The 288,358-nt window shown below is 22.8% G+C and overlaps 2 non-coding genes across 2 annotated transcripts; both read right to left on the bottom strand.

Moving 5' to 3' along the window:
* Nucleotides 1-195,776: 195,776 nt before the first annotated feature.
* On the bottom strand, nucleotides 195,777-195,939 carry LOC145830299 (U1 spliceosomal RNA). The gene has a single exon (XR_014369636.1). It is a non-coding gene; the product is annotated as a U1 spliceosomal RNA (small nuclear RNA).
* A 21,988-nt stretch (nucleotides 195,940-217,927) lies between these two features.
* Nucleotides 217,928-218,090, bottom strand: LOC145830310 (U1 spliceosomal RNA). Its single transcript, XR_014369648.1, has one exon. It is a non-coding gene; the product is annotated as a U1 spliceosomal RNA (small nuclear RNA).
* Nucleotides 218,091-288,358: the final 70,268 nt, after the last annotated feature.

The raw sequence follows: 288,358 nt of genomic DNA, 5'->3' as shown, positions 1-288,358 counted from the left end.
AATTTAATAATGAAGCTGAAAAAATTTGCTATCATTATCTCCCCTAACTCTTACTCTTGGTCAGTAACTTTTTGTTTTATTTTATTTTTAAATTTACTCACGTGCAAAAGTGACCCTTCGAGTAAAAAGTCAAATGGTGTATGATTGACCCGTTTTATTATATAAGCTCAAAAATGAAGAACCGTAAATAATAGTGTAATAGTTATTTTTGTTGCAAATATTTTACGACCAAAAAAAAAAAACTTAAACGGTGATGTTTTTATCGTATCAAAATTAATGACAAACATTATAACTAACCACTAATTTAACAACTACACTATTTAAAAAAAAAGTTTAAAAATAATAATTTTATTTTACTATTGGTTTTATCAATTCTATCAATTCTACTAATAATTTTTTTATTGCAATAAACAATGTAGAATATATTTTTTAAATAACTAAAACAATGAGTATAATTGTTTTGTAAGTTTTTTTTGAGTAATGATTCATGTATATTTATTGCTTAAATCCAAAGGTTTATAGTAAGAGTAATACAGTGTAAAACTTTACTAAAAATTTCATCGCAAAACTAAAATTGTAATAATAACACATGCACAATAAAATTACAAAAGTTTAAATATTGGTATGTCATTCCTCATTGAAATAACAAGCCTAAGACCGTGTTCTAACGAGGAATTATTCTTGTTTTTTCGAAATAACATTACTTGATAATTAATGATGTTATGTTTTGATTTTCCTTTCATTTATCAATAAGTTCTTAATAAGTAAAATAGTCAACAATCATAGTTAGATTTTACGCCGATTTAAACGGTGTTCAAAATATTTCATCAGTTATAAGTGCCCTGACATTCCAAAAATAATGAAACATATGATTTTAATTTTGAAACCAACACTTGTGTTTTTTTAAGTGATTTATTAAACTACAAAATTTTAATCAACTTTAAAATATTTAAGGCAATTAGTTTTCTTAATTTTACAACAGTCAATACTTAATAAATGTAAGTGTTTACTTATTGTAGTTTTAGTAATCTTAAATGGTATATTGAAATACAAAAAAATTACTCTTTTTAGTGTTTGTTGTTATTAGCTAAACTTATTTATTTAAAAGTTTATACTATGTTTATATCTTCAATGATTAAAATCTTTTTTAGTTGTTTAAATATATTTCTTTTTCTAGCTTTCAATATATAGTTTTATTAATAGCTTTAGTGTAATTTTAGCTTACTTACTAAATATTTAAAACATTTTATTAATGTTTAATTCTCATAGTATAGTACAACGAAATCTTATTTAATCTCCCTAAAAACAAAAATCTTACTTGAAAGTAGTCTATATTTGTAGAGAGAAATAGAAAATATAAATAAACCAGTTTGACTATTTATTAATAAAAACAACCAAAAGTACTTAAAGTTTTTAAAATTCTTGAGATGTTATATCATTTTCGATAAAAACGATCACAGTTTATTATTTTTTTTTAAGATTTGTAGAAGTAGAATGTGAGTTCTTTATTTTTATTTTTTTACAGTCTTAACCGGCTGGTATACTTTATATTTGTTAATGGCTATTATATATTTTATTTAAAAAAAAACTATTGCTTATTAAGGAAAGTTTTGAGTTTTTCAAACTTAATAATAATTTGCAAGAAAATTATATAAGAAAGTTTATATAGATAATGCTTTTAACCTGGCGGATAAATTTAGACTAATGCAAGCCGGCTTTAAAGCGACAGATTTTTTTTAAATTTCAATCTTTTATGTATATGTTACATGTGTACAATTTTTCAGTGTTGTAGATCGCCTTGTTTTTATTGTTTTACTTAATGATAATATTTGATTGTATGACGTCGAATAAATCTAATAAATATTATTCATTATATTTGTTATAAATTATAATAAAAAAAATTTTGCTTTAGTTTTTAAATTGTGGTTACTAAAGTTTTCTCGTAAACTATAAGTTTTGTTTAGTGCATCGAAAAAAAGTTACAGTGGTAAATGATTGTTTTAAGCATATACTTTTAATTAAACTTAATTTAAAACTTAAATTATTTTTAACTATGAAAAACACAACCCATTTAAACTTTAAACTAAACAGTCAAGCTTCAAAATTTTGGTCTGCATTATTTTTTACCTTGAGCGAGAAAAAAAAATCATAGCCTCAGTGTAACAATTCTAATGTTTATAAGTTTTAAAAAGTTAACCATTACGTTAAGAAAACGTTAAAAAACGTTTATTATACAGCTTTTATAAATACGACTAAAATTTTTAGTTTAAAAAATCTAAATAAACTAATTTTGAAATAATTATTTAAAGTTGAGCTAGTTTAGTTTTTTATTTATTTAAGGCATTATTTATTTGTAAATTTTGTAGTGTCATATAACTTAAGTGAATTCTAGTTATTTTAATTTTATACACAATTTTTATATAGACATAAACCGTGATTGATAAACTCTCTTTAAAAACTGAACTAATGCATCGTAAAGTTATAGTGGTAATTAGTTTATTCTGCTTTTTATTTAAATTGTAGCTTCTTTCATTATAACCTAACTTTTATTTTATAAGACGTTAAATATGAAATATACAATTTTATGCATAAGAATTGTCTTTGAAATATACCTTTATCGTTAATACAAGATGAGAGTATAAGTGTTTAATTATAAAAATTTTTAATAGCTTCAAATACTTATTTTTTGAAAATTATGTATTAAATCTAGAACAAAATATAATCTGTTTTGTTCTTTTTTTAATTTGTGACGTATAGTTCTGCAACCCGATTCTTATTATACAAGTCAAATATATAAACAAAGAGTTTTATTTAGTTTCAAATTAATTTTAACTATCAGTTTCTACAGCTTTTCTTAAGCCTGGTTCAAGAAAATTGTTTAACACAATTAGCCTCCTTAAGTAAACTTGAGATTTACTTTTTAAAGTGGTAGAAAAAAAAGTACATAGTTTTATATAGCTGAATTAAAAATTTTCTTCAAGTATTAATAAACAGTAAATCGTTGTTTTTTAAATAATTTTCTTAGTGTTTTCGGTATTTGGACAATTATTTCGGACAATGCTTTAAATTATCAATACACGAAAAAGTAACTTTTCTAAATTAGTATTTTTTATTAAGTAAAATCGTTAAACATTTTTTCTATTTTCATTTAACTTATAAATAAGATTTCAATGTTTACGTTTCAACTTGTTTTTTTAAACGAAACCAAAAGTTTAATCATCGGTGAAACTATTATCTTACTTATCTTATGGTTTTTACGTACTTTAAAAAAAAAGTTTTATTAATTCCATATTTTATGATAGTTGTATTCGATTTAAAAAAAAATTGTTAAGCGATTTTAGTTTTTGTAAACATGAAGTCATCTAGTTTAATATATTTAAACTGAATTATTTAAAACTGATTTCCTTTTTCGGCTATCACGTTTAAATTCATTATTTAGGTAATTCAAGATAGTTTTGTTACTCAAAAAAGCTGTTTTATTTTACATAGTGGAAACAATGCAATAATAAAGGTTTTACTTGATACTTTTACTATGATTATAGTAAAAAAAGTTATTATAAACTACTTGTGTATTGAAACAAAAAGTACATATTAGCTGAAAAAAAAGCCAAATATTTAATTGAAATATTAAAGCTCAAACATTTGACTACTGTATTATTATATCTCAAAAACAAACTTTAACCTTATCTAAGAAAACTTAATTAAAAAGTTTTATTGTAATAAAAGAGATGCAAAATTCTTCAACCGTCCCTTTTTGTATAAACATTATTTTTTTCTTAAATTTATAGGTAAACGTTTCTTAGAAATTATGTCAAGCTGCATAAGATTTTTAACAGAAAAATTATCTGTGAAACAGTTTGTCATATTTAAATTGTTTAATTTTGTGTTTGTTTCTACTGTATTATATTAATTTTCATATAATGTTACTTTATATTTTAACTACCTTAGTTTGTTAATTTTACAAATATATAAAAATAAAGTGCGAAAGTATAAAATGTTTTTACCACTGTATGAGCTTGTTTAACGTTTTTAAACCTTAATTAATGTTTCTTAGCAACAGGATTCAGTAACTAAACCTATTTCAAATGAGTATAAAACCAGCTAAAAACCAAATTAAAACTATATAATGTTTCCTGATGGTTGTATATACAAATTAGATATTAATTAGTAGGTTACTAATGACAGCGAACTCTGAGCAGTTACAACAAATGTTTTAATAATTTTTAATAAGGATATGTTAAATATTTGAACTAAATTACAAAAACTTCAATTTTATCACTTAGCTATAAACAAAATCATTAAGTAAACACAACTTAGATTTGTTAGAAGTTAAATGAAGAAAGCTTTTATAGTAACAGTTTTTATTAATATAAAAAACATTTAAAATTAAAAACTAATTTTGAAAATCCAGACTAATGTAGCCAATATTAATAAATTGTAAAATTGATTTAACTAATCAAAATTATATCTGACTTCATTTAATAAATAATAAATAAAATTTAAACTTGATAGTTTTTAAAATATAACTAACTTCTTATTTTTAAAGTTCGTGGTATTTAAAAAAAGTTATTATATTTAAAAACGATATTGCAATAGAAATGATTCATAATAATATATTAAGTAAACACATAGTTGATAAATGTCAAATTATAAAAAAAAAACTAACTGTTAGACTTATAACAGTTTTAAATTTTGTTTCAATCAAAATAACTTCAACATAATATTGAATTATAGATTTTAAGTAACTAGCTTGTACTCTAGTTGCAGTAAAAGTTTATTTTTATTTTAAATTATGTTTCTTTAAAATATTTTTACTCTGTATTTTATTAGACTTTCTCAATTATTTTATCAGCTTCGCATTAACGAATAACAACAATAGATATATTTAAAGTTGATTATAACAGCTGCAAACTGAAGAATGTATAATTTAGTCAATTATTTTCTTACTATTTTGTTTAAAATCATTCGTTCTGTAACATAGTTTGTGGGTTTAATTATGACAAAAAACTTACATTATTTTTGAATTTATCGTTATCTTATTTATTTTTAATTATTATAAAAAAAAACATAAAAAAATTTATATGGAAGAAAAGTAGTTGTTTTTTAAAAAGAAAGCGTTCAGTACTTAGATAACCATTTTTTCTCAGGAATACTTAAAACTTTTAAAGTTTAAAACAATAGCTATAATCGAAATTTAAAAGCAGCGTATTTAGCCTATAAAAAATTACGTGCTTTTATCAATTATTGTTAAAAAAGTTTTATAGTACATAACGAAAAGTAAAATTACTAAAAATTGAACAATATATTTGACAATTTATAACTTAATAAATCTAAAGAAATTACAATTAATTTTAAAAAGATTATATTAAAAAAAAAACCAATGTATTCAGTTATTTTACGGAAAACTATAAGTTCTTTCTATTTTTGTTATACTAGATTACAGCTGCTAAGACAGTTACTAAAAGGTAAAGATAGTGTGCGACTCGAAATTTTTCGTGCAACAAGTCCCAGGACTAAAGATTTTAAGCGCTTTTGTTATCGTTCAATAAACTGTTCGATAAACAAAAAAAGAATTTATTTTTTATAATACAAGAACCTATAAAACTATAACAATAGTAATTAGTTATAATCATTCACAATTCTACAATCGGAATTAAATATATGACTTAAATTTAATGCAAAAAAATAAGTTTTAGACATAACATATTTACACACGATAAAAATCGTCTACTAAAGGTAATAATAAATAATAAGTTTTATTTTTAATGTTTTTGCCGAACGGGTTGTATTTTAGGTCACTATTTCCGGTTAATCGAATTTATATCAGTATTTTTAAATAAAAACTAAATCAAAATAATTATACAATGAATTTACTGTATCTATTTTTAACAATGTTGTTAAAATGTACTTCGAATCGTATACATTATTTAAACTAAGTTTCAAACTAGCTTTTAACCTGTAAAAATAGCGAAAACACAAGGGGTATTAAAACGTGTTAATTGTATTTTATATATAGATGAAAACGAACTTAGTATTTTTTATCAATAGGAAAATAAATTTTAGTTATTACTTTGCTCTTTTTATTTTGATAGTTAACATTTCGAAATCTCTTTAGACTATAATTGCTAACAAAATTTTTTCAAAAATAAGTTAGCCAATATAATTTTGTTAAATCTAAGTGTAGTTATCTTTATTTTAAGTTTTTTAATATAAAACTATAAAAACAATATCAAACTTGTTAAAAAAGAATATGACGTTTTTGCTGTTCTTAGTTTATTTTTGTTTTACTCTTTATAAATGTATTTATACACTTCTAATCGTTTTCAATATTTAAAAAATAAACCATTTTTAAACAAAATCGTTGTATTAGTTAGAGATAAAGTAAAGTAAGCCAAAGTTTTAATCGATAAAAATAGTTCTAAATTTAAAAAAAAAGTAAAATATGTTTAAGTTTTAACTATTCTTAACGATATGAAAAGAGTAATCATCAAAAAAACATGTTTATATAAAACACTAAAAACTTATAAGACGTGTAAATTTTATTACTATCGGTATACGGTATAACAAATTTAGAATATTGAGTAAATTATAAATTTAATAGGAATGATATACATCTGGTTTTTTAGATATTTTATTTGACTTTACAAACATTCCTTCAATAGGCTGTTTAAACTTTTATCTTTATCCTTTTATAGGTATCTGTTTGTTTTATAAAACATAATTTAAAATGTTAAGAGTATATATTATAATCAACTAAAAACCAATATAAAACGACTGTCTAAAATTTATACTTAATTTTTGTTTTATAACAAAATTTTCTAAAAATTATTATTTTAATTTCAAATGCGTTTTAAATTATATTTAAAAACAATATATTAATGCTAAAGCAAATAAAAATATAATACGATAATTCAAACTAATGATTTTTTGATGAAAATAATATGAGTGAACTATGTATTAAAATTTCATCATATACAATAACTTACAGCTTATTTAACGACTAAACATTTTTATTTTGCGAAACTATAGCCTTAATAAATAGGTTAATGATTTTTTTGTTAGTAAAAAAACACTACTTAAAATTATATTTTTTTTGTTTTACGTAAAACCTGATTTTGCTTAAGTGCCTGTAACGATTTTTTTGAACAAATGGTAAAATTTAATAAATGTACAGTGAATTATTTTTAGTGTGAATATAGTTTAAACGATTATAAAATGCAGTTAGATATCACATAACAAATTAGATATCTTACAAATTAGTCAAATTTGTCACCTAATTAAAATTTTAGGTTTACATATACTATATACATATACTACATACATATTACATAAAAAATATCAATAAAATAAAACTAAAAACAAGAACAAACAAAGCATAAAAAAAAGTTAATTTGTACATAAGTTGTTTTTAGAATAGGCTAATCAAAACTAACAAACTTTATTTGAAACGTCATAATGTGTCTTTTTGTGAATCTTTAAAAGTTTTGGTTGGTGCTTTATATTATCTAAAGATACGTGTTAAACGTTGAAACTTACGATACGATTATAAATTGTATTTTTGTGTTATAAATGTATTATTTACATGTATAAATATACTTTTAAATTTGTTTATAAACAAAAATACTAATTAAAAAATTCTTAAAACTTCTTTAAAGGTAATGTACATCATTATACATTTAATTACAATTTAAAAAAAAACTATCAAAATAAGCTATGTTAATAAACAAAATTTAAAATACTTTTACAATAAGTTGTGTTAGCATTCTTAATTATAAGCAAAATACCGAAACTTGCATTCTCACTACAAATATACTTTTAATAAAGTTTAAATTTCATTAAAGTTTTTGCGAGTTTAAAGAAATATTTCTTCATGAAATGTTATGATCAAAAAAAGATTATTATTTAACTTTATACTATTATGTTGTTTTCATGACATTGACTTACAAAACTACATAATGAGTATTACATAACATTTTGTTGAAAATTGTACTACAGTTATTATAAACTAACTAGGCAGATTATTAATATGCGATATTTTCCAATTTAATAATCTGTTCAGCAGTAAATCATAGTCAACATCTGAATTCGTAACAAAGGTGTTTCATTATTGTCAAAAACTTGAATTGGTTTGTTTGTAAGATTCCTTATCATTAATAAAAAAAACATTCGACAAAACTTGTTTGAAAGTTTTATGGTTCACATCAGAACAAACCTCACTAAAACCTTTTTTGTGATAACAACAAAGTGAAAAATTGGCGAAGGTCATTAGATCTGTCTGCCGTAAAACAGAAGATCGACTTTTTAAATAAGTATTACTGTAACACCGATTAGAACATATGTTGTAACAACGTTTTAGTAAAATAAAAAAAATTGAGCGATTAAATTTAGTTGTTTGCGAAACTTGATAATGTGAAGTTGAGGGTAAAGTAATATTGTTATCAATTAAAGTTTTTATTTACTTAAAGTTTTTAATCAGATATAATAACTATATTGTATATGCCTTACTTCACTGATAATTTTTTTAGGACAGCTACAAACTTTAGGGAGATCCCTTAAACCACATTTATTAATGTTAACTACAAATATAATTCAATAATAAGTATAGAGGTAAAATGTTTTAATGTACTTACGTCAAAACTAAAATACAGAAAAATATTTGAAAAATACCTACATTTAATGTTTTTTATGAATGCAAAACTCAAACTAGTACATCTTTAACTACGATAGTTATTAATTGTTTGCTTTATATTATTTGTTTTATCAAGCTTGACAACGTTTAAATTAAATTTCTTGGTGATTAGACTTAAATGTTTTTTTTTTCAGAATAAACTATTACTTTAAGACTCATTTTTACCTTTAATTAGGTAAGTAACAAACCATAGGTCTAAATGTCGAAACTATTTGGCTTTTGAAAATTTATTTAAGTTTATTTAAAAAAACGTCTTTTTTTACAAATATTAAAAGATTTCGTAGAGCAACTTGAAATTAATATAAAACAGTATAAACAATTTTTCAAAAAGATATTGGGTTTCAGTTCTCTAAATAAAGAAAAAAAAAGCTCTCTTAAACATGAAAACTCTTTTCAAAATCGCTTTAAAAAAAAAAATCCTTTTAACCAAAATTGTATCCTGACTTTAAAATTTTTCTGCTGGTTACAATCTCAAAACTAAAGTAAAGACTGAATAAGTGATAATTGATAATGATAAAGTTGGGTATTTATAAAACCAATAAACTGAAATATATTTTACTTTTCATTTTTTATTATAATGTTTTGTAAAACCTAGAACTATAAAACAACAAAACTACTTCAAACTTAACTTTATTTATTTTTTATTTTAATGGTAGCTTACTGAATACAAAAGTAGTTATTATAGAAATACTTCGTTATAAAAATTAAAACAGTGTTAGACCTTACACAAGTCAATTAAAATTTGACAATAAAATTCTTCGTTAAACTATAAATTTAAATAATTTTGAAATTAATAACATTTTTTTTAAGATAACTATTTTTTTTACCTAAATCCTTAAACGATATAATTTTTCAATCTAAAAGTAGTTTTGTGTTGTTCTACTGATCTGTTTTTGCTAGATTTAATTGTGATTCTTTGGAAACATTCTAGAAGATTTTTTTTTTGTTCAACATACATTTAAAAAATTAAATAAACTGTAACATAATTTAGTTTATCTTGTTAACAATCTTTTATAGTTTTCCAAAAAATACTGACCTTTTTTATTGTCTAACTATGAACTGTAATTGCTTTTAGAAACAAGTTTTTGGCCTTAAAACAATTTTTAAGTAAATCTTTTTAAATAAAATTCAAAATAGATTTTTTCTTTTAATTTATTTTGTTAACGTTTAGGTTTTATCAAAAATGTAGAATTAAATATGTTTTACTTAATTTCTTAAACTGCGAAAAACTTAATTACTAGTTTTAGAAACAGAGCATAATTTAAATAATGCTGCCAGCAATTAATATATATTTATTTGTACTTCGGGACTTAACCGTCAAACTTTCTGAGAAATCCGCTTTACAAAACTCATATATTTTTGGAAAAATAAAATTTTATTAAATTAAAATAGTTACATTTTATTTTGCCTGTCATATGTAATCAAATTTACATTTAAGATTAGGTAATAAAGTATTTTTTATTAAGATATAAATAAGTAAGTAGCTTTTTTTTTACATTTCTTTCATTTTTTAAATTATTTTTAAAATTTATTAAAAGTATTATAATATTTTTACCAATTTGTATGTGTAGAACCTTAAAAAGTGAAAAGGTTTTTAAAAAACAATTTTATGTTGTTTCTAGATAATTTTTTTTGTAATATCTCAAAAAGTTAAAGATGAGTTTTAATATAACCATTTTTTAAGTTATCATTATAGAAAATTTAAACAATATTTAAAAAGTATACTCTAATAGTTTACTTAAAAAGTCAAAACTTTAACCTTTATTTAATGCTTTGTTTATAATTTGTTTATAAGTTGGGTATAATAAAGTGTGGGTGCTAATAGCAGTTTTAAAGACTCTTTGAGTTAAACTCTGAAAACGCTGACCAGGGTTTCTTAAACTCAATTTCAAAACCTTCGTTTATAATGAAATTAAAAATTATTAGCCAAGTTTTAAACAAACCCAATAAAAAGTCTAGTTTGAGCTTTAAACATCATGTAAGTAGTGATTAAGATACTTTTAGTTAAATAGTTAAATACTTTAAGTAAAATTCTAATTTCTTTTAAGCTTAACCTAAGTAATCTCTTATGGCTGCTTTAATTGCCCCCTCTGCAGCTATTGCCTTCTGGCATGTAAAGATTAAGCGACATTGGGAAATCTTAATAAAAAATGTTTATAATGTATACCGTACAAAAACTTAGTTCAAACATATAAATAGATTAAAATATATGTGTTTTTAATTTTTTTCCTATATGTGGGTGAAATTAAAATATAAAGATAAGTTATCAAAACCAATCTTAAAATTAAATTTTATCTATTTGTGATATATTGTAAAGAAAAAAGCAAGAAGATAAGAAAGTTTTTATTTATTTTAAATGATGTGTTTATTAAATTAATTAACATAAACATAACTTTAGCTAATAAATTATAACTTAATATCGTTTATAACTAATTACAACAGTTATATGTTAAGCTACTTGTATAATTTCTATATATAATTTGCTATAAAAATCATTTTTTGTAATACAACCTCTTTTTGTAGTACAACAAAACCTTAAGTTTTAAAACAAATATATGCAAAACAATTATACTTTGGAGTTATCAAGGACTGAAAACTTATCATTTATTTAATTTTTATAGCTTTCACAATAAATAAGACAAAATTAACTGGTTTATGTAATTATTTGTTTTAGAAATAGGTATGTCATTCACAAAACTATAAAATTTTAATACTCGGGGTTCGACTATTTAAAATAGTTTTCAATTCAAAAACCTGTTTTGAAGTAAATATTTGTAAATATACTCTATTTTTCCTCTGTGTAGACTTTTGTACATAAATATTTTTTATTTTTTATTTTTGCTACGAATCTCGTAACATACGTTTTCTTTACAACCAGTTGAACGTAAAAAGTTATTTTATTAAGTTTAATGTTGCAAAAACTATAAAAGTATCAAAAATTACATGAAAAAAAATAATTTTTTGACGCTAAACAAGAATTTAAATAATTCTCTATTTTACTAATTTTAGTTCTACAATATTGTTATATTGGTTATTAGTTTTTAACTTTATGTAAAAGAACATGAAAAGTAAAATAACATAAAATAGTTATTCATTAATATTGTAAATATACTAAAAAAAGATTGTATATATTAAAAACAAAGTAAAAAGCTACAAAACTTAAATAAAACTTTGTATTTTAAATTGATCAAATATTATAAGATTTTTACAGTGACCTTATGTAGACTTATAGTTTTTTATTTACTAATTAAGGAATTCATGGTTTTTGTTTTAAGAAAAGAAAACTAATTAAAATACTTTAAAACATTAAAAATATTCAGGAAAGAAGTTTCTGCTACTCAGATATAATTTTTTTTCTCAACTTTGGGATTTAACCGACAAAATTTATATGAAATCTGTAATCTGCAGCACAAAACACATACTTTTTAAGAATAAATATTAAGTAATTTGTGCTTACAAATTAAACTTATTACATGTTGTTAGGTTAATAAGTTTAATATCACTGCACTTCATTTAAACACAGAAATAAGAACAAAAGTATTTTTGCTTTAGTGTAAAATAAGTTAATAGTTTTATTTGTTCCATAAATTTTTATTATTATTATTGTTCACATAATTGTTTAAATATAAATAAAAAATGTATATCAGACTGCACGTAAATAAACTTAAGGAGTACATGGAAAACAATAAAATTACAATTTATTCATTTATCTGGCAAAGTTTAATTATTATAAATTTGTAATACAATCAAAGAGTCACTAGAGTAACATTTGAATCACTAGAGTAAAATCCCATTCTAATTTGATTTTATTAGTATAAAAACTTTTTTTTCAATATAAAGTTAAAAAGTGTTAAATTCAAGTTTCTTGTGATCTTCACCTAACTAACCTCTTATGGCTGCTTTACTAGACACGACCCCCTTTTGCACCTAACGTCTCATGGCTCTCAAAGATGGTTCTTTAGACTTATTTGGGGAATCCTAATTAAACCAAGTGGTTAAGATATAGAAAAATATAATTTTTATATTATATAACGTACGAACACTTTGTTTTAAAAAATATGTTGAAATATGTGTATGTTAAAATTTTGACTAGTTTTTTATATTTGTGTAAAATTAAAAGATACAAAATTAATTTTTAAAACTGACATTAAATTAAAATGACTCTGTTCATGTTATAATAAAAATAAGAGTGTAACAAAGTTAATATAACTATGTTATATTATGTTATATAATGTGCTTTTTATTATTCCAGTTTTTGACTTGGACAAGTACTCATAAAAAAAAAATTAAAAGAATAATTTAGAATAGAAGGAAATTTGTTGTTCTTAGTGTCGTTATTTTAAAATTATTTTAGTTTTTAATCTTTCTTTTCTTATTAAAAGTATGATTTTTATATTATTTATCTTTATATTTTCTGAAAGTTAAGTTGTGTTATAGCTCGTAAGAAACTTTATAAGCATGAGGTGTACGACTCGATAATCAAAAGGTTCCTATGTACAAAGTCCATAGACAAAACTTTTTGAGCGCTTTGTTTATGATTCAATAAAGAATAATAATATATTTATATTGGAAAGTAATTTGTTACTTGAACAGCAAAAGTAGCAAATAAAAATAAACAAAATGCAATCAATTGAAAAAAAAAACGAAATTTAAAAATATTTCCGGCGGATTACCGTTTTATAAATATAGAATAATAATAGGACAACTTGAATAAAGTTTATACTTCTAATGTAAATTTTTAACATAAACCGTTAGTTAAATACATATATATTTACTTATTAATTTATGTAAAAAGTTTGTTTTTTGATAATTCTATTATCTAAATAAATATTTAATTTAAATTGAATTAATTATTTCACCTAGTTACAAAATATAGTATACTTTTTTTTCTTAAACTTGTTCTTTTTTATCCAATTATCAAAAAACTCTAATTTGTATTATTAAATTGCTATGTTGTGCTTTACTTAACCCATAAGGTTCAGCATGAACTAAATCAAAAGCAGACATAATGTTTAGTAGAAACTACATCTAATAAACGAGTATATTTTTACTTTTTATAGTTATATCTTAAAAATCAAACTTAACGTCTAAAAGATATTTTTAAATAAGACTTTTAAAGATTTTAAAGAGTCTTACTATATTTAACTTTATTAGCAAGACACAAATTTAATTAATAATAAGGATATTTTTTTGCAACAACAAAATAAGCTATTATTTTTACCTTAATTAAAAAAAAAATATTTTGTTTATATAGTATTATAGTTTAACGTCAAATTATTATAAACTAATTAGATATTTAAAAATCACTCAAAAATTTAATTACTACCTTTTTTTTCAAAAGGCTTTAAAATTAAGTTCAACAGATAAACCAGATTGGTTCAATATTTACAAAGTATAGTCAAATAATATATTTCATATCGCAAATTGTTGTTTGCAGGTTTTAGAATATGACGTCACTAAGAGATTTATACTTGCGTAAACTAAAGTTTAATGTTATTAGACAATATCTGCGACAAAAATTTTTAAATAGCTAATGTTAAACTCTTACTAAATCATGATTATAATAGTATTATAAGATTAATGTTTTTTTTTTCTTTCAGTTATTTTAAAAAAAAACCTGGATACTTTTTTTAAAAATATACTATTTATATATTTTAAATAAGCTTACAACTTTTAAAAGATTATTTTGAGTTATAATTAAAAAATTTTTTTTTTATAAATTAAATAGTGTTTTTGGGAAGTTTTAGGAATATTTTGATTTTATTTTTTTTTATTAATTTTCAATATAAAAAGAACTTATTTCCGTAAATTTGTTTAACATGTTTTAAACAATAAATATAATACTTAAACAAACTTAGATATTTTTATTTTTATTATACTTTAATAAATTATTAAAAGCAGTTCAAAAACTTTTTACCATAGTTATAAGAGTTTCTAGCATCTTTTAACTTTTTATTTCGGAATATAAAAAAGATTTTAAATAAATATTTACAAAACAGATTACTTATTTTCAAAATATTTTAAAAAATTGTCAGTTAAAACTTGCATTTTTAAACTTAAGCTCCAAATTTATAAAACGATTCTAAATATAAATATAATATGGTACCTATTGTGTCGATTATCTTTTAAAACCTTAATTTTTAATTTTAATTACTTTGTTATTATTGTAAAGAGCTATATTTTGGTTACAATAACATTGGTTTAGTCTTGGTTTTAGAGTTTTTTATTTGGTAGTATTTTAATTTTTTTTCTAGATTACAATTTTGAATTAAGTTCAGAATAATTAAACAATTTTATTTTCTTATGCTTATTTTTTTTTCTTTTTTAGCATGCAAACAAAAAAAATTTAAATAAGTTTACTTTAGCAGATATTAAAATATTTAATCAATTAATTTTTATGAATGTTCAAAGCAAATTTAATTTAAATTTTTTTTGATTTTTTTTAGAAATAAAATATAAAATTCTTCTATTTTATGTTTGCAAATATAGCTCGCTTTCTATTGTTAAAGTTTTTCACTTGGACAAGTATTTAACGAAAGAAAATAAAAAGAATATTTTAAAATAGAAAAAAATTTTTGTTGTGAATGTCATTATTGCTAGATTATTATAATTTTTAACCTTTTTTTCTTTTTAAAAGTATAAACTTTACATTACTTATCTTCATATTTTAAATAGTTGAAATCCGTTCTTTTATTGTAAAAGGCATTTATTTGAAATTCTTAAAAAAAAGTTTACAGTAGTTTAAACTATTAAAATGTAAAATAGTTTTTTATGTTCAAGTAAAGTTATTAAATTAGTTAACTATTACCTTTTTAACAAAAATACTTATAAGCACTTTTTGTAAAAATTTCAGTCTATTGCATTATACTTTGTTTTCAGAAGTTGATAACACGTTTGCTATTAGTATGTTTTTTTGTTATTGAAATATCTCTTTTATGTAATAATGGTAATAAGAAAATTATTATGACTTTATCACAAATATATTCATCAGTAAAATCTAAAGTTTTCTAAGTTATGACTTGTACGTTTGTACTAGTATTAGCTAGTGATAATTTTTACTGCGATTAATCTAAATATTTACCAATTCATATTCTATCAAACTTTTTTTAATCATAGTGTATTTTATAAGTAATTGGATTACAAAGTAAACAAAATAGTATAAATTAGTTTTCATCTTTAGTTAGGTAAAACAAAAATTGGTTCAAATTTTACATATATTGTAATATAATAAAAGGACAATAACATTGACTCAACTAAACTAAAAACTAATTAATTTTTTATTAAAATTGGCATTGAAAAAAAATTGCATATTATAAAATAAGTGAAACAAACTTGTATGTAAATTGGGAAACATTTTTTTAAAATCATCTAAAAGTTTTAACTATCTTTTGATATTAAAAGGTCAGTAAATTAATATCATTTATGCTATATTTTTAGCTGCAAACTTGACCAAAAAGCCTAGTAAAATTTTGTTTATCATAATATTATATTTCATGAATATATTATAAAGAGCAGTTTTACTTAATAGTGTTTTCCAAACAACTTCGTATTGTTATCAAAATTATACTACAGTAGAAAACTAATGCTTATAGTTATATAAATAATGTTTAAAGAAAACTTTATTTGTTATACACATTTCAATATTGTTTTTTTTTTCAATTTAATTATTTAAAATTGATAAAACTCAAAAGTCACCACAAAAAATTAATAAAGATTATAATGAACTATACTTGATCAAAAGTTAATCAAATACGTGTAAAAAACTAGTTTTACACTTACTTATTAGTATAAAAAAACTAGTGTCATAGGGCATACTAAAAATTTTTAAAACTTTTACTAAACATTCTTTGGTCAAAGTAAAACCTATTAAATAAAAAATAACAGAGATTTTTATTATTTAAATTTTTTGCTTTTAATGATTTTTTTTAACTTAACGACCACTAAAAGCATTTTGACTTCTGATCCAAGATAAAAAAAAAGTCCTATATACGTTATAGTCAGACATCAAAACATAAAACTTTTAATAAGTTGTCAAAAATTTTAGATAATTCTTCAGAAGTGGCATTTGAAATTTTAACGAGTGCAAACTCGTAAACAATTATCCGTAAAATAAATTATTTTAATTGAGTTAAATAACGATTGAAACCAAAAGAAAGAATGTAGCTTTTAAATAATTATTTTTTTCCAGTGAAAAATATCTATAAAATAGAATTATACTAAAAAGCACCTAAACATTATTTCAATGAAAGATAACTCTGAAATCAAATTATTGCTATTAGTTTAAATTTTTTTTGGTAAAATTTAATTTGAAACTATTGTTATTTAAGCTTGTATTTGTTTAATTTTATAAAAACATACACTAAATTATACAAAATGTTAAAGTCTCAGAATTTATTTGCAACATAATTCAAATGTAAATACTTGCAATGAACTTTCTTGTATAAAAAATAAATGTATATCATACTGTTTAAGTTTGTTCTCACTAAAGTTTTATAGGTTTAACTAACAGTAAACGAGCCATATGATTTTATAGGTCAATTAATTAAACCCGCAAAAAATAATTCTTGGTGTGAGTAAACACATATCAGATTTTATAAAAATGGATTTTTTATTACAAATGTTTTTTAGACGATATGAAACTTATAATAATTTTATCCTATTATAGTATTCAAAGGATCACGTTTTTATTTTAATAATCATTTTAATACTTTTTTATTAATTGATAAATTAATGTTTTTATATGTACAATGCATGTATGATCGAGTATAAGTAATAAAATTATACAATCTTAAAACTATCTTAGTTTTTTAGTAAAGCTTTGCAAAACATACTAGAAAACTATTATACTTTTTAAAAACAAACTATGATGAATGACAGACTATTAAGTTTAATATAGTTAGAATAGAATTTTTTTTTAATAACGGTGATTTTAACATGCTGTTATAAACTTTTATTTATTGTTTTTATTTATTTGAAAATAATCAGCCTTCTGATAATACTAATCATAATAACATTAACATTTTTTTTTAAACTTAGAGTTTGTTGTTTAGTTCTAATGATATGACGTACAGTGAATGATTTTAGTTTATAAACAATAAGTATTGTAATTTTAGTTATTAAAAAATTTTTCAAATTTTTATTCTGTTATACAACATTATTCTAGATAAACAAAAACTTTAAATTTTGAAATAAAAACACCACGTTTCATAGTATTAAAGTGTTTCAATCAGTTTGGAACTAAAAAGATAAAAACATTAATCTTGCTATAAGTAGTAAAACAAATAAATCTATTTAAAAAATTATATCTTTACATATTAAATGCATTCATATTGTGCTTTATAGTAGTTTTAAAACAATACTGATTTATCAAAAAAACATTAATTAATTTCAATTTAGTAGTTAGCATAATTGTTAAGCTTATTATAATGTGCTGAGTAATATTTTAGTAAAAAATGTGAACAGCTAAAAACAGTCTTTCAATTAATGTGTTTTACATATTTTTACTCCAAAAGTAAATTGTTATTTCATAATTATTTTTAAAAGTTTAAACTGAAAAATATTTATGTTAAAAGGGTATTATTCATTTTCAAAACAATAACATTTTAAGTATTGTAGTACTGTTAATTAAACAAAATCACAAACAAAAGATTGTAGCTTTGGTATATAAATATGTTAAGTTTCTAAAAATATGTATATTTTCAATTTGAAACATTCAGCTCTATCAAAAAGCTTCAAAAAAAGACTTTGAATGCTGTTCGTTTAAGAATTTGGCTGTTGTGATATCGCCTAAAATCTATATTAATAGTATTTAGTAATACTTATAGTGACTTAGCTATTTCCAGATTTTATTTTGAAACCTTTTCTTAGTAAATACACTTATAGTCCATGCACAAGAGTATTAACCAAAATACTCATTAAAAAGTTTCTTCTAAAACAATTTGTAAGATTTCTAAATGAAAACCATAGATAGATCAATCTATAGTTGTAAAAATTTAGATGGGAAAAAATGTTTTTTACGGTTATACCTGGAATCAAAACTTTTTGAGCGCTTTTTTTATCGTTAAATAAAGAATAAAAATATATTTATATTGGAAAGTAATTTTTTACTTGTATAGCAAAAGTAGCAAATAAAAATAAACAAAATGCAATCAATTGACAAAAAAAAATTAATTTAAAAATTTTTCCGGCGGAATACCGTTTTATAATATACGATAATAATAAGACAGCTTGAAAAAAGTTTCAACTTTTAACGTAAACCGTTAATTAAATAGATACATAAATACTTATTAATTTATGTAAAAAGTTTGTTTTTTGATAATTTTATTATCTAAATAAATATTTACTTTAAATTGAATTAATTATTTAACCTAGTTACAAAATATCGTATAATTTTTTTTTCTTTAACTTGTTCTTTTTTACCCAATAATCAAAAAACTCTAATTCATATTTTAAAACTAATTTGTTGTGTTTTACTTAACCCATAAGGTTTAACATAAACTAAATCAAAAGCAGACATAATGTTAAGTAGAAACTACTTTTAATAAACGAGTATATTTTTACTGTTTATAGCTATATCTTTAAAATCAAACTTAACGTCTAAATGATATTTTTAAACAAGACTTTTAAAGGTTATCAAAGTCTTACTATACTTCACTTTATTACCAAGACACAAATTTATAATAAGTGTATTTTTTTACAACAAAAAAATAAGCTATTGTTTTGACCTTAATTTTTACAGAATTATTTTGTTTTTATAGTATTAGAGTTTTACGTCAAATTATAAAAAATTATTTAGATAGTTAATAAATCACTAAAAAATTTAATTACTACCTTTTTTTCAAAAGGCTTTAAAATTAAGTTTACCAGATAAATCAGATTGGTATGCAAAGTTCATTGTTTACAAAATATAGTCAAATAATATATTTCATATCGCAAATTGTTGCTTGCAGGTCTTAGAATATGACGTCATTAAGAGATTTATACTTGCGTAAACTAAAGTTTAATGTTAATAAACAATATTTGCGACAATATTTTTTAAATAGCTAATGTTAAACTCTTACTAAATCATGATTATAATTGTATTCTAAGATTAATGTTTTTGTATCTTTGAGTTATTTTTAAGTAAAACTAGGTTTTTTTTTTTAAACATACTATTTATATTTTTTTAAATAGGCTGACAACTTTTAAAAGATTCATTATTTTGAGTTATAATTATAAAATTGATTTTTTATAAATTTATCAGTATTTTTGGGAAGTTAAAGGAATATTTTGATTTGATTTTTTTTATTAATTTTTAAATTAAATAAAACTTATTTCTGTAAATTTGTTTAACATGTTTTAAACAATAAATATAATACTTAAACAAATTTAGATTTTTTTTATTTTTATTATACTTTATTAAATTATTAAAAACAGTTCAAAATATTTTTATCATAGTTATAGGAGTTTCTAGCATCTTTTAACTTTGTATTTCGGAATATAAATAAAAATTTAAATAAAAATTTACAAAATAGATTACTTATTTTCAATTGATAGAAAACATAGTAAGTTAAAACTTGCATTTTTAAACTTGTGCTCCAAATCCCGAAAACCATTCTAAATATAACTATAAAATGGTACCTATTGTATAGATTATCTTTTAAAACCTTAGTTTTTGATTTATTCACTTTGTTATTATTGTAAAGAGCTATATTTTGTTTACAGTAACATCGGTTAAGTCTAGTTTTTAGAATTTTTTATTTGGCAGTCTTTTAAATTTTTTTTTTAGGTTACTATTTTGAATTAAGTTCAGAATACTCAAACACTTTTATTTTCTTATGCTTTAATTGTTTTTCTATTTTAGCATGCAAATAAAGAAAAATTCATATAAGTTTACTTTAGCAGATGATAAAATATTTAAACAGTAAAGTTTTATAAATGTTCAAAGCAAATTTCAATTAATTTTTTTTTTATGTAAGAAATAATAGAAAAAATTCTTCTATTTTATATTTGCAAATGTAACTCGCTTTCTGATATAAAAGTTTTTTGACTTGGACAAGTATTAAACGAAAGAAAATAAAAAAAATATTTTAAAATAGAAGGAAATTTTTGTTGTGAATGTCATTATTGCTAAATTATTATAGTTTTTAACTTTTTTTTCTTATTAAAAGTATAAACTTTACATTATTTATCTTCATATTTTAAATAGTTGAAATCAGTTCTTTTATTGTGAAATGCATTTATTTAAAATTCTTAAAAATAAGTTTACAATAGTTTAAACTATTCAAATGTAAAATTGTTTTAAATGTTCAAGTCAAATTATAAAATATGCGGATAAATTTTTAAAGATTAGTTTTTTTATGATTAGTTCAACATCTTTGGATATCTATAAAATGTAATAAACTAAACGATGAGAACTTACAATTGACTTGTATATTTTAAGCTTTTGTAAAGATCTGTAACTAAGTTATGACCGAAAAATAACTAATGAACATTAATATTAGACAAAAACAAGGCCAAAAAAATATATATAGTATAAAATAAAAAATTTCCTAATAACTAAAAAAAACTGATTAAATGTATAGGTACGAGTATAACTTTATTAGCATACACATCAAACAGTCAAGAATAATTAGCCGGTTTAGGCTGTAAAAAATGCCAACGAGATGTTTTTCACTAATCGATTTGTTATCCAAGGTAAACTAACACAACTAACAATTAAGCTGGCATTTGTTTTTTAAATCTATGACGTCAGTTGATCGTAAATAAAACTTTTTTAGTAAATTTTTATTTGGCTTTTTCTTTAATTACTTTAAAACTTTGTACTATAATACAATTTAAAAATAAACTTTTAAGAAATTTTTAGTGTAGGTCAAACGATTTTTTATTTATCAGAACATTTAGAATCACATCCTAATTACAAATTAAGTTAGTCAGTAAATTAAATCAAATGGAAAATTATAAGTATTTGTTCATATATATATATGTACTAGTTAGTATGTTAAACTATTAATTTACCTGTTTTTACAAATATTGATCTATCTCGTATAATTAAATAATTAATATCATGAAACAAATCTTTTGTTTGATGGCTAATGTCTAACAATTTATCTAGTCTATTTTAGAGAGTTTTTAAAACTTATAACATAAAGTTTTAAAAAATAATTAACTTTTTAAAATAATTAAGGTTTCTTTATAACGGTTAAAAATAGAGTTTTGAGTTTACTATAAGATTTATTTAAATATTAATGCTGCATTAAAATGCAGCAAATTAAAATGATAATTTTTAAATCTTTGAGTTTTTTGCTTCAAAAAAGGTTCTATCTCTAATTTAAAATATAAAAATTAACCTTCTTTAATTGCATTCTTTCGAATTCATCTTTCGTGTAATGTTTTAATCTTAGTATAAAGGTTTTTGAAAGTTTAAATGCCACGTTGTATATATTTATTTCTTTACATCTAAGAAACCTTTACTTGATTAAAACTAACTATAAAATATTTATATATTTATATATAACTATAAAAAAAAATCTTTTTAATTTTATAAAAAAAACACTTTTGTTACTTATTTGTGTTGTTAACAATTTTTTGTCTATTAAATAACTTTGATAAAATTTATCCCAGTTTTAGTGCTTTTGTTATGAAAAATACATTACTTTAGTTTATAGGAATATGATAAGCCAAAGCAGCAATAAACTTTGAAAACAAGGCTTTATTAAAAAAGTTTAATTTATTTAGCTAGTTTTTCAAATGTTTATAAAACTAGTACTTAAATTATGAACATACCCAAAATTTTTATTGCACTATTTTATGATCCTGAGTTATTTTTTACTAACTGTATAATTTATTTACATACTACTTACTGAATAAATTATATACTATTTAATATTCTAACTATTTTTGCTTCTACGAAAATTAAAAAAGAATGTAATATAAAATTCTTATTGTCTTTTTATAAATTAAGATTAATTGTATATTAGAATATATTTTAAGTTACTTTTAACTGTAAGAAACCTAGAAGTTAAGGTTTTCTGATTGTCAAAATTTTTGCCTTCAAACATTCAAATTTTATTAATTTTTAGAGATAACACTTAACAAAAGTTTTAGCATTTTTCTTACTACTGGAAAATAACTAAAAAGAACTTTGTTTTTAAGTGTACCAACTTCTGCAATTAATTAGTTAATTCCATCAAAAATATTTAAAAAATGGTATTTTTTGAGATGTAATCAAATTGTAAAGCTGGTAAAATTAAACAAGACAATCATTTTTAACATAATTTTTCTATTTATAATAGTAGTAAAATTCAATATTATGATTAACAATTATTTAAATATTACTAATGTTTAGAGTGTTCTTATACTTTAATTTTATATTATACTTAGACATAAAATTATACTTAGATATATATACATATGAATAAACAATATAAAAAATATACTGATTGTTCAACAAAAATAAATTAATGTGTTCTAGATTTTATAGTAAAACTCTAAAAATTAAAAACAAATTAACAAATTTTGTAGTTCGTTAGGTAACTAATGACTACTTTCTTTAAATGGTTTGCTTTTATAATATCTTTTGTTTCAGTGAAAAACGTTTTTTATTAGGTAAGTACCAAACTAATTTAAGCCTAAATTAATTTAAAAAATATTATACTATTCAGATATAAAAACAAAATATATTGAAAATTAATAAGTATTTGTTTATACTGTTTGATTAAATTTTAGTTTATGATTTTTTTTTGTTTAATTGTAATCCGATTTAGGGTTGTTTGTTTTATGCTTATAATATTTTCTATTTTTTAATAAACTTTCATTAATTTAAACAAAATAAAATGTTTGTAAGACAGTATTTATAGTTTGTTTAATAGTTTATTCCGTTACGTCAACATACTTTAGGCTATAAGTATTTGTTTGAAATATTATTTTTAATTAATTCATGAAAATAAAAAAAATGATGCTAGTATCTTTTTTTTTTGTTTTGTTTGTCAATAAAACTTTTTAACAGCTTTTTTCACTTACAAATCACTATCTGTGTTTTTAATTGGAACTTAATTTCATTCTTACAAAATATAATTAAAAAAGACAATAAGTTAAACAAAGAATAAAAAATTAAATGGTGTTATAAATATCATATGACGTCATTGAAGTAAAATCACAAATTAGCTTGAAGTAAAAAAGAATTTAAATAAGAAAAAATAAAAATTGATACATTTCGTCATAATTCATGAGTTTGGAGCTGTTAAAAACAGCTTTGAATATATTTTACAAAATTGATTACCAAATATGTTCAAGGAATTATAACAAATTATAATAAATTATATCAGTGAAACAATTTTAAGATAAAATACTGAAAAAAAAAGTTTAACATCTTACAATAACTAAAACACCAGTAACCTGTAATATTGTTTTAATATGTATGTTAAACTTTATTTATGCTAGTTATTAATAAACTACACTTACAATAATTTGTTCAAGTCGTTTTAATTATACTATAGTTTACAACTGATATTAAACTAAAATTTGTTTTTTTTTTTAATTAATTTATTTTCATCTTAAAAATTAACTTATGACATAATATTTTTTTGACTTAAGTATTTTATGTCTAAAAAAATAAATTAAATTTAAACTTTCATATTTACGAACATAACGTTCTTTTAAAAATTAGCTATGACAAAATAAAAACAATTTGCTCATATTAAGCTAAAAATTTATAAGCTAAAGGGTAATTAAAAAGAGATAAAAAAAATTCTTAGATCATTTATTTTAAACTTGTTTTGAATAACTTTATGGTTATATATTTAACTTCTAAATTAAAATTTTGTTTATATGAAAATAATATATAAATTTATATACGATTAAAACTTGTATACAACAAAAATTTAATATATTACTATATTATTAAATTTATTAATATAGTATTAATATTTATATTAATATTATATATTATAATATTGTTACTTTCTAGAAATAAAAAAAACATAAAACTTTAAGGGAATTTAAAATTTAAACATACTTAGAACAAAAAAACAAAAACCTTTTTAAAATTACAGTCCGGAGGCAATATGAAGCAGAATTTTCCGCTTACATTAGTTTTTTACATAAAGTTACTTTCGTTTACCAACAATTTTTAGCTTACTTGTAACAAATAAAATATTTTAAATTTCAAACAAAGATCTTTATAATATTTTTTCGAATAGATGAATGTTAGTTTTTTTAATATTTTTTTAACATTTAAATGTGCATTTATGTAAAAAAAGTATTAATTTCAATATTCAAAAAAGTATTTTTAAAATAAATTAAGTTTCAGCCGATTTAAGCTGCATAAAATTTAAACTTTAGGAAATTTTAAGACAAAGTTTAAACGTCACATTAATTGTTTTTATTAATTTTAGTGTTTGTTTATAAATAGTATGACGTAGTTTAAGTTTATTTCTAAGCACGCATTTGTGTTAAGTTTTTTCAATTTTAATTTATTTTTGTAATTATGGTTTACTTAAAATACTTAGTTATTATTATTGTTATTCTGTAAAGTATAAAAGGTCATGTGTAACGACTAATAATATTAAAGTTTACATACTTTTGATACTACGATGAAAATAAGTTGTAGATTACCTAAAATTAACATTAAATAATTAATTTTTTGTATTATTGTTAAATTAATTTTAGTTTAAATGATTAACTAAAATTTCTAACACAAAAAAAAGTTATTTAAAAATTTGCAAATAAATGCAATTTTTTTAGTAACAAAAAAATAACTTTAATTTAAATTAATAAACTACTTTGCAAAGCTCAATTCACATTTTTAAATACAATTTAGATGTATAAATAGTCTGATTTTTCAGTTAAAGTTAATTTTAGTGGTATAAGAGTAATTTTTCGTATCGTTGTGTTTTGATGAATTTTTAAGTATAATTTTTTTTCATTTTTGATTAGTATAACTAGATTGTCTTAGAAATTAACAAAATGAGTTTCAGTCTTTGGAATTACATCAAAAACAAAAATGAATATCTTTCCGGCAAAATAAAAAAAAAGTTCAGAACACAATAACTATTTCATCCAGTTACAAAAAAACTTTTTTTATTCAATTAAAAATATTTTAAGTTTTATATTACATGTACAAAAAGTTTAGTTTTTATAAAGTTAATTTAGTTTATATTGTTTACATTTTATACTTGATAACCGTAAGGTATTTTCGTAACCCTATTGTTAGACAAAACTTTTTGAGCGTTTCTTTTTAGTCGTTCAATAAATAATATTTATTATTTTTAAAGTAAAAAAATGTGTAATTATGTGTCTTTTAACTTGTATTTCTTCGATTCAACTAATAAGTTCTATACTATTTAAAGTCTGATTTTATTATAAAGATGGTAATTTTGTAAAATATTATATAAAAAACAAACTACAAACTTTTATAATCTTGTAAATAAAATATTAGTTTATATATTACATATTAAACATTTTTACTACTAATTGATTACATTTTTACATTAAAAAACAAAATTAATTTAAAAAATAACTATTTTTACTCAAGATATACTATAAATTAAATTTTATATGGCGTACTTAAAAAATCAACTACTTAAAGACTGACAGTCTCAAAAATTCAACTTTGAAAACACTAATCAAAACAATGCATCAACTGTGGGTTTATATGATTAAATGCCAAATAACTCGCAAATCAATTTGGTGAAGACCATGAAGAGCACTAAAAATACTATTTTGATTATGTTTAGATTTTATGTGAAATAACTGTTTTACGAGCAACTGAATTCAATTTCAACAAACTGGTTGATCATACTAATTCGATTATCTGATTACAAACTTAAGTCAACAAGTTTTTGCGAACTTATTTTGTTCATAATAGATATCGTACTAGATATATAATGTATTAAACATTATATGACAAAAGACAATGCTGACATTCATGATCAATGCCAGCAAGTGATTGAGTCTATGAGAGCTTAATAAACCGTTTGTATAATGAAGACTGCAATTTTTTTGGCTGTGACTGACTAATAAGTCCGTATAAGGACAAAACCATTCTCAGTCTACCGAAGATTTTGCTCTGATGATCGAATTGGTATAAACAACCCTTTTTTAAGCAAAGTTATGGTAGCTATACTGAAGTTTACATATTTAGAAAAAAAAAATGTCACTTAAATACCAGTTTACACTGATTAAAGCATGATAAAAAAATTTTCATGTTTTCATGTAAAACACTTTTTTTTAACCAATTATTTTTTATTAAGAACTTTAAATATATCAATGACATTAACTTCTTAATTAAGTTGTAAAATAATATGTAAAAGTGATGTCAATTCAAAGAATTAACAAACGCTTTAGAATTAATTGAAAAGAATTAACTTTAGCATACCAGTTCTAATATTTTATTTAAAATTAGATAAAAAAATTGTTTATATTTTTAGCTGTGTCAAAAAGTTACACAGCTTTTATTTCAAGCTTGCTTTACATTCACTTACAGTTAACATGTATGTATGTAAGAATAGAATGTTACAGTTAAAAAGGTAAACATTTGTTATGTTATTAATTTATTATGCTTAAACTTTTTTTAATCGTATAGTCAATAATGCATCTAAATTTTTTATAGTTTTTACAATCTAACATGTAAGTTGTCATTCATACACAAAGATATTATGTTTAAACGAAAGATATTCTAAATTACTGGTCAAGGACAATATTAACATCTCAGTTTGTTAACTTTATGTAAAGTAAAATTCTTTATTAAACAAACTTATTAAGCTTAAGTTAGATCCAACTAAATGATTTTTTAATGCTTATTACCCATATTTTTAAATTTAGTTTTAGTATAAAGCCGGGGCGTCGCGTGGGGTGTTGCACTGCCGCGATTGTACCACCTTAAATTTTGTAAGTAAAAATTAAGTATATTTATTAATTTATTAACGTTTCTGTTACTTTTTAGAACAAAAACTTTTACATAACTTCAATTTAGAAAACGACCATTTTGCTCACTTCCCTTTCGCAAACTCTTAGCTGAATGTCGCAAATGAACTTAAAACAGCAAAATTTCTTCAACAATTACCGCAAAGTCAATATCTGGCGGTAAGTAAGCAAAGTTAAAATTCCCTGAAACAGTACAGGTTTAAGTATCATTCCACAAGCGATTGTAAAGAAAATATGAAAACAAAGCTAAGCAGAGCACACGCAATTCATGCATAGGCAACTCGAGCAAAAGCATTTCAAGCAGAGGTAACTTGAGAAGAAGCAACTCGAGAACAAGCAACTCGAGAAGAAGCAACGCGAGAAAAGCATATCGAGAAAAAGCAAATTGAGAAGAAGCAATTCGAGAAAAGGCAACTCGAGAAGAAGCAACCTGAGAAGAAGTAACTCGAGAAGAAGCAACTCGAGAAAACGCAACTAAAGAAGAAGCAACTCGAGAATAGGTAACTCGAGAAGAAGCAACACGAGAAAAGACAACTCGAGAAGAAGTAAATCGGAAGAAGAAATTCGAGAAGAAGCAACTCGAGAATAGGCAACTCGAGAAAAAGCAATTCGAGAAGAAGCATGTCGAGCATAAGCAACTCGAGCAGAGGCAACTCGAGCAAAAGCATCTCAAGCAGAATTAACTCGAGAAGAAGCAACTCGAGAAGAAGCACCTCGAGAAAAAACAACTCGAGAAGAAGCAATTCGAGAAGAAGCAACACGAGAAAAGACAACTCGAGAAGAAGTAACTCGAGAAGAAGAAATTCGAGAAGAAGCAACTCGAGAATAGGCAACTCAAGAAAAAGCAACTCAAGAAGAAGCATATCGAGCATAAGCAACTCGAGCAGAAGAAACTCGAGCAGAGGCAACACGAACAGAAGCAACTCTAGCAGAGGCAACTCGATCAAGTACAACTCAAGTAGGGGAAATTCGATCACCTTCAACTCGGATTTTTTTTTTCTGCACTACCTGAGAAAAATACCACGCGACGCCACTGGTATAAATTAAAATAAAATAAAAATAAAAATTCTACGTAACTATTTCTAGTATAAAATTAGTTTTTGGCTTCAATTGATATTAGTCAGCTAACATTTGATTTAAAGTACTTATTTTTTGAGATTGAAAAAATAAATAAAATACTTCTTAAGTCTACTAACAATTTTTTATTAAACTAATGCTTATATGTTTTTTAACTTAAGTAAGGCACAACGATAAACTTAATTAGTTTTTTCTAACAGTTATTATCAGTTTAAAACAAAGTACATATATTATTGGTAGTATTTTTATATTTAATTAAGATGAAAGTTTTCCAAAATAAAATATAACTGTAGCTAAATTTTCAAATATCTTTGATAAAAATCAGACAACAATAAAACAAGAAACCTTAAGGAATTTTCAAAAAAATTTTATGTATTCATCTACTTGTTCCAGATTATTTGTTATAACCTGTAAGAATTGAAAACAAAATCAAACATTTTCAGATAGTATTTATAGCATATTAAAACTTTTAAGTACTAGGTTTCAAAAATTAAATAATAAGTTAAACATTTTCAAATAAACTAAAACATTTTTGATGACTTTATATATTTAGTAGAAGTAAATTTCATTCCTAAATATTTTAAAAAACATAAACATGTCTTAGCATAAACATTACAAAAAAAATTGGTTTATTGAAATGGCTGATTCATTTATATTTAATGTTTTTATTGCTTATAAGTACAAAATATTATACCTTTATTTTCCTTTAGGTTTCTATAATATAAGTCATAGTTCCTAAAAAAGTGTATTTTTATTAAAAAAAAATAAAAAAGGTAAAGTAACTTGTAAGACAAAATGGTGTGTATTTTTAAAACAAACAATTTTTTATATACTATAAAAATTGTCTTCATCTTAGTTACATTTTTAGTAAAAAATGTAAAAAATAGTCAACAATAAAAATAAATCAAATTTGTGAAAAAAACTGTTCATTAAAGTATAGTTTGTGTAAAAAATGTATAAGTATGTTTAGTTACAAGCTATCTAGTTATTTAAGTTTTGACAATTAATTATAACTTTGATATAACATTTTTTTTTAAATAAGTTAACTTATAGCTTTATAATTTTAGTTATGTTTTTGTGTGTTTTTAGTATATTTTCGTATCACAAAATTGGGTAACAACACGTTATTTCTTTAAATACATAAAATTCAAAGATTTAATAAAAGTAAATTAGTATGTAATTATTTATAAACAAATCAACTAAATTAAACAAAAATTGTTTTTTTTTTACTTTATTCTGTAAGATTTTGTATAACACTAAATGTATTATTGTATTATGTAGTAATAAACTAGTCTTGATTTATTTTAAAGTTCTAAGTCATCATCTTTAATAAAAAGCTAAAATTAACTAAAAATTATTACAAATTTAAGTTAAAAACACAACTATATAAAGCATCTACTTATTTGTACATCTTTCGGAAATTAAAAAGTAAGTCAGTTTAGAAAAAAAAAACTAAAAGCTTTAACTATAATTATGAATAATTGAGAATTTCAGCCTGTATAGGCTGTAAAAATTTCTGCGTATGTACTATTTGTTATAAACAAAAGTTTTAAATATTAAAATCTAACTGTTTACTATTAGTTCTAAAGTTTAATTGCGTCAAACAGGCATAAAAAAAATTTTAAATACATTGCGCTTTTCTTCGTAATCAAATATTTTAGTAACATTAAAGCTATTTGAAAATTATTTACATTATTTTCTAAACCTAAAACACATTATATCGTACTAATAATTCCTTAATATTCTCTGTTAAAACATCTACTTTAAACTTAACCCCCTCTACCTTTTAGTCTTCTCGAAAATTGAAGTCTTTAAACTTTTCTTAATTTCTTCTCGAAAGCAACAAAAAAAAAAAGCTGATTTACAACATATCAAAATGTCGCAAGTTTTGAATTTAAAACCAATTACCGATTTGCAATGTTTAAAATTTTTGACACCTAATTTAAAAACACATTATAGTCTTAGTTTTAAACATTAACTACAGTTAAAAAATAATAATTTTTATAATATAAAGGTTATCATTTCCTATAAAGCATAGTTTAAATTTTAGAAGATACCTTTCTATTTAAAAGTATGGTATGCAAAAAGTATAAATTAAACTTTGACTAGCTCTAAGCAAACTTCTGTGAAAAAGTTAAGAATCAATGACAACAGTTCTTAATATATACATTCAATATTTTAAACCTGAATTAATAAAAACAAAATTTTGTCTATTTGAATTGATGTAATTCTGTTAAATATTAAACTGTTATTGTAAAAATATAAACAAACAATTTTTTTTTATAAACTTATATTTGTTTTATACAATAGTATTTAACAAGATTATTATTTAGAAAATTAAAAACTGGTTTAAATCAGATTCAATTCACTATAAGAGTTCCGTATAAAAGAATAACAAACAAGTTATTGATACTACATTAATGTTACCCGATACTAAAAAAATGTTTTTAAGAATTTCATGAATTTACATTACTTTTAGATAACTGTCAAATTAGTATATTATAAACAATTAGTATATTATGAAATAGTTTAAAACTACCCATCAAAAAAAAAAAAAATTGTTCCAAGTAAGGTACTTGTTTAAAAAAACGAAACTGTTAAACTTTTAAGAATTTTTATATAAGAATATAAATTCAGTAATTGTAAAAACTATCTATGTTTGTATGCTTAAAGCTAATAAAAATTGAATGCAAATACTCTCCGATTCAAAATTAAAATTAAAGATTTAACATAAAAAAAGTATACTATGATTTAAACAATCAATATAACTGCTGTATATTTACATTAACACACTGTAAATATGCTTTAAGGAGGCTTATTACAGTAAAAATTAAAGTTTGTAAAGCTGATTAATACAGCTTAAAATTTTATAAAAAAATCCGCTATACAACTTTTTTGTGAATGAAAGTTTTGTGTATTAACTACATTTGAGTGTTTGTGATGTTGATTTAATGACATAAATTTGCAAAACTCAAATTTTGAACTAACATGTTACTAAGGTTTTGTAATGGGGTAAGTGTCTAAATTGCGCGAGCGTACAAAATTGCACGAGGGGACAAAATTGCACGAAAACACAAAATTGCACGAAGATACTTTTGCACGAAGACTAATTTGCTAAAGAGCACAAAATTGCACGAAGATAAAATTGCACGTAGACAAAATTGCACAAAGGCTCACTTTTGCACGAAGACAATTTTGCACGAGGGTATATTTTTGCACGAGCAGACAATTTTGCACGCAGACACTTATGCACGAAGGGTCATTTTAGCACGAGTGACAATTTAGCACGGAGTGTCAATTTTGCACGGGTTTTGTTTCCTTCCCAGGGACGGGTCAAAATTGCGCGTTGACATTTTTGCACGAGGGGACAAAATTGCACGAGAAGACTATTTTACACGAATATTTTTTTTAAATATTTAAAAACAAAAAAAGCAGAATTAAAAAATTTATAACTTAATAATAAAAAATACGAAACAAAATTATATAATATTCAAAAAAATAAAAAAATCTAAATTATAAAATTTAATAACTAAATAACAAAAAAAAATTAAATAAAAAATAAAAATTCAATAAAAAATGAAAAATATAAATAAATAAATATTAATTAAAAAATAAAAAATCAAATAATGAAAAAATGCATATATAGTTAGTAAAAAAAAATATTTTCAAGTATAAAAAAAATTAAATATTAGTTAGTTTTCAATATATAATAAAAAAAGTTAGAATATAAATAATCAATTAATCAAATAATAAATATTTTTTTTAAAATCAAAAATTAATTAAATTTTATAAAAATTAATAAATTAAATAATAAATACATTAAATAAAAGTCCAAAATAAAAGTTGATAAAATTAATAAAAAAAGCTAAAATTAATGAAATAAATAACTAAATAAATTTAAAACAAATAATAATAACTATAAAAGTCAAAATTAGCAATTTAGATAATAAACAAAATCAATCAAAAAAATTTATATAAATAAAAATAAAAATATATTATAAAATTAGATTCTAACCGTTGTTAAAATATAATCAGCAAAAATTGTTTTGTTTATCCTAACTTTTTTTTTTCTTAAAAATAGAAATTAAATAATTGTTGCTGTTGTATTATTTCGTTTGTTTCATTTAAGTCAAAATCTTATATCTCCTTTTTCTTCTAAAAAAGTAAGAATAAAATTGCTTCTGACAGTGCTTTTTCGCTATTCTGGGTTAGGTAAAGAGAAAAAACAGAGCAGGAGAAACTTAAGAGCTAATTAGAGTAAAACTAGTGCAAATAGTAGTGCAACTAAGATAAAGTTTAGACAAATAGAAAATAATGATATATCATTTAGGTTTAAAACTTTTATATAACGCAAAAAAAAAACTTTAAGTATAATTTATGGAAGTACATAGCCGTAACAGAACTTTCTGTACAATGCACAATAAAAATTTCATAAGACGGATTTTCTTTTTTCTAAATTTATTTAATTGTTTCACTGTTTCGCATGCTCGTTTTTTACTGTGCAAAAGTATCTTCGTGCATTTTCGTCCCCTCGTGCAATTTTGTACGCTCGCGCAATTTTAACACCTACCCATGTAAATTAATTATTATTATCTTTTTTTAAATCTTGTTTTATTTCATATTTAAGTTTAGTATAACTATAATATAATATAAGTTTACATCAATACATGTCTATTTTTAAATAAGGATTATTTTAAGTATAATAAAATTCTAGTTTTATTTTTATAAAAAAAATTTTTTAACTTATATTAGTTTTTAAACATATTTATTTAGTTTTAATTAAAAAAAGGCTATATATCAAAAAAAAAATTAAATGAAATTAATTCGAACCTAATTAAAATAAAATGAACTACCCTAGCACATGCTTATTATTTTTTTTTTATAAAACATAAAGGTTTTAACATATTTTTTATTTAGTTATTTTAAGCTGATATTTTTTGTGCAAAATTGACCCTCCGTGCAAAACTGTCTGTCGTGCAAAATTGACCTTCCGTGCAAAATTGTAACTCGTGCAAAATTGACCTTCCGTGCAAAATAGTCTTCGTGCAATTTTGTCCCCTCGTGCAATTTTGTGCCCGCGTGCAAACTAGTCTTCGTGCAAAAGTATCTTCGTGCAATTTAGTACACTCGTGCAATTTAGTAACCTCGTGCTTTTTTGTCTTCGCGCAATTTAGACCCGTTCCCTTTGTAATGATAGTGCAAAGTTCCTTGCATTGTCATTGTTTTGGAGAGTATTTAGAGTTAGATATGCTTGAATGCTCGAGCCATTGAGGATCATCTAATGTAATGTTTTAAACTAAATACTGATGCAACGGGGCGTCTAGGCGTGATAAGCAGTTTAGTTTTATTTTGGTGTTCAGCTTGAAGAAACAACAGATATCATGAACTTTTCTTAAATTTATTTGCGATTGCTAATTGTAAGTGTTGTTTTGTTTTAAAAGTGAATATTTCAACTTGTGTTTAATTGTTTGAATATTTAAGCCAGGTTTATATTTTAAAAGTTTATTAAACCTTTTACAGTTTATTGTTTACTAAAAATTTTATTTGACTTTTAGTTTATTGTTTTAAGTATTTTGACCTAGATTTAAATAGCTTCTGGTTTTCAAAGTGTTTATCATATTAATTTCAGTATTCAATATTTTTTTATATTGATTTGTGGTCCTTTATATAACAGATTCATCACTCCAAACTGTCTTGTTTAATTATATAAAGTAGTATTAAATAGAAATTATATTTATTAGATAGTAATTAAAGAAGGTAGAAATTAATTATGATGGGTAGTACTAATAAGTTAAGTGTACCACAATCCAATGCTACAGTGTTTTATAATATTTTTTTTTTGGTTATTTCATAAACTTCAACTTATAAAGCTTTTATTTAAAATGTAACACTAGTTTTAAGAACTTTATTTTTAACTTTTGCCAACCGATTTTTTTCGTGAAAGTTAATTTTAGCCATGATATTTTTTAAATCGTACTTACTTAATTTTTTTACCTAATTTAAATTTTTTGCTTAGATTAAAAAAATATCTTAGCCTTTAACTAACTTAAATGAAATTAATATATTATTTAGTTGCTACAAAATTCAATAACTTTACATTATTTTTTTAATATTTACTATTACTGTTACCCCTTACCTTTGCTCGGTAATTTAATTTATTATCTTCGCATTTAAATTCATTTAATAAGATTTCATTATTCTTTTGACTTGTTTTTTTTAGGTTGTTTGATTTTTCATACTTAAAAAATTACTTTCGTGCATAAAAATACTAGTATTAAAAGTTTATATATAAACGATTTTCTTTAAATTAATTAATACTATAATTAATCTAAATAACTAAATTAGAAGTTAGTACTTTTTAAATGTTACAGCGAATAATAAAAACTACCAAAATTTTATACAAAACTTTGAGAAAATTTCAAATTTAAAACATTAAAAAATGCTATTCTTTTATATTCATTATTAAAATTTTAAACCAGCTAAAACAGCTATTAAAAATTATATTGGAATAAATATTGTTGTGAAGCTATTAAATAAGTTGAAAATTTTGGTTACAATAAGATCAACTAACTAGTCAAATTCAAAACCATGTTGAGCAGTTTTATGCATTAATCTTAGTATTATTACAAAATTAGACTATAGATACATAATAATAATATATCAAAGATTATTTTGTTAACATTCATGAAGCTCTACCAACATTTTACAGACTGTAACAACAAATTAAACACCATTAACATTTTAATTCATAAAAATGTTAAAAACTAGAAATTCGTAGAGCTAAAAGTTATTACCGGTTATAAATAAAATATAGTATTAGAAAGAAACAAAAAAAGAAACTGTATTTTTAGTTGTGTGACGCTAGAAAGTGAATTTTTCAACTTTAAATTAATAAAAAAATATTTTAATGATCTCAGAAAAATGTTTAATTATAGTTTTAGGGATTGTTTAAGCGAAACTGGACTTTATGTAGTACTGTTATTTTATCGTTAATAAAACTCGCTTTTTTTCTCATCAGTGCTAAGGAATATACATAAAAAAAAAAAAAATGAATTACATTTTTTATAGACTAAATAGAAATGATTCATTTAGTAAAATTATCGAACTGTTGTTCTTAAAATATACCGTTTTATGTGTGCAATGTATTTCAGAAATCTTTTTAAGAACTATAAATTTATAAAAATATAGAAAAAAAAAAGTTATAAACTTTTATAAAAGATGGCTAAAATGTATTACTAATAACTGTATTTTAAATATTTTAAATATTATTTTAAATATTTACTAGTACTTTTTCATAGAATTTTCAAATATACGAACATTGTTTTATATATTTTTTATATTACTGAATTTTACTATCTTTTATTAATTAAAAATAAATAAGTGTGTACAGTATAAAATGAAAAGTAAAAATTTACAGCTGTAATTACAGCTAAAAACTTTAGAAAGTTCTTGCAATTGAAATTTAAATAAACTACAACTTTATTAATTTAGCTTGCAAGTGGAAGTCTGTCGTTAACTTATAAAAAAGTATATTTGAGTTTACAGTTTAATTCTTGATCAAGGTAATTATTTTACTAACAACAATTTGTATTGTTTCTGACGCACTTCTAATAAACCCACAACTTTCAAATTAAAAGTAAAAACTACATTTTATATGTTCTTATGCTATTCTCCAATACTACCTCAGCAAATTTTCAGCTTTGAAAAACAGCTTTACAAATTGACATTTTTTATTTTTATTTCAACAATCACAACTAAATTCAGTTCAGAACAATATATCTACACAATATAACCAAAAAAAATAAGTATTAAAATAAGCTTATCACTACTTAACACCACTTTAACAAAACAAAACTTTTTAAATACGTACTTTTCAATTAAAATGTGGTAACATATTACTAGGTTTCGGTGAAAAAAAAAAATCTTTTCTAGTTTTATAAAATAGTTAACACCGAAAACCAATGTATACATAAAACTGTTTTAAAAATTTAGAGTATTGAAAAGTTTATAGTCTTACAAAACAAACAAAAACAAACCTGCAAATTAGGGGCATATCGAAGTTATTTTTTTCTTAAATTGAGTGCTTTATCACTGTCGGCTTCAGAAATGACCATTCTTTTTGCAAACGCAACAATTATTTGTTTTGTCGGTACTCCAATATGGTTCAAATGACCCGAAAGTAATTAGAAAATGCATAAGAGCAATGATTAATAAGTTACTAATCAAACTCTTTAGTAACTAGAGGATATTTAACAGCTTCAAATAATATTACAGTGAAGCACTAATTTCAAGCAGACATGATAAGCTAAAAGAATATGATAAAATGTTCTGAATTGTACTAGCAAGAAAAACAAAAGATGGAGAACAATCCTATACTTCAACCCTCCGTTTTGCAATTTTTTTAAACTAATGTAAGTGAGAAATTTTTTGATGTTGTTCGTCTAAATTAAAAAAAAAAAACAATAAGTTTCATTAAATTTTAAACAAGAACAAAATTAAAATTTAGTATAGCTGTTTGCTCAATATAAGAAATATAATCAATTCGCAAAACAAAAATATTTTAGAGGCTGAAAACAAAATGAACATAACTTACAACAGAACTGATGAACTACCCGTTTAACGGTGAGTGCCTCTTAAAAAATTTATAATAGGCTAAAATTGAAGATAAGGAATATATTGGTTCTTCAGGAAATTCATAAAAAACAAGGTAGAAACAACTCAAGCACAGCATTCTCAAGAAATAAAATCAATGTCCGTGGCTAAATTTGCGACATCATATAATATTGAATTGTCCGAAATAAAATGGCAAATACTATATAGAATTAACTGTTCAGTACCAATAAAAAACACATAATTGTTTTACATGCTATCGAGAAAGAATGGCCATCACCTTGAAAGCACTGCTCAAAGCGTACAGCACATTGTTCATAGACCAATTACTCGTATGCAGTGAAACGGTGAAATTTTTGGAAAAAAAACCTTAGGTACATTGGACAAAAACTTTAAGACTTAAAAGAAATTTTTTGAGGTTTTAAATGAAGAGACAACCTTTTTTTTTTTTGTAAATTCTATAGTATATTATAAAAAACTGTTAAAATAAAAATAACATTAAAGTATAAAAATAGACATCTATTGTTAGAAATTTTTAAATTAACTCGACCCGTATCTCGATCTAGTTTTCTTATTAAGATCCGACTGAATACGGAAACAAATACGTTCAATAATGAAACCCTTTAGCTTGAAGTAAGCATGCACTAATCTCCGAAAATATAGAAGTCGCAATAAGATTTTTTTTTTGTTGAACCTCTTACACACTTTACTAATTGCTGTTCATAATTTGCATACTTTAAATTACTTGTCAAATAAGTTAAATAAATTAAATAAAAATATTAAACTTATTAAATTTTACCTAATGATAAAGGTAAATAAAAACCTCCATGTTATAAATTATTAGTTATAGAAATGCAAAACCTTTTTGTTTGCAGATTTGTATTCTGCATTTTTTTCTTGTCAGATAAGTTAAAAATGTTCGGCTTGTTGAGAACAAAGTTGTTGACATTTGTCCCGTTAATTTTAATTTTTTTCTAACCAAAAAAATACTTTTACTTTTTTGGGTTAATCTTGAAACTATTAAGTATGTCGTATGACAAGCTCAACTTAACATGAATATCCGACGATTCCGAAGTCACTGATAAATATTTAAACATTTTATTTTATTTAAGTTTAGAATTCGGTGACTACGTGTTTTTTGGTTTTGAGTGACTGAGCCCTAATAAGGACGAAACCGGTCTCAGTAAACAGAAACTTGTAGTTTGATAATCATGTTGGTATAATCAAACCTTATATCAACCATTAGTCAAAGGAAAAGCTTCTAACTTTTTTTAAGACTAACAGTTAAACCAGAAAACTATAAGTACAAAATTAAGTAATTTATATTAGTTTGAGGTTTTGATTTTTTTGTTTTAATAGAACATTGTTATGAGTTAAATGGTCCACTTTTACTAAACTGTTCAAGATTTTTCCTATTTATTAAACGTATATTTTAACGAGTTTAAAGGCAGTGTAACCTTATAATAACATTTTAATTATAATCTTGTTTTCTTTATGTTAATAAATCTTCACTTAAAAACATCAAAAAGTACTTGAATTTAATGACTTAGCATATGTTTGATACTTTAAAAGTTGTTTTAAAAGTTAGAATACATAATAAACTACTTAAAATATTTAACTTATTAAATTCTACTAAACTTTTTGTCAGTATGACGTCATTGAATTTATAAAAAAATTCTAGCTTGTAATTGAATTATATATTTGATTTTATTTAAAATGATTAGAACTCAAATTTGCAATAGAATTTTTACAGCTTAAACCGGCTGATTTGTATTTTCTACATTTAGTAAAACAAAATTATATTATTAAATATTGATGAAAACTTTTCTAAGGTTTTTTTTTAATAGAAACTGATCAAAACTTAAAAAAAAATTAGTAGAATTACTGATAAACTTAAACCGATTGATTACGACAAAACTTAAATAAACTAGCATTAAAATTTGTTTAGATAACTTAATTTATACTATAGATTAGTAAATAATCATTTTTATTTATTTCTTTTATAGATATTTTTTTTAAATAATTTTATTGTTTAGTTTGATGTCTTATTTTTTTTTTGTATCTAAAATTTTACATTGGTTATTTGATAGTATTCAATTAGTTTCAATAAAATAAGTTTCAAGTTAAAATAGAACAAATTCAAAGTTTACTATTTTTAGCGTCGAAATTTTGAAAACTTTTGTGACTTGAACAAGTTTAACTAATTTATTGAGTTATAAGTAATTTTCTATTCCATAAATAACTATTGTTTAAAAAATAAAATCTTTATTATTGGTAAACCAATATTTATTTATAATAGAATAAATGTAAAACAATGAATAATTCAAGTACCTCTTATCACGATATAACTAAATTTACTACTTGACACTATTTTTATCATATAGTTTGTTAAACAACTTGAAATGTTTTGTAGAATGTTGTCTTTAAGTTTTTTCTAATTGCATTTTTTTTCAAACTTTCATTGTTATTAAAATTAAAAAAGAGCGAAGTTTTAGACCTAAAAGCGTAAAAGCGTTATTTTTCAAGTAAAAAATACTTTTAGAGTTGTGGACGTTTAAAAAATTTTAAAAGCTTGAATGAATTGTCAAATTTAAATTGTCATGTAGCCATCGTATTGGTTCTGTTTTTTATAAGTAACACGTTATATCATATGCTTGAATAACAAGCCTCACATTCTAGTTCAAACAATATTCTGATTTATTTCAATTAGGTATAAAGTGTTTTCATTTGTTTTTTCTTTTAAGATTACCGTTGTTGTAAAAAGGAGATAATTGGTGATATTATATTAAGATATCAGCATTACAAACTTTTAGAACTACTGTTTTTTTATATCATTTATACGTAATTGTTCAACTAGTTTTTGGTAACATATTAGATAGTAAAGTTAGAATAAAAAAAAATCTTTACTAAATAGTTTAATTAAATTTTGATACGGTTAAAAATTTAATATTTAGTTTAATAAAAATTAAATGAATGAACACAAGTACTCACTTAAAATATAGTTTAATAAACTTTTTAACTTAAAATATTTATCGTCAATAGTTGCAGCTGTATCAATAGCTTTTGTCAACTGTTATTTATTTTATATATATATTTTTCAAATATTTTTTTTTTAAGCTTATTTTTTATAATCAAAATAAAAGTATTGATTAAAAAAGACTGTATTAGTTTTTTTTTTAATATTAAATGCTTTATTTGATACATTACTAAAATATGAATATATTTGTTTTTGCTTAAAGAAGATTTTTATTATTTAATAGCTAATAAAGCTATGGTTTAAAACTTAATTAACTTATGAATAATTACGCATCGGTTTCACAAAAACGTATTAATGTAGTATATTAAACTAAATTGGCTGTTAGCAAATTGCTTTAACAGTAAGATAACTTTAATCAAAATGAATCTAAAATGGTTTAAGTGGTCCCAGGTACGTATCCTGGACGGGTATATTTCTTGCTATTGAATATCAATTGGTGTACCATATTAATTACGTTAATAACTATTTATTTTTTTTAAGATATTTTAAAAGTAATGTTCAGACATTTATTGTTAAGCTGTTTGAAACAGCTAAAAATTAGAAAACACTACAAAATGTAATATTTAGAAAACTTCTAAAAATATAACTACACTCCTCTAACTTAAATTTTCTTTTAATGACGTTTTCTAGTGTACAAATCTAACAATGGTTGCTTTTATTGCAATTTAGAATATTTATATCTATTAAACTAAACTATTACTTTTTTACTCTATTTTTTTTTTATAAATTCAACTTATGATTTTAAACTATTTGGTATTAGATCAACTTTGCTATTTTCGTAATTTAACTTTTAGCTTTTGCTAGAGTAACTTTTAGGTATTTGCTCGAAGCATTTATATATGTATGTTTAAATATTCTATTGTTATTGAAATATTATAAGGTTAAAGCAAAAATAAATGTTTAAGAAAGAATGTTGATTCGTTCAACAGGTTTTGTTTTATTGTCAATATGCAATTCTAAAAAAATGCATAGCAAGTTTAGTTTTTATTGTATTTATTTTAATGTTTTATAGAAAGTGATTGTAAAAATGTTTAAATATACATATATAACTTAAAAACCCTAGCTATGTAGATAAGCTCATATAAATCATATATACTATAACTTTATAAATTTTTTTGTGCTTAAATTAAAAAAAAATAATAATAATTTAATTTCGCCAGTCCTAAAATAATCAAAAAAAATAGCTTTGTAGTTTCTGGCCAAATTTGTTCTTATAATCGTTTGTGCTTCTGGTTCTGAGCTTTAAATTAACTTGAAAAACTTTTTTTTTTTTAACCAAGTAAAAATATTAATGTGTAAGTTTATGTGTAATGTATCATAGTTTGTAAATGTTTATTTTAATTTCACTTATGTTTAGCTTTTACTTATTTCAAAGCTAAGTAATATATTATTGGGTTTTCAACAAAAAGAAATCTTGTTCGTTTCGATTTTAAGAAAGTACAAAAACGTTAGTTGTTAGAAAACTCATAAAAAAAAATTAGAATTGTATTTAAGAACTAATGAACGAAAACTTTTAAGTATATAACCTAGTTTAATATGTTAATTTTTTACATAGAAAAATATACATAAGAGAAGAAGCTTTCTAAATCTATTAAACATTGCAAACTTAGTTTGTATAAGAACAAGCTACGACAACTTTTTTAGCAAATAAACGACTTTTTTATGTAGTTTTAAATAAAATAACCTGAAAAATGTTTCTATACTAAACTTTTTGTTTTTTTTAAGTTTTCACAAGTTCAGTAAAATACAAATATCAGGATACAATTAAAACATTCTTAAAATTTTAAATAAATAAATAACGTTTTTAGAACTAGTTAATAAAACTTCAATAACCTTTGTTGTTTTTAACTTTTATGATAAGTACAGAAATTAAAATAAAAACAATTAGTATGTTATAATAAAATCTAAATGATAGTCTGAAACTAAAAAATATTTTTTTTACAATTTACTCAACAAAACAAAAAAAAAAGGTTTAAAATTGAAAACAGTTACTGTCTACAAATTAAAGCTATAAACTAAAGCTATAAACATTTTTTGCAAAATTAAAATTAAGCTTTAAACAGCAATGAAACTTTAGAACTTAAATTTAAATAAATTCTTTTTTTTCCATACAACTATTACACTTTTTCATTCTGAGATCTGCAAACTACAGCCCGGAGGTAAAACAACACTTTATACTTTTTAAAAAGTAATCTGAGCATTTCGACGTCCAATGTTCTGTAGTCGAAATAAAATTTTAAATCTTTAGTTTTAGTACTATTTCTACTAATTAAAAAATTCTAATTGTTCTAAAAGCTGTTTTGTACAGCTGAAAATATTGAGGACCAAGCTTATAACAAATTGTTTTAAATTTCATCATACTAATATTATAATAAAAGTTAAGAACTAGTTGGTTTAACAAGTTGTCGTCAACAATAAAATATTTTTATTTTTTGATTAAAATTTATGTTATGATTTTAAGGAAAACTTTAAAATTTTTGTTTTCTCACCTAAGATTACACTATAAATCTCAAGTTTATCTAATAAAAAAAAAAAACAGTCGATAACAACTTCTTTCGATTTATATATAATTTTATTGGTTTTAAAGTAATATAATTTGACTAGAAATCTAGATAGAAAAATATCTTATTTCATTTATTTTTAATTAATTAATTTAATTTTAATTAAGTTAATAATTTGCGTATATTGTTTGAAAACCAAATCATTCATTCCGCAAAAAAAATAATTATGGTCATAAAAAGGATTTTAATTATTCATTGAATAAACAGCTTAGAAGAAGATTTGCAGTTTTATAAATCATTAATTACGATAGAGCTTAACGTTTTTTAATATTGATATTGTTTATTGTAGTTTTAAAACCTTACACTAACTAATAATAGAGCAAACTTACTTAAATTACCATCAGCTTATAATGTTATAGTAGTTAATTAATAACTAGAAATTTATGTAGTTCCAATTAAATTTAAAGATTAATAAAAACGACAAGTCGCTTACGTTAAAGTCATCATAACTTTTATTTTGATTAGTTATAACTCTTATAATGAAGCTTGAAATATTATCTAAAACTATTATCAACCTACTCATTCCTTTAATATTAAACCATATATAGTATAATAAGATAACTTAACAACTAATACTTACATCAATACATTTATACAATAACAATACGTAAGTAATGACAAATTACTTTACATGCTAACCTTGTTAAATGAAAGTTTAATTTCTATAGGGTGCATTTAAATTAGTTTACTTCGTTTCTATATTTAGTTTTTCTAAGCGTTTTGTTCTATGAAAAAATAATCAGTTTTTTAAAACAGTCTTTATAAAAATGTGTTATGCTGGAGCTGTTATACCATTGCTGATCATTTTGGTCAGGATATTTTTATTGTTTTTTTTTTATTAGCTATAACTAAGATTTCGTGTGCAAGAAATTTAAAGCAAGTAGTTTAAAAGCAACTCCTCTTTGTACAAAAATTTTGACTAAAACTATACTTTTAGAGAAGCCGATCATTTTAGTTTACTATTATTGGTAATCCGATTTGTAACCCGATCATTTCAGGCCAATTATTTTCGAACTCTATTATTTCTTACCCGATCATATCTGACCCGATTACTTTTAACCCTATACTTTCTTACCCCATTAATTCTTACAAATTTGATAGTTAGTCTTTTGTTTAAAATTTTTACTTTAAAATAAATAATTAAAATACATTAAATATGTCTAAAAGATTTAGCAAACTTTAATTTTTCTTTTACTAACTATTAGTTTTTATTATAAAGTAATTATTAAATGTTTAGATAAACATATAAATCAAAAAAACCTTTGCTTCGTTAGACAAAATAAATTATCATATATACTCTTTATTTTTTGTGACCTTATGTTCACTAAAAAAACTTTTTGGTTTAGATTAAGCCAGCTAGTCTTAAATTCAATTACTTAATAGTTCCTGGCAATATTTATGTATAGAACCGTCTATGTTAATTGTTTTGTAACTTAGAATTTAAGTAATAAAACATTTTTTTTAAATTAAAAAGTAAATTTATTAATGTGTAAATTCATGTCGAATTTATAACAGTTTTCGTTTTACTTTCTTCTTCTTTTTTGTTTAGTATTTTGAAAATAAAACTTATATAAAACGTACATGGGCTTTTAACAAAAATAAATTATATTTGATAAGAAATTCATTATCGTACAAAAATTATAGTTGTAATAAAAATCATTAATGTAACTGCTAATCATTTTCTTCTTTAATAATGAAAAAAAAATTTATAAGTAAAACCAAATTTAGTATTTTAACTTTTTTTATGAATAAATATACGTAAGAGTCTAAATTATATTAATACTAATAGTATTTATAAACTTTGTATGTAAAATAACAAGTTACAACTTCTTGATTAGCAAATATTTGACACTGTTATGTAGCTTCGAATAAAATGACCTCAAAAATGTTTTTGATTAAAACTTCTTGTTTTTATAAAAGTTTCATAAGTTAAATGATAATAGACATCACGAAACACTCTAAACATGCTTGAGTTTTTCAACTACTAAATAAAATTTTAAAAACTGATAAACAAAATTTGAATAACTTTTGTTCTATCCAACTTTTATATTAGATAAATAAATTTAAACAAAACGTTAAGTTGGTTTAATAAAAATTTAACGGTATATTGAAAAAAAAATAAGTGGATCATATTTGACAATTTATTCAACGAAAAAAGGTTTAACAATAAATTTTATTATCTACAACTTATAGCTGTAAACTAAATTTATAATTCTTTTGGCTAAAAACAATTAGTTTTAAACCATAACAACAATGAAACTTTACAACCTAGTTTTGAGTACTCATATTTTTTCGAAAACCGTTGTTTATTGTTTCAGCCTGAGGTTGTCAGACTGCAGACTGTGGGCGAAACAACGATTCATTTATACTTTTACATACACCGTTTATCAAAATAAGCTTAGAAATCTGACGCCTAATATGCTGTAATCGAATTAAAACTCAAATCGTTTAATTTTAATATTCTTTCTATTAGTAAAAACATTATAATTTGGTATAAGCATTATTGTTTTCTTAAAAGTCTAGTTGTTCTAAAGATAATTAATTTTTAAGGTTTAATTTCAACCGTCTTTATAAACTAAATATTAAAATCAATAATATTTTATTAGCTGTTTTATGCAGCTGAAAATATTCGAGAACAGATTTTTTACAAATTGTAAATATTTTTACCGTAATTAATGATATAATAAAAGTTAATAATTTGAGGGTTTACCTAGCTGACTTCAAATATGCACTCTATTTTAACTTTTCTGGTTGAAAATGCGGTTCTGTCTGTAAATAAAATGTTTTAAAATCTTTACCTCTCACCTAAGATTACATATTAGTCGAAAGATTTTCTAAAACAATTTTTGATGTTGTCGATAGAAACTTCTTTTATACCATATATAACTTTATTGGTTTAAAATTGATATAAATTAAATCTCGATGAAAGTAGATGTAGTTTTTATAAAGTTGTGTTATGGTAAAGCTTAAATACTTTAGCTGCTCAATTTAACTAGATGTTTTGTTTGTTTTTTTCTTTTGTTAGCTATATACAAATAAAAAAAACATTTGATTTTGTATGCAAGAAACTAAAAAAAATAGTTCAAAATCAAGTACTATTTAACAAATAAGTTATTAACTAACTCTATACTTTTTAGTCTTTAATTAAAGTGTAAAATACCTATGCAGCTAAGCAAGGTTTTTATAAGACAATAACTGATAAATGGCAATAACCGGCCGGACCCGGACCCGGATAGTGAGTCCGGTACATCACTTGTATAAATTAGACTGAATCAGAATGAGGTTTTTAAAAACTGAAAAAAAAAGAACTTTAATCTAAAATTAAGTAGAACAGCTAGCCACAAGGTTTACAAATTTAGGTGTTATTTACAATTAAAAATCTGAAAACAGGTTCTTGAACAACATACACTACAAAATTACCAAATATTGAAAACTGGATCAGCTCAAACTCATTCAAAATTTGAAAGAAAACTAGCCCGAGTTTTAATAAAAAACTAAACTAGCCTGAGGCAGTCCAAGATTTTCTAAAGTTCCCAAAAATTTTCAAACTAGCAGGGTTGCCACTGTTTAAGTCAATAAAACTAGCTAGAGTGAGTATAAACAAGCCTGAGTCAGAATAAGGTTTTTTAAAACTGAAAAAATTACTTCAATCTAATAATCAGTAGATCAGCTAGCAAAGGTTGTCAATTTAGCAACAAAGTTGTGGACTGATTGTGGTACACTTAAATTATTAGTACTACCCATCATAATTAAATCCTACCTTATTAGTTAATATCTAACAAATAATAAATTCTAATTGAGACTACTTTCTATACTCAGACACGACAGTTTTCAGTAATGAATCTTTTATATAAAACAAAACAAAAAATACTAGCATATACAAAATTATTAATTTCTTTTGTAACACTTTAAAAACTGGAAGCTATTTAAATTTATATCAAAAGACTTAAAACAATAAACTAAAAATTAAATAAAACTTTTAGTAAAAAAGAAACTGTAAAATTTTTAATAAACTTTTAAACTATAAACCTGGCTTAAATATTTAAAAAACTAAACACCAGTTGAAATAATCACTTTTAAAACAAAACACTACTTACAATAAGCATTAAAAAAAAGTTCAAGATATTTTGTTGCTTCAAGCTGCACACCAAACTAACTAACTGCTTACGTATAAACTGCCTCCCATGTTCTGATGTTTTAATGCATCAGTATTTAGTTTGAAACATTTCGTCATATGATTCTCATTGGCTCGTACATTCAACCGTATTAACTCTAAATATTCTCTGAGCTCAACTTTAAACAATAAATAATGCAAGTATTCATTCAAAAGTTTTCAATTTTACAACATATGTAAAAAGTTGCATTTCTGAAATGTTTATTTTATAGTTTAAATGTAAACAAATGTAAATAAGTCACAAGTACAAAATGAGCCAATCACGGTAGGTGTTTAGTTTTAACTGACGAAAATGACTCTTAATAATTTACACAGGGTTTGATTTAAAAAAAATACTTTTCAGTATGCTCTTTTTTAATAACTAGATCCGGGTCCGGCCGGATCTTTGTTAGGATCCAGCCGGACCCGGATCCAGACATTTTTTTCAAATTAGAATCCGGCCGGAACCGGATCCGGACTTTTTTTTCAAATTAGAATCCGGCCGGAAACGGATACGGACTTTTTTTTCAAATTAGAGTCTGGCCGGATCCGGAAATCAGAAAAAATGGCAATATCCGGCCGGTCCCGGACCCTGATAGTGATTCCGGTACATTAATATTAATAACATATAAAAAATTTTACAACTTTGTCTTTGAATGACTAAACCTAAAGAAAGTTCCACATACTATCAAAACTTAGTTTAATACATTTATTGAACAGACTTAATGTTGTTAGTTACTTTAGTTGGTAGTCTTTATTGCAAACTCTCAGATCAAAAGTCAAAACATATGTAGTTAATTGTTTGGTTTTGTAATTTGTGATGTAAACAAATGCTTTTATAATAAATAAGTCTTGCTAACATGTTGAAAACCTTAAAGTCAGTCTGTCATTCTCAAAAAAATTATAGTCAGTCGAACAAAGTTACGTATTTTCATTACTTGAATTCTGCACATGTTTTTCAAATATTAATTTTTTTTGATTAAATTGTCTGTGTACTAACTTTATTCATTTCGAAATCTAAACAGCAGTAGTTTAGCTATATAAAAACATGTACTGTTTATTATGAACATTTAAGTAAGAAAAAAGTTATTAAAGCTTATTAAGTGGCTGAGAGAAAATTGAATAAATAAATTAAGTTAATATACATAGATTTTTTTTTTAAATATTAACAGATATTAGTAATTTTGTGCTAGTCTAAACTTTTAAGCTATTTAACAGTTTTCTGAATTATAACATTTGCCGATAAACATATATTAAATCTAGTGACAAATAACTAGCAGATTTTTATCAAAATTTAAAAGAAAAAAAATTAGATCTTAGTTTTGAAAACAATTTTTTTAATTTTTTAAAGTTTTATTCTTCTCGAGTAATACAATTATAAAGAAATTACTAAATCGCACCAGTTTACACCGGTTCAAACTTTTACCAGCAAAAATTTCCGATCAAACTAGAAGGTTTCAAAAGTTATATAAAAACACTTAACTAACGAATGCATTAAAAAAACAATTGAACGTAATAAATTATTTTAATAGTTTTAATGTAAAACTACTGAACTACAAATATAGTTGGTTTTGTGACGCAACACATAAAAAAAATGTTTTCCTGTTTTTACTGATGTCAATTGTTAAATTCTAATTACTTTTATAACTTTAATAACAAAACATGAAAAATAAAAATAATAGTTGTTCAAAACTACTTAACGTTGTGATTAAAACCAAAAGTAGACCTGATATTTTTCCAAACCTACTTAAAAGTTAGAAAACCGGAAAAACGCTTTGAATTTTAAATAAAATAATATTGTAAAAATGTTAAAGACTTTAAATGTAAGTATTTTAAGACCCATGTAGAATTCAATCAATTTAGTATAAACTAAAAGCAGTATTTTGTTTTATGTTTCAATTTTTTATGGAAATAGTTATAAGTTTTATGTTAACCATTAAAATGCAAATTTAAGTTTGTAGACATATATCGGTTTTTACAGGGTAAAACTTAGATTAAACAGTATTCTGTTATTTAAACATGAATTGCAAAGTTTATTTTTTAATAATTAATATTTCAATTTATTTTAAACTAGTAATATTTCGCATATACTCAGAAAATATGTTTAAGTAAAAAAATGTTGTGCAATCAAACTGAATTATATAAATACCAAATATTATTAATATTTTTCTAGAAACTTTATTTAAAAAAAAATATATATTTATTAATTTAATGTTGTGCCTTTTTATCACACTAGTATGACGATATCAACAATAAAAATTTTCGAAAGTTAGAAAAGCAAATAAAAAGTTAAAGCAAGTGTTAAAATATCAATTAACGCTTTAAATTATTATTAGTAGAAATCTTTTTTTTTAATCCAATTTAAATCAATTTCTATCAAAAGTTTAAAAAAATAATAAAAATATTGGTTAACAATGTCTTTCTCTTTGCATACTAATTTTAACGAGTACACATTCGAATACTTTTCAATTATTTTGATCTTTAAATGATATTAGCTTAACAAACAACATTGCTACAATCATTTGAAATATGCAAATGCATTTAAGCTTTTATAATCTATTTATATTTGTACTGTATACTATATTTGAAGTGATAGTATTTAAGACTATCTAATTATTATAGATAAACCGTTTTGTAAAAAAAAATTTTTAGTAATAATATGAGTTTATTTACGATTGAATTATGCATAAAACTTTTAAGAATCTATTTCGTAGAAGTTAGTGTTTTTAGGTTTTGAAAACTAATTGACTGTATAATTTTTTACTGAAAAACAACTATTTTTCTCTCATATTAAAATTTATGTTTGATGTACGATTAAGTTCAAAACTTATATATAAAATAAAAAGATTAAACAAATTATTAATTTTATCTGACCTCATTGGAGTAAAACCACAGATTAGCTTGTATTAAAAATTAATTCGAATAAGAGAACTTGAATTTACAAAACGTTTTGATTTAACTCTTCAGTCTGTAGCTGTTAAAAACAACTATAAGTATACTAAACAAAATTGATAAAGCTGCGAAATTTATTTGAGTAATTATAACTTCACTACATCAGTAAAAAATTTCTAAGGAAACATATATGACAAAATATATAAATTTTACTAAAATACCATTATACTGCAATATTGCGATTTGATGTGTATGTAAGGTTTTATTAAGCCTAAATAAAAATTAACTAGACTAAGATTTGTTTGTACAAAATGTTTAAAATATACCATGGTTTAAAACTTGCATTAGTGTGACATTTAAATCAGTTATAATCACTTTGTTAAATTTAATTTTAAGATTAAATTTGATACAAAAGATATTAGATTCCTTAAGTTATCTTAAAAAAAAATAATTGAATTAAATTATTGTTTGAGCTTTTCGTACCTGAAAAATTATAAATAAATTATGTTAAATAAATTTCAATGTTCAAACTAGATATTTCTTAAAAATATTTTATTTATGAATCAAACTTGCATTTTAGATTTTATTTATCTTTACTTTTATAGTTTGAGAGTTTTGACTGTAGCTTTTTTTAGATATGTTTTAAATTATTCTTTTGACAATGTATCAGTTTATATTTTCAAAAATTTAAATTTTCAAAAATTTAAATTTTTTTTAAATATTGCTTTGAAGTATTGTTTATGTTTATACGTTTTTCATAAAATATTTATCTTGTCTACATTAGTTTGACAAAAACATGTTTAAGACTATATAATTTTTTGAATTTTAAACAAGTTTACTAAAATCTGGGAAACAGTTACGATACCAAAACAGCTCATTTAATTATTAAAAATGTTGACTTTCAATATTTTTTTATTTTCTATTTATATACAGTTCTTATTTGTTTTTACACATTTTAGGATGATAAATTTCTTAAAACTATTATACACTTACAAAATGTATCAACTAATAAACAATCAGCAAGACATCTTGGGCTGTGAAATTTAGAAGACTGATATAAGGTTTAAACGTGATAAATTTATTTATTCAATTTAAAATAATAGAAAATCTGAATATATATTCTTATTCTAAAATGACTTTTGAAACGCTATGATTTTTAGCTGGTTTGCACCAGTTAAAATTTCGATGACTTACCCTACATAAATCTAACGAAATAAAGTTAAATTTATTTTATATTTTGAACAATATGTTTGTGTTATTAAAAGTTATCATGTCAATAAAATTACCACTAGTTGTTTGATATAAGTTATCATTTTATTTTAACACAAAGTATTTTTTAGAAAAAAATGTGTTACATTTTATTTCGAATCATTCGAAACTATTAAACCATCAGAAGTACATGTGTTTTATATTTAAGAAATCAAATAATTTAAATAAAACTATTACATGCCGACTACCATATTTTTTATAGTAAAAAGAGCAAAGAATATAAAAAAATATTATAGAAAATATATCTATTAACACTTTATCTTTTAGTACTCAAGCTACTTAGACTATAAAATAGATTAAAATTTTATTTCATTTATTCTATATTGTTAACAACTTTAGGAGTTTCTCTGTTTTAAAACAACTATACTAAAAATATATTGTTTCAGCTATAGTTCTACTAGACACACTAGTAAACTATTTTATTCAAAACTATAACAAAGCGTTTAATAAAAATAAGTATTTTTATTTGTTAAGCTATTTTAAACAGCTGAAAAATAGTTTTTCCACAATAGTCTACCTTTATTAATTAATAATACACATAAATACTTTAATAAACATCGCCTTTATTATTTTTATGCCAAAACAATAATTAATGAGTTTAGTTGAATACGTCAAATATATTGTCAGTTATAATGAAAATTTTATACCAACTTGTATTTACTTAATTGTAGAACTATTACCTTTTATTAATACCTAGAAGTTATATTGCTGAAAAAACTAGTTTTTACAAACCTTTTTTTTTTTGATTAAATTATTATAGCTTGTAAAGCAAAAACCTTAAATTTTTATAAAGTGTTTATTTTAAATATTTTGTTTTGTATATATACATTATAATATTTATTATTGAATTTATTTTGAATATATGCTGTATAAACGATATTTTTATATCTTGATTGTTTTTTTTAATTTAGTAGTAGGTAAGCTACTAGTTTGATGGCTAAAATACCTTATTAAATTAGAAGTTTTAGAATTTAGATTCATTTTAAAATAAAATTTTAGTTAGTCTTTAGATTGCCTTCTTCATATGAATTTTACAATTTTCTGATTTACTTTATTTTACTGTTACTAAAAAAGTTACGTTAGAAAAAAATATTTATATAAAATTTAACGAATTATATAACAGCACGTAAAGTTATCAAACTTAAACTAAATTTATGTATTCATTGGTAGTAATTACAGTAATATTAAAACTATTTATTTAAACTTTTTCTCTTTAATGTTTTTTACTTTCAGAATTTACAACAAATAAGTTACGTTTTTATGAAAAATCTACTTACGATTTCTAATTAATGAGCAGGTAAATTATTAATGAGCTGTAATTTAGTTTAGTTTGAACCGCAATTAAACCATTATCAATCATTTCTCTTTGAGCTGATTAACAAATTTACTTATATTGTTTTATAACGTTTGTAACTTATTAAAGTCTTTTTTCGTAATTTTTTCATGATTAACTGTCACTTGTAAACTTATTTAATGTTATTCAATTATTTTAAAGCAGTTATTTGCTTTTATTGGTAAAATTTATGTTTAAAATTGAAACAAAGTGTAAAAAACTTTCATGCTCAGAAATCTATTGAACTTAGGAACAAGAAAATTAAAAAAGGTTTTAATACATAGGTTTATTGTTAAAACTTTTTTAAATTTGTTTTTATTTTCTTATTTGTTGTTTGCCTAAAACATATCGTTTATAAGAAAAAGTAGCAAAATATTTTAATGATAATTTTTAACAAAATTCCTAATAATATTGTTTAAATTACTTATACTGATGATATTTATATTAACAGATTTAGGGTAACAAAAGTTTGTTAAGCAACGACTTATACTTATTTTTATATATAGCCGAAGCTTAATAGAACTTAATAATTTGCTATTATGTTTTCATGTATTATAAATTTACATGTAATGATATAAACTTCGTTTAAATACTTTTATTTATCTAACCATTTTCACTAATAGAATATTATATATTATCAAATATCGAAACTTTTAATGTATGTTTTTAAAATAAATGATTGTCAACAGTAAAAGCTGTCGTTTTCGTATTTTACCTGATAGCTTATATAAAAATTATTGCAATAAAACTTACATTTTTTATTTTAAACAATATAAAATAAACGTCGCATTTAAAATTTTAAATCAGTGGTTTAAACTTAGTAGTTATAAGGCAAACTAATAAAAAACTCAGATTTTTATTTAGTGTCAATATAGGCTTGATAAAATTAAATCTGTTCATTGACAAAATCAAAATTTTTGCTTCTTTGAATAATAAAGAATGAAAAATATATAAGCAGATAACATATTTAAAAAATATAACAAAATATATTTCTTATTTACTTCAATTTTTTTGATTACTTTGTAGTAGGACTTATTAGAAATTGTATCTTAATAAGTTAAACTAAATTGAAATTGAAATAAAATTATATTGTAGTTAAAAGTTTTAAAATATAAAATGACTTGTAAATCGAATGTTAAAACTAACCAAATACTTATACTGTAGAACATTGCTGTACTAACCAAACTTATTAAACTAAAATAAAACAAAAATAAACCAGCAATAAAATGAAAATAAAACTAAAATTATATAAAAAATTAACGAGAAACTAATTACATTAGAATTATATAATATAAGGATTTAAAAAGTCTAACTTTTTATACACACTTTTTCTGTAATCTTTGTTTAAAACTTTGCTTTTAATAGTCTGACTACATTTCCTAAGTACTCATTAATATTTATACATTAATATTTACTCATTAATATTAATGTACTAAATTTTTTTTTAAATCTAAAAAAATTACATTTTTACCTCGGAAAGTTTATACTAAAATTAAAAAAAAATGATAGTAAACATGATTATAGGTTACTCTTATTGATATAAAACTGATAATCTTTTTGTACACATAAATCAAGTTTATTGGATTAAGTCTATCAGTAAGGAAATTTCGCCCTTAATTAATTATTTAATTAGATATAGTAGTATTGTAAGGCACAAGTTATCAAATAATAATGGGATTGTAACAAAATGACAACTGTAATGTGCTACTTCGTTTTTTTAAATCTCGAGTATGTAGAGTAAGTTGTCAATCAAGTGTATAATGAAATTGAAGTGCAGCTTAATGCAGTCAAGACTATTTTAGTTACATCATTTTAATTGTTGTTGTTAGTGAGATCTAGAGCAGTGCTTCTGAAACTTTTTTTAGTGGCGGAATTCTTTTCCGAAGTTCAACTTTTCAGCGGAACCCCTAATTTTAATTTTACATAAAATTTTTAATATGTTATTTCCTGCAAAAAACAAATGAATTTCAGTGAAAAACGATTTTTTTAGCGAAAGTTTATCATTGTTATAAATCATACCAATTGTAATAGTATTAAGTCGAGTCAAACTCAAAGTGCGCCAGAGGCAATAGGTGTTTTATGATTCTTTAATAAATAAAGGAAAACAAACATGATTAATAGCAACGTCATAAAAATATTTCCTTGTATAATAAAATGAAAATGAGTGCTACAAACAATAACGAAATGAACATGAACCTAATCGAATTCACAGATTACTGTTATAAACAGGTAAGATGCCTAACGAATAATAAAAAAAAACATTTAGTGCAAAACATGAACTTGTCTCTTAAAAACAAGCATGTCAATGCGCGACTGGATTTTGGATAGACTGAGACGGAAACAGGCAGATAAGGTTGGAGTCAACATACAGTTCGTTTGCTTCGTTTTAATGTTTGTTACATGCGAAAAGCCGGACTCGCAAAGATAAGTGGTGGTAAATGGTAAAATAAATTTTACTGCACGCTTTGCTAAGACGGGGTACTCTGAAATTGCACATATCAAAAAATCTAAAAGCTCCTTCCCTTTGAAACTCAATTTTGAATTGCTCTCTTCAGATAGTTGCAGTAATTCGTTTTCTATATCTGTAGGAAGATTCACTTCTTCTGAAGCAATATAACACATAAAAGGACTCAAAATCCATAAATTTTCGATGCGAACATCTTAAGGAAAATAATGTTGAAACTTTATTGACAAAACATCAAGGTAGTTGTATATTTCATCACAGAAGTTTAATTTTATGCATTTTTCATGGGCCGCATCAAACCGGTGAAGCATTGCAAAATTACCATTGCTAAACTTTTTCTTCCAAAAGTTAATTTTATTTTTAAACGCCTCAATTTTGTCTGTGATGACAAAAATGGAAGTTTGCTTCCCTTACATGCTTAAGTTCAAAGCGTTTAATTCTTCGACATTATCGGTGAGACAAGCTAGCCTGGCCAAAAAAACATCATCTTCTAAGAACTTCACTAATTCTGAGCCTTCATCCTTAAGAAAGGTGAACACCTGCTTCTTTAATTCAACGAGACGAACCACTGTCCGCCCCTTCGACAGCCAGCGAACTTCGTTGTGATAAAGAAGTCGCAGATGATCAGCATCTCAATTTTCACATAGGTCTTCGAAACATCTGGCCTTTTTGTCACTTTGCTTTATAAATCTAACAGTTTTAATTGACGCTGAGAGAACTTCTTGTTATCAAGAAGGAAGATGTTTTGTTGCCAAATTTCTCTATGTAAAAAACAATGTATCCATTAATTAGATAGTATATTAAAACTGTTACATCATAGCTACAACTCACTAAAAACTATTGCATCACTTCTACAATAAATTAAATTGTTTTTATCTTTTTTCATACATTAAATCTAAAGAAGAGATACTAAAATAAACAGTTTCAAACAACAAACTTTTCCCTAGATTTATACTTAAACTAGTTTTAATTGTTTGGCATCTTTTAAATACGTTATATCAAGAAAAATAGTTTTGATTTAACATGCTTTAAAAAAATATTTTGATATATAGAAAACAAAATTGACTTATTTAGATTATTTGAAGTAAAAATAATAATTTATTTTCTATAAACTACTTTGAATGATCATAACCAACTTTAAGAATACCTTATAAGAATTTACTATATTAATATTTAAATTTTACATAATACTTAGTTTGAGCTTTGTTTAAAAGACGTAGCAAATGTACACTATTTTTGTAGTCTACAAAATCATTATTATTTATATTAGTAAGGTTAAAAAAAAATACATGAAATTTTACAATTGATAAATTAACCTTATGTTAACTGAATGAGGACTTTTTTGTAATAAAGTTGTATCAAAAAACTTTTAAGGGTATTATCACTAGTTATGGAACTTTTTTAATATTTTAAAAAACTATTGAATCACTTATTAATCTATAATATCTAATAGGTTGATGATATGTTTTTTCTTAATCTCATAAAAATTTATAGACATAGAAATGAGGATCACTTTAAGTTACTGTATAAGTATAGTAAAAGTAAACTCTACATTTAAAAAAAAAAAAAACTTCTTTATAACATTTATAGTTAAAACTCCTTTAAAAAATTCGGAATGAACTAGGTACTTTTTGTTATAAAATGGATTGTTAAACTGCTTACTACAGATACAAATTACTTCAAAAAAGTTAAATATTGTATCAGAAACATACTTGTAATTTATCTGAAAAGGTATAGATAAATGTTTGTGACTTGTTGTTATGACAACCAATCGGCAAAAGTTAAAATATTTTATTAATGCACAATTCCGTAATTCGTTTTACTAAAAAGTTACGTCGTAAGTTTAAATTAAATATATTAGTTATTATCGTGATGAACATTTAAGATTTTAATGTTATTTATTTGATATTAATTTAGATGTTATCTATTTTTAAATACTATCAAATTTATATTTTAAGTTTATTTTTGTATAGAGGTTAGTTGAAAATAAACTTTTTGTATAATTAGTTTACCATTTCAGAAATTTTAATGTTTACAAGGCTTGTTACAATCAGCACTATTGAGCAATTTGAATAATTCAACACTGTGAAGAAGTTAACACTGTGTCTATAAAAATACAATACTTTATTACAAAAATTAATTATAAAAATATGTTTTAGAAATATTCGAAGGATCTTGTATTCTTTTTTTTTTTTTTAAAGTTTTATAAATTGATACAACTATTAGTTAGACCTTTAAGAATACTTTGTTATGGGACATGTTTAGAATTAGTAATAAATAGGATTGATTACAACAGTGTAACAGAAAGGTTAAGGTTTTGTTAAACTAACTTAACAATACTTTAATTGATCAAGTAAAAAATTAACCCACCTGTTATTTTTAAACATTTTAAATTTATTTTTAATCCCACTTATTTTCGTTTCATCGAAATCTATAATAGTTTATATAAACAATTTTTGATTTTTAATTAAAAATTGTTCTTTTATAGCAAGTTTGCTGTTATCGTAAAAATATAATAAAAAATATAACAAATAAAATATTAACTAAATGTTAGTTTTTTTTTTTATGTAACAAAGTTGTATTAAAAAATGTAAAGGGTAAGACTTTCTAGTTATGTGATTGATTTAAGACATAAAAAAACTATTCAGTTGTTTAACGTTTTAATCAGAACTAATAGGAGAACAATATATTTTTAAATTATATATAGTTAATAAAAGTAAATTTATGTATGAATTAAAAATACTTTAATTTACTATAAAACTATAGTAGAAGTAAAAACTTTAATTTACAAGAGATTTTTGTATAACTGTTAAGTTTATAAGTAGTTTTAAAATTTTGGCAGAACTAGATACTTTGCTATTATAAAATAAATTTTGAAGCTGCTTAATGCAGCTGAAAATTATCGTAATTGAATTAAAAACTATTTCAAAATTGATTAAGTTTATATATTGAAAATGTATAGATGAATGTTTGTGGTTTTGTTGTTATAACAACCCATAGTTTTTTTTTAAATATTGTACAACTCTTTGTTTTGTTTCGTAAACGAAAATACTTCTAATATTTCTAATTATATTCATACTATAATGTTAATACATAAAGTTATTAACGTAATTAACAAAAAACCATCCTGTCACGAAAAAAAATATCGAAATATTTTAGTAGCTTTACGTTCAAACTTTAGCAAGCTTCACTTACGGTGATGATTGCTGAACTTTGTTAATAAGCTTTTATTTAGTTTATAAACAAAGTTTATATAAAATTTTTTACAGACAAAGATATTTATACTAAGCAATAATATAGTTAGTAATGATATTAAGAAAAATAGCTTATTGAACTTTATTAAATTTTAATGTCTTTTACATCGCTTATATATATGAAAATTTTTAACAATTAGTAACTTAACTTTGCTGTCATTGTTTGAATAAAAGCATGAAATTTTCACTCAATATTTTTGATGTAGTTTAATTAAGAAACTTGAGTTAGTAACGTTTTTCTACTCAAATAAACCTTAATTATGTAAAGTATTGTAAAACTATAAAACAAAATTATTAAGTTAAGTAATTTATTAACATAATAGTTGTAAAAACTAACAATAAAGGTAAACAGTGTTCAAGTAAAGATTTCTCACATCAAACTAAAATTTGAAGCTTTAAAGCTATGCTTTAAATAACAACACTAAAATCTTTATTTCCAGTGAGAAGATTTTAAACGAACTTAAAAGTATAGTTGATAAATTTAAGGTAATTGAAAACTTCTTAATGTTGCGGTATCGAATTTTTGTCTTTAGCTTCACTTAATATTTATGAAAGAAAATTTTTGTCAAGAACTTATTGTTTAGATAAAAACTAAACAAAAAATCAAGTGATACATGCATTAAGAAACAGACAAATTAAAAATATATTTTTTTTTAAGATTTTAGTTTTTGTAAACTATATTTCAAATTATAATAATGTTATACAAAAATTAATCTGAAAATATTTTAACGATGTAAATTAAAGCTATTCATGTTGAAGTTAGAATTGAAGCTATGAGTAAGTAACATAACTTAAAACAAATCAACTGTATTTTGTCTTAACAAACGTAATAAAAACAATAATTAATAATAAATATTTTTCTAAATTTAAAATACTGAATATTTTATTATGCTTCTTTTAGCTAGTTAAAATAATGTTGCAACGTAATTTGAAGTTCTAACTTTTCTAAATCAATTTCAAAAAACATTTTTTAATAATAATTTGCACTTTCTTTTAGTATCTCTAAGTTATGTTAAACTAATTTGTGTTAATATATAATAAGCAACCACTTTAAACAGCAAGCTTAAATTGACAATAATTTAAAATAGTATATTTAACGTTATTATACATATGTTTTATTAACTTTTATACTTATTAAAATCGTTTTGTAAAGTAAAAAAACACTAATATGTATGGTCTGTGGATAAAAAAAGTAAAAAAAAGAGATATGTATTTTAAGTTTAGAAATGATAAAAACTTAAAATTCAAAGTGTTTGTAATACTAGTCGTTAAAACATTACAACTTTTATTTCATTTTAAAAACAGTCTATAGTTTGTTAAACAAAAGTTTAAGTGTTAAATCAAAACAACAAGTCATAAACAAATTTACAATCAAAAATAGACGTTTTTTTAATCTTGCATAGATTTACTATCAAATTATTTAGTAAAATAACACCATATATCCGACGTCATTAAACTAAAGCAATAAATTCTATATATTTTACAAGTTATAAATTAAAGAGTTTTTACAATAATTTGAAATAGAAAAATTTAAGCTGCGCAAAACAGCTGTATAAATTAATATTTTACTAATTATGCATTTTGAGAAAAGGCTTGAACATAATTACTAAAGATATAACAATTTTGCAAAAATCGAATTTATCAAAACTCAGCTGAGAGAAGGATTTATATAAAAAAGTGTTTTAAAATTGTTATTGCTGTAAACACTTAACTTTTATTGCTTAGATTTATATAAGGTAGTCTAGAAAAGTCTTTTGTATTGATAGATAAAAAGTCACCAGGAAATTATAACATATAATTAAGCATTTATTTACGACTAGTACCATTAAATTGAGTCTACTAACATCCTTGGGTTACAATACTGCTCTTAGTTTTATATACTTATGTATGTTCATTATATGTTCTTATTTTATCTTAAAGTATTGTTTTATTTTGACAAGTATGCATGCATACTTTTTTATTGGCATTTAAAAATGGTGTTCAAAAATACTACATAAAACATACATAAATGTTAATATACTGCATAAATGTTGTTTTTACTCTCGTGCAAAAAATGTAACTTGTGCAAAATTGACCGTTGGTGCAAATCTGTCTTCATGCATTTTCATTCTCTTGTGCAATTTATGCCCTCGTGCAAATTTTTCTGCGTGCAAAAGTATCTTCTTGCAATTCTCTCCAATCGTGCATACTTGTCTTCGTGCAATTTTGACTCTTTTCCTTTATTTTAATGGTAAATTTTGGATAGTTTATTTAAACTCGTTGATAACTTGCAACAATTATAATTATATAAACGATAAATATATGAAGTAAAGTATATGATTTAAAAAAACTGACATTTAAGTACAAATAAATTACAATTTTAAACCCCATTACAAACTTATACACATTCTAAAAGTAAATTGTTTAATGTAATTATTAAAAATATTTTAGGTTTATTTTATTAAATATATATTTGATATTATCATAAGACGTTTGCAATTTTTTTATCATTACATAAGCTGTGTTCTCAAAAGATAGAAATGGTTTATAATTTATAAAGATGTTAAATATTTAAAAGCTGCAATACATTTCATTAAGCATTCTGAGAAAAGACTAAACTTTGAATATTGAGAACTTATGCATTTTTATGAAGTAAAAGTTAACAAAACTTTGAGTTACATTATTTAAACAAAATTGAAACAAAAAATTAATTGTCGCTTTTCTTTAGTTTAAATTAAATTTTATAATTTAAACATTTGTTAATGAAGAAAATTTTAAAAATTCAAATTGGTATAATGAAAAAAAAAGTTTTGATTTACAATTTTTAATTAAAAAGCAAACATCTGGAAAATTCTTTGCAGCTTTTAAAAGATAGTTTATTAAAAAAAGAAAATCGTAAACTCGAAAATAATGAATGTACTTACATTTGGTCATTGTTAAATTGATCTAAAAGTCTACTTTATGTATTCGTATGAATTTTTACAAATTGAATAATGTAAATTTAATCTTTTAAAGTTAATTAAATAGTATAACTTTTTTAGTTTGATAGAAAAGGTTTTTGTTTAAGTATATATATATTTGATACAGACAAAAACAACTAAAATAATGCATACTAAACTATTGATAATATTCCTTAATTGTATCAAGAGTTTTGAGAAAATACTAAAAAGCATTAAAATTTGCTTTGATTTTAGTTATCTCATGGTTAAAGTAGTATATTAAATATATACAACAAAAACTTTTCAATGCATCAGTTATTTTTCTAAAATATAAAATGTTTTCAATGCATATTTTTCTGATGTTGAATAAGCGATGTTTTATAAATTTTTTTATAAAATTTCAATTGTGAAATAATGAACCTTGTTTTAAACAATGCCAACTAAAAGAGACTAACGAAATATTTTTAAGCTTAAAGTAAATATAAATAGTTATATTTTCTACTTAAACTTAAAGGAAATCTAAACGTAATTTATAACAAAAAAAAGCGTCTTTAAATATCAAAAAATTTAAGATATTTAGTTCGTCGTAAGGGTTGTTTACAATTATAAAAATAAGACTGAAATGTTTTTAAAATTTCTTAACCTCGTATGAAATGTTGTTAGTAAACATTAATAATTTATTCTAACAGACCTAAACAGCACAAAAAACCAGCTTATTAAAACATGATTGAACTAAATAGTATTGCAAAATTTTTCATTTTGCTTCATACACATCTTTATTTAAAAATAGTGCGTTTAAAGCTGTTAATGACGTCATGTGCGTATTTCTACACATGAAAATTAACTTTAAAATATAAATTTTTCTGCAATATTACTTAAAACCTAAACCACAAACTCATTATTTTTCTTCGGATAATTTAAAAGTCGTTTGATACGGCTAATCAATTGTAGATTTTTTAATAATTATTTTAATGTCTTTTTTGTTGTAAATATAACGCGTTATCTGCAGTTTTTTCAAATATAACTTGAATTGCAACTTATCAAAATAATATTGTTACTGAAATCAATTTTAATAGTTTAAATTCGATAACAAAATTAGCATATTTAAAAAATAAATGTCTCTTTAACTTTATTAATAAAATACTTTATTGTCGTTTTATCATTAAGCGGTATTAACAACTTCAATTTACAAAAAAAAATATTTTTGATTATATATTTAAAAATAAAATGTTTCTTCATAAAGCTCATCTTTACTTAAACTAAAATTAAGAAAATTATTTATATTTGTAAGTAACGAAAATGAATATTTGCTAAATAAAGTAAAATGTTGTAAGATCAAATCCCCGCAGTGTCAGATATGTACAAATGTTGGGTCTCAATGTACAAAACTTTACCGCCCTAATCAGGCTTTTTAGTTTCTAAAGTAACTTTTTATTTTTTGTTTTACTAACTTATTTAAGGTATAATTTTAATTTTTAATATTGTATTAAAATTTTATCTTAAAGACAAATAATAACACTTAAAAAAAAATTAAGTACAAATAATTTTTCTTGATTAATAAAATAGACATACAATGATTTATAGTTTTAATTTTAAATTACAAACGTTATTACACAGAAATTGTTTTGAAAATTTTTATAAAATGTTAATAAATATTTAATTACTAATTTAGCTGTTTATTTTAAGAAGAAAACAGCTTAAATAAAACTAGTAGTTTTAGCGAATATTAAAATTCATGCCGTTATAGAATATTGCCTATGGTGCAAAAAATATGTAATTAAACAGTTTGAGATCTTTTATTTTGAAAATTTAATTTTCTTGATTTATTTATCGTTTACAATGAAGTAAAACGTTTTTAAGACAATTTTTATGTTACTGAAAAATTTTAAAATTAAAAATTATCTAACTTAAATGGTGTTGAATTATAAAATCAAACTTAATCAAACAGCTATGCTTTTTGTTCTTATAAAGCTATGTTTAAAATTTGAATCTCATGCCAATAGTCCTTCTTATAACTAGTTTTAGTAAAGATTAAAAGTATAGTGAAACATTTTATTAGTAGAATTGGGATGTGCTAAAATTTTGGAGATCTTTATATGTTGAAGTGTTTTTTTTTTAATTTCAAATCAAAGTTAAGTTTCATTGTGTTTATTTATCTCGTAACAAGAGTACTCTAGTTTAATTTATATGTTTACTCAAACTTATACAAACATGTATATAATTTTGCAGAATAGATAAATTTATTGTTTTAATTCTTTTTTTTTTAAACAACAAAAGGCTAGCTTAATCACTTAACAAATTATTTAAATTTAAAAAAAATGCACTGAATTTTTTAATGAGAATTTATCTTAACACTGAAATACTCTTTACGCACTATTTTTTTAACAATTTACAAAACCTTACAAATAAAGATAGAAAAACTTAAAGTCAATTTTAATTTATCACTATTTTATACTTTTCATAAAAAATACGATAATAAAAACTTAAGTACAAAGGCTAACTTGTAATAGTTTGTAAAAAGTTATTAATAGAATTTTTTTTATTCAAAGTTATAGCAACAATTTATCAACTTTGCATGATGTACATTTGGAGATAATTGACTAACTATACAGAATTATAATTATGACTAAAACTTTTGTAAAATAAAGAACTTAAAAATTACAATGCCTCTAGTGTTAGAAAATTAAGCTAATCTTTTAAATTTGGTAAGAAGTGTTTGTTAATAGTTTAGTAACTTTATCAAAGTTTAAGTTCAACAGAACATGTGTTGAAATTTGTAGAAATCTTATTTAATTTTAAAACTGTTAAAAAACAGTATGCTATGTGAAATAAAAAGAAATTAAAACACTTTCACAAAAAGGGTTTGTGTTGAAATGATTTAACAAAAAAAAAATCAAAAGTAACTATATCATTATAATTTGAAGTTTTGATTTTTATTTTCATTTTTACCAGTATTTACCACTAAAATAGCAAACTTATTTTATAAATGTAGGTATAAAATGTACACGTTAAAACATTAAATACAAGATTCTATTTAAGTTTCTCATGTTAAAACATAATATCAAGAACCTTCACTTCCTTCTTATTAGACTGTTTGACATACAATGATTTCTACTTTTAATTCTAAACTAAAAACGTTATTATAAAAAACTTTTTTTAAACTTTTTATCAAAAAACTAATTTCTTTAAGGTAAAAAAGTTTATTTAATAACTACGTTAGATTGTTAATTTCATGAAGCAATCAGTTCTAATAAAAATAAAAGTCTTAGCGAAAATTATAACTCAAACCATCTTTAGAATATTGCCTTAAATGCAAAAAAAAAATGCATTAAGCAGTTTGAGATCTTTTTTAAATTTAAAAATTTATTTATAGCTTAGTAAATAAAATAAAAATAAAATGTTACAAAGATAAATATTATGTTACTTAAAATTGTCTAAAAGAAAAATATCGAAGTTAAATGGTGTTAAAATATAATTTCAAACTTAATCAAACAGCTATGCATTTTGTTTTTATAAAGCCTTGTTTAAAATTTTAATCTCATGACAAAAGTCCTTTTAATAACTAGTTTGGGTGTAGTTTGAAAGTATGATGAAAAATTTTAACAGTAGGATTAACAAAAACTAAAATTTTGGCCAGCTTTTTTATATTTATAAATTTCCTATGAAAAACATGTTTATTTTTACCTATTTATCTTGTAAAAAAATTACAAAAGTATTATTGTTATTATCATGTTTACTTAAATTTATACAAACATGTATATACTATTGCAAGAATATTAAAGTTATGGTTTTATATCTATTTATATTTTTTAACCAACAAACGTCAAGCTTAATCACTTAATCCCTTCAACAAATAAATTTTATTTAAACATAATTGTAATATAATTATTTTTATAAGTATTACATACCATTACAAATAGGGAGTAGTAAAACTTAAAGTAAATTTTACTTTGTTACTAGCTTTTTTATTTAGATAAAAAATACGACAAACAAAATTTAAAAACAGAAAATAACTTGTAATAATTGATTAAGAATTATTAATACAGATTTCAGTATTTTACTTATAATTTTTTATTTATACAGAGAAGTAATAATGACTAAAACTAAAACTTTTGTAAAAATTAGAACTAAAAAATTACAATGCTTATGAAAAAAGTCCTTTTTATAACTATATAAGTTTAGTTTGAAAATATGGTGAAAAGTTTTAACAGTAAAATTATAAATAGTAAAATTTTGTCAAGCTTTTACTATTCTTTTTGCTCAATTATCTTGTAACAAGAGTACTATTTTTTTTGTTTACTCAAACTTGTATATCTTAGTGAAAAATACACGAATTTATGGTTTTATTTCTATTCAGTTTTTTTAATTTAGAAAATGCCAGCTAAATTACTTAAACAAACTATTTTAATTAAAAATAGCTGTATAATAAAAAAAAAATTGAAAAGATTTAATTTACAAACCGACAAAATTTTGAGCACAAATATATTATAACACTATTTAAATACCTTTACAAATAAGGATAGTAGAACTTAAAGTCAGTTTTAGTTTATTTTATGTCTAATTCTTTTATTTACATAAAAAAATCCAAATAAAACATAAATACAATAATAAACTTGTAATAATTGTTAAAAATGTATTAATACAGATTTCACTATTTTTTATATTTAACGTTAGCAACAATTTAAGTAATAAACAATGTAATGTAAAAATAAAAACAAATAAAATTACTCCCTTTGATTTCGTACATTTTTAAATACAAGTTTATGTTGTATTAATGATCATATAATAACTACTAAGCCAATAAATTATAAAGCTGCGTAAATCAAATTAGGATTTTAATCGGTCTGTTAAGATGAGAGGACTGATACAACAAATTATGATCCTCTAAAAATTTTTATTAGAGGTGGTTTTACTAGTTTTGACATTTTTGAAGAATTTCTAGGTTTAGTTCTAATGCAAAGCACAACAATAGGTAAAGACCTTTCAAAAGTAAAGGTGAAATGCGCCAATAAATAGTTTTTTAAAGTACAGTTTTTGCTTCTATTACTAGTATATAAATAAATAAAACTTAAAAAACCTGTTATAAAAAATGTAGCAACATTAAAATGATACTGTTCATTTACTTTAAATATTCTTTTATTTACAAAAACGTTTGCATGGAAATTTTTTTGTGCCAAATTGAAGTTTCACTACTTTACAAATTAAATTGTTTGAAACTTCAGTTTTTTTTTTCAAAAATCCATAAATTTAATGTTTTTAAAGCATAGGTTACCAAATTCAAATCTTTTCTGGAACTCATGTTTTTTACAATACTGATTGTTTATACATGTTTGTATACAATAAGTATCAATAATATTAAAAAATTATATCATCTGCAAGACTTTAACTTAAATATACATTATAATCCAAACTAACACTGTGTGTTGAACAAAGCATACATCGTAAGCCTAGTTTGCCACTCTCAAAGCAAAAAAGCCTTCTTGAGTGAACAAAAGTTAACTGATATTTTCGTGCACAAAACGCAATTCAAGTCAAAAGCTAAATGTAAGATTAGATTTGGTGTCATATAAATAATTATTGTTACTGTATATCGTTTCATACATTTACGAAAGCAATATATTTAGTATAAAAAGATTCAGACGGTCCACTTCAGCTTTATAACTAAACTATAAGTTAATTTATGGTAATAGCTTTTAAAGTACGTGAAATTTTGGACAATAATACTCAGAAATATGCGGATAAGTTTGTAAAAATTAGTTCTTTTATGATTAGTTCAATATCTTTGGAAAACTATAAAATTTGATAAACTTAACTACGAGAACTTACAATCGATTTATGTGTTTCAAGCTTGTGTAAAGATCTATAACTAAATTAAGATCGAAAATAGCTACTGAACATTAATATTAGACAATAGCTATGCAAAAAAATATATATAGTATAAAACACAAAAAATTCCTAATTACTAAAATACCTGATTAAATGGATAAATACGAGTATAATTTTTTTACGTTTTAGTACAGTAGTAATGAATAATTAGTTGGTTAATGCTGTAAAAAATGCTATTGAGATGTTTTTCAATGATCAATTTTCTGTCTAAAATATACGTAACAATTAAGCTGGCATTTGTTTTTTAAATTAATGACGTCAGTTGATCGTAAGTAAATTTTTTTTAATAAATTTATATTTGCATTTTTCTTTAATTACTTTATAACTTTTTTTTATATTTAAATTCGAAATAAACTTTTAAGAAACTTTTTTACTGTAGGTCAAACGATTATTATTTATCAGAACATCTAGTATTACATCCTAATTACAAATTAAGTCAGTCAATAATTTAAGTTAGGTATAAAATTATAAGCATTTGTTTACCGATATGTATGTATTAGTTACTTTATTAAATTATTCAATGTAATTTACTTGTTTTTACAAATAATTATTCTAACTCGAAAAACTAAATAATTTTTATCATGAAACACAATTTTTGTTTGGTGGCTTATGTCTAACAATTTTTTTAGACTATTTTTGAGAGTTTTAAAAATTTGACACATAAGTTTTTTAAAAAAGTTAACCTTATAAAACTTTTTAAATTTCTTTAAAACGTTAAAAAAATAGTTTTAATTTTACTATAAATTACTATGAGATACTTAAAACGAATATATGGTGTTTAAATTTGTTAGCACTACATAAACTTTTGTTTTATAAATTGATATTTGTAATCCTTGGGTAAAGGTAAAAGTTAAATTTTTCTATTATTAATTTTTTATTAAATAAATGAATTTAGTTGGTGAAATAATTTCTTTTCAAAAATTATATAAAGTTATTTAGTAAATGTTATTATGAAAACCCAAAAAAAGGTTAAACCTTCATTTACGTAATTTATATATTACAAGAAACACTCATTAATTTATTGAGTATAAAAAGCTACTACCATTTACTAACTAAATTTATTTTATAAACTCTTATTTGTAGGTTGTTTTAATAACAGCCAAACAATAAACTTAAAATTTTTTATCTAACTAGAACTTTAAAAACTTTTTACTGATATATAAGTAATAATCGATTTTTTTTATATTTTAAAAAATACTACGACGACTGTTTACTTATAATAAACGACACCATATTTTCTGATATTAAAAAATAATAAAATACCATTCTAGTTTAAAAATTGTTATTTTCGTCTGCAAGCCTGATTGTTGTTTTAATGATAACTATAAATCAAAAGTCACTAAACTTAATTTAAATTTCAATAAAACACAGTATTTAAAAAACAAAATACATTTTTATTAAACATTTCATCAGCTTAAATTAAAAATCTGTCTTTAAGAATGATATGATTACAGCGGAATAGAATATATAGCTGATAGATACAGCTTATAAAACTTAAAAACCTGTTGTCACTGTACGACATTAACCAACTATAAATATATGTATAAACCTAAAGTAAATGCTTGTGATTATTTTCTAAATACATAACAAATGAAAAATATGCAACCGCCTTTTTTAAACTTAATTTATTTTTTTTGTTTTAATTTCAAAACGAAAGATTTTACTTTTAAACATTTTTATAAATAAACCAAAATAAGCCTTGGATTGTGTTTCAACAATATATAAACAATTTATACTATTTGAAAACTTAAATAAGTTAAATTTAATATTTTTTTTTAACCAAAAATAAACAATACCAGACTCGTTCACAAAAAGTTAAATATTGTTAACTAATAAACAAAAATGCGAACAATTTTAATGGTATAGTGTAACATTATAAAGTATATTAAATGGTGAACTACTTTTATATGCTAACTATGTGCAGTTAGTTTATGGTTACTTTCTTACAAATAACTCATAAATATAACTTTTTTATGACTATCTAATGGCAGATACGTAAGTATATAAATCATATATCAAAACACTTTTTTCCTAATAAATGGTTTATAAACAAAAAGTTTCAATAGCTTATTCTAAAGTACTGTTTTATGATATTTGTATGAATGTTGAGAGTTAGAAAATTTTTCAAAATAGGTAAATTTTCTTAAGTTCAACTTTTCATTATAATTTGTTTTCTTTTGACTCACTGATCAACGATGAAATTAGTTTACTTTTCGATTATAACAGCTCAAGATATCATTTTGAAAAACTTTCGATTGTAAGAAAATACTTTTTTATATCTTGGAATGCAAAACAAAGAACTTGTATCTTTAGTTTGTTGATATCATATCTTTTTAAGTTTAAAGTATAGGTAATAATAAACAGTAGAACATAAACTTAATTAATATAATTATTGTTATATTTAAATTTGAGTTAAGAAAACATTAATTTGCTCTTTGAATTGATAAATTTATTTGTGTGTTCAACCGTTAAAAAAAAATTCTACATTGCAAAAAAAAGTTTTAGTTTTTACAATAATGTTTATGAAGTTATTTAATTATAAAACTGAAAACTTCATTATATTAGCTTCAAATTTAAATAAATATTCCGTATAAAAAATTATTAAACAAATTTTAGACACTAAAATGAAATTAAAGCTTTTTTTATTATTTGTATATTTTAAAGCACGTACCAATTAAAATAGTTAATAATGGTAATAATAAGTAAAGTATTTGTTTCAAGTAAGTAAAGTATTGAAGTTTTAGTAATAAAGTTATCAAAGGTATTCGCTTTGTTATACATGTAACGCGGGCCTGGCGGTTACTGACTATAATATGCTATTATAACGTAATCATTAGGTAGTTCTTACATTAGTTCTAGACTTTTCTCGTTATCTAATAAAGTAGGTTTATAAAGTGTAAAGTGAACTTATACTATTATTCTAATAGGTTATAAGTGTTGATTAAACCTAGACTTAATTTAAATAGGTTTAAAAAACTGTTTAATGAATTTACCTATTGTCAATTAAAAAAAGTTTATAAGACTGTTATAAACCTTAAACTACTTGTATAGCTGAAATTGAGTTTGTAAAATTATAAAGAATTTACAATTGTTAAAAGTGCGAAAAAATGCAGCTACTGCTTCAGCAAAATAATACTAAATAAAAAAACTTTGGTTTAACAACCAAAGTTTATTACAAGCGATATCGTTAGGCTATTAACGATGTTTAAAAAAAAACTTTGAAAATAACATAGCTGAAGTGAAGGCAAACAAACTAAGCAAAAAACAAACTGATTGAGCATAAACTAAAACTAAACAAACAAAAACTAAGCGAGTCCAATGCTTAAAAAAAAAATTAAGGGAAGAAAAAGAAAGGGTGACTCTCTACCGCTCAAGAGCGATTACGATACTTATTCTAAATCAACATTTTTAGAATTGTACAATTACCTATACAAAAAACTATTCGATGTTAAAGTTGCTTTGTTGCGATAAAAATTTTTTACAATTGTACTTAACTGATCTTTTTCAATTTTTGTTCTTGATATAGATTTTAAGCCAAAATACAAATAAATAAATAATCACACCAAAGACTAGTTTTTAAATGATGTTAATTTTTGCTTACTGCCTTTTTTTTAAAGGCTTTATAATTTACTCAAGTCAATCCACTAAGTCAATTGAATTATTTTAATAAATTGCATCTGGATATAAGTTTCATATCGCAAGTTGTTGTTTGCTGTTTTTTAAAAATGACGTTACTAAGAGATTTTTACTCGCATTAACTAAAGTTTAATGTTATTCGACAATGTTTGCGACTATATTTTTAAGTAGCAATGTTAAACGCTTACTTAGTCATACTTAAGTATTCAAACTTTAACATTTTTAGTTTTAGCGAATTTTTTTTTTTGCGACAAAATCACGTAAGAAGCCCAAATTATATGTTAAAGATAAAAAACAAAAATAAATAGTTCGTTGATGGCTTTTTTTTTCTTGTAAAAGTAAAGTTATGTAAAATACTATTTAAACGATTTTACAAAAGTTAGGCTTAAAGGTTTTAGAGAAATAAAAAGAAATATATACTTCATCATTATAAGAAAAACTCAACTTTAACTTTTTCGTACATTAATATAGAAATAATAGAGATACTCTAATCTTTTTTTTTTATAAATACAACTTTCAGTTTAACATCTATCGATTTCTACTTTGAAAAATTTACTAATATCTAAGTATTTCTTCTATTTTATTTAAAACTTATTGAAATACTTTTATAAGTTTATATTAACTTCGAAATTTGTATTTCACAAAATAAAAATAAAAATAAATAAAACATACATTTAGTAAGAAAAAAAATTAAAATTTTTCACGTCGCAAAATCTTGTTTGGAAAATTTAATTAAATAAGTAGCTAAAAAGATAATACGTTTGTATAAAAAATAAAATTTAGTTAAAAACTTTTAGTGTAATACAAGGTTTCTTAAAGTTGGCAACATCGCTTACTTGGGGCAACATTAGTCGGGGGCAATAACTAGTAAGGGGCGAAAGGGGGCGATTTTCGAATATTGGGTAATCATATTTTTTTTTTACAGCTTGCTACTTTATTTATTTTACCTGGCTACTAAATATTCAACCCTGAGGTATAATTTACACAAAAAACTACATTTTGTTTAAGTAAAAATTATAAAAAAAGTTTAAGTGCAAAGGACTACTATTTTCAAGTAAATTACATATTTTTCTTCATATCTTTGGTCATTTAACAACTACATAGGTCATAGATGAATGAAATTCCTCGCAATATTTCATAACCTGACATATATGCTATTTGGGATCATAACTGGTTTGTAAAAATACATGTTACCTATTATGAAATACCATCTCATTAAGCAGTTTTTTGACTCTTGTGAAAAAATGACTTTGGTGCAAAGTTGTCTTCGTACAAAAGTATCTTCGTGCAATTTTGTGCACTCATGTAATTTTATTCTTGTGCCGTTTAGTCCTCTCGTAAAATTTAGTAACCTCGTACATTTAATAAAAGATTAATATTTTTTTTTCAAAAAATTATAATCGTTGTATTCTGCATTTAAAAGAAATACTAAATCAAAAGTTTATTTTGACGTCAAGTTTAAAAAAATACTAGTGTTCAGTATAAAAAATTTTTAAGATAATTCTAAAGTTCAGATTTGTATCATTTATTTTAAACTTAAATTTGTGACTGTATCATAACAGGTTGGGGAAAAACGTTTTAAATTTAGACACCGTTTATATGTTTTAAGAATATCATAATATAATAAATCAAAAATATTGTCGAAAATACTAGAATTTATTTTAAGAACAAATTAATAACTGTCGATAATCAATCGAATTTTTAATTTCCTTTTAATTTAAAAAGTTGTTATAAAATAAACAACCCAGATATATTTATTTATCAAGCTGTTTATACCGCTACAAACTACTACTTACTGGATTCGTTTAACTTTATAACTCCGATTTATGTATGTACTTTTTAGTGATTTATAAAATGTGTTTTTTGATTACTGAACATAGTTATTTAAAATTTTCAAATGTGTTCAGAAAAAGATATTATTCAAAACACTCATCCTTCAAAATTACCGTATTATAAAGATTGTTTTTCTGTAAAAAACAAATTTAGGAAGATTTTCACACAAGCTCTATGAAAATATGTTAAAATTATTTTTAATTAATTAATTTTAACTAACTTTAAAAAAGACTAACGTTTATTCTATTAGTGATTCGAAGCTTCCAGAGTATCAGCATTTTATTTATAATAATTAGATACCATATAAGAGAGAAACACATTGTAGGTTTATACTTTATTACATACTTTTGAAATTGTTTCGACTTTGTATTTATATAGTTAAATAAACTTTTCTTATAACAATTTATAAAATTTTATGTAACCTGTAGTTTTATAAATGTAAGTTTATGATGCAAATAAAATAATCAATCAAACATGTTGATGCAGTATTAATTATATAAATAGTTGTATTTGTAGAATAATATGTAAAGGGTATTCACTTAGTTTATACTGGTGCCAACCAGCACTTAAAAAAATTGATAGTTTTGATTTGAAATTATATATAAACAAAACTGGAAGATGAAAGTTTATGTAGTTACTTTTTTTTATAGTTAATAGAACATAAAAACTAACTGTATAACATTTAAAGTAATAAAGTTGACACTAAAGCTTTTAAAAACTTTAGATAGAAATAGATTATTATTTTAAACAATTTGAATTTCGTGATTCTTAACTTGTAATCTTCAACTTATTTATATTATATAATTAAACTTAATTTACTATTTATTATTTAAAAAATCATAAAATTCAATAAACACACAAACACCCTCAGTGCTAGATCTACATATATTTCACATTCATTAGTACAAACATAACACACCAAAAACTAATTAAAGCAATACTTTAGTCAAATTCTTTTTGCCTACATAAGGTTGGTTTTCTATTTAAAATATATTAAGCTTTTATTTTAACCAAGTCAAACACATTAAACAACTTTTAATTATCTTAAATATCTTTAAATTTAAATTTTTAGCACTACTCTGATTGTTCACCTACAGATCATCCGCAGTAGCAGATCTTTTTTTTGAACTAATAATTTTAATTAAATTATCTTGTTTTACTTATTTTTTATCAGCTAAACTAAAAATTTTATCATTGTAAGCACGTATGTGTTTTTTGTCTATTTTTTTCAGCTCTCTAGTAGTAACACCGATATAGCTATTGTCGCAATAGTATTTGTATTGTTATATAACCATGCATTTTTTAAATGTGGGTATTTTGGCTTTGCCTCCAGGTGCTAACATAGGACTTAAGTAAAAACTACTCTTTATTTTGCAGCTGCAAAAGCATAACTTGTAAGTAATAATTAGTATTTTGATTTTTTTTGTGTAAATGACTTTGTAATTAATTTTTATTTGGTTATGATGATTACTAATGTTACTATGTTGCTATGTATCTACCTTCAAAAATAGCTAGAAATGTATTTTAAATTTGCACTGAGTGTTTTTTTTTATTGTTTTATGTTAATTTCGTCTTCAAATATTTAACTGATAAAAATTTTCTAATAAGCGAAATTTTAACCGGCCTGTTTGAGCTGTTAAGTTGTGGGAATCATGTAAACTTATTACTTTACTAATCACAATAGATACAATAGCGTCTGTTTTTACTTTTGACTAATACTAACATCTAAATACTGCACTGGATTTTACCAGTTAAAGTTTAACGATTCTCATCTAGATAGTAATTAAAATGCTGTTTTTTATAATCTGTATAATCTACAAAATTATTGCCTCATTAAAAGTATTACGTTATTTTGTTTAGAAAATATTGTTGTTTTTATTTTTTGTTTTTTTAAACTGACACAAAAGTCAGAGACGTTTTTAATAAAGTATTTGCTTGAAATACATTTATAAATGAAATGTAGAAAACTTAACCAGTTGAATTAATTGTATAATATTAATGGTATAATTATAAAATTGTACATAAACAAAACTAGAAGTTTAAAGTTTATGTGGTTAATTTTAATCATTGGCTTATTAACACACATTCAAGATAACACTGGGTATTTTAAATTCATTTTTTTAACTCAGGCTTAGTTTTGTTTTTTATATGAAACTAAGATAGTTTTAAAATTGAGTTTCTAAATAATTGACAAGGAGGTTTTGATAAGATATATTAGTTGTATTAATCAAATTAATAAACTGAATTATAATGAAAACAGTGTGTCAAACAAAATAATAACCAAAATAATAAAAGTAAATTATCTAAACAGAAGTTGTTATTAAAATAAAGAAAGCTACAGAATAAGTGTTTTGCTGTAAATTATAAATTTACCACATGATTCTAGATTAACCTAGATAATACGTTTCTCTTTAACACAAAAAAGCATATTTAAATTCAGTCACATCTAAAAATTGTTAATCTACCACACATTTATATAAAACATATATTATTAATATCAGTTGTAGAAATCTTTTACTTTATATTTGATAAACTTTATTGGAATTCATTAGAGACTGTATACAGTTTAAATCTTTAATAAACAAAATTATGAAATGACAGTAAAATAGAAAAGTTAAAGTTTATCAGAAAAGTTTTTAGTATTGAACTACTACATTCTTACTATTTGTTAGAAAAGACTTTGTTTTGAACATTTTTATTTATAAGTCTTATCAAACACAGCCAGTTGAAAATTAAAATCAAAATTGTTATTTCGTGTAAAAAGTTAAATAAAAGAAGTTTCAAAAAATTAACAATCTTCAGACGTGTTAATGGTCAATACCATTAAAAAAAATAGTTAAAACAAAAGTGCAATGTTATTCTAAAAAACATTTCAAAGTATATATGCTTATAAAGTAAAAATTCAAATAAACAAACAAGTTAGCATAAATTTATTAAGTTTGAATCTTTATTATATGTTTTAAAGTTTTTGTTGAAGCAAACTTGTATTTTGTGAGAAAACTAGAATTTTACAATTAATAATATTATTTTGTTAAGAAATCGTTTTTTTGAATTGTATGTTTTAAACATTTAATTTCTATTTGATTTTTTAAAGTAAGACATGGCAGCTTGGTATCGATATCTACTACTACAAGAACCTACACTACATAGCATTAACGAAGAAAGTTAGTTTTACAAAAATAAACTTTAGATTTTTCTTTTGGTTTATTTTTTATAAAGATATAACAATAAGGTAGATATATTTAACACTGGTCATAATTGATTGGATATTTTTAGTGTAAACTTTTGACATCGTAGTATATTTTGAACTCTCTTCTATCTTAAAATCTTGGTATTTTAGGTCTAGATCAAAACCTGAGTTACAAACTAATTCAAAATCTAGCTCTAACCATTAAGTATTAAGCTGTTTCAATTTAATTTTAAAATAAAATTTTAAATTAAATGAAAATAGTTTTCGATACAACATTTTATGCATGTATATCTTTTTGGTGCAGTTATAATTTTTAAGCAAATATGTTGAAGTATTGTAAATTATATATAGTAGTTTGTTTGTAAAACAATTTATAGTCGATAATTGTATAGTTTTTATCAGAATTGCCAGAATTGTATTGAAAATTAAAATGGTCTTTTAATTTTGTACATAAACATAACTAAAAAAATCTCTAATGCAGACAGTTTTAAACATTTAATTTATTAGACTTTGGTCTGAAATACTTGGTATTTACATACATGCTTGTTTGGTGTTGCAGCAAGAAACGAAAATTAGGTTCTTTTTAAAATTATTGTTTTCTTCTTTTATAACTAGAAACATTACCTTAAGAAATAGTTGCAAATTTACTTTACACCAGCATTTTAGTATATTTAAGATTTAAATATCTTATTAAAAAACCAAAAGAAAATCAACCATTGATATGATATAGATGCAAGCACAAATGTGAATTTTCTATATAGTCTTTTCAGACCGACATCCGCTTTAAAAGCGTTCTGCATTTGCCAATTTATCTCAATTAATTAGTATTTGATAAGTAATGCTTTTTTAAAAAAAACAGTTTTTATATAAAGTTTTTATAAACGTCTAGTAATTGTTACGAACTAGATATTAAAAATAAAATGCCTTGTAACATATTTATATTAAATAAAAAAAAAACATACAATTTGATCTGGCGCTTTTGAATATATTTTTGAATACTTTTCTTGCGTAAAAATACTAAATGATTTTTATGTGTGGTTATTTAGTTATAAAGTTGTGTTATATGTGTTGTCTTGGACAACGACATTTATTATTATTATACACGACGATTATTTTTCGTACCAAATATTATATCATAAATAAAAACTGCTTTTAACGTTTCCATAAACATACTTGATTAAATGGTATTTCATCTCAAAAAATTAATGATAAATTAAAGAGCTATAATTGAATTAATTAGACTTAGTAGTTGTTGCATCTTTGAATAACACTTTAAGTATGCGGGTGTTGATAAAGTATAAGTATATAGTAAAAATTAACTGAAAAACATATTGTAAAATTTACAAATTATATACTTCTTACTTCTGGCATGACTTAAGCAACAACTTCATTTTAAACTACTTCTTAACATCTTATAAATTAAATACTTGTATGCCTCTCTTAAGCAGTTAGGTATAAAATAAAAACTACTTAAAGCTTTTTAGAATTTGATCATCAAATGTTTTCTGATGCAACTAAATATGTAAACAATTCGTTTAAGTTTTATATACAAATATCTTTAAAAGTTTATACTAAATCAAATTGATATAGGTTTTATTGTTATTTTTGTAAAAAGTGTAATAAGTAAATTAATAAAAGAAGCTAAACAATTTTGAACTTTTAGTTATATGTACTCGATTAAAATAATATATTAACTTAACAGCTAATTGTGCTACTTGATTCATAAATATTTTCAGAAAATTTTTTGAACTTTAACGTATTTATTGTTTAGTAACGAGCTTAAACAAACGTTATCAATATATAACAAACACTGATATAAAAATATTTTAATAAAAAAATTTACTATTCAAGAACATATATTTAAATATATATATTTTAAATAACAATATATTTTAATAAAACCCAAAGTCAGTTGTGCCGCCTTTATTTCGAGCGAGGTAGCAATTTTTAAACTTAAAATGGTGATAAATCTAAACAAACATCTTACATTCAATTCTTTGCATTTCACCTGAGTTTTGAGTACTAGACAAGACTTTAAACTGTATCCAAGTGGTGTGCGACTCGATAACCATAGATTTTATCGTGCATCCGGTCTAAGGATCGAAACTTTTGAGCATTAATGCTTGTTGTTATAGAAAATATAAAGTATTCTAATTGTCGACAACATAGTAATAAATAAAAAAATTACAATTTACAGTGAACCAAATTACGTCATTAACAAATTTTTTCTATATGAGTCGAATTTATGACGTAATTACTGTTTTAGCAATTATTAAGATTTGTGCAATGAATATTTAAAATGTTTGAAAAGGTGTAAATGGTGTTTTATACAACAAATATTTAGAATGGTGTAAATCGGTGTTGAAGTGACAAAAATGTTTCGGGTACAATCTTTAGTTTGTATCGATGAATTATTAAACACTAATGAAAGCTTTTTCTATTTAATTAGTTTTAGGGAATAAAATACTTTGTACCTGCAATGTTTAAAAAATTTACAACCATATCGTATTAACCAAATTGGTTTGTTTCGAGGTTTTCTTACTTTAGTAGTTTCTAATTTAAAGAAATTTTATATAATTTGATTTAAATATCTTGGAGCCATCTCAGAAAGTATAGTTATGTTTGACTGAAGCAATTGCATACAGAACTAAAATTGACAAAAGGTTTTTCAACCTTCTGACCTGCTGATTGTGCAAAAGTAAGCATTCGTAAAAAACTTACAAACATTCATTAAAATTGAAACTAACCAAAAATATGAACATTATGATATCGTTAATGTCAAAAAGCAGTATACAAATAACAACTTATAATAAACTAAAGGAAAATGTAATTGTTTTTAGACTACAATCATTACTTTGCTCAAGTGACGTCGTTAACTTACAAGCATAAAAATTAAAGTTTGGCTAATAATGATAAAAATGTTTTGTACTTGACTGGCAGTCGTTAATTATAATAACTATTTTAAAGTTTCTATAAAGAAATAATAAAAAAATAATATTGTATAGTGTAATATATGTATACAATACAAAAAAAAAATCGTATTGTTTACTTAATTTCAACTTTTAACATGTATAAATTTTTAGTTATAAAAAACCTATATGTATTACTACTGCTACAAGTGTTATTTCGTTTACTAATTAAATGTTCATTTAATAAATAAACAAAGATATCCGCTATACCATTCTTTTTGTTTCAACTTTTTCTTTTTAGTTAAGATACCCGAGCTTACAGGATTTTGATTTAAACATGAAAACGTCTAAAATTTAACGGTATTTCAGATATTTTTTTTCTACATATTTTTAAACTCAAGGTGACGATTTGTTGGTCTTTAATGACATGTCCGCACTGATTAAGTCACGAAGTTCTAAATACTTGCAAATAATAATACAAGTGGAAAATCAAAAATTGTGAGTTTTTACTTACAAGAATTATTTGAAATAATTAATATATCACAACGATTTTTTTAAAAAAGGATATAAACAAGTTTAAATTTTAAATAAAGGTGTCGTAATCACTTTTAAAGCTACAATAACAAATTATATTTTAAAACAAGGTTTAAAAGCCAAGACCAGTAAATATAACGAAACTAAAATTATTTTGTTTATTTAAATATTCTTGACTGTATTCAGCTTGTATTGAATGTAATTGATTGCTTTTAAAAAATACATTACTAAAGTTTATTTCAAATTATGCTCGCATAATTCATTGCGCACAATTACGTCGCATAAATATTTTAAACGCTTTCGTTAAAATAAAACTGGTTGTAAATTTATATGCAGTGTTACTATTTTTATAAGTTTTATTCTGATCTGTTGAGTTTGATTGAACATATACAGTTTTTTTATACAGATGGTTAAAAAATACAATTATTAAATATTTTTTTTTCATTAATTTTCTAAATAAAAGTTTCAAGACCCAAGTACACTAAAATTATAATTAGCTAAATATAAATATAAGTTCTAAACTAAATATAATAAAACAACAATTAACAATAGTTTGTTTTATATTCAGACATAGTGTTTTTTGTTTTAATTATTAGAATTTTAAACTTTACTTAAACGATTTTTGTTTTTTTATAAAAAGCTTTCTTTAGTAAAACCTTAACTTAGTTTTAACAACCATCGACATTTTATTTTGTTTTGATCTAAAACTATTTAGGTGAACATTTAAAACACTTATTTTTCTTAAAATCTTTTCGTTTTCCTACAAACACTTTAATAATAGTTCACCCACTTAAACTACTTCAAGTTTCAACAAGTTGAGATTGTCGTTTCGATATATCATATATTGTTGACTAATTACTAAAATAATCAAAGTTTCATAAAATTAGTTTTTAAACAAATAGCGATTGATTTAATATTTTGCTTTATTAGCATACTAATAAATTAATTTAAGCATTATTTAACGACAATTAATTATTTGATCATTTTAAATTAAAGTAAATTTTTGTTTATTATTCTTATTTTAAATACAATTTTTCTCAATATTTATGATAATTTACATACTTTTGTTTAAATCTATTGAGTTTCATTTGTAATTCTTTATATACTTTAAGTTTAAAGCCATGAGAAAAAACATTTTCAAGTAACACTAATAAACTCTTTTAAAGTATAATGTCTATAATTCAATTGTTATAATAACTATTATTTGAGTTTTAACAGTTTAGAAAAGCTACACAAAAAGTTATCGAATTTTCAGAAAAGTTTAATAAAAATAATGCATAAGTTGTATAAAACTTAAGCATTTCTTTTATATACTAATTTAGTAATTTAAGTCTAAACATTCCATTATTTACAATGTAAAATAATTAATCTATATTAAAAATGCCCAAAAAAATTCTGAAAAAAAACTTTCATTTGTGCAAGTGACTTTAAGTTGTTTTTTTATAAAAGGATACCGCATTGCGAGGCTTTAAAATGATCTCAATCTTCGGAAGTGATAATGAATAATAATTATAAAACTGTCTTTGTTTTTATTCTTTATAATGTTTCAAGCATTCGTTGTTATCAAATATGACGTCAGCAAGAAACTGTTGCAAAATAAATTTAAGCAATAATTAGTTTCATTAGCGCAGGTTTTTCAGCCTTCATAATATAATTGATTTAAACTTGCTGTTTAAAAAAAAAAATATTAACTTTCTTTAAAAATTTCGTAGGACCTTTGTAGTAAAGTAATATTTCAACTAAGTTTCACGATAAAAGATCATTGCTGGATTTTATTGTTTTTTATACATCTAAGAAATTAACTTTCCATTAGATTTTATTTTAGTCCAACTTAATATATGTAAAAAGCATATATCAATCAAACGTTAGTTAATTTTACTGATAAATTTTTGTTTTATTTAATTTTTAAGAATATTCTTATCTAAAATTTAAGTAAAATTTAGCTGAACAAATTTTTCAAAAACTTAAACTAAGCACGTTTATTTAGATTTATAGCAGCATTTTAAATTCCTTTTAGCAGCTTGATATAAATTAATTAGTTAAGTTTTAACTAAGACTAAGCTATAGTCTTTGATGCTAATATGTATAACATAAAAACATACTAGCTTAAATTAAAATACGCAAAACAGGTCTTTTTAATTAGTATATTTTATAACTTAGTGGTATCAAAACAAAAAGAGTTAAACTTAAACTGAAACTTTTGTTTGAAAAAATTTATTTTCAATAATATAAGCAAAAGTAAATAGTTTTTTAAAATTGCAGTTTATTGACTAATAGTTTTCTAGCTTTAGTTTTGTTTGCATGTTGCACAATTTTGAAATAAATAAAACCATTTGAACTATCAATCTTGCATTTATCTAATTTTTCTTGCACCAATATTTTAAACTACATTTTAATTACTGCTTCTGGTTTAGGTTTAATTTGCTTTTTTTACATGTGTTAAAAACTGCATTTTATATTTAAGTACCTTATAACATAGTTATATCTAAGTTTTTATTAATTTTTAGTTTTTATTAAATGTTATAAGTTAACTCATAACATTTTTGTAACTATTTTTTTCATGTTTTTTTTTTGTCGGATACAAACATGTATAACGGTTTTGTTACTCAATTACACTGTTTTTTTATGATAAAATTCATTAAAAATTTAATATTTTTTTTTTAAATTAAATATCTGAAATACTTAACCAACCGCTTTATATATAAATTGTCATTTGTTCTCTTAAAAATAGTTTTACGGTTTAGTTTTTTAGATAATAAATATAAAACAAAACACATTTGTACTACTGGCTTTGCATTTATCCAGTTTAAAATTTAAAAAATGCGACTGACAAAATTTACAACAAATTAATTTATGTTTTTGGTTTGTGTTTGTTGTAACTTTTAATTTTTTTTTAAATTAATCAGAAGTTTTCAAATATTTTGTTAAACTAAACTGTTGAAACATATTACTTTTTTAAAAACGTTTAACTGTCGTTTAAAACTTCAACTAGAAAATAATGAACAATTTAAAAACAGTAATCAATAACAGAAAAATTTAAAGTCTTGCTAAAAATATAACATTTTTGTGTAGGAGTAAATTCAAACTAATTTTTATCTAAAGGTGAACCGCATTATCCGGTTTTGAAAATTGAGATTTAGCATACATTTAAAAATTTTTCATGACTTTTAATTTTTTTTTTATTTTTGAAAAGAAAACAAGTGTTTAGGTGTGCAAACATGACGTCAGTAAAAGTAATTGAAAAATAATATTGCACTTATAATGTAATTTTGTCTGAAAATCAATTACCAGCAATTTTAAATCATTATTTTGTGTCTTTAATTTTAGATTATATTTTAACAAAACATTACAAAAAAAAAACTATTGCCGTTCTATTAAGTTTTTAAAAAGATCTATAAATCTTTTATCTTGGCAATATAGAAGTAAATAATAATTAGCAGTAGTTATGGCAAATACTTTATAAAATATGATACTTTTTTGAATAAAATTAAAAATTATTTTACTACTTTAAATTTTTAAGCTTTCAATATAAAAAAATGTTAACCAGATTATGACATCCAAGAAGCTTTAATATTTTAGAAAATATTGTTTTTTTGTAAGTTAGATTCTATTTTGTTCAATCATATCAAAATTTTAACCAATTTTTTAAGTACTTGTTGTAACAAGACATTTAAGTAGTGAGTTTATTTACACTAAGTAGTGAGTTTATGGTTATGTAGAACCATTTTTTCTCAGTATATGCATTGAAAAAAGGGTGAATTTGTGACAGATTTACAACAAAATTGGTTTAGTTTGTAATTTTTTAAATGAACGGGGTTTTTCAAAACTTCTGATTTTAAATTAAATAGCTAATCAAATATATTTAACTATAGTATAAGTTATATAATATATTAGGCGTTTTTAAAATATTTAAAAGAAAATTTATGCCAAAAAAACACTAAACTAAACCAAAAATTATTGGTGTAAATTTAATGTTTTAGAAAAAATCTAGACTTTGTCTAGCTCTTTAATTAGAAACTTAACTATTATATTTTTTACAGTTGAAATTCTTATAATATTTAAAGGATTGAAATTGAACACATAAAAATTAATTTCTACTCGTAAGAAAGTTATATTTAGTACTAAAATCTTGCTATGTTTTCCAAACTGTTACAATAAACAGCCTTGAAGTTAAAAAGAACGTTCAATAGTATAAATGATAAAGAGTTGGTATAAATCCATTATTATTTGGTTAATAATTTTTAATTTAATTTTTTTTTTGTTACGTCTACAAAAGTCTTACAAGCTAATTAACTTATGGTCTTAAATATTTTAATACTTATGAAACTTTTAATTATCTCCGACAAATTTTTTACTTACTATTAAAACTATTTCAGCGTACAAAATATCATAGTTTCAATCAGTAAGTTTACAACAGACAATTTTTTCAGAAGCAAGAATATTGGAAAAACTACAAAAATTTTTCGGATTTTGGTATCAGATTTTTGTCTCTAGGTCTAACCACTAATCTGAGTTAATATAGGTTTTGCTGAGTGGTCAGATTTACTTATTAATTGGATGAAGTTTTTTACTATAATCTTGAGTTATTATTATCAAAAGTTAATAATAAAGTAATCGAATATTTCTCCGGATCTGCAGGCTTTATTTAGTTTTACTTTTAGGTGTAAAATATTAATTTTATTTACAGATTCTTGTGGATGGACATTTTCATTTAATATCAATTTTATCTTGGTTGTCTCATCAGTACATAGATCTAAATACTAAGTTGCAAATAATATGTAAAAACGTTAAAAAACCTTTATATAATAGTACATTTAAAATAAACAATATAAAAAACAGAAGAAAATAAAATATAAGCATTTACTGAATAAATAGTATCGACCATAAGTAGAACCATCTAATGTTATAATTTAAAACATGATATTAGAAATATTTATTTAAAATTTTATATTCGGCAAACAGAAATGATTGACTGAAGTTAAAATTAACTTGAGTACTTTTAACAAACTTTTAAATATGGGTATTAACCAACAAGAAATTAAAGTGTAAAAATAGTATACGTTTTTAGAACTAAATATGAAACTATAAACTAGTTCTAAGTTTAAAGGTATGTAATTAGGTGATAATAACGATTTTTATATTATGAGTAATGTTAGTTTTACTTAGAGTTTAAAGTAAACTAGTTAGTTAATAAGAAATCAATAAAATATAAGTAAAACATTAACATAACTGTTCATGTGTAAGTCTAGTCAGTTATTTATTCAACTTATGGTGGTTATTTTGAATTAAAAACACTCTCATTGACAACAAATTTAAGGCTTTTAGAATTTGTTATTATTCAACTTAAAAAATAATTTCACAATAGCTCTATAAAATGAAAGTTAAAGTCATTGAAAACTCAGTTGTACGATTTTTACTCTTGAACAATATAAGTTCTGCAGTATGTATGAAAATGCTTTTGAAATTTTTTTTACGTGTTCAAAAAAGGCTCATTCTACTTTTATTTATACATTTTTTCTTACTTATATCATAAAACAAAGAGCAAAATATTTTTTTAAATTTTACAATTACCCTTACCAGAAAATCTGTGTTTTGCAATATGTCAAACTTAATTTAGCCTGATTTATAAAGTTAAATAAAAAGCTATAACATCTTCAAATTAATGAGTCTAGTTTTGTAGAAATATGAAGTGTGAACCGATACAATAACCTCGATTACTTTGAGGTATAAAATAAATTTATGTTTTCAAAAATCTAAGCTTACTAGTTAACTAAATACTAAACTTTAAAACTCTCAACTTATTTTTCTATTTCGAAAATTTTGCTAAATTTTTGCTAGCATAATTGCGATGATTTTCGAGTAATAATTTAAAATTTAGTCGGTGTTACTTTGTTTTCATAAACGAATATACCAACAGTAAAACCAGAATTTTTTTTTGATTTTTAATTAAAAACAAAGTTACAAAAAATAATGTATATTATTCTTAAATTTGTCATATTAAAAAAAAAAATTAATCTTAGATTTACAAAAATTATGAAAAATAAAATAGAAAACATTTTTGATTATAAATCTTAGTTTAGACTATTGTTTTATACTCATTCAACATTTAAAACTTATATTTACCAAATGAAAACTAACTAGTTTAAATTATTTTTTATTTAATATCTTTTATTGATTAACTTTATAAATTAACTAATAATATAAAGTTATTTTCAATTAAAATTAGATCTTATTATGAAAGTTTTAGGAGTCAAATTTCTCACTTTTTCTTCCATATAGCTAAAGTTAAAAAAAATTTCTATCAGTATTTTACAAAGAATAATACGATACATCATGATCAGAATAATAAAATAATTTGTTGAAATAAAATGAAAATACCTACACAAGTTTATAAACTAAATAATACATTTTAAATTCTAAAGCTTAAAAAGCAAATAGCAGTATTGTTATATAAATATTGTATTAATAAAAATGTTATTTTTCAAGTTAAAAAAAACTTTAAACAAAATAATAACAACTGAAGTGATGTGATTACTACAAATTTAGAAGAACTAAAATTTTCAATAATTTTCAATTAAATGTAAACAATAATTTAAAATTTTTGAACAATTACTTAATTAAACAATTACAATATTAAACAAAGTTAAAATACTTTTAATACAAAATGAAGGCGTATGGGCGGTTTAACTACGGCAAAATAAAATATAATTTTCAGTTTTCGTTGTTTATGATTAACTATTTTTATGCTTGTTTTAAAATATTATGATGTAGATAATTCAAAAATTAAAACTGTGAAACATAAACCTGACTTATTCTCATTAATCACAATGATAAAACAAACACTTTTTTCAAAACCTAACAGTTTAGTCTTTAACAGTTCATAGTTTTCTTTTTAGGGCTGTTTGTTAGTTTTACAGTCTAAACTGGCTAAAAACATTATTTTTCAAAAGTTTGGTTTGATAAGACGAAATAAGTAAATAAGATTAATAAAGTTTAACGTTAAAAAATTATTTTAAGAAATTAAATTGCAAAGTAGTTTTATTTAAATTATTACACAACAATCTAAAAAATTAATTATTTAAAGTAAGCAATACATTTATCTAAAAAATAATATTAAAGACATTATTGCAGTTTTCGTTCACTTAATAAAATGATATATATATATATAATATATAAGATATAAGTCTATGAAAAAAGCTTAACAAAACATTTTTTTTCTTGTATTTTAGCTTGAGCAATAATATCAAAACAGTTTGAACTTTTTATTGTATGTTTAGAGATATTAAAAAAAAAACGTTAAACAAAGCTTTTTAATGAAGCTCTAAACTTAAGTCGATTTCAAGAAGCATTTATTCTAAAATTTGCAGAATTATAAACATTTTACTCAGCTTACGTTTTGTGTTTTTCTATGTTTTATTTAATTTTTTTTTAATCTACACACTAATGATCTAAAAGGCTGATTTCATTTTATATATTTACATTGTTATTTAGGATGTTTTAAAGTTTTGCATACCATTTTGTAAGTAAACGGACATATTTTATAGAAACGCATTATTTTTTTAAATTATTCAAACTTTAAAAACAGTTTAACAAAAAAACAAATAGTATGAATCTAAACTTGTTTAGAAAAATAAAACATGTCCATTAAACAAAATAATCATGTTTTAAATGTTCTTATTATGATTCGTAACTAAATCTGTGTGATTCAAGCTTTCTTTAAACAAAATAAATTCAACTATATCTATGAATACTCTTTAGGTATGTTTACAAATTGTTGTACATATAAAATTTAGTCTATTCTTGTTTTATTTATACCGATAAAAAATATTTTAAAAATAGTATTACAAAAACAAGAGCTTATGTTTGAAAAACATTTTTATTTTTGTTTTAACATACAGTGATGAATCAAACATGAAACAGTTAATAAAAACACAAGTTGTCAACTACGATCTAAGTAAAAAAAACAGTTAGTATTTTAATAACAAATCATCAAGTTTTGCTTTCTATTTGGAGCTGTAAAAACAGTTTTTAAAATATGTTAGTTTATAATACTTTGCAACAATGTTGTACAACTGGCACATAGTTATAGTTACATTGGGGTTTGTTTGATAAATAATTTTCTGAACACAAATTAAGCAACATGCAAGATCTCGACTTTTTATATCTTGACTAACAAGGTTAAGTTATTTTTAGGTATTAAAATTAAATATAGTTCATCAAACTAAATAGTTAAAGTTACTTAAAAGGACATTTTCATTTTTTTTATTTTTACAACATCTCAAAAATATAAAATCATTTAAAAAATTTTAGATAATCTAGTATTAAAAAAAAATGTGCTTTGTTTGTTTTATAGTTATAGCTAATTTAATTTTATTATTACTGTAACATTTGTGATTTATCTTGTTTAATATATAACGTTAATAAGTACATTAATGAGTATAAAAATTGGTATGGTAAGATTTGTATTCCTTACGGACATTAAAATTAGTTACTATGTTTATTTTTACTAAGTACTAAGTCTAAGACAAACCATTCTGTTAATTTAATGCTTTTTACCTTGTGCTTATAATATTCAGAAAATAATATTTAGTAACAACAATTTTAATGAAATTAAATGTAATGTGATTTTTGATTACATAATCAAAAATTGTTTGATTCGGAAATTTATCAAAGTTTTGCAATATTTTTTAAATGTTATTTAAAAAAATATTTTAATTTACAGAAAATTAAGCCAAATGTCCTGTTGGTATCATTAAAAACTGATCAAATTAATAAATGTAAGAATAGAGTTTACTTTTACGTACAAAGTGTGTCAAAGGGTAATTTTAATGTTTTTATTTAAATTAATAAGACATTAGAGATTTGAAATAAAATATATGTAATAATTTCAATACAAGATAAAATTATATATACTCTTTTTTATATGTTTTTAGTAGAATTGTAAATCATCGCTTGTTATTATTAAATAAAATTAACTTTTTTGAAAATTCAAAAAAAAAACATAATTTTATAATCTTCTAATTTTAATTAAATTTATACTTTTAATAATATTAAAATTGCAAACTAAAAATAAAAAACTATTTTATTAGTTTTTACGTATAATAAAGTTTTTTCATTTATTCTAAATAAATTTTAAACCTTTTTGAAAAAAATAATGTTACAAAAATAAATGGTTTATTTTTTACTTTTTCCTTATAAACTTGCTTCATTAATGTTAATATAGTTTAATTTTTTATTTTTATATAGATCTAAGACTCTTTAGTATGAAAATTTGTTTAATTGACAGAAATTTTCAAATACTTTAGATAAAAAAAAAAACATTCATTATCAACAATTAATTTTTTTTTTATTATATTTAGACAACACTTAAAATTCTTAAATATTCGAAAACTGATCTGTTTCAAATAACAATTTGTATACTTATAATATTCTAGTGATTAATTTTAACAATAAAAACATACTTATTAAAATAGTTCCACTGTTTGAACATTAATTGATTAAAAATAAATATAGGCGTGCAAAGCAAAGAACTAATACTAAACTTTAAATTTTGCACCAAACACTTCAGCATATGTCGTGCTATGAGAAAAATTCACAAAAGGTAGCCGAAGCGTTTATCTTCCGCAGCTGAAAAATGTCGCAAAACAATGTTTTTACATTTAATAAATTTCATTTTAAAATCTATGAAAATGTCTCGCTTAAAGCTACTAATGACGTTATAAGCGTTTTCCTACATAAAAATAACGAAATTTAAATATAATTTTAAGTAACTAAACAATCACTTAAACGAAATAAAACAAAAAACAAAAAAATTATATAAAACACTAAACGTTTTGGTTTTGTATAACAAAGTTTATTCGATTCTAAACAAACTTTTAACCTTTTAGAAAAAAAATAATTTAAATGTTTTCTCTTTTTCTATTTTTTGCTTAGAAACGTGTTCCATTAATGTTAGTTTAGTTTAACTTTTAGTTTTTTCTCTAGCTAAAAGACAATATAGTATAAAATGTTTTAATTAAACTAAAATTTTCAATTACTTTAGATATTAAAAAAAAATTTCATTACCAACAATTATAATCTAACTCTTTTTAACATATCTAAAGATAAAGTAAAAATCTAAAATACTCAAAAATTGATATATTTTAAACAACAATTTGTAAACTTAGGATCTTTTAGTGATTAAGTTTAACAATTAAAACATACTTAATAGAATATTAAATGTTAATATCCACTGTTTGAAAACTATTTGATTTAAAATAAATAAAGAGGTAAACAGCAAACAGCTAGTACTAGTTTACAAATTAAGTTTGCACCAAACACTAGAGCATAAGTGTTGCTTTGAGAAAAAATTACAAAAGCTAGCCGAAGCGTTTATCTGCTTCAATTGAAAAATATCGCATAACAATGTTTTTGCTTCGACTAAATTCAAGAAACATTTTTAAAGCTTCTAGTGACGTCATGCGCGTTTTTTCAAGTAAAGTTAACAAATTTTGAAAAATAAGATATTCAGAAACTTTAAATAAAAAGCTGTCCTACCATTTCTACGCACGTATTTTAATAATTTAAAAGCCGTTTACAGCGGCTTAACAACAAATATAAAATTTAAATTGAAGGATTAATGTTTGAATATATGTATATATGATGATATCTTTGTATTTATAATGTTTTATTTAGAAAACTTATATAGAATTTAAATCGTACAATTAAAGTCATCTTTTAGTCGAAAAACATATCAATGTTTGTAACAATATTCAAAATTTTAGATTTAAAAAATGTAAAGTCTAGTCAACTTTATTAGTTAAGTAGTTTGTAGTCTTTTTATCACTATATGTTGCTTAAAATATTTGATATTTAAAACCAGATAAACTTATAAACTAATTTTAAAATATTCTATTGTTATCATTTAATTTTTTGTAATTTTATACACTGTATAAAAAATATATTTCAAAGTCATGGAAAATCGTAATACTAATGAAATCAGTTTTAATACAGGTACATAAAAAAATAAAATAACTGAAATTAGGAAACATTACTAACACATAAAATTTTCTGCAAAAAATATGATATTGTTAATGTAATATAAAATGTTTATTCTAAAAACACTTTTACAACTGTCTAAATAAATTATGTGTTCCCTACAAAAATTCACTTCGTATGTAGTATTTTTGTTTGTTTAATTATATAGTTATTTGTCTTGATTAAAAAAAGATGAATTTACTGAAATACAAAAAGTTTTTTTAAATAACTTTTAACTTTTAATATTATTTTTTTATCAGTAAAACTATACAAAATATTACAAAATATTTTACAGTTCATAGCAAGTTTAATATCGTTAAAAATTTTAAAACCGGTTATAGAAAATATATGTATGAAAGTAATCTGATTTAGTTTTTCAAACTTACGATTGTTCATATTATAACAGACAGCTTTTTTCTAGTATAATATGTTTGAAACAGCCTAATTTAGTTTTTAGTGTCATTTAAATTAATAATTTTTGTTTTAATCTTAGTTATTTAGTTTAATGATAAATATAATCTTTTAATTGATTTATTTGTTGGCAAATTTAAACTTGTATGTGTGCGACGAGCTTATGTTTAATCCATTACATTTTTCTTTATAAACGAAAACAACAAAAATGTATAAATAGAAAACTATTTTCTATTTTCAAATTAATTAGAAAGAATAAAATGTTTTATTTATATAATCATAGCAAAATAATAAAAATTAAAGAAAAATTTATAACATATGCCAGATACAAACAGTACAACTTTAATTTTTTTTAAATTAAATACAGTTAAGTATAAGTAAAATTTAAAACAGTATTTGTAATCGAAATATTTAACTTATAAAACATATTATAAAAAAAATAATTTGTTTCACGAATATAGTTGTATAACTTAACTTTATTTTTTTGTTAAAAAACCGTCCTTTGAAATTTTAAAAATAGATTCATAAAACTAGTACAATTCTAACTCGATTTATAAAACAAATTAAAGTATGTTATATTAACTAAACTAATGAGTAAACTAGTTATTTGAGAAACATGATTAAATTCTAATTTAGCTTGATTTTTGTAGAAAATAATGTTTAAATTATTAGACGTACATCATAAGTTTACAAGATTTCAACGAAATATTATTATAAAAGTTAGTGAAACATTAGTGTTTAAGTTTATTCATAGTAAACAACTAAAATCATTTAAAAAAAACTTATATAACAAAGAAGTGAAAAAAAAGATTATAAAAAAATATTACAAGAGATATGTTCTTCAATTTAACAGTTTATAATTTATAGGTACAATATATGTTTAGTCAAAAACACTCTATAAGATTTATTAAACTATGCGTTAGAGTTTTGATTTTAAAAGATTAATCTTAAATGCAAATCTTTTTTGTAAAACTCACAAACTAAAACAAGACAATTAAGTTTTAAAGCTAGGCTAGAGAAAATTAATACTTAAATTACGTTGAGTTATAATCAACGTTCTAAAATGAAGAACTTTTTGCCAAACCTGCAATACAATTATTCTCTAAACTAGTTTATATATATACTTTATTAGCAAACGAGCGTTTGTGCGATTAAAACTGACGTCACTATGCCTTTATGCGCAAAATTAAAATTTAGCCAATTTTATGCGTTAACTTATATATTTAAGTTATAACAAAGTTCAAAATGTAAATATTTATTTTTTCTAATAGTTAACTTATCTTTAAAACAAAAATTTAATTAGGAGAATAAATTTAAAAGCATTATATCAAATAAAATTCGGAGTTTAAACTAAAAATAATTAAAATTGAAATTTTTGTAAAAACTATTTTAAATAATATTCATCTCTATATTTTTAAAAATATATTTATTTTATTGAAATTTTATTTACAAAATCTTGAAGAGCAATAATTTATTTTCTAAACTTTATAATAATAAAAACTTTTTGGTTTGCTAATTAATGTTATGTTTAAATAAATGAAGGTTTTGAAGAAAATAATCTGTTCTGTGGCTTAAAACATATTAAGTAAATATGTATGTAATTAAAACACTTTCAAAATAAATTTTAATAAACTACTTAAAAATTAAAGAAAATATTTATGTTAGTTTATTTGAGTAAAAATCAAACAAAAGTAAATTAATTCGCATATGCATTGAAACTTGCTTGTAGTTTAAAATTTGTATTTTAAAAATGTCTTACTTATACTTTTTCGTTTCCAACTTCTTACTTAAACAACAATAATATAGACTGACAAAATATTTATTTAATCGGCACTAAGTTAGTAAACATAAATACTTGAAAATTTTTAACTTTTTTTTACTTTATTAGTAAACTAAACAACATAAATAAAAAGTAAAAAAAAGTATTTTACTCAGCATGTTGTTTTAAAGTTTAGTGATTTAATTAAGTTAAATAAAATATAGTTTACGCTGTCTTTAGCAACGTTTAAAATTTTTATTTAAAAACAAAATCTCTTCTTTTAATAGTCATGTACCGGACCCACAATTTCGAGTCCGGCCCCGAAAACCCCGATCCGGACTTTTTTTTTCAAATTAGGATCCGACCGGAACCGGATCCGAACTTTTTTTTCAAATTAGAATTCGATCGGAACTTATTTTATTTGATTTTAAAGTTAGTTTTACTTATGTAACTTTCTAGCTGTATGGTAATTTAAATCAAAAGCTGCGGCCGAATGATAAAGGGTGCCCGTTTTTACATTTTGTCATAACAATATGCCTTTGTGATTTTCAGCAATAAAACATTTTATGCTGTTTTGAACTTTTTTTTAAGTTTAATTCTCTGGTTGATTATTTTAAAAACATCACAGTTTTTTAACTTTGCACTACGTATAATTTCTTGAAAAAAGTAACGTATTAGTTTTTAAAAAAAGTAATAAAATAAAAACTCTACTCCATTTGTGTATTTATAAAACTAATCTAAAAAAGCGTATTATTTTCTAGCTATACAGATTTTATTTAGTTTTATTAAAACAAATTATTACTTTATAAGTATACAGACTATTAACGTGCTCTTTGCAACTTTTTTTTTTTATTTACGATAAAAAACAAAAACAGTTATGTTTAAAACGAAAAAGTTGTTTTTACATGACTTACGGTAATGTTAAGTAATTTAGTAAATACATACTTATGATTTTAGCTTATGTTTAATTTTAAATGACGATTATGATTAAAATAAATTAACTTTTTTGACTAAAATTTACTAAAGTCTGATGATGTGTTTTAAAAAAACAAACAGACTTCGTTAGTACGTTTTTTGCTGTTATTGATATATAAAGTTTTTAATTAGTTTAAATTAAAATTGTAATAAATTTCAAGGTTAAGCTAACATTTACTATGTAAAAGAAAACTCTCATTTAGTTTACTATAAGTAAAATTTGTTCTTGATGATAACTCAAAGTCTTAATTTTTTAGTATTTTTAATGCTTTTGTAGAACATATATTGTACTTTAGGGTGCATCTTTTTCCTCGACCACTAAGTTTCGAAATTAAAGACTTTTTCATCTTTTGTAATTACATAAAAATATAACGTAAAATAATTGACTTCCTTGTTTTTAACACAATTGCGCTATTTAGAAATTTTGCAAAAAGAATTTTTGTGTAAGTTGTATAGGACTCTAAACATTTGAACTTAAAGTCTTTTATCAGAAAGTTTTCCACATGTAGCAATGGTCACAAACACATAATTTACGCGTTTAAAAACGATTTTAAATAAAAATTATACAGGCGTTTTATGTTTTTCTTAATTTTTCTATAAACTTAAGTTTATAGAGAAAATCAAAAAATGCTTCCAAAAAACGAATAATTAAGGGACATTATAACTAAGACAATTACTAACTAAGTTATATTTAACTTGTAAAGTCAAACAAAGAACCACAAATTAAAACAAGTTAAAAAATGGTATAGCTTGATTAAGGGAATTAACGACTATCGGTAAAGAAAACAACTTTCTAGTCAAAAATAGTTTGTTAAATTACGACGTTTTGTAACACACAAGTTATAAAAGCTGCAATGAGTCAAATTTCAAGCTTTAATACTAAAAATAATTGAAGAAACAATCGTTTCTAAAATCGATAAAACTGTTATTAAAAATCTTTAAATTTTCTAATAACTTCTAAAACTTGTTCGTAAGCAACAAATAGTGACTGAAAAACTTAACAATTACAGGGACATAACATTTAGTTTAATTTTTTTAATATTTATTATAGTTATAACACGAAAATATATTAAAAAATCATAAATAATTAAAAAAACTAAATCAATAACAACCCAACTTGTAATTGCCTATCTAAAAACTCATATCCCCTGAACAACTAAGCCTTAAAAAATATTTAAGATAATTCTTATGATAAATATTATTTTTATTGTTTATTAAAAAGCGTAAAATATTTTATTAATTCATAATAAATACTTATGTTTAATTAAAATATGCATGTATAAGTTTATATTAAATCAATGAATAAAATTTCAAAGTTTGCTTTTAAGCTGTTGATTTTACTAAATTTAATAGAAGAGTTGCAGACGAAACAAAAAAGAGTGTTTTGAAAACAGTATAAAGAACAAAAGAAAACAAATGCATCAGATAGACTTAAATATTTGTCAAAAGTAACTAAATATTGTAAAATTTAATAATAAATATAAATCAATAAAACTAAACAATTTTAAAACGGCAAAAGCGATTATTTTGTATACATTTTTATTAAAAAGTATTCCTTAACCACAAAAGTTCTCGACGAAACTAATTTCTTTGACAAAGCTCATATTATATTTATTTAAACAAAGGTAACGACGTTCCACCCTACAGGAATACCTTTTCATTTTTAACAAAAATTAAAAAAAAAAAAACGAAGGTTTTTATATGATTTTGGTTAAAAAACTTACGTAGCCTTATTTAATATTTAATTAGACAAACTTTTGATTCTAAACAAAGCTTAGTAATGAAAAAAAAACTTTGCTGATTGAGATAGAGTTTTAACCAGTTTAATATAATTAAGTTAATTTCAAGTTTGTTATGATTATTAAAAAATTATAAAGTCGTAACACAACTATCTGTTTTAACACTGTTATAAAGCGCTTAAGAAAGTTAAAAGTTACTATACAGTGTTAGTAATACAGCAAATATTTTAGTTTACACTTTATTTAATTAGCTTAAAATATTATTTTTAATTAATAAAAGAACACTCAAACTTTTTCATTTCAATATATTTCGTCAAATTCTCTTCAAGGAAATTACAATTAAAACTATACAATAAAACACAACAAGTATATATACAAAAATTTTTAAAATTAATTAACTGATCAATTAAGTAAACGTAGATATAATGATCAAAAATGTTATCAAAAAAAACTTTAAAAATCAACACAAAATAGTCTTAACTAAATAAGGGTAAGGTGTAGTTAAATATTTTATTTTTATATAAATTTGGTTTGTTTAAATGTATTAAAATGGCTTCAAGTCTAAATAATTCCAATATATTTGAACATTGTCGCATTACACTGAAATTAATTAATGAAAACTATTTTCCACAACTTTGATTATTCACAAGGTGTTCTGCTTTCGCAGATTTATTATTGCATTTTTGACTGCAATACTCTTTTTGTCCATTTTTGTCTTTAATATACTAAGTGATACACTTGGGAACATTCTAGTTGTGAAGTGTCGAGAATTTTGACCAATGTCAAAATTTCTTGAGATGTCATAAGGTTTTTTCCCGAATGTTGAAGTATTGATTTTGACATAAATAGAACCCTAGGATTCACCGCATGATATGTTTTACTTGTTTTATCCACTATTTTCTTCTCAATTAATTATTTCTATTCAACACCAATATATGGAAGTTTTAACAGTATTAGGAATTAATCTGGTCCATAAGGTATAGCTATATTTGAATTGGTAGATCGTGACTTTTTTACTCGGTTCACTAGCATTTCAAAATACCAATTAAGTTTAAAAATTGACTTTATATTGTTAACTTTATTAGTTAAGTATTCTGGTGAGCAGATTTTTTGTGCTCTACTGTATAGAGTCTTAATTAAACCAATTTTTTTTTAATTTTGAGTTATATAGCTTTGAAATCATTTATATAAAGTCTCAAAACTTTAACTATATTTAAAATATACCAATTTAATAATTTTGTATAACATTGAAGAAACCGATTCTTAAAATTTTAAGCTGTGTTAAGTAGCTTCTAAACTAAATAAGTAAACAACATAAATGATAACAATTGACAACTTATATTTAAGATCGTTTAAGAGTGTTAATTTTTTTTCTAACTACAATACAAACTAATAAAACTACTAAATTACAAAATTAAAAAAAGTAATAGACAAAATATTTTACCTCAAATTTAGTGATTTAAGTCTTTAACCATTATAAAAAACATATGATTGTATTTTTTTCGTTTTAATCTAAGTCTTAAGTTTATCTGTAAATTTGCTCATTTTAATTTGTAAATAAAAACAAAGAAAAATACAAAAAAGCTTTGTTTAATTTGAAATAGTTTTACACGTCAAAGATAATATTGTAAAAGTACAGTTTACTTTCATTTTAATTAAATACAAACCTCTTAAGTATAGCTCTAAATTGGGTACATAGTAATAAAAATTTTTAATCTTGTAATTTTTCTAAACTATCCAGCATTGATATAATAATTTATTATTATATCAATGCTTAATAGTTTGAAAAAAATTATAAAATTGTTTGGTATAAAAGGCTTATAGAATGGAAGACGAGTAATTTTTTAGTTTTTATAAAAAAAAACTTTACACTGAAAGATTTATCTAAAAACTAATGTTTCAAACTTTTTTTGTTTACCAAACGATTTTTTTTTCTGTGTGCCGATTTTATACTAAATTAAACAACATAAGTAATATTTTGCATAAAATATAATGTTTAAATTATATGATATATATTAAAAAGCATTTAGTTAAACATATATATGCATCAAGTTAAAGTTACTAACTGTAAGTTTGATAACTTATTTATACTTAAAAAAAAACTTTAATAACTTTCCGAAAATTTATTCTTATGATCAAAAAGAAACATTTTGGAACCTTTAATGATGAAAAAAATAAATATATATACTTAAATGAGAGTTTCTTACTTTTACTAAAACGTATATGAAAAGTAATAAAAGAAAACTTATTATCTTTATTATAGCAATTAAAGACTATTAGAAGGGCGACATATTTTTGTTATAATAAACGTTGTTAAGCTGTTTGGTACAGTTGAAAATTTGCATACAGAAAGTCTTGGTAAAATTTATAAAAGTATAAAAATTATATATTTAACATCATAATTAAAAGTTTGTGATTTTTTAATGACGCCGCAGTTGGAATGTTTAAACTGATGTAATAATATTTATCTTCGCTACAAATATGTTTTAAGAAAAACTCTTTATTATAAAAATGAAATTTAGTGTTTAAATGGCATCTTAAAACTTCTGAATTTTTTTTTTAATTAAACCACTATAATTTTAGTTCTAAGTCTATTAATTTTCTACTTATTTATACTGATGATAATTATATGTTTTATAACTGAAATAAGCACATTTTAACATTAAGTTTTAACGTTGAGTTTTTTGTGACGACTATGAACGGTTAAAAAAAAGTACATATGATATTGGTCGTAATTTTATTTACAATTACGATGAAAATTATCAAAAGTAATACACAACTCTGGCTATATTTTCAAATCTCTTTGGATAAGATATAAAGTTCTTCTGTTAAATAAAGTTTTAGCTTAGGTAATGTATCTAAATTTTTGAAACCAAGAAAAAAGTTTGATACAACTAAAGGTTTTGATACAATTTAATTTAAATATATTTTGATAATTTAATATGCCTTATCTAATTTTAATACCTTAAAAGAAAAATTGTGTAAGTTAAATAATATTAATGAATCATCTTAAAAACCCCGGTTATTGAGAACGAATCACACATTTTATTTTGATAAGCAATAAGTAATTTTTTGATTAAGAAAAAAAAAGTTATTTAAAATGCTAAATTTGTTCAAAACCAAAAAATATTATTTTTATTTAAAAAAAAATACTTCGTAAACTTATTATATACATTAAAATAAAGTCCTAACGAGCTTAGGTACTAATTAGGTAATTAATACTAAATTCATTCTTTATATTATTTATAAAACAAATTATACTTCTACTATACTTATATTCATATACTTTTGTGATTACTAAAGGAGACTATATATTCAACTTTCAGAAAATCAGCGTCATTTATTTATTGTTTTATCTTTAACATAAACAAACAAAATATTTAACATAACAAAAGTAACTTGACTATAGCTAAATAATAGTTTTGTTCTTATTTTAACATTAACAAAAAAAATTGTTATTAAAAATTATATTATATAATAAATGTTGCATAATAATAAACTCTTAATTACAGCTAAGTATTACATCGAAAAAACTTGTTATACTATATCAAATTGTGTAAGTAGATGCTTTTGAAACTAAAATAAACTTCTCATTTGTATGATGTCACAATCACTATTTATATTATCTCATTTGAAACTAAATTTATAAATTATTTTTACAGTTAGTCATACATTATTACTTTAAAAGTCTTTTTGAATAAGTTAAATGTATTTAGTATCATTTAAAAGAAATAATGGACAATTAGAAGCCTTAAAATTACAACATGTTGAAAATATGTCAAGTTAAACAAATTAGGTTTTTGTTTTAGAAAATATATTGTGTCAATTTCAATTTAGCGAAGCTTAATTAACATAACTTATTTGTTGTTTTGAATTTAAATTGTTTCTATAATCAATAAACTTATTAAAAGAATTCTTAAGAAAATTTAAGTCATAACACAGAAAAATAAAATAAACAACTATAAAACTATAAATAATTATAAAACGTACTAAAATTTAAATTCAAGATTGCGATATAAAATACGTAGGCGTAGACCGCTGAAAATTACAGCGGTCTACACCGCTTTAAGAACTTACTTTATTTTTATGAATAGTACTACTCTTTTTACGTTTTATCTAGGTGAGTTATAAAACAAAACTACATAAAGCATTTTTGAGTTTTATCATAATTTGTTTTGTGATGCAATTCAATATTTTAACAATTCGTTTAAATTATATAAACACAATTCTTTATAAGTTTATACTAGATCAAGTTGATATAGGTTTTATTTTTATTTGTGTAAAAAGTATACTTAGTAAATCAATATAAGAAGCTAAACTTTTTATTACTTTTAAAAAATATGTACTCTCCTAAAATACTATAGTAACTCAACAGCGAACAGTGCTTGTTTTATTAAAATTAAAAGAACATTTTTTTAAAGAATGTTTTGAACTTTATTGTGTTAATTATTTAATAACGAGCTTGAACAAACGTTGTTAATAGATACCAACCACTCTTAATAACACTTAAATACTTTAACACAGAATTTACTATACGAACTTGTTTAAAATCTAAATTGGAATTACAAAAAGTATCAAGAAAATGAGTATTTTTCCTTATCAACGTGACGTAATAAAATCTGAAGACAAAAACTAGTTTTTTGATTATTTATAAACGTAGAAAGCTTCTGAAAACTATGATGTTTTTGTGTAATCTTAACTTTTACTGCCTATATCGGCTGATTTAACATATTCGATCATTAAACAATGAGCTTTATACCATGCTGTAACGTAACTTTTTGCTAAATTGTTAAACTTTTTTTTTCTTAATATTTATCTTACAATAAGCAAATGCTTTAAATTACCAAAAAAGTAATTGTTTTGTTTAAGCTTACCCTTGCTAACTTAACGTTTTTTTAGTAGTATTTAAAGTTATTAATGATATTTTGCTGAAAGCAATTGAAAAATTTTATTACGAAAAAAATCACTGCTGTCAGAATTTATTGACATAAAAGTATTGAGTTAATTTGTTTATTAGTAAAGTTTACTAAATTTTACTGACATCATACGTTTTATAAACAAATACTATATTCAAGTTAAAAAAAAATAAACTTTTAAGTTATTTATAGTTAGTAGATCTTCAATTTGAAATTTTTACTGTCTAATAAGGCTGAATTTCAGTTATTTTTAGTATCTTTGATGGTTCATACTAACAATTTTATTCATATGTTTTCAACAGAAATGCCTGTTTAAATGTAAAACTAATAAAATAAATACTATCTTTTCACCAATCAATAAAACAAAAAAGTATTTTTTGTTAAAAACTATAAATGTAAAAATGTAACTGTATAGCTGTGTGATTGTTTTTATAAATAAAAATTAGTGAAAAAAAATAAGATTCCCTTATTAATTACGTTTGAAAAGAAACTTTATTATTTTTGTTTACATGTATTAACTTTACTAAATTATTCCATATTAACTATTATAAATTTTATAACTTTAGTTTTTCAAATCAGTAATTGAGAATACAAAACGCTAATGTTAAAAATACTAATTTTATACATTGTTTAAAACATTCCAAGCAATGAAATAAATTCTATATAAAAAATTATATTTATTCACAGTAAGTATTTATTATTTTTACTTAATATGAACTTATGCTTACAAATTTTGTCACTCTTTAACTGTAAGTTACTTTACTTATAATGGTTATCATTTTATACACCCCAGATTTTACCAGTTTAAACTAATCGAAAAATGCAACGAAATGTTCCTTCATACATATTAATTATTATCATGATGTTTGTTTCAAAATTACTTTTATTAGAAATTTACTTCATTAAAATAATTTTTATTTAAAGTTATGATACTTATTAAAAAAGTAGGAGTCAAACATGCACGTAAGGACACTTTTGCACGAAGTCGATTTTTCACAAGTTAAATTTTTTTAGCATATTTAATTATATAACACACGACTTTTTAACATACAACTGTACACAAACGCTGTACTATAAACAACACAAAGATAAAACTTTTTGATTTGTCGTAATTAAAAGCTTTTACTTTTGTTTAAAAATTTTCAAGTCTAAAAGCTGTTTTAATAACCTTCACCTTATAATTTTGGATACAACTGTTGACTTTGAAACTTAACTAAAGTTTGAAATTTATGATTAAGTAATTTTCCTAAATAATATGATTAATCAATAGAAGCTTTTATCTAACGTAATGTAAAGTTTTTTTAAATAACTTTTAAGTTTTTTAGAAAGCTTAAAATTGATAGTAATAGTGTAATTATTAAAACATTTAAAAACTTAAGTATTATTAAAATCATCAGCTCATAGTTTTCTGGATGATTTATAATTTCTATCAAAAAATCATAAATAAAGTAAATTTTATTAACTTTATGTACAAGCTTTCAATAGAATAAATTCTCTAACATTAGATAAAATATAAATTTAAAATATAACTGAATCTCATAACTTGTCAAGAAATCTTATTAATATTAGTTTTGATGAAAAATAGAATTCGGTCGGTTTAAATTCACAAAACCGAATTACGACGATTAAAATTTGACAATTTTAATTTAGACAATACAAGATCCAAAAATTTACTTTTATACAAGTCAAACCTGTAGACAAACAGTTTGCCTTGTCTACTCTTTGTATCCCTATATCTAATAATAATTAAAATAAAATATTATAACAATTAAAGTTTAGTCAAACTAAAACTCATTCAGCTTAATACAAAATACTATGTGTTAAAGTGGTGTTATATTGTATTCATCGAAAGATTATTATTTTTTTTACATATAATTACTTCTTTATTTCCTTTTTTGACAAATAATATCGAATTTTTTTCAAATCGATAACGATTAACACTTTCATTTTAATTGTTGAACTTACAAGGTAAACAAAGACAAACAACTTCTTTATTTCAGTAACTTTACTATGTTAGGGTTTTGTTTTTTTATAAACTTATTGTAGTTTTAAAACTATTCATTAACCTGAAATTTTTTATAACATAAATAAGATACATATTCAATTTTTTTTTTTAAGTGTAACATTTAAACATAAACTGATTTAAAACTAAATACTTGTCAATTTGATAACTTAAATTTGAATAACTTTTAAAACAATATCTTCTGCCCTTTAAATTAATCTTGTACTGGTGTAAACACCTTTATAGATATTAAAAAAAAAAGCTTAAAAGTCATTTTCATTTATGATATGATTACACTTAAAATAAACTCTACGTAAGTACTCTAAGTAAGTATAAAATTTTTGACTGTAATCTTATCATAAATGAAAATGACGTTTAAGCTTCTTTTTTTAATATCTATAAAGGTGTTTACACCAGTACAAATTTAATTTAAAGGGCAGAAGATATTGCTTTAAAAGTTATTCAAATTTAAGTTATCAAATTGACAAGTATTTAGTTTTAAATCAGTTCATGTTTTTTTTCGTTATTAAGTTGTATCATAAAAATATTTGTAAGTTACTAATTGCTTTTAAAACATATACTTTTGATTCATTTGAAACCAAAATCTATTGTTTTATCAAATAAGTATAAAAAAATTTACAATTTTTTTATCAACTACATTTCATTTCATTTTATTTAAAATTGAAGATCATAAATACAAATTTGTACATAAAATTTCTGCATAAAATTTTGTTATGTGGTTATATATGAATAACCATATCAATTATTATCTATTAATACATCAGAAATTCAAATAATCATCTTTCTGAAAATATTTTAATTTACTGAATACATTTTACTGAAAATGCTTCAGAAAATATAGTCAAAACATACAAAAACATCTTTTAGAGACTTTTTGTTACGTAATATTCTGCAATCACAAATTCTATAATACAACTTAAATATAAAGACTAAAAGTGTTTTATCTAGCATTCAACTTCTAAAGTTTTATATTTCTAAAGCTACTTTAAGCCGAATAAATGGAATAAATTTATGTGAGAAAACAAATACTCAAGCAAAAAAGACTTACATTTTTATTGGTACAAGGCAAAATGCGTATTTTTAAATTAGCTAAATTAGAAAAAAAATAAAATAAGAATTAGTGAGCGGGTATTTATCGTTATTTTAAATGACATTTTTAGGAGTTACTAGTAACTTTTAAAACGTATAAATTTTGAGAAGTTTAAGTTTTTAAAGAATTATAGTTATTGCTAATAATGTTATTTAAAACAACAAAACAAATTTTTGTAATTCTTTAGTAAAACCAATACTAGTTTTATTTATGGACTTTTTTGTAGTAAATATTTTTTTCAATATATTTAGTTTTTAGTGTTAATAAAATAATTACAAAGTTGTGCACCTACCGTTTGTAAGTATAGTTAAAAAAATTGACATATGATTAAGCTGTGTCAATTTTTTTAACTTTACCCTCAGACGGTCCCTTCAGTACTTTTTTCTTATTCCCGCTTGGTTAAGTTCACAACATCGGTTTCTTGCGACTATTCCTGCCTGTTAAGTCCTAATTAGAACTAAACTGGTCCTAGGATTGTCTCTCTTGTTGTTGAGCGGTAAAGTTCATTAGTTCTGTTAATAAAACAAATTGTTTAAAAACAATTTATTAAACTTTATTATATTGATTAAAATTAAATTATATTTAGTTCGTTTACAAAAAAAATTCTTCAACAAACCTTAAACCATTCGAGACAGAATTTAAATGGTAAAAAAGTAATTTCACAATAACTACATACTATAATTAAATACATTTTATGATTACTCACATGTTTTTGTAAATTTGATATACATGTTGTATACTTTTAGAGTAACATATTATTAAGAACTTAAATTATTTTAATTATGTATTGAAGCAATACAATTCGGACAATAAGCTTGTACATTATAACTACCATAACTAATTAACGTTTATAAAATAGTCGATTAAAACAAACTAAGTTTTTGTGCACTTCACGTCTGATTGTAAACTAGTTATTGAGAACTTTTAGTTTTAAAATGTTTAAATAATATATGTAATAAACGATATGATTTTTTTAAGAAACTACTATTTTATTGTTTAAGTTACTATATATTACAACATTAACAATATTTTTACCTTAGTACCCTTAACATCTCCAATTATAGTGCCTACTTCAAAAACTGTACTTTTAAGGTGTTATTAAGTTTTATAAAATTTAAAGACTACAACTTTATACTAAAATTTTTAAATAAAGTAATGAAAAGTTTAATGATATATAACAAATGACTTTTTTAACCTTAAAAATAAATTAAAATATATATGTATAACTTTGATATGCTGTAAATTTATCTTCAACGTAATTTCTATGAAAGCATAAAACTTAAATTTATTAATTTAGTTTAAAATTGATCTTGAGTACTTACGATAAAACTAATAAATCTTTGCTCAGGTAAAATATAAAAGAACAAAACATAAATATTAAGTGAAGTAGCGCTATAATAAAGTTAAAACTGAAGAAAAAAATAACATTGAATTGCTGAAACCACAAATGCTTTATTATAAAGTTAACTAATAATTTGGTAAATATTAAAAAAATAGGTTACGATTTTCTACGTTCTAAGCTTTTAACTATACTGACAGTAAAATGAACTTTATAAAAAGCAAGTTTTGTATGAAGTATAAGCGTATACAAGTAACATTTGCATTACAAAAGTTCTATTTTTTAAACTGGTTGAAAGTAAAATCTTAAGCATGAATGTAATTAGAACCAAGTATCAACGCTAAACAAAATTATTTATAACTATTTATAGTTTTTAAAAGAAATTGATACTGTACTTCAAGATTATCATTTCATTTATTTAGTCTTAATTTTGACTTATTGTTGGTTAAAATATGCTTACATTGTAGTTAAATCGTTATACATAGTAAGTTTATTAAGACTTTAATATATACTATCAACAAATTTTATAATAATAAAGTATTATACGAAAAATTACATGTTTTTCATTCTTATTTTAATTAACTTGATTAAATTGTTTAATGTATGACGTATATAAGCTAATTTCGAAAACTTATACTTTAAATTAATAAAAAAAATAGGCAAGCTTATATTAATGATAGATACAACGTTATTGTGAAATTTTTGCTGTTTAACACAGAATTAAAAAACATTAAGTTTCACTGTCTTATATTAATAAATCATAATGCAAACTTAAATAGCATTTTTTTTTGTAATAAAGTATAATGCTTTTAACGATTCAACAAATGTACTTAACAAAACTTTTTTGTATCTAAAACAATTTTCCTTATGAGATTAAAAAGCTACAAATAAACTACCTAGACATAGCAATGATTGTGAATTTAGAATTTAATTTATATTTTACAGGTAATAATAAACTAAAAATAGATAGTAGAAAATAACTTTTTTAATGTTTGTAAAACTTAGAAGTTTAAGACTTCTAACTAGTTATATGATTAAAGCCACAACCTTTTGTTTGAACAACTTAAAAATTATGCTAACATTCACTAATAAAATAAATATTGTAGTGGTATGTATGCTTCTCTAAAATAGTTAGTCACATAGAAAAGGTTACCAAAAAAATTTTCAAAGAATTATTTACGTTACTTATTTGGAATGGATTGTAACGCTTCTTGATATAACCTTAAGTTAACCCAAAATGATTTTAGCACTGATTTAAAAATCTTTTGCTAATATATATTTAAAGCTAAAGATTAATGCTTGTTACTATGTTAAAATGACAAAACAATGCAATAATTTTAATATTCAAATGTTTCACAACTCCGTTTTTTAATCTAAAACATAATATTTTTTCAAAGTTTTCTTAAAATTTATTAAACTTTTTTGTACTTTGATAGAATCATCTTTATAAACATTTTTTTAACAATTATATAACTATAATCGTATTTAATCATCATTATCTTCATAATTAAAACTAATTAACTTTATTTTAAAAATCAACAAGCTTTTTAGGTTCATCTACTAAACATTTTTACTTATGCTGACGAGGTTTTTTAAACTTGTCAAGCTTTTATTAGTTTACAAGGATTTAAAACAATCTGATTGTAAGTGAAAGCTAATATTAAAGACTTAAACTTAAAATAAGTGTTATACATATATATATTTAAAAAAGGCTCATTTACATAAGTTTGACAAAATATTGTTCAAAATTGTCATTCATTTAGAAGATAATAGAAATATTTCTCTGTTTATACAAAAATTGTTTATTTTGAATTTTTATTACTAAAACTTTTATCCAATTTTTTTACAGTTTTATACCAAATTATTTGTTGCTCACAGGTAAATAAAATAAATAAATTTCATTGTTAACAAATTTGAAATACATTTGTTAAAATAAAGTTTTGATCTTTTAAATACTTTAGTAGTTTTAATTTTTATATAAAAACATTTATTTAATGATTTAATAATTAGTTGTAATTATATTTTAAAAATTGTTTAAAATACAATACTTTGAAAATAATTGAAATGTATCTTTTGTACAAAGAATTGTTTGAGTAAAACTTTTATAACAAAAATTTAAATTTAATTTTTTTACATGATTTTACTAAATTTTTTGATGCTCACAGGAAAATAGTAAACATAAATATCATAATTACCAAATTTAAAATACATTTTTTAAAGTAGATTTTATAACTTTTAATTTCTTAGTGGTTTCAAGTCTTGTATTTAAACATTTATTTTATTATTTAATAATTAGTTTTACTTGTTGTTTTAAAAAAAGTTTAAAGTTTCAAATTTGAAAAGTAATAGTAATATTTATTATTTCGTACAAAAAGTAAGTTAAGTTAAACTTTTATTACAAAAACTTTTATTTAATTTTTTTACAACGTTATACTGAACTATTTGTTGCTCTTAAGAAAATAGAATAAGAAAATTTCATAACTATCAAAATATAGATTTATTGTTAAAATCGAGTTTATAACATCTAAATTTCTTAGTGGTTTCAAGTTGTATAAAATAACATATTTTAATGACTAAATAACTAGTTTTAATTTTTATTTCATACATTTAAAAAAATTCTGGACAAAAACAATATCGTTAGAGTTGATTTGAAAATATTAATATATTGTATCAAGTAATTTATATTTTTCTAAGTTAACTATGCTATTTTTTTGTTTATCACAATACATTTTAAAGTAAATATTAAGTTATTAATCATAATTATTACATTTTAAAAAACATAGAAACAAACACCTTACAATTAAAGTTCAAAGACTGTAAGGCAATATAAAAAATATCCTCCTTAAAGTACAAGTAATTAATATTCTAAAAAAGTAATTAGTTTTATTATACCAGTGACGTAGTTGTCATGAACTGCACCGATTAAATACATAAACAATGTTATAAAAGTGTGGAAATTAATTACAGTATGGCAACAATAGAACTAATAATTTTTAACTGGTTTTAACCAGTACAAGGTACTACATATTATATATTTACGAATTACTTACTCTTGTTGTTATAGACTTTTTGAAATATAAATGAATAAAACTATGATATTATCAATTTTTTATACTACTAAATAAATATTTTAATTTAGTTACCAAAATGACTAATATTAATTTGAGATTTTATAGTTTAGTTTGAAGGCATTTATTTACTATTATGGTTTTATTTCGTTAAGTAAATTCTTCTGGCAAAACTAGAATTCAAAAAAAAAAAAAACATAGATCGTTCTATGTTTAAGCTGTATACAGAAATAAAAGCTACAAAAACTCAATATAAACAACTTTTGGTTAATCAATATGTATGTACTTACATAATAAATCTACCTTCTAACTTTAAATTTATTTCTTATTTTGTATTTTATATAAGCTTTTACGAAACGTCTTATAACACTATTTGTCTTCTATAAAATTAATCTCTAATTTAGTTTTAGAAACATTCAATATCAATAATTTCTACTAATAAGTTTTGAACTTTAGTTTGCAGCTATATTATAACACCCTATTAAACAAAATATTATGCAAAACAGTAAACTATTGTTCAATAATAAAAATTAAATAAAACGATCTATATTTATTTTAAAGTATCATTTTGAAGTAATAAAGTTCATTCAAAACATTCGTTAAAATAATAATTGCCGAACAATCAACAAAAGTTGAGCTTTTTTTTTTTAAAAACTGTGAACAAAATATTTAATTGTGAAAGAAAGTATAACAAAGCTGATTAATTAGCTGCAAACTACAGATGATTGATGCCGAATAATTATATCTCTCCTAAGTATATTTATACTTTTTTAAGATGTTTGAAGCTTGTGGTTTTTACAATCCAGAAAAACCATTTTTAATTTATTAGATGTGTCCTAAAAATGAATATTTTCGAGAAAACGAACGGTAGTTATCAAAGAAATTAACCGTCTTAATAAAATTTATTTTCTGTAAAAATTCGATAAAAAGATTTTTTGTAATTGATTCACATTTGAAAAAAAATAAAAAATACACTGTGTTAGCAATTTTGATTATCAATAAACACTTTTATAAGAAACCTTAAAATGTAACTTCAAACTTACTTTTATTTGTAGTTATTAGACCTTGCTAGCTTTGCAATGAAATATTTTGCTGCACCATCATCTTCTGTGTATTCTAAAAGATAATTTTCTGTAAATAGTAATTTGTGAGAGGAAAAGAGTAATTGATGGCTTGCAATTCAGGCAAAAAACTTTATTTCTCCTTCACAACTTGAAAATTACAAATACGGTCTGGTAGTATTATTTTGTAGTTTGTTATATATGTTTAAAAAATTGCTAAAATTAATTTGTATTATTTGTTTTGTAATAGTAAAAGTGTAATGCTAAGTTGAATTTAATAACTTTAAATTACAGTTGTATTTCCTATACTTTTCCTATAACTTTTTCTGATACTTCATTTTTTTTCAATTGCACTTTGTTTTTCAAAAATGAACACTTACAAAAATTTATGTTCTAATTTGTTTATGATCACAAAATAAAACTAACTCCTAAGTTAAATATTAAACATTTTAATTTTCTTTTCTAATTGTTTCCTAAATCAAGCACCATCTATAGTTTCTTAGATACAGTTAAACTTACGTTTGTTCTCACTTGTGACTATTCAACAACTCTTATTTTTAATTAAAAGTTCAAATAATTCTATATAAAGCTAAAGTTTACGGTAGTATTACGTTAAGAATTACTAAAGTAATTCTACATAAAGCAGGTATGTTATTTGCATAATTTTCAATTTATTTAAATAGTAGGCTTAAAAAATTTTTTGACTGATTTCCTTTACTTTAAAAGAAAAAATATTTGTTTTAACTTACGGTAGCTGCTTTTATAATTGTTTTTTTTGTTTATTACTGGTAACTTACTTTACCATTAATATGTATTAATCTTTAATGAAGAAAATTATGGATGTATACTCTAAAAATTTTACTAAAACTTACTATAAAATAATAATAATATGTTTTTTGAACACAACACTTCTCTATAAACAGAAATTAGCTTTACAGATTTTTCGAAAAAATTTTGTGCGTTTTTTCTAAAAGGAAGATTGTAAAGCTGTTTGATACAACTGCAAAGTAGCGAAATATGGCAACACCATTGATTTTAAAGTCTTTTAAATTTATATACAAAAACAGTTGACCCTTTTTGTTATTATTAGTACGACATTGTATCTACAAAGCTGAAAGTATTTTGATAAAATATAATTACGTGTATGTTGTAATTTTGTTATTTATTTTGCAGTATTTGTTAAAAAGAATTCAGTAGGTTAAAATTAAAAATTTGTTTTAAAATTCCACGATTTAGGTATAATAACAAACGACATTAGTTTTTAAGCGTAGAATACCCATTTCAAAAAACGTATAGTTTTCTTAATTTAAAAATACAATTTGTAAGATAAGTACTTTTATAATATTTGAAATGTTAATAAAAATATGTTTACACAACTTATCGTTCAGCTTTCGCTGGCTTTCAACTATCTATTTTTATAAGATGAATTCAAAAGTAGGTTAATAAGATACTTAATTTGAAGTACTGCTTAAAAATTTAAGTTTATATATCTGCTTATGTATGAGAAAAACAGTTACATTTTTATTTACAGCGAAATAGGATTACAAAACACTAAACGCAATTGTATGTCATGGTGATGCAATAAAGTTAGTCAAGCAAACATGATGGTAGCAAAAAGCTAGTTTTTTATATTGTTACTCGAGTCATGAAGTTAAGACTGGTGCAAATCAGAATTCAATTGACAAAATTGTCGTTTTTCAACTCTTTAATAGTATATAAGTACACTAGAAAAATTTTCTTTAAGAAGTTAATATAAAGAACTAGACTAAAATGTACTATATTATGAAACAGGTTTATTGTATAGCATGAAGATAATATTTTTGTCAATATTTTACATTCAGCTGTTTGCACTTACTTCAAATAGTAGAGTCGTAGAGTCATGTTTAAGATTTACAAATGCATCCTACAATGGCTAAAATGTTTCATAGTAAACCTTAATGTTACCTCTACTTTATATAGTCTCGCAGTCTTACACTGATTTTGCTGAAATCAGTATGAAGTTTGCATATATTTAAGTTCTAGTACTGTAGAGCATTTCTACTGTGAAAAATATTTTAAAACTATAAACGAGTCGAGTTTGGTTTGATAATTTTTCATGCAAAGTAACAGCAAACTAGCTTCAAATAGTAAATTACTACAAAAGATTCTTAAACATAAAAAATGATAATTTTCGATTTTCTATAAATATAATTAGATAAGTACAATTATTTGAAAATTGAGCAAAAACAAAAAAAAAACCTTATTTACAGGTTAATCAATTTCCAAACCTGGGCATAAACTAGTGAAAACTCCAAGTTTACAACCAATGCTTAAAACAATGCAAATTAAGAACTTAATAAAAGCTAATGATACTTTTATTAATTTTCTTACAATACTTCTCTAGAAGTGTTTAGTTCTATAGTAATTACTTATAAATAAAATTTTATAATTTATTTTAAAAGTATTTAAGGCTTTAACCTTTTGATGTATTACTAACTAAGAAATATAAAAAAAAAATTTTTTTATTATAAATAAAAGTTAATCAACAAAATTACCTGTTGAGTTAGCAAAATTTGAAAAGAAAAATGTTAAAAATATCGTAGTAAACTTACATAACATAAATAAATACACTGTAAAAATTACCAAAAACAATTTGATACTTAAATTTTGATACTTCTAATACTGAGGGTACTTTAAATAAAGCTACAAACAATTGAAATACATTGTTGTATTCATATATATATATATATAATAAGGTTAATGTTTAAACGTAAACACTTTCAACTGAGCCCACTTGAAGTGCTTTTAAATAATTTATTCAAATGGCGATTTAAAAAATTCTGGAACATATGTTTCACAAAGCTTTAATTTTTCTTAAAGCTTTGATCATCAGCCAGTTAAATTCAAAATACAAAGCACTGTACTAAACAAAGATACAAAAGTTATGCAAAAAAACAAAAAACAGTATGACGTAATATTTTACATTACAAATATTCAGTACAAAAATCGATCTACCTTCTAACTAATTAAACAACTAAAATTAACGAAAACAACAGTTAATTGACTATAAAATGCTTCAAAATTTGCTGTGTTTTAAAAGAAGCTTTTTTATATGTCGACAAGACGATATAAATTCGCTTCGCTTATTTAAACAACCTTCCTTTTTTAACGCATACATAACGGCTGTTGATTCTTTTAAGCACAGCCTACAAACAGGGTTGTTACCATCTGCTATTGGCTGTGCTCTTTTTATCACCTCCCAAGTTAATTTAAAATCAATGCTTTTGCGCTTAAGGCCGCAAACATACTTCGAAAGCTTAGTTTCATTTTCGTATACACCACCTTTAAAGGATTTTTTATGGTTGGCATACCGAAATCTGAATTGAGTGGAGCATAGGCCGATGTAGAACTTCTTTTCAAGGTCAGAGTTAACTGTTGCCTTGTAAATAATGTTCTCTGACCGGCAATTTCCCCCCTTCAAATTGTATTTACAGCCACCGGCGCAATTACACTGATTTTTGATTGAATTACTTTTTGATTGAATGTCTTTTAATAATTTTTTATAGTCATTTACTGAAATTTCGTAAAAATTAGAAGTTTTATCAGAAGGCACAATCAAATCTTTGCACTTACTTATGTCCTGCACAATCTTTGAAAGTTCATTTTGGAAACGGCTTCTACTTGTTCTGAACTCCACGTCTTGCACCATTTTTATTAGGTCTTCTTCAAATGCCTGTAGATGTTGTATTGGATTAGGTGTGCGTGTTGTTTTGAACCCGTAAGTTTCGTGTTCTTCTGCAGCCACTTGATCTTCTTCTTCAAAGAACTTTGCTTTCCACCGCATCCGTCTTACTAAGTGTTGAGTCTTCTGGATTAATGCTTCCTTATACACATCTTGTTTACAATTATTTTACATCTTGTTTTAAATTTAAAAGCCCTTTAAGTGGGCTCAGTTGAAAGTGTTTACGTTTAAACATTAACCTTATTTTATATTTATGCTCCAAATATTTGTCAAGCACAGTAAACAAAAACACGTTCATATAAAAAATGTCAGATTTTAAAAAGTTTGATATCAAGCACTCGATTAAAAATATTCCATATGGTAAACAAGATGTGTATAAGGAAGCATTAATACAGAAGACTCAACACTTAGTAAGACGGATGCGGTGGAAAGCAAAGTTCTTCCTTTTTAAACGCATACATAACGGCTGTTGATTCTTTTAAGCACAGCCTACAAACAGGGTTATTACCATCTGCTATTTGCTGCGCTCTTTTTATCACCTCCCTAGTTAATTTAAAATCAATGTTTTAGCGATTTAGGCCGCAAACATACTTCGAAAGCTCAGTTTCATTTTCGTATACACAACCTTTAAAAGATTTTTTATGGTTAGCTTATCAAAATCTGAACTGACTGGAGCATAAACCGATATAGAACTTCTTTTCAAAGTCAGAGTTAACTGTTGCCTTAAAAATAATGTTCTCTGAACAGCAATTGCCCCACTTCAAATCATACTTACAGCCACCAGCGCAATTACACTGATTTTTGATTAAATTACTTTTGTTTAAAATCTTTCGATTGTTTGACTTAATTATATACAGTTTTAAAATCTATAAAGCGTTATTATTTTCTTATTGAAAAGATATATTATAACTTGAAAAATATTTATTGATCAGTTCAGAAAGTATTTTAGGCTGAAATTGTAATTTTAAATATAAAGAAAATACATTTACTGTTCGTAGGAAATTCGTAGAAAAATTACTTAAAAAGTTTGTACTGTTTATGCTTCAAATAGATAATTATTTTTTGTACTGCTTGATTTTTCTAGCATTTACTTTTTGATGCAGATCTATACTACTTTTAATTAACTTGAAAATTGTTTGATAAACATATTCAGTATTACGTCTTAAAGTATAGTGTTGCAAAACTACACAACATTAATCCTACTAAATTTGTGCTAGAAAAGTAACAAAATGTTTAACTGAAAAACTACATATGAAGTTAAACATGTAACTAAATTTTTAGTTTAGTAATTTTTACAGTTTAAACCGGCTGGTTTCTTGAATATTTTAGTATTGTAAATTTTATATAGTTTAGCATAAAGTTAATAAAAATTATACAAATTATTGTTCGAAAAGGTAAACAATAACCAATTACATTAGTTAATTACATGTTTAGTTTTAGTTAAACAGCAACCAGCTGGTTTAAACTGTATAAAAAAATATTTAATATGTTCTAAAGTATTTTTCAATAATTAATTTGTTAAATAAACGTTTAAAAACATTAAATTAGCAAGCAAAGTATGTGACTGTTTGCTTTATCTAAAATTAGAAGACTAAGTATGCGATTGCTAATATTTAACTGGTAAACTTGCATCATTTTACTTTATTATTAGTTTATTTAAATGTGAGTTCAACCTTTTGCTTAACTTTTAATTTTAATAAAACTGATACTTAATCTTTAATCTGTTTTAAAAGTTAAATACTAGGTAACCAAAACAAATGAAATACATATCGGTTTTAAATGAAAAAAAACGGTAAAATATACAAAAATAAAAGTTAAGCATAAATATTACAAATTATAAAAGAGTTTTTATATTCGTAACAGGAATTTTCTGTAAAGAATTTTTTTTGATTAAAAAGTCAGTTGTGCTGTTCGAATCAGTTAACAAGATTTTATCTGACAATGTCTGATATAAATGACGTCTGAAAATAAATAAACTATTATTCTGCACAAAAGAGCTATTATTATTTTACAGTGATACCTTTTTTTAAAACGCAGCTGTAACGCATGCTTTTTTAAACTGATGCGAATCAGTATTTGAGTAAGAAAAAGAGTATATTCATTAAAAATAGTATATAATAATACATTTCTGCATGAAAAAACTGTTTGAGTTTATTTAAATCAGTAGGTATCGAGACTGCAGCATTTAGCTAAACTGCATACCAACTTTCTAAACAATTCGCAGTTATATTATTTTCCGTAAGTTTTAGAAATATATACTTCTAAATTCTAAACGTAGATAAAGTCAAAGTTAAAAGTGGATTTATAAATACATGATAAGTAAAATATTTAAAAAAATTTAATACTGTTTGTAAAAACTTTAAGGATAGAAATTATACAAATAAAATTGCTTTACAACCAATGACATAAAACTTCAAACATTTTTTTTTACCTATACTAAAAAAAGCAAAGCTAATTGTGTGCCTTGTTCAAATAAAATAACAACTAAAAAACATAAAATATTCCGCCAATTTCTTATCCTTAATTTTCATGTACTAACATTTAATGTCTTGGTAATGATGATTTAAAAGTATTTTTTATGTTTTTTTCATTTTTGTCATTTTGTTATTTAAATGGACTAATTTACAGAAATACTTCTTCAAAAAGTTTTTATCACGTAATAATCAGTTGCAAGAATGTTCAGACTTTAAAAACTACTATAATCAGTAATTGCCGATTCTAAAAATACTACAAAAAATAAATATTAGTAACTTTTTAGTTTGTTGTAAATTCACTTTTTTATAAAATTTAATTTTTTTACTGGTGTTCATAATTTAAAGGCTGTAAAGTTTTGTTTTCATCAGAACAAAATTACCATTGAGTTTTAAGAACATAACAAACTTATAGTTATTTTGTTAAAATTATTTAATAACTTAAATCAACGCGTTTAAAGGTTATAAAAAATTTATATGTTCTTCGATAAAATAAAAAACAGTTTAGTTGGAATACTGATTTATTGTTCTTTCAGAAACAAAATTTTTACATACCTTTATTTAATTAAGTTAAAAAAATACTACTCTATTAAAAACGAGTAAAAAGTTACAATGTTTGCTAAACATAATCTATAAGAAGTCGTATGATACTAGTGACGTTAGCATCAATCACACAACTTTTTATAACAAAACAAAAAGTATATAAACTTAAAACATCTTTCTAAATTATTTCTAAGTATTTATAATTTGAACTGGATTAAAACAGTATAACTTAGTTCGACGATAAAGTTAGTTCTAAATAACTTAACATTTTTACTATTGTATAGCCTTTTTTAAGATTTACTTTATTATAAATTCTGACGTTTAAAATATTTTTCCTTTAATTGAACAAAAATTATATTAGTATTAAATCAATTATAATAAAACTGAATTAAAATGGTTTTAAAGTAATTTTTTGATAATTAAAGACAAGTAGCTAATCAGTTTAGACAAAGATAAGACAAATAGCAGTTTAGTTTAAATGCAGGTAAGGTTTTCTATAAGTTCTATGAAGCTGAAGTTTTGAAGTTTGCTTAAAACTTTTTCATTATAATATATATAAAAACCTGCTTAATTAACATTTTTTGAAATAATAAATCATTTTTGTGGCTAAAAATGGTTAATTTTTGTTTATATTCGAGCATACTTGATATAAAAGTATGATTTTTAGAGACGTTTATCAATAAAATTATAAACAGTAACCAACTGGTTTAGACTATTGCAATTGTAAATTTTATTTTATTTGAGTAAGTTTGAATTAATTAATTTTTTTTGTTTTAAGAAAATTTTAAAACTTTATTTTTTTAATCAGTTTGAACTTTAGTCTGTTAAAAGATTAGATGTTTTCTTTACAAAGATAATTATCCTATAAAAATATAAGCTAATGACCAGCTATATGTTTAAAGTACTAGTATTTTTTTCAAACTTTTCTGTAGAATTTAAAGTAGAAATAAATTTGAAACACTTAGTAGCTAGTTAGTACCACTAAAAAGTTAATATCACAAACCAGTTACAGTTTCAATCACTTGATTATTCATATAAATAGTAAAAATACTACATCAAAAAATATGTTTTAAATTTATATCATCGTCACTAAGACAGCTAATTAAATTTGTGTTCTAGAAAAAAGTTTCAGCGCATAAACTATTTTTTAAATTTTTTATATTGTCTTTACTCTTGTTTGAATAAACTTAGTTGATGTCTCTACTATACCAAGTAGTACAATTTAACAACTGATTTTTTGGAATACTTTTATTACAGATTCATTAAGACAAAAAAAATGTGTCGTTATTTTAATTTTAGTATAAATTGGATTATTAGAATGAAAAGTCTTTAAAAATATATTATAAAAAAATTGAAAAAAAAAATTTGTACTAAGTCAAACTAAAGTTAAGAAAACTAAAAAATATAACTCCTATTGACGTCGTATGCTAGTTATTAAATTTTTATTTCTGTTTTAACAACCATAAAATAAAGAACCAACCAATAAAATTGTATTCGAAAGTATTATCAACTTTTGTAAGCCAATAAACTCGTGGCTGTATCTTTTTTTTCTAATTTAATATCAATTTATAATTACTGGATGTAAAAATAATTTATTAATATATAAGTTGTAAGATAAGGTTACTTCCTAAAAAAACAATGAAGCCATTTGTTAGGGCTTAAAATCTTAAACTAAAAATCATGCATTTATTAAATAAACCTGGCTATAATATATTAAATTAAAATTATAAATTTGTTAGAATTTTATTTGAAGTATTTCTAAAAAAAAAAACTATTTTCATTTTAAAACGTATGACAATAATAATTAATTTTCCAAATTTATTGTAATAATAACTTAAACAAGTTAAAACTAAAATTATTTGTAAAGTTTTAAATTGAACTAAATTATTTTTTTAAATTTTATTGTCAACAAGTAAATATTTGTTATGGAAAGTTATGAATACTTGTTGTGTATATTATTAAAGTTTATAATATTTTTATTTATGTTTGGGAAATAATCTGAAGTAAACTGAAAATATTTACTAAAACCGTTGAAGTATAAACTACTTTTTTTTTTAAACTACTCAATAGGTTTTAAAACAGTATGATTTTGCTTAGAAATATAATGAATAACTTGCAATTGACTTAAATTTAAAAAGTATATTAAACTGTTATAAATAGTTGTAAACTTGTATTTACTTGTTTAGAACATGTTTAAAAATTTAGTTCGAACTTATTTGTTGAGCAAAAACTTCTAGTTATATGTTAGCCGTATTTTCGTAAAACAACTCAAGTTGTATGTATAAAACTATTGTTAAATGTTTGTACTTTTGTTGGATTGTTATTTCAACTATAATACTTTAAATATTTTTAAGAAACATTTATAACATAATTTTACATATCATTTACACTTTACTTTTAAGGTTTAAATATTACTTTTAAACTTAGTTATGTGAATATAAATGTAATTGAAATAAAACTACTAAACCATGTTAAAAACTTCATTTTAAGAACTCAAATGCAGTTTATAAACAAGTTTTTATTCTTAAAATATCTTTTAACGTAATATTTGAGTTGTCATTAGTATTAATGAAATTTTTTCTTTTCCTTTAAGGCTTTACTGTTTAATCAATTCGTTTTTCTTTTGCTTTATTTTCTTTTTAACTTATATGTTAAGTATATAATATAATATTTAGTTTAAAAAGCTGTTTAGGACAGCTGAAAATTTTACATCTCAAAAAACGAAACTAAAATTATTACAATTCTATTTAAAATTATTACTTGATAAATATTTAGAGTTTCTGGGTATAAGTTAATGACGTCATGTTTGTTACTTTATTTATTAATGAAGAAACAAAGATTGTGTTATTTTTTGTAACCGTTTTAAACACATTTTCAAGAGACTTAGACTGTTGTAATATCTTTTGGGTAATTATTATACTTTAAAAGTGATTAGTTTGGTAATATAGTTAGTTTCACCTAGTTTAAAAATTTATAGTATAATTTATAACGTAACTACACTTCAATATAATTTCAAAAAAGTTGTATACTTTTAAATATAATCTATTTTGTTAGTGACTTACTTTATTTAAATCATCAAAATATTAACTCTAATTTAATTAAAAAAAATGAATAACATATAAAAAGTATGTACTAAACTGTCTTATATAGCTTGAGTTAAAACTGGTTTGTGTTAATTTCAATTTAATTAGTGTTTAGTTAATCGTTTATAAAACGATTTTTTTAAAATTAATTTGTCTATCAGAAAATTAAATACACTTTTGATGTCTCAGCTTTTTCAACTAAACTATAAATTAATCTAAATTTCATATTAAATGAATTTTTAAATAGATACAACTATTAGCATGAAAACTAAAAATAGATGATTCACAATCATTACTCTTTCAACTCTTTTTTGGAAGCTAAACACTAAAGGTAAATAGATGAACGTAAAATTTATCTTATAAAGTTCTTATTTACAGCTGCAAACTAATTATGAACCTTTAGTTTCTTAAATCAATAAACATTTTCAAATAAAACATTGTATTTCTTTTTTACTTATTGTAATGTTTAAGCTGTTTATATTTTTTCAACAAAAAAACAATTAATGCTTTTTATGTTAATATATACAACTGATAAACAAAATTTCTAAGATTTTTTGTTAATAAACTAGATTGCATAAAAACCATTAGTTCTATAATTAAAATATATGTGGGTCATTTGTTATTTATTCTGTACAAACTAATTTTAATTAAAGTCAATATTAAATAAAGTTTTCAAAGCTGTTTGAATAGCTATAAACTGACATTCATTTGCCATCAGCAACATTTATTTATTTCATAAGTTTATATAGTTTTGATCAGTAATGTAATTTGTGTTAATTAAAACATAAATTTATTAATTTTATAAATTTAATATGTGTTTTTTAATTTCTGCTTATTAAAAATGTTGTAATTAATTTTTTTTTTTATAAAGTTATTATTTTTTTTATTTTAAATTTAAATTATAATTATTCTTAATTGTTTTCGTAATTATTGTAAGATTTTTACCGAGGTTTTAGAAATCAACATGACTAACAATAATAACAAAATATACAGTATCATTTCTTCAATAAACTAACACATGTTACTGTGTATAATCATTTTTAATTAATCAAATTTTTTTATAAATACCAACCTCAAAGTTCAATTTCTATTAACATTAATGTAATTAATTACTTTCAATGCTCTTTTTTAGAGCTAAAAATTTGGATTTAGTTCGACCTCATTGTGTTTAAAACTTTGCATGAAATAGATTATAATTGAAAATAATGAGTTTGTGGGTGAAGTTAGATATAATACGTAAGAAATAAATAAATTATAAATTTGCTTATAGTATTAAACTTTAATTTAATAATAACTCTAGTTAAAAAATACATAAGTCTGCACAGTTAAATTATTATAATGAATAAAAACATTAAAAATCAAAACTTTATTTCTGGAATTATTTTATGTAAATTTTACATCAAAACAAGTTAAATAACTTTTCTAACAACAAATAAAAAATGCTCAAAATAACCTAGGAACACAAAATATCTTTCGGTTATTGATATCCACACCATCGATTTATTCAGCGTCTACAAACCAAAATTTGATGTTTTTGGTAGATTAGACTTTATTTTAATTACTAGATGACTTTTTTATACAATAAAAAGCGCAATATTAAAATTTATTCAGTATGTATTTTTTAATCAGAAAGTTTATTTCGTTATTGTTTTATAGGAATTTTGGTTTTTTCAACGACAAGTTTCATTGTAATAAAATCTTTTGACTTAAATTATATCTGATATGCGTTACTGAATAAAAAATTACTATGTAAATAAAAAATATGTAATAAGTAAAAAAGCTTGTAATAAGTTATTTGTAGCATATTTCTAAGTCTCTAAAACATTAAAAATTCTTAAATCATTAGTTAAAGTTATTTATCTAAAAAATTTTTTTTGAAGTTCTTTTAGAAAACAATAATGAAACTTTTAGAATATATAATAACTAAAAGTATTAAATTTTTAATCAGTAATCATTCGAAGTTAAATGATAAATTTATTTAGTAATAGTTTTACTTATTTTAACATATATTTTTTTTATCATTAGCTTTAATTATTTATAGTACCACATTCCTATTATAAAATCTCATGTAAGATTTTATACAAGTAAAGAGGTACTTGTATACGACAATCAATTTTTGGCGGTATTCGTTTATTAATTTTGACTATTTCCATAGTATACAGTTTTAGTTACTTATTTACTAAAAACTTTAACAATTTTTGTTACCAGTTAATCTTAATTCATATGTTTTTTAATAGGAAATCATGAGAATCAAAGTGTTGAATGCAGTCTAATGTAAACAAATTACCACTAGTAAATTAAACACATAAACTGTAATCATTTTATTTAATATTTAATATAGTCTAAATAAAACAATTTTTTATATGAGACTAAATGTGAGAGCAAATATAAGACTTTATCCTACTCTATAAATGATACTATATACACGTTCTTCACACAAATATTTCTTAATTTAAAATCTTTTCGAAACACACGTAGATAAGAAAGTATGAAATAATATTATGCACATATTAGTATACCAACTGTTTTGAGTAAAATAAAACGTATAACCAATAAAGACTAAATATATTTCATAAATATGCTATTTTTGTTTTGTTGTTCCATCAATTAAAAAAAAAAAATAACATTGAGTTTAAAATATTCGAGTACAAGATTAGTTTATTTAATAAAAAACCTTGCTTAATTCTATCTAGACTAAAAAGACATTCTTAAATATATTTGTAGTGGTCCTTTCTATTTTTTTTAAGAATTTTAACTGTTTGAATTTGAATAGTCGTGCACCTCTTATTAAGTACTTTGAAGAAGTACGTAACTTAGATACAAATATGAGTAAATAATAGTACTATTATTTAATTTCTAAGTACATTATTAGCTGCATTACAACAGCTTTTAAAGTTACTGGGAAAGTGTGCAGAATTTATACTAATCCTGGTGGAAAGAAAAAAAATATTGATTTTAAAGTGCAGTTTACACAAAACAATTGTGTTTTCTTATAGTGACGTCAATGAGTCTAAAAAAGAGATAAACTTTGTTCATATCATTTTATTAGTCTATTGTTTTTAACTTCATTTATCTTATTTTACTTAAGAAACTCGAATATTTATTTTTTGGATATTAATAATAATCTTTTTTTTGTTCAAAATAGTATTATCATGAAAAACCAAAATAAAAAACAAGTAGTCAAACTGGTTTAGTTATTTATTTTTATTTCAAGAAATTTTGATTTTTTTTTCAAATTCTTAAATGCATTCCTTAATTATATCTAACAAATCAAACCTGAAAAAACTGAATAGTAATATAAAAAAATCAATAAGTTATGATCAAAAGTGTATTTTATATCTGTAGAACTAATTATCAGACAATTAACAATATAATATTAATTTTTTATTTGATCACTATATATATTAATAACAGGAAAAACTATTTTAAAATATTATATTCAATTGTAATAAATGTTAAGTTTATAATTAACCAATACACAACAACTATATAAATGAAAATAAGTTCTTTTAAAAAGTTTCAATTATATCGTTTCTTACATTTTTAAGCACTCGTAACAGTTGTATAATTCTCTTAATTTAACAAATAGTTAAAAAGCTTATTAGCATAAAGATATATTTTAAGTAAACAAAAAATGTTTTTAATTTTTCGTACTTTATAATAAATGCATAAAATAATTTTGATTAGATTTTAATACTAGACGATAATTTTACAACATATTTTGGTTCAGAAAATTTATTTGTACGAAATCAGCAAAACTAAAACTATGAAAATTTTATGTATATAGAAAAAAATAAATAAAAAAAAAGAATAACAGTTTATTAAAAGATGAAAACAGTAAGGTTTTATGAAAAGCAAAAAATAGTAAGTTTTTGACATAACTTATTTACACACTATAAAAATCGTCTAAAAAAGGCAATAATTAATAATAAGCTCTTTTTTAATGTTTTTCCAATCTTATCGTATTTTAGGTCACTATTTTCTGCCAGTCGAATTTATATCAGTATTTAAAAAAGAAATTTAAACCACTATGTAATGAATTTACTGCATCTACTTAAAACAGTTTTGTTTAAACGTACTTCAAATCGTATATGTTATTTAAATTAAATTTCAAACCAGCTTTTTAGGCTGTAAAAAATACCGATAAAACAAGGGTTATTAAGAAATGTTAATTGGATTATAAATATAGATAAAACCAAGCTATTATCATGGTGTTAAAATAAATTTTAGTTACTACTTTGCTCTTTATATTTTGGAAATTAACGTTTTGGAAACTTTTTGACTATAATTGCTCACAAGTTTGTTTCAAAAATAATTTAACCAATATAACTTCATTTAATTTAAGTGTAGTTATCTGTAACTTAATTATTTAAATATAAAACTATATAAACAACATCAAATTTGTTATAGATAAAAAACTACAAATTTACCATTTTAATTTATTTTTGTTTAATGTGTAATCATACACTTCTATTTAATTGCAATATTTTTAAAACAAACCCATTATTAAACAAAAATGTTTTATATTTTATTGATCAAGTAAATTAAAATATAGTATTAACCGATAAAAATAGTTTTGAAATTAAGATAAAAGCAAAGTATATTTAAGTTCTAACTTTTGTTAAAATATAAAAACAGTAATCATCTAAAATAACATATTTATATGAAACACTAAAAAACTTGTAGGACATTTTTATTACTTTCGGTATTCGTTAACAAAATTTTAATATCTTTAGTAAAAAATAAGTTTTGTTAGGATGAAATATATCTGGTATTTTAGTTATTGCATTAAAAAAACAAAGATTCTTTGAAAAGGCTGTTTAAACTTTTTTATTTGTTTATTTTATAAAAGAAAATTAAAAACTTTAAGACTATTTTCAATGTTCAAATAAAAAACGGTATAAAATGACTGCGTAAAACTAATACTTAATTTTAGTTTTAAAACAGTATTTGTAAAATTTATGATTATAACTTCGATTGCTTTTTAAATTATATCAAAATTATCGTGAAAATCCTACATAGTTTGATTGTAGATGGAACATTTTTTTTTAAGTTTTACATTTATTAACGAACAAAGTTCAATATTGTTTTATTTAAAGCGAAATATCTGTATAAACATTCAGATATTTATTACTGAAAAATATTATTTGTAAAGATTTTTAAGACACTAGAATTTTCAAGTAAACAATAAATATAGTTTACGTTTTTAGTTCTACAAATTTTTTATATGTTCAACTTAGCTGTTAAGAAAATAATTAGAAAGTTACTCGAAATTTCGCCTGTTTATTTAAATATTATATTTTAAATCAGCAGTTCAAAAATCTAGTTTAATTAAATTTTCTTGAATTCTTAGTAATTAAAATTTTCTATTTGTCACTTTTAAAAAATAAGAAGTCTAAATCAATTCAGAATTCGTAATTCTAAGCATAGAGTACGTAATTTTTAAAAATAATTAAAAAACAATATGTTTAACAATAACTAAGAGAAAAGCTATTATAAACAAATACACGACACAGAAAAAAGGTTTTAGATAAGATGTCAACTTAAAAACTAGAAAACTCAAAGAATATTTAAATTATAGACTTTTCTATGTTTTATTAGTTATTTGTTGAAAATTAGGTCATATACTTTTACTAGATAGATATAATTATATTATTTTATGCTTTTTTACGTTATACGCCTTTACTGAAATATTAAGTAAAATAAGAAAATGTAGTTATATATATAATATAAAGTCACAAACATTCAGTATTAGTTTGTACATATTGATTTTGATAGTTTTTAAATCGTTATCGGTTTAATTCTTAAAAATTTTAAGCTGTGTCAAACGGTTGCAGAAATCATTTATTTAAAACAGTTTATTAGTCACTTACAACTAAAATAATAAACAATTGTTTTATTTCTAATTGATACGTTTTAACATTATCTTAGTGTTAAACTTGATGATGAATATTTAGTAACAGAATTATAAATTGTCAATAAAACATTTGTTTGCATACAGCTGTTAAAATACAGCTTACATCATACAGCTATTAAAAAACAGTTTCAAATTACTAATACTGTCAAAATATATTATGATAATTAGAAAGGATTGTGTATCTAACAAAAAATAATAATTAGTACACTATAAAAACAAATGAATTAACTAACTATTGTGAGTACAAAAAATATTAGACAGAGATACAGAAAGCTGATTAGAAATTAGTTCTTTAGAGTTAAATAAATATTAGTTAGTTTAAGTTATTAAAAAAATTGATTTACTTAAAAAACCTAAATGTGCAAGTATAGTCTTTTATAACAACTTAATTTTTTGAAAAAAATAGCTGTTAATTTTTTTAAGTTATGCAGATATGAAGTTATTTTAACAATGACACAAAAGTTTAACTGTAACTTATATATACTAGTTTTAATATTTTTAAAAATGCTGGCGGTTATACGTGATGCAATTTTTAGCTGTATCAATTTATCTATTTAAAACAACTCAATTACCACTGTTATTTACAAATGATACAACATTTTTGTTTTGTACACTTTCTATATGTTGTTAAAGTTTTAGCTGTGTTAAACAGCATTTTACAGATATATCAAGTTGAAAACCTTTCAAATAGAACTAAGATAATAAACAATTGTTATGTTATTTTTCATAAAGTTTTAACTTTTTTAACGTTTTACTCAATGTTATATCTAAACCTTTTTAATGTTAATCAACTTTTCAAATACCTATAGTACATGTTTTGATTTACAGCTAATTAATTATGCTTTCATTATACAGCTACTAAATTACAGCGTCAAACTGGCAACGGTGCTTATAAAAATCTTATCATATTAAGGTCAAGGTTTTAAAGCTAAAACTATATAATGTGAGTGTATGAGCTAATTTGAGTATTATGAATTAAATTTGTATAACATGTTTGTCCATTGCTACTTGTTAGTTTATTTTATCGTGTTTATTGTTAACTTTGCTTACAATTGGGACTATGTGGTTTAATTAATCAAACATCATGTTTCAGTTTAAAGCTAGTTTGTTATTAGAGTGAAAAAGTTTACTGACCTAACTGATAATGTTTCTGCTGCAGTTCACATGAAACCAAACTTTTTCATTGGAGGTAAAATCAGATCAAATTTTTATTAGAAGATTTTTAGAAATTAAATTTATAGTTGTTCAACATCAGTATACTATAAACTTCTCAGCTGACAAAAAAAGCTTCTGCTATAGTATCAACAATAAACATTTATTTGGAACCAAAAAAAAAAATTTGAAACCATCAGCAATAAAATATGTTTAATTTTAACAAAACGAAACTTTTTACATAATATTCTATAAAAAAACTAACATAATTTAATTTAAAATGTTAATTTTAAAATAAAAAAATTTGAAACAAAACATCAAGTTTTAGTATAAAATTATATAAAATATTATTATACAACTACTAAAAATAGCTTATGTGCACCACAAGGTCTAATTAAGATAGTTTTTAGTGGCGAAATACGTAAAAAATTGAAATTGAATTTCTACAATTGATTCAGTGGTTTTATTTAAACATGTGATCCCTATATTAATTTGGACCGAAACTTCTAAATATTTTTATCAGTTTATGTAACGAACTTTTTTCTTTAAATCTTTTCCAAGATCATTATAATGCTTTTTTAAACAATCACAACGCTGCTTCTCATTTAAAAAATTCAGTACAGTAAAATAATTCATTTAAGTATTAAATACTTTTTTAAATTTACTTTAACATTTTAATCAGCTTGATAATGTATCTAGATAGAAATAATAAAAATGTTAGTTTATATTAGGTAAGCACTTTAAATCATCTTTAAAAAATTAAGAATGTAAATAATTTATTTTAAGTTAGTACTTACAATAGAATTGTTTAATAAAATATAAACTTGTGATTTTGCACATTGATTTATTTAATTTTAAATTTATAATATTACTGTTAATCTAACATTTATATAATAATAATACATACGTAAACTATCCAATATAATTAACTGAAAATTTTATTTATAAAATTGAAATAAGGATTTTGAATAGAATAACTTAAAAATTATATTTTTAATAATATAGCAAACACCTTTTCACCTGATTTTTCAAACTGTGTAGGCCAAGACAAATAATTCTGGAAACTAAGCTAGAGTATTTTTAAAAAACTTAGCTATGTAAGTTTACGTGAAGTTAACTTCAATTCTATATAACAATAAAATAATAAAAACGTATAACAAAACTGTTTTACTCAGCTGAAAGCTATGATTGAAAAGTAATTATTAATATTATATTTTTTTAATATTATGTTAACCAAAACCGAATGTTTGCAGTTTCTTAAAAATTTCAAAACAGCTACAAAACTTGAAATGTTGTTTTAACTTCAGTGTAATATATTCGTGTTTAGTTGTTCTTTATGGTTTTTTATTCTATTGTGATAAGTCATTAGGTTTTTTCATTTAAATTTAATCAAAATGTTGAGAAAACTAATAAATTTTCTTTAAGGTGTACTATCTGGTTTATTTTTGTAAACCTAGTTGAAACTCAGTAATAACTTTATGTTAGGGGTGAGCAACGTTTTTTAATCAAAGGGCGGATCCGGAAAAAAATTAGTCTTTTGCAAGCCGGATCATTTTAAATTAGTGATTTACCGTATCCAGTATCCGGATCCAGCCGAAAAATGACTTTTTAGATCCGAATCCGACTAGAAACTAATTTTAAGTCGAGATACTGATCCGGTCGAATTCTATATAAATAAAAGTTTCGGAACCGGCCGGAATCTATTTTTATGGATACAGTTGATCCTTTTTTAAATGCTTCAAATTCAAAAAAAAATCTCAAGGCTGACAACTTAAGATGTAGATTAAGACATTTAGATGCTTAGATAATGTCTATAAAAAGATTTAACATTGTAATTGACAAAGATACGTATGTAAAATATCGTAATTGAAAAATATTTTGCTTGGGTCAGTTTTACAAAAATATATTCTAACTAAATTAGAATTACACAAAATATTATGACAAAATGGTGTACTTATTAGTACAAATTAAATTATAAAAAAAAATTTAAACATATTTTTGCACTCAAATTCTTACAGCTTTGTTTTGTAAAAATATAATACAAAGTTCTATAAAAATTTTGTAATTCTTACCCTTTTGCGGGCCTGTAAATTCGCTCGCAGGCCGTTTATTTTTATTTGCGGGCCGGATCCCATTAAAGTTTAAAAAACGGTCGGGGGCCAGTCATTTTAACTCTGCGGGCCGGATTCGGTCCGCGGGCCATACGTTGCCCACCCCTTTTTATCATGGTTTTCATAGCTATTTTGCACAGTTTGTTATTCAGTATTATTTTATTGCAAAATTTCTTTTTAATAGTCTAATTGCGGTGAAACTGAGAAACTTGTTTCAAAATTATTTTATAAATTTAAAATTTTAAATTTATTTTTAATCACTTTTTCAAATTTTCATCATACATGAGGAAAACGATTAACATACTACTTACAAGTAAGCATTTAGATGTTTGTTTTTAAGCATTTTTTTTCTTAATATCAGTTTTTTTTTACAAATAGTATAAACTCGTTGCTTATGCAATAACGTAGCTGTTGAAATAAAATATTTATCCGATGAATTTATGAAAGAACTGCTCATAAAGTTACTTTAGAATACTAATGTTTAATATCGCTAATAAAATCATATAAACTGTTTAAAACAGTATAAATTGGTCTTATTGTTACTTTATGCGCACAACCATTCATTACACCTTTTACCACAGACTCCATTTCAGACAATATTATAAGTTTAATTTAAAGCTCAATAAATCTATTCGATTAAAAAAAAAATTTAGAGTTAGCTTAATATTGTGTATTATAAAATAAGGTGTTTTAACCGCCAGGCCCGTGTTAAAAACATAACCAAGCACATACTCTGAATACTTTTTCGTTTTGGAATTTAAATAATAATGTTTTGTTAAAGTTACGTTGGAAACTATTTTAAAACTTTCAAACTATATTGATTATTAATATAGTCTGAAAAGTCATTCTACATTTCATTAGTTAAACATTTTGCTTGTTTTAACAAAGCATTACTTATTTATTTTAAACCTACTTGTAAGTTATTTGAAATGATTATTGTTTGTTATTGATAATAAATCATTTGTGAAGCTGTTTAATACAGCTTAAAATAAAAAGAAGGTTTTCCGCCATTTATTTGAAACCTAAGAAGCTAATAGTCGGACAGCTATATTCAAACAGTTGTGGGTTTTATTATCAAAATGACGTCATGATTTAAATTATTTAAAATGCTAAAACAATATTTAAAATTACGTCTTGCTTTTACTCTCAAAATAAAAACATTCTTCTCTATGCATATAAGCTACGATTTTGAATAAGTTGTACTTCAAACTTTATTATTTTACTCTAGACTATTTGAAACTCATTAATAAAGCATTCTAACACTGTTTCCATAGCCATTTTGCACAGTTTGTCATTTTAATATTATTTTATTGCAAAATCTCAGTTTAACTATCCATTTGTGGTGAAACTGAGAAATGGCGCTATTTGAAAACAATACATTTTTCAATTTCATAAACTCAAACACATTACTGTATACAAGTTAATTTAAGTTTTTAGTATATTTAAGAAAAATTATTAAAATATTACTTACAAGTAGGCATTTAGGGTATTTAAACTTATTTTTCAAAAATTTTTTTTTAATTTCAGTATTTTTTAATAAAATGTAGTAATAACTCGTTGCTTATGCAATAAGGTAGTTGTTGAAATAAAAGATTTATCCGATGAACTTATGAAAAACCTACTTACAAAGCTACTTTAGAATACTTGAGTTTATTATCTTTAAGTAGAATAATATAAACTGTTTGAAACATCTAAAAATGGTGTTATTGTTACTTTCTGCGCACAATCATTCGTTATACTTTATACCCACAGACTCGATTTCAGTTAAACATTAAAATAACTTAATTAAAATTTCAATAAATCTATTCGATTAAATTAACATATTTTCAGAGTTAGATTATGATTGTGCATCTTTTATTAAGAATTTTTAATCGCCAAGCCCTTTTTAAAAACATAGTTTAATTAATTTTGTTAAAATTGCGTTTAAAACTATTTTAAAAACTATTAAATCTCAATATTGATTATTAGTATAGTCTGAAAAGTCATTCTACATTTCATTAATTAAACATTTTGCTTATTTTAAGGAAGCATAACTTATTACTTTTAAACCTACTTGTAAGTTAGTTTGAATGATTATTGTTTGTTATTGGAAATAAATTAATTGTGGAACTATTTGATACAGCTAAAAATAAAAAGAAGGTTTTCCGCCATTTATTTGAAACTTAAGAAGTTTATATCTCAATAGCTATATTCAAACACTTGTGATTTTTATTATCAAAATGACGACATGACTTAAATATTTTTATATGCTAAAACAATATTTTAATTATTTCTTGATTTTGACTCTCAAAATAACAACATTCTTATTTTATCTATTTGCTACGATTTAAATCTATATGTTGTTAATAGTTTTAGCTATCTTAAAAAGCATTTTACAAATGTATTAAATTAAAAACCTTTTACTTAAAATTAAGATAATAAACAACTTTTATGTATTTTATTTATTATTTTTTAACTTTTTTCAACGTTTTTTTTAATGAAATATCTTAACCTTTTGAATGCTAATAAACTTATTTAAATGCCAATAATACGTTTTCTTATAGCTGATTAATAAAATTACATTATACAGCTATTAAATTACAGGTGCAAAGTAGCAAGGGTGTTTAAAAACATGTTTATCATATTAACCCGTTGGCTTTAAAGCTATATCTATATAAAAGATTCAATGAACTATAGTTTGCATAATGAACTAAAACTATATAAACTGTTTATAGATAGGTACTTGTTAATTTGTTAGCTCGTGACCATTGCGTAAGCGACATACATTTGTGAAGCAATAAGTTCTGTAAAACTTGTGTTTTATTGATATTTAGGATATATAATTGGCAAAAACAGTTATAAAAGCTAAGTAGTAGTAAGTATTATTTGTTTTGGTTTTAATAGAACAAAAAAAAGATCTCAACAACTGGAGGAGAAATAATGCATTTATTCTTTCAAGAATTTATTTTACAAACTAAAGTTCGGTCAAAGACTTCGTCGTAGTAGAAAGAATAATATTTAAAGTACTATTTAAAAATCATAGAAAAAGTAAAAAAAACGTTTTTGTACTTTTGTGCACTTATTAAAATATTAATTAGGTTGATAAACCATAAACGCTTAACACAATTTAAATGAAATTTTATGTATTATATTGAGGTTTAAACTTTATGAAACCGGTTTTTCGAACTTAATATGGAAACTTTAAATAAGTTTTAGCAAGAATTTTTATTAAGACTACTTATATATAAAAATTACAAATCATTCTTAACAAACGTATTTTGAAAATACCATACCAGCTCTTTTTGAGATTCGAGAAATAAACGACTTAAATCAAAAAATATATATTTATTAAAAATTCAGAAAATTTAAATTTTTTAGTGCTATTCGCTTTTTCTTCTTTTTTAGAAAACGTAGTTTGTTTAAAAGTGCAAACTTCGCATGAGCTGTGCTGATTTTTACTTAGTCGTTCAAGTTTCAACAGCCAATAACTTACAGTCACTAAACTAAAGATAGATGCGTAAAGATGTTGTATGTTTTAAGTTAGGCTGTGTTAAACCAATAGTTAACATATTTTTTTGGTCTTGATACTACTTGATCAATCATGTTTTACTCGGTCAGTAATACAACTGAGCTAATATAAAAATTATAATTTTTTAAAAAGTTAGTTTTTATTTAAGCTTGCACAAGAAAGTTGATGCTCTGATAATTTTCGTCAAACTAACAATCGAATTTTCTAAATTAAAATCTTGTATAGAAGTTATAATAGTGACTTTTAATTGTGATTTTAAAAAGGTTTCCCTGCGTATTGGAATGTTAAAAAAAAATTTTTAATAATTAAGTATCTTAATGTTGGTATTAAGGTGTTTTAGGTCACCTTGTTACAAAAAATTATATAATTTACCAAAAAGAGATTTATTTTTCATTTTTATTGAAACACTTTAAAACAAAATTAACTCAATTTTTTGTAGTTATGATGCAATAGTAACACCTAAGCAAACGTGGTAACGTAGTACAAACTATGTGAATACGTGTTATTGTAGAATGTCGTACTTGGTCAACAAAAAAGTTTATACTGGTGCAAACCGGCATCAAAGTAACAAATATTAATTGTTTACATTTATTTGTGTTACATACAAAATGTTTTTTGAAATTCTTTTTTAACTGACGTAAACGTAAACGTAAACGTTAGCCACCATCTAACTTAAAAGCACAAATAAATTTGATACAGCAAGATATATATAGCTAAAAAAGGCAGTTCATTGCAAAAAAATTCTGAAAGCTTCTTAAGCTAAACGACAAACTATTTTTACATAGCATTTGACTCGTTTCTTGAAAACACAAATATTTTTTAGATAATGAATACTTTCAGTTATTAAACTAAATGCAGGTTTTTTTCAAAAACTTCATTAAATTTTTTATTTAAGTTAGGTTAAAAAGGTACATTTTAGTTATTAAGACATAACTAGAAAGTTGTCGTAACAATTTTACTATGACTATCATTAGATTTTTGCTTAGATATATATGTTTTAAAACTTTATAGAAATTAATCTTTCTTTAGTAATTGATTTTGTACTGAAGTAAACCGGTTTTCGTTGTTATTTTGCTGTCTATGTAAGTCCGAGTAAGTTTATTTATGTATAACAGTTAGCTAAACGAGTAAGTTTAAATGTTTGTTTTGTGCCTGTTTTACACCACTTAAATAATACTTAAATATGTTTTGAAGCTCGATTTTAAAAATATATTTAAAAATGTTAGATAAATATTTTTTTTTTGTTTTTTTTTATAAGAATGTATTTTAAGTTGTTAAAACTTAAAAAAAAACATATAACATTAAAGAAAACAAAGGGATAAGTAATAAAAGTCTTAGTTATGATTAATGTTTTTATGATATGATCAAAGAAATAAGTGCATCCATTGAAAAATTTATTACAGAAACAGTATAAGTTGTAAAGATTTTTAATATAAAGTTTTTTTATAATAGAAAATTAGATTTTCGAAAAAAAAAAATTAATTTGTAAAAATATTCTAATTAGATTATTGGGACTAACCAATTCACATATTTTACCTTTAGAAGAAGTTTTTTGATTATGAATACAACTTTTGTTATTTTTTTGTAAATTTAAATAACTAAATGTTTAAACTGTAAACGTATACATAATATCACTATTATCTTCGAAGTAAATAAGTTCATTGTTAATATGAAATAATTATTATTCTAAAAGAAATAAAATAAAGTATTTAATAATAATTTAGCCAGTTTTTACTTACAAATTTTATTTAATAATTATTTTAATAATATTAGTCCTTACTCACTTAAGCAATTGTATATATTGCTAGTATTAAAAGATAATTTTTTTAAAGGACATACTTTATCTACTCTAGTTACATAACAACATTTAGTTTATCATTTTCAACTTGACGTCATTGTATTTTTAAAACAAGCATTAGCTTATATTTGTGATAAATAATAAGGTACTATATAAATGTAAATTCTTTTTTACCACAAAAGAATTTCTACAGCTAAAACAAGCTGATTGATGTCTCATTGATTATTTTTGTAGCTTATAAAATAATAAAGTTATTTCATTTTTAACATGAACTTTATCAACGAAACACTTAACGAAAATTTACAAACTTAGCTACCAAACCCAACTTAAGTTAAAATACATGAATATAAACTTATAGTTAGTTCAATTTTAGTTAACACATATATGTTCAAAATAACTATCAGTAAATTTTTTTTTGATTTTTATAAAACAGTACTCAAGTAAAAAATATACAAAATAGTTTTTAAGATTGGTATAAAAAGTTTCGCTTTTTAAATTAACAGCATTGTTTCTGAGATTGAGTGAAGCCTTATTTAAAAAAAATTAGTTTCGTGAATATTTTATACAAATATGATATGCTCGTTGGATTATAGTTACTAAAGTGTTTATAAAAACAAACAAAATACAAACTAAATGTATCGTTGTAAGAAAGTGTCCTAAATAATTTAAATTGTTTAAATTTTACAAAAAGTAAAATTATGTCTAAAAAAATGTAGACTTGAAGTATACCTGGTTTATTCAAGTTTAAAGTATTTAGCATTTAATCCAAACAACACATCTGTTAAAAACTACAACACATCTGTTAAAAATTATGTGTAGCAGAATGTAGACTTAAAGTATACCGGGTTTATTCAACTTAAAAGTATTTAGAATATAATCCAAATAAGATATCTGTAACTAAAATTTTATGTATTTTGTTTTTAATATGACATTAAAAAATTAAAAGCCAGTGTGCTGCATTTCGTTGAGTTCATTTAAAAAACTGTAAATTTGATATCATTAGAAATCAAAACTAACATCCAATATTTAACATTCTGCATTTCACTTGAGTTTTGACTATACGTTAAGCTTTATCCAACATTGTTACTGGGAATTTTTAAAAGTTTTGCATACCATTTTGTAAGTAAACTGACATATTTTATAGAAACGCATGACTTTTATAAAATATTCAAACTTTAAAAACAGTTCAACATAATAACAAATAGTATGAAACTAAACTGGTTTTAAACAATAAAACATTTTTATTAAACAAAAACAGCATGTTTCAAATGTTCTTATCAATATATGATTTGTAATTATATCTCTGTATTTTCAGCTATGTTTAAACCAAACAAATTCAATTATATCTATAAATACTCTTTAGGTATTTTTACAAATTTTTATACGTAAAAATTAACTTATTTTTGTTTTATTTAAACAGGTAATTAATATTTCACAAAAATAATATTACAAAAACGACTGCTAATGTTTTAGAAAAACATTTTAATTTTCAGCCTTATAAGTAATTTAAATAAAACATTTAATGTGAATTATTTAAGCATACAGTGAAAACAGTTGATATAGCCACAAGTTCTCAACTCTAATCCCTTTATAAAAACAGTTAATATTTTAATATTAATTCATCATTGTTTGCTTAGTAGTTGCAGGTGTAAAAACATCTTTTAAAATATAATAATTTATAATACTTTGCAATAATGATGTGCAACTGACATATTGTTATAGTTACATTGGGGTTTGTATGATAAATAATTTCCCGAACACGAATTAAGTCCCATGCAAGATCTTGACTTTTTAAACCTTGACTAACGAGGTTAAGTTACTTTTTAGGTATTAAATTTATAGATAGTTTATTAAACTAAGGAGTTTAAGTTACTTAAAATTACATCTTCTTTTTTTTTCTAAAGATCTTCAAAAAATAAAATACATTTCTATAAAAAACTGATCAAGTTAATAAAATTGTAAGAATATAGCTTACGGTTACGTACAAACTGGGTCACAGGGTAATTTTAATGCTTATTTTAAAATTAATAAGAAATTATAGATTTAAAATAAAACAATAAATAAATTTTTGTAAGATCTTCAATATAAAGTGATATTACATTTACTTTTTTTTATATTTTTAGTAGAATTTTTTTTGTTTATAATCGTATTTTTTTAGTCTCTTTTATGAATATTTATATTAGATTGGAAATTTTATTTTAAGTTTATTTAAGTTTTCTCAAAAACTATAGCAACCATATTTAAGTTTAAAATGTTAAGGAAACGACTTAATTATACGTATATTGGTTAATTCTTTTAATATAAATCACAGATCATAATAATCACATTTACTTTTAATACTCAACATTATTCGCGTTGTGACAACTTTAACGAAATCTATACAAAACTTCAACTGTTTACAAATACTTAGTTAAGATAAGATCTCCTAATATATGCTTTATTTTCATATAAAGCAATTTAGTAGAGTTTACATATTCAACAATATAACACAACTATTAAAATTTCTGTTTTACGAAAAACTTTTTAACCAATAACTGAAAAGTGAAAATAACTTCTGAAATTAATTTTTTTTGTACAAATAATACCTTTTCTAACTATAAAAGATAAAGATTTTAAATTGACTCTTTATTTGTAAAATTAATATCAGTAAATTAAAACTGTAATTTTTTTTTTAATATTTGAATGTAATGCAACTTGCGGTTTAAAAACATGATATCAGTAAAGACTGTCGCAAAATAATATTTCACTCTTAATTTTTTTTGCTCGCAAAATGTTTTTAGTAATCTACAAACTAGTTGATTTAAATTTGCATTTTAGAAAAAATTTTTGAAAATAATATAAAAACAAAATTACATTCCAGTTTTATTTCTTGAGACTTTTACAATAAAATTTGTTACGTTAAAAAAGTTGCTAAATCTATAAAATGAATATTTTTTAATTGTAAAATATCGATATAATTTAGTAAACTTTAAACTTATATTTAAACTTTTATGCGAATAAAAATAGCAATTCTATTTTTAGTACAAAAGTATATATTTTAAACTTTTATTAGGGTTAGTAAAAGAATTAGGGTTAGTGTTTATTTCAATAGGATGTTAAAACTTAATATTTGTTGTTTACATACAATATTAAGTGTAAATAAACAACTTTTGTAAATAAAATTTTGACTAAAATTTTTGATAAAAAAATATTTAACAGTAATTATATAACTATTAAGAAAAGTTATATACGTAACAGACTATTTGTATATCTTGTTTTTATATTAAATGGTATCAAAACAAAAGAACAAATTAAGTTTATTTATTCCTGTGATCGCTTATTCTTTATTAGTCCTTGAATGATGTTACTCTAAAGCTAAAGATTAGCACTGAAGTTGTTAGCACTTGTGTTTTTTAAAGCTGAATTTTAAACAATTTTTATTTTTAGTTTTAGTTACTTGTGTGATTTTTTATATGACAAGTTTAAAATTTAAGATTATTATTGTTTCACCTAAAGTGTTCACAAAAAAAAAATATAAGAAAATTAGGCAAATATTTTTTTTTTATTTGATAAACAATCAAAACTTCTTTGAATATTTATTGTATTAAATTACAATTATAAAAAACTTACAAAACGCTTTCAGTTTGTAAAAGTAAATTGTGAAAATAACAACGAGCCTGTTAGTTTTGCTGTTTTCTTAATTATATTTTATGCTTAATATCTTATCTTAAATTCTTAAACAGTCCTTTTAACTTTGAGGTTTTAGCTATGCTACTACAGTCTTCAGGCTGCAACATCTAATAGAAAGAAAATGTTTTTTTTTTTTTAATTTTATTCAATCTTACTAACTTTTTAATATTAATTGACTTAATTAAAATACTTATTGCTAGTTATGTCACCAAAACTACTTAAACACATACTACGTATAGCAAATATTTAGGTTTACAAAAAAGTCTTTATTATCATTAAAAACTTTGTTTTTTCTATCGTATTAAATTTGAAGCAAAAACGTACGCTATATACTAATATTATATTGGTTTAATATTCATCAAAAACATTTTTTATAAGATATTTAAAAATTAAACTAGTATATTTAATGTTTAAATTAAGATTTCATTATTTTTTTAAAGTAAGTTGCTTTTATTGTACATCAACTGATTGCTTTAGAAGAGTGGTTTACAAGACTTTTTATTTCAAATTTTGTTCGCATAATTTATATAAAGTGTGTAGATTTAATTAATGTTGCATAGCTAACTGGGACGATTTTTTTTGAATACAAGTTGTTGCAAAGTCACATGTTATGGGTTTTTTTATTTGTTTTAGTCAGCTACGTACAGTGGAAAACTGTAGCAAAAAGTTTTAAGTTTAAAATGGTAAGAAAACACCTTAGTTAAACCTAAGTTAACTGAAATTTTTTAATATAAGTAGCTGAAAGTCTTAAATTAATTTAAAATACTCAATATTTATCGCGTTGTGATAATTTTTAAACAAATATACAAAATTCAACTATTTGCAAAGATTTAGTAAAGATAAGATGTCTATGTTTCTGTTAGTGAAAAAAATATCCAACAGTTAGTAGGATTTACAAATTCAGCAATAAAAAACTAAGAAATTTCAGCTTTAACAAAAAATTTTAAACATTAACTAATATTAGAAAAGTTTAAAATTTTTTTTAAATAAAGCTTTTATTTAAACGAATATTAATTTTTTACTACTATAAAAGAATACCGCAATGAACGGTATTAAATTGAATCGTTATTTTTCAAATCTATTATCAGTAATCAGAAAATATTTTTTTCTTTTATTTTTGAACGTTATGCAAGTGTTTGCAGTGTTACAAATATAATAACAGTCAGAAATCATCGCAAAATAATATAGTTTTTTCAACTATTTTTTTAGCAATTTATTTTTTCGGTGTTTACAATAAAGTTGATTCAAGCTTGATTATTAAAACATGTTTTGAAAAATAATATCATAATTCTAATTTTATGTTTGAGTTATATTTCTTCACATTTTTACAAAAAAATTTACTACATTAAAAACTTTGGTTTAAAATAAAAACAAAAAACTTATTTTGTATTTGTATATTGTCTATTTAGTTTTAGTGAATTTTAAACTGTAAACAAAATTTTAATAAGAGTTAGATACACAATTCAACAGTTTAACTTTACAAAATGTTTGTAAACCCCTGATGATTTTTTCAATAGCGAAAAAATTATTGGGTATAAGTAGCATTATGTATATTTACATCAGATAATAAAATATAATAAAATACTTAACATAAATAAAATTATATTTTAGTAAAACTACATACATAGAAGATCATGTTCAGATCTTTTTTTATATCAAATTGTATCAAAATAAAACATTAACTTAAGCTCAAATTTTTTTGTTGTCAGTTATTTTTATATTAGCCCATAAGGTATTTTTACGCTAAAAATATTGACTAGTACGTTACAAAGTAAAATACATACAATATCTGCTTTACTAAGCCAGTCACTTAGTATCTCAAGTTTCATTTGAGTTCTTAAAACTAGTTTTTATGCTTTCTATTTTAAGTTAAATATTAAAAAGAAAAATAATTGTACTGTTGACTTTGCAGTTATCTAGTTTTAAGATTCAAAAGTGCGACAGTTTTTACAATCACATACTATTTGATATTTTTACTTCAGTTGGTGTTTTTTAGCTTTTTCAACTTTGTTAAATTAAAGACTGTTTTTTTGTATTATTAAATGTATTCAATATTTGAGCAATTTATATTACCATATCCAAGTTTTGTATAAATTAAAATTTTATAAAATTAAGAAGTTTTTAAAATTATATTTTGGTATACTTTTTGTGTGATACAAACATAGATAATGGTTTTTTAATCCACTAAACAGTTTTTTATTTAAAAATGTCATCAGTTTTTATAAAAATAATCTTTCTTAAAAAATGCGTTGTCTTATATATAAAATATATGACTAAACTTAAACACTTGAATTCAAAAAAAAGAAAACTCGTAAAATTAGTGTGAAAAATAATTAACTAGTTTACAGTCTTTTTAAAACAAAAACTTATTTGTACAAGTATCTTCAAACTGCTTTATTATACAAAAGTGAACCGCATTATGCGGCTTTAAAAATTTGGGTGTATGCTACCTAGTAAACATGTTCATGATTACTAATGTGATTTTTATCTTATACTCGATATTTATGCAAGAGTTTGTGGTATTACACCAATGACGTCAGCAAGAAAATATCGCAAAATAACAAATAATAATATTGCAAATATTTTTTAATTAAAAACAGCGGGTTATAAGCGACGCAAGTAAATGCAATAATTTTTCCAACTCTATTAGTTATTTTTGTTTTTAGTCAAACTTAACTTTTAACATTTTACAAAATAAAAACGAAATGTTTTTATTTTCTAAACAGCATTAAATAACCAAACACTTTATGTCATTTTTATTTATTTTTTAATTGATTACAATTTAACAAATGGTCAAAAGTTAATAGATTTTTATTTAATATAAACAAATTTACTTTTTTTCAAGTGAAAAAAATATTGAATAATATTTTGTTTTGTTCATGATATTTCATTTTGCTGTACTTAGAAGTATTTAAACTTAAACCTATAAGTTTACACTATTTTTTTGTTAGATAAAAAATTAGCAATATAAACGTGTTTTAAAAACTTTTATAGTTAAGCAAATTTGATAAGCATAAGACAAATACTTAATTTTAAAATTAAGTATTTGTCAAGATTTGTAGTAGAAGGAATCCTGATTTATCATATAACTCTTATATAAAACTCGAGCTAGAACTAAAACTAATTAACTGCTCGAAGCTTGCCGTTAAGTTTATAGTAAGTTTCATGTACTACTTTAAATATATAAGAGTTTACAATAACTGAAACAAGTTAACTTTTATTTTTAAACGATAAACAAAATTGTACTCTAGTTAATTAACTGAATGTTTTTTCTTTGTTCATAAGTAAAATTGCAAAAAATTTATTTTCATCTAATTTATTTCTAACCAAAAAAAACCTATATAACTGTTGCATTAAGTTATACAACGCGATTTTTTTTTCAGTACACAATGATTTTTTTCCTCAATTTTTTTTTTTATCTAATTTTTTAGAGTAACCTCTGTAATTTGTTGTTGCTTAGTAGTGTGCATGCTATATATATTTATTTATAACAAATTTTCCTTTCAAGATTATATTTTTTATTTTAACTGATTACATAATTAAGATTTCTTGAGCAATAAAGCGTTAACATAAATTGCGGCTTTTTAATTTGAACTACGCTTAACTTTTTGGTTGTTTTTATATAATTTAAGCTTGATATTTTATTCCAGAAAATAACTTATTATTAAGTATCGGTTATAGTTATAAATGTTATTTTAATGGTTATAGCTTATTGAAGATACATAACAGTTTGATTTCTATGAAGAACTTGGCTGCCAAATAACAACAGCATAAAAGCAACTACAAAATCAAAACTTGAAATAGATAAAACTATAATCAACTAATTACTACAGGTCTCTAAATAATTCTCTTCTTCTATACCAATATTATTTTTTCCAGAGTATCGTTGTTCTATGCTAATTTAATTATTATAAAAGTAAAAGTAAAAATAAATATCATTTACCAAGCTGTTCTGACATTGTGTTCTACCTTAAACAAAATTTAATTTTAAAAATATGTTGATATTTGATTTGAAATAACCAAATCTAAAATAGCTTCTACAATTTATCAAAAATGTTACTGCTGACTTTCTAAAAAATAAAATAAATTTATAGCAGGTGGATATAACAACTTTCTAATTTTATTTACTATTATGAATAAAACTGATTCTAGACACTATATATGTATTTATTACCTTATTAAAATAACAAAATTAACTTAAAATGGGTTCCTTGATTTTACTTAGAATATTATAATACTTCATAGAGTTTTAGCTAACTTTTGTTATTTTTTCAATTTCCGCTAAAAGAGATATGATGATGTACTCCGAACCACTGGGGTCTCTAGTTTCATGGGATACCGCCTCAGTAGTTTTGACAGGAGCCAGATTAGCTGAGCTTAGGGGCCATCTTTATCTTTAGTTGCTACCTCGGTCTGCGACCGAATGCAAGAGTGTGTAAGAGCTAACACTCTATTCATTTTACTTATAATTTAAGTATAAATATAGACTAAGAAGTATCTATATGCTTTATTATACAATACAAATCAAAGACGCAAGAAAAGTTATTACTTGAGAAAGCTTCTTGCAGTTCATAATTCTACTTAGGCTGTAACAGATGGTTGTTCGTACAGTTAACTGGTTCAGAAAGTAGGGACTTATACTTCCTTGTTGACACCGATGTAGAGCGCGCAAGATAAAAAATATAATATTCAAATAAAGAAAATTAGAAATAAAGTAATAAGTTTATGCCACCAAATGCGTAGGCTAATGCGTGGAGTTCAATGTTCAAACTAATCCAAACTGGAAAATTTTGTTTCTTGTCTGCTGCAGTATGCGTAGGCTTATGAGTATGGCACGTTAACAACTCAGATCAAGCTGTACGCCCCGTCGACATTGCTAAAGTAGGTATACAAAATTTATATAGAACGAGATATAAAAACTACGAATTTATGAAATTAAGTACAAAATAAATGTTTCAGACAACAAACAAATACTTGAATAAGAATGTTTCGCAAGGGATCTTCTAGATTTTCCAAGAAGGCGACTTAACTTATAGCGCTAAGAGAAGGTTTTCCGAAGGTTCAGCTAGCTTCTCCAAGATGGCGGCTTACGCTTTGGACTGGAAACTGGCGTAGTGATGCTTCTTGTTAACGTCGAAATCCAAATGATCTGCTTTCTCGTATACTTTGCTGTTTATATACGTCTTTCTTACATAACAATCGCCTGGTCAAGACATGGTTGCATGATGTAACATGCTGATTAAAGCATTAAACCCGGCGTGATCGGTAGTGGATTCTACATTGCAAAAATGCGTCAACTAGCGGTTGTTAATATTTTTCAAAAAATGTTTTTAAAAACCAAAGTATTTTTATTATTTAAAGAATTGTTAATATAAGAAAATGATTTAAATATGAAATTACTTATAAACTCGACTTTTGGACTATCGAAGCGAAAATAATAAAATTTTCACGTCGATGTCCAACTATAATAATGGTGGTTAATTGGTTTGTATAAAATTTTTGACAAAATAATTTTGTTTTTAAAATCACAATTTTTAATACTTGGGAATTAGTATTTATTTAGTGAATTGTAATTAATACATCGAGCTTGGATTAAAAAGAAAACTTTAACATTTGTAAAGTGGTAAATGTTGGACCCTTAACTATAGCTTTATATTTATTATTTAACAAAAATTAGAAATCTACTTGACAGAATTAATTTTTAAACTTAAAGATTGAATAAAAAATTTAAAAAACATATAGTTTATTTTGGCTAGTAAAAAATATATTTAGGTTAATTATTTACTTAATAAATCCCTTGTATAAAACAAGCTTATACATAGAAATTAAATTAACTTATTCTTCTAAGTATACAAATTTAAAAACATTAGTTTAAACACTTATAATAAATTTAATACTAAATAAAAAACTAGTTTAAATTGATAGTTGAGTCTATTTAGCTAAATAAAACTTTATTAAACTAACATAATTGACATATACTGATGTTTGTTTACTTGTCTAAAGTTAGTGTTAATTTTAAAGTATAGTTTAAAACTGTTTGGTTAATAGTTAGTTTTAAACGTTGTTGCTTAATTTCCGTGTTTGAAGAAAATAACATTTATTAGACTAACAGGTACGAACATTTTGCTTGTAAGAACTGTCCAAATTTTTTTTTTAAATATTTGATTTTATGTACATTATTAGTCTGCCTAAGTAACTTTTAATGTTATTAAAAAAGAGGTTGTAAAATGGTAGCAAGTGTAAGCAAAAGTAACTTAATTATTTATTTCAATGTTTGTAACTTATGTGAACAGTTTTTAATACAATTAAATAAAACATAACACTGATTATCAATATCGTTTATTAATAAATCATTACAAAATATTTTAATAAAAATGCTAATTTTAAAACGTTTTAAATAATACAAACTATAAGTTTTAATTACAGTTACCTTTTGCGAATCTATTTAATGGTATGGTTACGCATTGTAGTAACTTGTGTTACGCATTTTTGAAATTTCGAAAACACATAAATTATAAAGTTACGAATTGTTATAATCAGAAGTTTATCGTATCTATCAATTGACTATATATATATAACTTATTTTCAAACAACAACAAAGTTAAACTAAAAATAACTATAAACAATATAAAAGAACATATAAGATAACAAAAATTGATTTCAGAATGTCAAAATGTTTATTCACTTTACTCTTTACAAATTTCGCAAACAACGATTATCTAGTATTGATGATATGCGTAAGGCATTAAAAAAACTTAACAATATACGTGGAGTCGAAGATGAGTTTTTTTTAAAGAAAAAACTAAACTTTGTATGTAATTTAAATGCTAACTGGTTTCTATATTTGTTGTAAAGTTGTTTTCCTGACTGTTTGAATAATTTATAAATATATATAAGTATTTATATATATTAAATAAAAATTTAATTAAAAATTTTAATCGTCGAGTTAAATTAAAATTAAAACTGAATTACTTTTTTTCTATTTTATTAATGTATTATTTAAAAATTATTTTTTTGGATAAATGTTAATTTTGAAATAATGAAATAATGAAAACGATATGACTATACTCTATAAAATACCAAACACACATATTTGCTCATAATCACGATTCTAAATGTATCAAAGAAATGAAAAGAAAAATAATTATAACAAAAAGTAAAAATAAAATATGAGTTTAATAATTTAATTAATAGTTTCTTGTAGTACTTCATTAAAAAATGTTTTTGAATGTGACGTCATTCCATTTTTTGACAAATAGTTGTATACTGATTAAATTTATATTATTTAGACAGTTCACCGATATATCTAGGACTCTTAGTGTTGTAATTTAAACAGCTTAAATCGGCTGAAATTCAAGAAATTTAAACTTTTTAGTTGTAATTCACTAGTAAGTTTTTTAAGAAACATAAAAAGTAAAGCCTTTTTATTTACAGAAATTACCATTTTTAACCTTAAATAAAGTTCAGTAAACATTATAAAACGACTACCTTAATTTAATGTATATTTCACAACACTGCATATTATTTTTTGTTTTCAATTTGTCAGTTAGATTAACTACTTTAATGGTTAGTAGTAAAGCATTACAATTATATATACTAGTTTTTAAGTCTTAAATTAATAAGTAGGCTTTTGTAAATGATAATTATTAAATTCTATAAAAAAGTAAATAACACTTTATTCAAAGCTCAATTAACTAAGTTATTATCTTTAGTTATAACATAACGTTAGATAACACTATGTATATACTAAGTTGAATAAACAATAAGCTGTCATTGTTTTAATTGATAAGTAATTCTATTTCAAAATAGCTTGTTTCCAAAATAGTTAAAAATTATGGAAGAAAAAAGTTACTGTTTTAAGGTAGCTTTTTTTTTTTTTTGACCAAAATATAAAATTAGCTTTTCTTTTTAACTGTCTAAAGTTGTCATCTTTGTTTAATAATTTTGTCATTTGTTTCAAGTTCATATTTTTTAAATACTACATATTAAATTCCTTTTTTGACAAGTACACACCTTAGTACAGATGAAATAGTATTACAATAATATATTTTAGCTATTTACATATTACTTCTTATTCATAATGATAAAATAAAAGATAAAACACGCGTAGTATAGTAGAGTCAATTTTATTGATATTTGAGTTTTATAGAACTTAATTAACGATTTTAACCACTTAACTAAAAGCAGTCTAAACTTAAGTAACTTAACTGAAGCATCACTTCATTTTGGTATATTTAAGATATAGTTTAAGGCGTTTGCTTTATTTGCGTCAATGCATAAATTGCATTTTAAAACGAACAAACAAAAAGTATATCAAGTGAAATATCGAAGTTTTGTAAATTCTAAATATAAAAGTTGTAGAGCTTTTTACATTTACAGTACAAGTTGTTTTTAATGCTGTGAAGTACAGCATGATGTTTCTAGATAGTTCGTTTTAATAAATTTTATAAGAACTGTATAAATCATTGATTAAGTGATATAGGTCCGAACTATGCTGGAAGTATATATTTTTACATTTCGATACAGTTTTTAACAAGAAACAAATAACCACGTAACAAACTACATGTCTAAATAATCTACCTTCTATATTTTTTAACGTACTTTGTAATTTATTTTAGTATTAAAGCAAACGTGTGATGAAAACTGTACAAAATATTTTTTTTTAATTTAAATTAAGTCTTCTTAAAAACCTTAATGTGTTATAATAAAACTACACTAAAATATACATATATACAGTTTAATATAAAGATAAAATATGTACAACAGCTTCTTTGTGTACTTAACAGCTAGTAATTATGCCTTATCTTGATTTTGAAGCACAACAAATTCATCAGCTTAACTTTTTTTCCGTTTTACAAAATATGCAAATTAAGTTCGTGTCAAGGTTAAAAAGAGTTAAGTTAAGTTTTTTGTGACGTAGTCATAGTATTTAAGCAACATGGTAATAAAATTGACGTTAAAGAAAGAAGCGTTATTTTTAGATTTACCATACCTGAAGTTATTAAAAATTTAGACTGGTGTAAACCAGCATTGAAGTGAAAATAAATTTAAACTTAATTTTAATAGTATTTCCATGAAGAATTACATCAATTTTCTATCAAGAAAAATTATTTTGACTTAATGTTATACAAGTAAAAATCGACACTTGAAACGGTTTTAAATCAAAAAGTTCGTTATCTATAAACAAATTAAATATCTCTTATCCTAAAAAACTGGCTTAATTTCCACTTTGGTATTCAGAGCACAAAAGAATTGTTCAATAAGTAGTTTAGAGTAAAATAAGATAAAACTAAAAGTACTTTTGGTGCTCTTAGTTATCCGTCACATATCATCAGTAAATCTATTTACATGGTTTGATTGATATAAGTAAACTAACCAAAAAAAAAATTGTGTTTTATAAAATTTTCAATTTAAAGCATTCGATACAGCTTTACACTAGTAATCCAATATATTTACAAATGGTTGGTCTTACTTATACTAAATATAAATTTATTTATATGATATAGATTTTATAAAGAACGGTTAAATAATTGTAACCATTATTTATGAAGTCTTTTTTGCTTTCTATAAAACTTAAAATGGGTGCAAAACATTGCATTTCATATTTGTAAATAATTTTCTAGAGTTGACACTTAAGTTTACCTTAGTAAAATTAGTTGTAAAATTTAGTATTATTTCAAGCTAATTGAAGTTAATTTTTTTTATTTATAACTATGTAGTTCTGTTTACACAATTAATTTCTTTAATCTTAAATATTTAAGTTTTTAGTGGACTAAGAATTTCTATTTAGTTACTTTAATGGTGTTTCTTAATGATTTTAAACCTACCCTTTTTTTTAATACGATAGGAAAAACCGAGGACATTTTTACTATTTAGTTTTCAAAGCGTACATCTTTAATATAAAAAAGTAAAGCAACATATTTTTAACTGTATGTACTTGAATTAATTTAGATTAAATATAATGCTTACAATATACTTCCACATTTTATAATTAAAACTTTAGTTGTTATAATGTGCTTGCAATATATAGGACAATATAATTAAAAAATACTTATAAATTATTCTTTTATATTTTAGCAATTGTATATGCATAATGTTACGTCACAGATAGTCTTTTAAAACTCATTATTTCTGTAGCCGTTTCTGTATTTTTTTACATAAAAATTAGGCCTTTTTATAATGAGTCTAAAAATATTATGATTTATCAAAGTAGTTATGTAGTATAACTATTTAGTGCCTACATTTGAAACTACATTATTATTTCGACTTTATTTCTGTAACTGTTTGTATTAATTTTCTACACAAAAAAATTAGGTCAACTTTTAAAGAATCTAACAATATTATAGTTTAATTTAAAATAATTATATAGTATAACTATTTAGTGTCTACAATTACAACTTATTATTTTTGTGATGTTTGTGTTAGTTTTAGATACGAAGTAAAAGGTAATTTCTAAAGACATTAGTATAAAATTTAATAAAACATGATTATGTATTAAATGATTTATGTACGGTATGTATTTGCACAAATAAGTTTAGATAAGCTGTTTAATTTTTTTATTTAAAATGTCTAAAAGCAAATGCTTTGATTGTAATGCTAAACACATAAGGTTTAATATTAAGTTAAAAACCATGTTAAAGAAGAAAAAATTAAAACAGTCTTTTAATTTATATGATTAAACTTTTTTAGTAAAAGCTAAATTGTTGTTTAATAAATCTATTTAAGAAACTCGAACTGAGAAATTAAGTATATGAAAATAAGGTAGATATGCAAATAATTGAATTTTAAAGTATTAATATTTTGAGTTTGGTTAAATTGTAGTATAAGTTCAACTAACTAACAAACATAAGACGGTAGCTTTAGTATAAAAAATTATTAATTTGCTGTAAATGGATTAATTCTTCCATATTTAGTTTTAAGCTGTATCAAACAGCTTTAAAATATATTTTTAAACCAAAATCAATGTAAGTTAATTATATTAAAACAGTGTTTTTATCTGAAAATGCTAGAAAATAAACAGTAAAAGGCTACTAGTAAAGAGCAATAATTAAATAAGAAAGCTGGTCTAATTGTTTGCAAAAATAATTTTCCAAATAATTTTTAGGTATTTTATCGATAAAAATACAAGTATTTGAAGTTTTTTACTTTTGTATTATTTTAATTTAGTTATTATAGATTTGTAATCAACTGGTTTAATAAAAAAAAAATAAAAGGAATTCAATTTTAATTTTTTATAATATTGCTGTTTGTACATCAGTAAACATCATTATTCTTGTATGTATTTGATAAATTCTGAAATGTTTTTGTTTTTTTAAAATTCAGAAAAGGTCGTTTAAGTTTTTAAATAACTATTTTTACAGTAAATTTTTGTTCTAGTTATACTAAAATAACTACTTTTACTTTAAATTTTGAGATTATAGTTCTTAACATGAATAAACCCTAAACAGTCTACTTTTATCATTTTACCAAAAACAAAATTAAACTAATAAGAAAAATATAACCTACTCGTTTAAATAAAAACAGTGTATTTTTTGTATTACATAAACATTTTAGATAACAAACCATAAAATTTTAAATCAAATTTTTGTTTAATATTTTTTTTTAATTTTTATCATAAAATAACTAATACATAAACTAATCTAAATTGTTCATATATGGAAATTAAAGTTTTAACAAACATTTAGTACTGTAATTCATATATATATGTATACATAATACTGCTTAAAAAAAAAATTAAACAAAAAGTAACTAATATAATGTTTATTTCAATTGAAAACATTTTGAAAAGTCAATTTTAAAGTGTTTATTCAGTCAATCGGTTTTTTACATAAAACTTGTTTTTATAGTTAAACCAATATAAAAAAAATCTCTACTTTTTATTAAAAAAATTAATTAACGTTTTTTTTATTACTAGAGCTTTTTATTTTTATTTTATACTTGTTTCTTAAATTTTTATATTTATTAAAAATTGTAATTAAACATTAGTTAATCTGATAAAAAAAATTTTACTAATTATTGTTTTTGGCAATAATTGACGTCAATAGATTTTTTTATTATTTATAGAAATTTTCAATGCATACAAAAATTAATGAGAAAACGATGTTAATTGAACTTTTGACATACCATCTAAGCCTGTAAAAAGATTGTTAAATTTCGTTAATATCTTTTGCCTTTTATATACTGCTAAGATTATGAAAAGCTATGTTAAGTATTTTTCTAAAAATAATTATTTTTATTCTTCCTTTATTGAACATTAATTTTGATATATTTTATTCTATGTCATCAAAACTAAAGCTTTTTATTAAACAAAATCCTTAAAAATTGTTATGGTCTAAAAAAATAATTAGAGGTTTTTTCATTTATTTTATAAAGAATTTCGTTGATATAAAAATTAACCCAGTTTATAAGCATTTAACTGTATTTAATTTATATAGAAGGCAATCTTTAAATTTGGTTTCTATCTAAAGAGCTAAAAATTTGACAAACAAGTACGTAGAAATTTTTGTAAGTACGTAGAAAGTAATACAACTACAGTAACCTCTCGGATCTTTACGCACTCGTGACGTTACGCACTCTCGTTTAGTTACGCATTTCAGAATCCTATAAAATTCAAAAAACAAAAGTTTTATTTTTTTTTAATATTGCACAAATTAGGTTCAATGTATATTTTTGTATTAAAATATGTTTTTGAATGCTAACACACCTCTCTATATCTTTAGACTTTGTAAATTTATGTTCCTTGACTAATTGATAAACATTTAGTTATACCTCAGTATATCAGAAATTTTGTAAACAATAAGAGATTAAATCAAAATTCTGAAAAAACATGACTGTTTTTAATAATTATTATATAATGAAATAATGAGAGTTTAAAACACAAAGAAATAATACAGCAGTCTTGCATTATATATTAAAAAACACCATTTTATAATTGTAAAGAAATGCTTAATTATAAATTGAATTTGCTAAGTAGAATAGAATATAAATGTCACATATAAATAAAGATAAAGATAATTTCTACTTAATATTAAAATAGTAAAATTATTTCTACTCGTATTATTATCTTATAAAAATCCAAATCCTTTTTTTTAATATATGTATAGTTTTATCTGTTGTTTTCATATTTAAAAATAAAGTAAATAAATAGTTAAAAGTGGGAAAGTGCCCAGTCTGCTTTTAACTAGAAGCAAAATTAAAAAACAGCCATTTTAGTGAGTATATTTGGTACCTCTCGTTTCTTTACGATCTCTCATATCTTTACGTACTTTTTCTGTGGACACAATGTGCGTAAATAAGCGAGAGGTTACTGTATGTATTTGTAGTTTGAATTAGTCTTTGAGCATTATGTATAAAGACAGCAAAACAAAATTAATTTTATAATCTAGTTTTTGTTTGGCAATTTTTTTATAAATTATTTGTATAATAAACTGTTAATAAAAGTATATATCTGCAAAATGTTGTATGGTTTAGATAAAACATAATATATTATAATCAAAATTATCGTTGTAATTTATTTAATAATTACTGTCTTTTTATAAAAAAATGATTGAGATTGAAAACCTTTTAACAACTGTTTTTTTAGTTTAAAACTTTAACAAAATACGTATATAATTTTTTTTTAATTTTTTCCCTGTGAATTATCTAAATAATGTGAACGACAATAAAGAATAGATATTTGCATCCTCTCGTTTAATTATGTCTCATGAACAATCTCACTACTTTACTTTCAACACCAGAGGTTATTGGAGATATATTTTAAATTTTAATCAGCCTTTACACTTTACTAGTTTAACATATGCATGCTAAGTTATATATTAAATATATTTTAAATTTTGCTTGGTTTGCTTTATTTTATATATAATTTTTATTAAGCTGTTTCTTATCTTATATTTTTTTTATTTAGAATAAACTTAATAAACATAATTGTTTAAGTATATTTTGTTGTGTATTTTTAACAACTTGTAAGTGTTTACTATTTTAGTACGGGTAAATTTTTTTGTTTAGTAAAATTTTACTAACTTAAAAACCAAGCTTATTTTAATACAATTACATTTATCTGTAATTTACTAAACTTGCATTGTTTTAATTCTAGAATATAACAAAAACAAAAGTTAACATTATTTCTGTGTTCATTAAAGCAACAAGATGTAGATTTGTTTAAAAAAAGTTCTTGCTACTTCTTGATAAAACAAAAATTTTAGCTGTGCTCACGGCTTTGCAAAATAAAATATTTTATGTTTTGTTTAATTGTATTAGTAAATCAAGTGATTATAGTATACATTGAATGTATAAAACACCTAAAAATTAGTAGATAAAAATTAAAAATCTATATATAAGCTATCAATAGTTTGTAAAATTAAAACTTTATATTAGTTTTAAAGCTAAACAAAACGTTTTTAAACTTATCAGTTAACGTTGAACTTGAGTAAAATTTTAACATCAGCTTTTAAGTTTGTTCTATTAATAAAATAGTAAAAAAAAAAGAAAAACATAAACGCTTTGAACTGAGGTCTAGGATTGGTATGGAAACATATCTCTCGGTCATCGAGCGTAACACCATACATTTTATAATATATTTTTGAGCAGTTTTAAATAAAACAATAAAACATTAACTTAAAATAATTGAAATATTTATACTTCTATTTATAAATAGTTCAATTTTTTAAGTGTTATTATTTGAATTAACTCAGAACAAATATAATTTTAAAAGAAACAAAATGGTGTGCACTCTGTTTAATATCCATTTCTGCCATCACTGACTATTGAAACATAGTCTACCATAGGCACCACACCGTTTCCTTCCCTTCGATTTCAGTTTTACGATCATTTACGTTTACATATTTCACTATTTACAAGAACAACCACGTAAAATGTTAAAAGTGTTATATAGTTCCATAATAACATAAAAAGGGAGAAATGGTAAATGCTATGAAAAATAAGTAAACATCTCATCTTTAAATATATAAAAAAGAATAACGTGAGTATAAATTAAACTATAAACATACTATACTTTAACAAAATCTGTAAATGTTTATTTCTTGTGCTTGAATTTATTTATAAAAAATTAAATAAACATTTAGTACTTCTAATGTATCTTATAACTTAATAATGATTGCTGATTCTCAAATTTGTAGTTATTGTAAAAATTTAAGGTAATGCATATATCTACGTAAAAAGAAATCTAACTTTTTAATGTACGACTAGATTTTGAAAAAAAATTTACAAATATGTACTAAACTTTACATAAAAAAATTTAAAAATTAAAACTAAACTTTAAAAATATACTTGATGACAAATCAAAGGAAAAAAAAATATATTAGTCAAAAAAATCACAGTTAAAAACTGTACATACTTAAGAACTTTTAATACTTGTATAGTGGACTCATCAGCTGTATTATTTTTTATAAATAATAACATTAAAAATCTTTTAGAATTAAGTTAAAATTAGTTTAAGTATTTAAAATCTGCTCATTGTTTTTAAACTTAATGTTTTGTTATATATGTAACAGTATAGTCTACGCTGTCTTTGACAACGTTTAAAATTTACAGATTGAAACGTAACATAAAAACTAAATGATAAAGCTTTATATATATTTGTTACTTAATAGTTTTTGTGTGATTTTCAATGAACACAGTATACAGTACCATTCAAATTTAAAATAAATAGTCAAAAGTTTCAAAAGGCAGTCTTTTTTAGTTAAATAATTTATCTTGGTTGTTAATTATTCCGTTCCTAAATAGTAACTCTATGAATTTCTATCTACAATGTGCTTTAACTATTTGTTTCTTTTTTATTAGGTAAAGTTGATTAAATAATTTTCAACAATCCTAAGGTATTTAAAAAAAAATTTGACTAAACCATCATTAGTTTTCTGCTTACATGCTTTAGTTTAAGTTCTTTTAAATTTACAATCAATTCTTAGAACCAGAAGCTTAAAACGAAGTCAACTTTTACAAAACTGAAATGGAAAAAAAAAAATTGCAGAAATTAAGTTTTTTTAGCTAGTAAATTATTTTTACACTACTTTAGTTAAGTTGTTTGACATATTTATATTGTTTAGATCAATTGTTAAATTATATAATTTTATAAAATTTCTGTTATATTCAAAAAGTAAGTAGGTATTTTGTTTATTTTCCGTTTAGTTGTAGGAACATTAAAGTTTTGTTAACTTTAACAAGATTTTTGTAGGTCATGATATATTTTCATATATATTAACAGTGGTTTATTAAAAAACAAACATTATAACTAAAGCTATTATGTGTTTTTGTTCGGTCGTTTAAATTAATGATGGTTTTTAAGCTGTTTTCGATTAGTTTTTCTTCATAGTTAGTTAAAGTGAGCTTATAAACAGATTATGATAACTAAAGTTTACTTAACAAAATTACCCTTAATTTTTTCACTTGTTTAATATTTTAAACAAATTTTAAGTAATATATGTCAATAATTATAAAACAAATACTAGTTTTATCATCAAGGTTTTTTTTATCAAAACTATTAAACAACCTTTTTTGGTTTCTAGTTTTTATAGCCTAAACCGGCTGGTATTTCACATGCTTATCTAAATTTTATATTATATTTTAGAGTTGTTGTCTACACACTACTTTAATCTGTGCGTCCAAAGCAAAAACCTCTTTACAAAAATACTATTTGACCCCGAGTTTTACTTCTTAACACAAAAACTGCAATACATTGTGAAGGTTTTAAAGTTTTTCTAAAAACGCCTTTTGTGATTATATAAACTTCTAAAATAGATTTACTGCTCTTTACTATGAAAAAGTATTCAAAATCAGTTTTGTAGATCCCTGTTTGGGTTTTATACCAGGCTTAAGCGCAAATGAAAAAATAGTAGTTTAGAAAGTTCTATAAAACATAACAAGTATTTGTAAAATTACTATATCGTATTAATTTTTTACTCATAGTTTTATTACTATAAGTTTATAAAAATACTATATGAAAGTATATACAAATTAGAGAAAAAATCTAGTTTATGATAACTGTTTATCAAAAAAATTTGTTCCTTAGAATTGCTTAAGTATTTTAATATACACTAGTTATTTAAACAGACGTTAAGATAAAAGAAAATTTTTAAATAGCTGACATGTTACGTTATCAATCGAACAAGATTGCACAAGACAGTTTAAATATTAAAAATTCCAAACACTCTAATAAAGAACATAAAAGTTGAAATAAAATTCATTAAGTTAACTATAAAAAACTAAATGATAACTATAGAAAACATGTTCGCTGTTGCAAACATATTACTTGTTATTATAAATAAATTTTTATTAGATGTTGCTAAGTTTTACAACTTTTATGTTAAAACAGTCTACAATTTATAAATAATGATAAGATTGACCACAAGAAAACAATTACTGCTGCATTTATCCGTTTGAAACGTTATCTATTTATAAATAAATATTTTCTCAATAGAATTTATGTAACTCAAAATAAATTTACAAGTTTTTATTCAACACTTAAAAATTTGTATAATCTCTTTGTATAGATACTATTAGATAGTTTAAATTTAAACTAAGTTTTTAAATATTATACCATTTAAACAATATACATTATACACTGTTTTATTTTTTATTTAAATCAACGCTTGTTTAGTCTGCTTATTATTGATTATATTTAGTGTTCGATGTTAAACTTTTTGTAACTTTTAATTTACTTTTGTGTAAAGTTTCCATTTCATGATATGTATAGAATAAAAGGATAATGTAAAGTTTTTTTCACAGCTTTAAAATAATTCAATTTCAAAAATTAAATGCTTTGTTATTTTTCATTAATCTATAGTACTAAAGAGACATTTAGATTGTAAACTTTTGTGTAAAGTTTTAATTTTTGGATCTTAACAAGATAAGAATATAGTGTAAAGCTATTTTCACAGCTACAAACTTATTCTATTTTAAAAAAGTAAAATCTGTGATTTCCGATTAATAAGTACATAGAATAGTTGTCTTTACTGTTGCAAACTTTTTTATAGTACAAAAGAAACATTTATTTTGCGCCTTTTTGCTTTTTTTTAATGTGATAAAGTCTTTGAAATTATCTTTAGTATACAAACTTTTCAGGTTGAATGTAAAAAGACGGTAACTAATATTCTTATATGATACTATATAATTTTTCAAAGTTTTAATTCGTTGAATACTTTTATTAAAACTTTTAAATCTATAAAATTATTATATCTTTTATACATGTGAATCACTTTTTACAAACTTTTTAGCTAAAGTACTTAATTTAACATACTATTAAATTATACAAGGGTTAGCAAAGCTGTTTTATACAGCTTCAAACTTACAAACTGGTGTATTTGTAGTTTTAAAATATCATAAAAATTATTATACTTTCTTTAGAAGCTGTAGGTTGTGCTGACTACAAATATTTATTTTAAAACGCTATACAGTGTAAATGCTATAGTTTTTCCTTTTTTGAAAAATATTCTTAACAAATATCCAAAAAAGATAAACTACTATAATCAGTTTTTTTAACTTATTGTTCGATTTCTGTTATGGTTTAAAAAACTTTACTAATATTTATAGTACTTCTTAAACTAATTCGTACTGTACACATATAATATTCATTAGAATGCTCATAAAAGTACTTGTAAACTTTAAAGTTTATATGCTGTTTTACTAATTAACTTGATACCTGATTTAAAATCTTTTATTCTAAATAGACTTTTAGGTAACTTATAACTTAGTTTAAATTATATTCAGCAGTATTAATAAGTTTATGCTGTATTTCATGTAGTACATACCTTACAAAACTATTAATTTTAAAACTTACTAAAATTTAAAACTAAAAAAATTATAGTTTTGTTGAATTTATATATTTAAACGAATTAGTTAGCTGTTAATTCTAACATATTTCTATAAATAAACATGTTTTATATTAAGTCTACTATTGTAATAAAACATAAAAATTGTGAAGTTTTTCTATTAAAGTATTATTATTTATGTAGGTATGAACATAACAAAACAACTTATTTATTATAAGTAAATTTGTAGATTTTATAGATTTATTTAACTTTATAAAACATTTAAACACAACTTGGACATACAAAAGGTTTCTTATTGTTATCAAACAGTTAAAAACAACAAGAATCATTAAAATAATAGAAAATTTATCAGTTCGAAAATCAACTTGTTTTAGACTATAATTTTCTTTTCAACAAAGTTTATTAAATAATTAATAATTTAAATATATGACAATAAAATACTAATATAACTTTCATTTTTAAATCCGTAAAAAGTAGTGAAGTTTTAGACTAAGGAAAAAAAGAATTGTAACTAAAACAAAAGCAATTTACAAACAATTTTATTAAGTTAGACATTATTAAGTATTGCTAAGTTTTTTATATTGAGGTAACTTTAGAGTATCAGTCTTGTCTACATAAGTCTGTTTTTAATAAAACTTTATAAAGCTGCAATCATTTAAGCAATTTTTTATTAACTACTTGTATAATAAACTGTTATTCGATACTTTTAATAGGACATTTTAATTATAAAATTTTTACCACATTTATTAAAAAAACTTTTATTTTAGATAAAAGAAGAATAAAAACATTTTGTGTTATTAAAACTAAAATCACTAGTTAAAAATAAAGTTTATGTCTTCGAAATATTGTACATTTTATAATTAAAATTATCGTTGTAATTCATTTAGTAATTACTGTGTTTTTATAAAAAAATGTTGGAGATTAATAACTTTTTAGTGTTATTTAAACTGAATAATATTTTCAATTTTAAAAGTATGATATTTAGACAATAATAATAGTTTATATAATGTTTTTTCAGCTAAAAAACTTAAACTTAAAGTCAAAATATTAACATAATTTGTAATATTATGCTTATAAACTGTTTAAAAAGTAATGTTTTTATCCATTTTAGAGTTTTTCGTTTTTTCCAATGATTTTTTTTTTTATATATAAGAAAACAACTGTTTTTTTATATTATAATTATAACAAAATAAATACATTTTTTTTTATTAATTTTTTGCATGTTAATTATGTAAATAATGTGAACGACAATAGAGTATAGATATTTGCGTCCTCTCGTTTAATTATGTCTCATGAACAATCTCACTACTTTACTTTCAACGTTAGAGAATATTGCAGATATATTTTGAATTATAATAAGCTCTTACACTTTATTGGTTAAACATATGCATGCAAAGTTATATATTGAATATACTTTAAATTTTGCTTGGTTTGCTTTATTTTATATAGAATTGTTATTAAGCTGTTTCTTATCTTATGTTTTTTTTATTTAGAATAAACTTAATAAACATAATTGTTGAAGTATATTTTGTTGTGTACTTTCAACAATTTTTAAATGTTTAGTATTTTAGTACGAGTAAATTTTTTTGTTTAGTAAAAATTCAATAACTTAAAAGCATAGCTTATTTTAATATAATTACATTTATCTGTAGTTTACTAAGCTTGTATTGTTTTAATTCTAGAATATAAAAAAAAAAATTATGATTATTTCTGTGTTCATTAAAGTAACAAAATGTAGATTTGTCAAAAATAAAGTCTTGCTTCTTCTTGATAAACCGAAAATTTCAGCTGTGCTCACGGCTTTGCAAAATAAAATACTTTATGTTTTGTTAAATTGTATTAGTGAATCAAGTGATTATAATATGCATTGAATGTCTAAAACACCTAAAAATTAGTAGAAGAAAATTGAAAATCTATATATAAGCTATAAATAGTTTGTAAAATTAAAACTTTATATTAGTTTTAAAACTAAACAAAACGTTTTTAAACTTATAAGTTAACGTTGAACTTAAGTAAAATTTTAACATCAGTTTTTAAGTTTGTTCTAACAATAAAATAAGAATAAAAAAAAAGAAAAACATAAACGCTTTGAACTGAGGTCTAGGATTAGTATGGAAACAGATCTCTCGGTCATCGAGCCTCACACCATACATTTTATAGTATATTTTTGAGCAGTTTCAAATAAAACAATAAAAAATAAACTTAAAATAAATGAAAAATTTATACTACTTTTTATAAATAGTTCATTTTTTTAAGCGTTATTATAAGAATTAACTCAGAACAAATGTACTTTAAAAAAAAAATGGTGTCGGTCTGTTTAATACCTATTTCTGCCATTACTAATTATTGACTATTGAAACATAGTCTACTATAGGCACCACACCATCTCCTTCCCTTCAATTTCAATTTTACGATCATTTACGTTTACATATTTCACTATTTACAAGAGCAACTACGTAAAATGTTAAAAGTCTCATAAAGTTCCATAATAAAATAAAAAGGGAGAGATGGTAAATGCTATGAAAAATAAGTAAACATCTCATCTCTAAATATATAAATAAAGTAAACATGAGTATAAGTTAAACTATAAACATACTATACTTTAACAAAATCTGTAAATGTTTATTTCTTGTGCTTGAATTTATTTATAAAAAAAAATAAACATTTAGTACTTATAATATATGTTATAACTTAATACTGATTGCTGGTTCTCACATTTATAGTTATTGTAAAAATTTAAGGTAATGCATATATCTACGTAAAAAGAAATCTTACTTTTTAATGAACGAATAGATTTTGAAGAAAACTTACAAATATGTACTAAACTTTACATAAAAAAAATTAAAAAATAAAACTAAACTTTAAAAATATACTTAATGACAAATCAAAGGAAAAAAAATATATTAGTCAAAAAAATCACAGATAAAAACTGTACATACTTAAGAACTTTTAATACTTGTATAGTGGACTCATCAGCTGTATTATTTTCTATAAATAATAATATTAAAAATATTTTAGAATTAAATTAAAATTATTCTAAGTATTTAAAATCTGCTCATTGTTTATAAACTTAATGTTTTGTTATATATGTAAAAGTATAGTCTACGCTGTCTTTGACAACGTTTAAAATGTACAGGTTGAAACGTAACATACAAATCAAATGATAAAGCTTTATATATATTTGTTACTTAATAGCTTTTGTGTGATTTTCAATGAACACGTTGTACAGTACTTTTAGAAAATATAATAAAAAGACAAAAGTTTCAAAAGGCAGTCTTTTTTAGTTAAATATTTTGTCTTGATTGTTTATTTATTCCGTTCCTAAATAGTAACTCTATGATTTTCCACCTACTATGTGCTTTAATTGCTAGTTTCCTTTTTATTAGGTAAAGTTGATTGAATAATTTTTAATAATCTTAAGGTAATTTGAAAAACACTTGATTAAACAAACATGCGTTTTCTGCTTATATGCTTAAGTTTAACTTCTTTTAAATTTACAATCAATTCTTAGTACCAGAAGCTTAAAACGAAGTCAACTTTAACAAAACTGAAATTGAGAAAAAAATTTGTAGAAATTAAGTTTTTTGGTTAGTAAATTATTTTTACACTACTTTCGTTAAATTGTTTGACATATTAATATTGTTAACATCAATTATTAAATTATATAATTCAATACAGTTACTGTTAAATTCAAAAAGTATGTAGGTACATTTGTTTATTTTAGGTTTAGTTGTAGGAACATTAAAGTTTTGTTAACTTTAACATAAAAATATTTTTGTAGGTCATGTTATATTTTTATATATATTAACAGTGGTTTATTAAAAAACTAACATATTAACTTAAACTATTATGTGTTTTTTCCTTTAAATTAATGATGGCTTTCAAGCTGTTTTCGATTCGTTTTTCTTCATAGTTAGTTAAAGTGCGGTTATAAACAGAATATGATAACTAAAGTTTACTTAACAAAATTACCCTTAACTTTTTTACTTGTTTAATATTTTAAACAAATTTTAAGTAATATATGTCAATAATTAATTTTAATAGTGTCTATCTAGTATATGTTAGAATTTCTGTAACACTTTTACTTTTCAATATTAAAATAACTTGAAAACGAACAACAACGTTTTAACTGAAGTGTAAACTTAAAGCTTAAACATATATAAGCTTAATAAAATTAACATTTATTAAACAAAAAATTATGACAAATTAGTTTTTAACAGGTAAAAATAAATTATAAATTATGGCAAAAGAAGTGAACTAAATATAATATATAAATAAATATAAGATGTTACTTTAACATAACTACAAACATTCGATTGCAGCTATCAATTTTTATTAAGTTTCTTTAGCTTAGGGCAAAAAAATTGTTTTGATTTTTAGCTGCACCAAATAGCTTTATTATTTATTCGTAAACACAAACGTATTTACATCGTTGCCAATAACTTTAAAGCTAGTTTTCGTGTATACCATTTATAATGAACAAGTTTCATATAGTATGTTTTTTTTAACGTTTCTGAAAATTTTATGGTAAACTATAGAAATCTCAGTTTAACTATTTGTTAGAGCAGTCAAACATAATTATTTCTTTTAATTACTAAGTTTTGCGTCATTTAAATAAAAAATTATTTAAATTATTAATTATAGTTTTTTATTTCATTTTACATTTTAATAATTATATATATTTATGAATAGAAAAAAAAAACTTGTATTCTTCGTGTTAAGCATCGATTTTTTTATTTAATTTTAATTTTCTTGTTTAATTTTGTTAAATTATTTTAATTTTAAGTAAGAATCTGAAGTGCTTCAAACTTCGATTTTTATTTAAGTAAAAACTCTTTTGAGAAGTTTTAATGTAACTTAGATTATAAAATGTACCTAATATCCACTAAATATTTTACTTTCATATTTACCAAAAAAAGTAAATTAATTTATAATTAGTTTAATTCAACATCTTGAACTAAATTGATTTATATTTGTTTATATAACATATATTGTAAGTTTAGGTTTATTTATTATCTATTATTAACTATTGTTAGTTTTATTGTAACTATTGTTTTTTTTTATTTAAAGTGTATAGTGACATTAATGTAAAGTTGTAACAAACACTTAAACAAATGTTAAGTTTATAAATAGGCTTATTTCTTAAATTATCGTCTTTAATTATTTCTGGAATTTTTAACTTTTTTAAAACAGTAGTAGTTACAAGGTCATCATACAGATAAGAGATTTTTTTTTAATTTCTTTTGCTATAAAACAAACAGTTAATTTATATTGATTTTTCTTATCTCAGAAATTTGTAGTGAAACTCAGTGTACCATAACATGACTAAAAAACAATATTAATAGAAAATCACAGTACATTACTAGGAAGAAGTGAAGTTAGTTAATAATTTCGAAATTTATAACAGTTCTCTAAGTGTTTAAGCCTTTGATAAAGAAGAAAAAAAACATTTTTGTTTTGACTTCGTTGTTAAGCAAATAATTATATATGGTTTAGTTACATAAAGTAAATATGCATGAAGAATTTAATAATGTTTGGACTAAAACTTTGTTAAACTTTAAATTTGAACTTTATAATGTATTACTGTAGCATAATGCATATGTATTTAAATTTATGAATCTTAAACTCAATTTTTACCTCCACTAGAAAATTTATTATTTTTGCAACACTACCTAACAAGTGTATATTTGTTTTAGAATTTTATATGCCTGATAATTGAAACTTAATTGATCGACTTATATTTATTAGCAGCTTGATTACTGAAATAATAAAATTATATAATAATAATAAATTATACTTAATTCTAAAGTAGACTAATAATTTCAAGTTTTTACGGTACTTATTTACTTTGACTAGTAATAGTAAATTTGTTTTACTAATTAAAATAACATTTATTATTAATAGTAAAAATTAGTTCAACTTTAAACTCAGTGTATAAGCTTAAAAGTATAATAAAAACTTGTCTTAAAATGTTGTAATATAATAAAAATTCATAAAAGAAGTAACTTAAAACAGTGAAGAAAAAAAGAACAATGACAACAAACATTGTTTAGTTTAAAAATTCACAATTTAGGATTATTAAGCTTCATGTAATAAATAACTAAAGAAATGTATGTAAAGAAGTTTTTTGTTAACTAGTTTTCTGACGTAATTTATTCTCTATAATCTATAATCACAAGCTCTAGTCATAAACACTTAAATATAAAAGTTATAAACTAAATAAAATTGTCATAAATTTAGCAATCAGGTCTGTAATCGTCAACCAGCAGCTTTTTAGACAAAATTTTATATTTGACTGAGGAAAACTTATAATAAAATTTTTGTTGCTTAACATATGCTTTCAATATTTTGCACTACTTTTGGCTACACAATTACTTATTTCTTCCAGAATTGGTTCTTTATTATTCGATATCAAATGAAATAAGATTTAAAATCTAGATGGGTCTTTTAATATTTGTGAAAATTTTAATATGTTCACTTAAGCGTTTAACTTAAAAACTACAACTAATACTCGAATATTTTTTTTTTACTGGTTTTCTGTAAGATCATTTCTAATTTAAGTTTTGTCCGTTATATTTTTAATTGGGTATTTTCATTTAAGTTTTTACTTGATTTGTTAAAGAATAGTTATAAAAGAAAATATTAAAAGTTTTTGTTTATTTTTATTATAAACATTTAGTAATTATATAATACAATATCCTATGAATTATATAATGACATACCTTAACATAAATATTAAATTGTATTAAAATTGTGAAGTAGTAATTCAGTTAGCAGATATTTTAAGGCTTAAACTAACCTTTTACTTTAACATACTTAGTTCTATATAAAGTAAATGAAATTTTTCAGATTAAAATAAATGAAAAAATATTCATTGTAAAGTTTCACACCTTTTTGTTTTTTTAGTAACTATAACTTACGTTGTCGTATTAAAGCATTGCTTTAAAACTAAAATATTTATTTTAATTCGACTTATGTCTATTAAGTAACACATAAAACGCTTAATATGAATTTAAAAAAACAGCTGATTTCGTAACCGTAAATATATATTGAAAAATTTAAGTAATGTATTCTAAAAAATGTTCGTAAGCTACAGATAGTAACTGAAAATTTTGCAATAAATAGCCAAAAAGAAAGATATTTTATTAGTTTTAACTTCTATTAATGTGTTTGAACGAACATTTGTGGTAATAAATGACATCAATAAGTCTTGTAATTTTTATAATTGCTGTAAATAGGCTACCGAGTAACTTTTCTACAATGCATTTTAAAATAACCTATAATCTATGTTGTTTTAATTTTGTAGTTTGAAAACACGTTAAGGCAGGCGCAAACAAATGCTTCTCAAATATTTACAATTTTTTTTTTATGAAGATTCTTTTAATTTAACAAAGCAAATAATTCAAATTAAATAAATTTGAAGTATTTTTTGTTCTAAAGCATCATTAAATACGTAAGCTCTTTTAGCATGTAATATTAATAATGGAACTTTTATCATTAATAAAAACTAAAGTTCGGTGAAAACTTACTTATTTTGATATACAAAATTTCATTTAGAATGTTTTCTCGAACATTTTTACAACAAATTTTTATACTTTTTGTATGAAAGTTAAATATAATTAGTTTCTACGTATTATAAAAAATAAAAATTAACCATTAATATTAGAATAAAATCTGAACTTTTTTTTTTATATTTATTAATAACGAAAAAAAATAAGCGCTAAAATAATTTGGTCAGAAACGAAAGAACATTCGATTGTCGGTTCTTACAGTTTGATGGATACAGTTTAATGTCCAGGTGAATCGATTCAAACTAACGTAGTTATAGCTGTTTATAAGAGTAGAACTATATTTAAAGAACTTCACAATCGGTACTAGTTATATAAATATTTAAATGTTCGAAAAGCGTTTATGTAACATTAATTTAGAGATTTTTTACAATTTAAAAACTAATTCAATTTTCAAATAAGAAATTAAACTATTCAGCTCCAAATCTATATAAAGTTTAAAAACTCATCAGCTATATATTTAACTTTAAAAATCGAGTTTAACCTTTGTTTTAATAAAAAGTTAGTTTTAAATTTTTTTAAATTAAAACTTCTATTGCAGTAATCATAGTTAATACATGCTAATAAAGTTATTAGTTTTAGTATTCTTAATAATAGAACAACATATTGTAGATTTCAATTAAAATTAATAAAATCCTAAACATATAATGTTAAGATTTTTAATTTAAAAAAAAATCTTAATTATTCGACATAGAAGTTTTTGCTACCATTTCCATATGAAAATATAATCTTAGAAGATATGTTGTTAAAAGTCAATTAATATTGTTTCTATGAAAGAATATTAATTTTTTTAAAGTTTTTTTTTAATATTTTTTATTTTACGTATGCATTAAAAAACACCGAACTAAAGTTAGAAATATCAGTAGGAACAGTTGTAATCGCTTATAAAAATAAGTGACATTTTCTTCTAGTTTCGTAGCAGCTTTCTAGTAGCTGCATTAGGCTTACTTAGTATTAAATTATTAATATTATTATGGTGCTTACCTTATACAAACTATTACATCTTTTGTAAGATATACATCTTTTATCATTCAAGTATTCTTAACTTAAACAATAAAAGCTTTGATTTGCTAAAGTAACAACATATATTTTAGGTTATTAATCAAATGGAGAAAAAGTAAAAATACAATTAGTTAAAATCAATTTTTAACTTGATTACGTCAAATTTTTTTATTTATTTATGTTTTACATTTTAAATATAAACCGCAATATATGTAAACTAACGTAAAAACAAGTATCAATCAGGACTATATAAGTAAACTTAGATTAATAAAACAGATTATCTGTGTTGTTACAGTTTTTAGCAGCTATTAATAGCTGCACTGTTTACACTCATTAAAAAATCTAGCAGGCATTTGTAACTTCTTGCAAAATTTAAAGTAAGCTTAATCTTCTTTTTCAAATAAATTTATTGTTGTTAGGCACCTTAAGTGTTATTAAAAAATTTAAATACGCAAAAATGCATTATTATGCAGTAATTTAACTAAACTAGTATTTAGAAGTTGTTAGATTAAATAAAAATGTTTATATAAATTTTTTTGTCAACAAGTAAGTCTTATTAAAATAATTAAATATATGAGTTTAAATATAATTAAACAATACAAAACAAAACGCAATCAAGGACCGCAAGCGTCTTTGATAATGTATCAAATAAAAGTAAATGTTGTGTTTATCATTCCAACATGCTTTGTCGCTAAATATGTTGTAAAATGTGTCAACATTGTTCATTACTATTAAATGGCTTTGTTTGCTTAACTAAAGCTTCACGTCAGTGTCTGATAGCGAAACAACATCATACACAAAACACATTATACAAGCCGGCTTGTTTTCTTTATTATATACGCATACTTCCAGTTCACATTAATAATATTATCAGTAATAAATACAGTATCTTAGTTTAAAATTGATTAAGTTGTAGCAATTATTTAGGTTGCAAAATATTTATTTCTCAAAAAGTACTAGAAACTCTAACTATACAAACAATATGGTAAACTTTAAAGAAACGAATATAGTACATTTTAAATAACAGTATTAGACGCGTAACATTTATTTTTGTTAAAATGGGTTTTGAAAACAGTATTTTACATATAAAGTAATACAAAATTAATATAATATTGTACTAAAAAAACATCCTATACTTTGCTTAATTTTGTTAAAGTAACCGTTTGTTTACAAATACATTTTTAGAAAATAGTTTAACTTCCATATTAAAAAACAAACATTTGATATTGAAAGCTGCCAAAAACTACAAAATAGTCGTCAACCTATAGATATTATTATCATGTGACAGTATACAGCTAGTTGATAATTCTTTAGCTGATATTTAAAGCACACGTATGCAAAATTGATACGAAGTTTTTTGTAATCATAAGTTACACTTACATGATACAAGTGTTTTTTTTTATTGAAATTTTTATGTTTTTAAATGACATAATTGTTGTTAAGCAGCATGTCTTATGCAGCCTGCATATAATTTGCAACGGTAATTTAATTCGATTAATTCAATTTAAATAAGAAAGTAATTATTGTGAAAATTCTAGTTTAGTTTAAGCATCTATTATACGAAACATAAGTAATGGTTTCAAACCAATTTAATTATTATTCCAGCGCGACGATAATATATTAAACTATTAAGTTTAAATTATGTATATGAAGGTGAATTTTTTAAATAAATTTGTGGTTGAATACTTTTTTGGTAGTCAGATCTTTAATATTCGTGCAGTAAATTGTAGCACAGAAAAAACAAAAACAAACTTAATAAATATAAATAGGTTTTTTGTTTACTTAGTAAATAAGTTTTATTATTAATTTATTATTTAGGTGACTTTTATAAAGATCTAAAATCTTCTTTATAATAAGAAGTAACACATACCAAGTTTATCTCACACATTAAATACTATTAAATATTTATATTTATTAAGTGAATATAAAACATAGAAAAAACTTGTTTATTTGATAGTTTAAGTAATTATTAAATTAGGATACAAAATAAATGAATTATATCAACATACATCGTTTATAAAAAAACGTTTACTTATAAATATAGGCAGACAAATAAATGGTTTTCGACGTTCCATTAAAGTTAGAACAAAAGCGAAAAATGAAACTTTAAACTTAATTTTAAAGTGTAGTACAATAAAATGACTAATATGAGTTATCTTATTATACAACACTCAGCATTATTAATTTAAGTTATGTAAACCAATGAACTTTGAAGAATTCCTTGTTCGATTCGTCTGGAATTTGTAACAGCTTTTTAGTAGCTGTATTATTATTTTTTTTCATTCGCATTTTATAAAGATGACAAACTAAAAATCTTTAGTCATTTAAACTTACAATTGTATTAATCTTCGTTTTACTTCTTTCTAACTAATAACTTACAATAAATACAAAAAGAAAACAAACATTATTTTTAACATAAAGATTGTCAGTGTTTTATTTTGAACATTATAATTTTAGTTTATACTACGAATGGTGAACTTGAAACAACTTTTTTATTTTACTTATGAAGTAACTAAGATTATGAGAAAATTCAAACTATTAAAAATTAAGATATTAATTTTACGATTTAAACTTTCAAAAAAATGTATTGCAACAAAGTATTTTATTTGTTCAAATAGGTTTATAAACATATTAAGCCCTTTTTCGTTTCATATTTGCCAGTTTCGTTTATAGAACAATACTCTTAGAAGTATTTTAAATAAAACAATTCATTCATACTTAACGTTCTTTTGTTAAAAATGTATTCTAAAGCGTATATAAAAAATATTAAAGTATTTATACAATCTTAAAATAGTTTTTTAACTTAAGCAACTACAAAAGTTGTTGTTTAGTTGTTTTCTTCTCTTTTAGAATACAAGGTAAATTTATAAGTTTCTTAAAATGTTTAAAAGCCAGTATAAAACAATTTACCGGTCTGAATTTTTAATAATAAACTAGTCTCGGCCAATAGAAGTGACTTATTATAAACTATTAACAGCTGATTTTTGTAATTTCTTCTTTTTTTTGATTTTTAGTATCTCTAAATTACACTAACTATTGTTAATATAAAAGTCCTATAACATTTTTTTTATCTTAAATATTTAAATATTTTTTTTGTTTAAGTAAAGTTATGAAAACTATTTAATGCAACCATTAGCTTTGTTACAACACTTTATATAATTTTTTCTTTTAAAAAACGTTTGTAACAGATAATAGAAGATAAACGTTCAATTTTATACCCTCGTGCAAAAGTAACTTCGTGAAATTTTGTGCCCTTATGCAATTTTGTACGCTCTGACAGCTACCAAATAAACCAATTAGGAGTTAAACTTACTGTCAATTTACTGCTAACACTATTTAGTTTAAATTTTTTTATTAATTTTGTTTCAAGTAATTTTTTTTATGAAAAAATTATAGTAATAACTTTTTCATAGTTTATGCGATTATTTTTAGCATATTTTTTAGAGATATTTAAGGTTAAATTTGTTTACATGATTTATACTGATATGATAAAACAGCTATTGAAAGCTATTACAAACTGTCGGAAAGACGTCACCATATTTGATAATGTGTTCATATGCAAATATGCAGTTTATTGAAATTATCTTCAACTAGTATTAAAAGCATACGTAAGCAACGTATATACAAAGTCTTTTTTTTTGAAAATATAATTACGGTTACACAAGAAAAAATAGGTTTTGTAGCTTTTATGTGTCTTTATAATGTATTTATCTTGTAGTAAAATTTTTCATCTGGGGCCCGTATATGATCCGCGACATTACTTTAATTTAGTTATTTCAAATAAATAATGTATACAAATGACTTAGAAAAATTATGTTTAATTTAAAGTAAATGCATAAAGTTAATGTTTTTTGATATACAGTAGTCAAACTTACATTACCACGTTTAGGTGTTTACTGAATTAATTGATAACTTATGTATTGCTTTTTCTGTAAGTTAAATAGCAATACATCGTTTAACTAAGCAAGTAAAAAAAACAAGTATAGATGAACAAAATCAACATGTTTATAAATTAGTTTAACAGTTCTAATAATTTTATTTGTTAAGTGAAATATTCTTCTGCTTGAGTACAAAACACTGTATCAATTTACTCAACAAAAATTAAAAAATGTATAAAAAACCAAAAGTTTTTAGTTTAAATTTGTGTACTTATGTGGATCTGCGGATCCAGTTCATAAAGATGACAGTAATTGTACGATAATAAAAAAAAAACTTATCACTAAACTATTGATAATACCCAAATATTAAAAATAACGACTTAAAATTAATAAATTGATAATTTTCTCACTTAGCTATTTTAAAAACGGAAAACTAGTAGCACTATTATAAATTATTAATTAATTTTTCTTCTTCTAGTTTTGTTTGACTTATCGAAATAATTTTTTAAAATATTTCTAACATCTTCTATACTTACCTCTACAAACAACTATTTGGTTCAAAACTTCATTAAAAATTCTTTTTAAAGTCAGCAAGTAGTGAGTTTAGAAATAATTTATCTGTATAAAATAATTTTCTAGGTAGTAAGTAACTCAGGTAAAAGTCTAGTTTTTGTTTTACATGTTTATATTACTTTATTATAACTGAATAATATCTAAATATGAAAAGGAAAATCACCGCTGACTCATAAACTTGCTTAAGGTAGTTATACGACAAACTAGCAAAAGAATAAAATATTATTTTTTAACTAGTTTATATACATATCTTTTTAAATAGATATTTTGACAGTTTGTAACAGCTATTTATAGCTGGGTTTATATGGTTACTTTGTAATTTTGCACTTAACAAACAGTTTAAAAATTTTATAAAAATCTTGAAATTAAAAAGTTTTAGTAGTGCTTGATAAAATGTTGGTTATTAATTATATTTTATTACAATACATTTTATTTTAGCTTGTTGTATAGTTTTAAAATACTTTGGATTAAAACTAAGAAAGAATTAAAATCTTTGAAAAATGTTAACTGTTCTGTATACATCCTGTAATATTTGATACAAATTTGTTTCCAACTTTAAAATTTCAAAAATTATCGACGCATATTAAAAAATCTTTCATATTATCTTTTTCAATAAGGCTTATTTTACATTCAAGCGGGCGTCTGTAGGGAGTAAAAGCCTGTAGTTTATTTATGTTTTACTTAATTTGAACTGTTTTTTATCAATTTTTAGTGCAAGTTATTTTCTTTAATTTATATATTTTTTGATGCTTTTTTTTTGTTAAAAATAAGATTTATTAACTATAATTCGAGTAATAAAAAAATTTAAATTTGCATATTAGTTGAGGAAACAAAAAATAAAATTTAATAAAATATTTAATAAGAGCTACACCGAATAAAATTCTAAATTTTAAGAATGTTAACTATTTTGTTAACTTTCGCTAAAGATGAGTTATTAAGTTCTAGAAGCTAAGTGCTTAACAAGTTAAATTTATTTACTTTTTCCATAAATGAACTTTATAAAGAAAATGTACAATTTTTACTACTTAGAAAAAACTCATACTAAATAACTGTATATATTGTTCTGAAACCTTTTATTAATTTCAAAACAATTAAGTTTATTTTTGTGGCAGCACTTTAATAGCTTTGTTTGATTAGAACAATTTTTGTTCTTTAAAAAGTTTTAAATTTAGTTGTTGAGAATTTCAGCTAATATTGAAACTTCACAGGTATATTATAAATATTACAAAATTAAATAAACTTCGGTTGTTTATTAATAAAAACAATTTGAAAATCAACACGTGTTAAACTAGCTTTAACAGATACCTGTTAAAAGTACTTAAATAGTTTTTAAAAAGTTAAATATTATTTAAATATAATTTTTTTACCTAATGATTATATAATATACTTTTCTTTTTTATAGTTGTTTTATAGAAGTTTTATAGTTGTGTAAACTTTGTTAACCTTGAAATAATATTTCTAAATTTTTCATACATAATGTAGTCACAACAAGTAAAAGTATCAACTAGTAACATATGAATATTATATAATCTTAGAAGTACTTTAATAAAAGTACAAAAAAAAAGAAAATAAATAAATAAAATACTTTCAATCTTCATAAATTCTTGGTAAAATTATGCACTATTTAGACATTAAAATGGAAGCGTTAATTTCTATTGCTTTAAATACATTTTAAATTGCTTTTTTTTTAATCTTATCATATTATAGTTGCCTAAAACTTATATGACTAACTGATAATTATTAATTAATTTAATAATACCATACATGCTTTAGCTGAATATTAAAACAGCTTTTAACAAGCTGTACAAAATACCGAAGTGAAAAGGCTCATGTTAAGATTGAATTAACAACTTCTAAGCTATAATTGATTCAATGTTTTATAATAAAATAAACATATTTGTAAATAATAAAGCTATAAAACTTTTGTTGAACGAGAATTTTCTTTTGTTAAAATTAAAATGTAACAATGGAGCTTAGTATTAAATTACCAGAATATTTCCTTCTAACATTTCTATTTTTTGTTTTATTTTAATATGTTTTATATATGCGACGATAAATATTTAATTTTTCGTTAGAATACTGAACAAAAATATAGTAATAAAAACAAACTTAAAATAAAAAAAAAATTTTCTATTACAAACTTATTTTATTATGTACTGCAGCGAATTAGCTTTTTAGCTTGTATCTATTAGTGAATGAATATATAATTTTTTATACAAACCATTTTTTCTAAAAAGTTAATCAATTTATTTAGGTGAAAAGCTCAGCAGCATCTTAATTAAATGAATTGAAATCGCCTGAATAATTTTGATTTTTAATTTAAACAGATTACTGTGGAATGACTGGATTAATCATATTAAAGTTGAAATAGTAAAAAAAAATTATTAATATTTAGCATTACGAACTTATTTAAAAAAATATATTTTACTGTTGCCTACATGTCATAATTTACTAACCTATGATAAATAGCATACAATGAAATATTAGGAAAAACTCTACTTAAAAAAATAGGACTTATAAATTATAGTAGATATATGTTTATATTTTTAAACATCTAAATTATATTTATTATGATTATTCCCTACAAATACAAAGTAAAAAAACCAATTATTAATAATACCACCACAGTATTAGATATTTATACAATTTTTAGTTAATGTATGTTGTAATTTTATAAACAATTTGCCTTTGTAAAAAATTCTGTTTAAAATAAAAAAAAAAAGAAAAAAAAAGTATTATTGGCATATTTTTCTTATAGTCTTAACTGGATTAACAAAAGCATTAAAAAATATTTTTAGTGATCTAGCTTTATTATAAACGTTTCATGACAAACATCTAGTCAGTAATGTTTTAACTTTTAGCTACGTAAATATTCAAAAATATAATAAAATAAAATTACTTTTTTTAATGTTTTAGTGTTATATAAACAACTTATCTTGTCGGTGGACTTGATGCCATTTGTAAATACCATATACACGATTCAGACTTGCAAAAATAAACAAAGTCAGAGTTTTTAATTTGTCAAGGTAACTAATCCAACAAAATATCAATAAAAAAAAACATTACAGATTGTTCTAATTTTAATTTTTTCATATTTTTTTTTTCTTAAATTTTAATCTAATTTATTTTTACAGTATAAATGCTTATAATGAACTAGATGCAGAACAGATCAAACCTGTAAGTCATATGTTTATATATCAATCTTCTGACTAAGTTGGTATTCCATAATCTAAATATGTTCTAGCTAACACTTAAATAAAGGTAGAAAAAAAAAGCTTAGGGATATTCAACGCACGGCAAACGTAAAGGACAAAAAAATAGTATAATAGATAATCTTATTTTCTGATTATAAATAACTTTACATTAGATACATTTTCTAAATGTAATTATTACTAATAAAGGCAAAAAACATTAACATGTGTTTTTTGTTTAATTATAACTTTAAATAAAATTATCTATTATGTGCAGTATAGACGATACTAAAAATACTTTTGTTAATTTCAGATTAGATAATACTGTGTAACTTGTTAGTCTAATTTTTCTCTATTAGTAAAAAAATAAGCAACATAATAGATAAATAAAAGAAAGTTTTCTTACTTAAATTTTGCTGATAATTAAGTTATCAAATTATGCTTCTTAATCCCAAATATGTAAAGTTATTTCTATTATGCAAATTTATGAATTAAAGTTAAAAGTCATAAAAGTATAAATTAAAAGTCATGTTTAAGTGTATTAAAATGTTTTTTTTAATGTTCTTTTTTATACTAGGGATTATTTTTTAAATAAAAAGTATAATATTTTACAACTAAGTAAAAAAAAGCACATAAGTTCTAAAGACTATAAAAAAATTTTGTAGCTTAGCTGTAAATTGTAAAATGCTATTCTGTCTTTAGAAGTAAACATTCAAAAATAAATATGAGCAGAGACTTCAACTTAGTAACAAGAAAAAATATTAATAAATATTTTTCTACATTAATGTTAGTACAAACTTAACACGAGTTTATATACACAAAGAGTTAGCAAAATATTAGGTACTTAAATGTTAACGGTTTTTATATATCAAAACTTAAATATTGGTTAAAATAAGCCTTTTTAAGAGTTAAAATGGTTTAATTTGAAATATAGAAGCACTTGTTTATATATTTTTTTGTCTAAATTAACTTTAAAGACGTAATTTTTTAAAAGAATTAAATGTTCAAATCAATATTCTTGTTTAATTTTTGATATTTTATACATACTTAATAGATAAAAGTGTGCAAGTTAATATTTTATTTATGACCCGGTTTCGATGACGGAAAAATTGCGACCACTCCAAGTAAAACGAAATATTTAACTGCAGTTTTTTTAGTAGACTATCATATTAAAAGTTTAGTTAGTATCTGCAAAACTTGAGATTAAAATAATAATACAGCTACTTAGCGGCTGTAAAAAATATTTGAACCATGAACTGACTAATTCTTTAAAGTTGGTTGGTATATATAACTTGTACTAATACTGCGATTTGTTGTATTTAGATCAGGGGTCGGCAGGCAGTTGGTGGTCGCGGGCCAAATTTCAAGTTTCGAAAGTCTTTGCGGGTCGCAGTTTTAATTTTAGTGACATTTGAATAATCTTATGGTTTTAGTTTCAGTCACACTAGAGAAAAGTTTTACTTTTATTCACTTTATTATTTAAAATGACTTTTAGCTAAACATAGAATGCCTATTCAAATTAATATTCATTAGATTATGATTTACATTGACTAATATACTTTAATAAATATGTAATAATATTGTTAATAAAGTATGTACTTTTATAAGCATTAAATAAGTTAAAATTAATACTTTTTTAATTTTACTTACCTTTAACTCTCAAAAAAACCTAACTTGAAAGACAATTTATGGGTTACTTTTATATATTTGTTATATCATCAACACTTTTTCATATTTCTAAGAATATTTACTTCGAAAAAAGTTTTTGCGAGTTAAATAACTTACACTCATTAAGAAATTTAGTAATTAGTTAACATAAAAAATTAATACCTGCTTGTATTCCAGAAAGCTAAAACAAATGATTTAACATAGTTTATTCTCAACTACTTTAATAAAATATTTTATTAGTAATTAGACTTTTACATGGTTGCCACTAAAAAGCAAAAATGTCTGAGATGTATCAAACCAGCTTAAATTTATTAAAATTCGAAAAAGCTAATAAATAGTTGTTAATCAAGCTTAAATACCTAGTTAAAATATCATCATTATCAAAAAATACACAAAGTGTAAGAAAACAAGAAAAAAAATTGCAATTAGTAAACTACACAACAGTCATAAAAACTATTCTGAAAATTGGAAGATTTCTTTAAAGTGTTTAAAATAAAAGCTTCACACACACCTAGGTTTTCAAGCTTTTAAAATAGCCTGTTTGTGTAGCAATCCAGTTAATATAAAGTTCACTACATAAAGAAATAACAAAGTTTATTAAGAGTAAATAAATTACATGCCAAAAATATATAAGTCAGCTGGAATGGACAATTGAGTTTCTTAAAAAAGTTTAACAATAGTATAAAATTTTATTAAGTCATTAGCGAAGTAGAATTTTTTTATTAAGCATTATAGCCATTCTTTATTTGCAATAGAATATTGCATTTAAAATTATTAATTGTAAAATATAAGACGAGCTACAAGAATAAAAAAAGCGTTAGTTAGGAGTTATTGCGAGAAACAATAAAAAAAATCACCAAAGTCATTTCCGACAAAGCACATTATTATCTTTAGTAACTACAGAATAACCAGAAAAAATTGTTTTGGCAAGTAATAAAGAAGCAAAATTTATTACCTAAAATGAGTTATCATTTAAAATTAAAAACTTTTATAAAGAATTAATGTTGGCGGTAATTAAAAACTTTTGTTTATTTCTTCAATGACAGCATGAAGTCGTGTTTAGGAAATGCATTAAGATTATAAAGTCGCATAAATCAAATAAGGACTTTAATCAAACTGTTAACATGAGAGCACTGATAGAAAAACTATTGCTCATCTTAGAATTTTTATTAGAGATGTTTTTACTAACTTTGAAATTTTAGTAGAATTTCTTGGTTTAGTTCCAACGCGAAGCACAACAATCAGTGAAATTTTTCAAGTAAAGGTGCAATGTATCAATACGGAGTTTTTGGAAGTACAATTCCTTCTTTTAATTTTAGTATAAAGTTTGAAAAAATGTCTTAAAAGATTTATCAATATTAAAAAGTACTGTTAAGCTACTTTAACATATTTTTTAATAAAAAAACTTTTATTTGGTAATTTTTTTGAGTCAAATCTAAATTTCATTACTTTAAATGTAAAAATTATTAAAATTCCAGGTTTTTTCGAAAATTCTCAAATTCAAGTTTTTTTCTAGAAATTTTAATCGTAAATTCACAAATTCAAAGCTTTTCAGGGATTCAACTTTTTCGGCAACACTGATTGTTCATTCTTTTATGTACACAATAATATAAATAATATTTTGAATTATATCAGCTGCAAGACTAAAATTTAACATATATTAAAACTCAAACTAACACTGTGGATTGAGCAAAACATACATCATAAGTTTAATTTGCCACTCTTTCAAGCAAAAAAGCCAGCCTGAGTCAACAAAAACATTCCTGATATTTTAGTATACAAAAAGCAATTCTAGCCAAAAACTTAAAAAATGGCTTAGTTGGCCTGAGATTTAAAGTCTTCAAATAATGATAGTCTGAGTGTGTGGCAATGTTTAGTTGTTTATTTGCTTGAATTTGAACTATTTTGATTAACAATGTACAAACTATATAAATTTACCATCCCTATATCTAGTTTATATTAAATAGGTAGCTCGAAAAAACAGCAATTGTGTGTATTGATATGCAAGGTATAAAAATTAACTTAGCTTGAAAAAAAAACATTTAAAAAATGGAATATATACCTAACAAAAACTATATTAACTTTTTTCATATATATATTGTTTTAAATGTGTCTGTACAAATTTAGATATGACATGTATAAATAACAGTGTTAGAAAAGTATGCATAAACTAAACTTAAACTAACTAAAGTATTAAATAAAAAGTGGTTTAAAATATGAGCATTTTTTTAAGTTGGTGTGCATAGAAAACTTATAAAAAATTAAAATGTGTCAAAACAAAAATCAAATAAACCTTATTTATTATTACTATGTTATTTTTAATGTATTAACACTAAAAAATAACATTTACAAATAAAAAAATTATAAAAGCATGAGGTATAAAACTGAGGTATAAAAAATATTGAAAAAGAATATCTAAGCTATAAAGAAATGACGCTTTAGTTAATTACTGTGCATTACTTTTGTACAAAATGGAAAATATTTGCATGTAGTTTATTTAATTAATAGGTATTATATAACCAACTTATTAAATCCGAGCACTCTTGACACTCTTTTTTCAGATAATTACTTACTGTTGTAAAAAAGAAGAGAAACATATCCTGTTAGAACGCTAATCTGTCTTTTTTCACATTTTTAAACTAAAGCAGTAATTACTTGAATTTATTTTAAAATGTTATAGAGAGACTTAAAATCAAACAAATCAAATTAAGTCGAATTACCGAAAAAATTTAACAAGAAATATAATTTTGCTCAGCGGGCCACATTTACATGCTCGCGGGCCACAAAATTTTCTTTCGCGGGCCGCATTCCATTCAAAAAAATAACATGCTCGCGGGCCGCAGATACAGTTTAACGAACGTTAAAATTCAATTTAGTAAAATTAATTCAATTTAAAAAAATAAATACTATCAAACTTATTAGGTTTTTCTAAAGAACTGTATATAATTTATAGGAAACTTTTAGAAAACTTTATAGTTGCTAGTTGGTAGGCTTGGTAAAGAGGTAGTGAAATAATAACTAAGCACTAGTAAACTAAATTAAAACTTTTGATGTTATTTGAGCGGACGATAATGTTTTTTTTTTAAGTAATTAAAATGATTTTTATATTTACAAAGATACCTAATAAAAGTCTTATAACTTAATCTTAATATTTTTCAACAGCAAATAAGATTTACGTACGCGTTAAAGAAAAACTAGTTGATAGTATCTACTTACAGAATATGAGTTTATGTTTACTAAAAGTTTTTTTTCAAGATACAGTTTTAGTTTTTTATTGTTTGACTTTGAAGCTGTATTTTAAGCAAACGAAAATGTGTTATTTAATAGTAATAAGTAATTTTTCATATTTACTAGTCTATTTAATAAAAGTCTATTGCTTAATATTTTTACAATAACAAATAAGATTTACGTAAGCGTTAAAGAAAACTAAGTTAAAGTACTTGCAGCTTATGAGTTCATGTCTTCTTAAAATTATGGAAGCAATATACAGTTTGAGTTTGTATAGTTATAAATTAAATAGGTTAAATCTATTTACTGTATAAGTTGCAAGTACTAATACTATAAGAAGTCTAAGATAAATATTGATTCCCAAATATATAAATATACTATAGATAAGACATTTGATAACTGTTTTTTAATTTTGCTACAATTACATCTCAAGTTTGCAAATATTAGACTTATAATTAAGTTGTAGCTTTAATAATTGAACTGAAAGTGTGTTTGTTTGTTGTAAAAATAGCAATAAATAGTATATATTTGGACTTCTCATAAACCATTATTATAATAAGTTTATTATTATTAATATAATAAGCTTATTATTAACGATAAGCCTTATTAACCTTAAATATCAATTTAACTGAACATAGAAAATGTCAGACATAAACTTAAAACATTAAAATGTATACAAATTTTAGTTTGTTAAGAAATTAAAATAATAAATAATTTTGAAAAGAAGAAAAAAAAGTTGAAAAATACAAAAATCAAGCATATTAAGTCATCATCATAATATTTTAAGCATGTTTTTATTTATGTATAAAAATTATCAGCTTGGAAACTTAACTAATAAAATAAAAATAAAAATAATTTACGAAGAATATTTGTTAAGACAGTTTTTTCAACTTTTAGAACTTTATTCAACTTAATTTTGTAAAAGTATTAATTTTATCCCTTGATACAACCATGTGTTATAAAGAAGTGACGACGCGTGTTATTTTGATAACGGATGTGCAAAAATTACTGATTTTAATTGTCATTATACTAGTATTGTAAATTTTCGCAGAATCTACAAAGCCTAAATAACGTGTTGGTATGATTTTTATTGAATACAAAAAAAAAATTAAAATTAGTTATTTACTATTTTTTGCAAGCTGGACTTTTAAATAAGTTGTAAAATTTTAGAAAAGAAGAGAGATGTTGATGATGAAAAATAGTATAAACCTTTAAATTTTATCTTACTTTTGGTGTTTTTTTTAAATTGTAGTATTTTTAAGTAAAGACAAAAGACATATTAGTAATATAGTAATAGTTATACAACAATTCTGCTGCTAAAAAGCTGCTACAAAGTAAAATAAAAAAGTCACCCTTTTTTATCAGTCATCAGGACTATACATTCCGGTATATCCAACTTTAGTTTGATAAAACTTAATGTAAACGAAAAATTACAAATATTACAAAAAATAAGTAGAGAAACGTTATTTTAAAAAGAATATGATCAATTAACTCCAAACCACTTAAATCCTAAGATTTATTTTTTTAGTTATAAATAGGATTTTTTTAATAAACTTGAAATGGAAAATTATTATATATAAAAATTATTTTTTGCCATACTTTTTGTTTTTTTGTATTAAAATGGTTATTTGGAAAAGTTTAACACATCTGGAAGAGATATATCTGTCTCCTAAATTACTTAAACTATTAATAAAAAAAAAGAGAATAGTTATTTACTAAACATTTAAATAGATATGTTTTCAATAATCCAAAAGTTAACTAATTTTCTTAAATAGTGCAAGACATTCATTTCAAATGTTAAATACTGAAAATAAAAAAAAAATTTAGTGTGTTTTTATCCTAAAATGATTATGTTACGTAATATATAAAAATTGAATTTTGTAATGCGTGTAAAATATATCGCAAGATAAAAATGTTCTTAACACTTAAACTGTCTCCTATTAAGAAAATTTTGATAAATTTTTATAACTTTAAACTTTATAATATTTAGTTACAAAGAGTAATTTATTACATATTTATATAAGTAAAGTATATATAAATTTTAAAAATATTAAAAATTTAAGTTATTTTTCACAAAACAATTGCTTGAACTTTTCAGTATCTTAACAGAAATAATTGTATTAGTTTGTAAAACAAAATCAAAATCAAAATCTTAAAACTATAATTACTTATTTAATTTATTAATTAGTTATTAAAATGTTTAATACTATATTGTTTTAAAAAATAATCATTAATTCTGTTATTTTACTATTTTTTAAACTATTCAATTAATTAATTTAAATCTGTTTAAAAAACTTAAATTAAGCGAAGTTTGTATAATTGAATTTATGCTTTAATAAATTTAAAATAAGTGTGAGTTCAATAAACTGCTTATTACATGTGTTACCATAGTTACATATGTAAACATGTTACATAGCTGTAAGCAAATAATAAACGAGCAAGTAAGTTTTTTATCATTACAAATACTTTACAAACATAAGGGTTTTATACAGCTTTTTTTTCTAAAAGTATTTTCTTATTTTTGAATTTTTAAAACAAAGCACTACTGTAAATTAAATGGTCGTTTTGAAATGAGATTCTCCTTATATAATTTAAAAGCATATGTTTTATTTTAGCTTATTTTGATAAGTGTTTTATTAGCTATTGTACGAAAAAATTTCAGTTAATTCTAATTAAACAACAATATTAAATAATTATCTACATATCGATTATCAAAATCATTCATAGAGTTCAGAGTTCTTAGATGTTAGTTGATAAAATGTAACTTTGATAGCAGAAATAAAACTTCTAAACTTAATTTTTTATTAAGTTTTAAGTCGAAAATTTTGTTTAAAATAACTTAAGTCTATGTATCTTATACATCAGCAATGTTCAAAAAAAGTCTAATTATTTACAAATAACAAAATTCTAATTAATCGAAAACCTAAAACCTTCAAAAATTTAGGCAATATATATTAAGAATGTTATATTTATATTTGACAAACTAGTTTTGTTCCAAATATTCTAATCAAGTAAAGTTAACAAAATAAAAGGTTTTTTATAGTTGATAAGTAATTAAACTTTTATAAAGAAATTAAGTTAAACAGCATGCGTTCGCCAACTTAATAAATAATTTTAATATTTAAAAAACTTATAAAATTTCAATTTTAAAGATAAATATTTCTACATGAAACATAAAGCATAAACAAATTACTTAATAAACTATATTTAAGCTTTTATACACTTTTTTATTAAACAAAATGTTGTAAACAATCAATAACTAGCAAAAGTATTCCGAGCATAATCGACATGTTTATATTATATTTTGTTTGCTTTGTTTGTGTTCTGATCGAAATCCAACTAAAATTGCATAAACTTTGAATAATCATTTTTATTGTGGGTTAGTTGATACAATTTTATAAAATTTGAAGTGCAAAACTAAAGAAATAAGTTTGCTTTACACGTTTATGCTGATTTAAAAAAAATTAAAGTATGACATAAATAAGTTGAACTAGTTAAAACAAAACAATATTTAGTTTTGATAACTTTAGCTACAAATATTTAAACTAACTAACGATTCACAAAAAATAATGAATTTACTTTAAACGTTTTATAATAGAATGCTACTTACATGTTTGCTTATTTTAGACTTCTGTTTTCTCGAATTTTTTTTTTTATTACGATTAAGTTAGACTTCAGTTTTTAATTTTGACAACACTTTTAAAATTTAATCGATTTATATTGAAATAAATATTTGGGATGTTTCATAATATTTATTATACTAGTTTAATGCTTTGATATAATAAATAAAAAGCCTGCTAAAAAATAGAAAAATTTAACTTTGTTTTAAAATAATCATCTTTAAGAAAAAAGAATCATAAAAAAATTAAATTAACTGTTAAGAATCATTTCATAAAAGACCATCCAGAAGTATTTATACCAAATGCCTAGCCTGTATTGTGTTTTAATAAGATGCAATAATAACTAGTTTTACAAAGAATGTTTTCAAAATAAATTTTCTGTATTATACTTTCCTTTAACTGTAACATAAACTTTTTTTTGCACTGAAATGAAAAGGTATACTTTCAACTGAAATAAAAGATATAGAAAACAAAAAAAATAAATATTTTTACATTAGGTTAGACTTATTTGTATATCTTAGTGATAGATAACTATCAAATGTTAAATAAATGTCGTCTGAAATGATATTTAAATTATTACTATATCAATAAAAGAAATTTCACTACTTATCTACTTTTTCATTTAATTCGCTATTCAATTATATGTTTAAGGCTAGCTGCAAGTTAACAGCTTTTAAATAGAACCAATTATGAAAAGTACTGAAGTTAGTTTAAAAATTATTAGAAAACAAACTTAATTAACAAATACTCTGTATGAATGTTTGCGTTTTTAGTATTTATGACGTCGGTTTGTTTTTAATTTTGTTGAAATAATATATATATGTGTTATTAATATTAAACTGTGTATGCTTAATATGTTTTTTACTCAGATTCAACTCCAGTCTTGTAGACAACTACATTAAGTTTGAGAACTAAGTAAAATCACAAATTGACATAGAATTCAATGTCAGATTATAGTGAATTAATTTAGTTTTTTATTTTTTAGATTTGGCTTAAAATATTTCATTTTTTGATAGTGCTAAACTCAGTTCAGATTTATAAAACTATAAAAAATATTCAAATGCGGCATATGAAGAAATTACAATAGTTTTTTTAATTAAATTACAGCTTAAAAAGGATAAAAAAAATCAAAATAGCTTGGTTTAGTATAAAAAATAAAAATACAAATTCTTTAGTTAAAAAATAAACTACAGTAGGTAGGAAGTCCTTAATAAAAGCGTTGTTTTAATGTTAATTATATAAACTTTTGAACAAAAATAATAGTTCATTCCTTTTTATTGACTAAAAATAATAGATAATAAATAGAGTTTTATAAGTATTATCATTAATTAAACAACTTATTATTAATAATCATTGCAATCAAAATTTAAATGGTTTTTTTGTTAAAAAAAATTCAATTTATCACCAACATGCTTTAATTAATGGCTAAATGTATAAATTAAAACTCATAAAACAAAACTTAATTACTGTTTTTTTTTCAGTTACATAAAAAACTTGCACTACAGAATAAGTTATATATTTTTCATAAAATTAAATTTAAGTGGCTGTATTAACTTTTAGATATCAACTGATTTTAAAAGTTTTTAAGTAAATTAAATGCTAAAAGAATGTAACGATATTCAAAATTTTACTTAAAAATCGTTTTGTTTATAAGAGAAAATTATGAGTTATTAAGAGCATTTACAATTCTTGCCCAGGCATGTCTGATGTAACAAAAGTGAGAAAGTTATGTTCATTTAAAATAACTTGTCTATGTATCTTATAAATCAGCAATGTTTAAAATAAGTCTAATTGTTAAAAAATAACAAAATCTAATTATTAAAAAACCTAAAACCTTCATAAAGTTATGCAATATATATAACAATGTTTTTTTACTTTTGACAAACTAATTTTGTTACGAAAATTCTAATTAAGTATAATTATCAAAACTTTTTTTGAACTCATAAAACAAAACTTAATCACATTTTTTTAATTTCAATTTATGTTACTCAAATAAACTTGTACTTTAGAATAATTTTATATGTTTTACATAAAATTAAACTTAAGTGCCTGTATTGACTTTAATAATAATCTAGTTTTGAAAGTTTTTATATAAATTGAATAATGAAGAAACCATCTGAAGTTCTAATAGATAAACATAAGTATAATTTAAACATAGTTTAATACTATAAAATTTTTCGGTAGTGGATAATAATCTTTTTTAACTTGTTGAAAAATTTTTAGTTTACTTATTTATTATAATTACGATGAAAATATAAAAAGTGCTTTTTAAAAATATTTTTAGCTTAATTTTAATAAGTTGAATTTGACTAATATTTAAAATATCTTTCGGAACAGTTATAGAATAAATAATATCTAATATATATGAATTTTAAATTTTTTACTTGAATAGTTTTTTTTTTAATTAAAACTTCCTTACGTATTAAGAAAATAAAAATGGCTATTTATATTGATAGTCAACAGATTAGTTTTTCTTATTTTATATTAATTGAAAAAGTTTATAAAATTTTACCTTTATTAGGTAGTTGTCATAAAACTTCTTGCAACTTTTAAAAATAAAAGTTTTGTACATTTCTTTCATGTTAAAATTTAAAATAGTAGAATAATATTTTTATAACACTGAATTTTTTCAATAAGTTTACGAACGTATGCTTTTCATTTTAATTTGTTTATGAAAATTTTGATTAGTTTTCAACCACGACAGTAAATCTCCATTTTAATTATAAAATTCGTTAAACTTTATATGTTAAAAAATTGTTTACTTAGTTATAAAAACAGCTAAAATTTGTTTTGCATAGTTTTACAAATATAAAATATTTAAGTTGTTTTTCTAAACAAAACTGCTTAAATTTTTTCAAATTATTACTATTACATTTAAATTATTACTATATCAATAAAAGAAATTTCACTACTTATCTACTTTTTCATTTAATTCGCTATTCAATTATATGTTTAAGGCTAGCTGCAAGTTAACAGCTTTTAAATAGAACCAATTATGAAAAGTACTGAAGTTAGTTTAAAAATTATTAGTAAACAAACTTAAATTAACAAATACTCTGTATGAATGTTTGCGTTTTTAGTATTTATGACGTCGGTTTGTTTTTAATTTTGTTGAAATAATATATATATGTGTTATTAATATTAAACTGTGTATGCTTAATATGTTTTTTACTCAGATTCAACTCCAGTCTTGTAGACAACTACATTAAGTTTGAGAACTAAGTAAAATCACAAATTGACATAGAATTCAATGTCAGATTATAGTGAATTAATTTAGTTTTTTATTTTTCAGATTTGGCTTAAAATATTTCATTTTTTGATAGTACTAAACTCAGTTCAGATTTACAAAACTATAAAAATATTCGAATGCGGCATATGAAGAAATTACAATAGTTTTTTTTATTAAATTACAGCTTAAAGAGGATAAAAAAAATCAAAATAGCTTGGTTTAGTATAAAAAATAAAAATACAAATTCTTTACTTAAAAAAATAACTACAGTAGGTAGGAGGTGCTTAATAAAAGCGTTGTTTTAATGTTAATTATATAAACTTTTGAACAAAAATAATAGTTCATTCCTTTTTATTGACTAAAAATAATAGATAATAAATAGAGTTTTATAAGTATTATCATTAATTAAACAACTTATTATTAATAATCATTGCAATCAAAATTTAAATGGTTTTTTTGTTAAAAAAAATTCAATTTATCACCAACATGCTTTAACTAATGGCTAAATGTATAAATTAAAACTCATAAAACAAAACTTAATTACTGTTTTTTTTTCAGTTACATAAAAAAACTTGCACTACAGAATAAGTTATATATTTTTCATAAAATTAAATTTAAGTGGCTGTATTAACTTTTAGATATCAACTGATTTTAAAAGTTTTTAAGTAAATTTAATGCTAAAAAAATGTAACGATATTCAAAATTTTACTTAAAAACCGTTTTGTTTATAAGAGAAAATTATGAGTTATTAAGAGCATTTACAATTCTTGCCCGGGCATGTCTGATGTAACAAAAATTGAGAAAGTTATGTTTATTTAAAATAACTTGTCTATGTATCTTATAAATCAGCAATGTTTAAAATAAGTCTAATTGTTAAAAAATAACAAAATCTAATTATTAAAAAACCTAAAACCTTTACAAAGTTATGCAATATATATAACAATGTTTTTTTTACATTTGACAAACTAATTTTGTTACGAAAATTCTAATTAAGTATAATTATCAAAACATTTTTTGAACTCATAAAACAAAACTTAATCACATTTTTTTAATTTTAGTTTATGTTACACAAATAAACTTGTACTTTAGAATAAGTTTATATGTTTTACATAAAATGAAACTTAAGTGCCTGTATTGACTTTAATAATAATCTAGTTTTGAAAGTTTTTATATAAATTGAATAATGAAGAAACCATCTGAAGTTTTAATAGATAAACATAAGTATAATTTAAACATAGTTTAATACTATAAAATTTTTCGGTAGTGGATAATAATCTTTTTTAACTTGTTGAAAAATTTTTACTTTACTTATTTATTATAATTACGATGAAAATATAAAAAGTGCTTTTTAAAAATATTTTTAGCTTAATTTTGATAAGTTGAACTCGACTTATATTAAAAATATCTTTTGTAACAGTTATAGAATAAATAATATCTAATATATAAATTTTAAGTTTTTACTTGAATAGTTTTTTTTTAATTAAAACTTCCTTACGTATTAATAAAATAAAAATGGCTATTTATATTGATAGTCAACAGATTAGTTTTTTTTATTTTATATTAATTGAAAAAGTTTATAAAAATTTACCTTTATTAGGTAGTTGTCATAAAACTTCTTGCAACTTTTAAAAATAAAAGTTTTATACATTTCTTTCATGTTAAAGTTGAAAAAAGTAGAATAATTTTTTTATAACACTGAATTTTTTCAATAAGTTTACGAACGTATGCTTTTCATTTTAATTTGTTTATGAAAATTTTGATTAGTTTTCAACCACGACAGTAAATCTTCATTTTAATTATAAAATTCGTTAAACTTTATATGTTAAAAAATTGTTTACTTAGTTATAAAAACAGCTAAAATTTGTTTTGCATAGTTTTACAAATATAAAATATTTAAGTTGTTTTTCTAAACAAAACTGCTTAAAATTTCACTATTTTAACAGAAATAGTTGTTATAGTTTGTAGAACATAAAACAAAATCAATTCAAAACAATACGTATTTATTTTATTGATTAACTAAGTATTAAAGTATTTAATATTAAGAACTTTTACAAAAAATTCATTAGTTCTGTTATTTTATTTTTTTTTTTGACTATATAAATAATAAATTTAAATCTATCTAAAAATACTTACTTTAAGCAAATTTTGTATAATTTAATTTATGCTTTAAAAAATCTAAAATAAGTGTGAGTTCAATAAACTATTTGATTTATTACACCTGTTAATCATAGTTACATATGTTAACATGTAAACATAGCTTTAAGCAAATATAAAGCGAGCAAGTAAGTTAAATTAATTACAAATACTTTACAAACATATGGGTTTTGTACAGCTTTTTTAAAATAAATATTTTCTTGTTTTTGAATTTCAAAACAAATCACTACTGTAAATTAAATGGTCGTTTTTAGATGGAATTCTTCTTATATAATTTAAAAGCATGTGTTTTTTATCAAACTTATTTTAATTATTGTTTTATTAGCTGTTGTATGAAAAATTCTGTTAATTTTGGTTAAATAATAATATTATATAATTATCTACATATCGATTATCTAAATAATTCATAAAGTTCCGAATTTTTAGATGTTAGTTGTTAGAATAATAAATCTCTATTTAGTCAAAACCGTAAAACCTTCATAAATTAAGCAATATAAATTTAGATTGTATTATATTAATTGGGCAAAATAATTTTATTACAAAAGTTCAAATTAAGATTAATTAATAAAATAAAAGTATTTTTATAGTTGATAAGTAATTATACTTTTATAAAGACAGTAAGTTAAACAGCATGCGTTCGTTAACTTAATAAATTATTTAGTGATTTAAAAACGTTATAAAACTAATTTTTTGAAGATAAATATTTCTACATTACAAATAAAGCATAAACACATTACTTTGCTTATATAATTAAATAAAAATGCTTTTAAATTATACACGGAGAATTTCATTTGAAAACAACCATTTAATTTACAGTAGTGATTTGTTTTAAAAATTTAAAAATAACAAAGTATTTTTATAAAAAAAGCTGTACAAAACCCATATGTTTGTAAAGTATTTGTAATTAATTTAACTTACTTGCTTGATTTATATTTGCTTACAGCTATGTTTACATGTTAACATATGTAACTATGGTTAAAAGGTGTAATAAATTAAATAGTTTATTGAACTCACACTTTTAGTAGATTTCTTAAAGCATAAATTCAATTAAAATAAATGTGCTTAAAGTAAGTATTTTTAGACTGACTTTAATTAAATAATTGAATACTTTAAAAAATAATAAAATAACATAATTAATGAATATTTTGTAAAAGTTTATAACATTAAATTATTTAATAACAAGTCAATCAACCAAACAAATAATTATTGATTCGAGTTAATTTTGACTTTAGTTTTTTAAACTAACTCAATTATTACTGTTAAAAACTTAATAAAATAAGCATTTCTTTTTCAGAAAAACAACTTAAATATTTATATTTGTAAAAGTATGCAATACAAATTTTAGCTGTTTTATAACTAAGTAACTATTGTTTTAGCATAAAAAGCTAAACGAGTTTTATAAGTAAAATGGAGGTTTACTGTCATGGTTGACAACTAATTAAACTTTTTATAAATACAATAAAATAAACATCATACGTTCGTTATTTATTAAAAAAATATAATGTTAAAAAAAAAATCTACTTGTTTACATTTTAACATGAATGAAATGTATAAAACTTTTATTTTTAAAAGTTGCATTAAGTTTTATGACAACTATATAAAAAAGGCAAAAACTGATAATATTTTTAATTATAAAAATTATAAAAACTAATCAGTTGACTATAAATATAATAGCCATTTTTTAATCTTAAAATGTCAGAAAATTTTAACTAACAAAAAAACCTGTTTATATAAAAATTAAAAATTCATATAATAAATATTATTTACTTTTTAACTATTCTAAAGGATATTTTTAATATTAGTCAAATTCAATCTTTTAAATTAAAGCCAAAAATACTATTTAAAAGCACTTTTTATATTTTCATCGAAATTATAATAAGTAAATTTACAATAACTTTTCTACATGATAAAAAAAAATAATTTTATCACTAACAAATAAAATATTAGTATTAAACTCTGTTCATGTCAAACTTATAATTTTCTTTTAGAACTTAATTTTGAAGACACTTTTTAGCACTTAGTTTACATAAAAACTCTAAAAAGTTATTTATTTCGAAAAGTTAATACAGCCTAGTTTATTCGATGTAAAATATACAAATTTATTTTATACTACACGTTTTTTTTATGTAGTAATGAAAACAAAAAAAAAAACTGTAATTAAGTTTTGTTTTATCAGTTTAACTTTATACGTTTGGCCATAAGTTAAGGCATGTTAATTGAAACTTGATTTTTTTAGACAAAATAGCCTTTTAAAATACATTTGCAATAGTTATCAATAATAAATTGTTTAGCAATGATAATTCTTAAAAAACTTTTTTTTGATAAGTCAATGAAAGGGAATGAACTATCATGTATTGTTTAAAATAATTAATATTAAAAAATTTTATAATTAATATTAGAACAACACTTTTCTTAAGAACTTTTTACCCACTGTAATTATTTTATTTAACTAAAGATTTAGTACAATTAAGCTGACTACAACTATATACTACAATATATTTAAGCTAACTTGTTTTTTTTTTATCTGCTCTGAGTTGTAATTTAATTAAAAACTAATGTAATTCCTTCATATTCTGCATTCGAATATTTTTATAGTTTATAATATTAACTGAGTTTAGTACTATCCGAAAAAAAACTATTTCAAGCAGATTTGCAATATAAAAAACTAAACTAATTCACTAAAATCTGGCATTGAATTCTATGTCAATCTGTATTTTTACTCTACGAAACTGAAGTTGAATATATGTAAAAAACATATTAAACGGTTTACTATCATTTCTAACTCGCTATCATTTCTAACCTGATCGTTTCTAACCCGATCATTTCTAACCCGATCACTTCTCACCCGATCATTTCTAACCCAATCACTTCTAACCCGATCATTTCTAACAAGATTATATCTAACCCAATCACTTCTAACCCAAACAAACCCGATCATTTCTAACCCAATCAATTCTAACCTGATCATATCTAACCCGATCATTTCTAACCCGATCGTTTCTAACCCGTCATAACTAACCCGAAATTTATTTAGCCGATCTGTATTAATATATTAACTTATTATTTTTTAAAGATAAGGATTTGTTTAAAAAAAATCTCAACAAAATTGTTTTTTTTGAAGTATAGTTTATTTTGTTAAAAATAAAATCTAAAGTTTAGATAGTTTTTGTTAAAAACTATTTCTTGATATTAATTGGTTCATTTATTGTTATGACAATAAGGTTTAAAATTGGATTATTAATTAAGTGTAGTTAATTAGTTTTAAAAAGCATTAGAAAAAGTATAAGTCTTTTGTATTCTAAAGATTGAATATTAACTTTTGATAGTCGTCAATGTAAGAAATATAATGAGTATCGCAGCGGTTAAAGTCTATTCTGTACTTTCTTTTAGAATGATTCTATATTTTTAATATATTTTTTTAAGGGTAGAAACCTGATTACCAATTTGCCTCCAAATTCAGGAGAATTTATATGAAATACAACTTTTTAAAAATATTAATATCAGCGTTTATGAAACTTTAAATAATACAGTTAATAAAATTTAGTAATTGTAATTATAATGGTGGTTTCATTTAAAACTAATATCATTAAATTCTAAATCTTTAAACGAAAGTTATACTGTTTAATACAAAGCCAAAAGTCGAGTTAGATGGTTTTTTAAATATAAAGAACTTGTCATTTACTCGAACTTCAATTTAATTTTAATTCTTAAATCAAATTGTAAATTGTATATAAAGATTAACTGTAATTAAGTTATACTTAATCATAATAAACTTAACTATGAAAGTTTAGTGTCGAAAACTTATTATTACGCATTTTAACTTTTTCTTTTGAAATAAAATTTATGTAGGGAAAAATAAATTTATATTTTTCATAAAAATTTAAAAGTTTTCAAAATTTAAACTTGCTAAAACACGATTATTCTTACGATTAATAGTAGATATTTCTAAAAAAATTTTCTTGACATCTTTTGAAAGTTATTGTTTTACATGTTTTCAAAAACACAAAAACTTTAGATTATTTAGCGATCATTATATTTGAAATGTAAGTATAAATTACTAGATTAAACTATATAACTTAAAAACTTATAACAAAATAAAAAAACCAGTTTGTATTGTGAAACCTATTATATTGGTTTAAATTTTTAATAAAGAAAAAACTCATCATATTTATAGAAATTTAGAGATGCAAAAGACCACTGAGAATAAAGTCAATAGACTGCAAGCTGGCTTTACTGTAATAAATAAAAAATAAATATGTTTTGTGTAATAATCGTCAGGAAAAATATTTGATTAAAACAGACAAAGAACTTAATAGAGTTTTTATAAAATTCTGCTCATAATTATACTTAATTCAACTATAACTATTTTATTATTCTATTTCAAAATGTTTTATTTTTAATACTTATTTTGTTTTTACTTACGTTATTTTAACTGCTCATAATAAAGTAATTTTAAAGAAGTGTTTGTCAATTAAAGTACTAATTTAATTCGCAATTAAAACACAGGCGAGATTTAATTACCTTCGAACATGTTATACAAATAAACTTGTATGTTTAACTGTTAGTGTTAAACAATTTATTTTTGCTCTATAACTAAGTAGGAATTTATTAATGATGTGAAATCCAGACGTTCAATCGACATAACAACTTTTGCGGTTTAGTTATATAACATAACTGTTTTAATAGCTAGTTTCTATTAAAAACCATGCTTTTCCACTTAATATAACAAAAGTTTTTAGCTTCTCCTAATGTTTGTTTTAATTCCATTTACTTGTTAGGCCTATGCAAATTGCATAACAATTTGTATAAGTTATTAAGATGAAACTTGAAATTACCCTACTATAAAAGGCTAATACATTAGTAAGCAATAACAACACATTTACGTAAGACTTTCAATGCAGTTTTTAAACCGTTATATAAAAGTTTTTGTATCTGAATATTACAATTTTAAGAGTTGACTTTTAAAAATTTGCTTATCTTAAAACTATTTTAGTCACGTTAAATACAACAAGATCCAACTAAGATATAATTATTACTGCTTATTTTAGAATCCTACAAAATATTGTTCAACATACTTTAAAACAAACAATTTAGTAAATTGTACATGATTAACAAAAAACGTCTGTTAAAGTGTATTGAAAAAACAAAAAAAAATAATAAAAAAAACTAAATATATGTGTTGAATAATGAGGTAATAAAAATATATTAAGATTATGTATAGTTAATACTAAAATTAAAATGTATACTAAGATATTTTTACGTAACACAATAAAATCATTATGTTTAAAGTAACTAAAAGTTTAAGTTTTTTATTATTTTATTAATAACTTCATTAAGACTAGTTTATTTTTGCATGAAATTTAGAGTAAAATATAGAAACTTAACATAAGTAAAATGGGTTAAAAACGATCGGGTTAGAAATGATCTTGTTAGAAATGAACGGGTTAGAAGTGATCGGGTTAGAAATGATCGGGTTAGAAATGATCGGGCTAGAAATGATCTGGTTAGAAATGATCGGGCTAGAAGTGATCGGGTCAGAAGTGATTGGGTTAGAAGTGATCGGGTTAGAAGTGATCGGGTTAAAAATGATCGGGTTAGAAGTGATCGGGTTGGAAGTGATCGGGTTAGAAATGATAGCCGGTTAGAAATGATCAACTCCCATATTAAACATATACAATTTAACATTTATAATACATTGATATATAACTTCAACAAAAATGAAAACAAACCGACGTCATAAACACTAAAAACGCAAACATTCATACAGAGTATTTGTTAATTTAACTTTGTTTACTAATAAGTTTTAAACTAACTTCTGTACTTTTCATAATTGGTTCGATTTAAAAAATGTTTATCTGCAGCTAGCCAAACACATATAGTTGAATAGCGAATTAAACGAAATAGTAGTTAAGTAGTGAAATGTCACTAAGATTTATAGTATATTACTAAACGTTGTAAATTTTATTTAAACAACTTAATTTGAAAGATTTTTTTATTACCAAACGTTTTGTTAACAATACCACTAACATATCTTTTTTCGATTAATCAGTTTATATGTTTTTGATAAAATGCAATCAAAGTAAAAAAAAAATGTATTGATATATATTAATGACTAATTAATACTAAATGCTATATGTATAAGTGTTTGAAAAGATTCAACTGCTATGAAACACGCTAACAGCTTTATAAACAAATATTAAGATAGATAGAAAAGATATATAGCTTAGACAAAACTTATAACATAAAACAATCAATTTTTGTTTATTATTTTTTTCAAAACAAAATTCTAAACTATCTTAAAATTTTTGTTAGATTTCTTTTTTGAACAATCCTTCATGAGGACCAGATTTCATTTCTGAATATCCACACTTTTTGTAAAAGTCTTTAGCTGAAGAAACAGAACATAAGTATGCCGCATTGAACCCTTTCGCCTTTGCCCATTTTTCTTCATCTAACATCATTTTTTTACCAACTCTTTTTCTTTGTAAGTCTTTATCTACTTCAACTGAAAAATAAGTCATTTGCAATTTTTTATTATTGTTTTTAAGGTGTTTCACAAGTTATTAGGCAAAACTGTAATGAAATATAGCATTTTTTAATTTATATTTTTGTAATTAAAAATATTTCAAAATAAATGAAAATCTTTAATAAAAAATAGTTTGTAATATTTGATAAGTTTTGGTATACTGAAGTAACAACTTACCCAAATCAAATTCCACAGAGTCTTTTTTATCATAAAATTTGAAAACTTGCACGTGTCCAAGTATTTTATGGGAATTCGTACAAGTGTCTATATAAACTAATGATGTAGGAAGCTTATCGCAAGACTCAAGAATACTATAGATAAATAAGATAATTATAAAATAGTTTTAACACTAAAAGTCACTTGTTGTGTGATATCTATGAATAAAAACAAAAATTTCATACTTGTTTTAGTACTTTTATATGTATAATAAAAGTTAATTAAAACAAGAACTTATATATAAAATCTTACTAAAACTAACGTATCTGAACAACGTATGAGTTGACAGCATCGATACCTGAAACCAAGATGTAGTTTATGAATTGGAAATACTTTCATAACTTTGCTTATTTAAGCGTTATTATTTTTGTAACTATTTGTCTGAAAAGTTTTGGTTAATTATTTCAATTTTAAAATTTAATTTTAAGGTGGTTAATATTGTATAACTTTAAAATGATAATGAGGATAGGAATGAGTATTAACTAAATTACTTTTTAAAGGATAGCATACTTGAAGATGATCTGAGCACAAATATAGCTGAAAAGAGCAAAGTAAGCAAATAAAAAAAATTATTTTTTAATCTTTTATATTTTTATTGTTTAGACTTTAATTTTTATTAACTTTTAACACTTTTTGGTTAGATGGTTAGAGATGAGCGTATAAATAAACAAAACTTTAAAAAAATATGCTGATTTAGGCAGTTTTTTAGCTCAAACTAGCCTTTTAGTATACTTTTCTCTTATAAAGTCTTTAAAAGGTATTTCACTAAATTAATTAACCAAACTTTTGTACGAAGTATAAAGTTACTTACAAGTAATTACAATTTTTAAAGTCTTAAAAGTCTTTAATTTTATTTTTTTTTTCGTACATTTTTAAAACCCTGTATGCTTTATAGATTTCTGAATACATAAAAAAAATGTTTTGTTTTAACTTAAAATATCTTGCTTAATTAATTTATTGATTTTCGCTTTTAAAGGTATGAAAAAATAAGTCAAATAACAAATTATTAAATGCTTTGCTTTTATGAAAACAAATAAACAAATAAAGAAAACAAAATAAATACTAAATAACAAAATAAACAAAATAACAAACTATTGTAAAAATACATTTTTAACCAATTTGATTAAAGTAAGTCTCAGAAATGGAGTGTAAAAGTAATAGTATTGAGTAAAGTAAAGAGTAGTTCAATTAAAATTTTATTCATTAAATATATTTTTAAACAAACTATATCTTATCAAAAATAAGAGTATTTTTAAAAAACACAAAATCACAGTCTAAAGAACAATATAAATTTTAATTTCTACTAGTTTACGCTAAAAATTGAAGAAAATTTCTGATTGAGTTAGATTACTGACTTTCAGATTTATAATACCTTCTAAATGTCAATAACTTAATTAATATTTGATTTGAGGATTTACTTAAAAATTATTCACAGAAATTCACAACTGACTAAACAAATTTGCAAAATAATTAGAAAGAATGAAAATAAAATAACTTAAGTTAGACTACTTTAAGATTATTACAAATTTTAAATTAAAATTAATATCATCCCACATCAAATACAAAAAATATTTTAAGGCTAAAAAACTTATCACATCAAAATCATTAATTTTAAAATACAAAATGACCTGATTTGAAATTAAAATTAAAAAAGTTGTTATTAAAAGAGAATTATAGGAAAGGTAAAAGTTTAATCCAGATTGTTTTAATTTACACAGCCTTAAAAGTTTTCTGACTTTACAACAAGTGCTTTGTTTTGGTAAAAAAAATTTATAAGTTAATTACTGTTTTAAAAGTGATTTATGAAAATTGCACAAGAAATTAAAAATAAATGGATTGCTATTTTAATAAAACATACTACTAACCAAAAATTATAATTCAAATCATTGACCAAGAAGTAAACCAACTCGCTAAAAATACACCTTTTAAATTTTAGCTAACTAACTAACGTATAGTTTGTAGAAAAATTTTAATGAAATAGTAAGAAAATAAGTTTTATCAGTTACAAAGTTGTAAAAAAAAATGTAAAATTTTATAGGTTGCTGGTATTTTTAATAAAATTTAAAAAGAATATAACTTGTTGATGAATAAAAGATTTATTTTATAAATAAATGCAGAATCAAACCAAAGGTAAAAGTACATAACAGACCTTAATTCTCTTTCAACAAACATTCAATTATGTACGAGCAAATTTTGAAACCTGATTAATTTTTAGAGGTCTTTTATATTCAACATTCATATATTAAAACATCAAAAAATTCACAATATTTATTATCATATATAAAGTTTCTTAGTAATATAAGTTTTCGTAGTTTTAATCTTGAGAGATTTTTTACATTCAACATTCATTTATTAAAACTCAAAAAAAAACGACAATCAATCTTTATTAAAGTATCTTAGTAAACAAAGTTTTAATGAACAGTTTAAGACTCTTTTTTATCCATTTTATTTCTATTTATATGACATGCACAAAAAAAAAATGTTTTGATGTTATTTAAAAACAATTAACTAATAAGTTATGTTTAAAACAAAAGTAAACTCTATAATAAATAGCTAATATTTTGGAAAAAAGGTATATGTTATTTAGCATAAGCCAGTTTATAAAATAACTTGTACTTTGTCTTTAATTAAAATTTTTGTTACAAAAATTAAGATAACTACTCAAAAGATTGATAAAATATAACAAAATCACTTAGCCTACTTAAAAATAATAGTATTTGAGAAAAAAAATGTAAAATATACATTTTGTAAAATTATGAACTTAGCAATACATAATTAATATATTAAGGTAAATTAAAAAACTCAAGGCTAATTTACACTTCTTAAAATACTTAAATTAAATAAAAAGTTTTAATGTATGTACATTGTACAGTGTACACTCATTAATTAATTAAACTTATTCTTAAAATCTGTTTAAAATCATGTACAACTAACATCCACTATTTTTTAATCCAACTTTTGAATAATGTTTTACACATTTAGCTTTTAACTACAATAAAAGATTTAAGTATGCTAAACATAACTAACTAAATTCAAATGAATTAACATCAGTCCTTTTTTAAGAAACCACTATTACCACTGCTATTTTGTATTTTGATAGGTGAATTTTGAGCCATTTTTGTCAATTCGACATTCAGCCAAACAAAATGGACTTGCACTGCACGCACACAAGGAGGTTGCAACTATTTACTTCACGAAAACTAAATTTAATAAGGAAATGCTATACCTTTTCTTAGTGACTTTACCAATTATATATAACTTTTAAGTATAAAACAAACACATGGTTTTTCGATTTTAAACAAACTAATACTAAGGTTTAAATTCTTTTTTTGTTGTACAACAAAGCGATTTCAAGGAAACAACTAAGTTATTCTATCTGAATTTTAATCAACAGTCTGAACTGTTTTTAACAAAAGTTTTTGCTAGTTTTTTTTTAAAATAGATAAAAAGATTTATAGTTTCATGATTTTAGTAATTTTAGTTCAGTTTGAAGTTATTTTATTTGTGATAATCAACTAATTAAAAAATCGCTTTTGAAATTAAAATAAACTAGTGAAATGTATTTGTTGCAACTTAACTCTTAAATCAAAAAGCCGCCCAATTTTAATTAAAGTAGATTAAGAGAAGGGACTTCGCGAACACAAACACCCATTTTAGAAATTGTACCACCACGCTACCAATTATAGAATAACTGCAGAGGTCGGTTCCACCAATGTGCAATGATGAAACCTCACTCTGAAGCAACAGCATGCTTGATTGCAGTTTACGCTTCTTGCTGTTAAGTTTAATTTACTGTCACCTCTCGCGAAAATACGCACATTTAAAAAAGAAACAGTTGGTTTGATGGTAGTATTATTGTGACATCAAGGTATAAGCAAGAGAAATAAAAACAAACGTAAAAAGAATATTTTTTTAAATCATTCAACATTCAGAAATCTTAAACCTTGATATCTTATTGACCATTTTGTTGTTTATAAAACGACCATTTTTGTACACTTCTAGTTCTATTCTGTTACATAATGTAACAATTCTTCTATATTTAGCTACCCAAAGAAATTCCAAAATGAGTAAATCTCATAGATTAAAATAAAGTATTAAAAGGTTAGTCTTCTATTAATGTTAAATTTTATTAACTTTTATTTTTTAAAAGCATTTTGCTACATTAAAAATTACTTTACTTATTATTAGTGATGTACCGGACCCACAATTTCGGGTCCGGCAGGACCCGGATCCGGACTTTTTTTTTTAAATTAGAATCCGGCCGGAACCGGATCCGGACTTTATTTTTCAAATTAGAATCCGGCCGAAACCGGATCCGGACTTTTTTTTCAAATTAGAATCCGGCCGGATCCGGATATCAGACAAAAATGGCAATATCCGGCCGGACCCGGACTCGGATAGTGAGTCCAGTACATCAGGTTTTTAAAAACTTAAAAAAAAACTTTAATCTAATAATAAGTAGAACAGTTAGCCACAAGGTTTACAAATTTAGGTGTTATTTACAATTAAAAATCTGAAATCAAGTTCTTGAACAAAATTAACTAGAAAATTACAAAATATTGAAAACTGGATCAGCTCGAACTCATTCAAAATCAAAAAAAAATAGCCAGAATTTTTATAAAAAACTAAACTAGCCTGAGGCAGTCCAAGATTTTCTAAAAGTCCCAAAAATTTTCAAACTAGCAGGGTTGCCATTGTTTAAGTCAATAAAACTAGCTAGAGTGAGTATAAACAAGCCTGAGTCAAAATGAGATTTTTAAAAACTTAAAATATTACTTTAATCTTAATCAGTAGCAAAGGTTGACAATTTGGTAGTAAAGTTGTGGACTGATTGTGGTACACTTAACTTATTAGTACTACCCATAATAACTAAATCCTACTTTATTTAATTAATATCTAACAAATACTAAATTCTAACTGAGACTATTTTCTATAATCAGACACGACAGTTTTGAGTGATGAATCTTTTATATAAAACACAACTAGAACTACTAGCATATAAAAACTATTAATTACTTTGGTAACACTTTAAAAACTGGAAGCTATTTAAATCTATATCAAAAGACTTAAAACAATAAACTAAAAATTAAGTAAAACTTTTAGTAAACAAGAAACTATTAAATTTTTTATAAACTATTAAACTATAAACCTGGCTTAAATATTTAAACATTTAAACACCAGTTTAAATATTCACTGTTTAAACAAAACACTACTTAGAATAAGCATTCACAAAAAAGTTCAAGATATTCTGTTGCTTCAAGCTGCACACCAAACTATCTAACTGCTTACATATAAACTGCCTGTCATGTTCTGATGTTTTGTTGCATCAGTATTTAGTTTGAAACATTTCGTCATATGTTATTATGTTGTTTATTGTGCAATGTCGGACACAGGCATCAAAACCTGAGCCACTTAAACAGGACACACAAAAAGAGAAAAAGAAAATAAACTTATGTTCAAGACTTTAAGATATTATAGATATATATATATATATATAATTTAAATAACAAAACAAAGTTAAACACAATATGATATACAAATGAACTAAATTAAAAATTCAATTCAAAAATTCAAAAAATTCAAATTTATATATTACTCAGTACACACAACAAAGAAGTTTGTCTAATATCATCGCTTATAAAAGAAAAATCATAATTACGAAAAAAATAAGTATACTAATAATTTGTAGGGGGAGGCGTAGGGAAACGAATATTTTTTCTTTTGTTTATAGTGGAAAATTAGTGAATTTTACTGGTATTTATTGTATTTAAATCAAATCTTTTTAGCTTTAAACGAAAATGTTCTATCCCCTCACAAGATACTATATCCTGAGGTAGTCTGTTCCACATAGCTTTTGCTCTGTGAAAAAATGCGCCTTGCCACTGACTGTTTTGAAAATCATGTTTAAATTTTATTTTCAAATTATTTCCTCTTAGTTAATATTTATTTTTGGAAAAATTAAAATCTCGTTAAAAAAACTTTTATATTTGCCATTGATAATTTTGTAAAGAGTTAATAGATCAAATTTCCATTTTCTATATTCCAGTGATTTCAAGCCAAATTTAATCATTCTATCATTATATGATGTGTAAGATATGTTGCAACGACTACAAATATGACGGGTAAAACTCCTTTGCACAGGTTCAATTTTATTAATATCATTTTTTAAATGGGGTGACAAACTTTGGGTACTAAACTCAAGTTTAGGGCAAATTTATGTTTTAAATAGTTTCTAAAGACCCCAGTAGGCACATTTACAAACTACTAAATATTTTCTTGATATGGACAGAAAATAGACTCGACAATAAAATTTTCTCTTCTCGTTTATTACCAAAAGTCTTAAACAAGCTTGATTCGCCTTGCCGGCTCACTCGCCTCTCCGTCGTTGTGTCGTTTCCACGCCAATAAATCCGACTCGCGTCTATCCCGTCAATAATTTCGCCGAATCGCGTCTGCATGCTAAATTTGAAACTCTTTCTCTAAAATTTATTTCACGCTTCTTTTTCTCATTTTCTATTCTCAATACGAATCGTGACGTCACTTAAAACATTGCATTTTCTTTAACTTCAACTCTTCGGAAACAAGATATAAAACGAATCATAAAATGTAATGAGTGGTTGGTTACAAGACTTTATTAGATAAGACATCGTTAGTTTGCTCATCTGTTGTTTTTTGCGTGTTGTATGTTAAAACACATTTTCAAACATTTTTACTTTAACTTTAAAAATATTAATTCATAATTGACAACAGTAAAGCTGAGAAATATTCTTAAAACTGCTATTGAGCAAACTTTGAAATTGCTATAATTTTTTGTTGAAAGCTTTGAAATAAAGTAATTGTTTTTTTTATATTTTAAAGAAGCTTCTAAGATAAAAGTTCTAATAATTTTTTAAATAAGTCGATTGTTCATAAGATAGCTTTATTTTGTAATTAGTTATCTAACTTATTCTAAGCCACTTTAACATTGTTTAAGTACATGGTTAATTTATTTGTATAAATATTTAATTTATTTCACAGCTACTGTGAAGCTGTTTCAAACTAAAAACGCTGGAACACTCAGGTTTCTTCATGCTTAGAATATTTGTACTGTATACTGATACTTAAGTTTGTTAGGACATTAAAGCATACGTAAGTGTTAGACTAAAAGTACATCTTTGAACTAATACTGTTTAAATTTTAAAGTAGTTATGTCTTTATATAGCTTCAGGTCATTTAAACAGTAATAGTCAAAGTTATAAACATGAGATTAGTAGCTAGAAAATTAAAAATTTACAAGAATTTTTCAAAAACAATGTATAGCTTCATTAATTAGTAAAATAATTGGGATTCTCCTTTTTATGAAAACTATAGCAAACACTAATAAATACAATCAAGGTTAGCTTAAGTTTACAAAATGTATTATATTACATGTTAGATAACTTATTACAGCTCTTAAAACGCTTTAAGCTACTATAAATAAGAAAATAGCATTTAATTTTACTAAACAGCTTGTTATAAAAATATTGAGGAAAGCTCTTTCGAATTATTAGTTTGTAATTGTTAACTTTATTTAAAAGAATTTTTAGTAAAAATCTATAAAAATATACCAAATTTTTGATAATCTTGTAAAAAGTAGTTAAAATATTTGATCTACTTTTAAATTTTTAACAAAAATACTTGTTCAAAACGTTTGACGTATTTTGAAATAAAAAAAAAACATAGTCAACTTATTTTAAAGTAATTTTTAGAGTAAAATAACTGTACGGCTAATAAAATTTAAACCAATTTAAAATACTAGGCAAATCAACTCAAAAATATTTTTCAAAAAATTTTGGTAATATTTACAAACTATTGAATTGAAAATAACATCGACCAACTTTTTTTGTCTAGTAACGATATTAATTACAACATTTTTAAATTTAACACCAGTATTAGAAAGCTGTTATAAATAAATAATTTCAAACAAAACTGCTTTTTAAAAATATGCTAAAAAATGGTTATTCAAACTAACGTACATTTTATAAAGTTGTATAAATTGATAACACTAGCACTTTTTTATTTTTTCTTAGATTTAATGAAGCACCAACTATAGTTACCTTTATCAAAGTTTTGTTTTATATTACTCTTTAGTTAGTCTTTTTAATTTAATGTAAATTTTTTTATATTGTTCACTAAATTATATTAGAAAAAAAATAAATGAAATTTATTAACTTTCAAAACTGCATTTTCAAAAAAGAAAGCTTTATTTTTTTTGAGATAAAATTAATTTATACAGTTATCTTCCTTTATAGTACCAAAATATGTTTCTGTGTGTTAATGGATTAACACACTTCAACTGGGTTCTCTAACAAATAAATACTGTACTTAAAAAATTGAAGCTAAAGTAGGTGAATACATGTATTCTTTAAATATAGATAATTTCTACAGATTTTAAAAAGTTAATAGCTAATAATAGGTAAAACACTTAATGTCAAATCCAGCTGTTACAGAACTATATAGTATTTAAAATTATTAAGTCTAAATTAAGTAAAGTAAACTAAAATACACAACAAAATTACAAATCATTATAAAAACCACTTAAATGAATATAATGAATAAATAGTTTAAATTTATTCACCGTTGCTATAGATTGAACAAAATCTATCTTTTATTTACCGTTGCTAATGATTAAACATAATAGATGTATTTCATTCAATAATTAGCAACGGTTTCTTTTTCGGTTGGTTTCTTTTTTATTGTGCTTAATTTTCAAAAATTAGCAGTAAAAACCAAACTAATCGCAGTTTAATGTTGTTTCACTAAATTATTTGAAAGGATTACTAATTGTTTGACTTACTTAAGCATACAACAAAAAATGTTAAGAAAAGTAGAATAAACGATTAAGTTGTTAGTTAAGCAAAAACGCTTGGTTTATTTATTGTTACAGGTTTATACGAAAACGAATAGATATCGACTACTCGTTTAAAATTTAAAACGTTGATTAGTATACCATACATTATTTGGCCTCAATATATTTACTACAAAAATATTTTGGTTTCTGTGCAGTAAAATGATATCATTTTGCGTTTAAAACTTATTAAAACTTTAAGTTCCCAAACATTATAACTAAAAAATATATATTTAAAGATTATACTCAAATACCAGTTTCTTTAATTATCTATTAAAAATTTATTAAACATGTTTTCTATTTTTTAAAAGTTGTTAAAAACAAATTTTTTTAAAAACAATAAATCAAGAAAGACAAAATTAAACTAAAATACTTTATAAAACAAATATTGAATAATTGAATAAGACTAGGAATCGTTGTTGTTGTTACAATCAACAAACAACTTACTTTTTTATATTAATTAAATGCAGCTATCAGTAACCTGCAACAAATAATCATCAGCAGACTAGTTTTATAATACTTTTACATTATATATTATTTTTGTGCCGTTTATTTTATCTAAATTTGTTCTTAAGAACTACAGATCTTTACTTGAGAAAGAAAATACTTTTTCACATAAACCACTTTATTCTATATTTACAAAGCTTCGTTATATTTATGCTTGTTAAGTTGAATTGATTGTTTTACGTAAAACTAGTAGAAATAGTATCATTTTGGGTTTACTACTTTTTATTGAGTTGTTCTTTGTTTATATAAATAAACTTAACATTAAATAATGTTTTTAAGTCCTACATAATCATTTTAACTTTATTTTGTCTTTATTCTTAGAAAAAAAAAATTTCAAAGTTTTTTTTTTCAAAGTGTAAATGAAAATACGTTAAAGTATTTTTAATACTCTAACGTTTCTAGTAGTATTTTTTTTATTATGCTTTTTATTACAAGCAGCCAATTATCCTTTTTAAGTAATAAAAGAAAACTATTAATTTCTCAATATAACCAACTAATACATTCGATTGCAGTTCGTGTCTCAGATTTTTATTGATATAAAGTCAGTATAAACTGAAAAAATTATTTAATTAAAAACAATATTTGTGGTTAAGCTATACTTATTGTTTATGATATAATAAAAATATCAATTTCATCTTAATAAGCAAGTAGTTTTAAACTAAATATCATTATCCTAGATTACATATATGATTCAACTTAGGTAAGGTTGAAATTACAACAAACACAAGTTTAAAACAAGTCTTTAAATAAATAAAAAATTTTGGTAATTATTTTTCGTAGTATTTCAGATATTTGTAACAGCTTTCCAGTAGCTGTATAATTATATTATATAACTTAAAAACATTAAAAATAAAAGTTTTGTCGACCAATAAACCTTAGGCTATACATAATAGATTTGTGATAAGCTTAAACAATATAAATTTTTTCGTGTGTACTCACAGTTAGCTTCATATTTTAAAACACCAATATAAATTCGATAAGTTTTATGTGTTAACAAAACAATAACTACTGCTTTTATTTTACAAAAGTTGAAATGTTTTTTCTCTTGCTAACTTGTAAATGGATGTATAAAACCTTTCAGTAAAGTCTTTTAGACTGTCAACTTTGATAATTTCAACTTTGATAATTTGGTAAAAATCGCTTCTTTATTATTATATTATTATATTGTTAATTGTGCAATGTTGGACTCAGGCATCAAAACCTGAGCCACTTAAACAGGACACACAAAAAGAGAAAAAGAAAATAAACTTATATTCAAAACTTTAAGATAAGTTATACATATATATATATACAAACATAATTTAAATGGAAACACAAAGTTAAACACAATATGATAAACAAATGAACTAAATTGAAAATTCAGTTCAAAAAATTCAAATTTATATATTACTTAGTACACACAGTAAAGAAGTTTGTCTAAAATCATGGCTTATAAAACAATATTCATAACTACAAAATATATAAGTAAACTAATAGTTTGTAGGGGGGAGGCGTAGGGAAACGAATATTTTTTCTTTTGTTACAGTGGAAAATTAGTTAATTTTACTGGTATTTATCGTATTTAAGTCAAATCTTTTTAGCTTTAAACGAAATTGTTCTACCCTCTCACAAGATACTATATTCTGAGGTAGTCTGTTCCACATAGCTTTTGCTCTGTGAAAAAATGCGCCTTGCCACTGACTGTTTTGAAAATCATGTTTACATTTTATTTTCAAATTATTTCCTCTTAGTTGATATTTATTTTGGGAAAAATTAAAAAACTGGTCAAAAAAACTTTTATATTTGCCATTGATAATTTTGTAAAGAATTAATAAATCAAATTCCCATCCTCTATATTTCAGTGATTTCAATCCAAATTTAATCATTCTATCATTATATGACGTGTAAGATATGTTGCAACGATTACAAATATGACGGGTAAAACTCCTTTGCACAGATTCAATTTTGTTAATATCCTTTTTTAAATGGGGTGACCAAATTTGGGTACTAAACTCAAGTTTAGGGCTAACGTATGTTTTAAATATATTTGTCAGAATTGAAGCAGAATTAGTTTTAAAACTTTTCAATATTTGATAACATGTAGTTTTTGCAATCTTATATAAATAGTTGATATGTTCATTCCATTTCAAATCTTTGGAAATATAAATTCCTAAATCTTTAAAAACTTTAATTTCTTGTAACTTGATGTTATTGATTAAGAGGTCAGTTGGAGAAGATTCTTTTTTGTTAATGGTTAGAATTTTACATTTGCTAGGATTTAAGTTTAGTTTTCTTGTTTTTAACCATATGTAAATATTATCTAAAGATAGTTGTAATGAAGTATTTGATTGACTAAAGATTTTGGCATCATCTGCAAATAAGCTTAACTCACTTTTAATATCAATGTTTGAACAAATATCATTAATATAAATTAAAAAGAGAAGGGGACCAACTACACCACCTTGTGGTACTCCACTGTAGATTGTTAAAGAGTCAGAAAGCGTATTATTGATGAGTACTCTTTGTGATCTATTATTTAAAAAGTTATCAAACCAATCAATTAAGCTTTCATGTAGCCCATACTGATTTAAAATTTTTAATAATCTTTTGTGTGATACTGAATCAAAGGCTTTTTGAATATCCGTATAAACTACTTTAGTAAATTCATTTTTGAGATAAGGAACTAACCAAGAATGTAAGCATGTTAACAGTTGAATGGTTGATGAGCGGTTTGGAACAAAACCAAACTGTTTGTTAGTTAATAATTTGTTATCAAAGAGGTGATTGAGAATTTTTACAGATACAATATGTTCATAAATTCTTGAAAAGCCACTTGTTAGAGATATTGGTCTGTAATTTAATGCATCGTGTATATTACCTTTCTTGTGCACAGGAATAATAAAAGATGTTTTCCATTGTTTAGGAACATCAGATAGTGTTTAGAATAACTAACATTTAAAACTATTATGAAAACACATAAAATTTTGTACTAATAAATTATTTTTTGTGAAATGATCAATTTACGTAACTATTCCCTTATTTATAAAACTTTTTTTTTTGTATTACATATATTAAACTTCTCTTTAGTTAAAATTATTTTCCTGCAATAACACGTTTTAAATTGCAACAATTCAGCCTAAATTAAAGTTTTTTTGTTTGTCTATATTGTATCAAAGTTATGATTTTTGCGTTAATTTTTAATACATGAAATTATTATTCAATTAAAGCCATTATAAATAAAGCTTCTTTCTTAAATATGTTCTATTATCTGTTACAAACGTTTTTTAAAAGAAAAATTTATATAAAGTTTAGTAATATAGCTAATGATTGCATTAAATAATTTTCATTACTTTACTTAAACAAAAGAAAAACATATTTAAATATTTAAGATATAAAAAAACTTGTTATACGACTTTAATATATACGATACTTAGTGTATTTTAGGAATACTAAAACTCAAAAAAAAAAAACAGAAGAAATTACAAAAATCAGCTGTAAATAATTTATGATAAGTCACCTCTATTGGCCGTGACTAGTTTTCTTTGTTATTAAAATTTCAGACCGGTAAATTGTACTATACTGGTTTTTAAACATTTTAAGAAACTTATAACTGTAACTTGTATTCTAAAATAGAAGAAAACTATTGAACAACAAATTTTTTTAGTTGCTTAAGTTAAAAAACTATTTTAAGATTTTATAAATAATTCAAAATCTTTTATATACGCTTTAGTATATATTTATTACCAAAAAACGTTAAGTATGACTGGAGTGTTTTATTAAAAATTCTTCTAAGAGTATTGTTCTATAAACGAAACTGGCAAATATGCAACCAAAAAGGGCTTAAATTGTTTATAATCCTAATTGAACAAATAAAGTACTGATTGCAATACATCTATTTAAGTGTTTAAATCCTAAAATGATAATAATCATTTTAAATGGTTTGTATTTTCTCATAACTTTTAGTCACTTCATAAAAAAAAGTTGTTTTAAGTTTACTATATGTGGTATAAACTAAAATTTTGATGTTCAAAATAAAAACACTGACAGCTTCTATGTTAAAAATAATGTTTGTTTTCTTTTTGTATTTATTGTAAGTTTTTTGTTACAAAGAAGTAAAACGAAGATTAATACAATGGTAAGTTTAAATGACTAAAAACTTTTAAGTTTGAGAATGAAAAAATAATAATACAGCTACTAAAAAACTGTTACAAATTCCAGACGAATTGAACAAGGAATTTTTTAAAGTTCATTGGTTTGTATAACTTAGATTAATACTGCTGTATGTTGTATAATAAGATGACTCACATTAGTCATTTGAGTATTTACTCTTTAAAACTAAGTTTAACGTTTCATCTTTTGCATTTGTTCTAACTTTAACGGAACGTCGAAGACCATTAATTAATCTACCTATATTTACAACTAAAGGTTTTCATTAAAAAGTTTAAACATAACTGACTCATTTTCGAAAGAAGTTTATTTATTAATTTCGTTTAGCTCTCTTCAGAATAACATTGCTAAAAACTATGAATATTGTAGAGTAATTTTAGTTATATATAATGAATTTGAAAAGTCTAACAAAAAATAGTTACGTCATAAAGTATAAAAGTCTGTTTAGAAAAAGTTTGAAAAATAGAATAGAGCTGTACTGAACTAACTTGAAGTAATTTATAAGACAAAATTGCTAAAACAAAAACATTTAAAATAGTAGAAATTTTTACCTTAAACTAAATTAAATAAAAAGCACATTAAAAAATACGACAACAAAAATAATACTAATTAAGACCCTATTTGTAAAGTTTTAAATTGTAAAAATCTCTTTGTTTGCAAATTTTTGGCTCGCGAGATCTAATAAACAGAGATTCTAGAACTGAAAGATGGTAGGTGTTTCTAGCTCGGGATAGGATTTCAAACCTATTATCCAGGTAGTTCTCGGCACAAACAGGGTTGTTGAGGAGGTGCTGATGAATAGATGACTGTTCACCTTTAGGCTTCACGTCGTCATTAAAAATGAACCTTTTAAGCTTTTTCGTGACATGCTGCTCTCGCCTGACGTGGAAACGTTGAGATGTACGACCTACGTAGTCATTTCCGCAATGACATTTAAATATGTAAACTACATTACTCAAATCATGGGTAGGTGTGGCATCTTTTACGATTCCGTTAAGTGGGCGGTTGGTGTTGTACACAACACGTAGCGAAACGCTGTTAAAGGTGGATTTTATAGCCAATGAAGCTTGCTTAGCCAGTCCTATTGAGTTTTCACCCATATAAGGAAGGCGGAGGTACACTGGGCAAGGATGTGGACCGAAAAAAGGTAAGCGATTCATTTTGGACCTAGTTGCCTTAATTGTCTTCTTGATGACTGTTTCGGGGTTCAAGAAGACAATTAAGGCAACTCAGTCCAAAATGAATCGCTTACCTTTTTTCGGTCCACATCCTTGCCCAGTGTACCTCCGCCTTCCTTATATGGGTGAAAACTCAATAGGACTGGCTAAGCAAGCTTCATTGGCTATAAAATCCACCTTTAACAGCGTTTCGCTACGTGTTGTGTACAACACCAACCGCCCACTTAACGGAATCGTAAAAGATGCCACACCTACCCATGATTTGAGTAATGTAGTTTACATATTTAAATGTCATTGCGGAAATGACTACGTAGGTCGTACATCTCAACGTTTCCACGTCAGGCGAGAGCAGCATGTCACGAAAAAGCTTAAAAGGTTCATTTTTAATGACGACGTGAAGCCTAAAGGTGAACAGTCATCTATTCATCAGCACTTCCTCAACAACCCTGTTTGTGCCGAGAACTACCTGGATAATAGGTTTGAAATCCTATCCCGAGCTAGAAACACCTACCATCTTTCAGTTCTAGAATCTCTGTTTATTAGATCTCGCGAGCCAAAAATTTGCAAACAAAGAGATTTTTACAATTTAAAACTTTACAAATAGGGTCTTAATTAGTATTATTTTTGTTGTCGTATTTTTTAATGTGCTTTTTATTTAATTTAGTTTAAGGTAAAAATTTCTACTATTTTAAATGTTTTTGTTTTAGCAATTTTGTCTTATAAATTACTTCAAGTTAGTTCAGTACAGCTCTATTCTATTTTTCAAACTTTTTCTAAACAGACTTTTATACTTTATGACGTAACTATTTTTTGTTAGACTTTTCAAATTCATTATATATAACTAAAATTACTCTACAATATTCATAGTTTTTAGCAATGTTATTCTGAAGAGAGCTAAACGAAATTAATAAATAAACTTCTTTCGAAAATGAGTCAGTTATGTTTAAACTTTTTAATTAAAACCAGTACCAAAACCAAACTATTTAAAGGTTTTCAATAATGTATTCATACAATTAAAAAATACATTTCAAAAGTATTTAACTTTTTTAACGTTTCTAAACTGTTAACCTTTGTAATCTTATAATTATTCTTCCTTCTAAATTAAGTTATTATAACAAAACAATACATTTTGCGAATTATTATAAGGAAACAACAGTTACTTATCATTGTTGTCTTTAAACTGCAAATAAAAATTAAATGCAGTATTAAAATATTTTCGTTTGTTCGACGAAACAAGTTTTAAAATTGTATAAATTAAATTAAGTTTACTGTTTCTCATAAATAGATAAATTTATAACAAGTGACAGCAAACCTGCCTAAAATATGTATTTATACATTTATAAGTACGTATAAATCAGTTTTGAATAAACAGATGTATCAACCATCAAGGTGTAGAGTAATAAATTCTTGTATCAATCAAATTTACATTTACTAAAATTGTAACAACTTTCTTTTCGCTGTGATGTTATAAAGACTACTTTCAATTCAAAATACATTAAATATTAGTCAACTTTTATTTATCCATATGTTTAAAAAACTTTTAAACAATTATTTTAATCATTTGTAATTTTAAATAACAAATTAAAAATAAACCCATTTTAAAACCTTAAATTAATTAACAGTACTCAAAGTTACTTAAAATACTTTATAATGACTACTGAAAAATAATTAAAAAAGTATTTGATACCACAGCTATTGTAAAATTGTTACAAACTAGTGTATTTAGAATAAAAATAAATAAGTATATTCTCATTCCGAGTGTAAAACTATAAAAAACATAACATATAAAATAAATTCGTATTGATCAATAAAAAGTGGTATTACTATGTTTAACAAGCTTGCGACACATAAAGTTAAATTTTAAAACAGTTTTAAAAGCGACACAAAAATTAACAACGTTTAATAAAGTTTAGATTTGAAAGACTTTTTATAAAGTTTACAAAACGTTGTTATTTCTTAAAAAATAAGTAGAATAAAAAAAGATTGTATTTATTTTTTTCTTTATCACGTGTACAACTCTTTTTATGAATCTGACAAATTATACAGCTACATTAAAATAATTAGAAAACTTTAAAACAAGCATAAACTTCAATTTTAGTACCGTTTCCAAACATCCTTTTTTAAAAATAAAAAATGTAAGCTCCAAAAACAAAATTTACATTTTACATTATTTACCTTGGTGTTTTTAGCTAGAAAACTTTCTATAAATGGCGCACTTATGTTACAACCTATAAATGATATAGATAGTTTTGATATTACTCAATTCGTTTATTTTAAACAGACCAAAGTTTAACTGGAAGTGTTTTGAATACTAAAAATATGTTAGTCACAATCCAACATTTTTTTAAATTGAAAAATTCTTGCAAACTTGCTCAGCTTAACAAAAAGAAAAAAAAATTGCATCTTATTAGTTTACGTATGGTTTTAAACTATAACAAGTAGTATTATCAGTCTACAGTACATAAACTTAACAATTCTTGAAAAAATGGGTTTTTATTGTGATACAGTTTTTAGCAGCTTTCTAGCAGCTGTAAAACATTATAGTTGTTAATACAATAACACTACAATATTATTCTTAAACAAATAATATTTTAAAATTGCATAAAAAAAGTATTTATACAGTTGTTAAAAAAAGAGTAACTTTACTGTAACCTTTAGAGTTAAAGTAGTATTCTTATTTATCATAAGTACTTTGCTACAGATGATGTGCTTTTAGAATATATACTTAGTTTCAGTTTCGAAGAAGTTTGTCTGTATTGTTGGAAACTTACCAATTAGAAACTTAAATAGATTTTAATGGTGTAAATATACAACTATACGATAAAAAACAACAAATGGTTGTATTTACTTGTAATATATAAAGCCGTGTATCATTAGCTAGATTTTTAATAAGTATTTCTAACAGCTACTTAATAGCTGTGGCTAAGTATTATTGTTTTTACTAAGTCTATCCTTAATGTCGTAGACAAGACATGATAAGGTATCTAAAACTCGATAACCTAAATATTATTTGTGTACCGGGTCGTAGGATATTCTAATTGTACTTTTATTTATAGCAAACAAACATTTTGGTAATTAAATCTTAATGTTTAATTATAAAGAATTTCAAGTTTATAATTCTTGATAATGAAATTTGTGTTAGTTTTTTCTTCATTTCTAATTATTATCAGAGATTTGACACAAGAGTTTCCTACTTAAGTAGAAAACAAGCAATAAATTAACATGTTAGAACTATGTGAACTATGAAAAACAGAACTTTTATTTTAATATAAAATTTATCACTATTATTCAACAGATTTCACAAAACTCTTCTAAGTCTAAGTTTCTACTTGTTACGTCATGGTTGTAAAATAAACATATAAAATTATTTATAAGCAAAATATAAAATATTAGAACTTTATTTTCAGCCAATCAATTTCTCATTTAAGTTTGAAACAGCTGTTTAATAGCTGTATAATATACAGGTTTGTCAACCCTTTAAGTTGTTATCAAATAATGTTTTCTTAAATGGTCTTAAGCAAAAACTAAATTTAGACTTTTTTATTTTAACAAAACTTTTGATATCTGATTTTTGTTAAGAAATAAGAATCGTTTTTACTTTTTATAAATATTTTGTTTTTTTGTTACTTTTTCCTTTTTTTAAGTGTATTATAAGTATTAACGAAAAAATATCTTAATTAATGATATTATATTTAAATTATATATGTTTATCTAACTATTACCTTGACCATAAGATCGAATTCTGAAACAGCTTCATATCAAATTAATGACATCAAAAGCTTTTTACTTAGCTTGAGCTCTTATTGAATAACATTTTACTCTAGTACAATAGTTGTCACAGAAAAATTTAGATAGAAAATAATATTTCTAGTTAAGTACATAATTTATCTAACTTATACAAGTTATTAAGTAGATTGTAACTTTTATCTTAGAACAAAACAAGATAGACAATAAAACTATAAAATAAACATTTATGAAAAACATGTACAAGTATAGATTAAGTTTTAGATACAGTTATTTTGATGTATTAGTTTTTCTTGCATTCCATAATCATAAAAATATAAAAGAACGTAATATCCTAGCTAAACTAAGTTTAGGGATGATTTACTAAATTGTGTTGAAGAAATAATAATAAACTGACTAAAAAAAATATTTAGAAAAAACATTAGAAAACTTAATTAACGATACGCTTTTATTTTGTTACAAATTTATACAAAAATGATGTGATATACCGACTACTCATTAAAAATACTGACGCCAAAAACGGAGCTGTGTTTTAATAAATATGGCTTCAATAATAACACTGCAAAAAAGCTTTGATTTTTGTGTATTTAACTGACGCCATATTGCGTTTAAAAAATGATAAAGCTTTAATATAATAGTTATCGTAAATTTAAAACTTATGAAAATTTTGTTTTATATAAGAATATTTAAAAAAGGGAAAAAAGACTATTTTACTAAAAGTTTTTTTCTCTAATGTTTTTTGAAATTATTTCCAAAAATGGTATACGAAAATTTCATTTCATATTTAGAAAATTCTGTTTTGGCAAAATCAAAAAAATATTAATAAAAAAATACATATTTTTAATTTTTTTAACATCTTTTTTATTTTTTATTTATTTTAAACTTTTATTTTAAAATTTTTTAAATTCGGCAAAGAACATTTCCCAATCGTTTTAGATAATTATCTCTAAAAAGGTAGAAGAAAATAACTTTTTAGTAAAATAGTCTGTTTTTCCTTTTTAAAATATATACCCACATAAATAACTTAAATTAAAGTTTTTTATACAAAGAAAAGTTATAATTTAATTTAATCTTTAATAAAATGTTCTTTTTTTTACTTACATATTAAGCAAAATTTTCAAAAGTTATTTTCTTCAGCAGGCTTAAAGCTGGGAAACTATTTTTTTTTTTGATGTCTAAATATGATTTTTCAACATCAAAAAAATTTACTAAACGAAATTTCAAAATCATTACTTTTGCGAGTTTATGTTTAATAACTTTTAGTTAAAAGTCGGTAACTAATAAAAAATACAAGTTTTATTATATCTTAAAGTACATAGAAATATGAACACTTGCTTTCGATGTTTAATATGTTTATTATTTTACTTAAGTAAATGCAATAAGTAAAAATTTAAGAAAAGCAACACTATTTTTCAAAATTATTTACTAATACAGTTTTTGTATATTACAGCTAAGGTGTTTTATCCCTTTACATTAAAAAAAGTTAACCATGATTTTAGAATATTTTAAACGAAAATAACCTAGTAATTTATACATTAAATATCTAGTTCGACTGAAAGTTGACAGCAAGAACTATTTAAAAAACAGTTTTAGCAAATTGTTTAAAAAAATGCTTCAAAACAATTATATCTATCATCATTGTTTACTGCTAGATAGAATTGTGTTTCTTTTTTGCACGTTTTAATTTAGATTAGAGGTGAAAAAATCATATAATTGTTCTAGAGTACAGACTTGCCACGTTCTACTCAGGATAGCTCATGATAGCTTGATATTCTAAAAGTACTAAGGATTATTTTGATATTTTTGTAAAACATTTTTTTTTTATTTATCGTATTCGCTCAACAGTGATGTCAAAAACATAATATGTTTATAAACCTTTTATAGTGATATAAACTTAATTTGTAAAATTAATTCAGAAGAAAATTTAATCATTAATAAAAATTTTTGTTTCTAAAAACAGAGTTTTTATATACGAGCAAACTAAAAACTTTTTTTTACACTCAGGATGTTCAATAAGCAACACGACTTAAGCATTATGTTCTAAGCTTTTTTTGCATCAAAATAGTTTCGCAAAGGGGTCATAAAAAGATAAATACTTTTATTTCAATTTAATTTTTTTTAATTAGTTTCTTGTGTCTTTTTTTTCGGTTTCAGAATATTTGTACAACAACATTAATTATTATAAATAAAAGCTCTAAAATTTAATAAACTATATAATTGTTAACTAATACGACGTATTTATGACCTTAAGTTTTAGTCTAGATTGCAGAGATGGTTTTTTTTTGAATAAAATGTAAAAAATGAGCAATGTAACACAGAGCTGTTGTGAAAATAAAATCAATTGAACAATCAAATTTATCACATAGAGAAGTATTAAATTAGTTTTTAATTTTTCACACTAGTTGTGTTTCCGGTAATTTCCTTTTACAGGATTAAATGCGTACAGTGCCGATGAAAATATAGTTCTAATTAATTTCAAATTCAATTATTTTCCAAAAAGAGACCTGCCATACATTTAGGCTACCCTCAATACCTAAAACTAGTTTGAATACTAGACTACTCCGAGGCACCTTTTTTTCTAAAATACGGGTTATTTTTATTATTTTTACTAAATATTAGACTTCGATAACCTTAACAATATAAATTCAGTGGTTAAAGAAAATAATGTCAGAACATTTTCCTATATTTATATCTAATTTATAAACCTATTAGGATTTTTAAATTCTATTGGTTATATTCTTCTTGTATATTTTGTTATATAACAACTTTTAAATTTTAATCGTACAAAAATAACCTGTTCATAAACTTTTTTAAGCTTCTGCCAGTCGTTCCTCTAGTAAACTTTCAAAGATTAAGGGATTTTTAGTATAAGAAATATAACTTTCTATATTACTTAAACGTTGTAAATTTATCTGAATAACTTAATTAAAAAGATTTTTTTATTAACAAAACGTTTTGTTAAGAATTCCAATAATTTTTTTTTTTGAACAATTAGGTTATACGTTTTTGGTAAAATGCAATAAAAGTAAATGTAAATGTTTTGAAATACATTAATAACTAACTAATATTAAAAAAAAGAAAAAAGTGTTTAGAAAGATACACATGTTATAAAACACGCTAACAGTTTTATAAACAATTATTCAGATAGATAGAAAATATAAATAGCTTAGAAAAAACAAGTAACATAAAATTCATTTTTTGTTTATTTTTTTTATTTAAACTAAATTCTAAAATGTCTTAAAGTTTTTGTTAGATTTCTTTTTTGAACATTCCTTCATAAGCACCAGATTTTATTTCTGAATATCCACACTTTTTGTAAAAGTTTTCAGCTGAAGAAACAGAACATAATTATGCCGCATTGAACCCTTTCACCTTTGCCCAATTTTCTGCATCTAACATCATGTTTTTACCAATTCCTTTTTGCTGTAAGTCTTTATCTACTACAACTGAAAAATATGTCATTTAGGTATTTTTAATTGTTTATAAGGTGTTACAAAAGTTTTTAGGCAAAACTGTAATGAAATATATCATTTTTCTTTTTAGTTAAAAAATATTTTTAAATAAATGAAATTCTTTAATAAAAAATAGTTTTTAAAACTTGATAAGTATGAGTATTCTAAAGTAAAAACTTACCACAATGAAATTCCACAGAGTCTTTTTTATCATAAAATTTGAAAACTTGCACGTGTCCAAGTATTTTATGGGGATTCGTACAAGTGTCTATATAAACTAATGATGTAGGAAGCTTATCGCAAGACTCAAGAATACTATAAATAAATAAGATTATTATGAAATAGTTTAGACTCTTTAATGTCACTTTTTATATGATATCTTTTAATAGAAGCAAAAACTTCATACTTGTTTTAGTAAAGTTAAAGTTAACGGTATTAAGAACTAATATATAAAATCTTATTAAAACTAACGTATCTGAAGAACCCCAATATTTTTGTATGAGTTGACAGCATCGATACCTGAAACCAAGGTGTAGTTTATGAATTGGAAATACTTTCATCTCTATGCTTATTAAAACGCTTTTACTATTTTGTCTGAAAAGGTTTGGTTAATTAATTTTAATTTTAAATTTAACTTAAAGGTGGTTAATATTTTATGACTTTAAAATGACTATGAGAATAGAAATGAGTATTAATTTAAATACTTTTTAACGGATAGCATACTTAAAGGTGATTCTGAGCACAAATATAGCTCAAAAGAACCAAGTCATCAAATAAAAGAATATTTTTTATTATTCTTTTTTATTTTATTTTTTGACTTTAATTTTTTATTAACTTTTAACACTTTTTGGTAAAGAGGGTTAGAGATAAGCATATAAATAAAAAAAGATTTGATAAAATATGCTGACTTAGGCTCTTTTTTAGCTCACATTAACCTTAAAGTATACTATTATCTTTTAAAGTATCTACGAGGTGTTTCACTAAACTAATTGACCAAACTTTTGTACGAAGTATAAAGTTACTTACTAGTAATCACAATTTTTTTAAGTCTTAATAAGTCTTTAATTTTATTTTTTTTCCTTCCGTACATTTTAAAAACCCTGTATGCTTTATTGATTTCTGAATACATAACAACATGTTTTTGTTTTAACTTAAAATATCTTGCTAAATTAATTTATTTTTTTTTACTTTTAAAAGTATGAAAACAATCTTTGCTTCTTTATTGTGAGAAAAAAAATAAATAAGTCAAATAAAAAATTATAGGATGCTATAGTTTTATGAAAACAAATAAACAAAATAAGAAAAAAAAATAAATACTAAATAACAAATTAACAAACTGTTGTAAAAATAAGTTTATAACCAAGTTAATTAAAGTAAGTCTCAGAATTAGAGTGTAAAAGTAACAGTATTGAGTAAAGTAAAGAGTAGTTCAATTAGAATTTTATTCAATAAAATATTTTATCAAAAATAAGAGTCTTTTAAAAAACAAAAAATCACAGTCTAAACAACAATAAAAAGTTTAAGTTCTACTGGTTTACGCTAAAAGTTAAAGAAAGTTTCTGATTAAGTTAGATTACTGACTTTCAGATTTATAATATCTCCTTAATGTCAATAATTGAATTTTTATTTGATTTGAGGGTTTACTTAAAATTTATTCATAGAAATTCAAAACTGAAAAAACATTTTTTTCTTATGTTTTGTAAATATCAAATTTTCAAAATAATTAGAAAGAATAAAAAACTAAACAATTTGAATTAAAGTACTTTAAAAATATTACAAATTCTAAGTTAAACTTAATATCATCCTATATTAAATACAAAAAAATTTTAGGCTAAAAATCTTATCACATGAAAATCATGAATTTTAAAATACTAAAATGACCTGACTTGAATTTAAAATTAAAAAAAGTTGTTATTAAACAGAGAATCATAGGAAAGGTAAAAGTTTAATCCAATTTGTTTTAATTTACATAATCTTAAAAGTGTTCTGACTTTAAAACAAGTGCTCTGTTTAAGTAAATAGTATTTTATAAATTAATTACTATTTTAAAAGTGATTAATGAAAATTGCACAAAGAAATGTAAAATAAATGGATTGCTATTTTAATAAAATATACTAGTAATCAAAAAAAATAACTAAAATCATTGATCAAGAAGTAAACCAATTGACTAAAATACACTTTTTAAATTATAGCTAACAACTAACGTATAGTATGTAGAAAAATATTTATGAAATAGTAACAAAATAAGTTATATTAGTTACAAAGTTGTAAAAAAAACTATAAAATTTTATAGGTTGCTGGTATTTCAAATAAAATTTCAAAAGAATATAACTTGTTGATGAATTAAAGATTTTTTTATAAATAAATGCAGAATCAAACCATAAGTACATGACAAACTTTAATTCTCTTTCAAAAACATTTAATTATGTACGAGTAAATTTTTAAACCTGATTAATTTTTAGAAGTCTTTTATATTCAACATTCATATATTAAAACTTCAAAAAATTCACAATAATATTTATTAACATATAATATATATAAAGTTACTTAGTAATATAAGTTTTCGTAGTTTTAATCTTGAGAGATCTTTTACATTCAACATTCATTTATTAAAACTCAAAAAAAAACCACAATCAATCTTTAATAAAGTATCTTAGTAAACAAAGTTTTATTGAACTGTTTAACAATCTTTCTTTATCAATTTTATTTCTATTTATATGACATGCACAAAAAAAAAAAGAATGTTTTGATGTCATTTAAAAACAATTAACTAATAAGTTTTGTTTAAAACAAAAGTAAACTCTATAATAAATAGCTAATATTTTGGAAAAAGATACATATTATTTAGCATAAGCCAGTTTATAAAATAACTTGTACTTTGTCTTTTATTAAATTTTTGTTACAAAATTTAAGATAACTACTCAAAAGATTTATAAAATATAACAAAGTCACTTAGCCTACTTAAAAATAATAGTTTTTGAGAAAAAAAATGTAAAATATACTTATTAAAAATAATGAACTTAGCAATACATAGTTAATATATTAAGGTAAATTAAAAAACTCAAAGCTAATTTACACTTCTTAAAATACTTAAATTAAATAAAAAGTTTTAATGTATGTACATTGTACAGTGTACACTCATTAATTAATTAAACTTATTCTTAAAATCTGTTTAAAATCATGTACAACTAACATCCACTATTTTTTAATCCAGCTATTGAAAAATATTTTACACATTTAGCTTTTAACTACAATAAAAGATTTAAGTATGCTAAGCATAATTAACTAAATTCAAATGAATTAACATCAGTCCTCTTTTAAGAAACCACTATTACCACTGCTATTTTGTATTTTGATAGGTGAATTTTGAGCCATTTTTGTCAATTCGACATTCAGCCAAACAAAATGGACTTGCACTGCACGCACACAAGGAGGTTGCAACTATTTACTTCACGAAAACTAAATTTAATAAGGAATTGCTATACCTTTTCTTAGTGACTTTACCAATTATATATAACTTATAAGTATAAAACGAACACATGTTTTTATGATTTTAAACAAATTAATACTAAGGTTTAAATTCATTTTCTGTTGAACAACAAAGAGTTTTCAAGGAAATAACTAAGTTATTCTTTATAAATCTTAACCAACAGTCTGAAATGTTTTCAACAAAAGTGGTTGCTTTTTTTTTTTAAATAGCTTACAAAATTTATAACTTTATGTTTTTTTTTGTAATTTTAGTTCAGTTTGAACTCATAATATTTCAGACAAGAATTAATTAAGTAATCGCATTTAAAATTAAATAAACTAGTGAAATGTATTTGTTGCAATTCAACTCTTAAATCAAAAAGCCGCCCAAATTTAATTAACGTAGATTAAGAGAAGGGACTTCGCGAACACAAACACCCATTTTAGAAATTGTACCACCACGCTACCAATTGAAGAATAACTGCAGAGGTCGGTTCCACCAATGTGCAATGATGAAACCTCACTCTGAAGCAACAGCATGCTTGATTGCAGTTTACGCTTCTTGCTGTTAAGTTTAATTTACTGTCACCTCTCGCGAAAATACGGTTTGATGGTAGTATTATCATGACATCAAGGTATCAGCAAGAGAAATAAAAACAAACTTAAAAAGAATATTTTTTTAAATCATTCAACATTCAGATATCTTTAACCCTTGATATCTTATTGATCATTTTGTAGTTAATAAAACGACCATTTTTGTACTCTCTTAGTTTTATTCTGTTCATATTGTAAAAATTCTTCTATCTTTAGCCACCCAAAGAAATTCCGAATTGAGCAATTATCATAAATTAAAAAAAAATATAAAGGTTAGTGTTCTATTAATATTTAATTTTTTTAACTCTCTTTGTTTAAAAGCATTTTGCTTTATTAAAAATTACTATATTAATTAGCTTATTCAACTGATATTTGAGCAAAATAATTAATTTGTTTAAATATATTTAATTATGTTTTAATTATAATAAGTAGCAATAACATCAGGGTTGTCACATACTTAGCTTTCTGAAAATAATTAAGTCTAGTTTTAAATCATGAAAAACCTAGACCAACTGAGGCTTTTTTTAATTTGTTTACAAAAACTCAGCATAACTGAGACTGAAAATTACTTTAAGATCTTGGATTTATTTTGATATATTTTAAAAATCTCTAACTGTTTCTTTACTTGAAACTTTCTAATATGTAGTTAGTTGTTCATATTTTAAAAATTTAAGATCTATAAATGCCCAAGTTTTGTTTAAACTTAGATTAGTTTTTTACTTATATATACAAATCTTTAAAGCTAGCTTTATACTTGTGACTAAGTTTAGTCTTTGACACTCAGGCTTATTTTCTGACTCATACAGTTGTTAACGTGTAATAGTGTCAAACTTACATGATAGATTTTAATTACTGAAACTCTGGTTGACCAAAATTGAATTCAGTCTATTGTAAAATATTTGCTGTTATGGTAACTTTTTTAAAATTTCAGGCTATTTTTAAAATTTTTTTAATGACAAGTAAGAGTTTCAAATTGGTTTTTAGAAATATTTTTCTATTATAGATATCTCGTTGACCATATAATTATTGGTATTTTAATTTAGAAAAAGAAAATTGATTATTAAACTTTTATTTGGTTACTTAGAAAGGATTTTTGATTTACTCTACTGAGTATTGTTTGCCTTGATAATAATAAGTTTTACAAAGTTGCCAAAAAACTTGGAATCTGGAAAACCTGGAATTTTTAACAAAAGTCACTAAAAAACCTGGAATGTTAAACAATTTTTACATGTTACGTAGAGTTATTTTGTTTTACTCTCAAAATCTACCATATAAATTAAATATTTGTTATCATCAAATCTTTTTTCATCATAATTTTTTAATCATCAAAAAATTATTTTTCAAGTAGCTTTTTAATTCTTTATACTAACTAACACATTGTTTTAACTTCCTAACTTTAAAATAAAAAAGAAATTCTCATTGTGTTTATTTTTAAATCTGGATGAAATTTTGAAAACCTGAAGAAAATTTGCCAAAATCATTTGGCTACCCTGGTTTTAGTATTCTTCAGAACAGACATAAGAAGTATTATTTGAATGAAGGTTAACTTTTGCTAGTTTTACTTCAATTACTGAAAAACATAAGTGTTATTTAATATCACTATTAGTATGAAGTTAAGTTTATTATTTAAGTTACCTACACCCATAGGTTACAATTAGCGTCCTCGGATAAAGAACAACCAGTATTTTAGGTAACAGTTAAATATTACCAATGTTTTAACTAAATAAATTTGACTAATAAATTAAATAACAAATATATTACCTTTTATTTTGATTCCAGTTTTTATCATATTTTTTAGTAACATCATTTAGATTTGTGTCATTTTTATTTAAAAGTACATTTTATCTAATACTATATTTAGATAAATTTTACTACAAAGTTTGCATTGAATTTTCAAGTAGCAATGCATTTATTTATTATCTGCCCTTTAAATAGCTCTTTAGGTTTAAATATAACCAGAAAAGCATAGAGGCTTAAAAAAAAAACAACCAGGAAATAAAGGACATATTGATAGCATTATAGATAATAATAAAGGGCATTTAAAAAATTATAAACCTTAAAGGGTATTGGCATAACTTGAGTTTTTTAACTTAACTAAAGTAGGTGACATTTTACTCAAAGTGAACCAAAAGATACAAATACACAATTTAATTCCTTGAGTCACAGTAAGTAGGTGACAATGTTTGATTAGATAATTCACAAAAGGAAATATCCCAGTGTTTGTCCTAAAAGTCAAATAAGAACTGACAAAATTTTAGTCCAAAAATTCAGACTTGAACTGACAAAGTTTTAGGTTAACAAAGACAAAACAGAAGTGACTATTTTTAAGTCCACAAAGTCAAAATAAAGCTGACAAAATTTAGTCTAAAAATTCAAAATAAAACTAACAAAATTTAGTCCACAAATTCTAAGTAAATCTGAAAATAAAATAGTTTAAAAAGTCAAAATAGGACTGAAAAATTTTAAGTCCATAACTCAAAATAGAAGTAACAAATTTTTAGTCCACAGAGTCAAGTTAGAACTAACATTAATTTCGTCCACTAGTCAAAATAGAACTGACAAATTTTTAGTCCACAAGTCAAAAATGAACAATAAATTTTAAGAGCACAAAATCGTATTGACAAACTTAAACCCTAGTAAAAGGCTATTGGCAAACAATAAGCCTGAAAAAGTAACATCTTTTGGCAAAAATAATCAAACATGTGATTGTCTAATTAGTAAACATGTTATGCCTTATAGTTTACAATACTGTTTTTTAAATTTTTTAATAGTTTTAAACATGTTTTTAAAGTAGTTTTAATGAACATATTGATATATAATTATTATTATATAATTTTAAAAATAACTAGGTTACAAAAGTAAAAAAAAAAAACCTGAAAAATTAAATACTAGAAAAAATTCCTAAATGGTAGTGCCCTCTAAGTTAAAATTTTGGATATGTATAAATGTAAAACCATTTATTGCAATAAAAGACTGTTTTAAGGTCTATATTTAAAAATTATTTTATAAGTTTGTGTTTGTAGATAATTGATATGCTGACTTTCAAAAATGAATGATTTTTGAACCCTGACACTGTTTTAAAATATATAATGATAAAATTTCACATTTATATAAATATTAAATATATATATATATATATTAATATAGATATTAAACAATATTTATAATATAATAATTATTAGTAAATTAATTAAGTTAGTAATATTTATTTTAAACGGTTTAAAAAAATTAATTTAAATATTGTTACTTATATAGTTATAGTAATTAAAAAACAAAAGTGTGCTGAAATTTTATTTTGTTTAACAAATTTATGAAGTTTTTATTGAGTAACAAATTGTTTTGATGTCGTCAGCAAAGCTGATTTAGCAAATGATAAGATATAAAAACTTTATAGTGTACACAGTACAGCTTAGCAATGGTTCATTTAGATTATTTATATATATCACAGTTTAATAAATAGATTTATTTTGAATTCATATTTTTATGTTCAGAAAAATTAAAATTAAAAATAAAAACTACATCTCCATGAATTTGAGAGAGAGAAAAAAGAAAGGCTGCAGCAACAGGCCCAGGAGGAGCGTCGTTGAAAATAATGAGAGAAACAAAATAGAGAGAATGAAGAGAAGAGAAGAAGATACTTGCTTCATCTCAGCAATCGGATCCAGTTTCGAGGAGTACGTCACCGAATACGTCATGTTCCTGGCTCACGTTCAGCTTGAGTTGGACGAAAATCAAAATCCAAATTTGCAGCGCATGCGCGATGAGCTGATTGCGAAACTAGGAAGCAACTGCAGGAGGCACAAGAGGGATGTCGAGATTCGTTCCATTTACTTTCGTCCCGAAAACCAAGCAGATCGCGCGACTGATGCCCTCGTTTTCAAATACAAGAAGAGAGACAAGTTTATAGACGTTGCCGCCTTCAAGCAATTCACGGATCAGTACGCGCAACACCCGTACGGTTCGCTCGTCGGCGTGTGCGAAAGCCAAGTCAATCCGAGCATTGTCCACATTGAAGACTTTCAACTGAAGTTCGACAGCTACAGTACACTCAAAAGAAGAGAGGCCTTCATCAACAAAAGGGTCTACGTGCAGAGAGTAAACGATTTCACAAAGGTAAAGTACAGAAAGAACAAAAAAGGAGATGAGTTTTGTTCGGTGTGCATTATAGACTACAAGATCGGCGAAAAGATAGTGAAGGTGCCGTGCGGTCACCTCTTTCACAAGAAATGCTTGAAGAATTGCATGCTTATCAGCTACAGCTGCCCCATATGTAGAAAAGTCCTCGCTTAGAAAATTAGAAAATCCTTAGAAAAAATATTTTATCAAATGACATGGTGGTTAAGAGTGTAATACAACCTCATATATTTTCTATTTCTATAAAGTTATTTTTAAAATGTTTGTGTATTATTTATAGAGTTTTTGATAAAATAGATAAGAAAGTTTTAAAATATTATAATTTCTGTCTTTTTTAAATAAAACTTTTGAATATTAAAAAAGGAAGTGTGATGATTAACTAGTTTAAGGGTTTAAAGTTTACTAGTCTTAAAAGACTCTATAACCTTAAGTTTTTGTATTACACCAGTTCCTTACACCAAGATTTTTGAGCGCTTTATTTATATCTTGAATACACAATATAGTAGACAAAATCAAAGTTGTTCAATAGTTATAATTTTACGCATTTTGTGTATCTTTAATTCTAGTAAATTCGGCCATAGACCTTGCCAACTCTGGAAAAAGGAAACAAACGAATTTGGATAACTAGCTAAAAATTACATTCAGCACAATACAAAATTAAATTTTACATTCCATTACTTGTCAAAATAACCGATTACAGTTGTACAGTATAGTATCGTCACAATGAAAAGCAGATGAATACAAAACGATTTTTTTTCAAGTACTAACAATTTTTGATGTGCATATATATTTTATTACAATGTATCATACTGCTAAGGTATAAGTTTAACTTTAGTATTGAAGTATAGTTTTCCAACTTCTGAATCGACGAACTAAATCGTTCTAAGTACAAAAGTTTAAAATGTTATAGAAATGTTTAGTTTCATAATTTCCAACTACTGCTGATTAAAAATATATAAAACTTTTAATGTGAATAAAAAAACTTAATTAAAATAATCAAAACAAGTAGCGATAAAAAATCAATTCACAATCTCTTCGGCCACGCAAAACCATTTGGTTTCCTGGGTTCCTTCCTCTGTTCAGCTTCTGGCAGGGTCGGTTGTCCATTTTTTATGTTCTTTAGTTGTCAGTTTTTTAAGTGTTATTTGATTCTTATTTGCTTTGTGGTTTGATAGTTATTTGTCTTTGTGGACACATTCGACTTTTATTCTAATAGGTGGTAGGTTTGTTGGCCGCGGTGGATTTACGCCATGTAACTGTCCTCAGTAACAATGTTGATTGGTTTTGTTTAAGTAAGTTAAGCTGCTCTTAAATAATACTATTTATAACGGTTATTTAAAGTATTACAGACGTCCAGACGGAACATAACCGACTTAATTTTATATCCCAGTACTTATTATGAAAATGATGTTATAAAACTGGTTATATTAGTGCGCGTAATTTATGTTTACAAGATTTTTAAACACACTGTGAAATAAGTAAAATAAATGAAAATACAATTAGTTAAATTACCTATGACTTCTAAAGACCACAGTAGGTACATTAACAAACTACTAAACATTTTCTTGATATGGACAGAAAATAGACTCGACGATAAAGTTGTATATCCTCGTTTATTACCAAAAGTCTTAAACAAGCTTTATTCGCCTTGCCGGCTCACTCGCCTCTCCGTCGTTGTGTCGTTTCCACGCCAATAAATCCGACTCGCGTCTATCCCGTCAATAATCCCGCCGACTCGCGTCTGCATGCTAAATTTGAAACTCTTTCTCTAAAATTTACTTCACGCATCTTTTTCTTATTTTCTATTCTCAATACGAATCGTGACGTCACTTAAAACATTGCATTTTCTTTAACTTCAACTCTTCGGAAACAAGATATAAAACGAATCATAAAATGTAATGAGTGGTTTGTTACAATACTTTATTAGATAAGACATCGTTAGTTTGCTCATCTGTTGTTTTTTGCGTGTTGTATGTTAAAACACATTTTCAAACATTTTTACTTTAACTTTAAAAATGTTAATTCATAATTGACAACAGTAAAGCTGAGAAATATTCTTAAAACTGCTATAAAGCAAACTTTAAAATTACTATAATTTTTTATTGAAAACTTTGTAGTAAAGTAATTGGTTTTTTGTTTTATACTTTTAAGAACAGTAAAAGATAAAAGTTATTTAAATTTTTTTAGTTAGTCAGTTGTTCATAAAATAGCTTTGTTTGTAATTAGTTATCATATACGCTAACTTATACTAAGCCACTTAAACATTATTTAAGTACATGATTAATAATCTTGTATTAATATTTAATTAATTTTACAGCAACTGTAAAGTTGTTTCAAACAACATAAGCTCGAGCATTAGGGTTTCTACATGCTTTAGAGTTTTGTACTGTCAACTAAAACTTGGATTTGTAATATTAAAGCATACGTGAGTATTAGAACTAAAATACAACCTTAAACTAGAACTGATTTAGTTTTAAAGTAGTAGTGTCTTTATATAGCTTCAGGTCATTAAACAGTAATAGTCAAAGTTATAAACATGAAATTAATAGCCAAAATATTTCTAAAAATATGTTTAGCTCAATTAATTACTGAAATAATTTGGATCCTCAGTTTTTTGAAAATTACCAGATTTTGAAAACTATAACAAACACTTAGAAATACATTCAGGCTTTACTTAAATTTACAAAATATATCAAATAACATATCAAATAACTAATTAAAACTCTAAAAACGCTTAAAGTTAATATAAATAAAACATTTGTAACATAGCTAAAATTTTACTAAAGGTGCGGCAGCTTGTTAAAAAAATTTTAAGAAAAAAATTTTCGAATGATTAGTTTGTAATTGTTACTTTTAACTTTTAAAAGAATTTTTAGTAAAAAACTATAAAAATATACGCAAATTTATGATAATCTGGTAAAAAGTAATTAAAATATTTGATCTATTTTAAATAGTTCAACAAAAACACTTGTTTAAAATTTTTGACGTACTTTGAAATACAAAAACAACATAGTTAAATTATTTTAAAATAATTGTTAGAGTAAAAAAAAACTGGACCACAAAGAACATTAGTATTATTAGCTTTACTACTTTTAATAAAAAGTGTAGTCTTTTTTGAATTTAACTATACTTTAAAGTTAGGACAAATGTATTTACCAATTTGCAGTACATAAACCGTCCGAAGGGCTACAACTCAAAAAGTAAAACATGTTTTATAGAAGTTCTTAAGATCTTTTATTGGTCTAATTAGTTGAGTAAATCTTCTTAAAAGCTTAATCTTTAAACGTTTAAAATGTTTTAATCCTTATTAAAACTTTGTACATTTCAAAAATAGACTAACTTAGCTGTTGTAGATAAAAAAAAACTTTTTTAAACTGTACAAAGCTGTAGTTGGATTTTCGTTATTTATAAAATTAGAAAACTCTCTGCTAAAATGTCACTCAATGCAAAGGTGTCACTCTGTGCTGAAATGTCACTCCATGCAAAAGTGTCACTCCGTGCATTTCTGGCCGGTTCACTTAAGATGTGGTCAAATCCTATTATAAAAATATTAACTTGAGCTGGTTTAACTCTTAAGTTATGGATTTAGAAGGTCACTGAATATAATTTTTTTGTTGTAGTTTTTCTGCAAATAACAGTAAAACACATATTGAGAGGTTTGATATTGTTATGATATTCCAGACTTCTATCTAAAGAGCAAAAATTCAAGCGTATTTTAGGGAAGTTTTGAAAGTTACACTAGACATTACTGGAAAATTATTTAAAGCTACACCGGATATCCCGGTGTTCATAAAAAAATGCAAAAAAAAAGTCTTGGATATATTTTTTTGTAGTTTTAAAAGCTAAACTAGATATTACGGGAAAAATTAATTTTATTAATTAAAGTTACACGAGGTATTAGAAGACAATATGAAACTTACAATAGATATTGTTTGAGTTTATTGATAACGAGAATAACGAAGGTTTTAGGATATTTTTGAAACTTAAAATAGATATTTCTTAAAAATTTGAGAGATTTATACGATATGGTCTGTTCCAAAATTCTAAACAATACCCAGATTTGACGAGATCCTGAACTTAGAATGAGATTCGGATCAATATCAGACCAGTATTTTTGTTTTAACATTTCCGCTACTGGGTTTTTCAACCTGAGGAAACAATTAAATAATTATGAATTAAAAAATTTATAAATTAAGAATATTGGTTTATCATTAGTTATACGTTACATAGTCAAAACTAAGTAAAATTAGATGACAGTTATAAAAGTCAAAACAGATTATACTTAACTTAAAAACTTTTTATTTAAAAACGTAATGCATTTCTATAAAAGTATTTACAACAGTTTGTTTTTAATAGTAATTGAATAAACTAATATGTTTTCTTCGAAATCAAGTTCTCAACAAACTATTCTATTTTTAAAGTATATTGTATCAAACTTACAAAATAATATAATAAATTAATAAGATATACAGAAATAAGCAATTTTATAGAAAATATTTTACATTTTTATCATATTTCTGTTGCGTAAATTGTTTTTAATATATTTTAAACATAATGTAACTCAATAAGAAACAAAATCAGATTAAAACTGACCTTTTTTGACTTTAATAAAAACTTTTCGTTTCTAACTGACCTTTTTTTACCTATAAAAGTACTTTTTGTTTAATCATGTAAGGAACATAAAAACTGATTAAAACTGACCTTTTTTGACCAAAAAAAGTATTTTCAATTTTTGAGTTTAATAACCGTTATATTAAAAAAACAGAAGGGGATACTGAAGATTTCAAAAACCAATTTAAAGAGAAACACATTCTAAGTTTAAAATTTATTCGCAGACGACGTTTCGACTTTACATCAGTCATTATTTTAATAAGTTTTTTAACTTATTTTAATATACTTTAATTAAACGTTTAATCCAATTTTAAATAAACAATTAACTAAGCCGGGTATTACCCGAATACTAAGAATTTTTGATTAGTTAGATATGTACTTGTTTAACAATGTGGAAATATTTATGTAACATGGTCATTTATTGTAGTTTATAATTTTAATTCATAACTGTTTATATAATGTGTTATTTGAAAATTTTTGTATACTTAATTGTTTAAAACTAATTTCTAGTTATTTTGCACATTATTTTGTATATAATGACTAATGTAAAGTCTAAACGTCGTCTGCAAATAAATATTAAACTTATAATGTGAATCGTTTTAAATTGATGTTAATTAAAGTTTAAAGAAAAAACAAATGACTCAAACTACACAAACTCATTTTATAACATCATTTTTGTAACTTTACATTAGTTATTAATGTCTGCAAGTTAATATCACTTTTAGATTTATTCTTTTAAATTTTTTCATTTAATAGAATTTTAAGGTTATTGCTTAGTTTGATATGTGTTATTAGTACTTTGTTGTGAGCAGCAAAATGCATATATAAGAGCATATTTTAGAACTAGTTTTAGAAAAAAAATATATAGTAGAAATAACTGCCAATAGATCTTTAAAATGTTTAATTAATGCTATTTTTAAAAAAGGTAAGTTTTTATTATGATTTTGATATGATAAGCCTAAAAATTTTTAAGCTATTTTAGGTGATATGTTTCAACAGTTATTATAAGTTAATTTTTCGTTATGTATTAATTATACCATTTAAAAGTTGTTATAAAAACAATACAACTAGCTTTTTTTCCTAAAGTTTTAAATACGGTATTTATTTTTAAAAAGTTTTTGCAACCTACTTGATAACTTCGTAAATTTTAACAGCAACTTTTTTTAATGTTTTTCAAATCTTGTGACTGTTTGCTGAAAACATATCGTCAAAATACTTTTCATAACTAAATAATTAGTTTGTTCTAGTAATTATTTAGTCAAAACTTTTGTGCGGGAGATATGTTTAAAATTCTTATTTTTAAATATAATTTCTTGGGCCATCTCTTATAAACTAGTCATATATTGTTTAAAGTAACATTCATTTTCGTTTCATAATTTTATTTAATTATATAGTTATTTTATTTTTACTTAGTAACAAAAGATCTTTCTTTTAAAACATTAGAATTAAGAAAGTTATTGCTTGCTAAAGTTAGAAAAAATATGACAAAATTGAATTATTATTTCTATTATTTTTAGAACAAAAAATCACAAGTATAATAGGATGCTAAAAAAATTTAGTGCACCTTTTAGTTACAAAAAAAAAAATGTAAGATATAAATTATAAAAATCAAATGGTTAACATTTAATTAATACTTATTGATTATAAAACAAAGCATTTTTAAGTTTTTACAATATATGACACATTTAATCAAAGATATACACTGTTAAATATCGATGATAAATATTTTTAAATGCTTTTAATGAATCAAAAGATTATAACCTTTTCGTATTTATCCATTATGTACTATGTTTTTATGAGTAAAAGTTTATCAATATAAACTTAAGTTTTTTAATATTTTGAATACCCTTAGCATACTGAATAACTATGTTATGTTTAGTGTTTAATTCAATCGGTATAGTTGGAAATTTAAGTTAAATTCATCCCTGGTGTTTTACTTTGTATTTAATCTAGTAGACAATTAAATCATTTGACTACTTTGGTATTCTTCTTAAAATATTTAAGCTAAGTACAATCCCAGTGTTTAGCAGCAAACCTTCACTGGAATAAAAAAAAACCAAAGGATCTCTAACATGTTAGTTAATAATATTATTATTGTTTTTGACAAAAGTTAATATCTATATAAGTTAATTTTTTTTACTATATAACAGTTAAACTAGTTTTAAATGTAATAAGTAGAAAAAAAAACAACGTAAGAAAAGAATTGTTTTAAGTAACATTAAGATTGCCACACATTCAGAATAACTCATGACAGTTTAAAAATTAAAAATAAAAACAGTTTTACTAACGATAACTCATGCTAGTTTAAAACTAAAAAAAAACCAGGGATTACTCGGCCAGCTTCGTTATTTCAAATTAAAAATAGAAAAACTTAATTTTTTTTTAAATCGCGAACTTCTTTTTTCTAAATATTTGACAAAAGTTATTAGCTTCAGTTAAACTTTGATTTTTTATAACGAATTTTTAATATAAAAATATTTATAAAAGCTTTTAACTTAAAAAGTTTATATTTTAAATAGTTATTATTTTGAGGTTTTTTAGAAGATTATATAAAAAAACCTGAATTACTTTAAACATTTTAAGGTCGTTCATTGTAATTTTTTTTTACTCAAAAAATGACAACTCTGTTATATTTTTCTTAACACAATAGTATGCTCAATAGGAATAGTCAAATTACTTATACTGATACTAACGAAAAATATTAATGTTAAGATTTTTTAAACATTTTTTTCGGTCACATAGTGTAAAATAAATAGTAAATACTTAATTTCAATAATAGTAATAAATAAATAATATTTTATTTTATTATTCAAGTTATAAATAATGGGTTTATGTGAATTTTAAATTTTATTTAAATTTTTTAACATCACCTTGTAAATACTTTCAAATATATATTTTCAAGTTTCAAAAAACCTCATATTTATTGTATTTGTTAATGTTTTACTTTAGCTCATTAAAAAAAAAATATTATAAATAATTAACTCGTTTTAAAATCTATATCATTCTGTTTATTCTAATTTTGATAAGTAATGATAAAAATTGTGAAAACAAAATAAAAATAATTTAATATGAGTTTTCACAACCTTAGGCGAGTTTGAACTTAAAAAATTAATATTTAAAAGGTTCAGGGAGGCAATTTTTTTTTTTTGAACATTTTAATTTGTTTAGTATTTTTCCATAAATTTTAAGCTAGATTATATAACTTTGAAATCAAATTTTTTTAGAAAACTTGTGTTTTTTTATAGAATTGTCACAAAACCCGAAATTCTTGAAAAGTCCTAGAATTTCAAAGTGTAGAATACAAAACCTAAAATTAGGAGAACAAAAAATTTTATAATTTTTAAATATTTTAATTTATTAAATTTTTTTATATTATTTTGTGCATGTTATAGGTATTTTTTAATGATTTACTTTAGCTTATTTTTTCTTTAAAAATGTTATGAATAATTAATTCTTTATAAAGTTTATGTTATTGTATTTATTCTAGTTATAATGAGTAATGAAAAAAATGGAAAAATAGGCTTATATTAAAATAATACAAAGTTTAAAAACCTTTAGCTAGCTTAAGCTTTTAGGTGTAATTATTTGGAATTATTTAGACTGTTCAAGTTATTTTTTTTCATTTCAGGCTTTTTTTAATTACTCTAAAATTACTTTTTTTTAATTTGTTTTTTTTTCATGGTTACAACAAAACAGAAGTTTTTAGAAAAAGCTTAAACACGACAAATTAGTCTAAAAAAACCCAGAGTTTGAGAAATTTTGAAAAAAAAGTTTGAATTTTAAACAAAAATCACTAAAAAACCTGGAACTTTAAACAGATTATAAGTTAAGTAGTTAAATATTGATAGAGAATTATATCATTCTGCTAATAGTTTTTTGTCATAATTTTTAGTTTTAAAAACTTTCTTAATGAATTTGTTAATGTATTTAAAGTAAAATTACAGTAAACTTTGACTGTTGTTATACTTTGACTGTTGTTTTAAAAAATAAAAATTAAAAAGTTAATGCTTACTAAATTTAGAAAAATGTTAAAAAGTTATTATTTTTTTTAAACGAACTATTAAAATATGATGGGATGTATAAATTTAGTTAAGTGCATTTTTTTTAGTTTTGGAAAAAATTATGTAAAGATAAAAACTATGAAAAAAAAAATTTAACATCTAATTATTACGAATTGGTTATAAAACAAAGCTTTTTTTAATATTTACAATAAATGAAACATTTGATTAAAAATACACACTATTAGATATCGAAAGTAAATATTTTTGAATATTTTTAAGGTATCAACAGATCATAACATTTTTGTCTTTATCCATTATGTACTATATTTTTATAAAGTGTTTTAGTGTTTAATTTAAACGATATAGATAAACATTTTATCAAAATCATCCCTGGTGTTTTATTTTCCATTTAATTTAATAGATAATCTCATTATTTGACCATTTTGGTACTGTTCTCAAAACATTTAAGCTTTAGTATGAGTATTATTTTCCAAGGTAAGTGAAATAGACTGATACTAAGTAAAATCTCAGTTTTTAGCAGCAAACATAAACTGGAACCAAAAAAACCTAAAAGGTCTCTAACATGTTAGTTGAAAATCTTTATAATTATTTTTGATAAAATTAAATAGAAGTTAATTTTTTTGCTATAAAACAGTTTAACTAGTTTTAAATGCAAACAAAAAAACAATGTTAGAAATGTAAAGTTTAAGGAAGACATTAAGGTAGCCACTTACTTAGGATAACTCATGACAGTTTGAAAATTTAAAAAAATTAGAATTGCTAAGGATAACTCATGCTAGTTTGAAGCTAGAAAAAAAAAACCAGAGATTACTCGGGCCAGCTTGGTTATTTTAAGTTAAAAACAGAACAATTAAAAAAAATGTTTTATAACCACAACCTTGTTTTTTTTTCTAAATCTTGTACAAAAGCTAGTTGCTTCAGTTAGATTTAGATTTTTTGTAACCAATTCTATATACTTTTTAAATATTCTAAATTCTAAATAAAAAAAATATATAAAAGCTTTTTGATTAAAAATTTTATAATTTAAATATTTATTATTTTGAGATTTTTGAAAAATTATAAAAAAAATCTTGAATTACTTAAGACATCTTAAGGTCGGTCTGTGTAGTTTTTTTTTCACTCAAAAAATGACAACCATGTAATATTTATCTTAATACAATGTTATGCTAGATAGGAAAAATCCAATTACTTTTTCAAGTAGATTATTTTGGTATCATAGTTAAAAATAAATTCTAAGTTAATAATTAATTTAAATAATAGTCATTGATAAAAGTTAAGTTCTTATACTTCAACTTATAGTTAATTTGTTCTTGTTAATTTTAACTTTTATTTTAATTGTAATAACACTACCTTGTGAAAACTTTCAAACATATATTTTAAAGTGCTAAAAAACTCCACAACTTTTGTACTATTTAAAGTTTTACTTTAGTTCATTTTTTAACAAAACATAAATAATTGTTTTATTTTTAGTTTTTTATAATTCTCTTAATTCTAATTTTGAAAAGTAATGATAAAAATTGGGAAAATAGGCTAGAAATAATTTAATTATGAGTTGTCACATCCTTAGGCTAGCTTAAACTTTAAAATGTTGTTATTTGAAAAGTTCAGGTAGGCATTTTTATTTTGAATGTTCAAGCTAGTTTTGTAACTTTTCAAAAATTTTAAGCTAGATTATTTAGCTTTGAAACCTTATTTTCTTAAAATTTTTTTTTCTATTTTTCAGGATTGTAACAAAATCTTGAATCCTTGGAAAAAGCACAAAATTTCATAGTTAGGCTACAAAACCTAGAAACACCTAGAATTAGAATTTTGATTAATACAGAGTAATTACAAAGTCTAATTAAAAGCCTTAACTAAAAACTATAAATAAAACCCAAATACCTTGTACAAAATTATGTTTAAGATTGTCAATCAACACTTTTATTCAGTTACAGAAAAAAAAAATGTACTTAAGTTTTTTACTGAAGCCAAACACCTCCAACAAAAATAAAATATAACTTAATTGTATTTAATATATTTAAAATAAAACTTGTTCCATTATTGAATTAATTCAGGTCCATGGTAGCTTTTAATTATTTTAAATAGCTTTTAAAACTCAAGCTGGTAACAAAAACTTTAATAAATCTTTACTAGTTTAAATTATTTTAAACATCAAAATAAGTTTTTAAACATATGTAATTTTTTGTATTTAGTAAATTGAAGTTTTGTTTCTTGTACTATACTAGTTTTACCTGAGTTATTTAAGATTTTCAATCTTTATTAACTAAGTTAAGTTTCAGTTTTTAACTTTTAGTACTTTTTTATATATACTTTTCTTAAAAAAGTCAAATGTGATGTTAGTATGATTTATTATTTATTTAATTTATTAAGTATTAGTTTAACATATTAACAGCATACTTACTTTTTATTTCTTATTAATAAAATATATTTTATACATGTTATCGTTTCAACGATATTCCAAAATTAAACAATCTTGCCATAGATAAAGTAAGATGACAAACTTTTTTGTAAAATACAAACCTAAAGATATTAGTTTTTTTTGGCGGTGCTCAATTAATTAAGTCAAACTAAGAATATAGTTCTAGTTTTTAATTTCAGTTCTAATTTTAGCAAGTTTTTTACTGCTAGGTATTGTCCACAGAAATTTAAAACATTAGCTAGATAATTTTCAAATATGTAAAAACACATGGATGTTTACCAAACAGTTTTGTAACACTTTTAGAATAACTAGAGCTAGTTAAAAGGCTGATAAAAATTTGTTTGATATTTTTTTTGTAGTTTAATGGGTACATATTTTCACGACCTTAACGACCACTGCTTAAATGTTTAAATTGTCCTGGACAAGACGTTAAAAGGTATCCAAATAATGTGCAATTTACATTCAATAGGTTGCTCGATCAACAAGTCCTAAGACTAAGTAAGTCCGTATTTATTTTATCATGCGATAACAAAAATGTGTAAGTTTATAACAAAATACTCGTTTAACTGATTAACCAAATTTTTTTTTTTTATTAATTTTGAAATTACTATATTTTCAATGTATTGTCTTCTCTATTAAACTAGTTTACGTTTTTTGTTTTACAAGCATACTTATATAGGATTAAATTATATGCGCTAAATTTTTGTTAGTTTTTGTATAAAAGTTATTTGAAAAAACTTTTAGTTAGGTATAATAACATTCTTACAGTTTTTTACAAAATGTTTTGTACAAACTAAAAACAAAACACAAAAATTAATAAAAATATTGGTAAAGAAATGTTTTATACAAATTATTATTTATTATAGACTTTTCTGTATACATATTCTTTTTACACAGAAGTTTTTTAATTATGAGTTATAACTTTAAAATGGACAACGACGATGTTCTTAACGCTAAGGGTTCCAAAGTAAGTTTCTTTCCAAACATTGTGTAGCTTAAAATAACCTAAATAATAAATATAAAGAATTTTAAAAAAATGTATATAAAAAAAATGTTATTAATTTTTAATGATTATAATTTAGTAATATTATTTTATTAATTTTATTAAGGTGTACTATTTGCAGTCTATTCATTTGAAATCATTAAACATTTGTATCTTATATAAGTGGTAATACGTGTTTTATTTTATACTAGTTGAATTTGTTTGTCCGACTAGTATTAAAGAAAATTAACTAAATTTACTAAAATATTTTTCACGCTTAATTTTGTATTTGAATAAAATATCAAAACATTTATTCTTTTTAATATAGTTAAAATTCGTTAACATTTAATATTTTTTATTTTAATGTTTAAATAACCACAATTTACTTTCCATACAATTCATACTAAAAATTAATTAGTCAACAACTAAAGAAAATTAGTTAAAAATGAAAATGCTTGCAAATTAATTCAAAATTAAACTATGTATGTTGCAAATGTTTTCAAAGTCCGATTGATAAAAAGAGGTAATAAAGTATTTCAGGCCATAAATAAATATAAATTAAAGATTATTACTCATCTAAGTGATTTTTTTATGATATTAACCTAAGTTTATAGGTTTTGAGCAAAATATTAAACTTTTTTCTAAACTGTAATTCCGACACCATAGAAAAAAAAACAAACTTACTTTAGACTGTTATGAATTTGAAGATGATTTTTTAAAACATTCCTTTTTCATCTTAAAAGTTTATCACAGTTAAATATGTTTAACAAGCGTTTTTAAGAAAACAGACTATCAATTACTATTTTTACTGTATGTATTTTTATTTTACAGCAAGCAATCCTAAAATACATTTTTTTAAGTTCTACCTGGAAAAAACTTTATAACTTTTTAAAATATATAACCTATACAAACAGAATGATACTACCCTTGAAGAGTATTTCGCTGTATGTGAGCTTAAAAAATGCGGCAAAAGAGATCTTAAAAAAAATTTTTATGGAACGAAAAGATTTTGTTCAAAAAGTTGCGCTCATGCTTATTCTGCTAGCTGTCGCAAGAAAAAAGGAGGAAAGAAAATAGTTGGAACACAGAAGGTTTTTTAACTGTTTTGATATTTATGCTTAAAATTGCCTCTGTTAAATAAATTTACATTATAATGCAGAAATAATTAATAATACGAATTCAACTAATTTTAGCTAAATAATGTAGTTTTTTAAATAAATTTAAATAATTGTACAAAATTTAAGTTGATAATTTTTCTAGTACAATGTAAGTATGATACTGTAATAGTTGTAGGTTAGTTAAACAAATTTTCTTTCAAGGCGTCAACTAGAAAAGCAAATGATAACAGCAAACTACTATTAAAATCCGTAAAACAAGAGGTGCTCGAAACTGTAGTTCCAAGAAAAGTTAGAATTTTTTATATTGATTTTGATATATTTTTTGTACAATTATAAAAATATTACACTTTTTCAAATTTTAGACTGATAGAAATAAAAGAAAAGTAACAGGAAATGATATCAGTAGCTCAGCACAGTCGACTATCAAACAGAAAAAATTTAAAGCTTCAATTCCCGAAGAGGTAATTTTGAAAACTATGTTCTTTCAAGTAGCTTGATACTGTTTTTTAAGCTTATCAAAATATTTTAAATAACTTAGATAATTTTCAATTAAAGTTGCATTTGTATTTTTTGTTTTTTATGTGGGTAAAAAAAACGCTGATGTTCATTATACATTGCCCTTCTGTTAGCTGGGTAGATTTTTGTGCCATACGATTTCGTTTCAGTACTTGTAGAGACTTAGTTGTACATCTTTAGAAACATTCTGTTTCACCGCGCCAGTCTCTGTTACCAATCATTTCTATCTATAAACTCCATATATCTTCAATGCCGCCTCACTTATGTACATTTTACGGTGATTGGTTTACAAACAAATCTATTTAAATGTGATTTCATTTAAGTTCTAAGTAAAAACCTATTTAATAAATTTAAAGATAGACGGTAAGTCGACAGTCTTTATATATTTAAGATATTTTTTGCGGATTGTTGAATGACATAACTGTAATATTTTATTTGTTAAGGATTTGAATAAATAAAAATAAAAAATTTACTTATCTAAATTTTCGTTTTAATTTCACTTTGTATACAGGTCTATGTAATTTGTAAAACAGTGTGGCAAGTTGTTATACTTATACAACAAATTAACTATAAAGTAGTAATAGACTCGTCAAGAACTATACAACGTTGGTATTAAACTTAAAGCATAAAGATCTATATATTCATAAAGATCTTTTTATCTGAATAATGCATTTGTAAAGATTTAACTAATTTACATTTTACATTTAATGTTAAAAATATTTCAACAATATAACTGACGAGAAAATATAATCTAAGTACAGTAAAAACCACTTATATTAGGAATCCTACAAAATTGATATTTAAAAGTTGTAAAACAGTTTTGTGAACACGAAAACCATTCAAAAAAGGGAAACTTAAGACATTTTTGATAATCAAAGTTTTAAAACACTACTTGTATTTGATTTTTCACAAAATTTTTATAGAATTTAATAGCTGAATGATACAGATAAATTGATTAGTTTTTGTTTGAGTTCGGGTTTATTTAGTCGGTACAAGAGCCCATATCAAAATTGTGACCATTTTTTTTTCTGTGTAGCAATTTTCAAAAAATACCTATTACAACATATCTATTATTTCAACACTATTTAGTAAGTTATCTTTAGTGTTTTTTTTTTGTTTGAAAATATACTTATTAACTGTCAAGTATTGAACATTGTTGATTTTATGGTGTTTTTCTTTAACTAAGGTCTTCTTACTCAGTTAATTCTTTTGAAAAATATATAAATTAATTGACAAATAAAGATTACTTTGTTAAGTATACAAATAAGATAAATATATTTTTAATACTTGGCAAAATAAAAAAACATTTATAGACCATTTTGTGGTTCTAAATTAGCGTAACAAAATTTAAAAAGTTTTTAAAGTAATTAATGAATTTAATATTTAACAAAAAAGTTTTATTCGTTAATAAAGGTGGAATAAAAAAAAATGACTCGGCAAAAAGACCCTAAAAGACTAATTACTAAAATTATTAGCACCACGTAAACAAAGTTCTGTTTATAAACAGTTTTTATTCCAGTATTTACTTTTATTAAACTTTAATACTTTTACGATTTTTTTAAATGAGCAATCATTAAAACATTTAGAATGCTGATAGGAAAAGTAAAACGTCAGCAAATAGTAGCAGTAACTCAAATGCACCACATTTTATCTTGAAATTGTGTAAACTACAAACTACTAAGCAGGTTACCTTCAGTTTTAAGATTTTGGTAAAATTTAAATATATCTAGAGACAGTGTTTATACAGTTATTTTTTAATTTTTCATAATTCAGTGACTAAATATATGTAGATAATTTTTTGCTGGTATTAATTTGGTGACAACTTTAAGACTAAACATGGAAATTGGAAAGTAATATCAACAATAGTTAAGGCAAAATCAGATAGACCAATTGTCAAATCGAAAAAGGCTAGAACTTCAAATGAAACACAGGTTATTTAAAGTATTAATTTTATGTAGTTTTGATTTTATTAAATACTGAAAAATAAAAATATGTTTTTTTTTTATTTACACTATTGTTTTAGTATTATATTTGTATGTTTTTAATACTTATGTATTGAACATTTATGATTCTAGAACAAAGAAAAATTGAATAAAAAATATTTAGTTTTATTTAAGTAATAAAGAATAAAAACAGGTACCTTTAAATTAGACTTCTGTTATTTCAAACTTATATTTTAGTAAAAAAAATATCATTCAAAAACTAATTTAAAGTAGATAACAAAAATAAGTTAATTTGAAGACCTTTTGAGTGGATAAACTACCAATAAAAATTTAAAAACTTACTTCATCCGTAAGTTTATGGCTATCTAGGCTACCTAACTAATCAACTTTATACTTAAGAAGTATTTTCGGCCGCTTTACAGCGACATCCACCCTTCCGTTTTGGATAATAAGACTACACGTTCACTTGATAGTGACACGTAAGCAGAACCAAACTTTTTAATTTGACGATATCTCCTTTAACTTGCTTTTGTCGATGAATTGGTTAGTGTTCTTGAGTATGGAAAGGGCAAGGTTTTAGGTAATCTTCCAAATTGATTTCCAGTAAAGGCTTATCCGTTTGATTGAGTGGTTTTTGCATAAGTTCTTAATTTAAATTCTACATTAATTGTAGAAGCTTCGTCTCGGATTAACTAACATTTGTACTTGTAGCTTGAAAGAAAGCTTACTTAATTATCTGGAACTTCGCTCCTTGATGGGTAGTTGCAGGTTACATCATGTGATTTCAGCTTAACTTTATACTTTTGATTCAAGTTCGCAACAAACTTTGAGTTCTGTTGAGATCAGTTTAGCTAAATACTAATCTGACTTGCCTTTAATCAAAGATCATTTGTCAATATAAGGTTGCCAAGTTTTTCAAGCGCGCATTGTAAAAGTTGTAGGCTTGTATTTTGATTGCTGTTATTTGACCTAGTTTTGTATTGCTCTCACCCGCAATTAAAGGATCTTAGCTGAACCAGTTGAGATGCAATTGGTGTTATAACATCGTTTGATGACAAAAACTTTTTCTAATCTTTCACCTTGTGCAGGTGACCAAGTCTGCAAGCTATATCACAAATTTGAAGTAGCGTTTCGTAGTTGCATCCATGTATTTAACATTTTATTACAACTATTTTTACTTTAAAAGATCTTCATGAAAAAAAATCTTGGAATTAAATACTTTATAATAGTGAAAAATCCGAAACTATAACAAGTATAAATTTAAACACAAATATATAATACAAAATAAATAATATAAAAATTATCAACCGTTGAATTATTTTACGGTTTTTGGTTATAACTTTTCTCCGAGAAACAACTATTTGTCTAACTAATACAAATTAAAAATACAAAAATTGTAACTGTTAATTTTTTATAATTAAACGATAAAAAAAGTTGTACACACAAAAAGTTTTTTTGTTTTAAACTAGATTAGTTTACATTGTTGAAACTCAAATATAATAAAAACCACAGCAAGAAGACGTCTTTGCTACATGTGAATGGTATAAATGTGGAGTGAAAAAACTTAAGAAATATTTTATTGGAAAAAAGAGGTTTTGCTCAACACAATGCGCTCACGCATTTTCAGGTAGCAGAGGAAGTACAGGCGGAAAACATGAAACGAAAGTTAAACAAGAAAGTAATGGTGAAGAAGTCTGAACCGAGATCAAAAGTAATAAGGCAACAAAGAAATAGAGGTACAGTTTCTGATTTACAAGAAGTATCAGAACAAATTAAAACTCCTGTAGACCAGTAAGTTGTTTATTTATCATTTATTTCAAATATACTTAGTTAAGAATTTAGTATAGTTAAGAGTGTTAGCGTTACATATATACTTTATGAAATCAATATTTCTGTTTTAAAATAAATTTCAAATTTTTAAACATAACTGTTTTTGTTTTGTAGTTTTTCTTAGGAATATTAGCTGCACATCAATTTAATAAGCTTTTAGAATTAAAAAAACTATATTTTTATTTAGGTATATTTAACAGACTTAATAATCATACTTAAAGCATTTTTGTTTTTATTATGAATATTCATTTTTTGAAACACCAATGAATGTAGAAGGGCTTTATCCCTGCTAATATTTACCTCTCAATCAATATTTTAGTAAAAAGAAGAAATATAAAAGACAAGATCCTGATCTACCAAGAAAAACTAAGTTATGGAAGAAAGTTTTTCACAATGGTTATAACCGTGATCACTACAATAATTACTTGGATGGACAATGTCATGAAATTCTTGATCGAATGTATATGATCCTTACACAAAAAAATTACCAAAACGCTTTTAAATCAGTGTTTGAGGTTAGTAGAAAACTTTTGAAAGCTTTTGATTAAGTTTTTTTTTTTTAAATTGGTTATAACATTAATTATACACTTGTTACAGCCGCTCTTGGAAAATATAAAGACACATGAAACGGAAATCACTAAGGAAAAATTGATAGCCCGAAAGTACAAAATATTCGATAAAATAGTTGAGACGATATTGAAAGCCTACAACAAGTATTTTACAAATCCCATTTTTCAGTCAGTTTCAGCAGATGATCTGGGAAGTAAACTTAGATTATATGTTATAAGAGAAGCTGCTACTTTTCTCAAGGCTCAGCCAAATTATGTTAAAATGAGTAGAAATGGACAAAAAAGTTACCTGCAAGAATTTTCAAATATAGTCGACAGCAACGCAGTATATCAAACAGCAAATGTCATGAAAATCATCAAAGATTACCAGATTCCTATGGATCAGGTAAAGCTTTTAGAGAAAGCAATCAGCAGCATCATGATGGTCCATTTCAAAAACCAGAAGTTCTTTTCAGTTCGCCCGAAACCCGATATTATAAATCAACCACAAAACTTCGTTCACCCGCAGAACAAAGTTAGAAATGATGGTCTTTCCGATTTCGAAGAGGGTGACTGGTAATAATAATTCAGTTAACAATTTAGTGACGACCTTTCAGTTTTTATTACAAAACTTTCTTTTTAAGATTAAATTTTTTTCTTACAGCACATCTGTTTCATATTCTTTTTGTTGTGTATTTTTATAAGCTAATGTCTGAAGTTATTAATTTTTTGTAAGGTGCTTATATAAGAAAGTTTAGTCTTAAATTTAGTTTACTTTCTCATTTATTATTTTTGTAATGGTGATTTCTTTGATGGCATTCTTTTATTTCATCGTTATTTTAGTTCTTTTTAAGTGTAACTCGCTAAAAGACCTAAATAAATTAGAAAGATTTTGAAATAAATACTTGTTTTAAATAACACAAATAGACTTTTATCATTTAATGTACTGGAAAAATGAAGCTTTAAAACTATCAACAAACTTTGTTTTGTGGAATGCACTTTTTAAATTAAACAAAATAGTCATAGTTTTGACGAAAAATGTTTTCGATAAGGCTTTCTGAGTTAAATTAAAACGTATACCTAATTAAAATAAAAATTAAGATAAGCTTAAGATTAAAATAAAAGTGTTATTCATAATGTCTGCTGTTCTTTGTCAAACTAAAACATACAATTTTAAATATACAGCAAATAAAAAAATACTGATTTAAAATTTAAAGCAATTCTGGTAAAAAAAAAAATTATATCAACTCTTTAGTCTTTTGAAATGTTTAGCATTGAATTTTTTATGTAAACATAGTGTGCTGCATTTTATTTTTGAATAGAGTTAATATTCATATCTGGTAATAAGTTTTTAAGAATATTTATGGACGAATAATTATTTTTTTGAACAATTATTTTAGACTGCTGATATCATAGATATGTAAAACATAACAATTGATATAATGAGTTTCAAACATACATCAAAATAATAATAAATTGACAAAAATTTTATTAGTTTTTTAGCCTTTAAGCTCTATAGTAAATTAAATGATGTTTTGTTTTTTTTTTCTACAATTAATAACAAATTTCAAACTTTTTCAAAAAAAAAAAACTTAGCAAGTAATTATTGTTGTTACAAAACCGTCTATCTCAAACACAAACAAAAATAGTTTAATTCCTATGGTTTTGAACAGTATAAAACAGTACTTCAGTCTTAAATAAATATTGATAAAATTCTTTGACAAAAATTTCTTACATCTTCTAAATTAATATATTTTTATTTTGAAAAAATATGTTATTCCAAAGTTTAAAAATAGTGTTTTAATTTATTACTTAGTGGTTTTACAATTAACTTTAATTAAAAATATAAATTTACTCATTAAGATAAAGTAGTAGAAACTAGAACATAACTCTAATTCTATTACTAACTCTAATTCTAATCAACATCTTAAGGGAAGGATTGTTGACATAAAATAAAAAGTTTTTTGACAAGTATAGTAAAATATAAGTTTTGAAAACTTGAGTTATAAAAATTTTTATTTTAACTTTAGATAAAAAGTGTAAAATATACTATACGTTTCTTAATATATCAACGTAACAACGATTTTAAAATTAAATAGTTGTTCTCACTTAACACTTTTAAACACAACATCTACTAGCTACTACTTAATTTTTATATTGCAAACTTTTTTTAATTAACGTCTTTTAGCTTTCTGTCAGCAGTATAAAGTGATTTAAGAAAAAAACTTCTAACTGAAGAAGTAAACTAAGCTAATGTATTTTAGCATCGAGAATGTTTTGCTAGTTTGAAGTACAGTGAACAACTCTATTAAGTTTTCGGTTTACAAACATTTTAATTTCTTGCTGCTGGTTTTTAATTTAAATCCAATCTAACTAATAGTAGTGTTTAATGAGCTTTTATTTTTGTAATTTACTAACAATGCAGTTGTAAGTTTACAATAAGAATTTTAATATCATTTACTCACCGTATTGATTTATTTTTTTTTTATTAGCAAAGTATTTTAATGTACTTTACCCACAGTCAGCACAGGTTTAGCTGGCTTGGTCATGTTCTGAGAATGGGTTCTGAGCAAATCCTAAATGTAATGTTGTATGTCGAGGGTGTATGTGAGCGCGACCTAAAGAGCTTTATTTATTAGGTTTAATTGTAATGTATCCTAAATCTGTTGTATGGCGAGTTGGTCGCTCGTAAAAGAAACCCATGTCGTCCATAACTAACTTTCAAGGACGTATGTAATCGCGACCTCTAAACCTTTAATATAGAAACTGAATATGTGGAGTTGCTTGCAAATGACTGCACCAAGTTAAAATCTATTGTACAGATAGCTGAAAGAAAGGTAAGAGCGATACTTAAAAGAACCAAAGAAGGTAAAAAAATGAGATACAGAAGAAGTTTTTTTAATTCCATTTATTTGAACTTTTATTTATTACCTATTTGTTTTATTTATTGCATCACTGTGCTTTTTAATCTACAATTTCTATTAATTTCTACTCTCTATGCACAATTACGCATTGCCGATCCTTACTCTTGTGTATTTGATGTATTTTGCATGAAATGTTCGAAAAAAAAAGTAAACATCGTAAGTAAAACTATGTAGATCCTTATTTTAATTTTCAATTAAAACCCTATAAATTCAATTACCAAAAAATTGATGTGTTTTCTTATAATATGGTTTAACTTATAATTACTGTTATTTACCTCTAGGTGTTGTGATTTATACGTAGCCTTGCTTAGGTGTCATTTGCTATAAACGACCACATCAAAAAATGTTCTACCACTTAAGTAGGGTTTTAATTATAACAATTAAAAGGCTTTTATATTTTAAACTAAATCTCATAACTCATTGTTGTAGCTTTAAACAGCTGTTTCTTAGCTTTAATATATATTTACTAATTTTCAATTTTTTTTTATAGAAAAACAAAATTACTGTATATCAGTATAAGAACTTAAAATACTGATAATAATAAGAAAAATAGCAAACTAATTAATATTTTTATACTTTATTTTAGTATGTGTGAAACTATTTTTGATTTTTTTTTACCAAATGTGTGCTATAAATAAAAACTATATTTATTTAACCAATACTAGAATTACCATGTAGTAGTAAATTTTAAAGTTTAGTGGACATTCGAATTATCTTATTTTAAATAGTTGACGCCCAAATTTATTTTTGTTTTATAGATAACACACATAAAGAGCAAAGTTAAACAAAACAAAATATTCTAATTTGTTATATACTAACAAGTGAGTGTGTTGTGTTTTATAATTGTCTACGTGCTACTTGTTCAAAAACTTTAACTTTTAAAAGTACTACGACACTTTTGTTACAGCAATCAAGACAATTTGAAGCTTTAAAAACTTTTTATAGTTACTTTCGTTTTAATAAGCTATTTCATTGTTTACCGAATACAGTCCGGTTTTGAAAAGTGACTGTGAATGAAAGTGAATGAAAAAATTAAAAAGTATAAGTATCAAAATTACAGCTAAAAAACGAGTAAATTCCTTTTAATTTGAATTAGACTTGTACTATTTGAAATTAAGATAAAGTAAGATCTTTTTGTAAGTAAAGAAAACGTTATTACAATCACATATACTAGAAAGCTGTCATACGATTTCAAAAATAAGTTTCACTGCAGTAATAGTAAACAAAAGAGGTTTTTTAAGCGTAAATATTTAAACAAAATTTTTACCTTTTTCTTTTACTGTATTTTAATTATAACAGTTTTAGTCTAATAAAAAATAGAAAATTGTTATATTTAATACATTTATGCTTCTAGAATACACAAATAAATATTTACAAATTGTTTTTGTACTAAATTCATCAAGCTGAACCTGCATATAATAAAAAATCCTCTCGCTAACTAAATAAAAAAATTGGATCGTTTACATCATTTACAATTAAAGTTTCCAAACCTAAATAAGGTATTTTGATTGTACTAATCTTAAAAATAATCAATAAATGTTGTCAAGAAAACTACATATCACGTGCATTTTGAATCATAAATGAATGGTGGACATTACTTAACTTCTAAATATAACAATTACTTTGTGTCTATTTAGATTAAAGAAATAATTTTTTCATTCCTTTATCAAAGTTTTTAATTAAAACAGATCAGTGTTTTATAAATTAAATTTTTTTTTAAATTAATACATAAATTAGAAAAAAAAAAATATTTAAATTCAAATAGTAAGTAAAAAATGATATCTTCTGTATATTTAGTATAATACAACTCCAAATAACTTAAAATGTTATTCTTGGTATAAAATATGAACAATATATCTAACCTGATAACTGATACAGTAAATAAATGCATATATCTGCACTAAGCTGTTTCAATATTGAAACAAAATCTAAAACTGAAATAACAGTTTTATCAACATTGTTTAAGTACAGCTTCTAACAGCTATTACAAACTAAATTTTAGACTTGATTTGAAACTTTACTAATTTAATTTAATTTATAGATTTTGTACAAATATTTGTTTGCGGTATTTATAAGCACTACGTAAACAATCGACTTTCGTTTTTTAACCATTTTACTATAAAAATGTTTTTTAATATGTGAACAGTTTTTTTTAAGACTTTGACAGTTTATTGATGATCTTTAATTAATAGTCGTACGAAATAGTTTAAGTGTTTTTGAATAAAAAATATGAATTGTTAACTATATTATTATATCCATCATAGCTTTCAACTGTTTTAGTACATTTGTGTGTTGTCATATCTAAAGTCTCTTGTAACGAGTATATTTATATCACTTTTATATTACAGTTGTATACTTAGTTTCTTAAAAATAGTTTCTTTTTTTTTGTAGGTAATGATTGCGTAATAACACAGCTACTAAAAAGCTGTTATAAACTACCACAAAGTCTGGGTTTATGTTTAGATTGATTCAAAATAATATAAGCTACTAGTTGAATTAGTCCTTGTTATAAACTTGAAATATACGTATATTATAGATATATTAGGTTTAATAAACGTAATAATGTTCGTCTAACAAAGCTAAGCTACTTTCGCATAATTTATAAAAATATTACTCAAAATTCAGGGTTTGATATAGCAATAGAAGTTAGTTTGAAGTTTAAATCGAATATGTTTCCTTTTGTGTCAAAAACTATGAAAAAATAGAAATAAAAACTATATTTATTCAACAAGCATAAGTGATATAATATTTTGTATCTGTAAAGCATCACGTACAAAATCTAATGTAATGTATGACGTCATTATTTAAAACTGATTGTTACAAAGTAACTATGACTTAGTCAGAGTACAGGAGTTTTTTAACTAAAGTCCGAAATCACTTACAAAGGGTTAAAATTAACCGTCTATTGAAAAAATCAGCCATAGCTTAAGGTTTAGTGCACACAACTTTATACAATTTTGGTATTTCGTAAATTTTTTGTTATGAGAAATTGTTAAAGCACTTTGGATTTAGTAAAACTAGAAGTCATTATATTAAAACTAATAAACTAAATTTAGATAAAAAGAAAATTTTGATTACACTTTAGTCTTATTAAGTTAAAGCCATTTTGTTTAATTTCAAATTTCTTTTAATATTGATAAGGCTTAAATTTAGCTATTTGATTAATTAGTATATTTTTCTAATATGTATTGTTTGTGATTTATCTTAGTTCATTGTTTTAATTGTACTTTCCCTGACAAAAAGGGATGATATATATCAGACAAGAACTAATTTGATTCATTTTTGTATCAGTATAAACAATTTTTATGCTTATTAAAAAAAAATTGTATGAAAATTTTGTTGTTTTTAATTTTCTCTTAAATCAAATGATAATCATTTATAGTAAGAATAACTATTCACCCATACTGTTTTTAGATTTGTTAACTTGTTCGTAAGTCTTTAAAAAATAGTTTAAATTTCTTTAGCAATAGCTAAATTTAAAAAATGTAGCCATTATATGACATCAAAACCCTTATAGTTAGCTTCAGTTCTTATTGAACAACATTTTACCTTTGTATAATAGTTGTCACAGAAAGTTTTAGAGAGAAAATAACATTTTTTATTCAGTACATATTCTATCTCTCTTATTAGATTTATTAACTTGATTAAATTGAAACTATCATCTTTAAACAAAACAAGATAGACAATAAGACTATAAAGTAAGTTTATAAAAAGTATGTGTTAAAATATAGATTTAGTGTCTAGATATAATTATTTTGATGTACTATTTTTTCTTACTTTGCATAATCATGTTAATGTTAATCAAAAATTAATTTATCTTATGTCTCTAGTTTTTTTAAAAGTTACCGTTCAATTTATACTAAGTTCGTAGTTTAACTTTAAAATTGAGATACTAATTTGACCTGTTTAGTAAAATTTTGTGTATGTACAAATATTCTTATGTTTACATAATAGCATGTTATCTAATATAATTAGAAGCAACTAAAGTTTTCTATGACTATTAGGAATACTTTATTTAGGATTTTAATTTAGACACTGGTAAGTTCTTTAAGGAAATTATTGTTTGCGTAATATACTTTAAAAAATTAAATATATAAAATAGTTGTAATAAGTTATTGAAACAAAAATTTTTTACTAAGTTGTAAACTAAAAATCGATTTCAAAGTTTTTCTAAAACATTGATTATTTATATAAATCTTTAAAACTTATCATTTTGAAGGAAAAATTTACTTTTATATATCAAAAAATACTTAAAATCAGACTGTTTTAAAAGTTTTTGCACAAATTAAATTACTATAAGTAGTATTTTATAAATTGAAGTCATAGGTTTAGATTTAGACCGTTGACTTAAATTTAGTAAACTAGTTTTTTTTTATATCTAAACTAAAACTCCAAGTTTGAAACGTTTAAAGGAAAATTAAGAAATTAAGTTAGATTTATTAATCTAAATTATTTTTCATAAAAGTCAGTTTAGAACGTTAAATTAAATATTTTGAAAATTATTTTTAGCTTAAATATATAATTTTAATAATATTTATAGATTTATACTATATTAAAGTTGTAAAACATTTTTATAATTTAAAATGGAAGAAAAAGCCCAAAGTCAAGGCAACTTGTTAGAATTTGATGGAGTAGTGAGTTATTTAATGTGTTCTTTTTAAAATAAAAGATTTACTAAATGTGATTTTCAAACTCTTATTCTGATAAATTTACATAGTTTTGTACTCAGTACTTTTATCTATGTTTTATACTTAAATAAAAAATTATAATTTTTTTTCAGTTATTGAAAGAAAACTTGGAAAACCTACTAACAAGTTGGAAAATCGAAATTCAAAAAATTGAAGAATATTCTGAAATAACAAAACTTGAAACTCACACCAACAGAGTTCTATCTAAAGTTTCACTAAAAATTAAATTAAAGATTTTGTCAGTTACAGAAGAGTTAAAAAGATATCAAGATGCAGAAGTCAAAAGCTTGCAAGACCTTAAAAGTATTAAAGTTGAAAAAACTAAAAATGAAGATAGATTTATTCTAAGAAGAAAAGAAATAGTTAATGAGAGAAAAGTGTATGTGCAAGATAAAATAAAAAATCTTAAAAAAGAAATGAATGAGCTGAAAGAACTTAGTGTGTATAGTTACTTGAAAGAAATTTATGATCTTATTCAAGTAAAACTAAAAATTTTGAGAACATTCCCAATATTTCAAGCTGATAAGTCTCATACTGATGAAGAATGTCCTATTTGTCTTGAAAATTTTAAAGTTGGAAGCAAATTAACTCGTCTAAGATGCAACGGTCAGCATTTATTTTGTCAGGATTGTATTAAAAATTGGATGGATGACCATAATACTTGTCCATTATGTATGCATGTGTTTGAGTAGTGTTTAATTTTAGTTTTTGGTAAAATCTAGAAAGAAATTTTTCTGGAACTTTTATCAAATTTTAGTTGTAATTTTTAAATTAAACTCGTAGACAAAAAACTGTTATATCTTATTTCTATGACTAGTTAGTTTATTTTAAATAACAAATATGTTGTTAATTTAAGCATGAGTTATTAAGCGGTCAGTAGGTTTATAGATTATTGGTAGAAGATTTATAGATCAGTATTAGATTATAGATATTATGAAAAATAATTTTTTTTACTCAATATTACACTTTCTAGATATTTTCTATGTTATCTTACTTTTTTTAAATCCAAATAAACGTTTTATAATAGTCACGTAACAACAAAATAAATGTTTGAAAAACAACTGACTATAACTGAAGTTCTAAATCTATCCTTAATTACTTGCATATTTTCAAGTACCTTAAGTTTACAATACTTTTGTTTATAAATCGGATAATCATAATATAAAAATTCACTTAGTAATTTACACCATGTGTTTTAAACATACTTGATTAAGCATAAGTAAAAACGTACGAGATAACTTTAAAAATTTAGTTTCTTGTTTAGTAACTAGATTAAAGATTTGATACAAAATTTGTCTATATTGATTTTAAAGTCTATGAGTTAAAGACGAGATTCTACAACTAGATTTTTGATAATATATTTTATTACATTGAACCCAATGTAAAAATTATGTTGTATTATGATATTATTTAGCTAAATTGACTAGTTTCATAATAATTAAAACATTCTAAATAATTTAAAAAGACTATGTAAGTTTATATGGCCAGCAATAATAAGTTAAAGATTAACTTTAAAAATAATTAACTTAGTAACTTATATTTTATTGTGGTTATTTTTTTATTCATAATAAAACTTCTCTTCAATATGCTATAATTCAAATTTGTATATAAATTGTAGATGTTAATTATTATAGGTGTACGTACAATTATTTTACGATTAATAAACTTTTCATGAGACTGACAAAATTTTTATTGTCAGTTGAGGTACTTATTTATTTTAATTACGTTATATTGCCCTGTGTTAACTATCTGAATGTAAGTATATTTTAATTACATTATTTACCCTAAGTTAACTATAATGTAATGATATATTAGTTGATACTTAAATACAACCTTTTTTTAAATACAACGAGTACGTTTTTTTTTTCTGCAATAATAGGTGATGTTATCTAAAGTAGGCAAACAAAAAGTAACAATATCGTTAAAATATTTAGTTATTATTCCTAACTAATGTTATGATCAATTAGAAAATTTCACTTTTAAGGTACTTTATAATACGTTTTTCGAGTATAAATAGGTTTGTGAATACTTAGTGGTTAGTTTTTTAAATTTTTCTCTTAATGTGGTGTAGCATAATTTTAAGCTAATATTTTAGTTTAAGAGTAAAGGTAAGAGGTAACAGCAATAGAAAAAAAAAATAAAAAAAGAAATAAATTAAATTTATAAAAGTATTCAAAAGCGAAAATTTTAAGTAACCCTGCAAATATTTCTTTTTGAAAACGTGACCTTTTATGCAAAAGTATCTTCGTGTGACTTTATCCCCTCGTGCAAAAGTGTCTTCGTGCAAAAGTATCTTCGTGCAATTTTGTGCACTCATGCAGTTTTGTCCCCTCGGGTAATTTTGTACGCTACCCATCCTATAATACCTTGTGTTAGTTTGAGGACAACTTTTTTTTCGCTTTTATCATCACCTTAAAATATATAATGTAAGTTTTTAATTATGGCCCCATGGCCCCTTTACTATTAATAAACCTTCTTTGGCCCCTTTGCAGTTTTTTAGCCTCTTAAATTTATACTTGCTACGATACAAACCAAAACAATACAAGTATATATAAAATATTTTAGTACGTTTTTCAAGTGAAATTCAACTTTGAAAGTTGTTAATGTTTATTTATATCTTTACCAAATATAAGGTTATGTACACTATAAAAATTTTGTACAATTCATTATAAAAACTAACTAAATAGTTATAAAACAAAACTTTATATTATTTAATTACATAAATTTACATTATGTTAGCTGGTTTTCTAATTGTTTTCAAAATATGTTAAAAACATTTGTCATGTAACATCATAAACTTGTTTGACCTAATAACTTTAGCATCTTTTACTTTAGCTTTTATTGTTTTTCAAGTAATCAGATATTTTCAAAACAAAGTTTTTATTTAACGAAGTGATAGCTGGGCTATTTTAAAGTAAATTTTTTGAATTTATTTAATTTTTTTTGTATACTTTTTTTTCATACCACTGATTTAAATACAGTAAATTGTGTAATTCTGTGTCACAACAGCCTTAATGATATTTATATATAAACGTTTATAGATACATACCAAATAATACTATAAAACAATAAGTATTAATTCTATGTTAACAATCAAATTTCTTTCCTTTTTGATGACAAACATCTAGTATAAATTAATTGATAAATACTAACAACATAGAGTTCATAATTTTTATTAAACAAAGAAAAATAAACAACACAGTTATAATAAAGCGTAAACATCTCTAAGAAAAAGAACATAAATGCAATGTTTGAAAAACTGAGTACAATTGCAAGTATAACTTAATGATAGTCAGTGTGTAGTAGTACGACTACGATTGCCAAAACCTCTTAATTAGCAATCAACAACATTATGTCTTATTATGCATATTACGGTCCAAAAAAAAAAAAGCTTAAACAAACAAACAATATATTCTCCAATTCTTACAATTATTTTTCTGTAGACTGACTGGGGAGAACCTGGAATAATATTTTTTTATATTGTTTAAATATATAGTATATATAAATGTTTTTTATAATAAACTTGGGTTTTAATAGAATAGCAATTCCTATATAGACTAGTACTTAAACTCTGTAAAATTAAGACTTAAAATAGTTTTAGTAACTTATTTGTACAAGAAACTTTTTTTAGTTTAACTGTAATCTTAACATACTTTTTCAAGTGTAAACTGAATTAGAACTATATATTAAACACTTGAGGTACCTAATTTCAATTTAATTTAATAATATTTAAGGTACTTATTTGTGTAGAGTCAGTGGTTCTAGCGTCCTTATTATTGTCAGGAGTAACGTCTGTAACTAAATCATTATACTTTGCAGGAGTTGTAACTGATTTTTCAGGATTTGTAGCAGAAGTAGAAAATTTCTCAGGACTTGTAGCATATGCTTCGTTACTTTCAATGTTTGGAACAGAAGTTATGTTGCTTTCAGGACTTGTAAGAGAAATTGTGTTCCTTTCAGGAAACGTAACAGAAGTTGTGTTACTTTCAGGATTTGTAACAGAAGTCAAATAATTTTCAGGACTTATAACAGAAGTGGTATTACTTGCAGGAGTATTGACTTGTCCAACAACAGTCATCATCAGTAGTAGAATGTAAAAAGAAACAACATGAACCTCATTTTGTAAAATATATAACAACTATAAGACAAAACTAAAAGATTAGCTTTATTTTGATGAATTATTAAAATACTGTTAATACTTTATATATGTGTTTTGGTTTTTTATACCAACTAATGCTAAATTTGTTGTTGATTTAAAGTTAAAACCACTTTCAAATTAGAAACATTTTCAATGTTTTTTATCATGTAATAAATAGATATATCTAAAACTTTTATATTTAATCTTTTTTTTATGAAAAACACAAACTGTGTAAATAATTTTGTTTAATACATGGAACAAAAACTACTATTATTTATTATGGTTTTTTGTTATACAGTTTTCATAACTATAGTTTAGTAAAAGTTTTATTTAGTTCAAAAATGCTAAGTTTGTTTAGTTTTAAACTAATAATTATCACTTAAGTTTAAACTTTAAGGTATAAACTCTATTTAATATTTTACAACCACTAAAACTAATTCTTTGAATGAAAAGTTTAGTTTGTTAAAAGTTTGTATAATGAATAGCTAAAAATCTGTAAACTAGATAACTTTTCTAAATTGATACTAAACTACTTCGCACAAAAACGCCTAATAATCCATTTTGGAGGTTTATGACAACAGCATTAGTATTTAGCAAAACAGTTGTTATTAAAGTAACATAAACTTCAACATTTTACATTTCACTTTTTGATTTCAGTTTTTTTTGAGCTAATTTACTAAGTTAAAGAAATGAACTTATGGCTTAATTTAACTTTTAACTTCATAGCGTATAAACAAAAATAATTCTGTAACTTAAATGTTTTCAATTTACATATTAGTCCTGGACAAGACGTTAAAAAGGACCCGTGTTGTGCGACTCGATAACCAAAAGGTTCTTCGTGCACCAGGTCCTAGCACCAAATGTTTTGAACGCCTTTTTTGTCGTTAATAAACTATAAAATATTGAATTTTTTTTAATTTTTTACTAATTTTCACCATATTTAATTTTTTTTTAAATTCCGTACTAAACATATCATTTTTTAACAAATATATACTAAGAGTTGTCTTCTAACATACTAAAGCAATTTTTAAAAGCAATAAGCTTATGTTTAATTTATTTAATGATGATATCAAAAATTCATTCGTTTAAAGCCAATTCATGAGAAGGTTCAAAACTAGTTTATATAAAAGTTTACTATGATTAGAATAAGGTACAACTGTAATTTTTATAGAATGTTTTTCTATTATAGTTTAATATATAGCTTAATTTTTGTGAATCCTTTTGTAAATACAAAAGTATTTTTTTTAAGTAAATAATAAAACAATCTTGTTGACTCTTAATACATCTATAAGTTTACAACATAAACTGATATTACTTGTTATCCTTAAAAGCTTTTGAAGCTTTATCTTAACTTTAAACTATTGTTACTGGCAAACTAAAATTCCAGTAAGATTTTTACTTACACAAGCTTACAAAATATTTAATATTTTATATATCATCAACTTCTTTATAAATATTCAAAAAATACTGAAGTTCAATAACTACATAGTTTTTATTTACTTTAAAAAATTTATACAACTGAAACCTATTTACTATTTTTTTAATTGTTTTAAACAGAAATTCATATGATACCTAAAAAACAAAAAATTACGGTACTTTAATTTTTATACTTACAATAAAAAAGCAGTTACTTTATGAAAAAAATTAATCAAATAAAAAGAACTTAAAATGTGCATCAAGAAATAAGTGAAAATAGGATGTTTATTTATTTTTCTTTTAAATTAAGATATTTATTTTTATTCTGATTGTGATTACAATACTTTTGTTTATAGTGTTAAGGCTACTTTTAAAGAAAGCATTTGCTTTATTTTAAAATCTAATAAGTTTTGTTTGCTTCATGTTTATAAACTAACATATGATATATTGAACAAATAATAATTAGTAAGTAAAAACTTAAATATAGATATACCTTTAGTACTTATGGATTTAATTTTTTTTTTTGTTTTAATAATCTACTAAGGTAGTTGTAGTTATTTAAATTTTTAAAGTTAAAATACTCAAAAAGTTTTAGATGAAATTATATTTCATTGAATAAATAAAAACTTATTTAAATTTGTATTCGAATAGTGATCTCTTAAGTTTTAGTTTTAGCATGTTTACAAACTTACTGTTCCTTAACATAAAAAGTTATAGCTTAAGTTTTAAGTTTTTATATTTAGCTAAGCTATTTTTTTTAGAGTTTTTTTTTTAGTATTTAGAGTTTAATTGTCACAAGTTATTAGACAATTTCGTAGTCTAATAGAAAATTTTTCATATTAAACTACTTCAATAAATATTTTATTCTAGTAGTTTTGTTACCCTTTGTTTAAACTTAAGTTTATTTAATGTTATAAACAGTTTTCTATAAAACTTAGAAAGTTGTTTTAGTTTATTCATGATACAAAACTATACGTACTAAAACTTGATAAAAAAACTTAAAATTAAGTGACTGCTCATAATTAAATAAGGCTTAGTTTTGATTCAAATTTAATTGATGAACAATAGAGGCTAGTACTATTTATTTTTTTATAAAGTTTTCAGTTGTTTTTAACATATATCTGAAGTATATTCAAATTTTTGTAATAATACAATAATTTTGTATTTAACTTTTGCATCTTTACTCATTAAAAATTTATAAGTTTAGAATTTAATATAGAATTAAAATATTTAACTTCAATTCAAACTAGTTTAAATATATTCTGAAAACTATTTAAAACTAATAAAAAACAATTTACTGTCATATTTAACAAACTTTTTTTTTATTCTAAGAACATAATTTTCCTAAATTAGAAAAATAGTGAAAATTTTCAATTGTAAGCGTCGCAAACAAAAATAATTTAACTTGGCAAGTTAAATTTACATAGCAATAAAAATAATCCTGTTTCATAATAAATGGATATAAAACAATAGTTTTATTTTGCAATAGTTTTTATGGCTAAGTTACAAGAAGGGTTAGCCGCGTTCGGCAGATTTCTTTCTACCTTCTAAACTTATATAAAACACGATAGAACGTGTTTTAAATTTTTGAATATTTTAAAGTGTCATTTTTATTTTCAGTACAAAATATCGCTTATTTTTTTTATATTAATTAAGATTTCTATTATAAGAGAATGTTTTAAATTATTATGTGACCTCCCATTACTTTTTTTGTTAAGTCAGGCTTGCAAACGATAATTTATTATATTTTTTTTGTAAATCTCGGCCGCTAATTGAAAAGCGTGTCTACCCTCATCTAGAATCAAAGTTGTTTGTATAATTTTTAGTTTATAACTTTACAAATATGTAAATATAATCATCTTAATCATGAAATCTCTAAAAAACTTATTATCTTAACTTTTATCGTTAAAATTTATCTTATAACTTAAACTAAAACTATTTACAGTAGACTACCGCTTAAGTACGCACTTTTTTTGGTACGCACTCCGCCTTAAGTACGCACTTATCCAGAATTACAAAAAAAAATTCTAAATTTTTTATATTTTTTTTATAAATTTTTTATATGTTAAAATCAAGTTAGATAAACTTTTAAACTAGGGTGACTAATTCTGAGTAGTCTAAGTGGCCTAAGATTGTGACAGTCCTGATATTAAAAGTTAATAAACTAAATACTTATGTAGTGGTTGCAGAAAAGTGAAAAGAATGATGATATTTGAGCTGTAATGCTATAAAATAAATAATTCTAGATGACAATGTTAAAAAAACCTACAAATAAAACATAGTCAAGTCAAAATTTAATTTAAATGTACACACATTGATGTTTTGAAAATATTTGGTAAACAGAATTTTGTTTGGTACTTTCCCTCTAACAAAACAAAATATGAAAAATATGGCTTAATATTATTTTATATCGTTGACTGACATTAACTTCCTGCATTAAATGTATGTATTAATTTTGTAGAAACTTTTATAAAAAAAAATAAATCATTTTGAAATCTATTAACAAATTTTGGAGATTAGAATTATGTATTAAATGTTATTTAAAGACTTGTTTATTTGGTTTAATTATTTGGTGGCTAGTTGTAAGAAAAAAACAACTAAATTTCATATTATACTATGTCGGCAAAAAGTACGCACTACCTGTGCTAAGTACGCATTTTTTGGTCGGGTTCAATTTGCGTACTTAAGCGGTAGTCTACTGTATATATAAGTATAATAACTAATATAGCTATAAGTTAGTAAGAAGCATATTTTAACTGTTCTTAGGCTTAGTAATTTTCAATCTTAAGTATTTGATAAGCAAAAAACATAACGTTTTTTTTTAAATATATTAGATGCATTAAAAATTAAATATACAGTTTAAACTCAATATTTTTTTTTGAAATTAAAAGTTTTGGTTGGTGCACTTTAAAATAAGTGGTTATATCCTAATACATTGTTTTTTATTAATTACCATTCTAACCCAACTACTTTTAACCCAATCGAATCTAACCTGATCATTTCTAAATCAATCACTTTTAATCAGAATTAATTCAATCTTTTTACAACGAACTAACCCGATCATTTCAAACCAAATAATACTAACCTATTTAGTATTTGGTTTTACAATAGATAGTTTTAGAACTTTTTCTAGTAAACTAATCCTAACACTTTTGTTCTTTTCAATTTTTGATCATCTACATTTCTGTTAATATTGTCTCAAACAAATTTTATTCGTTTTATACATTTTTTTTTATAAAAATTTAATGTTATGATTTTTTAATCTATTGCTATTTAAATAATTTTACTTTTTTCATATAAACCTGAAAGAGTTTCATGTAGTTTATAAGTAATTATATTTGTCTGTGTCGTGTTTCACGTAAGGTTCGCACATTTTAATGATTTCAATGTTCGTATTTCAAAATATCAATGAACCTACAGTAATAAAACCATTCATTTGTTTATTTAAGTAAAAAGCTGAATTGTTTGATATAAGTTTTCTTACATAAACGTTTTAGCTTAGAGTTGCTAGAGATAAAGTATTGCAGATTTTCAATAAGAAAACGGGTCAAAGTGCACGAATAAACTTTTGCACGAAGTGACCATTTCGCACAAAGGTTTAGTTTTGCAAAATAAAAAAATTTTGATAAACGGTGAAGGTTAGTTGTAACAGTATTATTTTAAAAAATAAAATAAAATATAATAAAATATACATACCAATAATTACGACAAATATAATACCTGCAAAAACTTTTTGTTATATATGAGCTTTCCTAAAGTAGTAACTACTAGTGAAAAAGTAACGCTGTTCAAATAATTCTTCGTACAAAAGTGACCGTTTTAGAACAAATGTCTTTTGGCAAAAGTATTTTTGTGGTTTTTACCGGAGACTTATGAATTAGTTAGATATAAATTGTAACTTAACTGTGGTTTGTTTGAAATATATTCTATTTAATTTAAAGTTAATAATGGCAGCCTAAAACAACAATAACCCTTAAGACCACCAAACTAATTCTAAGTGTTAGATATTATTTTAAACTTAAACTAACCTATTTAGTAAAAGTTTGCTAAACTTGTTTTATGTTTTAGTTCGTTATAAAATTTTAAAGAAAAATCTATGAGGTTTTAAACTTATCTCATGATAATATTTTCTACAACTTTTATTTATATAATGTTTATTAGTTATCTTCTTTCTTTAAGTTCATAAAAATATAAACATTTTGTTTTAGGATATACCGTATAAATTTTAGTTTATATCTGTTTATTAATAAATCTCAAATAGTTATATTTGTATATCTAGAACAGGGTTTCCCAAACTAATTTACGAAATCGCCCCCTTTTAAGAAATTGAAAAAAAATCGCCCCCAGTATTTTATAAAATAAAGTAACTTTATTCTCGACTACGCACTTTTTAGCCAAAAAAGTTATGTTCGAAATGTAATTTAGTCTGGTACTTCTTATGCATGCACTTTTGGGCTGTGGTAAAAGTAATTTCAGGGCTTGAGAAAATAATTTACATTTTTTTTAAATAAGCCCAGTAAAGTGTTTTGAAATACTTAACTAATAAAAAGCCTATGTACTCTGTAATCAATTCTCTTTAAATATGTATTGTTTTGAAACTAATGAATCCTTAGGTTAGTGGTAGACTACTTTTGTAGTCAGCAAGTCATATTTACTAAAAAGTCCTTTCTGGTTTTGAATTGCTAAAAAAGGTACTTGCGGGCTGCGTAAATTAAAAATTAAAAAAGTAACATGAAAATTAAAAAACTCGAGTAAAATAGTAATAAAATGATTAGTTCTATTGTGATCTAGGAAGTACTACTGTAAACTTAAAACCAAAATGAAAGCGTTTTTTAAAATATTAAATATCAAAAAACTAAATTTATTTGTGTTGAACAAGTAGTTTTCAAGTTATTAAGCGGGCCGAAATTTGACTGTATCTGGACCGTAAGTTAACCATCTAAAATCTTAACTGAAACCTGACATTATAATAATCTCTCATATAAGGAATTTCGGAAAATACTACAAAAGAATAAATAGTTTATCTGACACATTATGGAATGAATATTAAAACATCATTGCTGATCTAGTTTGAGGAAGATTGACCGACTGGTCGATTGTTTCACATGAAAACTGGTTTCATTAATAGCTTCTGTTAATACAGTAAAATTATTAATTTTAATACTGAGAAATATTATAAACAAGTTAGTTGTAAAGTTTAAATTTATTTTTAATCTTTTTTAACTATATGCAGGGTTGCCACTCGTTTTTTCCAAATCTTTTCCAGAGTTTCCAAATTTCTTCCAGGTTTTTAAAAGTAAACATTCTTGGGTCTATTTTTAGGTTTATGTTAATTTCTATAAAAGAAACTGTGTTAAATAGTACAAAAATATTTAAAAGATGCTTTAAAATTACTTTAAATGTGTTTTTTAATAAAAAAAACTTTGATGATGACAAAAAAATCTTATTTATATGATAGATTTTTTGTGTCAGATTGAAATTTTAGTACCGAAAATGTTAAGATTATTAAAAATCCCAGGTTTTTCCAGGTTTTTTTTCAAAATTTCTCAAATTCAAGGTTTTTCCAGGTTATTTTTGCCTAAATTGTCGAATTCCAGGTTTTTCAAGGTTTTTCCAGGTTTCCAGGTAAAGTGGTAACCCTGTATATATTTTATAGCAGAATACCATTAAATAGTGTTTTATTTGAAATAACCTTTACAAAATAAAACCTTAACTCTAACAATTTTATTTTTTAACTAAAGAAAACTAACTAAAAAACGAACTAAAGGTTTTACAGTTATTTCTGTGAATAGAAAATAATCAATTAAAAAAACTTTTTATAAGTTAAAAATTTGTTTTATAACTGTCGCAGTTTTTTTGATGGCTTATTTAATTCAGTTCAGAAATGAATTTTTAATCAAGATATCAGCTTCTAATAATTTGACAGAGGGAAATAGTGAAAAATTTAAAGCTAGGATTAAACTGTTAAAATAAACAATACATTTTAACTTTCAAAATATTAGTAACTAAGATAAAACAAAAAATAGTTGTACTAGTTGTTTCAATTTCCTTAAAATATACATTTTTTTAGAATAATAACTCAGCTTAGAAAGTAAAACTAACTTTAAAATCTTTTAAGTTAAAAATTGAAGTCATTTCAAATAGAGATCTTAAATCTATACTCTTTTAAAGCCAAAATAATCTTTTTTGAAATAAAAACTTTAATGGTTATCAATTTTTTTAGTTATGCAGATTCAACAAGTAATAACAAAAATCTGTCAAATAAATATCTTTCAAATAAATGTTTAAATCACTAATTTATTAAAAATTTTTTTGTGATGTAAAACGACAAATATAAACTACAAATTTAACCAGGTCAAAACAAAACTAGTACTAACTTTAAAATCATAAACCACTTAATTAAAACAGTAGACTTCCGCTTGAGTTCACACTTTGAACAAAACCAAAAAGTGCGAACTCAAGAAAACATAATAATTTTTTATACAAGTGGAAGGTTTCAGTATATAATAATGCAATAATGTTATTAATAAACATAAAAACAACTAAAACATAAAATATTTATTCATTTTAAACAATAGATCTGTATAAGCTAAAACATATTATAAATATTGTTGTTTTATTAATAATAAGTTAGTAATAGACTTTGTTTAAGTCAAATTTAAGAAAGTACTTTTTATTTTGGTAAATAGTGCGAACTCAAGAGGAAGTCTAAAATTATTTATATTCATTAGGCATTAAGCAAACCTGTTGTAGAATAAATAACGTAATAGATTTTTTATTAAAAAAAGCATACTTTTATACAATACAAATCAGGTTAAATAAAAAATATCCCAAAAAATCACAAATTACAAATATCTAGATAAGATCTTTTGCTAAAGATGTTGATAACTGAACTGTAAGGTTTCTCAACAATCTACAAGGAAAAGCTTTAAACAACAATCTAACTTTCTCCCAATTGATGGAAACTTTTGCCTTAGTTTTTGTTGAGTCAAAAAGCTTTTCTATCGTTTTTCGAAAAATTTACTTTAAGTTCAAGGTCAGTTTGTAAAACTGAGAAGCTTTCCTATAAGTAAACGTTTACTTCAAAAAGATCTGCTTCGAAGGGATCCATAATCCACTTCGTGACATTTAATCAAAAAATGTAATTAAACCGTTAATCAATGTCACCTTTGAACTGTTTCAGATGAGATGATAGCACTTCTACATCTGCTTCACTTATTTAAAGTTTTCAGTTTTCCAAACTTGCAAACTGATTATTTTTGAAATTTTTTCCATACAGTTCAAGTTGGTTTCTAAAACTGGTTGTCTTACTTATGACTTTCACAAGGTTCAAGTTTTTACCTTGTAAATTTTTGTTCATATGGTAGAACTTACCATATAGTCTGACATATAAGCATTTTTATTTCTATAATTTTTTTTTTAACAAGATTGTCTGCAAATGCCTTATCCTTTTAAGAAAATAATCAATAACTGAATTAAAAACAGCCAAAAACCTTTCTAGACAGTTTCCTTTTTATAACCATCTCACTTATTTAAGAAATATCAAACATAAATAAGAAATATGTGAATACGTGGTAATCAAAAGTTACTTTTTTTAAATTTAGTAGTGCAAGCTCAAAAACAAAACTTACAAAATTTATCTTAAATTATTACAACTTTTTTGTTCTATTGCAAAATTGCCTTTAATATAGTTTTTTTTTGTCTAACTAAGTGACTGTTCAAGAAACAATTGGAAATATCATAGGGTGATAGTTTATAATCGATAACATAGATTTTTACAAAGCAGTTATGATCACAAATGGCATATATGTCAGGTTATGAAATGGTGAGAGGATTTCCATTCGTCTATGTAATTGTTAAATTAGAAATGATATGAAAAAAATATGTGAATTACTTGAAAAGAGGAGTCCGAAACTTTTTGATTTTTCTCTAAATTTCACGTAAACGAAAAGAACTTATTTTGTTTAAGTTTTACCTCAGGGTTAAATATTTGATAGCAGGCTAAAATAAGTAAAAAAGCAAGCTAAAGAGTAAAAACTAAATATCTGCGAAAAGTTTAAAAATCGTCCTCTTTTCGCCCCCTCACTAGTTTTCGCCCACTCTTTCGCCCCTTTACTATTAATCGCTATTGAAAACATACTGCAACATAGAGAAAGAGATATTTTAAGAAGATGCATATACCACAATATAATACTACCCTCACTAGATTGTAAAAAAATTGACTTCGACTTATTACTACAACAACAAAAAAGAATTTTAAATAGACAAATTGTACAACTCAACTCAGAAACTAAACTGTTTTATAAAAATATTTGGTTAAAACTTGATGAAAAAGAAAAAACTTTCTTTTACTATAAAAGACTAGAAAAAAAGATCACATTACATGAAAAAATTTAACTGGCTCCAAAACAAACAAAAAATTAGAAGAAAAAATTTCCACAAACAAAACAGCAAAAAACTAAAAAATAAAAACAAATATGACAGAAACAGGTACAGATCAAGACAAAAATTTAATAAAACAAATAACCTTATTGACTCAGCAAAAGAAAATGTATTAAATAAATCAAGTATAAACATAACAGATAACCAACTAATACTACTAAACCATGGACTAAACTTTGTCCCAACACCACAATGGACAGAAGAAATAGAAAAAAAAGAGTTTAAATTCCTCACAGAACATATAAGAAGAGCCCAGTGGAAAGATTTTTATAAAAATAAAGACATAGAAGAAACAGATCAAAAAACACATATTCCAACGAAATTAAAAATTCTCACACTTTCCTTACCCCCACAAACAGACATAAGCAAAGAAATAAAGGATTATACAAAACTAATACACAGAAAAATGGAAGACTTAAAAGAAAAAGTAAAACAAAATTTTAAATTGAAAAATAACTTGAATAATGAAATGAAAATAGCATTAAAAGAATTAAAATAACTAGTAAATCAAAATAAAATAGTTATAACTAACTCAGACAAAGATGGAAAAATTTTAATACTAAATTTTGAAGACTACACACATATAGTTTCTGAAGAACTTAAAAAATTTGAAGAAATCAGGACAAATACATCTTTAACCAATTTTATAAATCAAACCAAAGTAAAAGCAGAACTTAAAGTAGAAAATTTAAACAAAATTAATGTAATAGATGAAAACATATTATTCCACACAATAGGAAAAAAAGTTAACAAAAGTGGAATACTGTCGAAAATTACAGGCCCAAAAGCAAAATATTTCAAAAATGACAACCCAGGACATATATATCCAACATTCAAAACACATAAATTAAATCCGGAACAAGTGAAAACAATAAATATAAGAGAAATACCTACAAGAATGATTTGGGCTATAGGCAACAGTTTTTTATCCAGAATTACCACCATGCTCCAAAACCTTATTAAAAATATTGCAATAAACTATTGTAAAACTGAAATTAATGAATATTGCAAAGATAGTGACCAATACCTAGAAAAATTATTTAGTTGGAAAAAAAATGAAATTAAAGAAGAAATTAATATAATCACAGCAGATGTTAAAAACCTATACCCATCCCTCAAAAGAATTCTGATAAAAAACTCCCTTGAAGATTGCCTGAAAGTTTGTACTCATTATAACTGTAAACAAAATAAACAAATAGTAAAAACAATAATGTTCTGTTTAGAAAACAATTATGTTAGTTTTAAAAATAGTCTATACAAAAATAACCAAGGGATACCTACAGGAGAAAATTTCAGCGTCTCACTGGCAAATATTGCCCTCCACTTTATAACTAAAAAATTAAACTTTTTAAAATTGTGTTTTATTTATAAAAGATATATAGACGACATTATTTTTTTGTGCCCAGCAGATAAATCTATTTTTATTCAAGATGAACTCACCAAAAAATAATACCTTTAATGAATTAGATGAAGTACGTAATAAAGATCCTAGTACAAATAACATAAAAAAATCAGAACAAAGTGAAAAAGTGACTTGGGCAACCAGTTTTAAACAATTTATAAATTTTAGCAAAAATGAACAATGTTACAGTACAGAATTATTAAGATTAACTTATAAGAGACCAAAAACACTGAGAAATATATTAATAAACAAAACTAATTTTACAAAAACAGAAAACAACAAAACAGCTGAATGTGGAAAATGTGCTTTGTGTGGAAATTTTGGAAACTATAATAAAAGTATGATAAGTAATAACAAAACAATACAAAATATGAAAATTAAACAACAATTAAATTGCAAAAATTATGGAATTTATGCAGCTACATGCAACATATGCAAAAATTTATACATTGGACAGACTATGAATAGCTTTACTAAGAGGTGGAATGCCCACAGAAATATATGGAAAAACAATAAAACTGAACTAAACCATGAAATAAAAGACCAATTTGCTCTAATTATACATTATAATAAATTTCACAAAAACAATATACCAGAAAAGATAGAAAATGCCTACACAGTCCAGTTTTTAGAAAGCCCTATTAGAACTAATTTAGACTACACAGAACAATGGTGGATTAAAAAAACTAAGGCAAAAATTAATTTAAACAGTGTTTTTAAGGAATAGTTTTACTGACAAAAAATTGAAAATATCATCAAAAAAATTTTTTTATCAAGTAAAATACTAGGGGATTTTTTTAATTGTTTGTTGTTTATAGAAATAGTTTATCTTAGTTACAGTAAACAAAAATAGTTTTCCAAAGTGTCTTTTTCTCAGTTTCTTAAATTGAAAAATTATATCAAACTTTATTGACTAATCTCAAATATAAGTGTTCCATTAATTTTAAAGTAAAAGTGTGAAATTCAGTATTATAATAATATGGTAGTTTTTAGTTTTTATTTTAAATTTTGCTAAAATAATTAATTTACTTTCTCTAGTTGCTAGTATATATTTTTGTTTTCTACAGAATTGAAAATGTTTGTTTTACAATAAACGAAAGATCTATTCTAAGTGGTTGTAAAAGACTGTGACTGATTTTTTTAATGGTTCTTACCATTTTTATTTATATTTATCTAAAATTCAATCCTGTCCGGTCTTTAAAATCAAAAGAGGAAGACTACCTTTATCCCATTTTAACATACAAGTTAAACTTAATTTTTTGTTTTCGAAAAATTCAACTATTGTTTCACTGTTACAATCGTAAAAAATTTAAAATAAAGCTTAAAAACAAAAAAATAACGTTTAAATTTCTTTATTTCATATATACCTACATTTTCGTGATATTTTATTATTAGATAATGCATTGTTTTAATTGATACTAAGTTTTGTACTTCCACTCTTTCATTAGTTAAAGTGTACATTCTTATCTTTATTGATTATCCGTGTAATTGGTTTTAGTTTTTTAGAACAATATTTTGAAAAAAATCAAATACAAATGTTTCTGTTATAAATGTAAGTTTAAACTTATTTTTAAATATAATAAAACAATTACTTTATAAAGACTTTTTAAAGTATAGATTTATTTTTGAAGTCAGATTTACTAACCTTAAAACGCAATTGGACACAATTTAGAGTGCAGATAAATTTCAGCGGACGTTACAGCTTTTAATTTTTAGTTTTTCTGTAAAGAAAGATTTTTTAAAATTACAAATTCACTTATTAGTTAACTTGTGAAAGTTTTGACAAACATTTTTAGTTTAATTTTTAGTTTGTTCATTAAGTTATATGATTTACCTACCTTAATTTATATTTTCTTCAGGTAAAAACATAACTTTTGTATTATAAATAAGAATTAAATTATAAAAACTTTAAAGTTGTTCTTCAACAGTACTTAGTATATACTTAACTTTAAAGAGCAGATTTTGATAATAAACACAGTTTTTTGTAGTTTTAACAACTAAAATTTATTAAAGTTTCGGGAAAATTAAATATTTTCAGTATAACAAACACTTAAAAATAAGTAATATGAATAAGTGATCCAATAAAATTGAAATAAAACAAAAACTTTTACATGGTATTCTATTAAAATCAAAGACAACGCATGTTTAATAAATTAATGTAAATTAAAACTTGATTCTTAACAAAAAAATTAATAGTAAAAAGTAACATTGCACATAAAGTTGAATTTCATTCAGTCTAAAATTCTAATAATATAGAAGTAAAAAACGAGATTTCATTTCAATTTGATTTGTTTTTTTTTACTGTTTCAAAACACTCTAGATTCTTAAATTTTTTTCATAGATAAAATATTTAAAAAATTCTTTAATGATTTGATAGTTTCAAAAAAATTAGTTCTAAAACTTTCAATTTTTTTGATAAAATTACCTTAGTTTAATATAGAAATATACTTTAAGTTGAACAAAGTATATTTAAAACTAATAAAAAAGAACTTATTTAAAGAAAAACAAAAAATAAACGATAAATTTTTGTATTTTAGTATTTTTTTAGATTGAAAAAAAAGTTAAAAAAATGTTTTATTAACAATATTTGAAATTTTGATATAAGTCCTACAAAAAAGTTTTAAAAATAATGTTACTTTAATACTAATTAAATCGTAATGAAAGTCCTAAAACTTGAATACAACATTGTCTACATCAGTTTAAATTATAAACATTAAATCATAGGTAGTCGAATTATTCACACATTTGTATAGTAAGTTTTATTTAATTTTTTATTGTTTATTATAAATAATTTTTTAATGTTTTAAAGGTTAATTGTTACTTTAATGTTTTCATTTTAACTTAAAGGCTTCAATATAAAAAAAAAATGTACTACCAGACAAAATATTTAAATAGAATCAATTATTTTTTTAAGACCTCAAATAGTTGCACACAATATAACGTTTCAGTTGTTAGTATAAATAAAATTAATTACTTTATCTCAAATCTTTATTTATTTGCGGAAATTTTAATGAATACAAACTGTTGTATTATCTTATATTGTAAACAACATGTTTTTATTATCTTACAAATTACAGTTAAAGTAGTATTACTGATTGTCAAAGATGTTATAAAGACAAACGAATTTTCAAACCTGCTGCAAAGTTTAATAATACTTTTAATTATTGAGTAAAAAAGTCTTGGATGCTTATAAGCTTAAGTTTTAATTTAAGCAGCTTTTTAATGTAAAATTTTGTTTATACTCACTTAAGTATTTGTATATTTTAGCGAGAAATATTGTATTAAAAAATTGTATCGTGTTTATCACCGGTGAACACAAAGCTTGTGTTTTTTTAGAAATCAATTAGCATTTAGGTGTTTTTTTATAATGCTTTAATTTAATTTTCAACACAAAATACTTTATTGGTTCAATTTCTAAGTATTGCGTAATCTAACCTACTAATTCTTTAAACATTTTAGGCTTAGTTAGATGTAATTTTTGTATAGCAAAACGGTATAACATGTAAAGAAAAAGAGTTTTTAAACCAATATGACATATGAACCTTTATAACGTGTTTAGTTTTATTTTAAAATTTGTGACAATAAAACATGTTTTGTTTAGATCTAAGTTTAAGTTAATTTTTAGTAGTTTCTGAACTTACTTTGAATTTCATTCTGTTTTGTTAGATCTTTTCTAAAGTGTTAAAATAAATCTGCAGTGTCAAAATTCCAATTTACTTTCATTTTTTCAAAAATATATAAAAAGCTACTAACTACGGTTGCAAGTATTTTATTACTATGTCAAAATCAGACACGTTTATGTTTAATAATAAACGTTTTTTTTTTTCTAAAATAATCTTTAAATTCCATCTTTTAACAAATAATATAACTAAAGTGTTTATTCTTCACTACAAAAGTTTTATATAAACATACATAGATGAACCTAACACGACACAACTAAATAAAACACAAACTGTCAACTACGATCTAAGTATTATAACTGTAAGTTTCAAACAATATATCTTCATCTTCTTGGTCTGTATTTGCAGCTGTACAAACAGTTTTTTAATTTATGTTACTTTATCTTATTTTGCTACAATATTGTACAACTGGGGTACTTTATAGTAACATTGGGGTTTGTATCATAATTAATTAAAATTGTTACACATTTTATTCAATTTATTTTAAATTTAAAACCATTTTGTGACTAATGTCAAATATCATTATTTAATTAAAAAGTAAGTTTTACTTCTGTAACTTTCTAGCCTTATAATAACATAAACCAAAATTAGGGCCGATTAATAAAAGCGACCTGTTTTTACATTTTGTGAAAATATAATGCCCTTGTGTAATTTTGTCAATACACATCATATACTGTTTTCAACTTTTTCGTAAGTTTAAGTTGCTGGTTAATAATTTTACAAACATCACTTTTTGTTAAATTTGAACTTGGTAAAATTTTATAAACAAAATCATGTAATAAGTATCTAAAAAATTAATTTAAAAAAACCTTTATGCCATTTTTATATTTATGAAATCAATCTAAAATAAGCGTATTATTTTTAACTATAGATACGTTACTTAATTGTACTAAAACAGTTAAAATGCAAGGTAATGTATTTTTACATCAAATTAATATTCATATATCTATTATTTTATTAATAAACAATTTCTAATACTGAACACTAATTTTATAAACATGCTCTGCACAACTTAATTTTTGTATAAATAAATTAAAACATAATAACATTTATGTTTAAAACAAAAAAAATGTTTTTACATGAGTTACGGTAGTAATAAGTAAACTATGTATGCATACTTATTATTTCAGTTTACTTTACTTTTTAAAGACGATTTAGTTATAATGAGATAAGTTTTTTAACTAAAAATTTACTTAAGTTTGTTGATGAGATTTTAAAAAAAACTAGACTTCACCATGTATGTATTTGTGGTTGTTGTAGCATTTAACTTAGCTTGAATTATAAATGTGGTAACTTTAAAGTTAAGCCAACAGTTTTTTTGTAACTCGGATTTAGTTTACATTAAATAAAAAAAAAATTATTAATTTTTAGTTATTACTAAAGTTTTTTGTTATCTTAACTTAAATTTATTTTTGATACTTTGTATTGTTTTATTAACATTTTTATATAACTACTTATTAGTTTTTTTTAAACTAGTTGGCTTATAGTTTTAACTTGACTTTTTATTTAAACCAACATAAAAATTGAGTAAGTAGAACATAATTAAAGCAAAAACTTAAAAATTATTAACAATTAAAAGTAGTTACTGCTAATGTTGAAGTGTTTTTTAAAATTAATATTGTTATGAAACTTTTTAGTTGTAACTCTTTCGCTTTATTTAATTAGTTTTGAATTAAGTTTTTCATTAATAGTTTTTCAAAACTCTAAAGACAAAATTGTTTGATATTTAAAAGAATTATCTTTTGTGTCAAGCCAGGTAAATATAATTTAGGTAATATTATAAATTACACAAAAATGAGTTCTTGACAGTGTTTAAATAAACCTTCTTAAGGTTCAAACATTTTAGTTGTTGTAAAAAATTCGGTTAAGTTAATTTTTTTCATCTTTGAGATACCATTAAGGAACTTAACTTAAAAACTTACAAACATAAGTATACTTTAAATTTTTATATTATAAATTGAATTTGCTAAAAGATTGTAAATATTCTTAAGTTAGATTAAACTTATAATTAAAAAAATATTTTACTTAATACAAAAAATTGCAATTTTGAATTGAAAAAAAGTTTAAATCCCTTTTTATTAAGCAACTTTTTTATTTCTTTGCTTTAGAACGAACAAAATATCTAAATAAATTGTAAAAAACTAAATGTATTCCGATAAAAAATAATATCGTTATGTTTCAAGTTGCAAAAAATATCCATAAATTTGATTGTTGTTCAAACGCTTAAAATAAATAAAAAGTTATTAATGTTTTATTAATAGTTTTCATTAAAGTTAAAACACAATATGTACCAAAAAACCAAAACAGCTAATTATTAACTAATTAGCAAATTAATAAAATATTGTGATGCTGTTAGACTAAATACCTTTAAACCTCAAACTTTGTGGCTTTAAAATAAATAATAATTACTTTTAAAGAGTAAAGTTGTGATTACCAACTAATAGAAAAATATTCTTACAGTATGTTAATAAGCCTTATGCACTTATTTTTATCATTTGTTATTTTTCTTTTAAGGTTAAAATTAATTAAGGGAATGCTCACAAACAAATTACTTCAGATAATAAAAAAGTTTTTAATTTTCATATATATTATGTTACTTAATAATTAAAAATATTAAAGTCATACTACCATCTTTATTTCACTTATTGTAATATAAAAATGTAAATTTAAGTTTTTTTAGTTTTATGTAACAGAAAAATTTCCACTTCGTTAAAATTCTATACATTACTAGTACTTTAAAAGTATAACATTGTAGTATAATACTTTTGGGTAAAGTTTTAGTTAATGAGTTTACAAAGCACTAAAAATTTTCTTAAATTATAAAGTTACTATACCAATCGATAATAAATTAAAATTTATTTACTTTAAAAAACGAAAATAAAACGAATAGAATTGTATAAAATATTTCTTCTTTGTAAGTTTTCTCAGAAATATGTTTTTAACTAACTTGTAGTAATCATTTGTAGTAATTAACAACTTAAACAAAATAACTAAAAAAACCTATTATACATTTTATTTTAAAAATAATTGCAACTTGGTATTTATGTAAACAAAAAAAATAATTTTTTTTGAAATATTTGATTATTTAAAATATAAAATATAATGTGCTTTATTATGTAATGATTTTTTAAAACTCGTTTACTTCAATTTATGTCAAGATTGAAAACTACCAAAATATTTGTTTTTTAAATGTAGTCGAAGAACAACAAACTGTTAAATTTTTTTAAACTCTTCTCTATATTTAATTTGACACCCTTTAAAAAAGTTTTCGGAAGACGATATAATATAACAACTAAAAAAATGTTCAATTATGTTTACTGTTTAGTTACAGCACGTAAAACATTGCTTAACTTTATATTATTTTTTTTTAGTTTGAGACCTTTTCAATAAAATTTTTTCTAACTACTAAGTTTCTATATAAAAAAATAAACTTTTATTTAGTTTGTTTTTAGAAATTTTTTAACTTCAGTTTGAAAAGCTATTTTACACAGCTAAAAATTTTTTTCATCTACAATTGCCATATTCCGGTATCAGTGCGTTATTTTTATCTACATCTAAAATGAAATAAAAACAGCTTAAACTTAATGACGTAAGAAATTTGTAAATTTTTGCTAAAAAAATAGTTTAATTGTTTGACTCATTAAATTCTGCTTAAATAGTATCTAACAACATATTTTTTTTAGAAATAACGAAGGTTAAAAGAACTTTTTGTTAAAAATAATGGATGTTTACATTTTGCATATGTTATTTAATCTTCAAGTGCAAATATCAATAATAATTTATCATCAGAGTTTTAAGTTTAAAGTTTTATTTTTCAGATGTGTAATGTCTGATATTAATAAAAATAAAACCTAAGCTAAAGCAAAAAAAAAAACAAGGAAACAAAACACGAGCTTGTATACTATAAACTAGTATTATTGGTTGTTAGTTTTTTAGATTTAGTAGCTTTATTTCAGTTAAGTATAATAAAAATATTGTTTCTTCCTAGTATCGTTAAATTTACTTTTATAAATATTTAATTGTTGAAAATTTGTTTAAATTTCTTTTAAGCTTATTATTTTTATAAGCTTATTTTATTAAATTAGCTTAGAAAATTAGTTTTGTTAATATCGTTAAGCGGTTTCAAGATCTGTAAATTTAAGAAAATATTGGCGGTTGATTTAGATTAGTTTATTTTAATTATATTTCTAAAAAAATTGTCATCTTTTTGTGATTTTAACTGTTACGTTACAAATGGTATTTAGTCATATTATTTTTAGTTTCCTTTGTGATATAACCGACACGATATAGTGTTTTTGACTTCTATTTTTCAATTTTGTATTCTTCTGGACTTTTTGGATACTTAGCAAGTCAATTTAGCCAATTTTTAACTTTAAGCTTTTGCACTACTAATAGACACAGTTTTATTTTTGCAGTGTTTACTTCAAAAACTTTCAAGAAGAAAAGAATAAACCTGCATCTAGGTTTTTGTTATTTTTCTATCAAATTATTAGCATTTAGATTTTGATACTCAACCGAAAAAAAATTTACTGAAACATACATTCAACCGTAACATAAAAATTTAAATAGTTTTGTTTTATAAGTAAATATTTGTTTTAAAGTGATAACTATTTGTTTTTATTCATCTTTTTTATTAGTTTTAGCAATGTTTTCATGACTATAAATATTATTATACACTTTTAAATAAGCACTGAGGAGGTCTTTGACCGAAACTAAGTCTACTTTCAAAAAAAAGTCGAAAAAATAAATGTGTATTAATTGAAAAAAATATATATATGAAACTATTGTTATTCTATTTTTGGTATTCACTGATTTTGTTAAGATAAACATTTATTAAGAAAATATATTTAAATATAAGGTTAAATGAAAAGTTTCTCTTACTACAATTGTGTGTTTTTTTTTTTACAATGTTTAGATATAAAAAAACTGTATAATTAACTAAAATTGAGATGCTTTTAACTTCAATATTTGTGAAGCTAAAAAAATGCAGCTTAAATTACTTAATTGTTAAAGGTATTGAGATTAAGATTGACACTATAGAAATTGTTTTCTTAGAAACAAATATAAATAACACACCAATTGTCTATAGCATTTATACAGCATACTTTAAAAATAGTTTTATTTTTTATGATTCTCAATAATTCAACACTGTGAAAACTTGTAGCTTAATAAATCTTATATAATTTAAAGATGTAGTTTAAATAAGTGGTCGGCACTGTGTTTACTGGTGCACACTAGTGTATATGAAATTTCTTTTAGGGTGTACGAGACTTTTGGGGTGCATGGAACTTATTTTAGGGTCCATAAATTATATTTTTCGCGCAGAAAATAAATCATAGTTTTTTTTTTTATCTTTTACATATAAGACATTTTCAACCTTGATATCTAGTTGACCATATTGTTAATAATAAAACGACCATCTCCTAGTTCTATTCTGTTACATTATGTAAAAATTCTTCCACACTTAGCCGCCCAAAGAAAAACCGAAGTGAGCAAACCTAATGGATGCTATAAACAACATAAAACGGTTAGTATATAAATCTATAACTTTTTTGTTTCATTAACTCTTATTAGCGTTTTACTACAGTAAAACCACTTTACTTATCAGCTTAATCAACTGATATTTGACAAAAAATTAGTTAGGCCAAAAAAAATTCAATTATGTTTTACTTATAACAAAATTAAAGTATAGAAAGGGTCGATAACATCAGGGTTGTCACATAATTAGCTCTCTAAGAATAATTAAGTCTAGTTTCTAATCAAGAATGTATAAAATATATCTAGTTTCTATTTTAAAACTGAGTGATATAAGTAAAACATGTTGTAAAACTTAGACCATCGATATTCAAAGTTTGTTGAAAGAGATAGGGTAAACTTGTAAATTTAAATTTATCGTTTAAAAATTAACTAGATGATACCGAATTATTAGTAAAAAAAACGATTAAAAATGTTTACATATTTTAAACACTAGCGGCGCTAAAGTATGCAAATTGGGGTGCACATAATTTTGAATTTGTTATTTAGGGTTTACGGATTTGAAATAATGTGCCGACCACAGGTTTAATAATAACAAGTGAAGAAGCTTTATTAGATACAACCATTAAATTAAATGTTTTAGATTACTAAAAAAAACAATTATTTTGGCATAAAAAACTTTTAAAAATTGGGAATTGGAGAACGCATGTGTTACAATTTTAAGCAAAAACTATTTTAAAATTAGTAGACTTATTTATAAACTTAGTATGAGATTGTATTTATTTAAATTAGTTTTATAGTTTTAACTTAAAGTAATGTTTTCAACGATAAAACTTCCTCGTTTCTGTTATTGAATTGTAAAATAATAGTTTTTTGTTTACGCTAAAAACTAAAAGCTAAGAAAGTCCAACTAATATAATAAATCTATACTAAGTTAGATATTATTAAATCGTTCATTATAGTGTCAAAATATTAATTACACTTCATAAATTTTTTTAATACACATAGAACTATATAACTAGATTAAACCTTTTTGGCTATCTAAACTTAGTATAAATTATAATATTAAAATTAAGCAAACAAAATTGTTCATAAAATATTAATGTTATAATAGTTTACATGATTGACGTCATGATATTTTTAAAAAATGCTCGTTTGTTAATTGGTTTTATAATATGAATATTTTTTATGTCAATACTTAGTTTAGGTTTACATTAATTTCTATAGCCGTAATTTACAAATATTTTACACATTAAAAAATATGTAAATCTTGTTGTGTAGTTTATGTAATTTAAAAGCTAAAAAATAACTGCTTAAAAATTGACATTTCTCTACAATAGATTAAATATAGATATTTTTCATTTACTGCTGAGCTCGACGTTAAAGTAGTAGTAAAACCTTAACTTTTAAAAACCTTTTTTTAAAATAAAAGTTAACTATTTTCTTGTACAAATAAAAATTGCAGGTATAAAACCTCGTTTTTATTTATATCTAATTAATAGCAAACTCATTCTTTCGTAAACATTCTTTGGAAAGATTAAAAATGATTTTTTTTTTTAAATATTGAAGAAATTAAACGTTTCATATTTGTACGTGACTTTTTTTTTTGTTATGCAATGGCAACACTGATTTGAACTTTTTAGCAAAGTTTTTAGCTTTAGTTTTTTTTTTAATTGGTAGGCTAAAAATAATAGTCAACTACAAGATAGTATATTAATTATCAGATTTTGTTTTAAGTTATTTTATTTTGCATTTTTTCGTTTTGTTTTTGTTTTGTCATAAATTCAATTTTTTAAATCCAATCGTTGAAGTTTTTACAGAGAAAAATAAAAGTGGATTGTAAAAATCAGTTTGTGATACTTTTGCTTCTTTTAGTTTATATCTTCACTTTTACCTTAACGTGCTTACCAAAATAAGAAGTAATTATTGTTTTTTTGTAATATTAAATGTATTTCAAATTAAAAACTATCAATAACTGTATTGAGCTGTTTTTTGTTAAAACTTTTTAGTACAAACTAAGTTACACTAAAATTTAATTAACAAACTTTTTGTTTCCTAAAATTTTTTTAGCATTATTTAACAACTTACGATGCTAAAACTATAACTTATTTATCGTAACAAATTATAAAACCTTAGTATTAAAAATAAAACTAAATTATAAATTTAAAAATATAATTGAGTTTTTATTTTATTTTGGTTTATTGTTTTCTATATAAATAAGTTTTATGTAACTATAAGCTCGTGAAATTCTTCATTTTTCACAGTTTAAAAATGAAATATAAACCAAAAACATGCAAAAAAAAAACATAGCATTTTTTATTTTTTTTAGAAAATTTAGAGCTAATAGCTGTAAATTTAAGCTGAGAGTTGCTTGTTATTAAAGGAATTGACAGTTATAAAAAATACAGTAATTCTTTTTAATGTGTCTTATGTTAAAAACATAAATAAAGTATACTTTTTAAATAAATTATTTATAAACTTTAACTTGAAAATTTCTAATAACCATAACTATTTAGTCTCATGGACTGATATTTATATACTAAATACAATAAAAGGTTTTGGAGGTTACAGCTATACTTGATAATGTTATACTCTTATAAGATACGACTATATATAATATTTTTTGAGTTTTTTTTTTTTTGAATAATTTTATTCATAAACTTTAAAAAATAACACATAGAAATTATATTAAGTTTATAGTGATCTTGCATCAAGTGGTTTGGTAAATCAAAAGTTTGTAGCTGTGAAACAGACTTGAAAAATATACACAATTTTTAGCTGTGTATACAAGTTAGAATTATATTTTAAACTTCATCTTTTTAGATTTTCTTTGTACTCGATTTATGAAGTTTTAACTATGTAACAACGTTTTGACACTCAGTTATAGTTGTTCTAAGTTTTTAAAAGCTTAGAAATGTTATATTTTGAAATCAAAATAAACATTATATAAAAAAGTAAAAATCAGCTTCAAAGACATTTAAAATTTTCATGCTGTTTCAAAACTTATACATATATATAAGATATCATTTGTTAACTAGCCTAATATAAATTAAAATAACAAATAAACCCTAATAAAAATAATTGTACAAAAAATACAGTATAACGATACTACGTTAAAAGCATTTATTTATACTCTGTGTTTAAGTTCGGAAATAGCTAAAAGTTTCTAAAAATACTTAACTAAAGGTTTTGTTATGTTATGTCAGTAAAAAATTATTTATCTTAATGCTACTTTGAACAAAAAAAAATTTGATTTAATAAAGAGACTATTCTGTATTTTTTTTCTTTAAAAATTTTATCTAATAAAAATAATTGTTTGTTGGTTACATTAATTACGCTAGAAAAAAAAGTATTTTTTTATTCAAAATAACATTCAAAGAAAAGATAAAGTATCTTTATATCGGCTTTAAATTGTTTCAATTTCAATTAAATTTTAAAAGACTGTCGTTGTTTGTACAGTTACAACTATAAGAACTTCAATAGAAACTATTTAGATGTTTAGTAAAAATTGAAATATGTTTTTATATATTCTTCTAGTCTTACATACAGTTTGTTTCAAAAGTGTTAAAATATTTCCATTTAATATCAACACTAAAAAACTTAATATAAAAACTAAAGCAAAGTCTAATTGTTTAGAATTAAAAGCTCGAAAACATGTTTCTATATAATAAGTAAAAGATTTTAGTAAGTTTTTAGAGATATAATTTAAATTTTTGTGTATTTAAATAATTTTATGAAGTAAACCTTTAATTTGAAATTACTTAATTAAAATATAAAATTTCTTATAATGTTAAAGTGGTGTTATTGGTACTCATAGTTCAACAAAAATTATTTGTAATAAACAATCTCAAATTTTAAAATGTGTGTACTGATTTTTTGAATTTTTTTTTTTATTAACTACAACTATAATTACATTTAATCTGTATATTTCCTTATAAATAAAATTGTTGTAAGTCGGTTTTGAATGTAAAAATTTTGAATTACTACATAAAACGAACTTTCTAATTTAATTTTAAGTCATTAGTTAAAAAAGTATTTTTAATTATTTTGAAACAAGTTATTGAAGCCCTTTAAGTTAAACTAGTGAAAATTGAAAAAAAACCTATCGATTGATTACATTGTGTTCTATTTAGTTAATATTTAAAGATATTCGTCATTTTGCTAGTCTAAACTATAAAGTTATTTAACAATCTTCTTAAATAAAACATTATCGAGAAAAATATTTTTTTTAGCTACTGACAAATGATTAGTAAATTTATATTCTATAGTTTATGAAACAAAAAAGCACAAGATCATGGGTTTATAAAACATTTACTATATTTCAGAAATTTTAATTAATTTCATTTTATAAAATACAAAGCAATTTGTAACTTGCATCGGTTTACACAGGTTCAAACTTTCTTTCAAATCAATATACCAACAAAGTTAACAAATTTAAAAGTAATTATACAAAATCTAGTTACTAACATTTGTGTTAAAACCATTTGAACGTATAAATTTATGTTGCCAGAAGTATAGAAGTATCAAACATAACATTCTAGGTAACCAATATAATTTTTTCTATAACTTATAAATTTTAGTTATATCCACAATTAGACCTACAAAAACTTCTTAAGCGTAATCAGTTTATCTGAAACTTCTCTATTCTTTCACTATATATAAAAATCAAGTCAATAGATGCTTAATATACTGTCAGATACACTTTATTAAATTTTTATTTTTGTTTGCGCCAATAAAAAATAACGTTTTAAGACTTATTTTACTTATTTATTAAGTTTACGCTTGTACTTAACAATTATAAAAACTTTAATAGTTCAATTTATCGAGTAAATATCAATAAAATTAAAATACTAGTGTGAACATTAAAAAAAAGGAATTTTACCTTTTTAGCCGCTTAGTTTTAATGCTAAAACATGCTAACTCAAGCTTTTTTAAACTAAACAGCATCTGTAATACAAAAAGTATGACAAAAGCTTAAATTTTTAAAACATTATATTTTCCTTATAAAACACAATTTGTAAACAACTTATTATTTAATATTTTAGCTTCGTGACTTACTAATTTTTTTAAACTTCCTTTAATAGTTTTTTATATTAACAAAGTTTACTGTAGTTTTTTTGTTTAATTTTTTTTTTAAACAGATTAATAAAAAAATTTAATTTTTTTTTTTAACTATAGATAAGTCTCATTTTTTTTAAACTCATCAGGCTCACCATGACCTAAAGCAAAAACATTTTAATTAATATTTTAAACAAAGAATTAGAATTTACTACTCGAGGTTAAAAATACAAACCTAGAAACTTAATTGTAAAATTATAACTTTTTTAAGATTGGTTTCAACCTTAGTCATTTTATTTACAGTAATATTTGAGTTGGTTTAAACTAGTGCGAGTTTTTTAATTGAATAATTAATAAATAGTGATAAAATATTGTTTAATATTTTATAAATATCTTTTTACAAGCTTTAAACCTAGCTCTGGTCTACTTGGAGCAATTTAAAGTTATGAGTTAGTTGTGATGCTTGCAGTTTAAGTAACTTTTTAGGTGTTAAATTAAAATAAAACTATTAAACTAAATTATATTAAAACGTTTTGTCATTTTATAAAATATAGTATTCGTATGCTTTTAAATATTCGGTTAAATACGTATCAAAACTTCTATTTACTTGCAGTAGATATAGTGTATAATAAATAGATATTTTAGATAAAAATTGTTTTAAGAAAGTACAATTTTTTTTATAATTGTAAGTTAGTTGTTAAATTTATTAATAAATAAAATTTGTATTTGTACTAAATATGGACTACATCTTAAAAGGTATCCTATGTGTACAGCTCGGTAACCGAAAATTATTTTCATGTACCATGTTCTAAGACTAAAAATTATGTTTGCTGCTTTTTTTAGTTCAATGAACAGTAATAGTACAGCTGAACATATCTAATTTAAACAAACCTTTATTTTTGGTTGTTAATATACTTTTATATGTAAATATACTGTAGAAATCTCAATAATAGTTCAATAAAACAACGTATTAGACAGAGTGACTTTAAACCATAGTGTATTTAAAATTGTACAATATAACGAAAATTGTCATGTAAGTAGCTTTTGTTCAGTTTTTTTTTTAATTTGTTCAAAATTTGAACTCGTGTAAACCAGCATAATACTTTTATATGAAAATAACTTTTAATTATGTCAAACCGAACTTAAAACTTTTAGTATATTAAAATTTGAAACAAATAATTAGTTTTTTTAAATTTAAAAACCATTAATTAGCAAGCGTTGATATATATTTATTTATTTATTTATTTATGTATTTAGCTTAATACTAGAATTTTTTTAAGCGCAAACAACTTAAATTTATATCTTTGAAGCTTTGTATTTAAACAAAGATACACAAAATAATAACTTAATATCATAATATCCATTATTAAAGAAAACCTAGTGAATTTTTGCTTCTGTTAAAAGCATCTAATTGTGTTAAAAAAAATTTATAAAAATATATTACTCAAATTAACAGATTCTGAGGGGTTATTAAATAGTACATTGACAAACTCGGCTGAATTTAACAAATTTACTTATATAAGTCAAGCATAAAACCACAGTTTTTAAACAAATAAAAATATATAATTTTGTTGCGAAAGTTAGCGACTATTGTTATAAAAGATCATTTAGTAAACATATAACTAATTAAATTACGACGTTTGCTGCTCATAAATATGATCGACTCTAATTATGAAAACTTTAAGAAACGACTGTTTTTAAAAGTTAAATAATAATTATTTTAAAACTAAACAATTTGCTTATAATTTCTAAAATACTTTTGTAAGCCACAGATAGTGACTAAAAAATTTACAACGAAGAGGGTTTACTAACATTTTCATTAATTTTATTCTTTTTATAAATCAGTTTATGCTGAACTTTTGTAAGAATAAACGTATGACGTCATTGATGTTATATAACATTTTTAAAAAGTTATTGAGGTAACCGAGTAATTTTTTTATAAGTCGTTGAATATATGTCGCATTTATCTATAATTATAGGAAATGCTTCAAGTCTGTGGCAACAGTTAAAAATAATTTCTAATTTTTTTAAACAAAGTCCTTCTTTCTAAACAAAATGCTTTTATCTATTTATAGTTAGTTTAGTATTGCTAGGATTATATTTTTATGTAGAAATGTTTACTCACTTTAGTTTTTTAGGTATTAATCTGATTTATTTGAAAAGTGTTTATTAAATACTATCTACTAAACAAAAATTTCGTTCACCATTATTTTACTCTTAGCTCAGAATTTACTATGTTGTAGTTCTATACTGTTTTAAGTTAGCTTACTAAGTTTGAATCTATTTTTTCATTTTTAAGTCTTATAGTACAATGTTGCTAAATAATTACTCAATGTTCCTATAAATAACTTTTATACTTGATAATAAAGTATATGGAAAAACATTGTTGATAAGAAAATCTAGATTTTTAAATTGTTTTTTGAGTAAACTATGATGATTGTGTTTCATATTAATTACGTTTAAAAATATTTTAAACATTGTAAGAGGTTTGTTTAAAGCAGGAGTCGACAGGCAGTTGTTCCGATGTAAGTAGTATTGTTGATGCAAACAGTAATAATAAGTATCTTAAAGTTCCAAGTAAATCACAGTTATTGATAGTTTGTTCTAAGAATCTAAAAAATAAATAAAAAAAGTAAAGGTATTTTTCTAAATTTCATTGTAAACAACAACATCAAATCACAAAATAAACCAATTTACGTAAGCTTTTTAAAGTAACAATTGTGCTTTTGATTTATCTCAATTTACTTATATTTTTGTGAATGTGAGTTTAACAACTTTTTAAAGCATTTGTGCTCCATTTAAAACAGATATAACCAGCTCAAAATTTACTCTTAATCTTTTAAAACACATATTAGAAATCAAAGAAGTAAAACTAAATTCTCAGCGTTATTAATCGAACAACTCTTAAACTTATAACAGTTTGTTCAATAATCACTAAAAAAATGCTACAAGTTAAACTTATCAGATTAAATTAAATTCAAAATCATTATTAAATCTGTTCAAGGTCTAACTCAATTTTTATAACTTCAAATTCAAGAATATATTAACTAACTCAGACTCACAGTTTAACAATAATATATAAAGTTACAACATGGTTCCATTAACATCAGGTAAGATTTAAATACGCAAGAAGGGACACTTTAAGAACATATTGTTATATTTTGTCAAGTAAAGTTATATTAACTTGTAACTATTCAAGTAACTTTAGACATTATTATATAGGTGTTTTATTTAATTTGGTTATTAACTATTTTACCAATATTTGTTTGTTGGATTTTTTTCTGTTTGTCATAACTTTTTGAGAAGCTAAATACTAATTGAAAATTATCCTTACGAATATTTGTAGAATTTTTATGTTTAATCAAGTTAACTTTAATTAATAGTTTTCGGAATCAATGTTTCATACTAAAACTAATTTTTGTTTAATATTTTAAAACTTATATTTATAAAACATTAAGTTTTGTATAACTTTTAAGATAAACAATTGTTTTTAAACGCATTACACTAAATTAAAGATAAAAACAAATTAAAAGCGCTGAAAAACTGGAAAAAAAATTTAAAAACGATAAAAAATTAACTTCAGTTCAGTAAAAAATCTTAAACGTTAAAAACCTAAATTATGTTTCAGCTTGTTAAGTTTTCGTAGGAAAATAAATATTTATAATATTATTCTAGGTGTTTATTGCAATTGAAAATATTACGCAGTTATAAATAAGCATGAAAAGTTAAGTTTTAAGCAACAACTTTTGGCTCAAATATTCTAGTGTAAATCAGTTTTACAATCTTTTATTGTAAAGTAAAAATAACATTTACAACTAAAAAGTGTTTTTGGATATTTTTTCGTTGTCAAATTTAAAATTGTGCAAATGTACCAAAGACATATAATCATGCAATTTTTAGCATTAAAAAAAATATAATAGATAAAATACCAGTCAGTATTAAAGCACCAAAATTAAGTCGTTAAAATAAACTCATACAAAGCCATTTTCCTTATAAATTCAAGTGTACTTGAATAGAGGGAAACCATGTATCTTGTTTGATATTATTACATTCAAAACTTTATAACCATGTTTGAATATAAATTAGTGTTTTCTGGTTTTTTATTGATATGTTAAAACAATCTTTGAAAAAAAAAATCACTAATGTAAACTAAAGCATTTTTTTGTGAAAAATTTTGAACTGTAGTTACTCAGTGAACTTTTTATTCATTTTATAACAAACAAAATTTATAAGTTTTTATGTGTGGTTTTGTATTGTTTAAATATAATATCAAACATACCAAAAAAGTTAATTCAAAATAAAAGCTATATATTTTTTTATTGTATAACAAATTTTAAAATAATAATATGTAATGTATGATAGAATTAAATTAAGCATATGACTGAAAACTATTATAAACAAAGCTTAAATTTTGTTTTTTATACGGTCTTAAAATTCAAGTCTTTAAGTAAAATCTGGAAAAGAGTTTATCTTTTGTAAATTGGAATTATTATTATAACCCTTTTCAGTCACTAAACTTAGAATTTTTTTACTTAATTAATTATATTTTGATTTTTTTTAATTCAGGCCGTAAACAGTTTTTTTAAAGTTAATAAATTAAACATTATGTAACTGCAGAATGTAGTAGCGATCTATTGAATTCAAAATATTTAAGTATTTTAAAACTTAAAAACAAATAAGTTCTATTCCGTTACTGTTGGATATAAAACAAGCTTAATAATATACTGTTTTATTTTATAATTAGTCTTAGTGCAAAAATGTAACAACTAGTAAGCAAAATATTTTAACAAATTATTTAGATAATCATATTTTAAATAGTCATATTATAAAAATTAAACTGAGGTTCTAAAATAAAAAATCAGTAAATATTAAACTTCTTCCGTATAACTTTCTTTAAAAATATAATTAAAAATTTATATATTAGTAGTTTTCGGTATTATTATTTACAGACAAAAAAATATTTTGATTGTTTTTTAACAAATACCTGAAATCTGACTGTCTGTAGTTAACAATTTAGAATAAAAGTGTACAATAATAACTATTGATTAATTCAAATTAAAGTTATAAATCAACGCTTTAATAATCTTTACTAAAAAAAAAATAGTCTTGAACCATAATAAGCATGCAAATGAGGCTGTAATTTAAATTATTTTCTTTAATAATACCACGAATTTATTTTGATTTTATAAGCTGTTTTGAACAGCTAAAAAATTTGAACTACATCTAACATCATATCGATGAAAATCTTGTTTCAAATATACAAAAATAAAAATTAAGATTTTGTGAGTTTATTTTGCTGACGTAAATACCGCTATATTTTATTTGTATCTTTATAAATAATTAAAGTAAATTTTATAAAGAAAAAAAGTTAAGCGTTAAAATTACTGTTTATACGAATAATCTAATAATAATAAAAAACATTTAAATGTATTAAGATTAATCGTTATTGCTAGATGAATAATACAGTAGCTCTCCGCCTTAAGTACGCACATTTCATGAAATACAAAAAAAATCAAATTTTTCTTTTTCAAAATAGTCAAACTATCTTAAAAAAAAGGCTAGTGTAAATATGAAAACTGAGTACGAAAACTTGGTTAAAATCTCCAAATTTTTTATCTCAGTTAATCTTTTTTATAAGCTGACATAACTTAATGTTCTTTAAAATATATGAAAAGTATTTATAACATCTAAGGTTCTTTCTTTTACTTTTATATTTATAAATTAAATAAATAGCAAAATTGAAATTTCATGATAGTTTATGTTTTGAAAATTTTTGTTAAACACAGTATAGTTTGCTATTTTCGATTTAAAAAAACGAATTTAGAACATATGGCTCAATATTCAGTTTTATAACATAGACTGACATTGACTTTTAGCATATAGTTATGTATATTTATGTAGTTTTATAAAAATTTTCTATAGATAAAAAAGATCATTTTAAATTCTACTAAAATACTTTGCTATTAGAATTGTGTATTAATTGTTATTAAAAAAAAATAATTTATTAGGCAAAAATTATATGAGGCTATTTGTAATTAAGAGAAGAAAAAACTAAACTTAATTTTATACTATGTCGTCAAAAAGTACGCAACAACCGTGCAAAGAACGTTTTTGTTGGTCAGATTTTATTTGCGTACTTAAGCAGCTGTGTACTTTACACGCTATAGTATATTTTATATATAAACTGTCGAAAATTTGATTTATTTTCAAACTTAAATTGGTTTTAAAAAATCAGTAAGTTTAAACTAATAACAACAAAATTACCATATACAAATACACATTTCCAGTCATAAAAAGTTTAGAAAAGTTATAAGTTTATTATAATTTACCTAAACTGAAGTAAAGTTTTATATAACATATTTTTTTAATTTAAAAAAAGATTATAACTAATGATTATTTAATATAAGCTGCTTCGAATCAGCTACAAACTAAATAAGACGTTCATGATGTTTTTAAACATATTACCTAACATATTTTTTAACATTAAATTGAACTTAAACTTGTATAAGTAAGTATACAGTTTATATAAAATTATTTAACCATTATATTTAATTTTAGGTTACTCTGAAAACCTTGCTATTATACTCGAACCACTCAACGTAACGATTAGAGCAATTAAAATGTTTTAAAATCAAATAATGATTAATAATTGATACATATCTGTAAAATACAGTAATAACTAAAAACTTCTAAAAAACATTTATATCGTTTAAAACACAGAACTTCTTTATAAACGAAATTAAATTTTCCTATAGATTTTTCAAAAGTTTTATACGTTTGTTGTAGAAATAGAAATCTTAAGCTGTTTGATTCAGCTGAAAATTAGCGCAAAATAGTATGATGTTAATAAGAAAATTAAACTTTTTTATATATGAAAAGCAATTGAGCGTTTGTGATTTTATAAAAATACGTAGCGTGTGCAAAAAAGTTCCGTCTTATGTTTTAATTTAATTATTTCCTAAAAAATATCACCAGAATATTTCAACAAGGTTAATTTAAGCACTTTGTGACTTAAGTTTAATGACAAAGAAATATTAGATTTTAAATAAAGATTTTTTTTTAACGTATAGTTTTATTAATGCTTTTACATGGAGTTTGTCGACTGATAACATAACTAGTACTAACTAAAAACGTTTTGTATTAAACTGAAGAAAAAATAGGATTTTTTAAAAGACGTTTAAATCTTAACGTTTAACGAATGTAACAATGTAGAAAAATTTTAAATAAAAGTCACTTGAACATTAGATATTAATCGTAAATTGAAAATGTTTGCGTTAAGTAGGTTTATTTTAGAATTTACGTTTTATTAATTTATTTTAAGTTAACCTTAAGTCAATATAAAAGTTAGGTTATAGGATTGTCTTACAAAAATGTCACTTTAGCAGAAAAGTTTAGCTATACAGTTAATATGACTATTTAAATAACCTTTAATAATGATACTTACAGCATAACAATATTAATTCATTACAAATTATTTCTTATATTTTTGTTTTACATACAAAACGTAAATTTTATAACGAAACTAAAGGTATAACAATACCTTTAATTATTCTATTTTTTGTTTATTCAGTTAGAAATGTCAAAAAAAAAAATTCAAAAGTTTTTGTTTAGGTTCCCATAGATCATATAAGTTTGGAAATATCTAAAAAAAAGTTCAACAAAGGCAACAAAATCTATAGCCACACTCAATAAGAGTAGTTCAAGTCAAAATATGCTTACTACTAATAAAAACTATTTCAAGCCCCACAATTGCCACTCACTAGTTTGACGTTTGATTCGAAAATTTCTGATTTACTCAAAATCCCTCAATTCCCAAAACTTCACATACTAGTTTTAATTTTTCCCAAAAAATTTTGCTTTCCTTAGTTTTTAATCCTTTGTTTTATTCCATGATTAAAGTTGTAAACACTTTACCTTAAGTTGTTCCTTTGCAATAGCCCTAATTGAATAATTCTGATTACAATTAACTAAACTTAATTTAGAAACTTAACTTTTATTTTTTAAGAAAAAATACACCAACTACCGAATTACTAAAGATAAGTAATTTCATTGAAAAAATAAACAAAAAATTTTAACAAAATAATTCTTTAAAAATTTTTTACAATTTTAAATTCTTATCACTATAAACAGCTACATTTAGTAAAATTTCTAAATTTTTCTATAGTTAATACTTGAAAAACAAATGTCTTAACTATGTTTAAATGTTTAATTACAGTAAATGTTTGTCAAATATTACTTTTTTTGTAAGTAACAGATAGTGATTAAAAAATTTTCAATCATGGCCGCATTAGTCTTATCTTCGAATAATAAGCATCAGTTTGCTTTTAAAACTTATGACTTTATATTATAATTAGCTACAAAAAGTTTTTACTTGAAAACAATACAATTAAATTTTTTTTTAAATGTTTTAAATCACAAGTTAAAGCAGCAAAATTAGCAACAAATTTAAAAACTATAGTATATTTTTACGCATTAAAAGGTTGTTCACACCAACTCAATTTTCATACCACAAGCGTTCGGTACTGGTTTAGTCCTTGCTTCGGCTTGTCAGACAGATGCAGCCGAAAAACTTGCAATTTGTAAGTATACACACGATTTAAATATTAAGACATGAAGTAATCGTTTGCTTGGTCAGTGACGTGAGCAACATCTTTTGTGCAAAACCAATCACAAATTGTCACTTATTCTTAAACTAACTAACATTCCTTCACCCGAAAATAGTTCTCATTTATGCCAGATTCTAGGTTTCATAGATATATATTATAACAGTAATACCACAAAAAATCCTACAGGTATATGTTTTTTTATTGAGTATATGCAAGGTTTTTATCTTTGAGTTTTACTGAGAAATATTCGAGTCGAATGTAAATTACATATCTTTATAATATAAATCAGTTTAACTCAGGTATATAACTTAATTATTGTTTCATGGTAAGTTTAAAAACTGTATAATTTTTACTAAAATTTATTTAAGACAGGAAATAACATTTAGTGGGTATTGTATTACTAAGCTTATAATGCATTTTTTTTACTCTGTATTTAAGCTATATTATCAGCACAAATGTTTTCAAAATATTTAGCTAAATATTCTTATATCAGAGTAAACATACATAAATTTTAAAGTAGCTTTACACAGCTAAAAATTGTAATAGAAATTCATTTAGGATTTGAAAAAAAATGTTGCACTGATTTTTTCTTAATTTAAAACAAAGAGTTTGTAGGTAAAGTTTAACTTACTACGTTAGGACTAACGATAAAAACACTTTTGCTTAAAACTATTGTTTCGAAATTTATTAGAAAATTTAATAAAAGTGTTCAAAGGTGTTTAAAAAAACAAATTAGTACAACAAAATAATCAATAAAAAATAACTTACGTTATAGATGTTGTTTTATATGTGTGATTGTATGTTTTATAAATTATACATTCAGACCAAACTTAACTAATACTTTTGAAATTAAGAATATACCAAAAAGTAAAATTAACTACAAAAAAGTTTTTATTAAGTATAAGCTTACTTATAACTTTAAAAACTAACTTGCATGTAGGTTATCTTCTATGTACTTTATATTAACTACTATTTCAATTTTGTGAAAGTATTTCTTACCAAAATATACATTATGTTTACTTTATTTAAACATTTTGTTACATTTTAACTTTTTTATTTTTTACAAACAAAACCTTAGTATCAGCTAAACAATTTATGAATATTTTAAGTACAGTGTACACTGTTGTCTAAATTTTTTTTTGTATTTTTTTGTATAAAACAATATTACAACTAATGATATATCTGATTTTACTAAATCAGCTAAAAACAGTTTTGTGTTAATAATTGGAATGTAAAATTATAACAAATGGTTGTAACCCAAAATACTTTTTTAGATTTAATAATATAGGTTGTATTTTAAAACTAATCTTTTAATTTTAAAATATGATACTTACAAAGTTATTTTGTCTCTTATACTATTAACATACTTCAATTTTGTAATTCTTTAGAAAAGATAGCTTTAAAATACATGTATATTCTTAGAAACTTTGTAAGTTTTATTCAAATTGTTTTGTAGTTTTATTTATTCCTTGGCATATTTAGATACCTTATGAAATAAATTTATGATTTTATAATATTATAGACTTAGTAAAGTTGCTATAAAGTTAGCAAGCTTTTTATAGTTGTTAAATAGAAACTTTTTTACAAAATTACATTTTAAATCATTTAAACGTGTAACTGATCATGAAAAGTTAGATTATTAAACGTAGTTAAACTTTGATTTAATTGCATTACAATTTAAAAAGTAGGTGATCAGTTTAGAATATAATTTTTAGTATGCATACACACACACATACATACATACTTACATACATACTTATACTAGTATTCCAATGATTATAAAACAAGAACAACAAACACAGTCAGAAAAAATAAAACATGAAATTATGAAAGATCATTCTTATATGTAATAACGAAAGTTTAATACAATGCATAAGTTGTTAGTAATTATCTAAAAGCTTAATAATTACTTTTTTTTATATACATTTGAGGGGTTTAGTAAATGAATCAAACTAAGTAGTTTTAAAAAGCTAATAAATGATTTCAAATCTCAAAATTATTAAAAAAACGATAAACTAAAAAAAATAATTATTTTTATAAAACTTTTCAACTTTTATCTTTAGATGTTTGTTACAGTTTATTAATAAAAATATAAACTTCATAAAAACTTTTATTTGATTCATTTTTTCATATTTCAAGTAAATTTTTAATTGACGTTATAGTTTTAAAATTAATGACGAATTATAGTAATTGAAACAAATTAGCAGCGTTTAATTGTAAAAATTTTTCTAACTGTTTTACATAATTATGCTACAATCTAAAATTTATTTCTTTAAAATAAACGAATTATTACTATTA

This window comes from Thalia democratica, chromosome 2, assembly GCF_965202585.1.
Source record: "Thalia democratica chromosome 2, ktThaDemo2.hap1.1, whole genome shotgun sequence".
NCBI classification, from domain to species: Eukaryota; Metazoa; Chordata; class Thaliacea; order Salpida; family Salpidae; genus Thalia; species Thalia democratica.
The sequence above is the reverse complement of the archived record's forward strand: the minus strand, read 5'-3'. Positions and strand labels throughout refer to the sequence as shown.